The sequence below is a fragment of the Chiroxiphia lanceolata genome, chromosome 3 (genome assembly GCF_009829145.1).
Source record: "Chiroxiphia lanceolata isolate bChiLan1 chromosome 3, bChiLan1.pri, whole genome shotgun sequence".
NCBI lineage: Eukaryota > Metazoa > Chordata > Aves > Passeriformes > Pipridae > Chiroxiphia > Chiroxiphia lanceolata.
Window position 1 is genome coordinate 27693877 of NC_045639.1, and position 276908 is coordinate 27970784.

The following is a 276908-nucleotide window of genomic DNA, read 5'->3' on the forward strand; positions in this document are numbered from 1 at the left end:
TAACAGTAACCATACAACATCCAGCAGTGAAGAGGGACTGGTGGTATGACTGCAGCCTTCCCAATTTGAAGTATCCCTTGGATCTTGGGGCACTTGGATTATGATCTGATACACTGAGGTAGTCTTTGTCCAACTAAGGATTAAAAAAAAAAACAAAAAACAAAAAAACAACACCACAACATCCAATCTCTTAAATAGAGATGAATCTATCAGATCAATTTCTTTGCAGTCACTAGCTGATAATATAAAATAGTGTTGTCAGGCATTATTATTTGGGTGTCCAAACATAGCTGATTTTTAGCGCTCTCAATCTGGAGAAGTTCCGGAATTTACCATTTCCGTGTTCAAAGACGCTGGAGGAACATAGTAGATAAACATTTCTCATGTTGGTGAGTTTTAGTGATTTTTTTTTCCCTTACGTGTATGAACATCCCAGACAGCTAAACACTGGCATTACAATTTACATACCCCAAAGAACCAACACCGTGGCCAGAAACACAATGCAAACTATGTATTAATATTTCAGTTTTGTTCTGCTGAACAGGGATTTATTACAGCTTTTAGATTTTTTTTTTCCTTCCCAGTAGGCCAGCAGAAGTGCTTAAAATTCAGCTGTACATCATCTTTCATATCCTAAAAGCTCCACTTCTTGGCATCAGATCTTATATGTCTAACAGCATAGCACTGCTCCCAATGATGTTGTTCAGCACTCATTACATTCTGCTGAAAAATCAGCCTGTTCCACCAAGCTCTCATGACTTGCGCTGGTCTCCATCTCTGGCTGATTATCAATTCTATCATCATCTTAAAATGATCAAGCAAACATTTTTTTTAGAACATAGATTTCACTCAGATCCATGATGTTTATTGAACAAATGCTTAGAACGAAATACAATAGGAAATTCTCAATATGTGATTACTAATAAAAATACAAAAAAGCCCAGAGAACTTGGATAACTATCTTTTCAGTCAAGACACAAAGTTCTAAACCGTATTGAGATCTATGGACATCAGGTGATACATCACACTCGCAGCAGTAGGCAAAGCCCAGGAAAATTAACTGCTCTGATACTAGATGGTGAAGGTTTCATCTGTTACTTCTCCCTAAGCTATTCACAGACATGCCATACACACACACATATTAATATTATTTCTTTTTAAGAGCTACAGTGGAGAACTGGAAATATTCATCTACATCTAAAAAAAACAGCATTATTCCCCCCCCCCCCCAACTCCTAATTATAGGCTTTCCAAGAGAGGAAGAAATAACTTCCAAGAAGAAAGCAGGTCCTTAAACAATATTTTCTTAGGACAACGAGGTCTATCACACATCCCTGTCCTGCTCCCTTAGTACAAGCCAACAGCTACCTCTGAGCCCACCCTTGCCTGCAGAGGATTCAGGAGTGGATTCCAGGCTCAGATCACTGATGCTTTCTTTAGTTAACTGATGCAACAAAAGCACCATGGGAAGGCTCCAGTAATCTGGACGTACCCCAGTTTTGGGTGTTCACATTAAAAATGCCTTCAAATAAAAATTAAAAAAAAAGTGAGGAAAAAACCTTAGCTACTCGGACATTTTTTGTTTTGGTCTGATGTGCCACAGCTTGTGATGTGCCACAGGTCTCGCATGGAACGTTTTCCTTGAAGAAGGCCTAATTTCCTGTAACCAAGGAGTACTTAATTCTCTTCAGTCACACCTCCCAGTTAGTAATGTGGTTAAGATGTCTCATTAGGGATCAGCAGCACATACGTGAGCTTGGCTTGCAAAGACTACCTACGAGACAACCAGCACCGGCCTTTGACACTGGACAGTAAAAGGCAGCTGGAGGCAGCAGCTGCTGCGTCACCCTTTGTCCACCATCTGCTGTGGAAATTGCTGCACCTTAAACGCACTTGGGTTGCATCTCAAAATACCCAAATCACTTTAGCTTCATTAAAAAAGAAAAAAAATAAACTATCTTCCAAACTCCTCACTTGAAAAGTCTGTGTTTAGCTCTTGGAACTACAGACAAGCTGGCAAGCTAGATACTCAAAGGTACCAGCATCAGAAAGACTTCCCCCCACCAGGCATACTTTTAATATTATATATTTTTTAAGCTAATGATTTAGAGTCTAGCTGTTGATCCTTGAAGGACTGCCACTGGCTCTGGTGACTGAAGCTCTGTCTCCCCACAGCACTGGCAAAGGCAAAACAACAGGGAAGTCTTTTATGGTAGAAGAGAACTACCCCAAGCACTGTTTCCTCCAGGCATATTGATGTCATCCTCCAGCGTGTAGTTCTAGAAGGACCAAAGTTCCACGATAAACAACACCAACACAGGAGCAGCATCTTGACAGCTTGTTTATCCATCAAATGTTGAATGTCCTCTAGTCTCTCAACACCTGAACATGTTTCTTGCTGCAAGCAAGCAGCCTTTATTGTTTAGTCTTGATTCCTGTCCTTTCCTCTAATCCCAGTGCCATTTGTCCCACTAGCCCTTAGTCTTTACCTAGGTCTATGGTTTCATCATTCTGATTTCTACCTCATGCTACCTTCCTCTTCTCCAGCTCACCTTCCCCTGCTGACAAGCCTGTTCCGATCTGCCCCAACTCTGCATGCACTCCATGCAGGCAGCAGTTTTAGCACGAATTTGGAGACTTCCAGTGTAAGTTTTTCTTGTCATGTGTTTGCCTTGGCTGTCTCTTTGATACAACTATCAGGCAGACCCTCAGCCCTTTTTGGCCAAATGCTCAGCTTCTCTGATTATTGAATTGAGCTCATGTTGAAAATGTCCAAACCCCATTCCCACTCTAGCTGCTGGGCATAACAAACCACAGTCTTTGCCCTGACATGAAAGCAGATTTAATGCTCCGACTCATAAGAAGCTAGTGCAACTCCCCCCAAGATCTGCAACACCACCCCCAAGTCAGGTCAGAGTTTTCCTCAGTTCTTAAATGCCTGTTTCCATTTGTTATTCAAGCAACCGATGGTGGGGTATGAATGAAAAAGATTCTGCTGGCTCACAGATAACATAGTCTCTTTCATCAGCCCCTTGACACTGTGCTTCGAGAAAAATCCCAACAAATTTCAGATGTGCATATAATTTATCCTGCAGTTCTGGAAATGACAGCAGAGTTGAGCAATTCCCCAGATGGCTGAACTCTGGTCTGTAAAGCCAGAACAATTTTTCAGCCATCAGAGGAGCAGGATGGGTTTGCTCTTTTAGCCCTGTCACAATAGAGCTAACAGTAGTGGCAAGAGAATCCATATTTTTGGTTCCTGAAACCATCTTCCCATACAAATAGTTGCTTGTTCAGGACAAGAATTAAGCCTGAGACAGAGAGAGGCATATACACTTGTTACAGTACTTCCAGATGCTGCTATGTGCTATGTGCTTGACTGACATCAACAAGCTCACTTAGGGTATAATTTCCAGCTTATCCCTCAGTGTTTTCAGCCCTGGGCAATCCTCCAGAGTTTGGTTGTCCAGAACTTGGGGAACCCTGGAGTGATCCATGGGGATCTCTCTCTGTCCAGTCGGAAAAATTAAAGGTTAACATTCCTACAGACAAACTAAAACCCACTCATATGTCCACTGGAGAGAGTGACACTAAAGCGATTACTATGGCAATTCAGCAGAATTTTCCAGAATAAAGCTCTTTCTAAATGCAGGAATGCATTTTCCCAGTTACAAGTGTTTATGCAACTGAATTTTATTTATATTCTCTGGGGGTGGGGGAGGGAGGGAGACCCCAACAAACCCAGCAGCTTGAAAGTCTTGCTTTCTCTTTCTCAAGATGTTGATAAACACCAAATTTGAGATAGAAAGGGAAAGTACAAACACAAAAAACCCACAGTTGTCAAAAACCCAGACCAAAGCACACAGTTCTCTGGCATTATTTTGTAGCAGAAGTTGTACAAACTTCTAAGTGGCAAACTGCAAAAATTGACTCATATAATGAGCCTCGTGATCAATACAAATATATATTAATTTAGTTCAGCCCCTCCTCCACACAGCAGCACCACAACAGTATTACACTGGATCAAACGAAGCATAAAATGGTGTCGTCACCACCCATTTTTAGATACGTCGCTAGACATCTACTGGCTTTTTCCTGGAGAGCAGGCAGTACTAATTGTGTCCATCTCTTTACTGCTAACATAGATAGGGCTGTCCTTAACTGCAGCCCCCAAAACACACCGGAGTTCACAGAAATCAAACCAATGGAAGTCTGCTGGGAAAACAAGTTGATCTTCATTATTTTAACTTCGGTTGCAAACATCACAATGAGTTTTCCCATGCCTTGCACAACTACAGAGATGCTATTTTAAACACATTTACACCTTCTAACACAGCTTGTTCACAAGTTTAGTTTTAATCTTTCGTCGGTTTTTGGAGTGCACACTGTGGTCTCTTTCAGGGCCATTCTGATCACCACAGAAATCTTAAAGGAGATGCCTACACTGAATAATTTTTGGTCAACTTCCTTCTCTCCTCTCAAAACCTCTCTTCTGTAGAAGAGATTCTGTTAATGATAGACAACACCTTGAACAATTATGTCCTGTGTTTGCTATTCTCTAGCACCCCTTTTTGCCTTCCCCAGATCCACAGCAAACAGCCACCCAAGGACTGAGAAGTGGACCTAAACCTGGCTTTTGTAACCATCATCTGTATCTTAATATACCAAATAAGCACTTTAACCCGTGCTTTGATTTTAGAGGGACTTCTCCAACCCCGGCCACCACCCTCCTTTGCACGTTCTCTCTTGCCTCATGCAAAACGAAGAAGAAAGCATCTTTAAAAAAAAAAAAAGAAAGTCACTAAAATACTTGTCTGGGTAACTAACAGGAACCAGGAATTAATGAAATATCTGGAACTCACTGCAAAGATAGGGAACATTCAAGTCAACAGTACTCTCATTCTTCCTTCTGCAACACAATCCCTGCTGGGCAGAGTTTCTTTGCACTGAGATTTTGTATTAGAAACACATACACTTAGCTAAATTAAACAAATTCCGCAAACCTATGTTGAAAATAATAAACAGGGTTAAAAGTGCCCAGGCCCAGTGCTCAAGAGCCACAACAGGTGCCTCTGGATGGCAGACTGCCACAATGGCCATACTCAAAACACTTCTCCTGAAACCTGCTCAAAAAAGTCATCCTCCTTCCTCCCCTTCCCTTCTCCCCACATACTGCCTCTTTTCCATGGAAATGTCTCAAAGAATATTTTGATTCTTATAGACAAAATCATGTCCTGACTCATACCTAGGAAATAAATCCCATGTGTCTATAAAACGCACACTACAAAGGATTTGCTAAGGGGTGAGCATTCAAAAGACCCTGAAAAATGAGTCTTCTGCAGAGCTCATGCTCTCCACAGGCACTTCCAACACCAGCATAGGAGCACCCGGTGTGTTATATGACAGGCTGTGGCCGTGCCCAGCAGACACTGCAGCTCCTCGAGTCATGGGCCACAGGTGCAGTGGTTGAACAAGCTGCACATTTCATGTGCTGTCCCTAACACAGGTCACCTCTACAAAATCCATGTACTTAGATTTAGCACAGGTGACACACAATTCACTTATACAGGGAGCAAGAGGGTAAATAAGCCTGGCAATGCATTTCCATGGTTCATGGAAATACTTTGTGGCTGTGCATCACAAAGCAACATCACGCATGGTAAAAGTTGCTTAACAGGAAATTGCCCCAGGAAGCTTTCCAAACCCCATACATTCCACTTTCACACTAGACCCCCAAGCTTGACTGCCCAAAGGGTGATAGCTTAGCATACCCACTACACCAGTGTCCTACTCTGCTCTTCCCAGTGGGCCAAATGGTAATGGTAGCAAGTTGCTAGGGCCAAAAACAGTTATTGCGGGCCTCTCAAGCACACCCATGCTCAGCACTATCACATACCTCTCCAATTTTCTGGAATCCTCCAGTCATACGTCCCTTTTCTTGCTACCAAGATGCCAAATTCTTCTCTTGAGTTGTATTTTTGCAATACCCAACATTATTCAGAAATCCTTTTCCAGATGCTCTTATTGGAAATGCAGACCACACAATTACAAAAGGAGTTCTGGGGATCTTATCTGTACCAACATGACTAATCTTTGAAAGTAGTATTTCAAAATACTACTTTGAAATACAATGAAACATGCCTTCAAATTAGTTGTTTGGGTTTTGGTTTTTTTTAAAGTGAGCTACAGAAGAAAAAGGACGTGCAGTCACATGCATTAGCGCACACACACTGCAGTTGGACAGGCCTGGTTTTGACAGTACGAGACATATGTATAACTACATCCTTTACAGCCAAAGACATATGTGCTTGTGTGACTAAGCTCTGTCAAAAAACTAGGCATTCAAAATCAGTTTTAAAGATAATGTGTTGTAGCTGTACAGCTTATACTAGAAACAGGAGACTGTTGCACCTACACCACACGGTGCCAGTAACCAAACTAATGCTGAGAGTAAATTCATCCTCCCTTCAGCATCTCCCATCAAGATCCAACCAAACAGGTATTTTTGCAACAGTCAAGGAAACAGGATAGAGTTCATTTGAAGGCAGAAGTCAGTAGGATACAAAGAGGCCCTTTCTGAAAATAATGCCAAGTATTCTCTCAATTTTAAAATGGAAACAAGTAGCCTGTCATCCATTTCTACCCAATCATAACATGTTCCTGCCCAACATTTTAATTTATTACTATCTCCATTTTTCTGCCCTATTTAAAAATAAATAAATAAATAAATAAATCACCTGACAGACTCATTTCAGCTTCTCGGTGTTTCCCATTAGCAGCTACTGAAATGTAATTTACAGGCTCTAAAAAAAATGAGCTACTTTGAAAACTTAACTTTTTAAACAGCTCAGAGAAGATGGCTGTCATCCTCTCATTTCCAAGCAGCAGTTTGTGTAGATTTTAGTACAATCATTCATGTCTATGTCATGTTTCATTTCATGCTTCATTTTACAAGCCCACTAATCAGACTAATGAGTGTGAATGTGAAGAAATCCCTTTGTTTCAAGCTGAACAGCCTCTGAAACCACAGTTATAATGGCCTTTCTTTGCTTATTCATTTCCTGTTTGCAAGTAAGAGCAAAAAAAAAAAAAAAAAAAAAGGCATTACAGAATTTTCTGCTAAACCCTAAAGGCAAAAAGCCATCTTAGTACAGTGTCCACTGTAATTTACAGGAGCTCAGGATGTATATTCATGTAAGGGAGTCACAGTGCTTTCCGCTTTGTGAACATGCTTAAATGAAAGTAAAATCTTATTAACTGCTTTGGTAGGGTCAAAAATATGCTCTATATGTTCCAAAGCGGTGGCTTAAGACGGTCCAGTGAGCAAATGTCTGTCTGCAGGCATCAGAGAATTTGTGCTGGGCTGACCACACTCCCACATGGAGCTGTCAGTTCCCTGTGTGACTGTGTACAATGTGTCTAGGACCTCCACAGAGACTGGAATCTTCCTGGTTCCTTAACCTGTCTAAACCATGAACCACATGTATAAAGGCAGTCCGTGGTACAAGACAGAAGATAGAGGCAAAGATGGAAATTCTCGCTTGGGAATTTGTTACAGACCCATCCCAGGCTGCAATACAAACCCACCAGTGCTCCTCAGAGTTTTTTGTCACACGTCAATAGGATACTGAGAGACTCACCAAGAGATTCACCAGGGTATACACTCAATTATGGGACAGTGCCACAAAAGGTGACACTGTCAAACCACCCCCCCCCCAACTCTGATAATTTGAAATTGTAATCTCAGAACTGTCTTGACTTGATTTGCTCATTCCGAGGTTGGGTTTTTTTTGGTTTAACATCACACATAAATCTCCATCCAGTCCTTGCTTTGGAAAGTGAAGCAGTAGTCCCAGCATGTTTTCTGATCCTCTAAATGCCTAAGGAACTGCCCAGACCACCTGCGGAACAAGTGACAAGTACATTGCAGAGTTAGGAGGTCACAGAGCATTCCATGTTTACCATCAAGGTTACTGTGACTGTCACTAGACTTGCTCAGTATGAATATATAAGGTTCAACCATGGTTCTCCAAATGATTCTGGATATATCTGTAAAAGAGCATGGAGACAGGGAGGGGGCAAGTTTATCTCTTTAGCATGTAGCGTGGTGACAGTACAAGCAGCATAGTGCCATGTTTACACCTGAGGATGGCTCCCATTCAAAGCACAGCGTATCTGCAGGCAAAATCCAGACAACCCATTTCCTCCTAAAGCTAAAAGCCAAACCACAAAAACACACCTACTGCTACAATACATCCTAGGCTATGACAGAAGTTTTAAGTCCTTCACACATCATCTAGAACATTCTGAACTGAAAGTCATTGGGGCTTTAGGGAATTAATGGTACCAATTACTGACCCTCCTGTTCCCGACCAGTCCATAGGGAAGGAATGAATATGGCAGATGACAGATTTATCATTGCACAGCAGGGGCCAACACTACCTCCATATAGGCTATGCCTGGTTTAACCTTCAGCACTTCCCTCAGGGAAAGGAGTACCACTGGTGAGAAGACAGAAAAAGGCTTTTCATATCCTGTCCTTTCCCACTCCTGGAACAAAGACAGGAGTCTTGTTGATACGTGATACCCATCATGTATCAGCACCCTCTGTATCAAGTGGAGCCTGGTTGTGGAAAGAGATGTGGAAGGACTGAGGCAGAGCCCATGGTGGGTTACGGTACCGATCTGATGGCTGCTACTACCACACATATGTGTGTGACTATTACCCAGAGCCTACATCCACCCAGAGAAATGAGACATTTGAAAGAGCTTTTGTTTTCCTCCTTCATAGGAGACCAACTTGAGCCACTCATCAGCAGTACCTTGGCAGGTAAATAACAGAGATGATGGATCTGAAGAATTCTGTGTAGAAAAAGCATTTTAGCTTTCAAGTATCTCAAATGATCCTCTGATGTTTAATTAGGAATAATTAAAGAGTAAAAAAAAACCTGAATCCTTTCATGAATACTTCACAGTATATGCTAGTTATTTTGAACAGGAGCTCAGTTCTAGGGTGGCAGACTCCCTTTGCACAGGAGTCGAAGAAAAAACAAACTAATCTGTTAAAGAAATAGAGCAAAAAGGTGTCAGATTTCTTCCAAAACAGTGATTTTTTTTTTGGTCAACAAACTGGTTAGTAAGCTGAAACAAGATGACTGACTAATGACAGACCGTGATCCCCCACAATCAGCCTCAAGACATAGGGTTATTAAAAATCAACATGTAACTTTACATTTGAAATCTTAAACACTGTAGTGCCTCCTAGACATGAGAAAAGAATAAAACTGCCTGAGCAGCTTGGGTTTGGCATAGAAAAAGAGGGTTAATTAAGGAGTTGGGTTATTCCCAAACTGCGCCGTTCCAGAAGCCCATTATACCTGCTGCACAATAGGTGGGGATCCATTTTCTTTCAGCAGTGCTTAGGTTGGATGTTAATTCAAGACAGTATCACATTTAATAAATACTCCCCTAAGACAAACTACCTTCTGCGAAAAGAGGTGAGTTATGTCACTGGGAGTACTGCAAGGGAAAGCTCGCTGAAAAAGGAGACATGGCAACCTATTCTCAAGCAGCTTTGAAGATGGAAGATAGAATACTGTTTAGAGCCATCAGGGATACAGGAAGAGCAATGGAAAAGGATGATGGGAGTGCAGCCTTTACCACCCTACTACACCTCCCAACTTCTCTCTGGTTTTTGGCACAATCCATGTTTGCCAACCTGAAGAATGTCCCCTCTGTGCTGCTGGATGAAGCTCCCACGCTCAGCAGAGGAGGGGATAGTCACCACCTCGTGAGCATTGCCCAGGCACGCTCATCCTCATCCGGGGGGTCCGGGGGTAGGACAGGACAGAGTCCCGTGGCTCCCACGCAGCTGTAAGGGCAGCAAGCCACACACCACGGGTAAACCGGCAGACACGTCGCCACTCCAGCAGATGTGGAAAGAGCCTGTGGAGACCTTCCTTGTGAGGGCTCAGCTGGCACGGGGGCTACCCTCCCATCCTGCCCCCGCCACACCAGCTGCATAGCCCAGCTGGGCACTGCTCCGGCCAGGGGGAACCGGCACGCACTGGCACGGGAAGGAGGGCGGGTACAACTGAGAGGGCCAAAAAGCAGCATGGAGATAGCGGAGAAGTGAACAACAGCACCCCCACCACAACATTGCACCTCTTCTTAGAAAGCCTTGTGCCCCAGAAAGCCACAGGGTCTCACCTTCCCCCTCCATGGCCACAAGAGCCTGCTGGGTGCACCAAAAGGCACTGGAGCAAGTGGCAGGAGCATCAGTTTTAGCAGGAGGACTGAGAAATGGAGACCAGGCCAGCCAATCCTCTACAGCAGCATTTTGCTTCATTTTAGCACCAGGTCTGCAGACCTTCTGAGGGTGCTGAGGAAGGTCCTGAAGGTTAATCTTGAGGCTACATTTGGAAATTGAGAGGGTGTGCTGCATAGGGGACAACAGGTTCCAGAACGCTGACTGGGGGAGAAAAGAAGGTTCTGCAGCCACACAGGAAGGAATCAAAGGTGTTGAAGGAAGATAGGGATAGCAACCCCTCTCTTCATTACCTCACTAGTCCATTCAGATTTGAAGTTCTCTGGTTGCAGGGATTTTTCTATCTGTGCTCATTTTCAAAGGACCTCCAAGAGTGGAACCTTGAAGGCATTTGTGGTTCTACAGAAATTTCCTTAGATATAATAATACTAAACATGACAGAGAAATTTTAGTCATGGGATGACAACATAGAGGAGGTATTTAAATCAGCCTCTGCCTCTAAGCACTTACCATTTACCAGTAATGCTTTCACCTTACTGGTGTGCACTTCTTTTTGGCTTAACAATGTTAACAGCATTACATACAAATCTCCTGGGCAATTTTTGCTTACCTCTTCATGCCCAGCCCACCTGTTTCTTGCATCAACAAAACTAGAATTTAACACAAAATAATCCACAGGCCTGCTGACTGGAGCACTTCCTAGCTAGAGAGAAAGCATCACAGGTTCACCCTTTTCCCTTGCATTCCCAAGGGCGTAGCACGCTCCCTGTTTGATGGACAACCTTTCTGTCTTCAGCACATGTCATTATAGCTAAGGCAATTATAGCTAACAGCTAAGCTCCCAATCCTAATCACAGCTAGTGGCAGGGGTGATGCTGTGAGCCTCAGTTAATACATATTAATTTAAACCACACAAATCACAGCCTGATGCACTGACCGCCCTGGACACAATGAGGCCCAGGGTAGTCAGCAGACACCCCATCCGCTGCCTCATGCACCCTAACAGACCTGCCCCTGTGAAATTAAAAATGCTGAATTTCATCTAGAGTTCCAGTCTTCCAGATGTTCCTACACGATCTCCTGGCCCAGCTGCTGTTCTTGCAGTTTTTTAATACTCTGGAGGAACCACCATATCTTTCTGAAGGAAGTTCAGCTGCACAAAGTGAGCAAAGACAAACAAAACTAAGTAACAGTGCCTCGATTCCATGTCAAAACTAACAACCATATATTGCTTCGACAAGCAAAACCATTTGCAGAACAAATGATAGTCTACAGTCCACCAGCAGAAAAGGCCACATTGTTATGGTTATTTTTTGTGCTTAACCCTTACCATCTCACTTGCTTTTTCCTTCCACATCCTCAGATAGTGCAGTCTGATCTCAGCGTGGAGACTTCTAAAATTCAGCAGAAACATATGAAAGAATGGGAGCCTATTTCACTGATTTAAACATAGGAAATCGATCTAAAAACTGTCCTGAACTGTTAACCACCTTAGGAAAGCAAGAAACAAGAGATATTGTACTACTAAAAGATTATCGGTTACAGCTCTTCAATAAATTTTAAAGTTTATTCCAAATTTTTTTTCAATATTTTCTGCAGAGAAATTGTCAAGAAATGTACAGAGTATCACGAAGGGCAGGCACTTGGAAACAAAGGAAAAACAAACACTGAAACTCCCAAATTACCATCTCTCCCCTCAGTTGGTTTAGACGTAAAAGGACAGCTTTAAAGGCAGAATACATATGCAGCAGGAAATATATAGAGTAATACACTTTAACTGTGTTGGGAGGGAAGAGACAGGTTCCTTCTTCCCCCCCATATATTCAGGCAAAGACCAGAAGAGCATTTACACAGTCCAAAATTAGTTACTTTTCAGGGAACAGAACAATACAAATATGCTATGAAACAGACCAATATAGTTTAACAACAATAACAATAAGGACATCACAACATTCTCTCATTTATTCTAGAGCTTTTTGTTACATGTTCTCACCCATCCACCCTTCATACTTATTCCAGGGAACACACAGCAATAATGTGTGTATATTTTACTCTGCAATCTTTCCTCACTATAGAAACATTTCTCTTGAAGTATTCTTATTCATTCCTCAAGGAAACGTTAGCAGCAGCAGATCTGATCACGACAAATGGTTAGACAGTGTTATACTCACAATAAAAACCCTCCTAACAGACTAAGCCCTCTGGGATGAGTAAGCAGAAATGAAAATCTAAACCTGCACAGTTATGCCATATCTTTCTTCGTTAAAACAACTGTGTAACATTGAGTTCAAAACACAACTTTATGCCTCTCCAGTAAGCAGTGGGAAAAATGACCTTATTTTTTTCTACACAGCTTGCCATTTAGCAATATTCGTTTGAAGGACAGAAAACCACAGGCAAATGAACTCAATCATCCCCCAAGGATCCCTGAAACAATTTAACCCTGACGAAAAGTTCTTAATGGGCTCTTCCCAGAAGCACGCATATTTTTTCATAAGCGTTTACCTAAGAAAAGTGAAGCAATGAAGCACACAAATGCCAGTTTATGTAAGCCCATTCATGTGCAAACATGCGCATAAATACCCAAGGCTGAGACTGGGGATCTCATTCTAAGGTACTTTGAGTGCAAATGTCTCGGCTTCGTGCAACAAGATCTTAACACCTGAGGTTCTGGGTACGGGAACTTCCACGGTGAGAAATCGGACTTGGTCAGGATGACATGCAGTCATGGTCATATGTTGGTCTGAAGGCATCAAGTGTTTTGCATATATAACGCTCACAATTTAGTTATGTAAATTTCAGACATACATACAGCTAAATTACATTGAATTTAGTTATAGATACGCCGCACGATAAGTAAAGTTTACCCACTTTCGGTTTAATATTTGCAAAAACACTTTAACACTTTTTTTTTCCCCTCTTCTTTGTGCTACTCTGTTCCCTAGACCACATAGAAAAGATGCATTTCACTGACAGAGTGAATTGTTTCACCCTTCTCAGGGGGTGGCAAAACACAAACGGACTCTGGTCTGGAGACTGAATTATCTATGCAAATGTACGATTAAGACAATAGGCCTTTTGAGCATACTTACAGATGCAAACCATCCTATTCAGAACAGTTCCAGTCGTGGTATGAAATGCAAAGAAAACAAAACCTCATTAATTTCGCTGTCCATAAAGGCAAGTTTTTAAAACTAGCTTCTGAATCCATTAGAGTGAGCAGAGGACTAAAGCTCCTTCAAAACCTTTCTTGGCATGGTCTGCTTATCTACGGGAAACTCATAAAGTCCTTATTGTGATAACAAGTGATCATCATTGCAACAGCTCCCACAATCACCCGAGATGCCTTCTGGGCTGTTCATGAAGGAGAATCAGAGGATTACACAAGTACATAAGGGTTTGAAGAAATTATGCTAGACCCAAGATTATTTATGTTTCCTCTTCACTGTGCTGTGACCTTCCTCTGTAACCTTGTGTTTCCTTTCCTCACAAAACTTGCTCGCAAAGAAATCTCGGGTCTCTGAATTTGAGTACCTGTGATGGAAGAAAAGCCTCTAGGTCATATTCCCACAATCCAGAGCTAGACTATTTGAATCTGATCCAGATACCACTCCTAATACGTGATTTTGATGAGCAAAATCACTGACTAATGATGCCCAGGAGGTATTTTTCCATCCTCTGCAGAGTTATTAGCATCATTCTCAGATTCTCCTTTACCCACTAGTGATGTACATTTCTATCACCATGGCATATTGTGCAACTTATACTCAGTCTAACTTCCTCTCAGTTTATGCCCTGGCCCCATAGAAGGATGCCAAGAATCACTCCAACATACCATGAAGCAACTACCTTTGCCAACAGGTCGACAGCAGCTGCTCCTGAACATCTGGCTTAACCCATTGCCAGGAGCATAATTATTACTTAAAATGCTCACTGCCTGAGATGTTGGCAAGAATCACGATTTCTGGTATGCTCCTTTTTTACCCATATATTGGACAGCAACTACCCTAAATAAATAGAGTCTAAAGAAATCCTTCCCTTCTAGACCTAAGTGGCAAAAATTATCATCTTGAAATATGACTTAGCACATATTTTGGGCACAGTATTAAAAAAAACCCAAAAAACAAACCACCAAACATTACTTGCTGAATACCAATCTTTCTCCTCGTTCATTCTATTGGCAATGACGAGAGGCATTGGCATGAGAGACTGCCCTGAGAAAGGGCCTGCCTTTAATCTTGATGGTATGCACAAAGGCCTGATAAAACACACAGTCATAATTAAAAAAGATGAAAGATCCTTGGACTAGCTATTTTATTGTTAATTTTGCCTATTTGTTTTCACACTCTCTCCTTGCATACCAGATAAAATCTCTCTGGGTGTCTCAAATTTTTCATGCTCCACACAGGATTGACTTTAATAGTCCCATGGGTTTTGAGGGCATACTAGGACCAATATGACTCCCGAAACCAGAATCGGGGTTTCTTCTGTCTGGAACACGAGAGTGTGAATTGCTGCCAGTGTAACATTTGATATAGTTTAGATAATTTCCTCAGTTGAAAGCAAATTTATGACGGAGAAAGAAGACGCGAAGGGAAAGGAGCAAATGAACTTCTAATATTGCTAAGAAACTGCTGGTCAGGCAATAACCTTGTGTTACACAGTTTAACATTTATTTGGCAAATAAGCAAGCCAGAAATTATTCCCCTTTCACATGGTTTCCTGTCCATTAGGCAGGTTTCTGTCCAGGATATTGACATCTTTTCTGAACATGAGCTCTTTGCTGAAAGTGATCCTATTACCCAGACTCAAACATCAATCACAGTTCCTGGCCAAAGGCATGCCTGTCTCGAATTCACTGGTACCTTGTCTCCATAAACTGTCCTTGTTTTTATTCATTAGGTCACCTACATAACCTTGTTACTGGGGACAAAAGGATGTAAAATCATTGCCAGAGCTATTCTTCTACGTCTTTCCCACCTCCCCACATCAACTCTCTTCTATGTATCCTGTGTAAAGTAATGCAGAGTTGAGTGCTACTAGCCCAATTTGAAAACTGTATTCTTTCTTATCAAGTACAACCGTTAACTTCCTTTCTTAAATTTAGGGGGTTTTGCAAAGTTGAAGTATTCACCTCCTGTGTTTTTCATTATGTTCAAGATTTTTCAAGCTTGAGTTCACAGACTATAACCATGGCTTGCTAGGAATGGGAAGTTAGCATGCCCAAAAGCAACCTCCTTCATTCCTATACCCACTGGGGATTCTCATATCTTACAAGGTGTTTCAACATTATAAACTACCTAAATTAGTCTAGCTATTCTTTTGTTTACTGATCCTACAATGTCTCCATGTGCAATGTCTTTTGAAAGTGTAACTGTTGCCAAACCATTGTGGAAACTTTGTTAGTGATCGTGTCTGCTTGGCATAAATGGAAAAATTGAACAAAGAGTTATTAAGTTCTGATCAAAATAGCACTCAAGTAATTTTTTTGTTTTATTTAACACACAGCTAAAATATAAGCTGAAATATAAAATGTAGTAATGCAGACTTCTACTTGTGAGAATAAAATTTAGCCCTTACGCCAGCATGTAGCTCAGAGAAGAAATTACACAAACTCTTTTTGCTTTAGTTTTTCAGGGAGTAAACTGAAAATAAACATTTGTTGTTACTGAATAAGATAAAGTGTTTAGAGACAAAAGTGTTCTAAATATTCTTCCACCTTCAATATAGACAACAAGCATTTAATGGCTATTAACTCGGAAGAGCACATCGTTAAACTCTTCTCCCAAATGCGGTCGTCAGCTTGGAATAAGAGAAATACTTCTCAAGCTGGTTTTATTGTGCATATCTTCAGGACATAGGTGAATAAGTATGTGACCTGCTATTTATTGAAACCCGAAATAAGTGTGGATGTGAGAACCACACCCAGATTTCAGTTTACAGTCAACTTGTGTAACCTCTTTCTAAGTCAGGTGTTCTGTCTCTGTTTTTCTCTACTGTTTTCTCTGGTTTTCTCTACTGTTTTTCTAATTATTTCCAGACATAGAGCCCATCTCATGGAAGTTCAGTATTTTAGACAAGAAATGAATTTTTTTTTCCCCAGAAGATAAATATTTGACTGGGCCAATGCCAACAAAAGAGCAGCTCAACAGGACCAAGAATATCAGATACTGATCTTGTAAACCTATGGCTTTTAATTCTGCCTTTACTTATGGAATAGCGTGGATTCAGCAGAGCACAAAGGTATTTTCTTGTGTCAACAGGATCATAGCAATGTTCCAATACTTTTATACTCTGGCTTTAGTATCTTATGATATATCTGTTGCTTTTAGTAGTCATGTCTCAGTCCTGATTCACCTTCAGTGAACCGGGTGAACTTGATTCACGTCTATTCAGACAGCCACATTCAGGCTCATTGGCAAGTCTCACACACCTAAAAGATCACCTGTCCTAGGCCTCTTGGCTCACAAAGGTTGCTTAACCAAGCTGTATTGTCCACCATGTAACAAAATATCTTCCCTTTTCCAGGAGGCCAAATACATTATCTACCCTTCATCATTTATATGACTTCTCTATATTAGCACAGTTCCTCTGTTAGCAAGGAATAACATGGACCTCAGCTCCAGGCAATTCAGACTTCCTACACTGTGTTCAGGCAGGCAAGAGCACAATAGGGTGCTGGTTTTTAACCTCTTATCTATCTCCAGGGTGCTATGGTCACTGCAGGCAGAGAGCTGTACAGATATCCAAACACTCTTTGTTTGCATTGTAGGGACAGAACCACAGCTGCATCTGTCCCTTCTCCAACTCTCCAAGGGTTTCCTTTTCTCAAGAACAAAGACTAATGCCACTGTTGGGACTATCCAAGCTGGGAATAAAAGGAGAAGTGTGGAAGTTGTATCTTCAGAAAATGCTGTTCAACGCTTAGTTTCTTGGTGGGAAGAGCAGGAGTGACAGGTTGAGTGGTACTGTAGGAGGAGAGAGTGAAAAAAGAGAACACAGTAGGTGGAAAGGGTCACTAAGGTCTGCTACATCACTGGGATGGGCTCCAATCCCACGTGAAAAGTGCAATCTCTTTTCCTTCACAGTTGAGTCCTGGATTTCTATTATGCTCGCCAGTAACCTGCACACAAACTTCAGAAGTTTATACTAAGTACTGCATTTGATGGAGGTCTCTAATGGAGGGATGGGAATACACAGGCAAAGGCATCAACAGGCTATGCAAGTACTTCCAGGAAAACACAGCCCAGATACTGACTCAGCAATAACAGCTCTGCACAGGCTTCCTGTGAATCCTCATAAGATGAACATGTATTTAGAAACTAAAGGCTCTAGCTCAGCCCTCTGTGACTGATATAAACATGCTCTTTAATTTCTGTATTTCATATCAACAGGTCTTCTGGTAAAGCTGCCTTGAGATAGGTGCAGCGTGATTGCCACAGATAAGTGTTTTTTGGTATGGTCAACCTCAAAGCCTCCCTCAAGCTATCGACAAGAAATTTGTATCTCTGGGATGTAAGGTTTCCTTGCTTATGCACAGAACAGATGAAGCTGTGTAAGATGAGCCACAGGAGGAATATGTTTTAAAGCTGACATAGAAACAGAAGACAATGTTGAAATGCAGACAAAATGAAGTCTTTTTGTTCCATTCAAGATTTGTCATTAACTGAAAAAAGGTGGTTTCCTCCTTTCTGGGGAGCAGATTTGATGTCGCTGCAGCTGTTGTGGCTTTATTCAATACTAAGCTGAGCAGCAGAGAACTGTGCACCTTTCGTAATGCAAATACCTTTTTTCCCCCCTCTCCTTTGCCTGGATCAGCCCTATTTTCAGTTCATGATATAATGTTCCAATAACTTTGTTTCTACTCTTACTTTCTGCTAACAAAAAAAAAATCTACTATTATTGATGTAAATATAACTCAAAACACTGTTTATGTTTCCCTTTTCTAAAATGCAGAGCCTTTCATGATACTTTATCCAATCATGCATGGCAATGGATTTGTGACAAGAGAAACCCCCAACGGAATAAGCTGAAATGATATTAAGTCACCACTTTGCCCCCTTCTCTACAATTTCTCCTACAGCTAAATACACAGTTAAAATCTATATATAATCGGGAGTGGGCAGATCTGGGTGGGTGCTTTGCAGCTTCAAGCAAAGACACACAAAGGATGGAGAATCCAGAGAAGTAAACATGTTACTCTAATCTCCAAAGAACATTCAGAAAATACTCTACCTTAGACATGTTTTCCATCTTAGGTATGTAACACAAGTATCAGATCGAAAAAGTGCTTAAACATACTAAAATCTTAAAAATAATCAGGTAAGCAAATCAGGTTTATACAAATCAGAATGTTTAAGCAACATAGGGAAGGAATAGTTAAGAGAATAAAAGTGATTGCTTACTGAAACAGTAATACAAAATTTTATTCTTGCGAAAGCAGTTGTATAATAAAGGGTTGGGTTATCCAACACATAGGTGAGTTCCTGAAATGTCAGTGGGTGACAAACTAGGTAGGAAGAACAACAGACTGCTTGACTACAAGGAAGGAGTTTCTCATATCATCCTTATTTTTTAAGATATCTTGCCAGATAAGGAGGATATGCTCTGAAGTCAAACAGTCTAGGTAACATGTTGAAGGCTAAGAAGAAATTTGTAACAAAACAAACTGAACTCAATCCCTTAATCATTGGATCATCACTGCTTACCAACACTTGCAATTTAAAGATCCTTTTATGACAGTTTAAAGAGGAAGACCATTTAGTGGATGAACAGAGGTTAGTTGTACCCTGCAGCATTACCATGTGGGGGATTTTACACCAAGGGAAATGATTTATAAAGATTGCAAGAACTTTGTTGTATTACAGAATGTTACAGAACTGGGGTTCACATGCTCCCACCTTGCAAATAAGAAGCATCAAGTAGAAGTATGAAAATCTACAGATTTGTCACTTAAGTCTAGCTTTCATGTTTTCTAACTAACTTCACCATTAACTTTCCACCATAAAATTGAAAGAAGTAGGATGGTTAAGATCCTGAGGGAAACACCCACCAGCAACTCCTATTTGCTGTAGAGTTTCAAAGATGTGGACAGTAGCACCAGCTGACTAACAAAGCAAGAACTTTGAACTGCAAATGCAGATTTCAGTAGGGAGATAGAGGATACACTGCAGGCCAGTGTAGTCAGCAGCAGGAAGAGGCCAGACAGGAATGAATTTGCCTCACCATGCCAGAAGGCACCTTGGAAAATAAAAATCTTGCTTTTCACGTCACCTTGCCCTGCTGGGGATGAGGGCAGATGAGCACAGTAAGAAGCCTTCTAACCAGATGAATCACTTATTTTTTTCCATTTGTGGGACAGAATCCCCTACACATTGTTTGCTGCTGAAAGACTTCCCCTGACACGCAGGCATGGTGGACCTAACCTCTGAGAAGCACTCCTTTGCAGTAGACAGGCAGATGTGCTTTCTGCCCTGGAAAGGATAGGTGCTGGAGAACACTGCTTGGAATTTTTCCCTAAGCACTCTTAGGAAGTAGATTTCAAACAGAAATGTCGCTATGCTAAGTACCACATGTAGCTACATGCTCCACAGACAGGTTTTGATGATTCAAAATTAGGTATAGCAGCAAGATGGCACCAACTAACTTGAAGGCAATTTATATCATCTAGAAGCCGTGATCAGAGGGGAAAAAGTAAGAGTCAAATTGTAACCTGCACATCAAACCAGCAAGCACAACAATATCGAGAGTGTGAAATGCTTTGGATCACAGCTAAGGATGAATCGACAGGGTTACCCTGCCTAACGAAATCTGCGATGCAGAAAGCTAACAGATTTTTACTCAGCTGCTAGAGGGCTTTGAGGTGGGCTGCATATATACTTACATGCACAGACTATAGACCTGATAGAGCAGGTAGCGTAGAAGAGAGCCCCTCCTTACTAAAGTTGAAATCTACTCCAAAGATTATTTTGTTTGTGTGCTCTCTCCTTACAGTGAAGAAGAGAAGTTCTAGCCCTAGCAACAAAATCCAAATGGTGCCTTACATAAGACCTAGAGCCAAAAGCAATCTAAGCAATAATTTAGACAATAGTTTTGTATTTTTCACAATATATTTTCAAGAGCTTTATTTTAGAAATATGTAGAAATTATTTGAAAGCTGTGACCTGAAAGAGCACAGAAGTTCATAATGAATGCTGACATTTGCTTAACCTCACACCTCTATTTCTGTTCCTACTACAGGTATGACTATCACTGATTTTAATCAGTGTCACAACCTTTCATGTTAAATCTAGAACATAAAAACATAGAACATGGGGGGAGGAAAAAAATACAGAAAAAAGTTTACTTTCTGTATTTAATCATCAGCATGACCTGTCCTTAACCCAAACAGTATGGTTAATAGGTTTCCTGTGACCATCATGTGATTAGGCAGCCCTTGCACCTGTTGGCGTATTTAGGCATATATTTTTGTGTTAACAGCCAGTGTCTCTTTCTAAATAAGCCACGACTACATCTTAAATTGCTTAAGTCAACTTCCTCAAGCAACCACAAAGTAAGAGGTTCTCATGGGAAAAAAAAGAAAAGAAAAAAGTGCTAGACATCACTTTTTAGTTCAGAAAACCTCAACTAAACCTATCAATTATTTTATCAGAAAAACAGAAAAGAAATTAGAAACTACTCGGTCAAAACACAGAATAATAGAGTGGGATAATAGAGTCACAGGTGGAAAAATATCTTTATCTATGTTTTATCTTTACTTTGAAGTGCTGTTGTTTTACCCAGATTATCATAGATAACAAGTTCTCTGAGGGTAAACATTGTAGTATTCCTCAACAACTGCTCAGAACAATATAACTAATTCCCATTTGGGGAGAGAACAGAAGTCTTCTGGCACAGGGCACCTCATAGAGTTGCCCTAACAACTCTCTTATGTGTTTGCACCTGGAAAATAACATCAGTGAAAAAATACAAGGTTTGGTTTGGTTTTTTGGGGTTTTTGTTTGTTTTTTAAGAAACAGCTGAGTGGTTTATCCTATTCCTCTTTTCCCTTGTGCCTCAAAGCATTGTTACTAATACAGTTTTCTTCTTCCAGGTTATGTTTTAGGGTCAAATTTTGTGATCATAGTTTACATTACTCCCCAAGTAACCCATTTTGGTCTCATCCTCATCTCCACTCATTCCTTTTTCAGAGCTCCTTGATGAAGCAGAGCTGGATTTCCGCTCCCTGTCCAAGCAGCACACCCAGCTCCTTTCCCACCAAAGGCGTAAGGGGATGACTGCATCTGGGGTCTTTGTATGTACTGATGCACACACACACATGCAAAGTGCCATCCTCCCTGGGTATCAGGCAGTCACTGTGACAGTGAGAAAGTGCATTTGCTTGAGACCATTGGTACAGTGACATGGAAACAGCTTTATTTAAGTATCTTCTACCGGCATCATTCATGGTTTTGTATACAGGAATGAATGGGAAAGATACTCTAATATAAAATACCATGACACTGGCCCTACCAGTTCAACTGTATTTGTGGGTTCCGTAAAACACTGTTCTCTGGAACAGTTAAGGCTGTGCCCTTTTTTTTTTTTTTTTTAAGCGCAGGCAAGACCAAAAATACTGTGATTATCAGATTCTGGCTTGCAGTCAACTAGTCCCTTTGTACATCCACACCGAGCTTTTGCACAAGCTCTGACCAGGCACAGCCCTCAGCTCAGCTCAGCCTGCTCAAATTGAAGTAAGTGCCTCTTCATAAAAGGCTGCTCTGTGCTACACACGCAACCACTGCCCAGCATCCCATGGAAGACAAAGACTTACGATTCGTTTCTTTCTTCCAGCTTGCTTTTTTTATTTGGAAAAGAAGCCATTTCTGCAAAAGCAGAGGATGAAAAGCAGACTGGTTATCAGGTCAACAAGAAGGTTGGTAGCTTGTAGAAGAATTTGGTAACTAGATGATACAGGAGTGGGAAAGGGAACCTGCTAGCTTTCACCTTGCTCCAAACAACAGCCTGACAAACAACCAGCAGATAAGCAACTTAACCCACCACGAGAACAAAACTTGCCATCATCATCAGATAAAGCCCTTCAATTTTGTGCAGAAATTGTGTTAACCTTCATAAATGCCTCCTATCTCTCCCCATGAAGCCGTACACTTCCGTATATCATTACTGCCTCCGTAACATGCTAGTGACAACCAAGATGTGGTTATGTTGCCTCGGGGTTTATTCCTTGATTTCTGTTTTTGAAGTTGCTGTATCTGCTCTGCGTGCTAATTATGGTTTTGTACTTCCAGTTTGAAGAATGATGTTCAAAAAAAATAGCAAGCAAGAGCTGAATTGCTAATATGAAAAAGTAGTTTTGCCTTAGGTTTCCCTATATGGTTTTGACAAGGGCGATACCTATGTTTCTCAGGCATATTGGTTGGCTATGAATTAGCCAGCTACAGATTTGGGGGTTCCTGCTTGCTCACATTTTTTCCCTTAGCTATTTATGAAGTTGAAAAGAAAATCTCAAGAGTGTTAGGTTATGTTATAAAAATTCATTTGCATGCCCCCAAATGAGCACAGAGAGGTAGTGGCAGGAGAGGAAACCCAAATAATACTGTGCCCTGGCTAGTCACAGGAGCTATCAGCTCACCACGGCCTGATCTTCACAATCCTAGAAGAGTACAGGGGCTCAAGGTCAGGCAGAAACCCAAATTAAGAAGAGATGCTCTATCTGGACCCCTCCTGGGACTGTGCCAGCAGGGCTTCAGCTCCAGTGCCCAAGCATGAAACCCATCAAGACAGGTCAACACTAGAATGCCTTTTGGATGGAGAGGGGTTGCTGCCCAGAGGAATGGGACAAATTATGGGATACTGGGGAAGAGTACTTTGGGATTGCACAAGACTTACTACAGGATGTTTAGGAAAGGCACTAGAGGTAGAGAAAGAGATGGATTTAGGTGATTTGGACAGGAGGTGGACGGATGTGAGGAAAACAGAGAGATAAAGGAATATAAAGATTGGTCATGTAAGCAGCTGACTCCTTGATACACTTGTCTGGCTGCACCCACCATCTCATTAATTTCTAGCTTTTGTACTGGTTTAGGGATTCTGTTTTGTGTGTGTGTGTGTGTTTGTTTGTATAGGGGTTTGAGTGCAGCTACTGGAGTGAGACCAGAGTGCGAGTATCCTTGTGTCCATGGAGTGAGTACAGGTGTGGGAGGGAGCATGTGAGCACAAGCAAAGTCTGAACAGAACTAGCCAGTGCAGAGGTGAACCAGCCCGAGAGCCAGGGATGTCTATAGAGACAAGAATACAAGGGGATTGGCTACTGGAGACCAAGGCCAAAAATATATATACTTTTCCTGCCATCCCTCACTAGAGAACCTCTGTCCTCCTCAGCTGGATAAGGGAACGGCGTGCAGTCTTTACTAATTCCTGGGAATACATTACTAGGCTTCTGCTGGCCGGACATGGGAATGAAGCTGCCTCCCCCATCTCAGGCTGCTGGTGATGTATTTTCCCCCAATAAAGTACTCTTTTCTGAATTATTATTACTCGCACAAAAACTGTTGTCCCTACTCATACCACAAGTATGTTTCATGATGTACTCTAACTGTAAAGAGGGACTCATATGGAACAAAGTATTGCTTCAGCACCTTGTCTTCTAAAGTTCATTCTGACTTTTAAAAAAAAATATGCAATGACTACTAAATTACTACTTCTCTGGAATTTAGATAAACGTAACTTAACTGGAAAAAAAGCGCAACTTAAGAGTCGTAACAGAAAAAAACACATCTATTTTCCACAGGAAAACACACAGACGAGTTTGCTGTTCATAGGCAACTGCCTGATCAGGATCACGATGGACCTCCATGTCTCTTAATTTATCCACCATCACACATTAAGGACTGCAGCCCTTCAGAGAAGATGAAAAGTAGACTTTCAATACTGAACACAGAGAAGACTCTGCCTGAAGCATGTGCAGGCTATATAAACAGGAAAGGAAACACAGGCAGGGAGAGGCTGAGTGCCTTTCCCCAGGTCATGCACCAGGACCCTGACAAAGCCAGAAATAGCACTCTGACTTCCTGAGCCCCCTCTATCCGACAGCACACCTGGTCTCCCACACAGAGTCTCCCACACAGTTACCCTGCAGACATTGGTCTTATCTAGAGACACCCTTTCAGACATCAGTGGCTCTGGAGAACAGAGCAGCAACAACCTCACAGGAGTAGCATCTTTACTCTTTTCAGGAACTGAGGTTTTAGCAGAAAGAACTGGGCCAGGACATATTAGACAACAAGGATGATATTTTAATATTCTTTGCTCCAAATCAGTTGTCTATCCTTTCCTGGATAGCATTTAAGGGTTGTGTTTTGCACCATAAACTCATAGCTTCTCCTACCACGTAAGAGGTTATTTTTAATCACTGGACAACATCACTGCTGAGTCTAGTAATATGTCTGCTAAAAAAAGCTCACATTTTAAGCACTAATAAACCAAAAATCAGAGCACAAAAGAAATCACTCTACTAGACAAACATCAAACCAAATATACAGCACTTTTGTATGCCCTTTCCTCTGAACAGTGGGGCATTTCACCCTGGAAGTCATTCTCAGTGAAGTGAATGCTGGGATCCAAAGCCTTTTTACCCACAAGCAAAATTCATCCAGTGAGAATCAGACCCGGATTTGTTCTTTTTGGTCCTTTTCTACCAGATGCAGGGCAGCGTTTGGGTTCATTAAGCAACTCAGAAAAGCAGAGTTGCAGGCAGTGGTGTCTCATTCAAGAGCAGCATCTGCGTCCCTCCCACCCAGCAGCGTCTGTACTCAGTGCTCTACTTCATACCCCCAGGACTGTTTGGCTGTGTTAACTCAATAAGGAAGTAGGTGGTTTGTTTCAGTTTTCTTATTCTTACTGTAGCAGAAGGATTTGAGGGAGGGTTTGAATTGTAATCTAAGAAAATTATATATAAAGTTTGTTCTTAAGCCTCTGGGCTTCTTTCTCTTCCAGAGTGAGCACACCTCAGCTAAATAAAATGCCTCCTCCTTCTCTCCCAGGTTTGAGCTAATTACACATGTTATTCAGTACTCACATGTTGTTACCTCTCTTTACAGTAACAATAGTCATTCAAGTACCAAAAAGCATAACATTTGTAAATGCACAGTGCCTCAGTGCACAGAGACACACGCCACCGCCACATCAGTGATACTGGGAGCATGTCCTGCCTCATGCCAGCCTGTGCTACTCTGCTTCTGCCCCTGCCTCCACCCAGCTCATTCCAACCCCGTGGCTGAAGTTAATCCACCTGAAAAGCCTCCGAACCCTAGGAGCAGACTGCTCTGGCCTGCTTCCCACGGCCTTTCAGCCCCTTCATGCTCGAGGTTTAATTGTCAAAGCTGAACCCTCTGCAAGGCATGTAGCACAAGTGGCACAGCCCAGGCTGACTCCTCCTGAGGAGAGCGAGGCAGGGGGAGAGGCCAGCGAAGCACGGCTCTGTGCCCAGCTGCAGCCTGGCACCAGGCAAGGGAGCACGGCACCAGGCGTGCCGGGCAGGCTGCAGCCAGGGGACGAGGAGGGAGAAGGGTCCTCTCACCCCTGTCCCTGTTTTGAGATGCATTACTTGTATTTGGCAAAATCTTGCCATTCTCCTCAAATATCAGGCTACTCTGGGGCTGAAGAATGAAGGGGCAAGTGTTTCGATGATACACACACAGCCTGGAGTAAACCAAAGTGAATTAAAAACGCTACACCTGGGCAACGAGTGCACAAGCTGCCTATTACTAAAAGGCTCCAGCCAAATGCCATTAACCTCCAAGGCAGATCATTATTAGACCATAACACCCAACCTGTCATGTATCATTGTTTCATTAACACAGTTCTGGAAAGTGTCTAATAAAGTCAGGGAAACTGCTGCCTCAAAATTAGCAGAGATTACAAGATTTTCCACGTGGATATTGAAGAGAAGAAAAGGAAGTTTATTACAATAATTCCAAGGGCATTAGAGATAACTGTGATAATTTTGCTTCTGATCTAAAGCCCACTGAAGGCAGTAAACAGGCTCCTACTCTTTTCTTCTGAAACAGTGATTTTATTATTATAAATATGATTCTCCCCCACTCATTTCTTAAATTAAATTAGATGTTGCCCAGCCCAGAAGAAACCTGTAATGCATGTACCAAAATATTTGCATGGCTGACAAGCTCTGTCTTTGAATCTTTATGAAAGGCATATAATTGTGTTTAATGCAATTTATTTGTCATTAAAGAAATAAGCTTTGATCCAAACATCTTTGCAACAGAGATCCAAAGAAACTAAAACTCCAGGTCTATTTTAAAGCAATGTGTGTTTAACATTCAGTCTTCTCCTTATCTGATTAGGAAATTATTCCCTGGTAGATTAGACGAATGTAAGAAAAAAAATTATACTTATGTAACTTTATTTATGCCGTATAATTTATGGCTGGGCTAGTTTGTTGTTGAACTGGTTTTTTTTTTTTTTAAGAAGGGTTATTCTTATCTAACTTAAACAAAAAATCTTCAGGACAAAGATTATTGACCATTCCACTACCCTAGGAAGTTTTAGGCAGCACCTAACCAAGCATGTTTCCAGTGTTTCAATGGGTCTCAAATGTCAGCTGACAAAAGCAAACAAAATTTAACTTGGAAAGAAGGAAAATGAGAGTTTTGAAAAACTTTAATGGAAATACTCTTATGAATAATGACAGCAGTAGCTTGTCTGCATCTAAGTACCTCTTCAGTGTGTGCAGGGCCAATGTATGGACACTGTACTTGTGTCAACAGGGAAGGAACAACATACTAGATTTTTTTTTGTTATTGTTGTTGTTTGGGTGTTTATTTTTCTTTTTTTTTGTGTAATCAACGTGAGCAAAATAAATGCTCCAGAATGTGATCAATTGGGGAAAAAAGAAAGGGGGGGAGATAAAAAAAACAAAGGAAAATTCTTCTCTAATAGAAAAAACTGGGGGTTTTTCCTCTGTCAAATGCCTCCAGGAAACTTTCTGTGGGAGTTAGGATATTCATCTCCCAGAATCTGACCCCTAGTGAGAAACTGCCAAGAAAAGGGGGAAGGGTAAAAAAAAAAAAAGGGGAGCAAATTCTGCATCGATTATGAAATAATCATCTAATTTCCTATTACAAATATGAAATACTTCTTTAAAAGGAGAGAAGTTACCTAGAAGTTGTGATTGCTTAAAGAAAAAGATAACCTTTAAAGACTGTACTAATTTGACTTTCAAACTAGTTCTATCTAGATGAAAATTAGTTAGTAAGGCATTTAAAAATCACTAACACCCATAGTAGATGGGATCATCTTTTGGACACATCAGTCTCTGCAGCCTAGGTTAGTCTGTTTCCAACACTGGCCAATACCAGATTATCAGGGGGAAAAACAAAAGCAAGACTAGTGCAAGCATGTGTTAACACCTCACCAGATTACTCCACCAAGATCAGCACAATTCACAGGTCTCCTCTGAGACTCCTTAAACACAGATTCCTGAACCCATGCGAAGCTCTAGCACCACCAGCCTCTGCTCAACAGCTTAGATGACATTACAAACCACCTCCCCTTTCTTTAAATCCCAAACCCACTAATATTTTTCACATCTCCCTTGACCTCCTATTATAAACAGCAAAAAACTAATTTCTTTTCATCCTCTCCTTCCCCATGGCATCAAAAGAGTTTTGTCTATCTTTTGTCAGTAGCTTCTTTCCCAAGAAAGTCCCAAGCCTATGTGCCACTGGAGAGAAGCTGTTTGGTGCCTTTGACAATTACCACTTCTGTGATCTGAATCTTCTCCAGCTCTGATCTACTTTCTCTGATGTGGCAATGCCCCAAGACCTTTTCTGTACTGTGGCTTTTGGCTACTTATCCCATTGTGTAAAGACTCAATGCAGGCAATGGTGGAACCTTCCAAAAATCAGTAGCGAGGCAAGCATCTGGATTTCACACTCAGCACTTCCTCAGGGTCTGGAAAACAAATGCATTCTTCAAAACAAACACTGTACCCTCAACCTCTATCCCCTACCAAAAAAAAAACCCAAAACAAAACCAAATTTTCATTCCAAGTCATATAATTTTTGAGTGAGGGTGAGTCAGATTTGTTAACCAATGACTTTTTTTCTTTTAAAGAACAGATGATGATCTTAGAAGGGACTCAATTATATAAACAGATTAGTTAAATGAAATTTCTAATAGTACCATGCTAGTTTGAATTACTGTTAATATGAAGATTCTTTTATTGATCAAGACCGACATGGAAATTGTTATGGTGTAAAAACAAAGCTACTTGAGAGTGCCTGCACAGTAGAAACAGCTCAGTCCCAGTGAACTCATCTCTAGAATACCCTTATTCGTTTAACTCTGCCTCAAAAAAGACCTGAAATATAATGTTGGGCTCCTAACTGCAAAATATCCATTCTGAAAAGTCTGGGTTTGCATTTGTTTTTAAGGAATAACCAACACATGCTTTTGAATATCCCAAGAGTTTCTGTCCCCAAATGAAAGGACAGAATTATCTGCTTCTGCAGACATTTTCCACTCCTTTTCTTAGCTTCATTGAGCTCTTCATTGAGAAGACTACAGAACTAGATGAGGAAATCATGTGTATGAGGATGTAACGGGGGTGGGGAATGGAAACATCAGGATATGATGTGCATTCCGCCTTGTCCCATAATAACCACTGGCTGGATCTTGCAGGAGGATCGACAGGCTTGTTACTGCCTTCAGACCCAGCAGTGGTTTGGGAAAACTGTGCTTGTGGATATGTGGAGTCCAGGTTGGCACATAAATACAACTCCACCACAAAAACATGAGTAAGCAGAGTCCCAGCTCCATGGGGTGTGAATTACAACACAGGGACAGTTTCAGGTCCTTCAGATTTCACCCCAAACCAAGCAAACACTGAATAAGTCAGGAAACATTCCTTATAACTGGACAATACAGGTCCAGGCCTTTGGCATGGTTTTCAGGGAATGGTTGTAGCTGTGATGACATTTTAAAAAGCTGTGGAAGCCCAGCCACAGATGCAGAGATGAAGAATTCATAGCGTGCATTCTAATAATTTCTGTTTACACAGCTTAGGAAAAAAAACCAACTAAAACTAATTCCTTTTTGTGTGGGAATCTGCTCTGGTTTAACTCAAAGGTCATTTTTAAGTCTGTGTGCATTTTCAGTGCTAGACAAATATTTGTCAAATATACAGGCTGCTGGTCTCGTTTGAAAGATAAAGGTTATGCGGGGAGGAGGGGAGGGGAAAAAACACAACCCATACAGAACATTGAACTGAATGAACCCTAAGGAACAGCATCCATCTGCCAGCGAGAGGCACATTCCTGCTAGCAGAGACTGCCACCTTTTGGGGAACAGCTTCAGAGGCTGAGTGAAGAGGTTGCTCCACCTTTCCCATAAATTTCCAAGCTTGGTTCTGTATTCATATGTATGTCAGAGTCAAATGGCTTTAATTTCTCAACTACCGGGAGAACTAAAAAAAACAATTACAGGAGGATCCCTGAGCTCTGCTAGGTTTTTCCTTTGTTTCTAAAGAAAATATATTTTGTACAGGCTGTTAATCTCTGCTGCTGCTAGCATTTTTGAATCTCAAAAATCTCACTGATGATTCTATACTGATGATTAATACTAATGATTCATACCATTTGAGTTAGCAAATCTCAGTCAAATTTCACAGAAATACCTCAGATAGCAAAATCCCAGCTCGTTTCCTGAGAATTAGCAGCTGAGTAAATGAGGTACATTCAAATTCATGCCTCACTTGGGGAGAGCAAAGGAGAAACTTAACTAGGACTCTTCCTGGCTGGCAGCATGGATGTGGCTCTCAACTAGCCACTCTTTCTTACCCCAAACATTCAAGCAGGGGGGTCATTACAGTAGGTGAGCAGGTAGCAAAATAGATGACAGGTCAATTGGATTAAAACATCATTAACTCTACTACTCTTTTGGTGGCTTTTTTTCTTATAAACAGGGATAATGCCCACATGGAGAAAACTAAATGTTTTCCACTCTTCATATGTGTTTTCTTATGGATGATTTTATATCATGTGTGAAACACTATTGTTAAGATACTGACTTAGGATTTTTGGATATATTTTACCTGCACTCTGACATCGAAATATGTTGTTTGGCTTAAAAAAAAAACCAAAATGCAGAAAAAGGAGCAGTCGTTAAGAAAAAAAAAAAATCTTACCACATCTGTTGAAGTAGAAGCAGAAATTCAGTCATTTCTGCTGTACTTGCCTCTCTTGACAGAAGGGTTTGGATTTTATTTTCCCTTTTTAAATATAGCTGCCTAATTTCAACCGCAATTTTGACAAAGGCTTCAGGGATATTAGATTCTTGTAAGAATCCTGACAATAGGTAGGAAAAGAAAGAGCCTCAATACCTCATGGAAGGACAGGCTGCAGCCAGAACTAAGCCACACCATGAGACACAAGGGGCTGTGCAGGAAACCAGGCATCACCTTTTATCTCACAGCACAATCTGTAGCTGCACCTCACTGAAATCCCTCTCCTAATCTGCCTTTTTCTGTTTGTATAAAAACCAGCCTCTGCACTGACACTGGATTTCCCTCACTTGCTCTCTCGGAGAACCATGCAGTTTCAGATCACAGCAGAAATCTGTACCGCTCCTGGGGGCAGTGATGGCAAGGGACACGTTTCACAGGAGCCTGACCATTCAACTAAACTACCTTCCAACCCTGTAAGATTCTCTCTTCTGTCACCGTAAAGGAGACTGCAAGGACTTTCAGAAGGTCAAAAGCACCTACATGCCGCCCTTACACTACGAAAGGGAATAAGGCACAAGAGTCATCCAATGTGTCTCCCAGAGCAATCTGTCCCAGCTGCTGCTCCTGTTAGGCTGCTACCTCCTTGTTCTCTCCCATCTTGCTTCTTGTCCCCAGGCTGCAGCGGGCATTGGAGGAAAAAAGTATTTAGATGCAGCTGTGCCACATCCAGCAGCTCAGTGGAACAGAAGCTAAAAGGCACCCTGGTCTTCCTGTGCTGATGATTTTCCTCTACAGCAAGAAAGGGGAGACAAAAGAATAAGTTTATCCTCCTGTCTCACTTGCAACATGCTGAGAGCTCACTGGTTAGAAGCCACAACCCTCAGACCTGGAAACATCAGAAGAACACCACATACCTCTATATAAATCACTACAAGCTGCCCTAGTCTTTAAAATGCAGCGAGATGCGTTAAACACTACAGAAAACTGACTAGCTAGTTATTTCCATTTTCTATGCTAAAATACTATGGTGGCTACAAGCAACTGAAGCCCACATAAACACAAAGCCCCAGCCAAATTTTGTAGCAGCTATTCTAGATTATATCCAATCAGAACGGCACTTGTTACAATTTTAATGGTAGCCAGGGGTCAGGAGAATAACAGAATTTAAGATATTTTTTCCACCATATCTAAAAGTCTAAAGTATCTTAGGGAAGGATGTTCTTAAAACCACTATTAGAATGGCTACATATTCAGCACCTCTGAATTAAGGTTTGAGGTCAAAATAATTTTTCACCCCTAGAGGCTCTGGAAGGAATGTGCTTCCACCACCACAGGAGAAAGTTCTCAGACATCAGCCTGTGCAAAATAGCTCCAGAAGTCAGGTATTTTCTTTTCTTAATAGAGAGTGGGATTTTCATTGCACAGGAAGAACATAGAAGTTAACTTATTTCACCTTGAAAAGCTAGTCTTGTCAGAGACAGAAATTTAGAATACTTTTTTAAGTAAGTTGGACAACTTTGAAGGCTGCTACAATTTTGGTGGGCCAACAAGAGTTAATCAATTCATTTCCTTGTTCTCCTGGGAAAAGATAAAGCATTTTCTCTATTGGAATTGCTGTAGCAAAGCAACAACAGATACCAACTCAGTGAGCTGAAGAACACTGTTGGGAATATGAGACAGCTAAAGGCTTGTTCAGCACAGACACAAGCTCTGAGGTGATCCCATGTTTCCAGTATTCTATTAAGAGGTGCCAAACAATGTGTCCACAGACAAATCAAAAAATAATTTAGCCCTTTGCACTTCCCAACCCGAAGGCAGGTAGGCTCACTTTGAGAAACGCCCCTGAAAACATGTGAAACAAAACCAGTTGAAGCTGTTGTGGTCTCACGGAGCTGCCTTCAGCTCTGCTCTGGGTTGCCTCCCTTCCACAACTCTGTCTTCTGCCTGTTGGTTTACTCTCAATGTTAAGGGCATATTTGGTTTGGCCAGGAACACGGATCAGGGCAAGAATCTCTCCTCTGGCCTCAGGATATCCCATGAAATGGGACAAAAACCAGGCTCCAGGGGAGTGTTGTAATAAAGTAAAATGAATACGCTCCTAGGCCAGGAGAAACATTAAAATTTGTTTTCTCCTTAAAACAAACAATAAGCTACTCACCAAAATATATCAAGACAGGTTTTAACAGCAAGATAGGAGAGTGTTCTCTGTACCAACCACACCAGGTTTATATCACATTAAATCACCTGGGAGAATTATTTTTTTTAAACCTGGAGAGGTGAATAAAGTAAACATTTTCTAGCCACCAGAATGAGGCTGGATAAACAGGTCTACCAGCCTACCTTGCCAGTCTAGTTAAATTTAAACAAATATTTCAGCATTATTTTAGCCAAAGAAAACTTTTAGTCCATATAACTACTTGTTACCCTGATCATATTACTGAAGAGATGTTTAAGTAGAATGGAATTCAAAAGCATGTATGATCAGCTAGATTTAGGACACTCACAGTATCACAAGAAGATTTCCTATGGTGTTGGCGTATTTTGATGTTGAAATCCCTCAAAAAATTCAGCAATGCTTGTTCATCTACATCCCTTTGGCTTCTTGGAACTCTACCTCCGCTAGATTCAAAACAAATGCTTTGAAAATTTGGTCTCTCTCTAATCTTCCATCAATTTCCCTTGTTTCTAAAGGAAAAGAAAAAATAAAATAATAAAAAAAAATCACCTAGAAGACAGTTGTCTACCCTGGGGCAAACACAGCAGCAGATATCTCACATTATTTTGAAACTTTCTAGTGATTTCTCCAGAAGAACCAACATAAAAAGGAAAAGAAACGGATGGCCTCCAAGAGAGGGCAGTCTCAGACCAGGGATGATTCAAAGAGGATGTTACTGTTATACTTATTTTCTTCCACATTTTACGTATGTATTTATGTATTTTAATGTATGTATTTAAGAAGCTTCATGTTTACATAGCACAATCCATCAAAAAATTTTGAATATAAGTCAAAACTTACAAGTCGGCCTCCTGCAAATTTCAAAAGGGAGGGAAATATTATTTCCTTTTTATGGATGCTATAACATAAGGAACAATGCTCCACACACGGATTTAGACCAACAAAAAAAGTATACGGTTAAGCACATGCTCATCTTTAAACACACCATCAGTTTTACAGAGGTCAACTCACTTTGCTTCCAAGTGCACCAGCAACAAGGTCATGGTGAGATGCAATCACATAGAGTCTGCAAGATCAAATACCAGCACAGCAAAAACATTTATTTAAAAAGTTGCAATTTATGTAGCATTTCCCCTCAAAGACAAAGGTTCTTCCAGGATTTTTTTCTTTTTAAGTCACTATAAGCCAGATAGACCATGCCAGCCCTACTGTCTGCTTTTCCTTCTGAGCACAGGCTTGACTACCTAAGCAATTAGGGAGAAGAAAATTACACCAGACTGTGGCCTTCTCTACTTTTCTTCAAAGCCTTAATGAAGGAAAAAGGGGCTAGAGAAGTATCTTCTTTCTTGCCACTGAGCAGACTGGCTTCCAGAAAGATGCAAATCTTTCCAGTAATTCTCACTGCTTTCAACTCTTCCAAGCTTTGGAGCCAGGTGGTGCAGCAGTGCACTGGGGACAGACACAGGCTGTCCTGCAGGAGCACTGGAGAAACACTTACCAAACTAGGAATGGAGGAACAACTGCAATCATGGTACTACTTCAAATTATTTAGGTAACAAGATCCTGATTTGTGTACCTGAACCTCCTGCTAAGGTCCTTAATACATTTGCACACCATCACACTTAATACCTGTGAGATTCATCTGCCCTTGCCTTACAGATGGCAAAGCCCACAGAAAGGTTCACTCCAGTTAGAGAAACCAGAGTCCAGTGAATTTTGTTCCTTCAACCAGAATCACCCTCATCATCTCAGAAATGCACCTCGTACTTTTTTCCCATCCCTTTCCCGCAAGCATTCACATGAAGCCATCTTTGTTCATGCTGGTGACCAACTTCATTGAAGTTCAATTTCATTAATTTTACTAAGATGGTGAAAAAAGTCATATGTTCATTTTTTTTTTTGTCCAGTAAGTTTAACCCACTTGGATATCAGGAGTTGCAAACAGCAGTGAAACCTGCAGAGGCAGAATGCAAAAAAAAGAATGCAGGGGAGAGATTTCTTAGTGAAAATTGAACTTCTTTACTGTGATTTCAAGGCTGCATAAGAAAGCAATCAAGGACCTATTTTCTTGCTTCCCTCACTGAGGTACTCAAAAATCTCCCTAACAAACAAAAACTCCACCAGGTCCTGTTGCAACAGAACACCACTATGGGAAACACCAAACAACTCTGATGTAAGTTGCTGCTCATTGTACATACCTGCAAAGTTTTGTGGCTGTAATGAGACTTTTACACCTACAGGATGCCATTGGTCTCTACAGTGGTAATCTTCTCAAGTACTTTTGCAAGCCGGAACAGCTAACCCAGCTACCATTGAGGTTAACAGAATCATTTTCACTGGTTTCAGGGAAAGTTAGCCTCAATGCTACAGCCTGATCCGTCTACATGGGAAGGTCCTTGGACAAAAGCACTAAGGCAGGATTTTAAAATTCTCCTTGCAATAATAAAGTAACAACATATCTCAAGAGATCATGGCTTTTAAGAAGCCAAATCACTATTTCAATAAAATACCCAACTTTGGATGGGTGTTAAGTAGTTTGAAAGGAGTTGAGTATGTGAAATGCTAAGTAATTAGAGCTCCCAGGCTTCAAACAAGAAAGGAATCCCAGAAGTGCAGAGTTAATTAACCTAACCACAGCACTACAAACACCTTATTTTTTAGAGAAAAGACAAGAAAACAAGTGTTTATGTAGATAGAGTGCATCTCTGCAAAGAGGTGAAGTGTCTTGCTTTTAAATATGCAACACATGCCAAAACCAGAGGATATATTTTACACCTAGAAGCTGGCTACTCATGACTGGTAACAAGTGTAGTACTGGCCTTTAAGCCAGTCCCAAAACATCTTGGAGCAAAAGTATTCAATCTAGAGCAACAGCAACCCCTTATTTAACTAGCAGAACTGCACCTGACACTTTGCTACAGGCAAATTTTTCCATAAAACTGGTGAGACAGGAGTCCCACCATCTGCCTTTACTAACACCCTCTTTCCTCACCTGTGCCTGCCATACTCAGAGTGGCAAGCAGCACACCTGAGCACCCAAGCACTGCCAAGCAGCTGTGACTCTGCTGCAGTTCGGTAAAAAAAACAATTTTTTTTCTCCTCCTATCCCACCTCAAGCCACATAACTGCAACTTGCAAATCATTATTCACAAATTATTACTGTTGTGGGTTTGGTTTTTTTTTTCTGAGCAATACTTCTGGGATTGCACTAGTGAAAATAAGTAAAGTTAGCATTACACTCTTCAGAGCATGAAAACCCACCCATAGCATCCTCCTTCCTCTTATAGCACGGCTCGAATCACTCACCCTTGCTCCTACTGAAGGTCTCCAAAGTTTCTTCGTGTCTTCCTCCCAGGGCCAGCCAGCGCTTTCCCTCCGGCTGTCATTCCCGCTGCTATCAGCCTGCCCCTAAGAGCAGCTTGGCTTGCCCTGCCCTGCCCTGCCCTCTCTGCTCTGCTCTGCCTGCGGGGCCGGGGCGGGGCTCCCTCCGCCCCTGTCCTGGGGCAGTCCCGGGGCATCCCGGGCTCTCCGGCAAGGCAAGGCAAGGCAGGGCAAGGGAGCTGCTGGATCGGCCGAATCGGTGTGCTGTCCCGCGTTCCCGCAAAGCCAACAGGCGCCTGGCTGCCTCTGGATGAGCTTTGCTGGGCGGGCACGGCGGGAGCCAAGGCTCCGGGTGATGCTCCGGGCGCCTTCAGCCGGGGCTCGCCTGGCCGGCTGAGCTCTGCCGCGCTGGGAACCGAAAACTGTGGGCGACCTTCTGGCAGGAGCTTCCTTTCTGCTGCACTGCTCTTTTCCTCGTCCTCTCTCCTTAGCCTTCCATGCAGAATTTGGGCGGGGGGGGGGGGGGGGGGCGAAGTTTTGAAAGTTTTGATCAGTTTGGTTAAGCCTGTATAGAGGTAGGAACTCACTTTGGTCTCCAAACGTCCATCCGAGATCTGAAGCCACCAATTCACTGGGAAGAGTCTGCGCAAACTTTTTGCAACAAAGCTGACCTTACAGCTTTCTAAAGGCCACCCCCCCACCCCCAGCTTTGAGTTTAGAGAAATTTCTGGCTTCAGAATGAAGTTGCTTAGTACAAAATAAGTTTCAGTTAACTAATGAGTCAGTGCCTGTCCTTTCACTTCCAAGTGAGTTTGCCCTTTGATTTGGCACAGCCTATGGAAGAATGACAAATGAAAGCTATGAAATGTAGCTTGATTAGCAGGTGAATTAGAAAAACTTTTGTTTTGCCAAGATCATCAATTCCCAATTCATGTACTAATAACACGAACTACTGTGACAAAACCCGTGGGAATTAATATATTTTAATCATTAATTTGAGGCTCTTCAGAGTGGCTTCTGAAAGTTTAGCTGTATGTTATTACAGCTCTGAGGGTTAAAAGTTTTTTTTTTTTACCTGTTGTGGTTCTCTTGAAATCAAACCAGCTGTAAAATACTGTCTACTTTAGGCTTAAAGCAGCTGAAACCACCATTTCCTGTGGTTTCACATGAAACCATACACTTTGTGATGGAGTGTGCCTACTGTTGTAAAATAAGGGTATTGGGCATGGCCAGGAACTCAAAAGGGGTGTTGCCAGCCCAGTGAAGTGCAGGAGCTGGTGAAAGCCCAGAAGGACCTGAAGCAGTTAGAGAGGAGCTTGGATTTTTCTGTTCTATGCTATATTGCTACTTCTCATGACTTTATCAACAATTTTTGAGCTGCAGGTCCCAGAAGCTAGGCAGCTACACAGACCTTAAAAAAAATAAAAAGAATCTAGCTCTCATCAAGTATGGGAATAACATTAAGTATAACATGGGTACCCACAACAGCTCAGAGAGCATCTATCAGGGGAAGGCTAACCTATTTTGCTCCTTGGTTTTATGATTTTGGAATATGTTTAAGACTATTTAGTATTACTTCCTGTGTGTAGAAACTAAAATGCAAGAGGCTCCTTCTTTCCATCCCCAAAATTAGCATTGAATGAGTAATAAAAATAATGCTTCAGTGCAAACTCTATTCTAGAACTTCCAGTGGTTCTCACATCTGTGACAAATTCTAGCTGTCATTTGAATTATTCTCCTGCTGATGGAAACCCAAGAGTTACAAACTGTGAAGAGAAGTATTTGAAGTCACTTGTGGTATTGCAAATCATATTTCTATACAGGTTATCTACAGGAAGTGTTGTCAAATTCAGCAGAAAACAAAGCACAGACTTTGTCACCCGGTTTCCTGGGTGACATTCCTTATATTTCATGTGAGAGAAAAACACAGATTTGAAATCAGCTTATTTACAGGTCTTACTCCTAAGTAATTCTAAAAATAAAGTCAAATCACTACCTCCCACAGAAATACTGAAGTGGTGAGGGGGCCTAAAGTGATTTTCCTGTTAAGAACACAATGCAAAAAGAATGCAGACTGAGACAAGACTTATTTAAATAAAACACAGTAAGGCATGTGCATGAGGATATATGGATGAATTATGCTCTGATCCTAACCACACAGGAAGGTTGATAAGATTGTACTTACTCCAAACCTGACATACATATGGTAGATGACTCTTTACCTTTTCTCAGCTGGAAATATCCTCTACTGCATGACTAAAGTTGTATGAAAAAGGTCTAGTCATATTCCCACTAGACAAAATACCTTTTACTGAGGCTATATTTGATATCTTTCCTATTAATTGCGGAAACTTCAGGAATCACAATACCTCAATTATAAAGAATATTATATGCACTCACCAGTGCTTGCTGGTCTATTGCTGATAGCGACTGTGTGTAATTGCAGCACAGAGGAGAATGTTTCTTTCTGCTCAGCTTACGGTAGTGAGCACATAGCAGAATATTAAATTCTCCTCAGCACCTCCATCCAGGATAATAAACCAGCTCTGAAACCCCTCTGTGATAATTTTGTTAAAGGTATGCCCAAGTCACATGTTAATCTAAGGAGATAAAATAGAACACATTCCAAAATGATTTCTTATTGTGTGTAACTTTATTTGGATAGATGAATGCCCTTGTATGATGTCAAATGTTGTTGAGACAGCATGAAGTCAAATTACGTCATTCAGTTGCAGTTTTCTTGAGACAATCAGTTAATTTTCCATAATTAGGCTACTGTACATATAGTAGTTAAAATCCTACATGTATGATTGGTGTAGTGAGGAAAAATAATTAAAAAGCAGAAAAAAAAGGGGCCAAGAGAGTACAATATGCTACCTTTTTAAAGAACATTTTTTTCCTTTTTTTTTTTTTTTTTAATTCTGGAAAAGCTTTTTGAGAATGTAAAAATCACAGTAGCAAAACAGGTAATGAGTTTGTAAAATCTAGAAGGCCAGCTCCTTTACTGTGTAAATAACATGAATACAGATGAAGCAGTTGTAGGAACAAGGCATACTGTTTTGGGGGCTGGAGTAGACTCTGGACTTAGAATCCTTGACTAAAACCGTAGGAAAAGGAAAAAATACACATTACATCACACAACAATGTTCCACTCCTGTCCCATCCATGTGCTTCTCTGAGTGCACCTGGTCCTGTGGCACACTTAGTTCATCAAAAATTGCTGTGAGAGAAGTCAGCATGTGAACTGAGTGCAAATCAGCTACGCTTTGTCAAATGATAGGTATCACATTTCCACCCATACCCATAACATGAGCTAGGTTTTCTCTCAGAAATAAAGGAATTGACCTCATGTTTACTGCAAGGAAGAGCATGCAGGTACACAAAGAAGTTCATGTGAAGTCAGTGCATACCAATGGTAAAGCTTTTTTTGTGTATCCATCTCTACATCTGTTGCACAAACTGCTGAGTACATTCATACTTTATACATGTTCTTCAGCAAACTTTCAGCTCCTTAATTAATAAAAAATTTCAGTAGTTAATTTGTTAGTTCCAGATGTATGTCAGTAATTTAGCCAAATATGTATTGGACCTGACCCTCATGAGTTTTTCTGTAATATAACTTCATTGATTTCATTGGAACTGCATTTAATTCACCTAACTGTGAGATCCTATCTAGGCCTATGGATTAGTTATATGGAAAAAAACCTCACATATGAAAAACTTTAGGTATTCTATAGTATTTAGCTGAGTGCCATTCTTGTGAACGATCTGAGCTCCTGTACAACCCCAGCACAAATGCTAGAAATACCGTGTAAAACACATCCTTCTATCCTGTCCTGATTTAGAGCACAGAACATGCAGGAGAAGACCAACATGCAAGTAAGTCTAACACAATAGTCAAATAGAATAGTCTCCTCTGGGCTGGACTACTGTTAAAAACAGATTCATATGTCTGAACATACAATGACTTCACCTACTTCGTCTACATCTAGTTTTGCAGGCTTGAAAAATCTGACTAATTATCTAGAAAATCTGCATTACTTTGGTAGATTCTTTCATCCCCTCATTTATTCATGCATTTATTATCTGAGTCATCTAACTGCAAACCAAGAAATTGATCCCCCTATAGAAGCAGAAAACTGATCAAAGTTTGCATTGCATTCAGAGCAATTCCTCTGATGTTCAGGGAGAAAAATAAGGAAAAAAAAGTTCTCGAGTCCTTACATCATAAACTTAGTTTGTGAGATAACTGTTCTTTAATATATTCTATAGCATATGAAGGTTACCATAGTTATATTCTAGAGAGTGGAACAACTCCATTCTCATAAGTATATGTACAGGCTGTAGAGATCACCTAGTCGAGGCTAACTTTAAAAGAAGTCACAGTACTAATGACACAAAAGATAGAACCTTACAAATTGCTTAACATAGAACGGAATGTTTCAGTCTCTCTTGCAATCCAACCCTTCATCCTTTCTCTACTTACCAATCTTTTTACTGCCTGTTGATGAATCTGTGCCAGTCTCTCTTCATGAAGCCTTTGCTTTTTGTCATATTCAGGTTCATATTTCAGTTTAGCCAGCACAAAATCCCACGTCATCCTTTCAAGCTCACATGTCAGTATCTGCTTTTGCGACCCACTTGCCACAGAGTTGTTCCAACTCCTCTGCACTGGTGGACACTTCTGACTGCAAAGTGCTGGTGCCTCTCTTCATGTACAAATGTGCCATGTGACACTTGGCATCCACGCTCTCTGTTTTACTGTCTGAGATGACAGGTGATGTTGACATGTCTCTGACAACTCCCTGCTATAATTGGAGAGAGGGACGATAAATTTTCATATGTAAGCTGATAGACAGAAATGGAATATGTTCATCTAAGTCAACCTGAATACTTGTTTAAGTGATTATTCACACATTTGTGTAACAGCTTACTAGTTCTTTATTATACATTATTTCCCTTTAAAAAGTTTGCTCCTAGATCTCCAAAACAAATCTTTCCATTGAACTTTGTCTTACAAATTGAAACATCCACCATATAAAATTTTTCTGATTTGAAAATGTAAGAAGTATTTTAAAATATTTAATTGGGGCCTGGTTGACCTAAAATAAACACAAGGCTCTTTGACCACATGGAGGATTTCACATCTTGTGAATTTGGTGTTAACCCACTGAGGTCCTTTACCTCTAAGAGTAACTCAAATGTCTCATGAACCTTGTTTTCCTTCGCAGACAGTTTCCTGGCTGATCTACAGCTTCCATGATGCACTATAGTTGACATCTGGAGGAATGGTATTTCCCACTTACCATCTTTTCGTGCTGCTGCTTCTTGTTATCATTATTCTGGGCTTCCTATAAAGCAAGTTGAATAACTTTCTGATTCCTTCAAGTTCATCCATAGTGTTCAGAATGAGTATTCTGATCCCTCTAGATTGCTGAGTTCTTTCCAAATCTCATTATATTTTCTCATCTTTAGTGAACAGAGTTTCTCTCCCTACATGGGAGCTCTTCACTGATACTAGAGCATCTCCAGGGATGTTCTGGAATGAATGGGGATATCTATCAATTGACAAAGAAGTAGGCATAAGAAAAGGAGTGGCTGAGAGTAAGGTAGGCATATACACATAGGACAAACTGGTGCTATAGGAAAGTGGCCAGGAGCTTAACCCTCATTTTTATTCCATCACGTCCCTTGCCTAGATATGAATAAAAAAATAAATCACTGGATGTTGGCCTGCAGGTAGATGTTCCAGAATCTCACCTGTAGGCTTTTTAAGAGATAATTTGTCAACAATTCCTTTTACAGTAACCTGCAGATTTGGCTAGAGGCCCCAGGAACTAAGAACAGTATATCACACTTTGAAATGTAATATAATCAATATCGTTCTGCAGCTCAAAGAGGGATGGCTTTTCTTTCATGGAAATCTACCTTAGACTGGGGTGTTTCTTACCACCTCCAGTACAGTAAGATCACAACTACATGATAGTCTAGAGATTAGCTAGAAGCCAACACTATCCTTTTAACTGACTAGAACTATGTTGACATTTCAGCAGGTAATCTAAAGTTTAACATCTTGTTTCCAGGTTTATAGTACTTGCTGCATTTTATAAACTAGGTATAAGGCATAGATTTCACATCTGAGAAAATATTTAGACAAGAGAGACAATTAAGTTGTTTGTTGAGTTTGAGGAAGAGGAGAGAAGAGGAAGAAAATAAAGAAAACTCATTATTGAGAGTAACTGATGTCCAAAGACAGGGTAGGCAGCAGGATAAACACAAGGCAACAGTCTCCTCTTCACAGCTTTTCCATACAGAAAATGTCAAACCAGCTGTTCCAGTTCAAGGGCCAGGGACACAACCAACACAGAGATTCTGACCTTGCTGACTTCATAACTGTTATGTTGCTACAACAAACTGATGCTCATTGTTGGCAAGGTCACATTCTGTCACATTTCTTTTTGACCCCTGGGGCAGTATCCAGGTTCTTCAAGGGGGATTGAGCTTACCATCTCCTCTGTCACAGACACCCTACTCAGTTCCTGTTTTCTCCTTTGTAAATACATCTATATTTTGCAGCAAAACTTCCTGCCAAATTTGTGTACTCCCAGAATGTCCTTGTGTGCAAGCAAATTAGCTTTTTCTGGGAGCCAGGTTTATTGGATCAGATAAAGCACCATGAATATGGCTGTCCCCTTTTGGTGTTCCTGAATAGTTTCTCTTCAAGGTGTTGCACTGAATCTTGTGATGTAATTAGCCCAACAATCTCTGCACTGTTCTCTATTCCTCACTGTAGATGTGCATATTTTAATTCCCAGATATAAACTGGAATTCCTTGAAGGACCTGGTCACAAATTTACAATGACTTTGTGATACGGTAAGAGGTAACGTGAGCCCTTTGAGAATCTTACAGAGAACCGTCTCTGATATTCAGGCATAGAGGGACAAAGTTTTTCTACTGTTATTAGTCTACATAAAGCACCTTTCAGAAAAGGATTTATCAATTACAGATTATATCATATAAATAAGCACAGGACCTCAATTGCTTTTGCCCTGTTCTATGTATCATATACACCAATGCAAAGTCAGTATATTTGCTCAGTAGGTGATATGTGGAGAGGTGGATGACAGCCAGTGAAGATAAGAAAGACTAATGAAGTTACTGAGACCACTTCCTGTTGCATCATTTATCAAGTGTTTTGTCAGTTTACAGATCTTCAAATCCCAAGGTACACTGAAGACAGAATGACACACAGTGCTCTAGAATTCCATCATTAGTTTTGACTGAATATATTAGGGAGTTTTTAATTGCTTTTGGTGCCAATGATCCAATTACTGAGTTAAACATAGGTTCTTGTTACTGAATAATCAGAAAATGAGTGAGAAGGGATGTAGGGTACATGTGTATTTCCACATTTACCTTATGATTTCCAAAGGTAATGTGTATTTTCTAAGAAGACACTGAAATGAAGATGTGGCAGTTTTTTTGCTTTTATTGCAGTTAATTTTCCTGAATTCCTTATGGAGAATGCAAATATTGTAATGCCTTAAACACTTTCTAATTATGTATTTCTTCAGACAGTCTCAAGACATCCGCATTAATTTCTTTCCCCACAAATCTTAAAGAACTGCAAAAAGGATTTTCATCTCTGTCCAGGGACCAAACCTGGTAGTGAAGTCAGGAAATCAATTTGGTTTTGCTGAATGACTTAACTGGTAAGTGGGAGGCATACATTAAATACACAGTAAACCTCCTACAGTAAATAAGTACTTGCAAAATCATTCATTCTCCATGTGCACAACACAGTAAGGTATATAACAGCTGGGATAACTGCTTGTGTTTAGAGAGTGAGAGATATTCATGCTTGAGTATGAAGTCTCTCTTCTCTATAAAGCCTAGTGCATTTAATTTAAGCAGCTATGCTGAAGGCCAGATTTAGAGCAGGATGTTAGTAATAAGAGACTGTGAGCAGGTAAAAAGAATTCCAAACGAATTTCAGAGGTTGAATTTCTGGTAGTCAGGCACTGCAAGTTCCTATATAATATTAAGTAGATGGGAAAGTCAGCAAATGGAGTTGTGTGTAGACACCAGCTGTTTCAAACCACTCAGGTTAGGCAACTTTCCAATACACTGGATCAAAGTGCTGTTGTTTGGAAAAATGGAATAGGGCTGGCAAAATACTTCCTTAGACTGCAGCTTTTAGGCTGTTAAAGTAGTCAGGTAATCTTCCTTAGAGGCCTCTTAGGAAACAAATAAGTACCTGCTTTGCAGGACACACGCTATTGCTATAGATTTTTATGCGCTTGGGTTAATTTGTGGTTAACTAATTAATCAATAACCATTAATTAATGGTATGGCAAGAGGAGCTATCTCCTCTTTACGTATGGGGAATTGTGTCACGGGCTAAAACAAATGACATACCCAAGCCTGATCCTTAGTCTTATGCCCTATCTGTGCAACCATCCTTCTTTGTTCATATTTTCTCCTTTCCAATAGTGCAACAGCAGTCAAAATAAAATTCTTAGAAAGGAAACAAGTATCACAATTCTCCTACATGCATTGCCTTTCGAAAGCAGACAAAAAGTTATGATGCACAGAGGCATTAAACCCAGAGGGAACAGCATGCAAATGCAAATGCTGAGTGGATGCAATAACTAACACATGCACAATCATTCTCATGTTGGAATCATGCTGCAGGTCTTGTGCATGCACTGGACAGTCAATCTGTGTATACAGGCAACATCACTAGGACTTCCAGGAATGCAAACATTTAGAAAATCCAAACAAATGGCCAAGTTCTTCGGTTTTTTTGCTCGGACAAAACTTATATCCAAGAAAAGAGTACACATTTCAGTGAAATTAAAATACACCTAACCTAATCAAATATAAAGGCCAAAAAATTATGGTCACCAACTTTCCCAAACTCTTTAAAGGCTAAGCTGCCTCCTCTATGTAGTTTTTGATCAATTCCCATTAAACATTTCGAATCATCCAAGCCAACTGTTCTTCCCTGTTTCTTTTAGTGAATTTTGATATACATTTTAATTTCTTTAAGATAATCACAAAACACTCTGGATGTACATGTTGGATAAAAAGGACAATATTATTTAAGGTCTACTGACAGCTAGTAATCTAATTTTGCAATAAACCACATTCTTTTGATTTTTCTACAGCTTGCCTAATGAACTCAGGATCTGTTCCTTTGTCAGCACTGGGATACTTCATTTTCATGAGCTGATTTATCATAGTTTCTGTTCTTTGTGCACCAAGAAAAGAGCTCTTCCATTTTGTTAAAACAGTGCAAAACTATTCACCTGTAATATCCAATTACCACATACAAACATACATGCATATATACATACATGATTATTTTAAGATGTTCGTATATCATGGAGCATAGAAGAGGAAATAAGAATATTCATGTGACCCATTAGGGTGAAATAATTTTCTGAGTGAGGGTTTCTTTGAATGATACTGGTGTTTCAGTAATTTATAAATATATGAAAACCCTCCAGGAATCAGATTATCATTTAGACTAGTTTACCAAACTTCATTTCCTTCCATAACATTCTGCTATTTTTCATCACCTGAGAATTCCACCTAGAATATTTCACAACTATTCTGAGGCACTATAGGTAGTCTTCTTTTACCTGACAAATAATATTAGCATACACAAATCCAGGTAGCTTCTTATACCAGTCTTTTATGGAATGACAGATCTGTTTCATTAGGCCTACATTTTGGAACTTCCTTAATTTCAGACTTTACTTTGTACTCATTAAAACTCTAACTACGCTCCAGAAAACATAATTTCTTGAAGCCTGAATCCAACTCCACTCACTCTGGTGAAAAGGTGCAGCTTAGCTTCTACCAGTGCAGGTATTAGAACAATGCTGTCAAGCTGTCTCAGCTTGAAAGAGAGTGGAAAGATGAGAGCAGAAGGCTGTGTGTGTTGTGTCTGACTCCTCTGAATAAGCAGAGAAAGCCAACAAATGTCAACAGCCAGCGCAAAAGCAGCACCAGTTTGGTTTTCTGGACTAATTTCAGCAGCTATCCCAGGCAATATTAGAAATGAGCTCTGAATAAACGTAAAACTACTTACAAAACCCGAGCTACTTTTGCTGCTGGTTTCACTGCAGCCAGCTTATCAATTACAGAAGCCTGGAGCTCTGTTGGAATATCGGATCCCTTCAGAGTGTGACAACTGACAAAACGTCATTTCTTCCTATGTAGATGTTGGTTGGGTGGTGTCTCATGTTTGAGGTCGTTCTACTTTTCTCTTTAGAGGCACAGCTTACTGCATTCATTATAGGGATAGGAGCACTTTCACCAGCTGGCAAATCTCATTTTTTTGAATATTCAGGATATCTGTGTTCAAATGAGACAATTCACTAAAATTAGAGTGTACCGTATCTCTGTTTAGAAAACTTAGCATATACACTGAGAAAGGAGGGAGAAGGAAACATAGCTGCTTGAGAAGCCATCTCCAGTGTTCTGAGAACAGAGAGGTACCACACATGCTGTTAGCAACTAGACCTCTGCTCAAGCCTGAGACACCACCAAACAGCTGACACCATGATTTATTTGGATACCTGCTCTTATCCTCCTCCTACCCTGGGAGGTGGCTCATCATGATAGCTGTACTTAGAGGCACCCCCACACTAATACGACTCACATTAAATGTCATCCTAGTTACTCAGCCTGCTCCATCTCATACTAGATGGTCAGAACTGCCTCAGTATGACATTAACATTTGAAATGTGTATCTCACTTATCAGCAATCCTTCTCCAAAAAAAGATAGTTATTACTTTATAGAGAAAAAAATCAGTTCTCAAGCTATCAAGACTACAGCATCCCTTTATATTTGGATATGAAACACTGTGAATATTCTACATTTCTTCTCTTTTTTTTGATACATATTTACATACACATCTGACATTTCTATAAGTTTTTTTTGGATGATGCTTTCCTCTTTATGACTAACTTTAGTGAACACTAATAATATGTCTGTCTTGTATGCATATGTGGATGAGTCCCTTCTCCCAGGACATTATCATATAAACCAAGGTCAGATGATTCAGTTAAAAATCCAAATTGTTCCTGGCACAGCTCTGCTTCTGTAAAAGGAGCACATTACTTATTTATCCTACTTGACCTTTTTTTTCCTAAAAAAAAAAAAAAAAAACGGAATTACATTACGAGCAAAGGAAGAACAACAGTACTTCTTAGTCCAGTGGGTGGAAGTTGATAATTCAAAACACATATATAAAGAGCAATTTGGGAGATGATGCTTGACATTTTAGAGAAGTAAGCCAAAAAAGAAAGGCATGAAAATCTATGCAGGACAAAGATATAACAGAAGAAACAAGTCAATTACTTGTACTGAATAAAGAAAGGAAGCTAACAAATAGCTTTAAACAGCTATTGCTCCCAAAAAAACAAAGCAAACTAATATCATCGAGACTGGACTCCCTCATGGAGAAGCTGTAGAAACAAAGGACAATAGATGACTCAGAGAGGAGCAAAAGAGCAGTGAAATATTAACTGAACATAGACACTCTTGATGTGAAAGGCAGTCTCTGTCTTCAATCTGCATTTGTATGTATTGCATGGGGAGGAAGCCAGCATTGCACCATCCCAGGGCACACATCCCCTTGGCAGAGTGTAACCCTGCAAACATTGTGTGTCTCAGCTCCCTTCACATTCTCCCAGCAAGTTAAACAAGTCCTAGAGAACATTTGCCTTTTGGGGATTTGCATTTACTGAAAAACTTAACAAGCAACACAAGAATATCCATCCAGCCTTTCCAGCTTGCTCTAAGTCTTCATACTTAGTCTTTAATATAATTCTGAGGTTTTCTACCATCAGAACTCATCTTCATCATTCAGGCTATCAACCTCCTGTTTCCTGAAGGCAAATACTTACAGATTCTCTGTCAGCTAAAATCTCTAGAGAAACTTCCTAAGTACACAATTTTTTAAAGAAGCAAACACCAAAGTTTCTCCTTCAATTCTTCTCTGAGGCATCTACCAGATGTCCCTCTGATGTTAATTGGGAGGTCTATAGCTGGTAAGCACTTGGACCCATTCCGCATCTTCTCTGCTGCTGCTCCAAGCAGCCATCTCTTCAAACGGCAACATCATGCAACTGTGGGATAGCAAAGAGTGAAAGCTCATACCAAAGCCTGTGCAGCATATGTGAGGAACAGTGCTGACCATCACAACACAGTCAAGACTCCTTTACCCCCCAGTTTTAAAGACAACACCTAGTAGCAAGGACAGTCTTACATAATGAAGAAGTAGAATGTATGACCCTAAAGTGACCTGCTGCAGTTGCCAGTCTTGCTGCCAGATAAACTACTGTGGCAACATAATAACAGCGAAGAAAACATATCAGTCTGTAAGACTTGGCAAACCATTCTGGAGTGAGTCCAGGAATGACAGATGGGCTTGGACAGACAGATGTAGCACCATGAAGTGACTAGGCTGCATAGACAAAGACAGAACAAACTTCAAGGAAGTGTCCATCACCAGTGCAGTTACAAATATTTGTAGTACTGGGAGATGAAACACACACAATGCTGAATGCATCATGCTCTATGTCTCCAGTTAAATAGCAATTAGACCGCTCGGGAGTGGATGTGGATATTAACTGGACAGTAACAGCCTATAGGAGAGTTTTCTCCATTACTGAGCTTTCTGCAAAAGTACTCTACATTCACCAGTAGAGTCTGGTGCTATGTATGTGTGCATGTGAATCATATGCCTAAATTTAGCCTATATTGTCTAGGTAGTCACATAATAATTATCAGTATCCAAACCAAGAAACAGCATCACTATATGTGGGAAGTTCATGAACTTACTCTTAGACACAATTTACCCTCCTCTCCCCACTCCCTCCCAAGTGGGGAAGGTAAAAGAACAGTATTTCATCTAGATCATGAAAAGGAAACTCAGAAAAACCAGTCTTGTTGAGAAAGCAGAGAACATCTGCTGCAGTGCAACATTGCACAGCTGCCGGTTCATGAAGTAGACAGGATATTTGGTGTTTGCAGACAAGCTGAAAATGAGTCAGCAATATGCCTTAATGGGGGAGGAGGGTTAATGGCATACTAGGCTGTATTAGTGAAAGTGCAGACAGCAGGTCAAGGGAAGTGCTTATTCTCTCTGTTCAGCACTTCTAAGATGACACCTCAAGTACTGTACTCAGTCTGAGCTTCTCAGTACACAAAAGACATGGTTAAACTGGAGGAAGTCCAACAGAGGTATCATATCCTAGGATAACTAGAGAATGCAATATTCTGAATGAGAGACGTGGGTTTGTTCAGCCTCCAGAAGAAAAGGCCATGAGGGTATCTACCTGCTGTATTAACTACATAATGGGGAGTGGTAAAAAAGACCAAGCCAGATCCTTCTCAGAAGCACACTTGGAAAGGCTGAGAGGTAAGGAGCACAGATCACAGCCAGGGAAATTCTGGTCAATACCAGCAAAACTTCTTCGCAGTGAGAATGGTCCAGGACCGAAGCTGTGCCCAGAAAGGCCAAATGGTCCTTGTGATCATGGGCTCAGAGTCAATTTTAGGTGGGAAAAGCAATTTCCAGCTCGATTTGTGGGGAAGCATTGAGCTGATCTGAGCTTTAACCATCACTGTACGAAGGGAGTTACATCCAGGCCACCAATTAATAACAGCTTGTTTCTGTGTGTGCCAGTGGCTCCACGCTGACTGGCTGCTTCACTTGCAGTGCTTGTGGAGGAGCTCAGTCTGTGCTGGGAGCTGCAACTTCTGGTTCAGGATGTGGGAGGATGTGGGTTGCTGGTGTGTGAATGAGAGGGAAAGAGGTGTGAGATATGAGGGTGGTGCAGGTCCACATCCTGAGCTGAGATGCCAATTTGTAGGAGTAAAGAAATACAGCAGACTATAAAAGAGGGCTTTCTTTTTCTATGTATATGCATTTTCTCTCATGGAAGGAGTAAAAAATACCCAGAAGTGTTTCATAAGTCAGATTTGAAAGTCTTATGTTTTTTCAATCACCTACTCTGAAGAAAGGGGAAGAAGAAAATACATTTATGTTATTATGAAAATCAAAGAACATAAAGGCTATTTTGTAAATACTAGAAAAATGTCTTTATCAATAGTATTGTGGCCATCATCTGATATAAACCTTTTGTGTAAACCACGGTATTCCCCAGAAATCAATTAACTAGGAATGAGAATATATCTTTTGCACCCATAACCGCTCTTGATTTTAGTGCCATTTTGGTGATAAATGCCTGTTCAGATCATAGACACATGATGTGCTAGCACTGGGCTTTCAGAAAGTAGAGGTGAGGTTGCAGGTTCTATGCTGGCAGCTGTAAGAGGAGATAAAAAATTAAAATAGAAGGGAAGAGATTTTGAAGCAGAGTTACAGCTGTCTCACACTCAAAATCTGATGGAAGTTGAAAGAGAAAAGAAATTATTCTCAAAAGGAAATACCTACAAAAGAGAAAGGAACCTGTGCCAGCTCTTAAAAATGGGTGATGGACTCTATTAGCTCAGATAAGCCTGTTGCTATGAACAATGTCAGAGGCCTTTCAGTCTTTACATGTATAGTCTGATATTTTCTAAAAAGGGGAAAAGCAAGGTGAATAGGTCATTTGATTTACCTGCAGGTATCCTGTCAGGATAATATACGGAAAAATATGTCTAAATGAACGTTTGGCAAAGCTGATTAAAGTGCTTTTGCTGCCAAAAAATCTGAAAGACTTAGAACATCTTTGAAGCATGAAGAGCACAGAATATGATATAGAGCTGGCAAGGATGTGGTGGGATTCAGAAACAAACAAACAAACAAAAAAAGCCCCTAATTGTGAAAGTGTTTGAGGAGGAAATGGAGAAGACATGTCAATAGTCAGCCCACAAATCAGTAAGCAAGGATGGGAAAAGGAAGGTTGGGCAGGACACAGAAGGAACACACACCCAGCTCAGTTGTTGAATAGTTCTGCATTTTGCTAACATCTCCTTCCTTCAATAAATACTTTTCAGAATTCCTCTTAGGCTGTTTTAAATTAGATCAGGAAATAGGCCAATAGTGCAAACATATTCATAGACAAAGCCAAAACACTCCTTGACAAGTTCAAGTAGATTATTAAAGTAGGAGTTCTGCCCTGAAGAAGGAAGATTAAAAGTTCAGAAGAAAAGAAATTAAAACAGAAAAATTATATTCAGACTGCTGAGATAATTCACTTGATGGATGACTTCAGTTTTTTACTTATCTCCTAAGGAAAGTGATCACCTGACATGGACTGTTCAAGGTCTTATACCATCAGATCCTCAGGCCCTCATTCCCCCTTGCTTGACAAAGCATCAGAACTCTAACTCCTGTTGACATGAGCCTATTATGTATTTTGTCTATTTTGCACAAAACAGAACCATGAAAGCTGCCTCCTTCTTTGACAATCCTAATATCTACTAATCCAGTGATTAGACTGCTCACTTGGACAGATGTGGAGATCTAAATTCATATCTGGACTTCAAATCAGATGAAGGATTCAAATAAACCCAAATTATATATTTAGATTTTCTGAAAAATGTCACAGTTTGAAACCTGCAGCTCCAGCAAATCTGAATCTTAAGGAGAGAGTGATAATCTGTTTCTGAAGAAACAAAACAAAGTCTGTTCCTCCCCTTAGCATTTCCAGATGGTTATCTTCAAGTGTCAGGATACTGATCAGCAACTTTTAAATTCCATTGAGTTACTGTTGAATACTACAGTTCCTAAGTCCCTTTCTGGGTTTTGGCCTTCTTATATCTGTCTCAAAAACTAGGAGGCAGGTTTCTAAAAGTATCAGGACACCTAATGACATTTCCATGATCATGTGAAGGTTTAGTCAATATTATTTTTCAAGAGCAAATAACCAGCGTAGGTGTTTGATTCTCATTAGCTAAAAAACAGAGATGCCAAATCATTAACAGGGTATTTGTATGTGTACAGTTAAAGGTGACAAAAAACATGCATACTGTAGAGCTAATGGACAAGACTAAGAAGAAATACTGTAATTCAGTGTATAAAAGATGAAGAATTGACACAAAGCTCTCAGAATTCAATTTGTCAGTTCTTGGTGTTAACCTTAGGTCGTCCAAGCTGAAGAGAAAGTCTGTGGGAGTCTGGACAATGAAACAAAAACATCTGAGTCTATTGCAGTATTTAATCCATATGATCATCTAATGAGATCCACAAATGAGCTGACACTTGCTTCAGTTCTTAAAAAATTATTTTAAAAAAAGCAAAAAACAAAAACCCAGACAATGCCACTGCTGTATTTAGAAGCTCTATGTAATTTACTGTCAGTCAAAAATGTAACACATGGGCGAGAGGCAAATAAGATTTATTTTTAAATCTTTTGAGAATGATTCAGTTACAGTAGGTCATTTCCCCCACAAAAGGGTACATTAGTCTTCCTCCATAGTGAATTCTGTAGAAACTTTTTGGACATGCTTTCATGAAATTTATCAGATTCTCTTCATGTAGTTAAGGTTAGTGTGCATTTTCTTGCTCCGCCAACACAGTGTTGCATGACTTTCATATATATATAGTTTGGAAATTTTATCTAGACTTTCTTTTATTATTGCTCATCACAATTTCATACAAACAGTTCTTAGTACCTTTGTTAAAAATGGGAGAAATCTCCAATCCCTTGTTTTCCTTTGCGTTTGTCACACAAAGTCAATCGAAACTATCTCTTTCCAGTTGATATTTTCCTTGCAGGACTCAATCTACTCCTGAAGCTTTTCAACATTCTAAAAAACATTGCCCATGTTTTTGAATACTGAGGTATTTTTCCACAAAGACTGATACACACTACTTTGAAGAGAAGAAATCAGCAGGTCAAAGTCTGATCCAGTGTCCACTGAAATAAAGAGAAAGGTTTCCACCAAAAGCAGTGTATTTTGGCAGAGATTCACTTCAGTAACTGTCCTAATGTTACCCATATTATATGAGCTCTGTCCTACTAGTTCAGGAGATGTCTACAAGATGTCATCAGTTGTGCTAAGATCGCAAATTTTCATTCCGTCATAGCTCTAATGTAGGTCATAGATCAATAAGACTTTCCCTGGAAACACTGGTTTCCATCTGAGTCCTGGAAACAGACTCTTTGTGTAGCTTGGGACAGAAGTCATCCTCACTGAGCATCTAGACCTGCTCTGTACAGTGTGCAAACCAAAGTCATCCGAACTGAGTGGGTAGCAGCAACCCCACATGGTGTTTCTGTCTGCTGTTTTGGACACCACCCACATACAGGCTTTTCTAGTACCTGCTTCTTATAATAAACTGAGAGTATAAACGATACTTCCTTTTAATTTCATTTGATTCCATTAAGTCTGTCCTACAGCCTTCAACTACAGATAAAAGGGCTGGCTTATTTTGCCCTGTAATGAATCCTCCACTTTTTCTTTCATTCTCAAATACACCAGATGCTGTAAATTGTACTTCCTTAGGTTGCTTTCTCAACAGTGATTACTTCAGTGCACACATGGCAGACTCTGCATTTAGAGATTTCAGTGACGCAATGTCACAGGAGATACACTTCCAGAAACGTTAAGGGAATGTTCCAAAACCGTCTTCCAATGTGCAATCCTCCAAAGGATTCTGCTGTCATTGGGACCTAACCAGCTTTATAATCTCAAGGCCTTTCAGTACCATTCTTTTTGCTAGCACATATTCATTACACAGGAACCTAAGTTTTGGTTGCACACTTCAGCTACATGGAATAGATATATTCTGCATCCTGTGAGTCTTGCTGATATTGGTAATGCCAGCGTTTTAGAATGGGCCATGCTTCTTTAGATGCTATCTCACTTTATTTCCATATAAATGGAACTTAATATCGTACTCACTTAATATGGTGCATCTTCTGCATCCCTTAAAAAAGTCCACATACTTCATCACTGCTTGATAAAAATATGACAGTATCACCATTGTTGATTGTATCTCTTGAACTGTTCTCTAGTTGGATACACTCTTTATTTTTCTGCATGATGTGTATTTGTGAAACTGAAAACCATTTTGCACTCCATACATATTTTACATATTTTCTCATGTGTATGACATTCCTGTTTGCTGTACATGAGGAAACTATTTTAAATCTTCTGTCTCTATATCCTTACATGATTTTTATTTTATAATGATGGGTATGGTTGGCACCTACCAGTAGTTTCCTTATCCCTTTCTTCATAGTAAGTCTGATTTCTGGTTATATTCACATTTCTATTACATGTACATTGTGATGGTGCTACTGAGTACTTTCATCTGCTCTTCTGAAACAGCTTTGACACTGATTTTGTTCCTCATTTAATGTTGGGGTTTTTTCTATATTTCTTTTGGACATCCATGAAATTATCCAACAAGTACATCTGTAAAAGACCAAGCTTTTACAGTTTTTCGTGTGGAAAATAACTGGCTTTGAGTAGTATGAACATCCTCATCAGTTCTATCTGCTTCTGTACATGATCTTCTGGGATTTCTTTTCATGCAATGTCTATTACAAAAGAAAATTGCCTGCCCCTCAGACATTTTCTTGTCTCAGTTCCTTTGAACAGTTCTCATAATTACTTCCACTTTGTTCAGTTCTTAAAGTCTGTTTCACTTTATATTCTGCAAAAGAGAACACTGCTTGTCTTTTCTTCTTTTGATGTTCTCTGTTCTCTTGATTAAAACTGTTCATAAGAAATGGAGAATCTAGGATGGCGCAGAATAATCAGATATTTCAAAAGGACATTTGTGCTTAGCTGTTCAGTTCACAAGAAGGAGAGAAATGACATGAAGGAATCAATACCTTAGAAACACATTGTGAAATCCACTTAAAAACATAGATAGACAATGATTGTCTATCTAATGATCAGAACACTTCAGAGTTTGCTGCTGGTCTGTTATTACAGTCTGACTAAGATTCTTCCCGTTTTCCTTTCTGTCTCCTTCTCTCATCAGGGATGATAGCATCATGTTCCTACTCATCAAGCATAAGGAGGGCACCATCTTTCATCATCCCCCCTCCCAGATTCCCTTATATCTCAGCTCTGTTTAAATGATTACTCCTTCCTCTCCAGCTTTGCAAAGACCATCATGTCTTGTCTGAGAGTCTGCCAAAGTGTTAGTCAATGGGCTTGTTGCTTGACTACGGTCACCTCCACTTTTCCACCTCTGTTGCCACTTTGTCTATGCCAAAATGTCTATACTATTTTCTACTTTGCCTTTTGCTTATGTCACCAGTTCCACCTTGCTTTCAATTTACCATCTGGCTACTTCAAGCACGAGCTTCTTTCTTAAGGCTTTAAAGACTGCTACAAGATGATAGCATAGATCTCCTTTGATACAGAAATGACAACAGATGGTTCATATTCTGCTGACAAACTCCTCTGTGAATAACTTTCCTGATCTGTCCTGATTGATATGGGACATGATATGAAAATCCCTTCCAGAACTCAGGAAAACTTCACTAGTGCATTCTTCAGTTTCCTTCTTAAGTCTGTTCTTCTCCAGGTCTTCCGGTTAATCATGAGTATTTTGGAGGGTGAATTAAGATCACTCTGTGGCACACAGAAGCACATGGACGAAACTGCACCTCCTCCACTGCAGAAGACAAGAAACAGGAGACAGGTGGGAGAGAAAATAGTAAAGATGGCTTAGTAATCACAGCATCCTGACCTGGCTGTACTTCAGGCTGCATATATCGAGGAAACTCAGTGTCATCCAGTTTTCCGAGCTGGGGATATGAAGGACAAAGGGCTCTGCAACCCCACGGGGACAACCATGGTGGAGTGGGCAAGCAGCACAATGGTCAGTGAGGTCAGCATGGCCACTTCCCACACCTGGCACTGGGCTTGGATGCAGGGTGCTGGCTGATCTTAGACAGGCTTCACAGAGTCCTCCACGGAGAGAATGAAAGGCTTGAGAGACAGAGGCTACTATTTCTTTGATCTTGTATCTAACTGCTCAGTGGTAAGAGTAATACTGTCTAGTTTCATGTTTACTCACACTTTTTTTATGTCAACTTTGAACTACAACAGAATTTAACACTTGTGACAGGCAGAGTTCACTTTTTCTGCTTGATCTTTTTTAGTGAAAGTTCTTGTCCAGGTTTCCTGCACCTGCTAAATAAACAGATCTTCAGACAACATTCATCATCTTACTTCAACTGACATGACTTTGAAAGAGCACAGAATTATGCAACCTTGCACATGATGATAATACCTAATACTTTCTTTAAAACTTTATATACTGTTCTAACTAAATACCTACATTCTGAAAACAATGAGAAAGACTTTTAAGGTTTAGTCATGATGATACAGGACCTGGAAGACAGAAGAGGAGCCAAAGCAGAAGACTCCATCTGATATAGCAGGACTCAGAAGTGAGATAAGCTTCAGAAAGCTAGGTGGGATAGAAAACAGTATAGTTTTCTCTAGTTTTTTTTTCTGCTTATAAGCACAATTGACCTTTGATTTGAGAAAAGGTAAGCGTTCCATAGTTATCCTGCCAGATGTTTCTACCATCACCTAGAGCTCAGTCCCACATTTGATGTTTGGCACAGATGACAGGGAAAGACATTCCAAGCAATGGAAGGGATAAGAGCCTCTAAAACAGGTAATTAAATTTGTGAAAATGACAGTCAATATACAAGTTAACATTGAAAAGCTCTATTCCACGCACTTTAGAGAGGATAAAATACCAAGAAAAATGCAAAAACCCACAACGTAAGAATATAAAATACAGTATAATTCCAGTTAAAAAAATACTGTAGCATTAATAAACTAAAACTTTCTTATATTGAGAAGGTAGACATGTTAATGACACTGGATTCTGTATGTCTGGTTCCTGCTGTACCAGGATTGTAAAGGGAAGGCCTTGGATTAAATCTGCACCCTGCATAACATCATTCACTAGATTTGTACTGATGAGAAATTTGACTTCTATCTCATTATCAGTTTCCTTCACTGTGACGCCTCTGCCTTTTCCACCCTGATGTTAGGTGTCTGGGTCTTCTTATTCTGAACAGTAACAAAATGGATAAAGGACAAAGTGGCAGAGAAACCAGCAGAAGTTCCTCTCTCACTCCTCAGCATGGTTTCCTCCTGACAAGCAGAGATTCCCTTTTCCCTCTAGCCCAACAGAGCTGGGGGAAGCTTCCTGTTACTTGTCACAATCTAGATCAGTTTAAAGAAAGAAAGGCCCTTTTCCCTTCCTTTCTCAAAACTATCACCCTTCCCAGATGCCTGCTGACTCATCAGCATCCTCCAACAGGCAACTTCTGTATTTTCCTTTTCAGTTAACTTGCTGTGATACCTTGAATATACTGCCACACCCTCTGCAAGGAGAAGAGGCCCACAGCCCATTCACTCATCTTTCCAGAATTCCTTGCTGTAACTGCCTGCCTGGAGTGTATAGGGCAAAATTTCTTTGGTTAGAGAGGTATATAAACAAGGCATGGCAGAGGTTGGAACCTATGTTACAGAGGCCACATTTTTTTCCGAGGCAAGGGAATACTCATTCAGTCAGCTCAAAAATACCCTGTTACTGAATAAATTCTGAAGAAACTGAAGAGGAGATTAGAGGAACAAATCCCAGGCAAGGGAAAACAAGCAGTTGTGATGGTTAATAGACACAAGGGCAGCTCATAGGAAAAGAATAATGAGACATGGAGCATGATGTAACAGAAACAGGCCAGATGGTAGTACAGCTGTGGGGAAACTCTGCTAGCTCTGAAATGAGTCTTCAGTTTGTCAGACTGCTGACTGCAGATCCAAGCCACTGACTGCAAAACAAGCTCTGGTTGTCTCAAGCAAGTGGCAGTTTGTTAACAATTACCCAATTGAAAGCAAAGTGGAGCAGGTGATACTAAGAAGTCTATTATGGCACGTCTGATGAGGAGCCACACAAGAATGTCCAAGGCCTCTCTTTCTTCCAATGACAGAGATTTAGAGATACTTTAGAAAGTAGAAATATAACTTGAACCTTAAATAACACAACACCTAATAACTTTACTCTGTACTGGATTATACAGTTGACATCGGTTCCAGGGAGTCTTTTGAGATCATGTAATATCTACATGGATGGCTCTGTGAAAATAGGAAAATTAATCCATAAAGCAGTGTTGTGAAATAGTTTCAAAATGTAGAAGTATATAATTTCTGTGATACCTGTGAATGTTTATAGTATAGCAGTGACAAAAATGACAAAGGAAAAACTTAATGCTAATCTAAGTAAATTGTCATCCGAAACAGAGCAATTCTTCCGGGACACCAGTGCTCTCATGTTAGATTACTAACTTTCATGCTAGAAATTAGCAGCTACTAGCTACCTAATATACAGCATGATACTGTTCTCACAGTAACAAGAATTATGTGGAACAGTGTTTCAGTTCTAGAACAGTGTGCTGAATGTATGTCCCAGAAGTCTCATCTGGCAGGGCGGGCTATGGAACCAAAAACCAGTCTCCAAAGGAGTGAAAAATGAGTAGCAGTAATGACCTCAAGTGACTTCACATACAAGTTCCTAGAAACTGCGTAAAACCCATAACCACCTGAAAAAAGGTTGTAGTGAGGTGGGGGTCAGTTTCCCAAATAAAAAGTGATATGACATGCTGGGATCAACAGAGCATAGCATAGTTATTTGGGAGGCTGCACTAGTTCACTGAGACAATCTTCATTACTTTTATACTGATTAGAGCCAACTGAAGGGTATAAAAGGGATTACAAGGCACAGCTGCATACAATATCTGAGAACAAAACTGAAGAAATCAGTTCTACTCCCATCTTTGTAATTCAGCCTGCGTTACACAAAATCCCTACTGTGAGTCTAGAAACCATTTAAAAAGAGAATAATCATACCTGTCCCCAGTCATAAATCATATTGCTCATTTCTAAAAGTTCTCTATGAGCCTCAGCTTGGCATCACTGTAAACCTATTTAGATTATGCAAGCTTAGACTTTTGCAAGAAAAAGAAGAAGCATATATCAAAACCTCATTCCCTACTCCTAAACTCAGTTTGGCAAATAGAACAATCCATAAATCCTGAAAATGTTCTTGACTGGTTCTTTAACTTTATCACCCACACACGTCTGGGTTATCAGCTAACACACGCACATTAGTAAAGAGGAAGGACTCTTACAGCAGCCAGAATGTGAATTAGGAATGTTATGCTTGAATTAGAGTTTGAGGCAGAACAAACAGATTTTACATCTGTATTACTGGCTGGATGCTTTTTCTTTGAAGCTAGGTTACCACTCTTCCCTTCAGGAAAGTTACTGACATATTGCAGTTTCGGTCCACTAATTTGCTCCTGCAAGAGGAAATCTAGATACCTAGTGTTCAACCATATCATCCCTTTGCATTTTTGAGTGTCTCTCCCATTCCCCTTGTGGGAGTCTTTGTGGCTTATAAGATCTCTACAATCTTCTTCTCTTTCCAACCCCTCCAGAGTCCATCCAATTGTTCACCGTCTACTAAAACCTCTCTCCTGAGGATAAATATGAATATTTCATAATCTAACAATCTCTAAAAAAAAAAATAGAAGAAAGAGGAATGCTAGGCATGGTTTCCTGGTCAGACTCTGGTCTCCATATACAGACTTCATTTTGAAAAAAATAAACCAAATCAAGCCCAAACAGATTATTAGATTTATTGAGAGAATAACCTCAATTTCAGTAGAGGGCCTTAAAGAAGATTGTGTTGAGGATCTAGGCCATTCAGGATCTGAAATCCTGAAGAACTTCTTACCATGTGTAAGAAACAACTCTAGTTGATCTAGAGGACCATGGATGGCAGTGAGAGAGCTTTACCTTTAGTTAAAGAGTGAAGAGATATGCTGCCAGTTTTAGATATGGCCTGTGGTCTTATCTCCATCTTAGTTCCTTTTATGAAGGTATTGTGATACAGACTTTTCTTAGAACAATCCCATTGATGAGGGGTTTTTTTATCATCTCACTGAAAAAAATTATGTTCTTACAGAGAAACTATGATCAGAGCTATCCCACAGAAAGCTTTATGGCTGCATATGCTTTTCAGTGTAGACAATAACCACCTTATTATCTACAATTATAAACAGCTACCAGTCCCATGACTTCTAAGTTACAGCTGAAACACAACTAAAGGATAGGCATCTTGCCCTGAGCACAATGAAACAGCAAGAATTCTCAGCTCTATTAAAGAGCACAAACTTTTGGGGACACAGTAAAGACACTGACAAAAGCCTAAACATCTTGCCATAACAGAAAGCCAAAATTGTTTCCAGGCGAACACCTGCCTGTTATCAAACACCTTGTCTATTAGAAGACCTTGTTTGGTGAGATGAATGGAGACTACTTCCTCTTTCTTTGCAGGGTAAAAGACTGAGAGGTCCCGACCAGCCTTAAACCAAGGGATTTCTGTAAGCACCTTTACAATACAGAGGGAGAACGCTAACTGTTTGAAAGCTGAAGTCAGAACATGAGGTAGGATTGCCACTGCAGAAAAACAGAAACTAACCAATATGGTCTCTCCAGGCAGGTCTTCCTGGAGTCCATTGTCAACAAGTTCTAAAGCATTGGTGAGCTGTGACAGTTTTGTAATTATTTCCCAAACACAGAACATTGTCCAGCTGTTCAGGCTGAGCTCTGAGATGACTATTTGCACAGTATCCATTCCCATTAAAGTCTAAACTTAGATGCTTCAATAAACAGCAGGAACAGAACCAGGGTCAGGCACAAGTCGTTCTATGCCTTCCTATTTTCTTTAAATCTGGGAGCAGAAAGGATCCAGTCTGGTCTCTGGCATGATTCAGAGCAACCTCCTATCGTCTTACAATTAGAACCTGCTTCACTGAGCCAGTGGCCTTTGTGGAATTGTCTCTTGTCCTACTTCCTTACTCTAAGGGATGTCATCTTTGTGGATGAATAAGGTTGATTATCTTCTTGCAATAGAGCAGTTTAGTTTTTTTCCTCTTAGGAAACCCTGTCAATTATCTGTGCAGAGTGATGGCAGCTGAAGTAGGCCCAAGAGTCAGGTCCTACATACATTATTAAGGATTCCTTTCAGGACAGGAAACCAGCTTGTTACTCCTCCATTGTTTATTCACTTTCCTGGGTGATGAGATGAGCTAAATGGCAGGTGCTGGCATGTGTAGTGGAAATGTGTATAGGAACAGGAAAAGGGGATGAAAGCTGCTATAATAAAGAAGAAATTAAAAGAAGCAGCAGATCCAGGAGGACAGGAAAGAATTAAGCAGCAGATTTAGGGTGACAGGCATGATGATGCTATAAGAAAAGAGGAAATGGCATGCTGTTCAGCATACATAAGTTATACATAACCATAAAATGAGGACTGAAACAGCCTTCATTAGAATGCCCATGAGGTGAAGCATTTCCTCTGGAATATAAGGGTAATAAAGCAGGAAAAAGAAGTTGCCAGCATTTTAAAATACTTTTCACCATTTCAAGCCAAATGATTTTGTATTTTCCAGATGCCACTTTATTTTGAGAGTTTACTTGGTATATGGAGAGACAGGTATATGTATAAAGCCCATGTAACAGCTAGCTACTAAATGTGTCGATACAAAATCCATTTTGGAACCTGTTTTATATATTATACACACTAGAAACGGCCTTATTCTGCTCAAAATGCCTCCCTGAGCTCAGTGGAATACAGGACCTCATGAGTGAAAAAACAGCTGTGCCGATGTGAAAATTCGGCGTGTTTCCTAAGAATTTTGTAATAGTAAGCATGGTCTTCCGAGCCGCTACTCCGCTTTCCCGGCGAAACGCGAAGACCCGTTTTTCCGCTCCCAGGGACAGTCTCGGTCGGGGGTGGGGGACGGTCGCTGGACGGAGCATCCAAGCCCCGGGCTGGGGCATCTCACACGTGCAGGCGCCGCACCGGGAGCAGGCAGGGAGGGCAGGAGGTGCCGGCGGCCAGAGCCAGAGAGGGGGCAGCCGGCGGCGCGCACACAGACACAGACACACACGCACACAGACACACACAGACAGACACACGCACAGGGCCCGATTTACTGCCCACCGAGGCGCCGCCGCGGGCGGGGGGCCCGGCCCGGCCCTGCCGACGTGACCGGCGCGGCGCGGTGTCTGTCCCGCTACGTGCGGCCCCGGCCGCCGCTTCCCGGGGCCGCCCCCCCGGCTACGTGAGCGCCGGCAGCGCCCGCGGCGGGGGAGCCCAGAGCCGGCCGCAGGGGCCCCTCCTCCGCGGCCCTGGCACACGCAGCCGGACCCCACCGAGGGAATCCGGGCACGGGGCAGTGCCGGGATGTGCAAATCCGTAAGCGAGGAGGTGGGCATGGCGCAGGAAGAAGTGCGGGCCTGCCGAGGCTGAGATCACAGAAGTGGGATGAGTGCCAAGTCTGTACCGTTTTAGGGATGAATAATTACAGTTTGTGCTAGAAAGCGGGGAATCATCAGTTTGGAAGCGACTGAGAAGGAAGGATCCAGGCTGTGAGCTGTCACGGTTGCGGGTGTGAAAAAAGGATACTGTGTCCATTCTGGGCTCCTCAGTATAAGAAAGACAACGAGCTACTGGAGAGAATCCAGTGGAGGGCAACAAAGACCACTGGGGTCCGGAGCATCTCTCTTATGAGGAGACACTGCGGGAGCTGGGCCTGTTTAGTCCAGAGAAGAGAAGACTGAGAGGGGGATCTCATTAACGCATATAAATATCTCAAAGGTGGGTGGCAAGAGGATGGTGCCAGACTCTTTTCAGTGGTGCCCAGTGACAGGATGAGGAGTAATGGCCATAAACTATAACACAAGAAGTTTCACTTCAGCATGCAGAAGAACTTTCCATTGAGGGTGGCAGAGCACTGAACAGGTTGCTCAGGGAGGTCATGAATTCTGTCTCTCTGGAGACCTTCAAAACCCACCTGGATGTGTTCCTGTGTAACCTGCTCTAGGTGACCCTTCCTTGGCAGAGGGGTTGGACTGGATGATCTCCAGAGGTCACTTCCAACCCAGCAATTCTGTGATTCTGTGAAATGTGATCCTAGGTATTCCCAGTATGAAATGCCATAGCAAAAGTACAGATATTCAGTAGGCCATAGCTGAGATGCTACCTGCAACTGTGGTTCAGTCATGCAATTCTGGTCACTCACATTCAAATACAGGTGAACTTCGACTTGTATGCCTGCTGAGAAGATTTAAAAGCCAGATAAAGAGAAGGGAAGCTTTTCTAAAACAAAGACTGAGAGCAGATACCATACAATCACTGTTGCACAAATATCTTGGGTGACTTGAGCCTGAAAAGGGACAAGAATTATGTAAGCTAAAGGTGAAGCGTTTGCACAAAAACAATCAATGCGTAAATGTGTTGCAAATGTTTTAGTTGGAAATCAGTAGATACTTTTTTCCTTAAAAGAGTCATATCCTCCTTTCTATGGAAGTAGGAGGAAGAATACTGAATACTTGGCTAGCTAGAGCTCTATCAGTTTATGATCAAAATTATATATATATATTTGCAGTAGCAGGGAAACTGGACTTGAGCAGGGTGTCCTTTCCAGTCTTCTCATAGATGGGCTGGTAGTGTCTAGATACTGCAGTGATAAATCATGCCAGAAAGTAAATACATAAACAGTAATGACATTTCTAATGTGGTTAGGCAGGGATCTCCAACAGCTGCACAAACATGAGTGCCAGACACATATCTATCACTCAGGAAAAAGCTAAGCAGGTATTATTGGCTTTATGTTGAGCTAGGAAGACTGACATATAGAGAGGTTGAGTATCTGGTATGAGTCTATTCCAAAGGTTTTCTTTTCAGTAACCACAGAGCTCCATTGGGCTTAACTAGTAACATGTAGAAGCTCTGAAGTGCAAACACCCATGTAAAAAGCTTTCCTAGAGCAACAAGTAAGAGGCCTATACCTGCCTGCTTTAAGAACTGTTCACTGCCTAAGACAGGATGAGGGCCCTGTCAGATTCTCGGGGGTGGCCTATGTTGTACTGTAATACAGTATTCTTTATATCCTGGAGATAATACAAAATAATCAGAAGCTGCTATGTCAATTAAAGCAGCCTTTTGTTTGAGGACATCAGAATAATGGAAGAGTTTTCCCCCGAGTGAAAGAAGAGTGTAACTGAAAAACAGGCCATATGAATAAGTGGCAGAACTGAAAGAAAACCACAGTAACCCTAAATTCTCTTCTTACCACAGTGTATGCAAGTTCTTCATTTACATTCAACCAAAAAGTCTTCATTTACATTCAAAAAAAAAATGAAAAAGTCTATTACTTTGCCCTCGCTCACTGGCCATGCTTTCCAGATATTTGTCCATACTGTCAGCATAAGCCTGTAAATACAAGCAGTCTAACGAAAAGGCAGACACTTTCCTTTGCTAAGCTTGGCCCACCCCAAAACCTGGCAAAACACAATGACAGGCTTTTAAGAATTCATCAAAGGAAATGTGTTGGTCTACCTCAGATGAAGTCTGTCCCTGCTGTCACACAATCCTTCATGTTCCACACCCCAACCCTATGGTCTCAGGCAAACCTAAGACACTTACAAATCTTCTCACCTAGAAACCATCACTCTCGCATTTTGTCTGAGTTCTGGGTTGAAAAAAAATATGTGTAGAACAAATAACACATCAGTCTTTTATGGGTTCTCTGTTCTTGTCACTTTCCCGCTGCAGGTTATGTTTCTGTTGCTTGAATGACCAGCTTCTTTCTTGAAGTGTTACAAGAGCCCAGCAGAGCCCCAGTACTTTCTAGCACTTCTGATACCGGCAGCACTCTGTTTAGTGATAAGCTGAATCTGACCTTCTTCTATGGTGCTGGGTAAACCCTGGGAGTCTATCGCAGTTCTTCCATTGATTTGCTACGGGGTTAGTACAGGTGAGTTCCTTTTTGTCAGTTTTCTCCACTGGAAAAATAGTAGTTCATTTTAGTCTCATGGTGTTTGAGTACTTCCTGAGCCGTGAAAGGCTGTCAGGCAACCGGAAAGAAGACATTTCCCATGGAATGGTATCTGTTTACATGCAGTTTTGTTACAGGTTAGTTATTGGACAGCCTTACCTCATAATTTTTTATACTATGTTTCTACAAACAAATCTCCACACCTCAATCCTTTGCCTGGGAAGTGAAATTAAAGAACTGAAAAAAAATGGCTTTAAGCAACCTGTTTCCTACAGGAGACATCATCTTTCCTTTCTGTGAGGCATTCATCATGTTGATACAGCACATACAGCAGAAAAAAACTCTGGTCTGGACTCTGTATTGTTGACGTTGCATCACTTACACCATTGCTACCACCACCAAGTGAAATGGTTGTGTAAACCTTCTGGATCTTTATAAATGATGTCAAATGCAAAGCACTGCAGCATGGTATATTGTATCCTTTCTCACACATTCTAGGCTTCACATTTTGGCACATACAGTACAATTTCCCCATATTTCTAGGCAGTAGTCATGTTTGTATTTAGGCCTGCATCAAACAATTCTATAAATTCATGTGAGGCCAAAGCTTGTCTTAAATAATTAAGAATGACAGGTCAGAAAACCCATTTATTTGGAAATGATGAATTTATGAATGCTGGATAAGGTTAAAAAATTGCTGTATCATGGAAAGGTTAAGATTATAGGGAATCATCAATTTGCTACCACAGCTGGTGTCATATAACTCCCTGAAAAGGGAAAAAAATCTAAGTGAGTCACTTCCATTAATAGTCTTCCATTTAAAAGGGACTGTCTTACAAGAAACATATGACTGCTCTTGCACCCAGTGGTCTGTAAGAGCTGGGGATGTGTAATGGAAAAATCCCAGAAAAAAAAGAAGGAACAAAGAGCAGGAAGTGGTTTTTGAAAATACGGATGTTCAAGGGACTCAAAGGAGCACACTTTGACCAAGGGAAGTCTTTTGACAATTGTACTAGGAAAAGGAAAAGATACCTTGTTCTGGGAGAAGGACATGGGATTTGGAACATACATAGAGAGTCTGTGGCAGCCTCTTTCTTTGGAGGGAAGAGGTAGGAGAGAAAAAACTGAAGCTAAGCAGATTCACAGGAAGAACACGTGAAAAAGATGAGGCACATGAATATGGCTCTTACGGAGAGATGCAAGAACTCTGGATGTCTGCAGCGAAATCTTGCTACAGAAACTAAAAGACGTGTCTTCCTTCTAGGTGGAAATGTTTTTTTTTACCCAAGAAATCTGAAAAGTTGTGTATCTTGGTTTGCTGTTGTTTCAAGAGCTTGCTTTCTTCCACCTTCTAGTTTCCTGTATCTTCTGTCTTATTGTATTAAGGCGACTGTTCTAAATTACCTGGTCTTGGCCAACAACCCCTCTTGCAAAGTACTCTCCAGGCAGAGTAGCCCTAGGGACAAGCTACAGTCATCACAATTTGTCTGTTAATAACCACCTACTCTGTCTGCATCACCCTACAGAAAGCAGAATAAGTGCTGAGCTGTGATAGGAACCCAGACAGCAAGGTAAAATGGTAATAGGGAAAGGAACATCTTCACATTAACCTTTCAGCTGGTGATTTCCTGGTGTTGTGAGAGTGCACTGAAGCAAAACAGAGCACGGTTTAGGAAGCTGTTTCTTCAGTGTCACTGCAGGGCTGGAATGACCATATCTACACCCTTTAGCAGTGGAAACCCCAGTTTTATCTTCCCCTTGCGAGGAAAACTGAGCCCCGGTGCAGCCAGGACCAGTGACTGGGGAATGCAGCTGTGTTTGCAGAGAGCAAGCAGAGGGTGCAGACAGCCCTGTTTTGGCTCCCCTGTTCAACCCTCAGCCCCAGTGAAGACTTGCCAAGCACCATCTCAGGTTTTCAGTGCTGACACACTGGGCACTGGCAGGCAGTTCAGCACCCTGTTCTTTAACTAATGGCAACAGGAAGGAAGGAGAGGCACTGCTGGAGTGGTTAGCTACTGAGTTTTTAAGGACTGGAAGAGCTTTGTTAGAGGGATAAAAGCAGCTCAAAGCTTTAGGAGAAAGATGGTATCAGAGACTTATACAAATGGTCGGTGGGGGGCAGAGAAGAAAGAAAACCCAATAAAAATTATAAAAAAGTGGTGCTGCTGCACTTGGTTTTTCATTATCTCTGGACTGGGCATTAGATGTAAAGAGAAACCATGGGAACTGAGCCACTAAATAAAAATGCTCATAAATGTAAATTAAAGTACATTTAATCACAGGTGCAAATTGTGCTTTTTAACTGTCCAGAGTATAGCTTAGGTTGCACTGATAACTAGGCATTTCTTGTATAAGAGCAATAAGGTCCCTAGATGTCTGATTAAATAAGGCATATTTGTCAATAACAACAGACAAAAAAATTGAAGCCACAAGTTTTAAATGATCACACAATGTTTTCACACATGAGGATCATGCTAAACCATGATTTAAAATAGGCAACAGGTAGTTTTTAAGGATCCTATCTCTTGGTGACCTTAGTCATTCACTCAGCCTTGCACTGTTGACTCATTCAGACTCCGTCTACAGGGAGAAGCTTATGTGCTTTCTATTTTCAGCTATGAAATGTAAACATTTTTATAAATGCAGAAATTGCGGTTTGCATGCAACATGCTTGAAAATACATTAAAAGTCTCACAGCTTAGCTGAAAGTAGCTGACAGGAAGCAGAGGAAAACAGGAGCTCCCCAAAAGACATTAAATACCTATCTCTAAACCAAAACCATGTTTCTCTATACAAGTTATTCAGGTATGCGGTCTCAGAAGTAAAAGCTATGAGAAATATATAACCTGGTTTTATTATAAGCAAATTAATTTAGTGGAAAAACAGAAGGGCGTGGGGTTTTCTTTTTCATTTAGTTCCAAGGGTTTTTTCAGGTGTATCGTGAAAGCTGTAAGGTGGAGAGTCCTGTCTGGGTCTGATGCCAGGGAACCTTTGTGGCTGGGAATAGGGAAAAGTATAAAAATAAAAATGTATCCTCTGCCACATGGCCATCCATTGAGTACAGAGAGACCCTTCTGTACTGTACAGAGGGGTATGCCACAAATCAATCAAGAGGGAAGGTAACACCCCCTCCTGAGTCCAAGAAATTACCTTTTAAGGTAAAAAACCAGTGGTCACTGAATATTTAACAGCTCTATTCACAGTCCTTTTCAGCATGATGCTCCAAAGGGCCACGGCAGACCACAATGATCAGGACGGTATCTACATTCGATACCGTACTGATGGGAGTCTTTTCAACCTAAGGCGACTGAAGGTCCACACCAAGACCTTAAACCATCTTGTCCGGGAGCTGCTTTATGCTGATGACACCACCCTTGTCACCCACTCAGAAGCAACTCTGCAGCGTTTAACATCCTGCTTTGCAGACGCTGCTGAGCTCTTTGGGCTGGAAGTCAGCTTAAAGAAGACAGAAGTTCTCCATCAACTGGCACCTCAGGATGTCTTCCTTCATCCCCATATCACCATTGGCCAATCAGAGCTCAAATCAGTCCAGCAGTTTAATTACCTAGGTAGCCTCATCTCCTCGGATGGTAAGACTGGCAGAGAGATAGACAACAGGTTAGCAAAGGCATACAGTGCTTTTGGAAAACTCCAAAAAGAGTATGGCGTAACAAACACTTGAAGAAAAGTACAAAGATCAGTGTTTACAGAGCCACTGTGCTGTCTACTCTCTTATATGGATCTGAATCATGGGTCATCTACCGCCACCACCTGCGTCTCCTAGAACGCTTCCATCAACGCTGCCTTCATAAACATCCACTGGTCAGATTATGTGACTAATACATCTGTTCTAGAACAAGCAGCAGTCACAAGTATTGAAGCCATGTTGCTGAGAACACAGCTGCATTGGGCAGGGCACATCTCAAGGATGAAGGACCACCACTTCCCTAAGATCTTGCTCTATGGTGAACTTGCCACCGGCTGCCGCAAGAGAGGAGCCCCGAAGAGAAGATACAAGGACTCCCTGAAACAACATCTCAGCCTTGGCCATATTGATCAACATAACTGGTCTACTCTGGCCTCCAATCGGGAAGTCTGGAGACACACCATCTATAATGCTGCTGATGCCTTTGAGAAAGCACGCAGGATCACCCTTGAGGAGAAAAGACAATGCAGAAAGAATCGTGCCCTGCAGAATTTACCACCTAAGGAGTCTTTCAGCTGTGCCTTTTGCAACCAGACATGCCTGTCTCGTATTGGCCTTTTTAGCCACCAGCGTGCTTGTAACAATTGTGGGTAAAGCCCTTCCCAAATCTTCATTCACGAAGCCCAGCCATGATGATGATGTAATGAGAGAATACAAAAGGCGCGATTTTCAAATGGTTGGTGTGCCTTTAGGTCCATGTGACCTGAAGTGCACCCAGCACGCTGCAGTAAAGAACTTCTCGCCACACTTTCTTTGTCCTACAGGTATATTTTTTCTGTTTTTAAATTTAAAGAAAGGATTTTTCCTACAAAGTCAAGTAATGCCTCTTTACAAATAAGCAGAAAGCCTGTAGTCTGGTAACAGGGACCTCATCTGAGAGATAAGAAAACAGCGTGATTTAGAGAAGGGACAAGTTGTGTCTTCTACCTTTTAGGTGAGTGTCCTAATCCATAGGCAATAGGTGATTCTAGGATGGGAGCTTCTCCTTCTGGGGCAACTTCTGTTGTGAAACAAAAAGAAAATAAGGCATTGAAAAAGGCAGTAAGAGTCTGGCCTTAAAGCTAGTCGACAAGAGCGGCCTTCTAGGATATCTGAGACTCATGAGACTCTGGCCTTCTGGACTCAGGATGTAATCTTGAACAAAGCTCTCTTGTAAGCCAGGTGAGTGCTTTAGCTACCAGATCCATTTGGAACATACGTGTCCAGTTCAATTAAGACTACAACAGGAAACTTGGTTCATCTGCTCCTGCATCATCTTTAATGGTCTGTTTTCCCTCTGACCCAGGTACTAGATCTAAAACTTACTTTCTGAAAAGTTCATGGCATCATCTCATATGAAATGGAGAAATACCTTCAGTCTTCTGAAATTTTAATGGCCTGGAAAAATGATTTCTTTACAGTTGTAGTGCTGTGTGGAGAACTGTAACAGAAATGCTAAGAGTGGTATGAATGTGAACTGTCTGAGTGTGGAAGTTCTGGAAGGGACAGAAGGTCAGAAAGCATAGAAGGCAGGAATGCCCTGTTTTGATGGCACCTAAATTAGCAAGTCATCAGGGCCCTGGCACACTACCTTTTCAACTTCTCAGAACATCCATGTTGAGAGACAAAGGACAGTAAATCCTGGTTACTCAGAGAGGTGGGATAGAATGGACAGGTGGATATTCGTCAGCTCCAAAATATAAAAAGGCATACGCAAAACCAGCACATGGTTGCCAACTAGTAATGCACATAGATGTGAGGAGGACTCAGTAGCTGATGCCCCTGTCCCCTGCATCACTGCAAGGAGTCCTAGCCAGACTGCCTGAGTACTCATGGCTTGGTGCTAGTGTGCTGGACAGACTGCTTGAACACTTGCATGCACACCCCCAGTGCCTTACTGCTCAGTAGGTTGCTTGGATGCACACATCCTGGTGCTTTTACATGGTTGGGAGAGCACATATGTGAATGAATGACATCTGTTTTGTTTCAGGTTTTGATTTTACAATAAAATTACCTTCCTCACCTATAGGGTTCAGCATTGAGATTTGCTACACTGTTAATACAAAATAGTCTTGCAAAATTTCCTACACTGAGTATCTCTGAAAATTTAGACTACCTGGCTTTATGGTCTTAAGTGATGCACATAATTTAATTTTTGTGGTTTTGTTTGAGTTGAATGATTTATATTTAAATAGTTTAAAAAGTAATATTACCTCATTAGTTTCATTTACAGCCACCGATTTAGACAACTCTTAAGCAATTCCCATGGGTGATGCTGAGTACTGTAGCTATCCAATCAGATAATAAGAATGAATGCAAATTGAGTCATTGAGCCAGTGTGGTTTTAATTAAGCAGAGAAAGATCTGTGCAGAATACAGTTTGCTGAGCAAATAGAGAGACTTGTTGACTGCAAAACAAAATTGAGTGGTGCTGTGTGGATCATTGTGACTTAAATTAATGACAGAGACTCTCTTATTCAAACATGGATCATCCATGCGGGTTTTTCATTGTAAACATTGGAGTGAATGCTGAAGGCAGTGCCTACCAAGTGGAAAAACAGATTTTTATTAGCGTGGCACTGAAGTTGTATATATTAAGAGGAAAACAAAAAGCCTGATCTCAGGATAAAAAGGGATTATGTATGTGTATACACTCCATATGTGTAGACATCTATGAATATGATTTTTACTCATTAGAGTTACAAAGTCATTTTTTTGATAAAAGGGGATAAATTTACATATATATGTGTGTATGTATAAATATATATACATGTGTATATGTATATCCCCCCATATGTACAGACATCAACAAATATGGTTTTTACTTATTAGAGTTACAAAGTTATGCCAGCAAGCATAATTATGACTTAGCACATACTTCTCAGTCTGTGTTTGAAAGGATATTAACAGGACAATGAATAACGGATTGATTTGAACAGTCTAGAATCTATGGCCTTTTTAATCCTTCATAAAATGGCGTTGGTTATTACATTATCGTCTTCTTCTGACCTTAAAATGAGGTTTAAAAAGAGAACTGACATACATCATTGCAACCTTTTCATTTGCCCTCTGTCATAACTGATGGATGTCAGATTTGTTAAGGTGGATAGTAGGCAGGCCTCAACAACTACAATACCTGAGCTTGGATTTTATTTATTCCACTGGCTCCTTTACTTGTCTCCAGACAAGTTATCTAAGCCAAAGTTTCGAAATCATCAGCCTAACAGTGGTATTGCACCATCATCAGTGCTCAGACACCACTTTGGGACCTTTGATCCAAAATCACAAACTCAAATCAGCTTTGCCTAACCAGACCTCTGATGCTTTCAGGGAGCTCATTTTTTGTGCTGCAGGAAGGCTTAGTGACATTATTCAGTGGCCTGCTCTCCTATCAGAGAGTGTATGTGTAAGGCTGAGAACATGTATAGGGATAAAGATCAGAAAAACTAAAATTAGCCATCACCATTAAAGTAATTATTTTTCTGAGGCTCTTTTATCAGTTGCCACTGTTAATGGCACCCCTACCTGGATGGCAAGACATAACCTTCCCAGGAGAAACACTCTCCCAGGCAACTTCAAAAGTTTAGGGACCGATCTGTGCCTTAGATGCTGCTGCCCTACATCACTGCTCTTGAACCAGACCAAAATGACTCAGGACCTCCTGTTGCTTTAGAACAGCAAACCCAAACCTTGTGTGGAGATCAGAGGTGGTATATTTTTCTACAGTTGCCTCACAGCAGCAGCCAGGGGTGAAGACTTCAGTGTAAGAAAGCTAATAGCCAGGGAGTATGTGGGCTCCTTCTATAAACCCTCATCAAATCATTTAAATGCAGTGTCCACATCTATTCACTTCTAAAACAGGACCTGATTCAAAGCTCATTTTTCTCAAAATACAGTAAGGTAACAGTATATTTTGGATTCACTATATTTTTTTAACAAAAGGTAAAGTCACTTTAACAATAGACTTCGTGCCTCCGTGTGTGTGTATGTGTATGTGTGTGTGTGAAATGTGTATATGGGCTAAAAAATCTGAGCTCTTGTATGTAAAATTTAAAACAAAGTGGTTTTTTAATAAAATGTTTTTTCACTTTTATCATTACTTTCTGACTTTCAGGAAATTTACTATTTCTACTTCCATTCAAAAAGAAACCTGTATTGGAAAATACATAAAAAAAAGAAAATGCAAAATAATTGGCATATTTCAGCCAGCTCATCTAATAACACTGCAGATTTTACTTAGGCATTTCCTTCCTTGAAATTTGTTCTGGCATTAATCTGCTGAGAGTACCCTCTGCTCCAAGGGCTCCTCTGGGCTATAAAAGCTAGTTTAGGAAGGACACATTAGCTCTTCTCCCAGCTCCAGCACACAGGGAAAATCAGGAGCCCACCTGGTGGTCGCTAAGCCCTGGATAGTCTCTGCTTCACAGGACCTAAGAGGCACAACACAAATGACACTGGCTCTGAGAAGGCTCTGGCTCACACTAAGAGTTGTTGCGGCCCCTGCAGGACTCCAGAGCATGACTCCAAAGGTAACTAGATAATTTTCCTCCCCTGACTGCAATCATTCCTCCCTTACCTGAAATGCATAAACTGAGTAACTGAGTGTAAAATCCTTTAGGTCTCTCTTCAGCACTAGGCTGTAGAAGCCCAATTTCTTCAATTTCTTTTTTTTCACTGTGAAAACTGGGTATACAAATCAAAACCAGTACTGCTGGCTCTTAAAGATTTTACTGTAAATCACAGCCACCAGTCAGGCAATCACACATTACACAATAAACACTTTTTTTTCAAGTTTCCAGCTCTCATACTTATGAAAACTCCAGAACAAGAAGCCCAGAAACCAGATGACTATTTTAAAAGCTCTAAGGCACTTACTTACTTAAAGAGAAAACTCAGGAGTTTTAAGTCAATCATGATTCTGAACTCTCAGTCATGATTTTTGAATACTCAGGCTTAGCAAAGGTAGGGAAACCACTGATTTTGTAGCATTAAAAATTTTGTGGGTGCAGTCCTGAATACAGTTTTGGGCATACACTGTTCTTTTACAAGCACTCTGCATAAGAGAGAGGAAGAAGAAACAAATATTGTGCAGTGGCTTTTATGGCAGCTGCCCATTTTTAAACTATTTTGTGGAATGTGTTAGAACAATAACACTTCTCACTGTAAAAGTTGTAACTGTCTCAGGGAGACACTAAGTTTGAAATGCTGTCTTTGAATGAGAGTTTGTCAAAGTCTATTATTTTCTTTCATTTTAATAGATTTTCTTTATGGCTCAGTTTTTGTTTATCTCTCTTCTTTTGTCTTACTACCTCTGCAGCCCTGCAGAGCCTCATGATCACAACAGAGAGGAGATCATGTCCATATCAAATAAGGTGGTTCCATAAATCTTGAGTCATAGTTGACCAAAAATATTCAGTTTCCCTTCTCTGGGTATATCCACCAACTGTACATAACTTCTAAAACTTATGCTCTTTACCTCAATCTTCTTCAAACTTTAGTGTAAGGGACATCTCTTAGTTATCACAGAAGTGCTCACTGGACTGTGGCTTTTTTCACAAAGACGGAACTGGAGAAATTCCATAAATGTTGCCAATCAGACTGTTGCTACCAAAGGCACACATCATGGTTAAAGCCACTGTTTTCTGTCTAGTTCTGTGTTACACTGAGAAACACAGGCTTGGGTTTTTTCTTAGCAATAACTGTTCAGTCAGAAGGGTCTTAGCAGTGACAATGCTGGATCGGAAGACTGGATAGTTGGGACAATTTCAGCGGGTTCTAAAGAGCTAAATGGTCAAATACTGCAGCCAAGACATATATGCTTGGAGAGAAAACAAGATAACAAAACTTGAAAGAGTGCTCCATTTCCTTTCACACTTCTCTGTGACCATCATAAAAACTCTGTGCTGCAGAGACTATTTACACATGGAATATCTGGTGTTGATTTTTTTTTTGTCAGGTAACTGGATCAAATAATCAGTTAATAACAAGCAGAAGTAAATCTCACATGAGTATTGAACCAGAAATTCCTGAGGACCAGAAGTATTGTCTTAGGGATCAGTCACTTTCCGCTTTAGATATAGGTATTCACTGGACATATAATCAGCTAGTATATCCCAAGAAATAAAGCCACTCTTGGAATTGACACAGTAACAGACTGTCTTTGATTTTCATGTATTTTGTTTTCTAGCATATAGCTTTTCAAATGTTACAAATGCTACAGTTTTAGCAAGGAAAGAATTTTGGTTACTTTGAGGCTCTCAATCACTGTCAGCCACTAACCCTCTCCTCTCTCACAAGATTGTAATTTTCTCTAAACATGCTTTGTTTTGAATCAAAAAGCAAAAATCCTTGAATTTCAAACAGAACAAATGAAAGTTGCCAAAAGAACCTTTGGAAAAATTGTGCATCTTTCTTTTCAAGAAAGTATCTACACCTCAATCTAAGAATAATTGCAACAGCTTTTGAAATTCCAGGATCATCTCCTTCCTCTTGTGACAAAGCATGGAGTAGGGAATAAGTAAGACACAATCTCCCACATAGTTAATATTTCTTTTCCAGTGACTAAACAATGCAGGGCTGAAGACTACTGTGACACCCAGAAGGAGCTAAATACTTTGAGAACTGCCTGGCTGAGGAACTCCTGATCCTTGAAAACAAGCAGTCATGTAATCTTGGTATCAGCTTATTTCTTTGTGAACCCCAGTCCTTGACCTGTGGTGTCATCCCTTCATTAGCTTCAGCTCTGTCCTCTTTCTCACTGGTTGACTCCAGTGAAGTTCACCTGGGAGGCCTATAAAGCATGGACTTCATGTCAAGAATGCCTTTGCCAGCACCACTTTTCAGTGCTGAGCCTTGACAGTCACAAACAACTTCCAAGTCCCAACGCAGTTGCTCTGGCTCTGTTCAGCATTCACCCTGTACCCAGAACAGCATAGAAAGCAAAGCTTAGTTTGGTCATTTACAGTCAAACAGAGCACCAGCATCTTAAGCAGTACCTCTGCACTTTCAGGGTCACAAGGAAATAGAAGTTGGTGGCTTATTTATGTGACATAATGTGCACAGTACATCAAGGAAGTGACATTGTTGAAGTTATCAGTACAGGAGCATTGTCCTGATAAATTACCATCACATATATATTAATAAGAAACAGAACAATGGATACTTTATCATTTACTAATATTTCTTTTTGGTCAAGCTTGATGACTGTATTAGGATCAGGGCCTAGGAATGTTTCTGTCAGGGAGAAAATCTGCTCACATACAAGTGAAGCCACCTGCCTTTTCTGAAAGTTCAGTGCAAACTCCAGTTTGTGAGTTATGTAGTTGAATTTATGCAAGATGCAACACAGCCTTGATGTGTTGCTCTGTGACATTTACCTTGCTCATCATGTTTTTCATCATCACAGTGGGGAACAATGCAAACACTGCATCAAAAGGAAATAATGTGAGGAAAACTGCCTGGGTTTTTGAAGGAACCCACTGCAGTATTAGGGAAACACTGCAAGGATAATGACTTTTCTGTCCTTTGGTGTGATTAAGCGCATAAATGCTCTGGGTTTAAGGTCACATTGGTAACTCAAATGTTCTGGTATTTGAGGCTGTAGGATATATGTCAGTTTAAATCCAGATAGCCAGGGATTAGTATCAAGGCTTATTTTAATACAGAAGCCACACAGGATTAAAGGAACTACTTGCTTTTCTTCTCATACAGAGAGGGTGAAAATAACTCCTGAAGAGCTCAAGATTTATGCATCATTTGTTCTGATGCTGCTAAGTAGAGCATTGTGATGTCTCTCTGTGTAAAGGTGACCTTAATGCAGCAAGAGTACCCCAAGATGTTTATCTGGCCCCTGTCAAGACATGTGAGAGATGTGAAACTGTATTTAAGGGCAGATTTATAGCACCAGCAAGAACCTGATTAAACTAAGAATTCTTCAAGGGTTTTCTGGCAAAACTCTCAACACAAGTATTTTATTTAAATATTTATTGAATTCTGTACTGTGCCTCATAAAAGGCATTTGTATTATTTAAATGTCTTCCACATGACTATTTATGAGTTCTGCTTCTAATCTAACCCTTTTGATCAAGTTCTCTTTATTTTAAATTAAACCTCTACATTGGGATTATACTGTTTATTGCTGATTTATATCCTAAATCATTGGCTTTCTACAGTTTTCCAAAATAAGACCCAGGCTGCCAAAGGCTGGCATGACAGGGTTTCTGCTGAAGCCTGCCCACCAGCAGATGAATAGCAGTCTTGCGTGGACACATGCAGATTAAAATCCCAGTAAGGTCAATAGCACCACTCCCCTGTTGTCATTAGGGAAACAAAATCTCAGACTCAAAGAGTTTAAATTCAGCTATATCAATTATGATACTCTAGTCTGACTTCTTCCAAAGGACTGACCAAAAAAAATAACCCAGGAATTCCCATTTAAAGCCCATGACTCTCCTCTGGAAAGTAGTCAGACTTCTAGGAAGACATCCTTTCTTGTCACAGAGACTATGAACAACTGGGAATTCAGTACACCCAGTACTCAACTATCCTTCACTGTTAAAAACATGCAGCTACAGCCTGAACTGTAGTAAGCCTTTCAGATACTCATAACAGGCATCACAATTCTTCAGTTCAACCAGTGCAGCTGTGTGTGTATGTGCATACTCTGTACTAGTTTGGCGTAAACTTCACCAGGATAAGCAAGGCTTAAAGAGACACAGAGTTAAACTGGTGCAACATCATCTTTTTAATGAAACTGATACAATTCCTCTGTGTAATGAACTGGTTTTGAGATCCCACTGCCTTGTCTGCATCATCATTTATACCTACAAGAAATGGGTACCTTACCAAATCAGCAGAGGAGATACTTATCATCAGATCAAAAGTTCTCAAGGCAACTGGAAAATCAAGGCTAATCTAATAACGACTTAATGACCTTCCTGTTAGGTTTCCCATTTTGAAAGCAATTCAGGAAATGGCAGGGACTATAGGTCAGTATGATCGATCCCCACAGGCCTCTGAGTATGGTGGGAAATTGGTTATTTGACATGTGTCTGTTTCCATCCAAGTTTCTTAGCTAAGCAAATTCCTCTGTGTAAATAATCTCATCAAGTGACAAAGGACAGACACTGTCCAGCCTGTACTCTGTATGCAAGGTGCCAGAAGTTCTAGGACATTGTATCAGTGGATCTCAGTGAAATGAAATCCTGTCCAAGAGTCCACATGACTACAACTATCTTACTAAGCACAGTGAAGGTCCTTGCTACATCCTCCAGTACAATAGCACTGGAATAACTCCATACACTGCAGTACCCTGGTGTCCTTCCTACTTGAACAGTTGATTCCTATCCAGCTCAGTAAGCTACAGTCCACAAAGGCTGTCAGCCTGCAAGAGAGAGAGAGCACTCAGAAGATGCAGTATTTCACAGATTCACCCCTGGAACATGGCAGGGATCAAGCTCCAGCTGTGACACACATACAGTGTGCCAGCTCTGCAACTGCTCTGCAGGTCACTGTTAGGGAAGGTGTTAGGCTATGGAAAAGGCAGGAGAAGGTGAAAATTGATTGAAGGTCTATTTAATGTCTTCTGCTAGATCGCCTGGCAAACATACTATGCCAGAAAGGTCTAGTTCATGTTCTTTGCTCCTTCAAGATCTCCCATCTGCAACATGGGCTGCGGGGAGGAGTGTATGCTCCACAGCTAGCTGCGAATAAGCAGAGATTGTATTTGTCTAAGAACTCCCCTTCCCGAGTAGCTTAAATGGCCTGTGAACAATGGAGTGCAAATTCTGGCCTTGCTGTCTCTCTTTATCCTCAGGAACAGGGAGTGCAACACATCTGTATGTTTTGAGGTAATCAGAGGCCACAATGCCACGCACAGACACATGAGAGGAACTAGGATCTGTCATAGTCCATTGGTTGTCAACTATATTCTGATACCTACAAGAAATATTATCCCTTGCTTTGTAAGAATAAGCTTATTTACTCAAGCTTTTTATATGAGGCATGACTCTAATGCTGTCTGTCTCAGTTACTCTGCAGGAAATCTGCAGTCTCTCACTGAAATTATAGCAAGTCCCATATTTGCTGTGTATATGTTATGTAAGAGTTACTATTCTGGGCTATGCTAAATTTAAAAGAGAAATCTATCAGGGACTCCTACCAGCAACTTGGGCATTGAAATGTTCAGAAGGATCTCCTTCTTTGATTAGGCAGATTGTGAGCAAAAAAGCAGAGTTTAGAAGCTTAATTTAAGTCCCAGTTCAAGTCGAAAGAGAAAATTGTAAAGCCCTAGACAAATTGCCAATGATACTATCATCTAATCTACTCCCAGAATAAAATTTCGGTTACAGTGACATGTAACATTTATAAGGGGGCATATCCTGAGGCCATTCACCAATAGATTAAGTTTCTTACATACACTGGCTAGGGAGGGCCTGTTGGGTAAGTGATATAAACCATGGACTGTCTACATTCAAGCCACATAAGCTTACTGTAAACTCATGAAAATAAGCTTTCTTCACTCGTGAATGTTCATGGCTTAGGTGGGGTTCACTCAGAGACCTTGTACTGCTTTACCTCCTAGAAGTGATTTTTAACTACTTTTGGTGGTAGTTAAAAATGTCAAGTGAATCCCACAGAGTATGTGATAGATTGTTTGTTGCTTTCACCCTATCAGTATTTTACTAAATAACAACAATAATTTGATAACAACTTAATTTACCAGTGCTAAGAAAATTAAGGAAAAAAAAAAGAGCTAAACAATAAAAGCTAACAATAAGAGCTAAACAATTTTCAAATGTTTACTGGCACTTAAGTGTATGGCATAAACCTGTAGAAACCTATATGTTTTGATCAATGTTTGTAACACAGTGAATACACACTGTCTCTGAAAACTTTTCATTCAATGACATAGGACGGCAGACTGCAAAAAGGCTTAAATAACTCTTTTTGGAAGGCTTTAGCAAGAAGCTGGATAAAGTGAAACTCCCCAAAGGATGATGCTGTGACAAACAGGTCAATACCTGAAACCGTGACTGATCCCACTTTGCTATCTACCCTACTCTAGGGTAGTCTCATTCAATTCAAATTCCGATCCAAAGGCTATGTAAGCCCTCAGAAGGCACAGGAGCTTTCTCTCCCATGTTTCCCAAGCCTCTCTGTGCCTGCTGTGTGTTGGTGTAGCCTGGCACAGGGGAAAGCCCATTGAAAACAGGGGTAAATCACCTTTCTCCACCAGCCTCTGGGTGACACCACTGACCGCCACCAGCATTTGAGGAATGATGGAGCTGGTCATCAGATTATTTTTCCCACATAATCACTTACAATTCACCATGTTATCAGAAAACATTCTCACACACCAGCCTAGGTCAAATAAGGTGCCTGAGGAATTTAAATCTTGGTGAAACGCTGGGAGCTCTGTTTTTCACGTGCAAGGAGTTGGGTGCAGGCCCAGCCTGAACACTAGTAGTATGTATTTATCACCCTGCTTTTTTACATGTTCGGCAACTGGTGCGTTATAGTATGAGCAGCAGTCCTTTGCTCTCGATGTGGTTTCCACGGGGAAGGTGTAAACCTTCTGATACGCTTGGGAAGGAGCTGAGGCTCATTGAGACACTCGAAAATCCCCATTTCCATACAGCACCGGGAAGTATCACAGCGGGGCTAGGGAAGCTGCTGCTGCTCGCTCACTGTGCGGAAAAGCAGGCGGCCCTACAACACTTCGAAATGTTTTTATTTCTCTCCATGACAAGAAAGACACCGCCGTCCTCAGCCGGCCCCGCTCCAGGGCTGGCGGTGCCTCGTCTGTCCCGTCCGGCTCCTGCCACCAGCCCTCAGGAGCCACAAGATGGCGCTGTGGGGGGCAAGGAACATGGCCACCGCACGGGGAGGGAGCTGCGGGAGCTGGGCTGACACCCCTGCGGCACCGCGGGGCGAGCTCCTTTTCCTGCCGGAAAGCTGCTGGTTGAATGCAACCCAGAGACTCGGGTGTGACAGCCCGTGCCTTGGGCGGGGCTGGGCCAGCACCTGGAGCTGGTCTCAAGTGCCATGGGAGGAGAGTCACTGCGCTTGCTGGGACGCAGGCTCAGCAACCCAAGCACTCTCCAAAGGACTAGAAGACCCTTGCTTATGGTCAAGCAATAATAGCTAACACGTGGAACACACACACAGCTCCTCTTGTCACTCAATTTTCATTTTTCTTTTTCTCTCATTAAAGAAAATAAAGAATCTTATGAAGGTGTTCAGCCAAGTCCTGTTGCAGGTCAGCAACAAAGCGGGGCAGAAGCAGCAGGCCACTGAGCTGCTGGCCCTCCTGGGAGTGCTCATGCTTCAGCTGGGATAATCAAAATAATCATTGCTGCATGTAGCCAGAACTATTCAAACAAAAGCTGTCATGGAGCTGAAACCCAAATGTGATTGAAACCCTATGAATCAAAAGCAGCGATATCCCAGACAGTTCTGATGTGCTATCAACATTAACAAGGCTAACTTGGATCTTACACCTCCAAAGCATTACCACTGCAACTCGTAGATGACAATAACTGTGCCACGTTTCAATCCAAAGAGAAGATAAACATCAGACTAAAGAAAAGAAGGTTTAGAGACAAGTAGTTGCACAGAAAATTCTTACTTTTTATCTTTTAAACAGCAGTGAAGCTGTATTGAAAAGTTGCAGCTCTGTAGTCCATGAGTAGCTGCAAATTGCAGATGCATTAGTGACAAAACTCTAAAATATACAAAAATCTCTGCACTTTTAGAACACTGGCGCCATTGGTGTAACTTGTGTTGGGGGTCAGTGCCATAGCTGGGATTTTAATTTAGGTCTTTTGCCTCTCAGCCATCCTCAGCTTTGGTAACACTGTTACCATAGAAAATTATCCCCATGGGGCCAGCTACATCTTTAGAAATTTCCAGGGTGGGATTCCCCTTCATGCTGAAGTGGTGTTCAGCTGTTTAGAGAGCATCATACCATATCTTCTTCCCAGGACCCTTCTGGGAATTGCATGATCCAAAATCAACACAAAAAGGAGTGGATGGGCTTAGGAGGACACTTAGTACTCCTGGAAAATCTCTATAAAATTATATATTCTTCCTGACTGTTCCATTTTCCTGCAAAATCATCCTGTCAGAGCATCCATCCAGAGTGGTTTCTGGGGCAGTGGTGGGGCGGTGGTGGAGCAGAGGCAACCTCCTTGTGGCTACATCATCTCTCAGATCCCTGGAGGACATCTGAGCTTGCAGCAGCTCCACTGTCTTCAGGGTAATCCTGTGATTGATCATGGAGGCATTTCTTCCCTCTACCGTCCCTCCTGCAGGTTTTTCCTTGTGAAGGGATGATCTAAGCTCATGTGATTTGGAATTCAATATTTTTACCCTAATAGCAACTGTAGTGCACTTCCCAAGGGGAGATAAAGAGTTCTGCTTCACTGCCACTGTTGAGCAGATGCTTAATAGTCTGTACAAAGTATATCTCTGTGCCAAAATTCAGGCTTCTCCTTTAAGTAACTTACAAACTAGCCTTCTGGAAATGCCTTCTGCTTATTTAAGTGCCAGCGCTGCCCTCATCACTGGAGGAGGAGGGGAGAGAGCCGAAATATGAGGTCATGTTCTAGTCAGGTGACTGCTGCAGCATCTGTCAACTGTGATACAATTACTAAGCCATAACTGTGCATTTATGACATTCAAACCTGCTCAGCAAAGCCTCTCCTCCTCTCTGGTGCCTTTGCCCTTTCTCTACTTAGGGATCATCTTAAAAGTTCCCTAAGCAAACCTGCACCATGAATCACAAAGCATATATTTTGGTGTTCATGTTGTACCAAATATTGCATTGTACCACGAAAATCACATTCTAATTAAATCCTTTCCCTGTAAAAACCTTCAGGGCAGTCTCTTGGGTGGGACTGTTTGGAGTGGCAAATTTAACCTCTGTGTTTCAGGAAAGCTCTGAGCCTGCTAGGCTGAGCAGAAGTGAATGCTCTCTCCTGCCTGGAGGAGCTTGGGTTTGAGACCTTTTTCCAAACTATCTGCATGATTCTCACCTCAGCTGCAGTGTGGCTGCATAGGCTATGAAATCACTGGATAAAGTAGTTTGGGGTTTTTTTTCGGTGACTCTTTCATGATAGCTACAAGGATAGCCAGATCCGTTGTGAGTTACGTCAGGAGATGCAGCAGCACACCAGTGTTTTCTCTCTCTCTGCAGCTTGCCTTCTGTATTGCAGACTCAGAAGCATTGCCAGCACAGTGTGGACACATTCCCATTGTTTACAAGTTTCCATTTTTATCTGGTGAGCTGTGGCAGAGAAGAATGCATACAGACTGTGTACTGGGTAAACCCTGAATTATTAGAACCATAGGTATATTTAAATGCATAGGATCCAGCAATATCCAGCAGTATTGGTTGCAAGTAGAAAATTCATTGGAACTGTAAAAGTCCTTGTAGATTAGTTCCTGTAGGATACAGATTAATCACTCTATTAGTGATATGCAGACTTTTTAGGAAAAATATAAGAACATTCATGTCATACAACATCTCGTCATCAACAGAGACCACGGTCGATGCTTAGGGAATGTTTCTCTCGGAAAAGTGTTTTTTCTTCCAGAACATTGTGGCATTTCTTGGCAAAGTTGAACAGTTTCCTGAGTCGGAAGTTGCATTTGGATCGTCATATTTAATAGCCAAGGGTGGAATCATCCTCCACAAATCTTTCCAATATTTTTAAAATATATTTATCCATTTTTGCTGCTACAACTGATGGCTATGAGTCACAACAGTATTAAGCACCATGTTTAAGCAATTGTTTTCTGATGGTTTAAAATGTGCTGCCTGGCAATTTCTTCACTTTTCAGTTCACATCAGCTCGCATTTATCTCATATGTTAAGCACCATGAAACTATTAGTCACCTTTGATGAGTTATAAGCTGATGCAGTACTCTCTCCCCACTGAGCAGAGAACTAGAGAGAAAAGGAAGCAAGCTATTGAACTGGTGGGAAGAAGAACTAAGACTTTTGCTGGCAGCATTTGGGCTGTCTCTGACACTGGTACTGGTGATGTGGGAGATGAACTGTACTCTGCAGCTACCCTACAATACCCATCATATACCTCTAAAAAATCTGGTAAAGGAGGAATGCAGAACTTCTAAGACTGTTGTAGTTGTTCATTGGTAAAGGTGAACAGAGGAGAAAAAAGTTCACCAACTATTCTCCTTAAAGCTTTGAATCCCTTCTGCTTCTACAGACCCATTGGAGGGAAACTAGACACTCAGGTCTAAGTTCCTTCCCATATTTGCTAGCTTGAAGAAGGACACCTACTCAGGTGGCAGTGAGCAGAATGTTAAGGCAAGCTAAAGATCACAAGATGAACATACTAAAGTATGTTAAGGATGTGTTGGCCAGTAATGCATCAGGATGGAAATGGCAATCACTGGGAAATTTGTGATCCACAAATAATTTTTACAGAGCCTACAAAAATTGGCAGAGGCTAGTTGATTAAGATAATATATATGGGAGAGATTTCTGTGAATGCTGGCAAGGGAGAAGTTACCTGGACCTTGAATTCAATTTGCTAGCAAAATCCTTAGTGACTAACCCAGCTCTGTATCAGTAACAGTGAGAATGAGACCATCCTTTACATACCCAAATTTGAATCGGCCTCATCCAGTGCTTTAGTGTTTTAATTAAAACGTGTGCTATGAATGTGATGTCTGCAACCAACTGGGGACAGAAATTATATCACATCCTTTGGGAGAAAATGGAATTGTATGTCTGTACATACTTGACATAACAAGAAAATTCAAGAAAAAAGACCAGAAGAAAAGAAGTGCAGGCTTCATATTCACTCCTAGGTATAGTTGTCTAGTAGGGAGCATGTAAAAAGTAACATGGAAGCTGAAGTCATCCCCACAGTATTTAATGAATTAAGAAGTGCTATCAGCCCAACCTCTCGCTTTGGACTGTTAAGTGCAGTTCAGGCTGAAGACTGAGTTCTGAGCGTCAGCTGTAAGTTTGCACTCTGTCCTTTGCTTGTCTCCTTGTTGCTTCCAGCTCTTCCCTTGCATTCCCCATCCCTGCAGAAGCTAGGTTTTTCTCAGACTGAAATCTCCTTGAAGAAGGCAACATCATATTGTAGGCCATAGTATAATAGCTCCTCCAACTACAGCAGGGTCTCCATGAGACGTGTTACTATGAATGCCTTCATTTGTATATGTCATATTTTGCATTTGATAAATAAGCTCTGCTATGAGAGAGATTTCCAGATGCAAGAAATTCTCTGAGAGCTTCCTTAATAGAAAAAGCATTTGATGCTTGAAAGAGCATAGTAACAAGTTGGCACTGCATCTAAGCCTTTTATAACAGTTTAATTCACACCCTCTCTCCAAATGTAAATTAATCCAGATTGGGAAATGTTGGAAATCTGAAGCAGTGTATGTAATTTGGTACTAACATAGGAGTGGGGAAGGAAGAATAAAGGAAAACATCCTGCTCAAACCCTTATATGAGCATTAAGCCAATGTTTTTAAGCCTGCTAGTCTTGAGGCTAATAGTACTGCTAAATCCAACAATCAGAAACTGAGTGTCAAGCCTCAAACTTCCACGACCAGACCTGATGAAAATTCCTCTAGTGTTTGAAAGTTTACAATTCAGCTTTCCACATTTTCTTCAAAATCTGGAGGGCAAAAGTTTCAATTAAACCAAAGTTAGGACTTCGGAAATTACTCCAGAGCACAGATTTTGAGGCAAAATAAACCTCTCTCAGATCTTAATAAAAACAATATGGTACAAAAATATCATTCTTGTGAAAAAAGAGCTTGCTGTGCATGTAGAGGAAAAACACACGTATACAGACTGAATCACATTTGGAAATGTTTTTCTCTGTTTACATGGATATTCTGTAACATGGTTGCATCTTTTTAAACAAAAATTTCCCCTCTAAGTATGGCTTTTTAAAAACCAGGCCACTTCCCATTAGAATGTTCCTAGGTATACCCTACCAGAGCAAAGGCTGGCATCCTGCAGTCAGTCACACAGGTGGCAGGGCACTTGCATAAAAGCTGCCATTAGCATAAACACTCCTCTGCTGGTTCTGATTATTGCACTTAACTCTTTTCCGTTCCCTTTTGAAAGGATGGGGGTATCAAGCCCACACCCTGGAAGCTGTCAGAGGTGAGCCTGTGTTTGGGTAGGTGATGCAAATGAGATGGAAGGTATTTTGGTTACTGCAGATTACCATCTGAAAAAGGCATGACCTAGCAAACAGGACTGATTCACCGTGGCTACAAGAGAAGTAAATTAATGGAGATAGCAGTGTTTTGTAGTCCGTATGTTAATGCAGCACCACTGGATGAAAACACATAAAATTGATTTCCACATAACTATACTGCATCCAGCTCTACTGCCAGGAAAGGACTTCAGATGTTTAACTCGATTGATGTTGTCTCTGATTTTGGAGTACTCTATAAGGTCATTCATAATTAAGGTCATTCATAAATACAGCATTTTTACTGTGTTAGAGTAAAGCAGACTATATTACTTTCATCTGATGTCTTTACTATGTGCAGTTGTTTCTGCAAATGCTCATGTCCCTGTGTCCATCTGTCTGGGTTTCTTGTGATTAGTAAGATACTGGACATCCATACACAGGAAGCAGCAAGGTCTTTATTGTTTCCAGCTAGAGGACAACACAAAGAATGCAGTTCCCTGTCTCAAAATATTAAGCAGACTTTTCTACTGTCTTTTTTTGGTAACATGAAGCAGGATGGCGAGTAAGGGAACTGAGGTTTTTCTGAAGCCAGCATATAAATCTAGAACAACTCTCCAAGCTTGAAATTAAAAATATTTAAAACAATTACTCCCAGCATTTTGATGGTCAATCCAGTGAATGGATGATCATATTATTTATTTCTGGGAGAGGAAGGGGGCACAAACTGGAATATGTGAGAAGCGAGAAGTCCAGTTTCATTTAAGAATTTGTGAATTCAAAAGCAAGCCCATTTTCATCTGGGAAGAAATATTTTGCATGGCTTCAATCACACTTAATCACTGGTTGACACAGAAATCTTCCTCAGGAAGAGCGTTGGAGTTGTCCATGCCTGAAAACCTTTTGTTTCTCTCCTGCACTGCTCAGCTGCACAAAGGCTATGTAAAATTTATTTCCAAAGCAAGATTTACTTTGTTTGAATTCATCTGCTGACCAAATTCAGATATCACAAGAGCTGATGCAAATGGCATGACTCATGCCACTGCTGAATTCTTTTCAAAATCTATGACTATAAGCCAAAGTCTACATCAGTTTGATCTTCCTGAGCTCTTGTTGTTGCCCAGCATCAACTGCCACTTTCTGATGATGGTTTAAGGGGTGGAAGGAGCAGTGAGTTTGGTAGCAGTGAACTTGTGTATTCACAAATATGTGAACTGCTCAGGTGTTTCATCATCCCTAAGTTGGTATGACAATACCAGTTTTCCAATGGAAAATATTTCTTCATGCTATTCTTTAAAAAAATTCCTTTGAAATGCTTGAATTGACTTTTAAAACATTTTTTCTTTGCCTTTGTCACCAGAGAATTTCTCATCCATCCTGAAAGGAGAGTTTTCAGGTTATGGAAATGGAAGGTCAAGAAGTTGCAGTCACCTTTAAGAGACAACTGTAGTATGTAGTTTACATCAGAAGATGGAGGGGGTGAGAGGTGTGCATCCCCTGTTTTCACTGACATCACTGATCCTTCAAGCTCTATTATCCTGCCAACATTGCTGGCATGCCACATCCTATTATAGAGCTGTAGAACTGAAAAATTAAGCGACGAGTTCATGGCTGAGTTTTGACAGAACTTGAACTAAAGGATGAGATTATCTGTAGTCCTAGGTCAAAACTTCAGCTTCAGTCTATCTTTCATCCATATGCAGCTTGAATCCGAGTTTTAAAAGGTATTCATGTACCACACAAAGAGCCCACTCAGGTACTTTTGAGAATTCAGCTATAAAATGGGACAGTGAGATCCACTGAGTATTTTGTGGTAACTTTTTCTCTTTTTTCCCCAAAGAGATAGGAGCTGAGCTCAGTTGAAAACTGGTGCAGTGTTTGCAGCTTTAAACAGTTATACATACATTTTAAAAAAGTTGGTTCCTTTGTATATATCTGCTAAAGAAGCCAGCTTATCCTTAGCTCAGCATTTTCTGACTGTCATTAAAAACAGAACCCATGAGAGCAATAAAGAAAATAGCAAAATGGTGGTGAATTGAACACTACCACTGGTATAAAAGAGCCAGTCAGCAGGAAAATGTTCAAAACCAACCAACCCCTCATACACAGGAAAAAACCCAACCCAATCTACCAGTGCATCTTGTCTTTACTAGAAACTTCAGGACTCCTGTATCTTCAGAATTTTTTTCTCATTGTGAATCACAGATGAAGACATTGCAAAGATGTTCTCTCAATTATATTTTAGAAATCAAGGAAAGAGTGAATTTCAGGTCTTTAAAGCATCTTTCCTTCTTACTAACTGACAAAACCCCTTAATTAATGCAGAGTTGGTTTTTCTGGCAGTAGTGGGAGCTCTAATAAAATATCAGCTTCAGCAAAATTCTGACTTTTTGAAGCCAGGAAATAGAGAGTTTAGGTCAACGTTCAGGCAACCTTTATTTTTTCCTCCTGGGAGCTGGCAATGGAAAGAGGGAACTGGCAGTATTTGCTGAGCTGATTATTGCTGTGTCAAATGGTGGAAGATTTAGTAAACTATGATAGGAAAGATGGGAGGCCACACCTTCAGATGGGGCCTCAGGCCCACAGTGCTCATCACTCCTGTGAGTGACATACATACATATATATATATATGTATATATACACCCTGAGATAGCTGCATGCCTCTTTTCATGACTGAGTTCAGTACTTTGAATCAGCACTGGGAAACAGAGTTGGTTTAGCCACTGGCACTTGTGCAAAGTAAAGTAGGGGAAATATTCTGTGGGCTTAATAATACATGTGTGACTAAATATTGTTATCTGGTGAGTAGGGGGGAAAGATAAAATTTAATTATTATGGTTGTTTCTAGGAAATTGGGTCAGAGCATGCATGTAAAAGGAAGTGTCACTTTGAATACAGTCCACTTTTCCAAAGAGAAGGTGTGCTTGTGCAATACTTAGTTACATGCTATGTTCTCTGAAAGTCACTCACTGAAAAGGTGAATTATTTCCATTAAATGTATATTGAGCACTGCTATAAAGGTTGAAGTGGCTATTGCTTTATTATCCTCTGTATTTCCTGCTTTCTCAGAGATTTGAATTATGCTGAGATCGACTTTATGGAAGCAAGTGAGCAGTCTTAACCATATGTTAGCAAAGCTTTCCAGCAAAGTAATGTTTTTAATAAGGACATATTTTTGTAGATCTCAGAGGTTCTTCAGGTGCTTGTAGTTACTATTGCAACAATGGCACTACTAAAATGAAATAAACAGAGCACTGTGACTCTGAAGCCCTGTTCTCTCTATTGTTATATGGAAGGAGGTTGTCACCACCCACTGAAATCTTTGTCATATGAAGTTATCTGGTTCCACGTTGATTACAATAAACAGCTAAGAAGAAAGTGATGGGTCTCCTCTCCCTCCCGTCCATTTCCCAACAGGATATACATAACCATATCTGAGAAAATTCCCAGCACACTCTTCTCTTCCAGCCCTATTAAACCATTAGCTTTTTAGAAGCTGTTAGCATTTAAGGAGTTTCTCATCCTTCACAGTGAGATACTTACAGCCCGTGCTGCCCTGCGTATGCTGGATTCTCCAAGCCTGGATTTCTGTCCTCAGGTCTGTTTTTTGAATCTCCTCCAGCATTCTCCACCTGCCAGATGACATGACAAGTTGCTGAAAAAAACAACCAAAGAAGGACCTATCCTTTCCATCTCAATGCAAGGTGGGTTCAGGTCCTAGAGCAAGACTGAGTGGGGGTATTGCAGAGTTACCCATCTCTTGTTCTTCACCCCCGTTTCCTGGCACGAGTCAGAGGTGTATATATCTTAGCACCCAGAAGAGGCTGTTCTGATGCTATGGTGACATATGGAGCCATAGAGGTGACATCAGCTGAGAATGTTAAGTGCTTAGTCTTCTCTTCTCTGCCTGGGAATGGTGGTGACTCTAGCTGTACAAAAAGCCTCACCATGATACAGATTTTATTTCCAAGAAAATGTCTGGTGAACTGCAAGGAATTGTCACTAAGCTGGCCTTAGGAAAAGAATTGCTTCTTCTTGATGCTTAGCCCAGTGCTAAATAGCTGAGTAGAAATTTAATTCTGTCAGGTTCTTTCATTGAATATGAAATAATACTAAAAGAGCTCTGACGTAATTTCTTTTATATTTTAATACTATATCTTGAAATCCAAGATTTGTCAAGAAACCTGTGGGAGGCAGGTGCCCTAATCTCACCAAGTATCCAATGGATTCCCTCTGGTGCGTTAAATCCTTGTGTAGAAAATTGAATGTTATGTTGGCCTGAATAAAACACAAGCTTAATTTTAGGCATGGGCCTGGGTCTGTGGACATCTCATATTTGAAATTAAGTACCCTCTCAGAGGTTAACTGAGCCAGACATTTCTGTTCCTTTTCTGATTGGCTGTTTCTTTTTTCTCTTTTTCTTATTTTCTCTTCTATCCCTACTTTTCTATTCATAATTTCCTCATTCTTCCATCTGCCTCCATTTCCTGCAGCATCCTCCACCCTGCTCTAGCTTTTCCTTTCTTTTTTTCTTCCTTTCTTCCTAAGGAATCTTCTTTTCCAACTGTAGTGGAGTAGTCCTAAGAGGAACTGGTAAACAGCATGCTAATGAATTTGGCAGCAAACACTAATTTGGGAGATATTACAGGTGTCAGCATGGGATAAATAACCCTAGAGAAAAAAGAAAAAGATTAAGTTACATCTTAAGAAATGAATTTGGGGGAAATCAATCAAATTCACAACTATTTCTTAGGAAAGAGAAACCTGGAAAGAAGGGTATGACTCTGTGGTTTGCATCTGCTCGATCCTGTTAATTTGAACCCTGACTTCAGTCACTTGCTCTCCTTTTTATGTGTTGTACAGTCTTTGAATTTCTTCAGAGACAGAGCCATAAAATTTGCAGAAGACAAACTGCTTCCCCCTCTATATTTGAGCAGTTTCTATTCAACTCAAATATTCATCTTAATTGAGGACACAAGACTATTGTGACACAGTAGAAAGAATATTAATAGTAGTGCAGCGACACAGCATTGCAAAATCATACATATTCTTGGAACGTGTATCTAAAAGAATCACAACTCGGAAGTGGACGGCACTTATTAAGCAGTTGTACTTGGACGATGATGTTGAATCCTGGCTTGTATCAGAAATAATGTGGCCAGCAGGACTAGGGCAGTGAATTATCCCTCTGTACTGGTGCACTGGTGAGGCCACACCTCGAGTACTGTGTCCAGTTTTGGGTCCCTCACTACAAGAAAGACATGGAGATGCTGGAGCATGTCCAGAGAAAGGCAACGGAGCTGGTGAAAGATCTGAAGCACAAGTCGTACGACAATCAGCTGAGGGATGTGGGGTTGTTTAGTCCAGAGGTACCCTAGTCAGAGGGTACCCTAATTCTCTCTACAACTACCCAAAACGAAGTTGTAGAGAGGTGAGTGTGAATCTCCTCACCCAAGTAACAAGTGATAGGACAAGAGGAAATGGCCTCAGGTCCCACTAGGGGAGGTTTAGATTGGATATTAGGAAAAACTGCTTCACCTAAAGGGTTGCCAAGCACTGGAACAAGATGCCCAGGTAAGTGGTGGAGTCACCATCCCTGGAGGTATTTAAAAGGCATGTAGATGGGGCACTCAGGGACATGATTTATGGTGGACTTGGCAGTTCTAGATTAACAATTGGTCTTGATCCTAGAGTTCTTTTCCAACCTAAATTATTCTATGATTCTATGCTATGCTATTTTACCATAATTTAGCATGCCATGAGGGAGGATATGTGCTATGCAGAAGATAAAATTTCACTTTTATGAATATTTTTGAGATTTGTCTTTGTTCTAATTAGGAATTCAATCTGGAAAATCTTGAAACACTTGAAAATTCCTTAAAAATCCCCCAAACTTCTGGAAGAAAAATTAAGCTGATTGAAATGTTTAATGATGGCACCTTTTCATTTATGATACACTGTATTCTAATGCTATGCTAGTTTAAATTGAAACCATAGTGATTTAGAAATTAAAATGTTTTGCTCTGAAAAAAATAAAAATTGTATACTTTGAAGCTGCCAGAACATTTTTATGCCATTCTTAAAACACTTTCACAGAATTGACATGATTTCAAAAGGTATTCTTCTTGAAGGAGCTGCCTTTTCAAAGAAAAGGTTTCCACTGATGTATTTTCTTTGACCATTTTAAAGCTCCTGCACTACACTTATTTAGAAAAAGCACATGGAGTAGTGATTGTGACACTTTCCAGTGGTTAGTGCAAATTTATTTTTAAAACATTGTATCTTATTCTCAGCAATGAGCTCTTGTTTTGGTCCTGATGCCACTATTTTGCTTTGGTCAACTGAAAACTCCCATCTCAGTTACATCCACGCAAAAAGGAAGGAAATGTTAATAAAGGATCACAAGCTGCATAACAGAACGAGACAGTTCAAGAGGCTTGTGCAGGAGCTTTCCACGTAGTGGACTCTTCAGGTTGGTCCCTAAAGAGAACAAGTGATATTTCCCCTGTTTGCAATATTCATCCCCATTCTGAGAAGAGAACTGCCACAGGGATAGTAAAGAGACAGTGTGCTCTAACATTCAAATGACTGCAGTAGATGACCTAAAATGTGTCATCCTGTGTTATTCTGATGTCATATATTGCATGCCTTTGCTCGGAAGTATCACTATGTTCTTGAAACACGTGAGGTAAGCAAGCACACAGCCGTGACCCTTTAACTTGAGAGGAAATTAGTACCAGTGCTCTTGTAAATGATTACAAAATTTTGGGGGATAGAGTAGAAACTGACATTCAGAAGGAATTGGATCTACAGCTATCAAATGGCCTATCCATTTCTGGCACATTAGAAATATGTGGTTTGTTTCCTCTGTATTAGCTGGGATAGAGACACATTCTCTGTGTTACCCATAATCTTGGGTAGAGAAGCAAAACTGTAATGATTGGATTCATAAGCTGTAAAAATGGTTTTCTCATCATTTATGACAACAGTAAATCATTCAGACTAAAAACCAGACTTGTGCTATGTCCACTCGGGTGTAACCTTCTACTGCTTAGGGACAGCTCTGCTCGAGGATGAGAGATTGATTGGTCTGAAAGACGATATGATGCAAACAGGGCATTCAGATGACATCGCCCTTTTCATTGACTTTCCTAAAGACTTAACATTCCTTGTAAGTCTAAAAGTTCTTTTAGAGAACCATAAACCATGGCTCCAGTCTTTCACAGAGAGGGATGCCTAAAAAATTAATCCTCTGATGGAGTTTGTGGGGCTAATTTGAGTGTTTTTCATACATCACTTTCAGCTTTGACTGTGACTTGGCATTTTTAAGGGTGTTTCCTCAATATTGGCTACTTCCATGAAGTCATTTCACCCAACATGGGAAGATGTCCACTTTTGTAGTGAGATGCATGACCACCCTCTAGTGATGCACAGCAACCCAGTGACAAAGTGAGGCACCATGGCTTATCTGACAGGGTGAACAGGAGGATGTGGACGGAGAACTGCTGGAGTGTACTCACAACACAGAGTGGCAGCAAGTTGATGAAAATAACTAGATTATGTAAATGTCAGGGTTAAATTCAAAGACGTTAATAATGGACATGATCAGATCTATCTTTTCAAAATGTGTTGATTACACAATTAATACCATTTATTCCCACTCCATGTTTTACTTGTGAAGTCTGTATACCCCAGGAATTGCTTCCAAAAAATGTTTAGCTGCACAGTCATCTATGGGGTTTCACTTGTGTCATCATAGGCTTCCCATCATTTATTAGACCTTCTCTGCTACACACTTTCCTCCATTACTGACCTGAATTATTTGGAACAGGCCTTATTTCTAAGGGTAATCTAGTTACATTTCTTCCTCCCAATTAGTTTTCAGCCTCATGCACATATAGAAATCTTACAGAAATCCTAAAAAGCAAAATTTTAATACCTAAAATGAAAAAATTGATTGTTTAGTACTCGTATGTGATGCTAAAGTAACTGTTCAGTGCATAACTTAGAACTACTCAGAAACTGTCCCTTTTGCAAAAAACTAGATGGTACTGTTTTTCATTTCCTAACAACTTTATAGCAAAGAATGAGGGAAAAAAATGTATTTTAAATATGCCAGATGATGAGTTTACCTTTTAACAGCTTGTACTCGTTTATTTTTACTAGCTTATGAAAGAAGTTAGGGAAAAAATGGCTAGATTCAGTGTCTTTAATAAAGTTAATTAAAATATTTGTTACAGGTAGGTAATTATTTTAACACTTTTTATATTTGTATTGCTGAAAAATGTACACATATTACACAGAACAGATTGTTAATCTATTAGAAAGAAGGATGTGATTCCTGGTAAGGTATCCATTGTGCTGATATAGCTGAGCCGTGTCAATTGACACCAAAGAGAGGCTCTAAGCCGCTGAAAGACAGAAAAGTTTAAGAGAATAAATCAATTTCCAGGAACTTTTGGTGTGTATATTCTCCTCATAATTGCACCCGCCTTATCGCGCTGCTGTGGGTGTTGGCTGGAAAATGACATCTGCAAAGGGTGAAAAACACAGTACGTGTTCTGTGGATGAAACCAACAGTCCTATGCCCCCATGGGTGATTCCACAGAGTCATATTGCTGTGGGACTCCTGTTAGGTTTTACAAGGTCCCGCCCCTGCTGCTATGTGACTCCCTGGCTGTGCAACCAGCCAGGCTGGTGCGGAGAGAGCCGAGGTGAGCATTTCAGTTTGCCAGTTCTGTATCTTCATTTTCTCTAAATATTTAGTGCAGACTAATTGGGCGTCCATTGTCTGAGCGAGATGGAGGACTGGATGAGAATCATTTGGCTGAGATCGTGCAAGTTCAAAATGATGATTACAGGATTTGAGAAGCAACACTAGCAATTAAGCAAGCGGCAGAGTGGAGGAAGTGTACTTCCCATCGATTGCGCAGACGGCAGCCTGGGGTGCTTTTGTCCAGGAATGCAAGTGTTGGGTGCTCCCAAATGTATACATTGGCAAGTACAGCAAAAACGGTGTGGATGTTACCTGAGCCACTGAGTATCTGCATGATTTCAAGTCTCTCGTGGGTACCTGGGAACCTCTAGGTAGATCACTGTAAAGCAGTTTTCCTGGGCCTGGTGCCAAAACCCATCCTGAAATAGCTGCTCACGCAGGACATACCTGCTTATTAGGAAACGTTGTTTGGGAGACCTGGGCACTGAGTCCTGTGCTGGCTGCTGGTTGACGTCTTGGTAAACCCAGCTTTCTTTTATAGCTGGCATTTTCCAAAGGCTGAGAAAATACCTCCTGGGGCAGCCTCAGTCTGCTTGTGAGTTTGATGCTCTCTGGATGAATTGTGAAGAGATTGCAGCAGAGTCTTGGATGTCCTGCCTGCCCCCTCTGTGGTCTGAAGGCACGAAAACTTGATTCACTAAGCCGAAAAACTTCCAAAGTAATAACTTGTCTATTTTGTCCTGATTTGAAAATATGTTTTAGTGAATATTCAGATAAGCTTTGTGCAATGTGGGATTTGCATTTATTTTCTCCATGAAGCATGTCAGATCAAATAGAAACACAAACTCTACAACACAGAGGTCTCCTCGTCGGTTGCACTGTTCTGTGTGGGTTTTGTTGTAACTGGATAGGGCTTATGGCATAAATGTGCAAAAAATACAGACTAGAAAAGACAATTACGTTCTGCCTGACTGTAAAGGTATTTTATATCATTTGAAAATGTGAAGTTTGAAACAGCTTCCTAGGGTGACAACCTAGTGCCACTGAACAGTGAGACTTTTGCCACTGACACTAGTGGGAACATGATTTCACTCATTTTTCTTGCAGTACCTATTCTTTCTAGATCTTGTCCCCTGGTCCTTTAGCAAATGTGCACTCAGGACTATTTAAACCACACACTTTGGTGTTCTTAAACCCATTCCCAGTACTGAATTTCAGACCCGAAGGCTCAGCGCAGAACAAAATCCTTTCACATCCCGTTGATTATTTCCATACCTATCGCCTCACTCAGGGGTTAATGCCACAGGATGGGGCCGGAGTTTCCTTTGTACGGGCAGGGCGATGGTTTGGGGGGGATGTCAGCGCGGAACGAACGCTCCCCCGCCGCCCGCGCGGGGCAGGGGGTGCCCGCGGCTCCCGAGTACCTCTCGGGGCGGGGAAGCGCGGGGTGTTCTGTGCATGCGTGTGCGGGCAGCGGGGCCGGGGCGAGCGGCTGCTCCCGCACGGCGGCCCCAGCCCCGCAGCCCCGCCGCCCGCCCCCTCCCGGCCCCGCGCCCGGGCGGGCGCTGCCCCTGCGCGGCCGGGGGAAGGCGGCTCCCGCCGGGCCCAGCGCGGCGGCGGATGGCGGGGGGGCCGCGCCCGGCGGGGGCCGGCGGGGGCGCCCGCTGAGCGGCGGCGGCGGCGATGCCGAGGGGCCCGGCGCGGCGGGGCGCGCCCGCGGGGCCATGAGGGCGGGCTCCGGCCATGGCCCATGGCAGCGCGGCGGTCATGCTGAAGTGCGTGGTGGTGGGGGACGGCGCCGTGGGCAAGACGTGCCTGCTGATGAGCTACGCCAACGACGCCTTCCCCGAGGAGTACGTGCCCACCGTGTTCGACCACTACGCAGGTGAGCGGGCGGGGGGCCGCGGCTGCCGCCCCCTCTCCTCCCTCCCCGCTCACTCCGTCCCCCGGCCTGGCCCTGCCGGGGGTTGGGAGGGGGTCGGCCGGGGGTGCCCTCCCTCACCCGCCGTGTTTCTCCCTTCTCGCAGTCAGCGTCACCGTCGGGGGCAAGCAGTACCTGCTGGGGCTGTACGACACCGCCGGCCAGGTGAGTGCCGAGCTCTGCCCGCGGGCCCCCCGGCCCCGTCCCCCCGCCCGGCGGCGGTCCCGGCCATCCCTGAAGTTATTCGCAGGGCTGCGGTCCGAGCTGGGCGGTTCGGAGCCGGGTTGTCGGGGGAGGGGGGGATTGATAAAAACCAGATTTAAAAGAAAACCATCGATCCAACCCCGATTCCGGAGGGCGGGCAGGCGGAGACGGGCTTTATTTTTAGCGGTGCTGGGGCCAGGGCGCCGCGGCATCGCCCGGCGGGGGCGGAGGGATGCCCTGCGCCTGCAGGGCATTGCTCTGGGCCGGGCATCGCCCCCGGCCAGCCCCTCTCCCCCTTGGGGTGCCGACCCTCCGCCGGCCTTTAGGTGGGAAAATATGCCCCGTTCAGCACACAGGGAACACTCTGCCTCAGCCGCCTCGGGTCGGATAGAGAGCCAGGCTGCCGCAGCTTGCCTTGTTTGTGCTTTACAGCGCTCAAATAGCTCCAAAGAGTTGTTTAAACTAAAGGTGGAAAATAATAACGTGGAAAAAAATATCTCAGCCACTGCCTTTGAGATAACCTGGGTTTCTTTTGCTGTCCCAGACAATTCAAGTGATTCATTTGGTTAAAATTACAGCCGCTTGTGAAAGATGCTGTGATGTCAGCACGGCTCTTAAGTAACTTTAATGATGGATAAAATGCTGGATGTTTGGAGGGATCACTGGTGTAGTAGTTTCTAAAGGGCTCCACGATTCAAGTCACCTCTTTGTTAGCTTAACTTGCACGGCACCAGCTGCGGGCCGAGCATGGTCTCCTCTGGGGTTAGAGTACTTCCAGCTTTCTGGGGATGCCTTATTAGAAGCAGTTTGTGAAGGGCCTGACCCCAGGAGGTGTGGAGCATATATGGAAATGCTGCGTGGGTTTCTGTAAAGTTGTGTATTCCTTATATTAAAACTTCTTCTTGCAGCATGAGCATGTGCTTTGGTCTCACATGACCTCAGACATGCTTCCTTGTTGTAAAGAGCAGCTAGTAAGATAATCTCACCGAACTTGCATAGACTGAAGTGGTAATTTTTAACCATGTTATTCCTATACTTAATTGAACAACTGCTGCCCGAATTAGTGTACCTTTTTAGATCTGCATGTAGCCTTAGGTAAGGGAATCAGCATTTGAATGGTCTTTTATATCTTTGTTAGGCCTGAAATCAGTAATATAATTAATTCCATGAGGATTGTAGGAAACAGCCCCATTTCCAGAAAGCTGATACCCTGAAGGGTGAGACTTCCCACAAAGACTGACTTCATGGTTGTCATTTCACTGACATAAACACAAACTAGTCAAATTTATGCCAACTAAATGCATTTCTTATTACTGTCATAGTCCTGTTTTTCAATAGTAATTGGTTCAAAACATGGCTTGTAAAATGTTGCTTAAGTAGGTTACAAAATGAGTATTTAGCGCTCAAAGAAAGCATTTGGTTAATATGCAACTAATTTTCTTTTTTTTTTTTTTAATAATGAGCATTGGAGAGTGTGAAAGTGACCCTAGCACTACTGTACATATGCACAGTGTATTTGGGGATGCCGTCTCAAACTGCTTGTGCTGGGCTTGTTGCTATTAATGGGAGTATGTGTTGTTAGCTCTGTGTAACCTTAACTAAGGTGGTTTTGTGATATCCCACTCTGTGTGAATGTGCTGAGTACAAACCCAGGTGACCCTTGGCCTCCTCAAAAGTTAGGAGGGTAAACTGGCCAGTTTACAACAAACAGCAAGTGAAGGTATTCCTGTTAGACTAAAAAAATTTTGTCAGTGTGAAGTTGTATATCCAGAAAAGTTGAGGTAAGCTTTTTTTCCAGTTTCTGAAAAGCTGGATTCTTCAGTTTGAATTACAGAGCAGTTTTTGAGGTACTTAGGAACAGATCTTGCTGGCCTGATTGAGAGGAGCCTCAGCTCATGTAGGGTCTTTTAATGAGGCTACTTAACAGATATATCTAGCCTTGGCAAAACTCCCCTTTTAGTCAGACCTGTGGTGCTTATAAAATCTTTCCCACTATGCCCATCCCACTTCAGCATGTTTGGGGAACTGCTGGACATCTGAGGCTTCCAGTCCAGCAACTTCATTCAGCTAAAGGTCGCTTTGAGAGTGGGCTGAAAGCCTGTCTTACTTTGTGCAATAGCAGAAAGCTTCCTTTAAAGCTTAAACATATATAGTAAAGAGCAGAAAAGACATGAGTTGATGATGCCTTCTCTGTGGTGGGGAAACAGCGTGCTGTATCTGATACATGCCTGCTGCCCAGAGTTGGGATTTCTGTGCCAGCATACATCAGTGCTTTTATTTCTAATTCTGTCACCCCCAAATTGTTTTACTGTAGAATACTGGCCTGATAGTATAATTTTATCAAAACTTGGTAATGTGTGATCACTGTGGTCTCTAAGCAGTTCACAATCTTCAGCATGTTTATACTCCCAGCTCTGGACAGAGTATAGATACAGTCTACAGATCTCAATTCAGGGGAAAGAGGAGTGAGGGGGTAAATGAAGGTTTAAACAGTGACCTACTCCAAATCCACGCATGAAGTCCATAGCAGAGCAAAGACCTTTTGGTTCATAGCTGGTGCACAGTAGGCTGTGAAATACTGACTTATCAGTGTGTGGGACTCTTTAACTTGCGTGGTTATGTATTTAGCAACTTGTGACAGACTTTGCTTTGGCAGAGGAGTTGCAAGCTTTTGGTTCATCCAGTACTCATTTCTAGCTTGCTTCTTCATAACACACACAGGATCACATGTAGTAACTATAATGATGACATAAGGCCTCATATCTTTGTGAGTTTAAAGTAGGTTGAGAATAACTCTATTAAAATCCCATTTTTCCTAGTTATACATAGCAGAGAAAAATGCCACTAGTGGTTCACAATGTTCAGTTTATACACAGGCCCTTGGGTGTGTGTGAGTTCAAGGCAGCTCTTCTCTGGCTGAAAATACTGAGGCCCTAGTTCAGCAGAAAATAGCCAGTACAGCTGCTGAGCAATGGAGGCTTTCAGAGCCTGTTTGGATCTGCAGCTGTGGAGGCAGCCTCCCATGTCAGGGAGGCACGTGGGAATTTGGTGCCATTCCTCCAGCAATTCCTTCCAGAGGTGGAGCTAGCAGCTCCTTTTAGCCTTCTGCTTTCACTGTGTGGGCTTAAGAGTGGGTCTTGGTTTCTGCAGGAAGATGAGATCTGTGGAACCTACCTGCATTGAAGATCTGCATCAGTGCACTGAAGTTTAAATGTGAGGTGCTTGTGATACTGTTGCTTGGATGCCTTTGTAGTTGCCTGTCTTGCTCTGGGAGACTGTGTCTCGGTACTGCTCTTCATTGAGCAGGGCTATGTGGCATAATCAGCTTGGGAAGAGAATCATGGCTTCATGAGGGGTCTGTTAAGATCACCACGTTGGAGTGCTTCTGAACTGGTGACAACTGATTATCATTTTGATCTTCCATAATACCAGTAATACTGCCAGCTCTCATGATATTAACACTTCTGGAGAAATGTCTGTAAGCACTAACAAAGAGGTGTGGTGTGTGTCCCCTTCCCATGTCCTAAATGATTGGGATAAGTGGGAGGATACACAGCAGTTGCCTTTTGAGGATTTCGCTCTATATTGAAGGCTGTTGTTTAAAATGGCAGTTGGGGTCCATCCTCCTGCCAGCCCCTTTTGCTGTCAATTTTCATTCATGGTGTCCCTTTCCTCCAGTAGATGCTGACTGCATCCAGGTGGAAGTCTTGCTCTGCTGCTGTGAAGGATGGTTGGGACCTGGAGGGAGGATAGGGAGGCTGCAGTAGCAGAGCCTGTGTTGCTCCTGTTTCTGTGGGAAGAGAGATGCTGAGGCATAGCATGGCTGTTTGGTGCCTCTTTGGCACCAAGCCAGCATCTCTGGGCAGTGCAGAGAGGGGTATGGGGAATCTTACTATGGTGCAGTGCCTCATAATAACATTTATATCCCTCAGCATCACTTACCGTTGTGATACTAGTGTGGCCTGGTTGGACAAAGCTGAGGTAAACTGTGTTCCTTGTCTTTTCACTTTTATATCTCTGCCTTAAAGGCCTTAATATGTGGTCTGATACAACAAAGCTCTCAGTGCCTTCTCAACTGTCACCAAAATAGTACCACAAAACATGCTAAGCACAGGAGCACAACAATCCACTTCTTGGTACTTCTCAGTTCAGATATCGATGGTCAGTCTGGTTGCAGCCACAGCCATCTTAATTCAGATACACTGATTTTTTTGGTTGTAACGGAAGCCCTGATGTTAAAAGCAATTTTTTTTAAAGTTGGTCAGGCTGCTGAAGTGTGTAAAGCTAACTCAGATGTTAGGAAGATGTGCATTAAGGTGATGTGTAAAAACAAATGGTTATAACTGTGAATGTGCCCGTGTGTGAGGTGCGGTTATTAAATGGATGGTCACCAAACTTGCAGCAGTTGCTATAAATAAATAGCGGTAATCTTTAGACTCCTTGCTGGCTGTTTGTCTTGGCTTTGGCAGGTAGCCCTGGGCTAGCAGGTACCACTCTGGTATCCTACTGAGAGGAGAGGCAGCTGCTGATCATTTTGGCTGGTCGGTTGTGAAATAGAAATGCTCCTTCTCAGAGCACACTGTTCCTTCGAAGTTGCCCCTACCAGGCAGTCGTAGCGCCAAATGCCAGCCTGGAGCAAAGCAGTCTCACACAATGCAAAGCCCGCCATCCTTTACTGCAGAGTTGTAAACACCGAGACCTCTAATGTGATTTTGGCAGATCCTGACATGAGATATTAGCAATTAAGATCCTGTCCCCTTTCTTTTCCCCCTTGTGCCTCCCTCCTCCCACATGCATTTTCCCTCGCTCCCTTTACATGTCCCAGCCGAGCTGGCAGCTGGTGCTGGGAAGCTGTGAGCTCATGAGCTCACTCCCGGCTGGCGTGCTGGCCTATGAATAGCTCAGCCTCCGCTGAAGCTGCTCTGTGCCTCAGGATGTTGCCAGCCACGTAGATTTAACAACTGGATGTATGCAGATAAAATAAAAACATGCCTAGATGCTCCCTTTGGAATTAAGGTTTTTCAGTGTAAGAGGAGGTAAAGTACCGGAGCTTACAATATCTGTCAGGAGTTCTCTAGACAAGGGTTTAAGCAAAGACATATTTTCCCTTTAAAAGGAAGGGGACTTGTACTTTCAGATTTGCTTTTAAAAATGGCCTTGCAACAATAATAATCCCAGTGTGAAGCTCGCATTGAAACGCCTCCTCGTGAGCTGTGACTCACGCTTTGAAAGCATCACAGCTTTCCTAGAAGGATAGGTAAGTTCTGCTATCGCCAGATGGGGAGTCGCAGGATGGGAGATGTTGCTCTGAGTTCCCAGAAGCATCCACTAGATAGATGTTGGAAACTCAAGACATTTATGTTTCATTTGCAGAGTGCAAAAAGCCCCACAGCTTTTCTGAATAGCGACACCTAATTGTGTTAAAATCAAAGGTAAGGGATGCATTTGAAAATGTAGATCCAGAATGTCTCTTCCACATTGACAGCAAATTAATGGCAGGCCAAAATAAAGAACCCAAAGCAAACCAAATTTGAGAGGTTCTCTGAAACTTCAGTTTTTGATATGTTAAAAGCACATTTCTATGAAGCGTACTGACCTAGAAAGACTCTTGCTAAACATTGCTTATGTGGCCAAGTAAAAAGCCCTTTTTCCTGGGTCAAGAGTCAGTGGATATCCTTTAGTTTGTGGCAGAGTTCTGCCTGAATTGTACTCATTTATAATATCTTTGAGGCATGGCATGTTTTGATGCTGTCCAAACATCACCAGCTAAAAAGGCAACACTGAACACAAGCAATTGTTATTGCTCTTCCAGCACAATGTTACTCTTACTTCCTGACTTCATTTTAAGTTGGTCTGTGCATCTGCAGTCAGTTCAGTATCATATAATCCACAGCTGTACTGCAGGAGGCAGAAGTGATGGAATGGGACAACTGGGTAAGGTGGCATGAGCTGATGGAGATTTTCTGATAAAGAATGTATAAGACCCTGGGAATTTTCGTCAGGTTCACAGTCAGACTTCTTGATTGAAATCTGTTTCCTTTGCAAAGAGCTCTTCATATTTTCGTAAATATAAAAATGCATAGTTTTCATTCATAGCCTAACTTCTGATTCAGCTTCCAAACTACATCTAAAAAACAAACTAAATTTATATTTTGACTAAAATACTGCCTCCACAGCACTGACCTGCAATGTAGAAGGGCTTATAGTGTGTTAGGGTGTGATCCAGAGCTCTGTGCTAGCAGGCACCCTGATTGCTGATTTCAATAAGCTTTGTTCCAGTTCCTTTATTGAGAACACATGGACAAAGCAGACATAAAACTCACTCCAGCAACACCAAGGTTTTGTCAGTCCCAGGCATTCAAAATGATGAGTCAGCTATTCCTATCTGCAGACACTGCTACCTAAAAAACCCTAGGAAATCGTAATGGTTTTTGCCCTTTGCTGCATGTGGGTTTTCTTTAAACCTTTGGGCTTCATGTATTCAAGTTTCTCTGTATCTGTTTGGTACTAGAAATTTATCTTTCATTTAAAAAAGTGAAAAGGATGTGATTTTTCTTCACAAAACTCCAGGAAACTGGGCTTTAAGAAATAATATAAAGCACACTGATTCCTAATACTGCAGTTTTATTGTGAATTATGAACTCCAACATCACTAAAATGGATGCTTTGGGACAGTATCACAGAATGTTAAGGGATTGCAATGGACCTTAAAGGTCATCTAGTCCCAAGCTCCGCAGGGACACCTCCCACTAGACCAGGCCTTACCTAATCTGGCTTTTCAGGACTTCAGGACTTTTTTTAAACCTCCAAATTAGCAGTTAAATTTGTAACAAAACTGCCTCTCCTTTAATGAGAAAAAATGCAAAAAGAGGGCAGACAGGAACTGTATCTTTCTACTGCTCTGTTCTGTAGTTTTATAAGCAGACTGTTGGTTTGGATTGGTGACTAGATAAGTTGCATTAAGAAAGTCTCATGCTACATGAGACTTACAGCAGTTCTGGAGAGGTTGTGTCATTTGACACGTTAGCAGCTACTGTCCCCAGTCAGTTTTAATCCTGCTCTGTGCTGCATCCGTGCTGTGGCACGTGTGCAATAATTCTTTGCTATGGCTGGCACTCGCTGGCATGCGTATAAAAATGCAGGTGGCAGCATTATTCTCCAGGGCAAAGGAACATCTGTCAGCATCCTAGGTGTGTATATTGCTTCAGATGAATAAAACACAGACTGAGAGTGCCTCAGGCAGGTTGCGCTCTAAATTAGATGTAGTCATGAATGCTTAAAGACAATCAGTAGGACTTAATGCTGGTTCCTTGTTGGTCTGACTTCCACTTGGATTCAATGTCGGAGTCAGTAAGGGAGCTATGCCAGGTGTGACCTGGGATGCAACTTTAGTTAGGACCAACAGATAGCCCAGCCACAGGCAGTGAGATGGCTTACAAATTCCTCACTTGAGAAAGAAAAAACGTAGGCAGTTTTTCAACATCTGCTGCAGTGAAATCATCAAGTGTTTTACCACATTCTTCAAAGGAAGCTGTTAGCCCTGACAAATCGAGACTTGACATAAAATGAGGTACAGAAGAGTCTTAGCAACTCCTGTAATTCCAGAAACTGTTTCACCATGATGTGTTTATTCGATGTGCACATGATGGCACTGGTACTCTGACGCTGGTACCCTCCTGAGAAATTGTGTGATGTGGTATTAATCTGGAGGAGTCAGTGTGAAGCTGTAGTCTTCTGTCTTACAAAGCTGTTGCTCATCTCTGGACTGAAGAATGTGCTTTTGGGGTTTATTTGTAAAAAGTGAAAAGGAATGGGATACCTCACTGATCAGTGATTCTTGTCTGATCAGGATTTATATAGGTAGTAATTAAAAGACATGTCTGATATGATATGGATAATTGTATTAAACCAACTGCAATCTATAGGCAGTTTTGCCTGGGAGAACAGGTCATATTCTTTGAAAATAAAGTGAAAGAGCCCATCTTTCCAAAGAGCAGGTTCAGCAGAGTATCTGACCACATCTCCTGTGTCAGGGTGAATTTTATTTTTTTCCTTTGACTGCCTATATCTGAAAGAATGGGAAATCCTGATTGTTCATGGCTGCAGTCACCACAACTGGGGTGAATTCCTTTCCTGGGGAAAATGGAAACCCTGTGTGGAAAGAGTGCTGTTCATAAACTCACTGCCAGTGAGAAGGGAACTGGCACAGGAACACACTGCAGCCTTGATATTTCTCATGGGCAAGGAGTGAAAGGCTCTGTCCATGGCAGTTACTCTGCCACAAGCAGCTGGTTTAACTGAAGGTGTTTAAGTGAAACTGTGCTTGCCAATATTGCTTACAGTCAGTTGAATCCATGTTCTGTTGTTACAGATGCTAAAATAATAAGCCTTATGGAGAAAATGCAGGAACTTCCACTTCTAGAAAACCATGAAGAAGCCAGCAAGTTGAAGTTCTTGTGGTGATGGAGAGGAGGGAGGGGGAGTGCTGTTTAGACCATCTAGGAAATAGTTTAGCATTACCACATGGCAAGATGTAGGATTTGGACAGTATTGAATCATACATTACTTACATACATACATACTAGGATCAAATCTGAACACTTAAAGGCAATTTTGTGTATAATTAAAGAAATATTCTGTCCTTCCTGTCTCTGATGCTCTAAAATCCATCTTACTAGGCTCCATTTTCCAGCTATTTCTCTCTATACAGAAAAGCTTTTCAGACATGTAAGCAGTTGCACAGTTCTCAAATATGCCATAAGGAAAGTTTTGTAAAAAAAAATAAAAATCCTAATTCACAAACCCTGGGCTTTTTCAATGTATAATTCATATGTCCTTTGAACAGTCCTCCTCACAGGAATTCAGAAATGGATTTAGATCAGCTTACTTCATTTTTAGAATACAATGGAAGAGCACTTACCCTGCATTCTTGAAGCCTTTTCTATAAATTAAAAATAGATGCTAGGCCCAAATCAGCAGCTTTTTGCACTCCCTGGGAAACCTGTGTGAGCAAGCCACAACAGGACAATTCTGCTTTCTTTAGCAATGCAAGCTGTATCCTCAAAAGCCTGAGAAGAGACAGAGGGTCTGTAGTGCACTTTTCCCCTGCAGCCAGGAAATAATCACTGCATCTCGTTTTGTGTATTCAAAAGCCACTGGCCACAGATACAAAATGAAATGCAGTGATCAGTGTAACAGAGCTTGGGTTGCAGGACTGGACAAGCAGACATTTTATGGCAATGCTGTGTCAGTCCAAATTGCAACTTTCTGCCAAATGGTCCTGCATTAGTGGTGCCTTCTTGTGAGCGGCAGTGCCAGGAAACCAGCATCCTGGGGGATGCTCCACCCTCCTTCCTTGCAAAGGGTTACAGAGCTATACAGCCCAGACTGAAAAAAAAATGGAGAGTGCTTTTTAGCCAAGGAAGCAATTTGTGCTTGGCATGGGGCAGTACAGGCCACTTCCCTCTCTCTCCTCCCCCACTGAGCATCTCCTAGAATCAGAAACCACAGGGTGATTCAGCGGGGTGAAGTCTGTTTCCTGGTGTGCTTTTGGAGTAGGCAGTTGCTTTCAGAGGTTTTGCCTGGTGCTTATGGCAAAGCTGCAGATCAGCCTTTATATCCAAACAATTTGGGAGAGATGGTGAGATGTGTCCAGGGGTAACTGTGAGCTGTTACTAAGTCCCTGGGGTACATGTTATGTACAACAGTCATTATGGTTCATTTTTAAAGTTTTCCAGAATATTACAGGGACCTGCTGAAACAGAAATTTATTTTCAGGGAGGGAAACTGAAAAATGAAGGAAGCTTTGAAATGCACTTCAAAAATTAAAGTATGGCAATTCATATTGAGAGAGGACTTCTGCCTGTTATTACCAAGCCCTGCTACGAAATCGGTTAAAACCTGGGCTTTTAGCTGGGATTTTGCTCTGCAAAACTCTGCCTCACTGAGCCCCTCTGAGCAGCAGTAGTGATTACCCTTTGCTGCTAGAGGTTGGATTCCTCTAGCAACTCTGCCTGATGCCTATTTTTGGCTTCCCCTCTAAAAACAGATGGTTGGGAGTGAGAACCTCCTCTTACGATTGCTGTTGTACGCTGTGAAAGCAACAGATGGTTGCTAACACAGAGATCACAAACCCAGAGTTTTTGAGCTCCAGATTTTCTTCCAGTGGTGCAAGCTTTATTTTGTTCTCCGCCATTGACTTTATGCCTCTCGGAATAGAAAAGAAATAGGATTATGCTTTTGTTTATAAGCATATGTCAGTAGAACTGGAGGTGCACTGTTAAAATTTCATTCCTAAGCTGCAAAACACATAAAATGATTCACTACTTTTGTTTCATCAGAGTACAAAACACCTAGTGTGGATTAAAACATGACACACCTTGGGCCCCTGCCTCAGTGTTACTGACATACCAGAACTTGTTTTTTCCTATTTGCTTAAAGACACTAGCCCCTATATTAGCAAGGAAATGAAAATCAAACAGACAGATCTAGTTTAACATTGTCTTTACTACCTGTGACGACAGATCTGAGAGGTGTGAATTTCCTCAGATGTCTTGATCAAGATGTGGAAAGGTATTGATTGCAAAGGTCTAATAGCTGTTCATCTTTCCAAATTGGATAGAGAGACCTTGATACCATTCCAGATGAGAAGGCCCGTGGTCTCACATTACTGACAGAGGGGTAAGGACCTCCGTCTCTGTCCCCATCACTTCAACTTGGGCCAGGAAGAGCATGATAACCATGAAACAGTGGAGCTACAGAGTCTCTAGTATGACAGAATTCCTGTATGCCTGCACCTCTCATTTCAGTTTTCTAATAAATATAAGGAAATAATGCTTTTTGTGTGTCAAGAAGGTTATTCAGAAATAATAATACTCCACTTTCTCTTAGTTTATTTTTTAAAAAATATTCCACTGCACATAAGGTGTGTAGCTCAAAGGAATGTTTTGCAAAGACTAATGCATTACGAAGCTAGCAAACCTCTACAGATGGGAAGATGCAAATAGAGAGAAGACAATGATTTGCTCAGGACTACATATTGTGCCAGTGGCAGAGTTAGGAATATAGTTTGTGTGGTTTTAAATGTGTCTCTCAGCTGATATGCATGGAATTGTGCAAAAGTGTTAGTTCAGAATCAAATGTATGACTTAAAATGCATTCAGCTTTTAGTCTGAACAAACTCTTGAAATGAGGAAGAATATAATGCTGCAGAATTGCAATATCATTCTTCAGTCTGCATACAAAAAGTTTCTTAAGACCTGTTTTTGAACATGTGAGAGCAAATCCACTTTAACATTCAAAATACAATGAAAATCAGTGATTCAGTATTCAAGGACAAGGAAGAGAAAATCTCAGGCAGATTATCAGGTACTGTAACATGGAAAAAGAGACCTAAAGGACAGATTTTAAGGAGGTAAGATAAAGGCAATGCTACATATACCTGCAGAATATCAAAACTGGGGCTAGACATACCTGCAGCATATCAAAAGTAGGGCGACGTGATAATTTAAAAATATGAATTTCCATTGTATGAATTTCCATTCTCCACTCTTAAAAACAAAACTAAAAGCCCAGTTTGTAGTTGAGAAGCCAAGTCAAGTCATTACTTTCTCCATGTCATCTCCTTTTTCATATGTGCTGGGTATTGGCAGCTCTTCTGGGTTTATACAGGCATACTAGGTAAATGATGAACAGTCCTGCTGCAGTGTCATGTTTTATAGGGATCATATCATGTTAGTTAAGTCAACATACTTGTGTACAATTTTGTTTAAACTTATTACATCCCTCGTATTTTCAGCATATTTTTCTATCTGTATTCACCTGCTTCAGCAAATAGCAAGCAGTTTTTGTTTCAAGTTCAGAGTCTGTTAGAGAACATGCCTTTTCACTATTATAGCCTGGAGTTTTTGAGACATATAACTGATTATTTTGATCCTTAGTGGCTTTCTTGCCCACCTTATTCACATTCTTAAAATATTCCAGTTAAATTCTTTAAATTTATTTTTAATGCCTAAATATATATGCAGTGTCTCCTCCAATTAGATTGTCTAATTAGTCTAACTGCCATACAGCGTGGTGTGTACATGCACTCAAATTGCAATTTAACTTGACTGGCTAGTATAATTAATTTTGCCATTGCATTTAATTTTAGAATAAACCACATTTATTTCCCTTACACTAGATTCAGGAAATAAATTATAGTTGAAGCAATAAGATTTTTCCAGGCTTCTCTAACATTAAGTCTAAATTAATTTGGTATTTCAAATTCTTCTACCCAGTCCAGCAGTTATGTAGGCCCAATACATCACAGAAAGTTTACAGGTTTGATTGCTATTTCTGAGGGGTTGTTGGGGGGCAGAAGGAGTCTTTAGGCACAAATGGCCTACTAGATGTTGGTAACATTTAAGCAGGGTCTCTCTCAGTAGGACCCAGGATCAGTCTAACCATGTGGTGGAAGGCTTTGTTAGAACTACTACCTGCCACTATTAATATCAATTAGAATCTAATGATCAGAGCTACAGGCAAGGTTGGAAGGAGAGCCTGACAGCACTGACAGGTTTCAAGCAGCAGGACTGGTATGTTTAGCCAAATTCTCTGATGATTTAAGAAAGCATAAATGTAGTGAAGTCACTGTGGTGAATACCACATACATCTTTAGCCATGGTACATGATGTATCCAATCACATTGTACTTGCCTTCAGGTTAACTTCTTAATTACACTGGAGGGACCCACAGCTTGCCCAGTGCAGATGGGACAGGGTATAAATGAAAAAGGACATAAACAGATGCAGGAGCAGGAAAGGAGTTCAGATCCAAGATCAGCTTTAAGAAAATGATTAATATTTACTATGAATAAAAGGTCCATCTGTAATTTGAAATGGATTAACTAAAGAGGTATTTTAAGGTTAATGGACTAACATAATTTCTGGTGACAGTGAAATGCTTTCTGCATTCCAGCATTTAGTGCAGACAGTATTCTAATTATTGTAATCCAGATGTGAGATTTTTAGAAAATGTTGAGTGTAGTGATGGCAGCTCTTTGGTGGTAGGAACAAATTATGGCTTTAAACTAGATATTTTCTTTTAAAGAAACATATTCAGTAATACACTCCACATATGATTTAGTAAAGCTGAATTTGAGAGCAGCTGACAGATCCTCCTGTGTGTCCTTGCATGCAGATTTTGTACTCCAGGGACGAGTGTAATTTGCAGTTGGGAAGCTTCTTTTAGGATTTTGATCTCCACCCCAGAAAAACATGAACAACCATGAGCAGGATCTAACTATATTCAGTAGTAAAACATAAAATATATGCTTAAAAAAGAATTGAATGTTGAAGAGTTTCAACTTGCTGTGGTGTTCTTGAAGTTATTTCTGCTTTCTATGATGAACGTCCACAGATGTGGAAAAGACAGGGTTACTGGTTTTTCTCTTTTGAATCAGGGCAGGAGCCTGACACTAGCAGGGAAAAGCCCTGTCAAATGTTGTAACTTCACAGTGGTGCCAGTTACTGTGGTTGTGAAATAGGGAACCCATGTTAACAATTAAGCATGCTCTATTTTATTGACAAACCTGTATCCAAAACAGACACTAGAGCCTATAGTCAAAATGGCACATGAGAATACTGATTACAATTCAGAACACTGTAAAACAGGCACTGAAGAATACTGGTCAATGGTCACCTCCTTCCTATTCCTAGTGCAGAATCTCTGCCCGTGCTTGTATTTTCTCCAGTTCATGATGAGAATAACAGCCCTCTTCTCGTAGCTGTTGACTTCCAAATGGAAGGATGGGCCTAGCAGAAATGGTTCTGAGGAAGTTCTTACATGTTTTCTGAAATTCTAGTGACCATGTTTAAAACATAACAACCAATGAAGGGCTTTTTTTAGGGGTGTGACTATAGGTTAATAATCTGGTAATGTGACTGTTGCCAAGGAAACAAAAATCTAATTTTCTGGCTCATTTCAAACATGGAGTTGAATTACATTTCTGTCTCTACATTTAATGAACAAATCGTTCCAATATTTGTGAGATTTAATTAAGATGGGGAGCTTACATGGGCAAGAGGGAGGCTGCTGCAGCAGCCATAACAAACTGATGTTTACTGTGGAAGAAAAGGCATAAATCCAGCATTTGGCACTGTCTCTGCAATGCCTGGGCTCAGTCTTAGTTATCTATGTTAAAAGCAACCCCAAAACCTAAGGTAGAAATGGTAAGGCATTGGTTCATTGCCAAAAACCAAAGGAAGCCTTGCAGAGCGAAGCTGGGGCATGTTCTCTTCTGATGTTAGCTAAAATACATGGCAAAAATCCATTTTCTCTCTTGCTAGAAAGAATTCTGATTTACAATAGGGATGATGCTCCGAGATGACTGTCTTGCCACAGTATTGTATGCCCTGGCAGTATGACTGGTGGCTCTAAATGCTGTGGCCCTAAATGACCCAAATAATAATCTTTTCACACTAACCCCTCCCCAAACAAAAGGCATTAATATTCCCCTGATAACCTTGATCCTGGATTTCTGCTCCTTCTGACCCTTTGCTGGGCTTGCTTACAGAAAGCACAGTCTAGACAAAAGATCCTACTGCACTGATCTCTAGCAACAGGACCGTAAAGCTTCTAAGAAATAAAATTCAAGGAGGGCCTTAAATATCACCTCTACATCTGATCCAAAATAGAACATTCAAGTGCATTAAATAGCCTTAATCTAGCCTACATTTGTATAACCTTGCCTGGATGGCTCTACAGCGGTCACATCTGCTTATTTCTCTACAGATAATTAACCTTTGATCTGCAAGTATGTTTGAACCATAAGCCTTTTTTTTCAAGTATAAACTTTTTAAAGGTTAGTCTTCTGTATATTCTCATACAGAAGTAAATTTCCATCAGTATTAATACACTTTCCAGAATACTTAAATTCACATACAGTTACCCTTATATGCAGATATTGCTCTAACAGCCACACTAACTCATCTGGAAAAGTTGTAATCATTCAGAAAGTTTTCCTCAACAACATTTGTGAAATACGAATACAGTTTCTGAATATAACTTTTAAAATTAACAAAATACAGGCAACAATTTAATATTGCAGATAACAGAATTTTTCTTCCTTAGGAAGACTATGATCGTCTGAGACCTTTATCTTACCCTATGACCGATGTCTTCCTTATCTGCTTCTCAGTGGTAAACCCTGCTTCATTTCAAAATGTGAAGGAAGAGTGGGTACCGGAGTTGAAGGAATATGCACCTAATGTTCCCTTTTTACTAGTAGGAACACAGGTATATCTGGTTCTGTTCTACTTTATTTAAACAATTAGGATCGTTGTATGGTGCTTTTCTTCGGGCTGAAAGTTCAGGCCCAACAGGACTTGAGCAGCACCTCCTTCTGCCTTTGGAGCAACAACCTTTACAGGTGGCAGAGAAACCTAGATCTGTGTTGTTCTCTAATGAGCTACCTCTATTTTATTTAAAAAAACCCTTGTTATACCCATTGTAAACAGGGTGGCAAGATTGGCTGCATATCTCCATCTGACTTTCTAAAAAGTCATGGGACTTACGGAACAAAATTGTCTGCCCATGCCCATGTTACTGGAAATACTTGGGTCCAGAACTATTAATCATATGCAATATTTGCTGAAGTAAAGGAGCAAGGGGAGAAGTGAAACAATTTCCTCTTGCTTCTTGTGGGCAGTGGACTGAGCTTCGTCTACGAAGTGACCCACATGTTGGTATCCTGTTTGGGTTAATCTTTCTGCTGCTGCTGGATACACATTTTGGTATTCTGAGATGATCACATCTAATTGAAGAGCTGAATTACAGAATAAATGTTAGTTCCTTCTGGATTAAAGGTTCACAGCTTAAATTTAGGGCTTTTAGATCAGGAACGGTCCATGATATGACTCCCTTTTAATAGACGTAATACTCCTTTAAATAATTATCTTTTAAAAAGAGGGTATCATATTGTCTGCTGACTTTTGTTTAAAAAAAAGTATTCCAACATGACTGTGATCTTTCTTGCCAGATTGATCTTCGTGATGACCCAAAAACTCTGGCAAGACTGAATGATATGAAAGAGAAGCCCATATCTGTGGAGCAAGGACAGAAGTTAGCAAAAGAGGTAAACTGGATATTCCTAAATGAAACCAAATAACAAAGAAAAAAACCCCCTATTTCCACTTGACTCCTTTTGCCACTTTGCCCATTTCTTTTACCAGTCCATGTACGAAACCTTGTGACTGGTTACCGGTTGACAATATTTACTTACATTGCTGAATAGAGGTAACAAGCAGACCTGTGTAATTGCACTTCCCTGTTAGTAATAGTTCTAATTTTCTGCATAGACACCTGTAAAAGCTATATAAGATGATTAAAATCACAGACTGGTCTGAGGTCAGAAGGGACCTCTTCTGCTCAAGCAAAATGTTGTAAGCATCTTTTAAAAATTATTTGAGAATATTATACTACCATTTTAATTACTACGTGGATAATGCTTATCAGGACACTTACTAATAGAGTCTTATTTCTGAAACACAAATTGGTCCTGTAATTCTTTTTTGCTGTTTAATTATCAAACATTCCTTAGGACCCCATTGCCAATCTAAAGAGTTTATTTAATATGTTTCCTTTATAAACCAACCAACTTAAATACCTTCTAGATCTCTGGTCAAAAGACAGATCTTATTTTCTCCTATACGGGGATGCACATCAGTTATGCAGATAACTTTTCTAGGCTGCAGCCAAACATTGTAATGTCACCACAGAGGGGGGAAAAAAGCAGAAGTGCACAGATGGAAGTGAACAGCTGAGATATACTGCTATTGAATTAACTTATTTTCTTGACAGATAGGAGCCTACTGCTATGTGGAGTGTTCAGCTTTAACACAGAAAGGACTGAAGACCGTTTTTGATGAAGCTATTATAGCCATTCTAACTCCAAAGAAACACACAGTGAAGAAGAGAATAGGCTCAAGATGCATAAACTGCTGTTTGATCACGTGAGAAACATTTGACAATGGCCAGGCTTACTGTGAAATTCTACTGATTTTAAATACAATGCATTAAGTACATAGCAAACTTGTTACAGGTTTGAAAGCTGAACCTACGATTCTGCCTTCTACAACCAGTGAAATCCAGAGGAATAAAATCAAAGTCAACAAACTTGTAATAAGAAGCCACCACACCTGTTACAAATATTTTATTCAGACTGGAAGGTACAATCTCTCAGGGTTACATAGTCTAGAGGAAGCAAAAACTGCACCATGCTGAAACGGCATCTATGTGATTTTAATGAGTGGAGATGCTTGGCCTGAAATACTCTAACTGAATTTGGACAGTCTTCTGCTTTGACTATATATATATATATCTATCTTAAAAAAACAACTTTTGCACAGTCTGTATGGAATCTGCACAAAGAAATACCTTGTCTCTCTTTGCTCCAGTTATCTGCTTTTGTATGTAAGCTGCTTCCGGTTCCAGTGTATCCACAGAGGTGCAATAATCAGACCAGCCATATAGCCAAAGGTAGCTCCAAGGGAACAGGAAATGGGCCATACCTGAGGGGAGAACACAAGGTAAAAGCAGACAGTGGTGAAAATGTCTGTGGTTTTTTTGTACTTTGTGAGCACAAAATCTAGGTACTGAAAGACAGTAGTCTTATTCTACTTTAAAGCTTGATGTGCTTTCCTAAAAATGCCAAAAGCTTAACAATCATCTTCATGAACACTACATGCTGTTGTACAGTTTTTAATTAAGATGCATTAAAATGTAAGAAGGCTTCTGGCTCTTGCAGACTTAGTTTGATAGTCCTGAAATTCTGTGGAAAAAAAAACCTTAGAAGTATTTATATCCCCTGAAGTGTTCAACTAACCTAACTTCCTGTTCTGCTGCATACATTTGGAAAACTACACCTCTCACAGTGTTTTGAAATTTTTAGAGGTGTGTATAAATGAGCTAGTATTCAAACAAGGGCAGAGACTGAAATGGATAGAGGTTTGTTGGCTTTTTTTTTCTTGATGAATTTCCCTCTGGCTCTAAATTTGGAAACTGAGCATCCTGCACCCAGTTCAGCAAACATGTAGTAAACTGGTTATGTTAAAGAGAGCTTTAATTATAAGCTCTATTTTCTAGTATAAGAACAGGGATCTGACTCAATAAAGCTGACTCACTTTCACAAACCATCTTGTACTGAGGCAGAATAGTAATGGAATTCTCCCCCTGCCCTTTTTTTTTTTCTATTGGTATTGATTTGCAGGGAGGAGTGGCCAAACCAAGACTTAACCATTCTGTCCTCAGATCTAGCTTATATTACTAGTCCACTACATACTGCATCTGATGAAAGTCTCAACTAAGTAAGTGATTAAAAATATTTATTGTAGAATAAACAATTTCCCATCCCTCTTCAGAATTCTCCTTTGCATACTTCTTTTTATTTTGTAAGGACAGTTTTGAAGTTCCTGCTGTACAGTGCATATTCCTGAAGCAAGAACCGTCTGGACTCTCCCATTCTTTTATTTTTTTAAATTAAGGGGGATACTTCCCCCTTCTGTAGTACTTGAGACTGAGAAATGCATTAGACATTAGAGAAAATATCCCAATCTCCGAGTCCAGACTTCTTTTCTACTTCACTTTAAATTGCAATTCATGAATATCAAATGAAGTTACTCTTAATGCTGTTGGTTCCTCCTTTCATTTTTCTAGCTCTGATACTTTACTTCATTATCATGTAAAAGAATATATTTATTCACAACTTCTGATCATAGGAATTTTAACTATGAATAAGAGTAATGTATTTTGTCCTCTGCTCTTTCATCTTCAGTCTCCTCAGCTGTTTCATCTTCACATTCCTTAGCATTTACAGTTTTATATGTTATTTGGAGGTCTTAAGGAGTGTAGCAAAGATGACTATTAAACAAGGTGCCTTAGGTACTCTTTATTGACCTTGTTTCATTCTTCCATTTTCAGACATTCTGTCTCTGCTACTTGTTTTTGTTGCTGAGTATTTCGGCTATTGCCTCTCAAACCAAAGATTTGCTTGTTTTCATTCATTTAACAGTGGTATTGTGTATTGTAGATCATCTATAAAAAGCCTTGAGATGCTTTGGCATGGTAAGATACTATGTGTATTTGAAACTCACCTAAGTTTGTGGCCTTGGCTAAACTTACACTTCAGGTGGATCTTTTCAACTTCTAAATGAAATGTAATTATTTCTAGCATTTTGCATATTACACACATCTACAGGACAAAACAATAAAAAGTCCCTGCACCCCCAGCTGCTCACTCAGTAGTATTCAGTTGGAACACGACTCATACTTACTTATCCACTGATGAAGTCAAACACCACTCTAATATCCACAGAACTATGGATAGAGGCTTCTTAACTTGGTGGTCTTTTTACATCAAATTCTCTGAGTGATCAATGATCCTTCATTAAATTTTTACCTACATTAGGTGAATTTATAGTTGCCTGTTTGCTTTTCACAAGTATAAGTAGGTAATGGACTTTGAATTGACCACGTTCCCTTAACTAAAAAGTCAGTGTCCCTGATGACCCATTGACCCTGTATATTTTGGTATTTTGTGTATAGCGGGTGATTATTGGTACGATTAAAAGAATCTCTGATGATTGTTGTAACTTCTTTTACCTGACTGAACTGCAACTTGGGACATGATTTTTCAATAGTTATGTGATTTTTAATATTAATTATGCCTCTGTCTTTCTTCTAAGACATTCAATTTTTTTCTTTGCTTTTTTAAAGTCATAGTTACCTTACAGAAGTTTCAGGCTGTCTCACTTAACATGTGAGTCTCTGACCTCTGAACCCTCACCAGTGGCAGGTGGCAAAGACAGGGGACAAAGAGAAGAAACCATAAAACACTCCATCTCCCTGTCTAAGATTAAGACAGAAAAAATAACACCACCTCATTCCTTCTAGTGGCATAGAACAGAAGGGTACTGGGCCAGGTACTTGTTCTTAGTCTGCTGCTCAGATGGCCCAAAGCAGTTCTGAAGGCAGTTTGACTGTCCTTTTGAATTAAAAGCCTGGACTTAAGAGCATTGCTGTCCTCATGCTATTTTCTCTAATCCTAAAGACAGCGCAAAACCTCCTAACAAACAGGTAATAATACTAGTTTTGCACCTTTTATTCTTGACTGCTGGCCTTAAGGCTACATATAGCCAGAGGCACCCATGAGTATATCTAAAGCAGCAAGTTATCAAAGACAGATGAAGATATGGCTCTTGAGCACATCAGCTGTGCTAAAATAACAGCCCTTGCATACGCTTTTTGTCTGCCTAAGAAAGTGGGTTGCTTTTTTCTATGAAAGTGGGTTGCTTTATTTTGTATTAGCTGCTGGCCTCATTTTTTGAGACCCAATCACTTTCTGCTGGACCTTTTAAAATGACTTTGACTTACTTGATCGGTCTGCTTTTGTCCTGTCTTTCATATTATCTCAAACTTGATTTAACTTCCCTGACTTGGTATGAACTGCCTGTAAGTGATAGAAATCTAAGCAGCTAATATCTGTGTGCATGTTCCAAGAGATTCCACTCCACTTGTTTAAAGTCTGCAACTTGTAATACACTCCACCCCCCCCCATCCCCTGAGAACTTTTCAGCTCAATTTCTCCTATTTCATGCTCCCTTCTGCCTTGAGGAAGCTGGCATATCCTACCCCAGTACTGATGCCATGTCTCGACTGGGTCAGCAGCAGGGGAATAAGATGAATGTGACCTAGCTGCACTTTTTTTGAGGGGGAGGAAGGCTGATCTGGAGAGAAAAGTGTGGGGGTTGCAAGAGACAGGACAGAATATTTTTCACGAAACTGTCTTGAAAAGCCTTGTCTGTCCAAGCAGCTGGGAAGCATCATCTACCATTCTCACAGCCTAATACAAGAAAAGTCAGTTTACATATCAAAGGCATGATGAAAAGGGCAATTTTAACAACCTGTAATGATTACTAGGAATCTGAACAACAGCTTGGCAAAACCAAATCTTAACAAGAACAAAAAATGCATTTTAAGGGACAGAGCGTGAGAGTTAATGCAAAATGATTTTGACTTCTGCTATTTGTTTTTCTTTTTGCCTTTTCATCTGACAGCAGTGTTAGGACTTCACAGTGATTTCTTTAGGCTGGCTAAATAGACACTGCAGAATTGCAAGGTTTTTAGTATATATTAGAACTCATTTTAAGAATAAGGACTCAAAATAGGAATTACCTACCCTTCAGGACACAAATGAGCTAGTTTCCTCAGCGCTCTTTAGAACACCTAAGATTCTATGATGTGAGAATGCTTAGCATATTGCATGGAAAGCAGAGCATGTTGCAGATCCCAGCACGGTATCTAGCTCTGCTGCACTGTGCATGCAGTGAGTTAAACCAGAGTTCTGACTGCATGACAATTTTGTCATCTATTACAAGTCTGTAACTTGCATCCCATGCAAGGGGAATTACACAGGCATTGATAAGGACGTAAAGGCCAGATTCTTGTAGACCAGAGGAACAACACCCTATTAAAGTTTTTAAAGATACTATAAAGTAAGCAGCTGACTGCTGGAACTTTCATTATACATATGCAAATACAGTGGGGCAATCTACTGTACTTACTTTTCTTTTTAGTAAACTTAGAGTGCTTTTCTCATATTCCTAAACTCGATTTTTTTGTATGCTTACTGTTTCAAAAGACTAATTTCTGACTGTCATTGAGAAAGCTATGTAATAATTTTTGTTTCATTTTAAAACTGAATAAATGAGCACAATTACTTTCCCTCCTGTTTCTAACATGCCTTAAATTCCTGATTGTTTAGTCTGTACTGTCTTAAATCAGTACATGCCTTTAATCTATTTTGGTTGCATGCACATGTTAACTAAAAGTGTCTTATCACATTGTACAGAATGTGTGTGTTGACAAGAACACACTGAGAAGAAAGTGTGAGGTTTTTTTCAGGCTGACATTTGTAACTAGAAGTTGGTTTCATGGATTTGTGTTCTAAAGTTATAGCAAGCATAACTGCCTTTGATCTCACCATTAAGGTTTACATTGAGAAAACACATTATTAAATAAACAATGATAACCACACTAAAGTGGAACAAGCTTCTACCTCTGTTTAAAACAACTCCCAACTGCATATTATGCTTTCTTCTCACATTAAGCAACTTCTTTTACAACACAACTTTCCCAGTAGGTAGTAAATCCAAAAAGAAATACAAGAAGGAAACTCTCAGAGCGGTGTTAAGAAGAACCAAAGTAGTGTGAAAGTTTATAGTCCTATTTCAGCTTACTTGAGTAAGCACCAAGAACTGTACCCAAGATCCTCCAGATTATTTTTCAGGGTACGAATGTCTGAGAGGTATCCAAGGCTAATATTTACAGTCATATTGGCTAAATTACATGTCAGTCAGCTCTAGTGAGTTATATCAGCACTACCTATTATGTTTGCAGTATCCAGTATAAAGTGGGAATATAGCAATTTTACTTCTACCCAATGATAACACTGTAGGCAGAAGTCATTGTTTTGAAGTCATTTTTTATCATTAGTAACAGGTACTGCAGATAAAAATTATGCTACAAAAAACAGATGGGTGGGCATGCATAGAACAAACACAGAGACATGTTTTAAAGGTTTGATATCAAAACATGCAATAAACCCAGGAACTCCACAGTATGCAGAATCCAGTTGTCAATGACGAATGCCATGTCTGGAATATTGGTTCCACCACATACAGAGTGTGCTAATAAAGTTTTGGTCTTTAACTATACCATCTTGTTCTGCAACTAAATTACCTCAGGCTGAGTAGAGAAAGGATGCATCTAGTAACACCTAAACTGCCCCCTTCTGTTTCAGTGGTGGTGTCCTTTAAGGTTCCAATCCTCAGGTGACACAGGAAGCCAGGATCCTAATCACACGTGGTTATTAAAAATACACCATCAACTTGAAATAGGCAATCTGAAAAAACTGAGCAACTGTAACAAGGGAAGTTATTTTCTATTTCTTTTCTAGAACTCTCCAAACTAACTGTAACCCTTACATACCTACTGTGCATCAGGGGGCTAGAGGCAATTAGAGAGAGATGTACAACTCTTCAAAAGTTTTGAACACTGACTAGAAAAGCCTTATTTAAATTATCATACTTAGGTGCTGCAAACTATTTTAAAAATTGTTTAAAAAACACTGGCAAAATTATTCTCCCAGTCTAACTGAAACATGCCTGGCAGAGTAAGTCTCAAAAAGTTGTTGTTTTTTTATTTAATACAGAAATGTAACTACTGGAGGACTAACCTGCATTCCTGTAAAGCAGTTATCTTTACCTTTGTCTGAGATAAGCAGAATTCTGCAGACCTATAACCAGGAACAACCATAGACTAGGCCTCCCTGACCAACTGTTTTGCAGTTGCAAAATAAATTTTTCTTAAAACTAGCAGAGGAGCAATATGCATGGCCAGATTATGTTGAAAAGTTGCTTTAAGAACAACAACAGAATAATAAAAACCAATGAGTCATCAGGATATCAACTGGCTTTCAGCAATATATTTTATACTTCTAACAGAAATGCTTAATATATTTTTCATGTCCATTCTGAAACATTATTCGGATAACTGGTGTTATTTTATTTCCAAAACAATACTCTGTTCCTAATAAGCAATATTTACTTAGCATAAAAGTTGTTATACGCTAAAAAAAATGCATTTTACATTATTACTTTTAAATGTAGACAGGCCCACTAATCTGAATATCCCCTGTATGCATTATTTTTCAAACATAACATGGAAAAATAAAGTGAAGATTTTCTGAGACATCTGTATTTATCTCGGTTTTGTTGCATGTCACAAGAGGTATGTGTAAAGAACAGGTATGTTTTCTTTGGTTTATGAATAACTCAGCATGAAGTACTATTTGGGTTTTAGCCATTAGCACATGAATTGGAACTCTTAGTATGGAATTCATCATCAGGTTTACTCCACAGAACTCTGAAGTACTTGGAAGTAGAAAGAAATTCTAGTGAAAGACACAGAAGGCATTGACATTTGATTTTATGATCAGGTAAGATATAGGTAGTAGTACAACAGTCTTCTCAGCTTCCACTGATATGTCTCAACCATGATGTAAAGGAATGACTACCACAGAATTTTTCAGTTCTTCTATTAAGATTTCAGGAAAAGATGCTAGTCCCAGTACAGCCAGCCAAGGACAGGGAAACAGAGTAGTGAAAAATGTTGCTTTTTCTTTGAAGGACACAAAGTGACAGCAGAAGAACTGCAACATATATCAGTGTGGCAATTCAGACAAGACTGCCTTACAGAACAGTGCAATCAGCTTTATTCAATCCTCTATTGAAATTCCCACATTCTCAGTACTCCCTTCAGCCTCTTGTTTGCTTTGGGTGAGCGACTACAGGCCATTTTCATTTGAAGCCATTTCTATGAACAAAACAGACTTAACAGAAGTGGCTTTACATACTCCACTTTCTGAACTGGACTACATTAATTTAAAGGTTGAGTTTTAAAGTAATGGTTTAAAGTGTAGACAATTTACAATGTGAAGTGTAGACACTAGATCTGATCAAGTGCTAAATCCTGATTAAGTGAAAAAATATACCAATTCAAGACACAGTGCTTAACTTTTTGTTCTAACAGAGCTAAATCAACAGCAATAGCACTTTTCGTTCCACAATCACAGCACATTTCTGTACCTGCTGGATATTACATGTTTTTGACAACTTTTGGCATTTTAGGGCTACAAAGCACAAGGGTGGCAGCAGCAACCCTTTGGTTTGCTTTATCATGTGATATTTCTCAATTATTGCTGATCCATCAAATTCTTGTAGTACCAATTTCACCTTGTCTGCAACACTCCTCCAATAATGAATTGTCTGAAGCTAAAAGTACAAACACTGTTTCCATCATGTTACACCACAAATACTAACCATAACCAGTACAAACATCAGAACCAGATTTTGCAATAAACAGGCTTAATGGCCTTAACACTGCTCTCTAAAATTATAATACCACTTTAGTCTTGCTCATGTAATAAGATTTAAACCACATTTTCTGCTTTAGAGCCGAACCATTTCCACTACAGATTAAAAAAAAAAAAAGGAAGTTTACAACACAAAGTCTAAAACACAAAAAGGAAAATAATCACTTATGAAACTTGTTCTTATTTCAAAAGCTGGTCTTGAGTCCAAAGACTAAGCTGTTCCATTTGAGTCTCTTTTTGGATAGGAGAAGGGTAAATGCAAAATTGTAATCCTCAAGCTCTCTGCTTTTACGCTAATAAGAGAAACAGCTGATGTCAGAAGCACGACAGCTTAATGCTTTACTCATGCAGATGCCTAGAAGTAATTTGGTTTTGACTGGGTTTTGATTACTTTTCAGCCTACATTAAGATCTACATGATTTTTTTCAGACCTTGCCTGAGACCTAATCTGTAGGTGTTCCCTTAAGCATATCCAGCCAGATTAAGTTCTATCAATTCTTGTATTTTGGGGCGATTTTAAAAATTATTATTTAAATAATAACTACTTCCTGCAGGTATTTTTGTATGCATAGGTATTTGTACATGTATAATTATATGTACAGGTATTTTTATGTTCAGTAAGTCAGAAGTTAGATCAATCAGGGGATGGGCAATCTGCATTAAAAATATTCTCCCAAACTAAACAGATCTGCAAGAACAGCAGAATCCATTATGAGAACTATTTTTCTTTCCCCTGTCTTAGGCTGAAGACAACACAGAAAGCACCTCTCCTCTTTTATTGTTACAGTGAAAGAATTTACTATTAGAGTTTCTGTAATCACCTGACATCAGGTAGAAAAAGGAACAGTCTTGCAAAAAGGGGCTTTTTGCTACTGCCTGGCGAACTTCTGAAGAACAACAGAAATGTCTCTTGGCTCTGAAGATTTCAGAGACAGCAATGCAGCTACTACATGCAATACCTGGGTTGTTGAATTCCATACCACTAAGTGGGAGTAGAAAGACAAAAGACATCAGCTGTTGTGTTAAGTTCAGTGTTTTCCCAAAGAAAGTGATTCATAGTGTAGCTCAGCTTGTTTCTGTCTTGAAGATCTGTTACCATTTTGGTGCTTCACTGTGTTGCTTTCTGAGACAATTGGACTTTTAAAAACTACATTAAATTTAACAAGAACTTCTTTCATCTTCCCTAATAAAGCAGATCTTTAAAAATTAGCACTTAAAACTGCAGTTTTCAAAGACTGCTGGAGCAGCAGCCTGCAGGACTGATAAGCAAACTTCTCTATGGCTGCTCTCAAACTGCTCATGTGATGATTAACGTAGTGATCAAGCAGGTCAGACCCAAAATGGAACACAAGATTACTTCCCCCACCCCACTGATTAAAACTCTACAAGGTGAAAGATGGAGAAGTGAGGATGGGGAAGAATGAGGGGAACTTAAGGGAAAGAACACAGCAGCAAGTGCTCTAGACCTAGGTAGAAGAAAATTGTTTTGATGCAGGACTTAAGAGTCAGAAACTCTCCCCTGCTAACTTTGGTATCAGGAGTATGTCAGAAATGAGGGTGGAGATGGTGAAGGAAAAGGGAAGTGCAGACACAGAGTTTCTGCTGCTGCTTGAAGTCTCTGAGGAGCATTCATGCCCAGAAACAGCTAGTGACAAGTTTGGTTTCTGCAGGTGCTTTGCTGTTCTGAGGAGTCAGATCATATCTTTTTAGATGTCCTAAGTATAGATTAAGAGCTAAACTTTCATCAGTCATGTTTAACCTTTATTGACTTGGAAGAGTTTTTAAACAGAAAAAGTTGCCAGACCATTACCAAACTTGTCTCTCCCACTATGGGAAGATGGGGGAATGGACAAAAAGTAAAAAATTAACTGTACCTAAGATACCTGTCTTCAACTATTAGTGTCTTTGTTTTGTTAAACAGAGCCCCCTGACTTAGTAACCAAATTTTCCTTATATCATTGGTGCATAAAAGGTGAAATTTTTATATACAGTGAAGTCTGACATTTTCAGAATAAAATAAAACCTGCCAGATGTGACGTGCTATTTTAAAATCCTAGCTGAGCAAGGAAAAGTGCTTGCCGCTCATCAGAACAGGGAAGCGAATAAGACTTCAGAAGAAGAAACAAGATTGCATTTCAATGAATCCCTTGATTTTTTGGTTACATTCACGTCTGTCAACAATTAACTAGTGCCAACACACACCTATGTCAGCTTGGTAGCAAAACATCTTGCAAGAGTAAAACCAGGTGTTTTTAGGGAAGAAAACCTGATACTTTTACTTAAAGTATTAAACCAGTCCTGTATTATTTCTGAAATACAAATTTTAATGTCTCATTATGCTACTGCAATGAAAGCCTGGTGGCATAAAAGCAGGCTGTTAGCTACTTATGGAAGACAGATTTCCATTGCACCTGTAAGCCACAACATCTCTACAATATCACAGAGGAAAGTGCCTCTGCCTGTTACACTGATTCCTGAAACCATCTGCTTAAGAAGAGGCCTGGGAGGTACTCCTCAGCTAAGAGTGTAGGAGTTTGGTAACCACAGGAAAGAACGTATCCACTGAGAACATTTAGGAAGAATTGTTACTAGTGCCATTATTTTATGGCAGTTGCAGACTTCAATTATGCATCATTTAATCCTTTCTCCGTGCCAAAAAACATATTAAGAAAATAGCGCAAACATTTGAATTTATAAAGACATAATCTGCAATGCCAGCTTCATATTTTTTCTTGTCCAACTACAAAGTTTAATGTTTGTCTTCCCTTGAAATCAGAAGTGTTTAGTACAGTGCTTGGGACACACACTTTCCACAAATCAATCCAAATCCATTTAAAATGCATTCTGTTAAGTGCTTTTATGGAAGACAGAGGGGAGCTAAAACACTAGGAAAGTATCTTTCCTTCCCTACCCATGAACAATAAAAGCTACCAGACTGAAGGCAAACTTGAGCCATCTTCATCACTTCACATTTCTCCTCCTGCTTGCCTAGCTTCTTTTGATCAAAATCCTTATTGGATGAGATCTATTTCATGATAAAATTTGCATGCAACAGACACTCATAAATCTGTAACAAACCTATTAAGAGGTAAAAATATTGCATTTTAATTCCTTACACTGTAAGCACAAATGCTTCCAATGACTTTTTAAATGTCTGGCATAATTCTGTAGGAACAGTTTCTGAGTAAATCCAATATACCTGTAAAGCTTCAGAGCAATTTTGTGTAGCGTGCAAATCCAGAATATTAATATTTTTTTAATATTTATTAGAAGGGTGCACATACTAACCTGCCAAGGCCGATCCCAATCAAGAGGAATAGGAAATGCTCCAAACCAAGCTCCAAGTATACTGCATACAGTAGTAATCTGTAGACTGCTTTCCCAGATGGACATAGCTCTGTAAAAACAGCATATTGCAAGTTTTCAACAGCAGCTGAAGTTACCATGTCAGAATGTTAGATCTGATTTCTCCCGAGATTTTCGAGACTAAAAATAGATATAAAAATTCATATATTTGATAAAGTAGCACGCAGGTTTCTCCTAAGACACACAAATTATATTTAAAATTTAAGTTGCACATTTTAGCTATAATTACAATCTTTCTATACCACACATTCAGGAGATTATTTTTTTCTTCTTGAGATGTTTACTGCAAAAGCTAATTTATTTTCCCTGGAAATACTCCTATTGAGCTTGAAACACTGTTTGGCTGAGCAAATAAATATATCTCAATGACACTGTGTGCACTTCAGGGAGAGGCAGACATGAAAGGGTAGTATGGGATTGTACAGAAAAGCACAAGCACAGTCACAAAGTACTCTATGGTGTAGACATATTATTCAATGACTACAACAATTTGAAATTTAAAACAGAAGTCCACTATGAGAATATTCCAAAGCAAATATCTGTCGACTGAAAAGAAACATTGCAAATAAGTGTAACCTGCACATTGCAGCCCTTCAGCAACAGAGCATCCAAGTTCAAGTACTCTGACTGCAGGATAAATTTATTGCACACTAAAGAACCCCTGAATTCCCAGCCATGGCACATATATCATAAGAGATGTTAAATGACTTCAGTTCTCAGTTTAAAGCCTTCTACTCCTACTCACTTCAGAAGTTTTGGAGAAGTTGGATTTCTGTTTAACAGATGAGCAGTTACTGTCATCAGTCTATCAAATGATTGTTTTGCTTTGTTCAAGCCATGAACATTTGAGTGCTTGGTGCCAATTAAAAAACAGGAGCAACAGAAGTTCAGAACACAGCAGGGCACAGTTCTGAGACAGGAGAACCAGTTGAAATCCCTGCTCCAAATCAGTACAGTAAGCAATCTGAATCGTAAGTTTGCTACATCTCAGATTATAAACACACGCCTAGCTTTAGCTAACAGATGAAAAAAGATGTGCATTTTTATGGCTCAAAGACTGGATGCATAGTAAACTCTGAACTTTGCATATGCCTTTTAGGTTGTGTGACAGGAACACCTTGTTTTGAAGATTCTTAAATTTCGTTTTACTTCTGAGTACACCTAAGTCACTGCCGCATTTGCTATTGACCAAACAGCTCACAAGTGTAAAGCAAACATTCTTTATTGTTTGCAAAATAAACGTCTAATAGACTATAATACTGAGAGTGCACTGGCATTTTGAGCAAAACTGTTTCTTCTACAAACCCATCCCTTTAACTTACTACACTCCACAATACTACCAGCCTGACATTTTTTTCTTAAAGGGAAAGGTCCTGATGTAACTGTAAAGCTGTTTAGGAATCTGCATATAGAAAATTATTATGAATTATTTTCAGAAGCTGAATAATTGAGCAGAGAGCTGTGAGGCAGGATGGGAAGAGAACATTCACTACAGCCTAAAAGGAGCAAAAGAGCCAGCAGAACATACCTAGGACTGACCGAGGTACATTTATCCCCCACAAGACAACTTATGTGTGTGTCAGATTAACCAGATACTGCTGTACCATATGGAGATATCAGACTGAGTCCAAAAGCAAAACAACACAATTAGCAAGGCACAGTGCCCAAGTGGAAAACAGCCATTGGTAGTTTGGCAACTATTTCAGCTGCTAATTCAACCACTCTGCAGCAAGGAGGGGCACTGGTTACTTAAAGACAACCTGACTTGTCCTCCAGAATTATCCCGAAGGAACAGTGTTTCAATTACTGCCTTTTCTTCATGGAATGACACCTATTGGGATTTTTGCAGGTATTCTTTAGCCTACCACATAAACTTCTCATATAAACTTCTTTGCATGAGGCTAACAACTGCAGCAATGTTTAAAAACTTTGTATTTTACAGGTTTATTTTTCAACCATGAATAAACTACAACTAAGATAACCCGCAGGCAAAACTAGCAATATTTAAGATAATAAATGAACACTAGTGTCAGAAAGGTCTTTTGAAGCACAGAATAATTATTTAACCCCTTTAAATAACACAATACATTAAGTGCAGCTTTAAATAATGTTTGAATTAAGAGGTTAGCTAACATAAAATAATTTTCTAAGACACCTTCTGCATAGACAAGATTTGGAATTTTTGGCTGCAGCAGGACTAAAATTTTAATCAGCCTCTGATGTGTGATGATGCCTACCTTTACATGGGACATTTCAAGTCTGTAAGAGTATGCCATTCACAAACCAAGTGATAAAATAGGGGTAATAAAAACTGTAAGGAGCCCTAAAGTCATAGGTTTATAATATTTTTTTGGTGATCTCCAATTTAAAATCTATTTCCTACCGACGTAACATCTTATAATTGCTATTATATCACAGATTTCAACAAAATTTCTCAAACCAGAGATTTGAAATAAACAGTCCCCAAAAGAAGCCCCCCAAAAATCAGCAATTGAAAGCTGATAACCCTTCTGTAGCTTTTACTTCCCTCTAACTGCTTACAGCAGCACATGATTGGATATGATCAATGCCATGACACTGACATCAGTCACAACATTAGATGTCAGAATAAGGGGTCCAGAGTTGCTGGCATGGCCCCACCCCTTCCCAAATGCAGAATTAGTGAAAAGAGCCCTATTTACAGCCTAATAAGAATGGAAGGTTTTATGATACAGAATACACAGATTTACTTTTCTCTTACTATTTACTTTTTTCTTACTATATTTTATGTGCACATAAATGTGAGGGTAAGACAATTTGTTTGAATTTTTTAAAATAAAGTATTTAAAAAAAAAAATCTATTTTGTTCATTTTTGGACAATTCCAAAGTGTATTTAGTCTGAAAAATGTGGAGTGTGTGCAATCTTCTGGCTGAGCTACAGCTGTGTTTCATGTATACAAAACAAAACCCCACCCAAGCAACACCTCCCCTCCAACCCACCAACCACCCAAACTATTATAATACGAATAATAAATCCACAGTATTACAGATTGCATGTTATCATGAGACAGTACATGTAATCCAGCTCCTAGAGACAAGGGCACTTTTAAGACTAATCTTGCAGTAACCCTATTGGAAGTGATTTTACTACTAGTGACTCACATTCAAATCCTACAAGTAGAAACAGAAAAAGCTAAGCATGTCTACAGAAAAAAAAAACCACTTTGCAAGATTATTCATGGAATATTTAAATCAGACTGACTGGGTTACACCGTAGCCATTATGATGTAATAGGTTGCATACAAGTTACTTGAATTTAACTTTATGAATAGTCCTGTGATAAGCCATTAGGAGCATCAATATTTTCACACTAAACCTCCTTAAACGTAGCACAAAGCCATCCAGAGCAACAGCACTAGGTAATTAGTGTCTGTTACTTATTTACACTTGGTATATCAAGATAAACTTTCTTTTTCTATGTCTTTTTCTGTCTTTCTGCAAAGATAATAGCACAAGCACATTTTGATCTTAAAAATATTGCACAGGCAAATAAGAGTAACAAAAATAAATGCCAGTGGTTACTTAAGTCTAAACTGCATTCAGGTATTTTTAAAATACATTATTTTTTTATACTAAGCTATACACTTAATCAGTCTTTCAAGCTTGCTCTTCCAGAGCAATTCAATTCCCTAAGTTCTATTTTCAAAGCAAGCAGTTGTGTTGATCTTACCTAACCATCTTTTTCCTCCATTTAACCAGTCCCACCTCATTCCACGTGGTTAAGTTAGAGACAATCTTTTAATAAATCACATCTACACTCATCTCGTGCCTAGACACAAGAAGTTCCAACTCATTTATGAGGTCAAATGAAAAAACATGGGATTATTTTTAAAAGAGCAGCTTGCTACAATCCATAAAAAATTGCTACAATATTCCTTTGTAATCTATTTTCATTCAAAGTCTAGAGTAAACAAACATCAAAAATAATAGACCTTTTACTCAGCTAATGTCACATGGGTCACTAGTAAGAAGTATGTACAAGTCATCACAGCAAAAATGTCAAAACAAGACAATTGTTTCCAATGCAATACTTGTACTGAATAATACTTAATATCTAGAGCAGGAAAGAAAGAAACTGATAGGCATTCAAAATCTAACCTGGCACAAAGACAGACTGATGTTGTCAAACATCTGTTCCTTCAATTCAACTATTATTTCCAGTTGCAAAACCTCCAAAGATGACTAAGTGAATCAGCAGTGATTTGTTTTAGCTAAACAACTCCATGCTTTTCTTACAGTCTATTCAACCCGTCCACTGCAAATAAACAAGAATAAATGACTTGAATAAGGATTCAAGATATTTTTCACTAAGTTGAGAACTGAGATAAACCAGAAGTCAATACCTGAAAGTACTGTGAAAGGTCTAGTTTTGTCCTCCTCTACAGGAGTGCAAACCAAAAGTAACTCCATAGGTCAGCACCATAATACATTCACTTTCTTCTGAGATCAGACTTCACTCTTATGAACTATTAAAAGGGGATGAATACTAATATCTTATTAAATCTCAAGCATGTGTGGAGCCTCTTTATGTTTCAGTGTCCCAGTCTTTCAACAATCCTATTATTTTTTGAATGAAAAAAGGCAGAAGAGATAGAATACTTCTGAAAAATACATTATCCTCAATACATGCTAATGCCATGGCTGTCACTGAGGTGAAAATGCGGTTAAAAGGCTCATTTTACTTTAAACATCCTCTTGAAAAAATTAATGCTTGAAAACTCTGACACTAAAAAAGCTCCTTTTGAAATCTGAAGAGCATGGGTAAAGATTACATACTTCAGACCACTGTATATTCTGTATCACTTCCACCATTATATTCAAGTTTAAAACAGCGTTTGTTTTGGCTTGCTATTCCTGCTTTAAAAGTTGTTTTTACAAAGATACTATTGGATCATGTGCAATATTCTCCCTCAGCTCAGTGTCAGGTCTCCTCTTTACTGACAACCATCATACAGGACTGCACAATGTGCAGTCCAGTAAAATGTGTGTTGGACACTTCACTTCCTTCAAACACATACAAAGTGAGATTTAGTGTCTGGACACCAAAAATAAAAAGCTAGTTTTCCAAATCAGTGCCTTCAAAATAAATAATAATTGTCTTTGTCGGAAAAGCTTTCATAAGCCTGTAATTACAAACATGAAAACCGCCCATCATTCAGGAAGTTTTCTTTTCTTTGCAAAATATTCCATTATATATTGACCCTGAAATTAGCTCAGTTGGTTGGAGCATGGGGCTAATAACACCAAGAATGTGGATTCAGTCCCTGTAGGGGCCATTCACTTAAGAGGTGGACTTGATCCTTGTGAGTCCCTTCCAACTCAGAATATTCTGTGAAATTTCTGTGAAGTATTGTTTACATCAATTCAGTCTGTTTCTATTAGGGTTTAAATCAGAAACTTTAGATTACCACTTACCCATTTTTACTAAATACCCGTATCCATGCTTGTATGTTTGGTCCCAGAATACACAAGCACTGTAAAGTAGTAAAGGTAGACAGGAGAACTGCAAACAAAAATGTCTCAGTAACTGACCTACGAAGAAAGAATATTACAAAATTAAGTGAGGTAGGTTATTAATTTTCTAAGAGTTCCAAGATTTAGGGAAAAAACCCAAAACCTCTAAGTCAACTTGTGAAAGCACAAGTGCTTTCTTAACCTCATGTAGAAGAATAAAATATTTTCTTCTTGCTTTGTAGAATAGTAAAGAAAATTGGAGAGAGTTCTGCTGTTATTTCAAGACTGAAATGCAGTAATTATTTAAATGCCCAATATCTGTAACATTTTTAAAACACCACAGTTGTATCTCATATACAGCATTAGTTCTAACTTGAAATATACTTGCACATTTACTTAATTATTCCATTTATTTTTCTAGTTTGGTGTTGTGAAAGTAGCCATGAAATGAAACTACACGATGTTATTATTAGTCAGTAACTTAGTGTATCTCTCAAAAATCAGATTGCTTCATACTTCTACTTTTTTTCTTTTTATAAAACTTTCTAAAAGTTAAAACACTAATATCAAAAGGACGAAAGACATGCAAGATGTGTGGTTTAGAATCTTATGGGGAAAATGACTAAATGAAACACTGAAAAATGTGTGTGCCTGTATGTTTAAGGTAAATATTGAAGTAAAAGAAGCTGTTTGTAAACAAGACTTCTCCAAACAAAACTGTAAGAGCTAGCTTCTAAGAAAACAAACAAGCAAACAAAAAAACACAACAATGAAACTAAATTAAACCAACCAACCAAAACCCAAGCAGCCACCCTGCTTCCCCCAGCCAGGGCTTATCCTTTAACTTCCAGTGTACCAGAAAACATACAAGTACTTATACCAATATCTGCAAGGAGAACTGTCCCTTAGAATGTTTAGAGAAAGAGAGGGTCTTCTGACTTACTCTATGAGAGGTGCTCCATAAAGAACAATAATCGCATGAAACAGTATGCAAGACATGAAAAAGTATATACAGCATTTTAGAAATCTGGATATCTAAAAAAGAGCAATAAAATATCAGAATAATGTTTCAAAGAAGAACATAAGTAACATACACAGTCTACATCTTATCAAGAGCACAGTACTCTAATTTCTTCTTTAAATTCAGCTAGAACACAGTATAATAGCATGACATATTTAAAAACAGTTTTCCATATGTTTAAATAATTAAAAATGATCACACTCCATCTAAAACTTTTTTCATGCAACCCTTTAGAATAAGGCAAAAGTACAAAAAATATAACCAGAAATGACAGGATAAACAGAAGTAATTTTATTGGATATTTTTACATTTCTGCTTTGCATCTGACTGTCATGTCCACTCATTAAAAGGCAACTCTCACAGAAAGTGAAAAAAATATTTAAAAGCAAGAAAAGATGCAATATAAAAAAATATGCAACATTCAGAATCAAAATGACATTAAATAAAACACACTACACTTTGAACTTGGCATCTTAAATTCCAAATACATTTACGAAATATCCAGACTTTCTATAAATCTGCAAAACACATAACTTTCTATGAACAACAGTTTCTGGGTACTCACTATATCATATAGAAGCATACACACTTGATAAATAGTTCTGATTAGGTCTGTTCTGATCAGGTCACCAATGCAATTCCATAATTTCCCTTTAACTCTTTTTTCTATATTTACTCCTTATACTAGTCTAAGATGAAACCTCACCTAGAACACGGAGCATGCTTCATTTTTATATCACAGATTGTTAAAATACATGTTTTCCGTAATGGTTTTGTGCATTTCACATCCTCCTCAGTCAGCAAAACTACACAGAAGCTTCGCATACAAAGATACTGCTTTCTGAGATGCTTGCTTGAATGTTTAAGAAACACCACATCAGAGCACTACATCTTGTCTGACTCAGCAAGTCTGGAGTGTGAGACTATGCACTTGACTTCAAAACTCTGACTGATGCATTCCCCCACTCCTGAGCAAGCTGTGTGCTGCTCCAAATTCCTGACGTTCAAACTTACTTCACTGGGATTTGTACCTTTAACATTCCCTGTTGCAAACTGTAATTACAAATAATGTCTCCCAAATTTAGATTTTTCTGTACGAAATTTTCATCATTCAAGGAAACGTAGCCATTTTAATATTTTTCCACATAACTTTTTTAAATTGGCCAACTTTGTTTAAATTGTAATGAGCTACTGTCTCTTTTATGTCTCAGATTCTAAAAAGCATTTTTTCTTCCTTTAAAGAAGGAACTTACAACTACACACAAGAAGCGTGTGATGACATGTCTTTTTGGTATACCCACTAATCAAGAAGAGTAGCAAGGCCTGGACTATGAAAGGAGTTCTGTGCCCGTTCAATTTTGTCAGATTTTGCCACCATGCAAATTGTTGGGACTACAAACAGCAATGCACTGACAAGAAAAAGGAAAGCACAGACTCACTCACCCAAACAGGTTATGTACAGATGATAGAAAAAGTTTAACATAATGAAAATACTGAAAAACTCGTTTCAAAAAGTGCTACACCCAGCTCATTCATGGAAAATGAGAATTCACCACCAAAAAGTGTCTTTTCTTTCTCACTGGATTATTTCAGAGAATTTGATTCCCCTCTGTATTGTCTGGTAGCAACTTAAGAATAAAAACAAATCTTACCTTTTGAGCAAACGAACTTCTCTTAGGAGACTGACTTGGTTTAAGGACTAAGTGCAAGCTTACATTAAGGGTACCGACACAGACAGAACAAACACACAGCCACGTGAGGTGCGTTCCCAGCACCGTGAATCCCTCCAGGAAGAAAGACGGAACAACCGCCGTCAGGACAATCGACAGCGCACAGAGGAGGTTGGCAGCCAGGAGCCTCCTGATTTCTGCCTCTTTCATCGTGTTCCCCGGGAAGGGACCACCCGCAGGACACCGAGTTAACCCGCTACGGAAACGCGGCGGCAGCGCCACAGGGCAACATCTTCCCTAGCCGTGATACACCGGGCAGAACCCTGAGCCTGGCTTTTGGGTCAGAAGAACGTCAATCACTTTAAAAAAATGGAGGGCAGCCCCCGGGAGCAGCAGCCCCAGGCCCTGCGGGGTGAGGGGCGGTGGCGCGGCTCCCGCCTCTGACCGGGAGCGCCCGGGGCCGCCCGGCAGCGGAAGGCGGCGGGACCCGACGCCAGATCCGGGGCGGTGTCGGAAGCGGCGGCTTGTTGTGGTGGGGCAGAGATGGTGTGCGAGAAGTGTGAGTGCGGGGGACGGGGGGTGCGGGGGGGTCCTGCCCTGCCCTGCCCTGCTCTGCCTTTCTTTTCCTGCGGGGGTCCCGGCCGGCCCCCGAGCGGAGCAGCAGCTGCGGGTCCCGGGTTGTTCGAGGCGGATTCCGGGCGGCGGCGGTTCCGGGAAGGGCCCTGTGTGAGCTGTCATTCCATGGGCAGTGCCTGTGGCACGTATTAGCGCAGCATAGTTTAGATGATTCTGGTCTGTATCAGGAATAGTGTGGCCAGCAGGACCAGGGAAGTGATCGTCCGTCTGTACTCGGCACTGGTGAGGCCGCACCTCGAGTACTGTGTCCAGATCTGGGCCCCTCAGTTCAGGAAGGATGTTGAGGCGCTGGAGTGGGTCCAGAGAAGAGCCACGAAGGTGGCGAAGGATCAGGAGCACAAGTCCTACGAGGAGCGGCTGAGGGAGCTGGGGTTTTTTAGCTTGGGGAAAAGGAGGCTCAAGGGAGACCTCATCACTCTCTACAGCTACCTGAAAGGAGGGTGTAGCCAGGTGGGGGTCAGCCTTTTCTGCCAGGCGACTAGTGACAGAACAAGAGGACATAATATTAATCTGCGCCAGGGGAGGTTTAGGCTGGATGTTAGGAAGAATATCTTCACAGGAAAGGTGATTAGGCATTGGAATGGGCTGCCTAGGATGTGACGGAGTCACTGTCACTGGAGGTATTTTAGGGAAGAGAGGACATGACACATAGTGCCATGGTCTGGTTGACAGGGTGGTATTAGGTCATAGGTTGGACTCCATGATCTCAGAAGTCTTTTCCAGCCCAATTGATTGTATGATTCTGATTTTTTTTTTTTTTTGCTTTGTAATATCTCCTTACATAGGTGAGAAGAAGCTTGGTACGGTGATCACTCCTGACACATGGAAAGATGGTGCAAGAAACACTACAGGTAACCCCGGGGAGGTTTAACACTTGTTTTTGAGGTATTATAAATCCAGTCAGGCACCTGAGCTATCTTATCATATTAAGGCTAAAATGTTACATTACTAATCAGATTAAATCTTAACTCACATAGTTTACCTCCCATGCTGATTCAATGCATTGGGAATTTATTACCCGAAACTCTTCAGTATTGAATTTGTCTGTTTGGGTTTTTTTTTCTGTATGGAATGACGATACACAGAGTATTTAAACAGAGTATAAAGCGTTCCATTGTCCTGCACCCTAGTGCTATGCTGTATGTTTTATCTCTGTGACATGTTTTGCACAAGTGTAAAAGCTGTAAACTAAGCTTTTTAAAGTATGCTTGGAACTGGGAAATTAATTCGTTTATGGTTTTATTCTTTCTGTAGAAAGCGGTGGCCGCAAATTAAATGAAAACAAGGCATTGACCTCAAAGAAGGCAAGGTTAGTATTTAATACTGATTTTGGCTAAGAACATCCATTAACAAACTAACTGAGGCCTGTTTCCTGCACATCTGGGCAACTACTCAAAACTTGTCCAAAATACGCTTAAAAAACCCCAGTTGTGGGGATTGTGATATTTTATTAGTTGGTAAAAATATGTCAATACATATGTGATATTTTATTAGTTGGTAAAAATATGTCAATACATATTTCATGAGGGCTTTCTGCTCAGTCATAGAGTGTGGACAAGTATTTTACTGCAGTTCTCACTGGGATTGCTGGAGTTTGATGCTTTTGTAGGAGAGAAGCTGGGAAGGCTTATTTTCTGTGCTAGATTGCTGGTATAATCTCTTGAGCATTTCCTTAGGCTCCAAGGGACTTCCTGTTGTGCAAGGGAGCAAGATGCTGCTGGAAGGTGTTTAAGTTCAAAGTCATGTAGTATTTTAATAAAAATACACATTTTTAGTTCTGCTTTTGTTAAGTTTATGTCTGTAATGCAGTAGGGAAAGTGGGAGCTTTTCTGCATACTCTGTGCAGCCTATTAGAATTAATCCTTGTATAACCCTTTTCTAAATTAAAGGTTTTGCTGGAGTTTCTGACTGTGTCCTCTGGTTTAAACTTTTTAGGATGAGGCAGAAGAAATACTTAATTTCAAGGTGTATAAATCAAATACTTTTCTTTTTTTCCCCAGGTTTGATCCTTATGGAAAGAATAAGTTTGCAATATGTCGGATCTGTAAGAGTTCTGTCCATCAGCCAGGGTCTCACTATTGTCAAGGATGTGCCTATAAAAAGGGTGAGTTTCACTGAGTACCAAAATACCCCAGTTTGGTTAGAAACTAGGTAGGAAGGGGAACACTTGAATTTGTTTTGCCTTACAAACAGAAGGCTAAAATGAGATTATCAGATTTAATTGCTGTCTTTGACTACTAATAAGAAGGCACAGAGAACACAAAGACTCTTCTGAGGTGCACAGTAACAGAATGAAAAACAATGTACACAGGTTAGAATGTGGAAACTCCTAATTACATACAAGGAAAGCAATTTTTCAGTGTGAGAGTGATCAAATACTGTCCAACAGGCACCACCAGAGGTTGTGGAATCTCTACAAGGAGGTATTCAGAGGATGACTTGAGCCAACCTCATCCAAATTGGCTGTGTTTTGAGTGGGGCAGGACTAAAGACTGCTGGAGATTCCTTTCAACCTGTGTAATTCTGTGATTCTGATTCTTCTAAAATGTTTCTGGTATCAGAACCAGTAGATTTGAAGAATAACTCTAAACCTAATCTTGGCAGTTGCATAGGAAACTATCATCTAGCAAGTTTGATTTTTCTCAGGTTAAAAAAAATTAGATTTTATAAAACTCCATTTGATTGTTGCAGTCCCTTTTCTGTTCCCTTCTCCCCTCTCCCCTTTTCATAATAACTGAATCTAAAATTCTAAATAGTGTTCTCAAAAAAAACCCCAAAACAAAACAATAAACAAATCCCAAACCGAAAACCCAAACAAAAACTACCCCTAAACCAAAAACTAAACACTCCACACTCATCCACCCCCCCAAAAAAACTCCCACAGAACAACCAACTTTTAATCTTGGTAAAGCAGTAGGCTAGTTTAAAAAGTAGAATACCTAGGGAATAAAAGAGAAAGAGAAAAAAGTAAATTTCTGTATTTTCTTCGCCCTGCTACTTTCTGTCCATCTCAGGCCTTGGTTTGGCTACAGAACTTAAAAGGATTAACAATACACCAATTTTACCTGTTTGCTGGATGTGAGCCTTTCCTGGCTCTCTTCCAGAATTCCAGCAAATTACAGAGGCTTCGGGCAGTGTTGTCAATCATAGTGCTCTCAAAATAGAGCTTACTTTCTTGAGTGGCAGTATTGCACGTATGCTGCAACTACTAATATGTATTAGAAGTCATAATATTACTTCTAATTTTGCAGTATCTGTTGAGAAAATGCACAGAATGTCAATAAGAGCTCATTTGAACAATTTTTTAAAAAAATAATCTTTACCAAAACATAACAAATGTGTTTTTGAAGAAGATTTTAATAATTTTAAAATAATTTACACACCTTTCGTACGCTTATAGGCATCTGCTCAATGTGTGGCAAGAAGGTCTTGGATACGAAGAACTACAAGCAAACTTCAGTCTAATTGTGTTGAGCAGTCTTTTTATGAACTTTAACTTCTGTGCCCTTGTACAGTAACTTTTCCCTAAAATAATTTGTGGATAATACTTTTTGGAAGATAATGCAGTTACTTGGAATGAGATGAGAGCTAAAGACAGCCTGATTGTTTGCCTAAGAATGTACATAATATTTGATTCTTGTTTTAGCATTAATGTTAGCTGATATTGCAAGCTAATGGTTTGCAGCGACCGATACAGTTCAAAGGGAATGAGAAGATCCTAGTGGATAGGTTGAAACTATGTTACCATCATAAGAGAGATTTTTGAGATTAACACTTTTATTCTTTTGGCCTATCACTAGTCTTCTGCTTGTTTCATAGTTATATTTTATAGATGTAGAAAATATGAGCTTGTATCACCTCATTAAAATATCTTCATTCAGTTCTATACCTGTACATTTTTATAACTACTCTCAGTCCAAACTATTATGTCGGTGCTCTTCAGATCTTAATGCAATTGTCCTGTTGAATTTTGTTTCTGCCTACAGTACAGTTGGTTATACCACAAACTGTTAAACTACTGAAGTCTACTGAGTTGCCCTGCCAGTTTTTTGTCATTGTCGTGGTTTAGCTCCAGCCAGCAGCCACGCCCATGGAGCCACTCTCTCCCCCACCAGCAGGACTGGGGAGAGAGTTGGAAGGATAAAAGCCGGAAAACTCATAGGATAAGGACAGTTTAATAGGGAAAGCAAAAGGCACGCACACAAGCAAAGCAAAACAAGGAATTCATTAGCTACTTCCCGTGGGTAGGCAGGTGTTCAGCCATCTCCAGGAGACCAGGGCCCCATCATGTGTAACAGTTACTTGGGAAGACAAAACACCATCACTCCAAACATCCCACACTTTGCATACTAAGCGTGATGTCATAGGGTCTGGAATATCCCTTTGGTCAGCTGGGGTCAGCTGGCCCAGCTGTGTCTCCTCCCAACCTCCCGTGCACCCCCAGTCTCCTTGCAGGCAGGAAAGGCCTTGGCTCTGTATAAGCCCTGCTCAGCAATAACAGAAACATCTTTACGTTTTCAACCCTGTGATCAGCACAGATCCAAAACACAGCCCCATACCAGCCACTGCAAAGAAAACTAACTCTACCCCAGCCAAACCCAGTGCAGGCTGATCACCTATTCCCTCGTTAGCCTCCAGGGAGGCTTTATGTGTGGCATCTGGTGGCCCAAGGCAATAAAATAATGAGCATCAATTTCTAAGTGTCTCAGTCTCATAATTTCCTAATTTGGTCTGGCTTTTAGATACCTAGTTTGAAACTTGCTCTTGAATGTGATGATATAATTGCTTATATACACGTCAAATTTGAAAGCTGAAAGCAGGCTGCCTTGTCTTTGGCACTGGTTTGATACAAGACTTGAAGTGAGCATCTCTGAGCATCAGAGGCTGCATATGACTGCAGTTCTCTTGTCCTTCGCTTAGTTTCTACACAAGAAAGTAATTTCTGTTATGGAGCATAGTAAGTGTTCACTTTGCATGCATTTTAAGGGGAAAGAATGGTACTCCTTAATTCATGGTGCCATTTTAACTAAACCTAATTAAGTGTTTACTCCTCCCAGCAACCTTCTCTTGGCAGTCTCCTGCTTTTGCAACTTCCTTTCAACTCTTAACAGAAAAACTATCAATGGGAATTTCCCTGTGAATACGTTTTAGGTTTCCTTTTGCTCTCATATTTTTACTGAGAAAACTGCATGACTACTGGATACTGAAAAATTACTGTTCTTTCTATGGGACCAAAAGAAGAATGTTGTGCATATAGTTAAGCCACCCTGTAGTTGCACTGTAAGTAGCCCTCTAAAGGGGGGTGTTTGACATTTCCTGTCAGCCTTAATTGTGCATTATTGAGCATTTGTCACCCACGTTTCTTCCAAATGTGTTAGCTTCCTGCAGTTGCTACAGGGGTCATTCTTTTCAGCATTTTATATTTACTAAGAAGCTTTGTCAGGATAGTGGAGTGGGCTGAGTTTTCCAAAAGAAGAGAGGAATGCTGCTGCTTTTCACTTTAAAAGCTTAATTTATTGCAACAGTTGAATGGAGGTACGTGGATTAGCTAGCTGGCGATATCTTGGTGCTGGCCACTTGTTTCCAAACACATCAAGGAATTCCAATATTAGTGTATATGGACACATCCTTTGTATGGGGGAAAAGAAAATGTCTATAATTGGCTTCAAGCTTTGCAGCAAGTGCTTGTAAGGAGTGTATGACAACTGCAGGTGGCAGATTCTCTGATATTCTCTGAATTCTTCACCCTTTATGGGTGTGTGCTGTAGGATTGACTATTCTGTGAATAAAACTTCTTTTCTTGTCTTCTTGAAACTGGCCAGTATCTCTACTTCAAAAGCATGACATTGTAATTCTTGAATACATGGTATGAATTTAATGCTTATTGCACTCTGTAAATATTGGCACTGAATGAACTCTTACCTCATTTTGTAACTGAATTAAGAACAGGGATTTAAATAATATGATATTTGTTTATAATTATTTTGTGAATCGAGCTTTTAAACGCCTGTACCCTATTACTGGGCAGCTGCTTTTGCATGTTAGAATGTATTTTTGTTGTAAAAGGAGGATGGGGTTTGTTTTGGTGGGCTTTTTTTTAATGGTGGATACAAAGAGTGTTTTGTTTTTCTAAGGGTTTGTACATGCTCAGGATCTTCCATCTGTAGCCCTCAAAGCTTCTTAGCCTTGTGAGAGTTTCGGTTCCTGAGATCTATAAAATATGCTGATGTAACAGTCAACTTTCAGAGAAACTCATTTTCCAAGCATTCCTTTGGAGTCTCATTGCTTTAAATTTAAATCACAAGCCATCTCCTGAACGTCTGAGATGTACCACTGTTCAATGCAGTCTTGGCAAAGAAGCACTTAAAGGTAGCTTTTAAAATTATATACACCCTCCTTATAATTGAATTGTCATATAAAAGCATATTGTTGATACTGAAAATGTTTTGTAAGCATGGGACGCCTTTCCTGAGATATTATGCAGTGAAAAACAAAAGAAAATTTGTAATGGAAAATTGTCAGTTTTGTTTAATGTACTGAGAACACAGTAATATTCCCAGATGATCAGCCTGTCCTCTAAATCACAGGTTACATAAGAGATTTGTGCTGCCAAATTTAGTAGGATTAGAATTTTCCTCAGTACTACTGAATTCCTGTACTGTCCTTGCTGTTCCTGCATTTTCGTTGGCCAGAGCTATTACTGAGCTAAGTATAAGCAACATTTTGGTGCAGATTATTGAGAGAAAAGAACAGATTAGCTACATAAATGTTGCTGTGCCTGTAGCAGCCAATCAGATGAAAATTGAACAGGAACTATTGAAGGGTCCTTCTTGTGTCAGGGTGTTCTCGCATTCTTCCCTATGTTGTTTTGTTTTTTCAATCCTGCTCTTCCTGCTGCAGAAGCTGGAGTCAGGACCATCCAAAGACAGGCATTTGGCAATATGGTTCCAAAGCATTAGGACTATTTTAATTGTTTACTCATAGAAATGTGGTGGGGTTTTTTCTTGTTAGGTTTATTCTGTTCCTTCATTATCAGAAGAATAACAAGAAAGACTTTGTCTTATATACAGGGATGTCACTGAACCTCTTCGCATTCAGTTTTTCTTGAATATGGCCCAGTCTTGCACCACAAGCATTTAGCAAAACAAGAGATATACAAGCTTCAAATTGTAAGTCTGTTACACCTACATGCTTGTTCTGTTATCACTCCTGTCATCAGCACATCTCTCTGCACTGCCTGAGATTGCACAAATCTTCCAGTTCTGTACTAGCTGAACATTGCTCTACCCAGAGGTGCTTAAGCCAGGACCCTCTGCCAGTCTCACCATCATAATTGCGGGCAAGAGTGATTGAGGCCTTTGTATTATTAGTGGACATAAGAGGTATGTGCAAAAAATAAAAAACACTTAAGCAGCTGCTCAAAGTAGTACAATGAACCATGTTGCTTATTTTCCTAATACAAAGCTGCAAGTTTCCCAAACACAGAAAGATTCCCCAGCATGAGAGATTCATTAGTCATTGAAAGACAGTAAGCCAAGAGCCCAAGTTGTGGCTCTTTACATCTGGAATGACAAAATTTGGTTTATGATAGGGCCTCTGTGCTGAGAATAAGATTCTGGAGCTAATAAAGTCTTTTAAAACCCCCTCAGACAAGTCATTGCTTTCCTTGGATTGAAACTGGGCTTCCTGATCTCCTGTAAGTATATATGGCCTAAAGATGGGCCCCTCTCTGTCCTTTGCCTTGGATGTTGGAGAATCCAAGAGTGGTTTTTGGGATGTTGCTGCCCAGGCACTGACCTACCAGTTGCTTCCTAGAACTGTCTACTCAGTGAACACTGGCTCAGCATGGAATCATGAACGTATCTTTTGCTTGGGGTTTCTTACCAGAGCACTGGTTTAGAAAAAAAAGGTGGCCAGGTACAAAATGGAATACTGGTGGCAGGAAAATTCATCCTGAATATCATGAGAGAATGAACACATTGCTGCATCACAGCTGAGGTTGCTATTAAGCAAAAATATTTTTGCTTTCTCAGTAAGCAGGATTGGTTGGACAATCTGAGCAGGCATGATGACAGCTCTTACAAATAACAGAACCAAATGTTTCTTTTAGTGAGGATTATAGATGTGCCTCATGTGAAGATCAGTTGGTTTTGAACCTTTTGTCTTCCTTCCAAATGTGCTTTTATGGAGGAAGCAGTCATCTGAAATTCATCAGAAACTGATTTTTCATCAACCTTTATGGATAGGGGACATAGTTCACTTTGCAGAACTTGCATGAGGTATACATGAATTCATCATGCCTGACTAATGCCTGCAGAAAATGTGAGTTCACTGTTGACAAAGAGTGCTTACTTTACCCACTCGAGGGCAACAGGAACAGCTGTGTTGAAGGAACCTGGAAGAATTTGAAATCTTGCCAAGAAACTGAAGAAAGATCTGAGTGAAGTATTCTCCATGTGAGTATTGCTAGTAAAGATTACTTTGTTACATGGTTCACAAAGACACTACTGACACTTTTTTTTTTTTTTGCCTTGATGCCATTCATTTGTGAAAAATAGCAAGTAGATTTTTCAGGCACTGCTCAATTGGTGAGCAAAGAACTACCTAATTAAGCAGACATTTTCAGACTGGATTTCTAATAGAAAACTTCTAAAAACTACTCCTTCCTTTCTGTCTCTCTCTTTTGCACTAAAAGATGTGAACTGAACTTACCAATGTTAGTGACTCATTAAGTGTAAGCGCTTCCAGCAGATGCACTTGCTATATGCTCATCTGCCAAGTGCCATTGGGAAAACAAATGTTGAGGAGGTTTTTTTCCTGCCTCATCGTGGTTATGATGATTAAATACCAGTACTGTTAACTGTTTCAGGTCCCATGCAAACAGACAGAACCCACAGTTGCCATTTTCTACTAGCTAATGGGTCTCATCACATGCATCTTAATTATATCATAATCAGTGCAGTCCAGGAAATCATTACTTGCTGTTAATTTTCTGCTACTCCTTTTGCTGCTGTAGAAGGTAAAGATTTTAAGTTGATACAGCTCTCAGATTGTGTCACGGACATTCACTGTTCTGGTATATTTACTACTGTTCAGTAACGCAGCGGTGCAAATATGTGTGACAAAAGGCATGGCTCTCAGGGAGTTGGCATCTAGCCCAGTCCAATTGTCATCTTTTATTGATTAAAATATTTAAATGCCAATTGGATTGAGCAAAGACTTTACTCTGTTGTCTTAAATCTCTGTCTTTCTATGGGAGGCTTTTGAAAATGTGATGACATGACATTTCAGTGAGGAATAGCTTTCATTTTATGGCTTCCAAAAACATTGTTTTCCTAATGGATGGGAAGTAAGCGAAAGTGATATAAGGCAACAGTTGTTCTACCAATTTTCACATTTGTTTTCATTTGTTTGTAATGAGGGTTTCAAAGAAATCTTTAAAATATCGGGCATATTTTGTATATACAGTGTTGTCAGCCTGAATTTGAAGCGAGCCTGAAGGGGGGCATCATGCACTCACTCCGTGTAGCATCCTGCAGTGCTATGGTGGAGACTCTGAGCAGAGAAGCTCCATGTACCCATCCTGGTGGTAGCTAAGAAAAAAAGTATCTGCTAGTGAAGGCAGCAGAATTCAGGAGTCAAGGTATTCAAATTTAATGTCTCTGACAGATTCTAAAACATTACACATAGTGAACTGTGTAAGTGAATCTTTGAAGCTTCTAGGAAAACTGTGTAGAGAACAGCAAATGCAATTTATTTCTTAAGTTTTTGCTAGTAATATTCACGCCCTTTCTTTCTTTTTCTGTTTTATCCAGATTTCCTGTTATAATTAATTCTCTGCACATACAAGCATATGTTATTGGGGAACTTTGGGTAAGTGCAACATTGATAGTTGCACTGAGGAAAAAATAGACAATCGGGTATTATGATACATGAAGGAAAAAACTGCCAGTTTTTAAAGACTGTCACATACATTCATTATAAAAGAGAAAACTTTTAAAATTATTTATCTTAGCTAAATTAAAAACAAATGATCGTGCAAATATTAAGGATATAAACCAGTTTGCAATCTCCATGCTTTTTTATTCTATAAAATATATCTGAAGATTTTGCTGGTTTGGGTTGAGTTTTTTTCAGAAACAGCTAGGGGCCATGGACAATTTTTAAGTTTACTTAAGCAAACAATTAAAAATTTAAATCCTTTCCAGTATGTCACTATGCATGGCAAGGTCATGAAGCTTGTTTGGGGGTGAATATATAGGTTAGCCAGGTTTTGACAAGTGTGCTTGTCACATGCAAGCTGTGAAATGCAATTTTATAAGCACTGCTCTACCATAAAGTGCCCTATGTTCTGGCTTTATTCCTGCCTTTATATTGGTAATGAAAAAATCAGTGCTTGGATTGAGGGAGGAAATGGTAGGACTAGGAACAGTAAAACTGTGTGAAGCACAAGTGCACACTTCTGTCACAGAGCACAAGTGCACACTTCTGTTATTGAACACTCGATAAGCATTAACTTTCCCTTACAATCCCACAAAAGGTAGATAAATAGGAGCCGCTCAGCTGATTTGTCCAAGGCTGATGAGGAGGTTGGTGTCAGATTGGGGTTAGAACTCAGTAAGAAAAACTGTAGATTGCTAGGAGGTGGCTTGTCTCTGTGTACTTTTGATACCTGGATGATCAGCGCAGATTAAGACAGGAGTTTGACATAAGAATTTGCTTTAGTGAAGTTAGTTTGAAAAACAAATAGGGCATAGTTTTCTTGTGGGATTTTTTCCCCTTGGGGTCCTTTCAAACAGTTTTCTATAACATTTTATAAGTTTCATCACCAGCACTTAATACTTTGGGCTATACAGCTGATTTATTTGTGTAAACACTTTCTCTGTATAATGGTCAGCTTTCAGCATTGATTAAACTTAGGAAATTTGATATTTATTGAATATTTCATACATAAAACTTTCAGTTCGATTTGTTCTTATTTGGACACCTATGGCTTATGATATATTATCTCAATTATGCCAAATATTAAGGCATATCTAGGTTGTTGTAGGGCATTTTCTCAAGAAGATGGGTCAACAGAATTACAATCATTGAAGAACAACTGTATCTAAAAGTACATTTGCATGTGAAAAATGTTATAAAACTGGTCAAACTAAGAATACAGAAGAAAAAGCAGGTATTCAAATAAATCAATAATCCGATCGGAAAAAATCAAACATCTATAGAAGATAAAATTTTTATTCAAATTCAGATCAACAGTCAGATTTTGTTGCGCTTCTTGATGTAGAATAGTATCTTTTTCTCCCAGTATTGCTCCTCATTTGGTTTAGAGGTGCAAATATCTAAAGGTAGTTAGGGACCTAATTCCCAATGAATTTATTTCATTGAGAGCGGGTGCTCACTACAAACTGTGTAATAAGGTACTGCACAGCATGAATAAGGCACAAAATGTGACATATCAGAACAAGTAGCATTTTTTATATGCATCACTATCTGATTTACCATTACTGCAGGTTTATTTCCAGTAAAGCTTTAATAAAAATTCAGCTTGCTGCTAGTGGGTATATACTGATACAATAGCAGCTAATTTTTTCCCTATGCATAAGGATCTGGAAAGAGATTGGTCGCAGAGATCTTAAGAAACAGCATCATGTTACTTTGTTGGTTGTGTGTTCCCTTCAAAAAGAGGCAAACGAGACTTCTGAGCTGGAATTTCTAGCTAGTGATAAGTAAATCGCCTTCACTGGAGGAATGAGGCAGCGTGTGAACTGATGACTGAACATTTTCAATATATTGAAACAGGCTGATAGTGCAGTACTGATATACATTGCATGGTGTATCATTGCATGATACAGTATATCATTCAACATTTTTCCAGTTTGTCTTAGAAAATTGCTTTAGGTTAAGGAAAAGGATTAAAAATATTTTTGAGGCTAAATAAGTACAAGTTTGTCCTCTTCTTTGGATCATGCAGGAGGTCCCGTAACATTTCTATGTATTAGAGAGTCCTGATTTCAGGATGTAGAAGCATTTGTGTGGAGGAAAGGGGTAGTTCTGAAGGAGAATGGCTCTCCACAACCACATATCCATATTTCACTGAGGTCCATTTAACCAAATTTCTGCTACTGACTTTTAGATATGTGCACATAATTGCCTCACTATTTTCCAAGTGGGGCATAAATTCCAAAGGGCAGCTGTTTCTGAAGCACTGTGGCACATTTGTCTTGCCATGCCCACTGGGAGTTTTAGCTTGCACCCTAATTCTGCCAGCCGGAAAGGATAGAGGACAGTGGAGAAGCAGATTACATCGATCTTGTATCTTCTGGCTGTTCATAGGCTGTCTGAGGAGACCTGGATTTTTTTTGATCAAGGCATCTTTTAGAAAGTACCCGTTAGAATCCTTTGAAATGGGGAAGAATCCTCAAGAGCAAGGCTTAGGGGTATGAGTCCTCAAAGATGTGTGATCGTCCAGCTCTTACTGAAATTTAGGTAATGCCTGTGTGTCTTTGGGAATATGTAGTTAAGTTTCTCAGTTCTGCGAGTGCATTCAGAGAAGGCTCCCAGTGCCATTAGCATAATTAGTGAAATATATGCCTCACATTCTGCAGTCCAACTTGGTTGAACCCATTTGCTCCTCCCCTCCAGACCAGTCTTTATGAGGCCAGAGTTATACTGGCATCAACTGATTTTAATACATGTAGTTTATAAAAGTTGTTACAATCTCCTAAAGTAAGCATATGAAAACCTCTGCTTTTTCTGTGAGATATCTGTCAGCCAAAACAAAAAGATCTTACTTTACCAGTGTGATCTATTTCCAATGCATTATCAGCCTTGTTATCACAATCATAAAGCAACCTCCAATATCACAGTGCATTTGTTGTGGTTAGAGTAGGAATATAGTAAGGTCACTGGCAAATGTTATTTTTGACTTTGGGGTATATGGACCATTTTTTCAAGTGTAGGGAGTATGCTCATTATTTGATAGCCTCAGGCCCTTCAACAGAAAGGCGAGTTCCTCTATTGTGAGCAATCTTCTTTTTCTACCCAGAAAGAGGCACCAGTCTGAAAGTTACAGGTATCCTTGATTTGCTTTCAAAACTAATCTGGCAAATATAGCAGATGACCAGCAGGGCCATCAGCAGCTGCCAGTAAAATATGTACACATCGTAGATAGATCTTAACTAAGCACACCACAGAATCTACCCTTCATACAGGCCTTATCTTCCTGCCAAGTCCCTGCCCACTAGAAGTCTGGGCAATAGGAAAATATTTGCAGCATGCCCATGAAGCTATTTCAGTTCAGGATGAAGTGCCAACTCCTCAATTAAGTACCTCTCACAGAGAACACTCTCTTGCCAATCTCTTTCTGCTTGTAGATGATGGCAAGTGTTTTGTGTGCAAGCTTTCAAGAAGCCTAATTGGGAGTGCTGTCACAAAAGATAGCATTTCTGTAGCATAAAATGGTCCTACCATGAAAAAGCTGCAAATAACCATATAAACTATAATAAAAATCATATTATGTAAACCCTAATTTGCTCTTTAAAAAATTATTTTGATGTTGCTGTCATAATCTTTTTTTACTGGTATAAATAAATCACAGTCTATCATTGGCACTGTTCCTATTGTCTGTGAAAGACCCTTTCCTGCTGTGAGAAGGGGAAGATATTCCCAGAACTTGGGATGGAGATGGAATTTCACCTGTGTACCTTGGAACTGCTCCCTGAAGGTCTTTTTTCATTGTCAGGTTGGGAGGCACTGCAGAGCTATCTGCCAGTTTTGTCACAACTCAGAGGTGGCACAGCACTACCACAGTATCAAGACTTCAGTCCTAGCTGTGAATTTGTCCCTTTGAGTGGTTTACCATCACACAGTTTCAGTTCTGAAAAAGAGACTTGCCTCTTGCACCTTAACTGCAGTATTCCACAATTTGGTTGTCTATATACATGCAGTTACCTCACAGGCTTACGTGATGCAACCACTTTCTTCCTGTGATGCTTATCTGCAAAAAGAGAGGGTGCAAGTGGTGAATGACTAGTAGGAGTGATCCTAGAAGGAAAGCTGAAATCTAAACAAAGTAATGGCCAAATAGAATTTCTGTGCCAAGTCTATGGGGCTGCCCATGGGGCAAATCAGAAACTGTAAACACTGAGCTCCTAAACTGTGGTCTACAAACTTGCATGTCTTCCTAGAAGTACCAATAGGAAATTCAGAACTACATCTGAAACAAAGCATAGTAGTTGTACAGGTAAACAGTGTACATGTAGAGGTACTGATGCTAAGGAGCTGAGAAACTTCATTTTTTCCAATATCAGAGTAAAGTTATCTTCAACATTATGAAGGATGGCATGCCCAGGAACAATCATCCAGTTCATGAAGACAAGGTGACATTTTAATTGGAATTTTTGTTTTGGCAAGCCTTTTTATTCCTATAGCTGGGTATTTTCTCTGATTTTATTCAGCTAGTAAAACACTATCTTAGTATTCCAAATGTTTTTAATATATTTGAATTTCAATTTGCATGTAAGCATGGCTTAACACTAATCAGGAATAAAAATAAATCAACTCTTAATATCAGGTACTTTTTTCTAACATCATAAAATATAAACATTAGAAATCTGAATAAATACATGCCAAATAAATGATTGCATATGTAGAGAATGTATCTTACTGATAATCAAAAAGAAGACCTAAGTTAATGAAGAGGCTATGTGCTGCTGCAAATGAACACTACATTGCCAATCAATGAGAATCCAACTTTTTTGTGAAGTAACAAAAGCATGGAAATGGAAAATGATAAACTATTCAAATCAGACATTTCATAATTAAAACATAATTTAAAAATATTAATCAGTCTATTTTCAGATATAGTTTATGTGTGGATTTTTGGTAAGGAGGAAGGCAGGAAGGTATATTTTTGCACATTCCAAATCATTCAAGCTGTAAAGGATTCACATGGAGTTAAGTACTGGGGCCATGAACAGAGAAGGCTTTAGCTAAGCAGCCTGTCTATAGAAAAAGTGTATGGCTGAAGGAAAAAAAAAAAGGAAGTTCTACTGGATAGAAAAAAATAATTTTTAGCTTAAATGTCATTCTAGCAAATAAATGCAGCAGGAGTTTCAGTTGTGGAAGGATCTCCAGGAGTTTCAGTTGTGGAAAGATCTCAAGATTCAACCAGTAGATGTAAAACTTGGATTAAATTTTTGTGACTTCAGGAAGAGATACTTCCTTGGTGTAGCTTGCATAGTGTTTGCATGAGCAATACTTGCACTATAGTAAATATATTCAGTGGGAATTATGAATGCCTAAAGGAGAGCAGTTGCTTTACCCCTTACAAGGCCATCAGCTTTCAGCTATCTAGCTACAGAAATAAATGTAACTCTGTCACTCTTGGTGGATATCTAGAGTGACCAGCTCTGGACTGCTTTATGCCACAGATACAACTACTTTCACATTTCGTCTCCCCCAACTACCTTCTTAAGAAGCTACTGTTTCAAATATCCCTTTAAGGATGAGTATTTTCTATTCTGGTTTACCTCGCTGGACTGTAAGAACTCACAGCAATATTTTCCTCCTTTATTATCTTTACTATTATCTCCATTTTAATTTCCTTTTATTCAACACAGCATCTAAGACTCTGAAAAACAGGGTTTTTTCCATAAACAGCTGGAGGATAACTAACGAAGGGTAGTAAGTGGTATTTATAAAGGGACAACCTATCAGTAGGTTGGTCATCATCTCATCATGATCTTCATCAAGGCAGCATCACTACGTGTACATAGAAGGACAGAGATGAGCTTTTACTGGAAATATCTGACTTTAGAGCAGAAGACTCTGCTCTAAAGTGATTTACAGTTGTAATGCAACAAGTGAGTCATACAGCCCAAAGAGCCAAAGAGAAATTTGCCAAATGGGAAATACAGGTGTACATTCCAGCCCTTGAAAATGGCTTTAATGAAGAAACCTTCAGTTAACCTATGGAGTTGCTCTGAAGACACAGTTGTTCTAAGAGAAAGGGGGGGTTTGCACCCAGACCTGCTCTTTCCTTTTCCCATCCATTCAAGAAAGTGAGAATTCTCCTCTGGGTTCAAATTTGTGACTCAGGTACCTTTCCAGTCTTCATCCTTGCACCTGATCTGAATGTTGCTGAGATTTCATGAATTTGAGTTCTGGCCGCTTTCAGTCCCAGTCACAATGTGATACATATCTAGGACTAAGCTTGGTTTGTCTAATCATTTGTTCTACTGGTTGCAAATCAAGGCACAGTGACAGGCCCTTTTAAATATGAATTCTTAGAGTGCTTAGAATACACTCAAAATATAGAAAAAAAATGACATGGATTTATTATATAGAAAAAAAATCAAATAAACTCACAAATATCAAACTATCCCAACTTTACAAGTAGTGAGAGTGCTGAGGTGAGGGGATGGGAAAATAGCTCTCCCATGCACAGGGCAACAGTAGAAAAACCTCTTCCCAAACATTTGAATTACAATGAGAGCAAAATCAAGTTGACACATAGAGGCCACGATCCCCAAATGAAATGGAAGTCACAGTGAAAGCACTGGATAAATCATTATTTTCAGTTTCACAAATAAAAGGGTGCAGCCCAGAAAGCAGTGATAAAAAAGACAGACATTTTCCAGTATTAGAGAAAGTAAGCAGAAGAAGATGTAATTTATTGGAGGAGATTTTTTGAGTAAAGCAGTTTTTACATTTTCCATAATGTACATTTCTTTTGTATGTATTTTTCCCTTTCATCTTGTCTCCCATTTTTGTCATTAATGTCCTTCCCTTAAGTAATTGCTGCAGTACTCCCTAAAAAATGCTTTTACCAATTATTAGCAAAGTTACAGTATTATCATAGCCTTAAACTGGCCAAAGAACCGAACAGCTTGCCAGGGGAAAAATAGAGGTAAATGCCAGAAGACATTAACAAAAGAAAGCGGAAGCACAGTCAGACTAAGTACAAAGGATGAGCTCTGCAAATCTCTCTTCTCATCACACAGTAAATGTTCATTTTTTTTAACTGCTCCTAGATCTTTTTTTGGTCTTAAGATCCCCATCCATGCGTTCTTTCTGACTTGGTATGTAACCTGGTTCAGTGAACACTTTGGCACCACCATCACTTTAATCATGTTAGCCCAGGCAAATTCCATCTAGAGATAATACCTCCATGTAAACACTTTCAAGATCTGGCCTTTGGTTTTGGTTTTGAATTGTCATATGTAATTGAAGGAAAAGCATCTTAAAAGGTGGCTGTGGAATAGATTGTCAGAACGGAGGATAAAAAAAATTGTGTACATTGGTGTTTGTTCTTATTTTCTTTTAATTAATGACCAATATGTTTGTAACTACTAGCTGATTTTTCTCTTTGCATGGTGATAGCTTTTTTAATTGGTCTTTAAATACTGACTTAAAAAGGCCCTCTACTGAAAGGCTTATCCTTGACATACTTTAAACAAAATAAATAATAGGAGAATTTTCTAACCTACTGCTATGAGAATATTCAGAATTAGAAAAAAATAGCAGTGCAGTGGTAGAACTAATGTGTGCAATGTGTTTCCAAAGAAAAATGAAGATTTTAAAGCATACAAATATAATCTGTGGGAATAAAGGTAGATTGTTCATCATCCATGTTATTAAAAATGGAGAAAAGGAAATAAAAGCTCAGGGATTCATAAAAATATAAAACCCTTCCTACTTTTGGAAGCAGGACCTTTTAAAAGAGAAACGTTTTTCCATTAAAAAGATTCTTTATACATCTGATGTGGCAGACCCATGAGTTTTAATAGGCCATTATAGCAAGAGGATATCTATTAAATAAAAATGATTTCTCAAGAAGTGGTAATATGGTGCTGTTCAGGAAAGAGGAAGGCAGCCAGCCTCTGGCTGTATGCTTTGTCTCAGGAATGTCTGGTTTTCCTAGCTTTAGGAGACACATGACAAAATCTTACAGCTCAGGCCTGTAGGGCGTATTTCACATATTGCAGGAGACAATGGGTGGAGAAAGTCTTGAAGAGGTTCCTAGCTAGGAAGTTACAATGGCTGTCCAGGGGCCTTCCTGCCCCATTGCAGGATGAGGATAAAACTGGTCTGAATGTCCTGCTGAGCCCTGGGGAGTCTCCAAGATGGTGGCACCAGCAGCCCCAGGTGGCTCACTCCTTTTTGCATCTGACACTGAAACCAATACAAGAGGAGGCTCTAAGAGTCTTCCTCCACAGGCCTGCTAGAACATGACATCCTTAGGTTTAGGACCTTTTGACAGGGAAAATTACTCTTGTTTACAGCAACTTGACTAGCAAGGGAGCAGGTAGAAAAGAATCCTATTATCACAGCTTTCTCCTAGTTCACTGGTATTGAAATTTATCTCTTTTGGGGAAAGGCTGTCTATACAAGGCTCTCAGAACTTTCCATCAGAAGGTGTAGACCTTATCGAGTGAAACCTGGCTCCATTTATTTGCAGCTATTTGAGCAAGGAAAATCCAAACACCTTTGATCTCAACAACTAATTTGCCATTACAGCTAACATTTTCTTTCAATACAGTATAGGATGAAGAAATTAGGAAGAGGGAAATCTAGGGGAAAAATACTTAATCAGAGACTGGAGAGCAGTGGGAGACTGAAAAGCAGTGGAGGTTTCAGCCAGGTGGGCCTGTCTGCAGCTGAGAAGAGAGGGTTGTTTGGAGACTTCATAGCAACCTTCTAGTATTTGGAAGGTTGGGGGACCTACAGGGAAGCCAGAAGGGGACTATTCATCAAGAACTGTAGTGATAGAGCAAGGAACAATGGGTTCAAACTGAAAGAGGAGAAATTTAGGTTAGATATATGGAATAAATTCTTTACTGTGAGGATGGTGAGTCACTGGAACAGGTTGCCCAGAGAACAGGTTGCCATCCTTGGAGGGCAGGGTTCAAGGCCGGGTTGGATGGGGCTTTGAGCAACCTGATCTAGTGGAAGGATCCTGCTTGTGGCAGGAGGGTTGGAACTAGATGATCTTAAAGTTCCTTCCAACCCAAACCATTCTATGATTCTATGTACAGCAGTGGCTGTTCTGAATCAAACAGTAGACATCTGAAACTGCTCTCTGATTTTGCCATTCCACTGAACTATGGCATTATTGATTTTCCTTCTACTCAAGCAGTTAGCTGAAATTAATCTCTAAACCATTGGCAATCATCTCATAGATATTTACGACGACTGGAAAAGAGAAGTAGTATGCATTCAGCTCCAAAGAGAAGTCAGAGATGACAGACTCATCAGTCTAACTTCATGCCCTTGAGAATTTTGCCATAAAACACCAGAGAATGAATGTGTGAGGGCGGAGATAAAACACTGATAAGTGTCCACCCACAACCTGCCCCCTCCCTGCCCCCAGTCTGTCATTACATGAACAAGTCTAATTTTCTTCTTTAAGAGGATAACTAGCCTAGCAAAGGAGGGACAAATTGTAGATGTATAGATAGAAAATAACCACCTATGTAGCAATGCAGCAGAAAAGTGAGAACATAAATAGTTTACAAACTACAGATGAGTCAACTAAATAGTGTCATTGTGGGATGAATGAGCAGGCCTGTTATACTTTAAAAAGGGAAGTAATTATTCCGCTCTATTTGATCCCTTTAAAGACTCAGTTTGAAAATTTTGTCCTATTGGCAGATGTTAGAAAACACAAATTAAAGCAAAGCTTAAGGAATTAATTTTTTCACTTAAAAAAGAAAGGTTACAAGTAGAGATTTTAACAATTTTCCCATGTGTGAATAGATCTTATAAAAATGTAGTGCTCATCTCTTCTCCATCCTTACAACAATAATGTATTTCATATGTTAAACATATCATACTTGCTGCTTTATTTTCAGAATTTGATTATATGAATGTTTATGTTTAAAAATATTGATTTATGCATAGCAGTGGCTGTTCTGGATCAACCAGTAGATAATCTGCAATTGCACATATATATATATATATATTGCATATATAAAAGATATATACGTATAAGAGTGCTGTATAATTGCCTTCATTAAAGCTTTTCAAGAAAATGTAAAAATACTGTTGTAGTTGGTCTAAAAACACTTTAGCTGGCTTTAATACATGAAGTTGGACTATACTATCTCCTGAAGTCCTTTCTGGCTCTGCAGTCATACATTTCATTAATTCTGTTCTAGAACATCTTTTAGACAGAAAACTCTTTGAGGCAGAGTATGTCACCATTGTGTTTGTGCACTGTCTGTAACAATTATGTCTATATAGTACATCTGTCTGCAGAATTATCTAGAGAGTAGTCAAGAATTAATGCTGCAGATCACAAAAGCCAGTGTCATGGCAAGTAGTACACTGTAGAAGGTGAAGTGTATATACCTAGGGTGGTTATCTAAGTAAGAAATGTATTTATGTTTTTTTGCTTGTATTTTCTGGTATGGATGTGTACACATACAGATCTTTATATTATATTATCTTAATCTGTATAACTCTTTTTTTTCCCTTGGCTTTATCATCATTTAGCTAGCATAATACTATTAACAATGTTTTTCCAAAGGTCTAATTTAATTGGTTGGCATGCTATGGAAAACAAAATTGTTCTAATTTTCCCAAAATTTCCCTACAGCCTTTGATCCAACCTTATATGATTAGAGCTGGGTACAGAGAATTTTCCTGTCTCATAAAACATACAAACAACAAAAGTGTTATTCCACAGTACAAAACTTCCACCAGCTTTCACAGCAAACCCAACACCCTAACCAACTAACTGCAAACACCTTCAGCCCTACAGGGAGATCATGCTACAGTAGGACCCCTTCCCAACAGCCCAACAGCTTCCTCCTTACTGCACTCACATGGGGTGAAGGGTACTTGTGTAGGAATGCCTCTTTTACTTTCATCAGACCAGCACATTAAAGCTCCCTGTATTGTCTTTTAAAAGGGCTTGGTTGCCACCTCCAGCTGGGCTTCACCTTCTGAATAAAAATGTAAGAAAGTGCTTACAGCAGAGCAGTTGGAAAGACAGATGGAGAGAACCCAACAGCCCACAAGGAGAAGAACTTGTGTCTAGCTGTTAAAGTAAGCATGACCTACTAGGTTTTCTAACCTGGGGATTTTGGCCTTATGAATGTGGATTACCAGTACTGGTTTGTTTTAGAAAAGTTTTCTTGCTCCTATTACTATTTCTACTAAAATCCCAACTCTAGTAGAGGCATAGGTCACAGAATTTAGCAGAGGTGTGGGTGTTCCCAAACTCAGAAATGAGAGGAGTTGCAAAAGTCACATGAAGAGCTGGATTCATTGCACACCTGCAGAAGCTGTGTAAGGTCCTGAGCCTTGGCCAGTGGCAGCTCTCCAGCATTGGCTCTTCAGACACAAAGAAAAGCTTCTAGCAGCTTCTTGCAGAAGCCACCCCTGTAGCCCATACCCCATCTCCCTCACACTTTGCCATTCAAACGCAACACAGTGATTCATCACACATCACCTGGAAGTTTCGTGTCCACTCTGAGCTAATCACCTTGTACCCTCCTTACCATCAGTGGAGAGAAATATATATTTCCAGGTTGTGATTCATCCCATCTTAGATGTGCATCTTACACATGACTTACACATCTTACTGCATGACTCTGCAGTTTGGAAACACAGAGTGTGAGTGTGCCCTTGTAACTGGTTCAAGGAGGTGACTCAGTGCATGGCCAGCGGCTGAAACTCAGACACTGACTGCAGACTGAAACGAGGATCTTGTGGTTTCTGGGGAACATTCAAACTGAAATTTTACACCTTCATGAATTTAGCTCATGTTCCCTTCTCATACCCTGTCTGGTTTGAGAAATAAAACCAGATGCTTTTTAGACTGCAGATGGCCGGGAGAGATGTACAGAAAATGAAAGTAAGTTGTGGATGAATATTTAGATAGTACTGCCATACTTCACTCATGTGTCAGTGGCCAGACAGTGAAATCAGCTGGCAGTGGGCTGTAGGAGCACACTTGTAGTACATTGACTATTGCCTGTTTTGACTCCAGAGCTGAAAATATTAATGAAAACCTCCTAGTCACAAAACAGGCTACATGCCATAAACAGAAGTTCCTTTTTCTACTAGTGTTGCATCAAGGTTTTCCAGCAAAGATCAACCTAAAATATTGTCTTAGGACTTGCAGATTAAGGTGTTAATCATACAGATAAAGAATTATATAAATAACACAAAAGAAATTCCCTGGTTTGGTGGGAGAGTCTGCATGACCCTTATGGATTAGAATGTGCTGGAAATTCACAGGTGATACCACAAATTCATTCCTGTGAAAACAGCAAGCAGTTTTCTTACGAACAGCAGAGTAGCATAAGATAATGATGTATGCAGAGCTAACAAATTTCTTAGACATTTTATGGGCAGTATATGAGGTAGTTGCTTTTGCAATAGTTTCTGTGTTGAAGAAATCAGGGTACAGTGGATGAACAGCAGATCACATACAGAATTAGATGGGGCTGTCAGTAATCATTTTTGTACCAGTGAGTGTGTCTCGGAATTTCAAACAGCTATCCATGTATGCATATGTATTTGCATATATAAATGTTTACCAAAGATATATTACATTCTGTATATGACATGGGTTTCCCTCTAGAAAAAACATTACTTGGTGCATTCTTAGACATTTTTGCAGAAGGTCTTCTAAATGCTCTTCCACTTTGGTTTTATACAAGGAACAAGGCAGACTATAATGTTGTAATTTAAACAGCATATTTAATCCATTTGCTTATCAGTTCATGGTAAAATTAATTTTGCTGACATTTTTACATGACTTTTCCCCATTTTAAATTTCGACTTTTTGGACACCCTCTGGTCTGATGGAGTGCTGACTCTGTTGAGAGAAATGTCATGGTGCAGAGAATAATTATCCAGCATAGTGAGACAGAGGTATTAACAATACTCAGCATTGTAAAGTGAATCAGATCTCCAAATTATGAAGCTGATTTAAAAATCATAGCATTTTACCACAGCTCATTTTGGGAGGGGGGACTTGGCCTTCTTATTTTTGACCTCTTAGGATTTATGGTTTTCTACCTATTTCTGTAGTTTTAAAAGCAGTTAGCCTACTTTTTTTTTTTTTTTTTTAATTTAAGATGGAAGTGGAGTGTTTCGGAGAACTCTGGAAATTTAAATCAAGAGATTTAATGAAATTCATGCAATTGGGACCAGCATCAGGATCCTACCTTCTCTCCAACTCAATAAAGACCCAGAAAGGGCAAAACCATCTGGTTTCTATATTAGGTTTTCACCTTCTGGAATAAATCCCGGAATAAATCTAGTTCTGATTTTCAGCTCTAGCTCAGCTTCCACCACAGTAAATGAAACAGCTTCTGCTGATTTCAAATGAGAGCTAGGACAGACCCTCATAATAATGTTCTTTAGCCACATCTCTGTGTTCAGAAAAAGTTCAGTACTTCGTGACAATTCCTAATGCATTTTAAATATGGGCAACCTAGTGGAATAAAGAGCCTTAATGTCAAATCTAACCAGGCACACAAAAGTGCCTCAATCAACTTTTTTTTTTAGGTCAATAGGAACCTTCCATTCACTTCACTGGGCATTGAATCAAGCCAGATAAATCAAAGCCATAAATTTAAAATCTGAATGTAATCTAAATAAAACTGATAGCCTTGGAAAGAGGTTATAGGTAGTAAGCTTCATACATTGCCAAGCCAAAATTCAAAGGGCATGTGCACAGCAATACCAAAAAATCTAGTCAAAGTGCATCTAAGTGCCTAGGAGAGTTACTTTGATGCTGAAAGCATAAATTACTGAATATAGCAGTAAATCAAACTTAAATTATCAAATGTATCTTTAAGTTATATAATATGTAAAAAATAATAGATGCATCTTTTGTCCAGGTTGCTGCTGCAAGAAATATTTTTCTGAAAGTTCTATGGAAATAATATCAGCAGCTCTGGATGCAGTCTCTATCACCACATTCAATCAAAAATGACTCAAAGCAGGACTTGTGTAATGTCAGTAACAGATGTGTCAAATCAGGGCTTGCAAAAACTCTACAGAAATTACATTTATTAAGACTGAATTCTGTTAATGACACTGCATAGGCAAACAGTACAGATAAAATGTAGGGATTGTGCACTGGCAGTTTGTTTGCTTTGTTCTGCTGTTATTCAGGTATGCCCACAGCTTTCCTCATCTCAGTCCTGACATGGTTTTTGTTTCTGGTGTCCTTCCTTTTGAACAGAGCTAATGGTGATGATAACAACAGTACCATATGGTTCCAGTGTAGATGTGGTCTGAGTGACCCTAGTCCAGAAAAAAAAAAGGCAAATGGAAACTGCTACCACCACAAACTGAGATACTACTGTGCATGGTGATAGGTGCCAGCATTGCTAGTCATTTTGCCAAAATGTCTAAGTACCCATAAAATGTCTACATGTGACCAGAGAAGATGAGTATGCCACCAATAATTCTGGGGATTCTTTATAGAAGCAATGAATAATGTTTCAACTTTGAGTGTCTGGCTTTTCTCACTCACATTTCACTTTCTTCAAAGCTTTGTTTTGGACCAGGCTGTTTTTGCTAATCCTTCATTGTTCTGTGGGAAAGCTGGTAGTTTCAGCAAATGTTTATTCAGGTCTGCAAGTGTTAATGAAGATTTTGCAATGACTCACGAAAGCTCAGAACGTGATTCATCTAACCTCTACATAAAATTCTTTCAGAGCCAGTTCTCCCAGATTGAGAATGTTTTGTCCTAAGCTCTCACTCACTGTATTGCCAGGCTTTGAGATCTGATTCATTCTCTCAGCAGAATCCTTGGGCCTTTTAACTTGAATGGCTGTCAAAGTGATAAGATAAAATTTAGCTTTTAAAGTAGTTATTAATGCAGTAATATTATCACCTCAATGTATTCCTAGTTATTTCTTCCTGAAATTTATCCTCCATATTACTATTCCACTTTCCTTCTGGCCTAGCCATGTCTTACACTCAGAATATAATATTCTCCATGACTCATATTCCAGGCAAAATGCCATTCATCCTAATAGAGTGAAACAGAGTGTATTTTCCTCCTATTAATTGTTCAGACCACTTTCTGTACTTTCAAATAAATCTTATTTTTCCTAACATCTTCTAGCTGAGGACCTCATTATACTTTATAGTTTCATAGATTAGACCCTGTAAATTCACTATGAAGCATGTAAATACTAAGACTTCTTTTCAAATGGAAAATTCAGATATGGATAGCTTATAAAATTTGTTAATGGTTATAAACTGGTAGATGAGCTGTGATCTGGTTAAATATCTCTTTATTCCTTAGCCTGAGCTTGACTTCTAATTACTTGGTACATAAACAGAGTTTCTTAGGTGAACTTGTATGTAAAACACACTTCCAGAGGTGAAAATTCTGACATGGTCTGTATCACATAGCCAGTTTAAATTTAAGTTAGAGAGTTAAGAAACACAGTTCTGACACCCATGGCCATTTTACAGATCTATAATAGTACTGTATTGTAGGTTGAAAATACTGATGTCTGTACCATAAAATGTCTTTATTTCTGTAAGCATCTTGCCAAGTCTAGAGAATGAACATTCTTTTGACCCTGAACATCAATCTGTGAGCAGTAGCTGTTTATCTCATCCATTCCTGATAGCTTTTGGAGAAGTATGGTGGATCTATTTCTAACCTCATACTGGGAGTGATGGGATTGACCTAGCATTAGGTACTATTCAGGCATATCCATATAGTGGATCTGTTTTATTTTTCCTTTTTTCTTGCCTCCTATAAAAAGGGGTTAAATTAAAACCACTTATTTGATGTTTTGCTTGCTAGTGGGAAAGTTTTGCTTATTGGACACTGCGGAAGGATCATTTAGTTTAAAGACTTCTTGCTTTGGATTTGAGTTTAATGCTGTGTAGGTGGTTTTGCAAGGACACTTAGAAATTGAAGTTAGCCTTTTAAAGCTTTTCAGTCTGTGGCAGATGATCTACTATGACAATGTTAGGAAACAAGACTCTGACTGTGAAGAAGTGCTTAAGGGCAGGACTGCTCAGCATCTGGGCAACAAGGCTGCATTTGGCCCACAAATGCAGTAGTGCTCTCCAGCTTGTGCTCATTCCCAGATCACATGAATTGTAGTCATGTGTCAGTAGGACTCGCCTGTGTACTCAGGGCTTCTCTGAGTAACTGCACAGGAAGTTATAAGCTTATATTTGTTTCATAAGCAAAGCAAAGCTAATTCCCGAAATATTTCACTAAAAACTGCTTTCCAATTTTCAACGGCAATTGTGAGTCTTCTCTAAAACTTCTCAGAGTGTCCACACTGAAATTAGTAGAGATCAATCATACTAATGTCAAATAGGCCCCTTCACTTTTGATTTATAAGTACATTTAGGGATTGCATTAGCACTGTTGGCTACAGAATCAGAGCAGAAGCTGAATGCTCAGTAGACAATCCACATTACTCACTGCCAAATCCTTTCCAATGTCACATCTTCACAGGACAGATTGTTTAGCTTTCACCTGTTGTCTTAAATATGAGGGGTATGCTTTCATCCTAGATGTATGACCTTATATTTGATTACATTTTCTGTTTGTGTCTAGTTGACCATCCCACCCAGATTATTCTGTATTATTGATCTGTCTTCACTCTTCACAACTCCTTAAGCTTTTTTGTATCTCTAAACATCGTCATACGTTGGGCATAGATATGCTGTTGTTTACGTTGGGTATGTTTGTCTGTCCTATGCACCCTCCCACCATGGTTTCTGTACACAAGTTTGTTGAGGCAGCATAGTTCTGGTAAATGCAAGATGTACCAATAACAGAGACACGGTGCCTTCTGTTTGCTCAGTCAGCTTTGTGGTGTGCTACAGCACTTAGTTTCTAAGTCCTGTGGACTGGGCCTCACTCTGTGAACCTGGAAGCCTATTGGGATGAGGCACCTGTAGTCTTGCAGGCCAGTCATCTAGAAATAACTTAATTTGTTTATATGCGTGATGCTGACACAAAAGAAACAGAGACAGCACTGTGTAGGCATCACAGCCAAGTTTCTTTGAACCACTTTGTACCAGTCACTGTAAGAGAAAAGGTTTTGAACTAGATGAATCTGGACCTGACTATGCTGATAACATCCCTGTATTGAAACTTCATTTCTGACTTGCTGTCCTCTCTGGGGACTCCAACACTAATTTTCGTGTGACTTGGGTTACTTGGGTTAGTATCATCTTGTACAAATTTTTTTTTCCTGTCACTTCCTAGGTAATGAGACATTTTAACAATAGATTTTGAACTAATTCACAGAACTACAGAGAGACCAAACCATGCCAGTATTGCCAGTAAATGGAATATTTTTTGTCAGCTTTTCTCTATGTGTGGACCCTTGGCACCATCTAGTGTTTGAAAATATAGACCAAATCTACACCACTGGGTACAGAACATTACTGCAAATATGTTTCAGCCATAATATAAACAAATGGTGCTCTGAACCATCACCTAATTAATTTCACACAATTATGTTTTTCCAGTTACAAAATACAAATGCAGCAGACCAGGATATAGAAAAGACTTTCTGTGCTCGTGATTTCCAATCCCTTGTCTCTCCCATGATGTTACACTGGAACTAGTAGATCAGTTCAGTGTTAGAAATGGACATCTGTGTGTCCATTAGTGGCAAATGTACCGTACTTTTCATGGAAATAAGTATGATGCTAGGTAAATCTTCAAGCACAGTCTGGATGGAGAAAGTTATTTTCTGCTCCTGTTCTAGACTAGCAGCAGCTTCTGACCGAGCCATAAGAGCAGTCCTTTGCATTCCACATTTAGCTGCTGATTATCCCTCTTTCTATGGATTGATGTTGCTCTTCCAGTTACTGCACGAAGTTTGGCAGAAACAGAACCAAAACCACTTTTATATGTATGTATTATTACATGTTCTACTTGGCAAAAATCTACCGGCAAAACCTTTCTGTCAACAGTTTGCATTTCATGAGTTTGCTACCAATATATTTGTTTTAATAAGGTCAGTAAGGTGTGTATTGTTCTGGCATATAATTCTAAGGCTTCTAACAAAGCTGAGACAGCGTAGTCTCTGATTTCTGGTGCCTCGGGACCATTACTTGCAGCAGCTGAGTGAAAAGATCTGTGTGAAATGTATAGTGTGGCTAGCCAAGTATGAAAGTGAAAAAATGCTGTGATAGCAAAATACACTTCCTTCTACGTGCTATGAGAAATGTGAGCAGGCAAAAAAAAATGACATCCCTTTGTCAGTTTACACCAAGTCAAAAGAGAGCCAGGGAGAGGAGATACAATTTTTAACTGATAGCTTTGTCCTGTTCTTGTGACTCCATGAATGTGACCCAGCTGCTGGTTATTGAGGTATTGCCAGGAATGGCTGGGAAAAGACAATCTGCTATAGATAGCCAGAACTAGAGGGAGAGGATGTGTCTAAGACAGAGAACAGAGAGGATATTCAGCATTTAAACTAAACTTTATGGATTCTCATACATACAGTGAATTTGTTATGCATGGAACAGATTATGAGGGCTTTTCTGGAAAAGTAATCAGCTGGACTAGAGAGTCTGGCCCACCATTAAGGAAATAATTGTGGTTCTCAATTAATTTGACACCTGGCCTAAGGCTGACCTAGTTACTCCCTTGTTGGTCAATGGAGAGAGGCAACACATTCAGAAGATGATTCATACTTTGTCTCTAAAACATTTGTTTTGGAATGGGGTGAATCCAGGGCTCAGAAGGTAGGTTTCTTTTCCTAGACTCCAGAGGAGATTGAAAGGGGCTTAGACATGACACCAGTTTTAGATCAGTTAGATGGGACAAATCCTCGACGAAGTTGGAGGTAGAAGCAAAGTGAGAAGAAGACAGCTGAAGAAAAGCACACCATTAGTGAAGTGAACTCCCTTCTCTGGTCTTCTTTCAGCACACTGAGGGCAAAAGTAATAGGCATGACAGTCTTGAGACCCATGGCCAGTAATTATATAAACTGACCTGCATGTGCTTGACATCTCTGTTCCCCACTGCCCTCTGCCTGTGGACTCCATTTACATTTGTTTCAGTCCATTTTTTTCGTATTAAATGACCTGACAAATGCAGTGCAATGCAAGGATCTACTCAGAAAACCAGTGGCAGAAACAAGTGTTCCTCTGGGGCTGATTGCACCCAGGTCCCTGTGCAAACTATTTGACATCATTATACTTGAGCTGTGCCTAGTCTGGTTGTGGATACAGGCCCTGAGGCCCTCTTTCCTCACAGCTGTCACAACATGACATGATCTACCCTGTGATCTACTCCCATCTGTCCCCCAGAGTCAGCTCAAGACCCTTTAGCCGGGCTTGCCACACTCCTCTCTGCAGTGAAGCACCTTGGGTTACACAGGTCACAAGCTGAGCATGAGTCACACTGGATTGCAAAACAGCCAAACGATGTTCTGGGAAGTTTTAATAATAGGACCACACATAAGCCAAAGAAGATATTTTTTGGGGTCTGTTTGGCACCCTATTTTTCTTCCACAGCTGGAATAGAGAGTCCCCTTTTGGAGACTGTGTTTTTAAAAGAATGAAAAACTAGAGACAGCTGAGAGAAAAGTTGACAGGCATTTCAGAAATCCTGAGCTATGAGAAAGGATAGAAGGAATTTAGGCTGGGAAAAAAAAGGAAACTGAGGGAAGAGGAAATATAGCAGTCTGCTGAGTATGTTTTCAGTTGTTGTGAAGCTGATTCAACGGTTGGCTATGTCCAGTGCAGCTACAAGGTTGAGAATTAATTACTATAGTTTGTAACAAGAGTGATTTGGATTAGCAATTAGAAAAAAAATCTAGTTAGAAGAGCAATGAAGTAGCATGAGGGGATGCTGCTTGTGGTCATTGTGGAATCACCTTAATTGGAAACTGTCAAAAAATAAGCATCTGTCAGGAATAGCATGACAGGTGTCACTCTGTGCTGTTGCTGGGGAATGGAGTAAATGATACCAGGAAATCCCTTCCAGCTATATATTTCTAGTCTTGTTAATGATGTCAAAATTCAGGAAAACCTGTATTTACTTTGCTTAGATGGAATGACAGATATGCATGACCTTTCCTACCAATTTAATGATATGCCTACCTTCCCCTCCCCCCCGCCCTAGAGCCTGCATTCCTTGGCTGCCTCTGGATGTGCAAATTGCAGCGGAGGCAGGAACTCCCTTGTGCCTGACTACCAACCTGTGAGTACCTATCCTGGACAATGACTGTGCTGCCTCCTTCCATGCATTTCTCACTTCTGTCCTGGATCACTGCACTCATTCTCGTCAGGACAAAGGTAATCTGAGCTAATTCAGAAGTGTGCACTTGTATTCTGAATTGTGTCATACACAGATCATGGCAAGGAGTTTAATCAATGTAATGTTTTGTCTCATTAAAGAGACAGTAAAAACTAAATGCACCGAACCTATTTAAATATTTTTAGCACATATATTACTAAAGTACAGACCAACAGAATGTAAGGTCCTGTGAAAGACACATTCCTCACTCAAATGTGTGTGCCATCTAGGAATCACAGGGGTGAGAGTTTATACTTTATTGTAAAGTGCTTAAGAAGTCCTCTAGCTGCCCAGATATCTCAAAGACAATAATTAGCTGCTTCTGACTGATGCAGAAACAGAAGGGGAGGGGGGAAGTTATTAATGGTGAGTATCCTTTAGCAAGAAGATGCAACTGAGCCTTAAAACTGAAGTATTTCATATGTTCCTGTTTATTTGCTTAACTGACCTCCTGGCAGAGAGACCATACCTCCAACACAGAATATAGATATCAGAATTTAGTATTAAAAAGGATCTCATACACCACTTCCTAAGATGTTCATAATTGTCAGTCATCCTGCAGATTTTAAAGCTCATAGTAAAAAGAGAACAGTTTATTGCCATATTGTGTCTTGAAGGTTATATGTGCCTACGCTCATTAAATAATGACCTTGTTAGATAAGAGCTGAACAAAAGAGGATAACATAGTAGTTCTTCCGGTCCTGCTGTATGGTATTTTAAACAGTAAGCTGTAATATTAAATAAACCAAATAAACAGACTTCCAAGTGGCAGGAGAGATAAGTAGTGGAATAGCTAGAAGTACATCTGGTAGGATAATTTCTTCTCTTTCTGTCATCTGCAAGGAATGTTCCCAAGACAATAAACTTAGAATTCAGTTGGAAAAATGGTAATTGTTTTCCACTCCTGTCATCAGGAAACTGAAGTCAGAGCAAAGTACTTAAATCCTTCCATCGCAACAACAGATGTCTGTAGCATTCCCCCCACCCCTCATACACCCAGACTGTTTGGTAAGTGTTTGCACTCAGGGAATTCAGCGCTTTAGAATAGGTATGTAGACTGTACAGGCAACATGAATGTTCATGAGTGAAAAAAACAATAAAGAAGTATAACAAAGGGTTGATTGTGGCTGCATCTTACCTTCTGTGCCCTCTATTTCAAGTTGTCCACCCAATAAGACTGTAGCTGGCAAAAACTTAGTTAGAATTGAGAAGGATGTATTCAAAGTTCAAGAGTAACGTTCCAGATTTAATAGTTCAGATTCTGGCCAATTCAAGGAAAGAAGGACTCCTTCCTGAACACCCGCTGCTGAACCACTGAGGTTCTGCTGCCTAATTAGGAGCATCTAGTGTTTTCTTTGATCCTGAGCAGTCTCTGGCTGCTACTGCAAAAGGGCTTAGATCTCCTGTAAGTCCTTATCATACCTGCCAGACCAGTGCAGGTATCTTGGACAACCTTGGTCGTCTAAAATGGCATAGAAGCCTAGCTCAGATCTATCCTGATCACTCCCAAGATGTCTGTGTAGCTGGAAAAATGGGACACATCTGAAGTTTGAAGCTTGTATTCTCTGCACAGAATAAAAAGATTTCCTTGGCCTAGATTAAACGGATTGTTAGGAGGACTATAAGCTGTCCATGTTTCTGTGCATGAAAGGAAACCCAGAAGGTCATGAGCTGTCACATGCAATGAAGAACTGTAAGTCTGTCTTTAATCTGTATGTAAACTACAGTGAAAGTGCTGGTTTTGATATCACCTGACTGTTTTCATGCAATCAAAGGCTTTTGGATTGTTTGATTAAGAATTTATGAGATTTCAGTGGCACTAAAGACTGTAACTATTTAAGCATGAGTAGACTCTTGTGAGAACCCAAGTTTATTGTGTGATAAGAAGTATGTAGTGCTTCATCACAATTTTCTGTATTTATGGGTTTCTTTCCAGAAATTATTTAAATATACTTCATGCCATGTGACTCAAACAATTTCATAAAAGAAGTGAAATGAAATAAAATTAAAATAACCTAAAATCTTAATAATTTCTCTATAAGCACATAATTTTATTACATATTTTAGAACTGTAGCCTTGACTGGCCAAAAGCTAAAGCACATGTAGCAGTCAACTGCACGGGTGTCTGGGATTTACATCTTTTTGTGTTGTTGGTGTTTTGGGGGGTTTGTTGTTTGTTTGTTTTGTGTTGTGGTTTTGTTGTTTTTAGGGTTTTTTTAACTGGCCAGCTGGCAAGCCTATATTGGTTCTCTACCGTATGGACTTTGAAGAATGGACACAGGGAGGCACCAATTAGCCAAAGGCCTGTTCAGTTCTTTTGCAGCCTCTTCTGTGCTTTCCATCAAGGCTTATGTGTCCTGTGTTACATCTGCTGTGCTTGGTGGGTTTTGTCACTCTTGACAAATCCTGTGTTGGGCACCCCTAAATTTGGTAACCTCTTGTAACTTGCTGTAGCACCTTCCCACTGGGATCCCAATCTGTCCTGGTGTCCTTCCTCCAACCTGGGTGGACTGAGAACCTTCCACCTCAGCTGGTCTTGGGGGAGTAAAACACAAACATCATGCCTATAAGGTAACCAAGCATTCTTTAACTATGGTACACACTATGACAAGCCTAGAAGAATATGTAACTCTTGAGAAAAAGAATAAAAACCTGGCTTATTACATATAAAAGCTGAAAATTGTTACCCTTGGAACTGAGCCTTGGAACAGATGTGATGCTATGCAGTATTTAGAAACACTCTGATGGGCATTGTGATGGGCTGTGGACTCCAAGATGAAAAGAGAGAAGAACCAGGCTATTTCTCACTTACTGCCTTCCAGAAGAGGCACTGGGCTTACCCAGATATATTATCATCTAAGTCTAGTCACACTGGGTGGACATACCTGAAACAGAAGTATCAGGGAAGGCTAAGAGTGTAGCTAGGTTGGCGTGTGTGGCATGCACACGCCTGGTATGGAGTCTCACAAGTTCTGGATAAAATCTCACTTCTCAGTGCAAAGCAAATCATGTCTCTGGAAGCTTATTTTCTGAGTCACTTAGCTGACTTTCACATCTTTATTCAGTGATTCACAGAGCAGTGTACAGAGGAAGGATAATAAAACTAGCAAGTGTGGGATTTGTTTACTTGTGCCTCAAGTCATGCATGCTTTGTCAAACTACTGGGGTTCTCCTCTAACCTAGGGTTTGAATCTGCAATTAAATTCTGTACATAACAAGTTACAGAATGGCTTCCTTATGACCAGGCTTGCCTTTTATAGCAGATGTACACATTTTTTTCTCTCTCAAAAAGCTCTTTCCCTCTTGCAGGGAAGGGCACGAACAGGCCTGGAGAGACAAGGACCTGTGCAAAATCACAGGACTTACTGAAGGAATAGAGGGGGAGCAGGAGGAGTGAGGGGACAACTGGTCATAGGGTAGGACAATAGGGAAGAGATTTGGAGACAGGCAGAATTGTTTACTTCAGAAGGATGCAGACTTCTGCAAACTCAGAGCTTTGTCTTGGTCCCTTTTGAATCAGTATGAAAGACTGATTTTGCTGGAATCTATGGAATAAATTTCAAAGAGGTGAGCTCTAGGCCTCATCTCCTTTTTTTTTTGTGTGGCTTTGCTAATTTATTCATAGCTTTGCTCTTCTAGATCCTTAGCTTTCCAAGGTGGAATTTGCTCTCTATGACCATAAAGGTCAGGTGGTCAAAGAGGGCAAATGCACCTGCAAAAAACTCCTCCATAGTCACTGTTAGTGCATGACCAAGAGCCCTCCATTTATTGTGGGCATAGGCAAGGGGAGGAGGGAGGAAGCACACACTGAAACAACATGTTGCACAAATGGATTGAACTACACATGGGTGAGCTTCAGGTGTGTGAAACAACAGTGCACCTAAATGTTGCCACTATGTCACTCTCAAGGATCTGTACATCTAAAAAGAACTATTGAAGTTATATGTCAGTTGAGCAAACATCGCTAGTTCAATTAATGGGCTGGATGTTTTTTTAAGTTGAAGGCAAATGATTAAGAACAGACAAGTAGACAAATAAACAATTATCTAAACAATGAGCTTCACTGAAGAAAAACACAGTAGGCTTAGAAACAATTTCATATGACTCCATTCTAAATTCTAAAACCCATGTTAGAACACTGAAAAGCTGACTGGCATTTAACTGTAATGGAGCTGTAACACTAAGACAAATTTATTTGAAGAAATATTAGAAGTGCCAGTATAATTAATGTAGTTATAATGCTCTCTACTCTCTTGCAAAGCCCCATAGTCTTCCCTGCTGGCTTTCCCTCTAAAACAAAATAAATGTTAGCAATAATAGAGGCTCATATCACCTTACAAAGCTGTAAGATCATATATCATCAGAAATGGAGATTATTTGCCAATAAAAATAGAAAAGAATTTTCACATTCTCAAATGTCTTAGCTTTTGGCATTTGGAGTAAAACCAACTCTTTTTGAAAAATAAAACATTATTTTATGGAAAACTTATGCTCCTTAAGAGCCTAGAAGCTATAAAAAGATACTTTCTTGAAATCATTGCAATTTTAAAAAAAATAATGCAACTCATATGTTTTCTAAAACTTAATTAGTTTTAGTAAATATCTCAACAAAAAGAGAAAATCTTTCTAGCAAACCAGCATATCATACCAGAATCTGCAATTGTTTTTCAGTGTCTCTCTATTGTAGATGAGATCAGTTGAGAAGAGTTGAAAAAAATTTCAGAGGTAGAAAAAAGTGTTGCAACAGAACGAATGACACACGGGAATCCTGCAGCCACAGGGTCAGTGCTGTTACAGTGCTGTCAGTACTGCTCTGAAAGGAGCAGAAGGCAATTACTACACAAAAGTTATAAATATTTTCAGATTTCCTAAATGTGGCAAGAGGTATCAGATGTGTTTGAACTACAAAGGAATTCTATGGAAAACCTTTACCTTAGAAAAACCAGAAAACAAAGTTTGAAGATCTTCAGAAATTATAATTTGATGGTCATTTAAGCCCCTCTAATTCTGATTCTTGTGCACATAAACATATTTACTGTTCCTCATGATGGAGAGGTCTCCCCAAGAACACTTCATTTATTCATAAGCCCTGCAGCCAGAAAGAGTCATTGCAGACCATCTCGTCTTATTCTGACATAATAGAGGCAGCTGGAATTCACAAATCAAGCCCACCACTTCTGGTAGAAAGATACCCAGCCTGGCTTTTGAAATGGCAAATGCAAAGGGGTCCACAAGGCAGCCTACTCCAGTTTCTACAAAACCCTCAGGGTAAGCCCAAGAGCTCTGGCCCCATGAAAGAAGGGGAGCTTACCTGTGTGGAGTGAGTGGGAAGGATTCTCTGTGTGTCTCTCCTGCTGAAAGGAATCTCCATTTATTGGGACAGAATTTCTTTAACTTACATGCAGAAGCCTAGAATGAAACCTACAGTATTGGATAAGGGTAATCTATTGAATATTCAAGGAGAGTGAAAACTCCTTTTCAAACTTTTCAGTTTTGACAATATTTACTACAGATCACAGAAGTCACATCAGCAATCTGAGGAGTTTTTTCTTTTCTGCCAGAGAATATCAAATCGCACAGCAGTGCTAAATGAGTAGAAAAGAAAAAGAATAATTTCTGTGTCCTTTTCTTAGCTCACTTCATCATAAAATGCATTTCACTCATATTACAGAAAGCCCCTGAGCAGAGTAGGAATCTGCCAAATTTTAGGCCCAAGCAAGGGGAAAAATGTTAACAGAGATCTACAGATAATCCTTCAGATCAGAAAGAGCTCAATTGCTGCACCCATAGGCATCAACTTGCTGCAACAGCACCATAATTCTACACTTTGGGAAAGAATGACCAAGAAAGTCAGAGATTTCAAATGCATTCAAATCTGATGAGAAAATGAAAAAACCCACTTGTCTTTATTCATGGTGTAATGAATTTCTGCAGTACTTTGTAAAACACCTTAATTTTCAATGGAAGTTCGGAGAATGCTGAAAAACGATATGCCCACTTTCTAACCATTCTGAAAACAAAGTTTAAACACTCATAGGAATTAGCATCTTCCTGACAATGAGAGAACTATGCTGCTGGCTACACATTAAAGCAGAAATTTTGGTCTCATAAAATGAGGCACTATAACTCCAGAGCAGTCAGCAGAGGTCTCTGGATCTACTCCTGTAAAAAAGAGGACAGAGCCTGGTCCTGAATGAGTTCATTGATTTCTGCTCTGCATGTGCAGAAATCATAAAGAGGAGCCTTTAACTGATTTTAATCAAGCACTTGGTAAAGAGGCAAGTCTGTTCTAACACACCTCTTACATTTGCAGGGATAAAAGAGAAAAGGATAAATAGAAAGAAACCAATCTACCAGAAAGACAAGTAACATTGTATAGAAGTCCACACTATTACTATTAAACAGAAATATATTTAGACTTATTGAGACATGAAACTACATAAATATTGAAGGGGGGGGGGGAAGGCATTCGACTACCAAGAAGGAGTTACAGAGACTTGGGAACATAACTGAACTTGCTATCTTGATAGAGTTCATCACAAGTATACAGCAAGCATTAGGAGGACAAAAAAGGAATCCATTACAGGCATTATTCCTGGTTTTTCAAAAAAATTATGAAATCTCTGCTGTGACACAATCTGTTAACTTTTAGCATTTGGTACCTTTAAATAAGAATGAGAAGCTAATGCAATCCACCCAGAAACTTGGCTAACAATCTTCCAGCAACTCACTACTAAAATTGAAAAAAATCCCCCAAAAAAGGCAGAGTTAAACTGAAACATCGACAAAACTAAATGAGTAATATGAAAAAAGAGAGTCAAAGTTATATTCCAGATGGAGATTATTTGGAGTTACAGCAGTGAACTGTGTAAAACTAAAGAAATGGTAATAAAGGATGAAAATTAATCTGGCTGTTAAAGAGGGGATAGGAAACAGTGCCACTGAGAGATGGGTGTGTTAGTCAGCAATGTGAAATGGGATACTATTTTGCAAGTGATTGGCTCCAGAGCAAACCTGCAATATGTCAGTTCTTTTCAAAGCAAACCCTCTAACTCTTACTAAATATCAGATAACCCATAGAGAGTTATGAAAACTGACTGGCCTGTGCACTATTACTTGACAACAAGGAACAGAGAACGGGTAAAATGGCTCCCTCCATCCTTCCATTGCTCCACAGCCCTGCAGCAGAGCTGCTTTGCAGTACTGACTCAGAGAGTCTCCTGCTCTAGCAGTGGTGTCCGATAGAGGACCCCACGCCTTGAGGAGACGGGTGCTGCAGCACCTCTGCACCTGAGCCATAAGTCCTGAAGCTTAGTGACAGGATCTAGTGAGCATTCACCAATTTTCTCTTCTGTTAAAGGTCCTGGATTAAGGGACAAAGAAGATATTCAGGGTGAGAGAGTTTGAAAGGGGCTTCCTGCTGCCATCACAGCTGTAGTCAGGGTCTCAGAGGCTTAGTAGGGTTTCCGAACTCCTGTGTCTCAACTGTCCAGTCAGTGCGAATCAGACAGCCTCCCATCCCACTGGGAGAGCAGCAGCAGCAGCTGAGAAAAGGATCCCAGGCACTGATCTGCCATATTCAAGGGCATCAAGGTATATGAATCTTTCTGAAGGCTGGAAGAGTTCATCAGAAATGTATTTGATTTCAAGTTTGATGTTAAGATAGATGACATTCACACTTACAGACTTCTGCACAGCTCAGTTTCCAGTTTGCTCTCTCTTTATCTGGTCTCTTTATCAAAGACCACTTCCACGCCTCTCTGCTCCAGCTGGATTCTCCACTGCACTCACAGACAGCCCTTGGCCACATTAAATATTTAACCTGGTTAAGTGGGGAGTGACAAAATCTTTTCCCTGCTGTGGACTCAAACACCTTCTGAACACCTTTGACAGGTCACAACTTGACACACATTTTAATATTTTCCAATAGTAATCACAAAAATAAATAAAATACGTGTTGGCAAGCAGCCTGAAATAAAATCACAAGTCACATTGAGGCTCGACTCAGATCTCACCTTCCCTTGTTTCTTTCTCTCTCCCTCAGCATTTCAAAATCCTACTCTTCCTCAAAGCATCCATTTAAGGCTGAGATCAGGGAGTAACAGCCATAGCCTTCCAACACCTTCATTTCTCCCATTGTCTGAAGAGATGCACAGCAACAGCTGGTAAGGGCCTCGTCCTTCTGGAGACAACCATGTCCTGAACTCCAAACTTCGGGCACCAGCCTCCATTTGTCTGGCCCATTGCTGTTGTTTGCTGCTTCTCTTCCAGTCCATTCACCCTTCACTCTCCTTGTGCATCCTGATTTTCACTCTCATCTTCCTCTCTTCAGCCTCCTTCCTACACAGTTGCTCCTTCCTTTCTCTACCTTAAACCTCAGTGCCTCCCCGCATTACTATCTAATGTCCAACATCAATATCTCCTAGAACAGAACGTTTTGACCTCTCCATGCAGACGTGCACACACCCATTATGTGACTGTTACATGTTAAATACATGCTTAATATAGAAGTCAATGTTTAGTTACATTCATTCATCAGGTTGAGTGGAGAGAGGTCATTTATTCACACAGGTACCTGGTCTTTGGAAAGGACTTGTATTGGAGCAGTGGTGGGTTCCCTACTCTGTTGCTTGAAACCACGTTCAAGATCATCCATGAAGGTACAAATTAGACCAGTTCTGTCCCAAGGGTAAAAGCAGCACAAAGAGATTAAAAAAAACAAGGAAAAAAGAAAACAACCAATCAACCAACAAAACAAAACATGCAAAAGAGAGAAAAAGTCCCTCAGACAGAAATCAGGTCAGGTTTGGCAGTCAGAACAGTATCAGAGTGGAGAACTTTATATGCCAAATACCACATCATATGTGGTAAAAATGTGAAGATAGATGTCACTTCAGAAGTCATGTATTGTTATCCTCTGTGCAACTCCTAGGAGAAAGTAATATTTGTATTTAAAGCTGTCTGTTTTGATATTGTTTCTTAAGATATATTTATTGCTTGACAGTGAAAAACTGATCTATACCTATTATATCTAAATCTCTCACACAGTTTGAAGTATACCAGAGTAGAATATCTATTTGACGTTTTAAAAGAATGAGACAGTTGTGTAATGTCTTTAGCTGTGACACTGTCAATCAGCTCAATTTTGTGTAATATGCTGTGCTCACAAAATGTGTGAAATCCTTTCTAGGTAAAATGGAAATGTAATCCTAACCTTTAAAAAAGGGTAAAATTTAGATAGTTCGTTTGCACATTTGGTATATTTTACTGCTAAGACATATTTAGCACAGTCTTAAAATTGAAAGTCTTATCAGAGTTAACAGAATGGAAAGTAAAATTCCTAAATTAAACTGTATCAGTCTTTCCCACAGTTCCTGTGATATGTTCCAAATGGATGCCACTCAGATGGTAATTATAAATCACCGCTTTAAGTTTTCTAACTTGAGCATGATCCAAGATAGACAGTGAACACCTCTGAAATAGCTTATACAGTCACCTTCAAGACTTCAGGAAGTTATTAGGTTTGCTGTCATTCTGTAGAACTTACATGGCAAAATCTGAAAAGTGTCTTCTCACATCAGGCTTTTTCACCCCTTTGCGATTTGAGAAAGTGTTGGACAGCAGTGGAGACTCTGAAATTACCTTCTGTGGACTCTTTCCACAGAAGATGTTACTAAACTGTGTCATTCCCAAATCACATTTGACTTTTTTTCAGGAACAGCACTAGAAACTTTTTTAAAAAATCAAAGTTATTGGCATTCATGAGGTGGGGTGGGGGCATGCTTACTCCTGTTGGGTGTATTTGAGACATTTTGTATTGGATCAAATTCCATCTCTCACTAACTCACAGAGATCTATGAATACTGTTCAAAGGATCATGCATTGCAGTCTTGATCTGTCCAAAGTATAAACTGTATAGGTTTCCTTCTTGCAGTTTCCTCTTGCACAGTTTGCAGGATCCTGTGAAATGTTCCAGCAAATTCAGGCTGGATTAATACTAGAACAGCTACAGAAAGTGTTGGTGTTACGACCCGCCTCAGAAAAAGGGGAGAGGGGTAACCCAGGTTCTTATCAATAATTCCCTTGGGGTAGATTAAGAGTGAAATGACACTGAATAATCGGTGTCTGAAAACATATATTTGTAAGGTTTATTTTAACAATTTTGTATCAACAGGTATGCTAGCATTTTGGGTGTTGTCATATAACAGTGTGACATAGAGATAACCTTTGGGGGCAGGGGAGAAAATGCATAGGGGAGAGAAAGACAGGATAAGAGTAAGGGAGAGTAAGGAAAAAGAAAAGATGAGAGTGAAAAAACGTATATAGTCACCGCCCACGGGGGCCAGCGATGACATTTGGTAGTTGCCGCTTCTGTCCTTCAGATCAAATGGTGGCCTTGGTCTGCTGAGGCTGAAGGAGGGAAGCTCCCACACGCCAAGAAGTTATGAGTTATTATATCCATGGTTATAGTGTCACGGGCCTTGCCTCGAGCCTCCAACCTCTCCCTGGGCCTGCGCGGAGTTTCTGTGTCTGGCCTGGTTCCCACCTTTCAAGTTGGCAGAGGGGGGGGATGGGCTTTGATGGACCATCAGAGGTATAAACTCGGCTCTTTCTGCCTTTTTAGGGCTTGACACCTTCAGCACTGGAGGGAGGGATGGGCCCAACTGCCCATCGGAGGTCAAAAGCCTGCAAAAGTCTCCTAGAATGCATAAATCATTAACCGTTTCAGTCTCTGACAGTTGGATACACAAAAACAGAACAACAGGCGGTAAGGGCCCTTTCAAAAGGAAAGTTGAGAATACATAAAGGTATTTCAAACAGAAAACCTGAACCTGGTGAAATTTGTGCAGAGGCTTAACATTTTACTTTGTGAGTAGCTCCATTTAAATCAATGAGGCTCTTCTCAGCATGTAAAACTTGACACATACACAAGCCTTTGCAGGATGAGAGCTAAAAATTGTTTTTTAAGAGTGTGACTTGCCTGGAGACATTCCAGAGGAAAAATACATGTGGAGCTTTTCTATAAAATTGTTGGCACCACCCTGCTTATTAAATAGGCATAAATTCACTCAAATAAAATAAGGTCTAGACATTTATATAAAATAGCAGTAATGCTTCTAGATTTGTATGCTGGGTTAAATTCTTGATAAATATTTATTTAGAGTTTTATAATATTCCCTCTCTTACCTATTTTACTCTCTTACCTATAGTTCTGCTATCAGGCAAAATTTGCTCTGTTAGCTAATAAAATGCTATAACTTTCAAGCAGACTACTTGGAAAACAATTTCTATTATTTATTAGATTATCTTAGGTGTGGTAAAACTTAAAACTTCCTATCTTACCTTTAGCTAATGCAACACTAAGACAAGAATTTATTGTTCAATGTGTAGCTTGTGTATTGAAGAGCAATATATTAATTTCAGGAACAGAGTCTAATTTTAGATCTGTATTGAAGGTGTGATGAAAAGGCTGGGAGTGTCAGTAGGACTTTTCAAGAACAAGCCCAGTACTTTGCAAGAACAAGCCCAATATAGTTCTTGAACTATATTAAGACTGTGAGATGAAAGAAGTCTGGTTTACTGGTTTAAGTAGAACCTGTTACATACCTGAAATTATTCATTCCCCAGTTGCTATCATGGGCATGGCCTCAAACTAGTTCAGATAAATGTTTTGACATTATAGCTCTTCAAGAAAACAGAAATAGCCATTTGGCCCCGGTGGTGCTGGACTGCTTGAGGGTAGATGCTGCCAACACTCTAAATAAGCAGCCTGGGGAGACACGTGGAACATCTGGCAACAGCAGCTACTTTTTAATCACACAGGCCACAGGTCACATTGTACCACAGCTCACAAAATCGGCGTCACATTTAGCAAAGCACGTTTACTTGACCACAAGGTGTCTTGAGGTCAGATTTAAAAACTTCTGCAGATGTGAACAGGAATCCAGTAGGATCTTCACAAGCCCCCAAGTGCTTATTTCCCACTGGTTTCCCACTAGGACTGTCTTTGTAGTAATACTTTAAAAATACTTTGAAAATATGGCATTATGTGTCTCAAGGCACACTACTTCAGGCTGCAGACAGCCAGATGCTGCCTTTTGGGTAACTGGTTTTCAACTGCAGTTACTATTAGGGCAGCTGTCCCATATTAATACCAAAATCCTCTAGTGCTCCCAGTCTAGAAACGTAGGAGACCTGTTCGAGTTCACAGGGACAATTGCTACATGAACAAGGGACATTTTACTTAACAGAGTTGCATAGAAAGTCTTGGAAGTCTTTTTCATCTCCTAGGGTGTGGTAATCCCTGTGGATTTTTCAACAGAGATAGCATGCTATATATACAGGGAAAAGAATAGTTTCTTCACCAACTGGGTTGGGTTTTATGCTCCAAAATCATCTTCGGAAGCAAGGATTCCTCCCCTTCTCTAGGCATACTTTCCTGAGCAATTTCTGCATTCCTATATTTAAAAGTTGCACATTTGGAAGACACAGGAACACATGCTCTTTGCAAGATGATCTCCAATTCCTTCCCCACTCCACACTCAGAGTCAATTTTAATGCATTGCTGGAAAGCCTGTTATAGAAATGTATATAATATATATAATGACTTGCCTGAGAAAAAAAATGGGGGATGGGAAATGTTGCCAAAGAAGTTAATTGCATTTTCAAGATTTTAGAGTATTTAGAGCTATAAGTAATGAATCCAGAGCAATGTCCTTGGAAACTATACAGCAAATGAAAGGATCAGCAGAGTAGCACTAGATGGCACTACAGTAATTTTCAGTCAATAAGCATAGGCCAAATCCAGGGAATGATGGAGCCGGGTCCAGCTCTGAATGGGCAGCTGAGATTTACCATCTACATTTTACCTGGGTGGCCTGGGGAGATTCTGAGGAACATAAGATGTAGCAGTCTTTCCAGGGATTAAAATATAGAGTCTTGAGTTGGTTGATAAGTGATATAATACAGATGATGAAAGTGGAAAGCTACCTGAATGTTTTAATTTCACAAAGTGAGATTACAAGGCATCCAAAAACCTGTTATGTTCTATTGAACACCAGATAAGCATATCCAGATTCAGTACATCAAAAAGCATCTCATTCAAAAGCACACAAGAAGTGTTATGTGTCATCTAGGCAACTGGACAGTTCATTGTCTGTCTTCAGGTATAAACTGCCTGGTTATAATTACACTGTTTTGTGCCTAAAAATGAAAATTTGACTTAGTGGGCCAGAATCACCTAGATTTTAGGACTAGCCTAATGGCTTACATTTCCTGACAGACAGAGTTAAATTCTGACTGTTGCCAATTTCTTTTAATGTTTCCCACAGGTGGTAGCTAACATCAAAATTTAATACATATCTTGTTCCCAGTAAGAATCAATATGGCTTGTTGTCTCTAACAAGCTGATTTGAGAGCCTACTTTTAGAACTTTGCAGAGGTATAGTCTTTAACTGGAACATGTGAGTGATTCTGTAGCTTATATTATCAAATACACACAGGAGAGAATAGAGCCTATCAGAAAAATCATACTCATTCTTGTAAGTTGAACCTCTTCAGCTGAACCCATTCATGTGGTTGTGGCAATTTAAAAAAAAACACGATCTATCTCAGATTTGAGTTCTAAAACATTTTAGAACCAGATTTATAAACCTTGTAAATCCTTTTAAAGGAGACATCCAAGTGCAGAATATCCACTGCAATAGCACTACAAGTTATTTTTATAATATAATTATTTTTCTATTATGCCTTTCTGTGAGTTATATTTTGCCTTCTGCTATGCTCCAGGTTCAAATTCCCGAGGGTACTTAATATCTATTTCACTGGAATTGGTGGGAGTTAGATATTTCAAAGATAGGAAACTCTGATATTTAAGTTTTAAGGCAAGATCAGCATGAATGTTTGAGTTTCTTTAAATCTTATTCTAGTCATACAGCTACATACATTTTAGGGATGTTGCCAGCCGAAAGGCCAAGTATTTGCCAGTAACAAATAAAAAAACCTACTAGTACATTCCTTTACAACGAGAATGGTCTTTATCAATGGAAATAGCCTGACTGGAGACAATAGGATTGCTTAGGAAAATAAGCACTGGAACCAGTAGTATTTGACCATAAGTTGTGCTCCCACCCAGCCAATACACGCGGGTTAACCCCAATGGGCTTTCAATGCAAAAAGGGTGGAGAAGAGGGGTCATAAGAGTCAGAGCATAAAAATCTAGCACTGCACCCTTGCTTCGAACTGCCAACATTTAAATAGCATCCTTTAGGAAGAAATGAAACGCCCCTTGTGCTGGAATTGGAGTGTTTGCCCATGCAAGGCTAAACCTGTGGTAAAGATGAGACATATGATGTCCAAAAACACTTTAAGCTGTCTCTTTTAGTCATAAGCCACTGCTCTTTGAAACAATTCCTGTGTGGTTCTGAGCACATCCTGAGAAAATGCTCTAGTTGTCCTACTTTTTCTAATGTGTTCTCTAATAAGGGCTCCTTTAATCTGTGCTTTAAATCTCCTTTAATCTGGTCACTGCTTTACACTTTGAGATGTACCCCTGAGGCCTCCTCTCACCTCAGAAGAGGCTTGAAAACAACCATAACTTGCTACTTGCTTTCTCAGTCATGTCTGTGTCTGCATTCCTGGAGTCCATGTTGGTGCTGCTGGACATTTCCCGAAAGCAGACTCCATCCTGGATGCAAAAGTGGTCTGTGTAGCTGGCAATGAAGCATGGCACTCACGGAAATACTTGGTGAAATGAAGGTCTGATGAGACACGTAGTTTGTTTTTGAGCCCATTTTGCAACCTGGGTGACTTAACCAAAGTCAATCCCAACAATGCATTTGAAGTCCAGAATAGCAACTGGAAAAGATCCCCAAAAGTGTGGTATGCCTGTGGGAAACAACAACAGTGCCCCAAAGCTCACTGTTTTCACTGTCACCCCAAGAGAACAGGGTGACACAGGGGTAAATGAGGCGGTGCCTTGCCTTACCTTGAGCAAGTAAAGCCACAGCGGTGGTGTATTGCTGCCAACTGTGCAGGCTTGGCAAGAGGTATGTGCTTGACAGATGTGCTTTGTTCAGTGCTAATTACAGTAACAAACCACGGTGTGTATGTATGTGTAAGTGGGTGTGTGAGGCAGGAGATCCAGGAGTTGTCTTACCTGGCTCTGTTACCAGGTAACTTGACTAAACTTAGTCACCTGTGCTCCCTTTTTTCTCCCTGTTCTGACCTAGGAGATAAGGCTTAGAAAACTAATTTAGAAGGTTATTAACTACTATTTGGTTAGTTGAACATGTGATAAAAGTTTTTCCCTCACTGAAATATTTTCAAAATATAGCATGTTTAATACAATCTAATTCTCTTCTAGGTTTAAAATTAACATCTAAAACGTTCTCAATTTTTTTAATTTGTCTATTGTCAAGAATTTTGGCCCTCTCCATTTCCTACCTAGCCTGTTTCACTCCTCCTTAGGCAGCCTCAGCTCCCTGGGGATCACCGTATTGCTGCTGGCCTCAGTATGGACACCTGTTCCTCACAGCACACTGCAGCCTGCTAATCCTGGGCTCAGGCCATTGGGCAGATTCAGCCCCACAGGTAGCTGGGAGTGTAGATGTGCGCCCAGAAAACAGCACTCCACGGTATCCTGGGCTCCATTAGGAGGAACACTGGTCATGGGAGGTGATCCTGTCCCTCTACATAGCCCTGGTGAGGCCACACCCCGGTGGCCTACTACTGGAGTAGTGTGTCCAGTTCGGGGCTGCCCAGAACAAGAGGGACGAGGACTTACCGGGGAGAGTCCAGCCTGCACAAGGCCACTGAGATAATTACAGACTGGAGCATCTTTTGTAGGAGGAGAGGCTGGGAGAGGTGGGACTGTTCAGCCCAGAGAAAAGGAGGTGAAGTGGGATCTCATCCATGTGTACAAATATTTAATGGGAGGGAAAAAAGAAGAAGGAGGCAACCTTCTCAGTAGTGCCCAGAGACAGGACAAGAGGCAATGGGTAGAAATTTAAACACATGAAATTCAACCTGAACACAAGAAAATGCTTTTCTACTCTGAGGTTGATTGAACACTGGCAAAGGTTGGCCAGAGAGCTAGTGGAGTCTCCATCCTTAGAGAATTCAAAAGTAAACTGGACACAGTTCTAGGCAGCCTGTACTAGCTGACACTGCTCAAGCAGGGGCTTGGACAAGATGACCTCCAGAGGTCCCTTCCAACCTCAACTACTACTACGTGACTTTGTTGTTCTGTGACTTTGCTTCAAGAAAAAGAAAGCTTCAAGTCTTTATTGAGCTTGTGCTCTAAGGACAATATCTTTTAATATCCAAGCTGTAGTAAATCCAGACAACTCTGATACAGGAAATAGGCACTAATTTTAACATAAACCGAGTTTATATAAATGACACTGGATTCACATAAATTGTATGTTTATTATTATTCTATCCCTTTCACTCTCATTTTCTTATAATTCTCATTTGTGCAGCTCTCTTCAATTATGGCTTTAGCTGTGTTTCCCAGTTTATATTCTTCCCTCGACGACAACAACAACAAAAAACCCCAAACACAAAGAAATAAACACACTGTATTTTCTATGTTTCTTGACTGAGAGTGAAGAAAATCTGAGATCTGTTCTCTCTTTTTTTAGTACCTTGCTACTGATTGATAATCTATATTTATATTTATGCATAGCCACATGCACATGCTTGGACACAAGATCATTTAAGATAAACAATTCAGTTGTTTTGACATTGTATGCACTCTTCCAACACTTTCTTCCATTCTTTAAGTTTGGCTGTCAGCCTTCAGAAATCACATTAGTAGCCACTAACACCAAACATTACTGAATATAAATCAGATTTTTATGAGAGCAAGAGATCTAAGACCTAAATCCTACATTGCTGATCTTCAGTACTTTGAAAACATGGAACAAGTTCAAAACTTCTTTACTGCAAGTGTGGAAATCTCCAAGTGGAGTGAGGCCACCAACCGAATGTTTCCCAAACCGCCTCCTAGGAGGCACTGCCACAGAAGAATACAGCCTGCACAGATATTCTTGGGGATTGTTCAGCTGCTTCAGTTTATACTCTAATTATGCTGACAATCAAGTGACCTGGAGAACAAAGAGATATTTTAAAGCAACTTTTAGGTTGCTCATACCTAGATTCAAAAACCCTGGTCCATGTAACACAACCCTGTTGATGCTGGTGTCAGACGTCAGTTACACATCATTTTGCTTCACCTCTTTCTAACTAGCAGTGAATTCTGCCAATGAAAAGTGCTATTGCAGGTGCTGAAAAACAGTCTTCCATGTGGAATCACGGAAGGTGTGGTCTGCCAAGCCCGCAGTACAGTGTGCAGCCACAGGGACTGAGCACCAAAAATACAAACCTGGAATGCATTTGGGTGGCATTAACTAGGTTTCAACCCAATCTTTTCATACTTTTGCTGGAGCCTAAAAAATTATGCAAATGCATTGCTTCTGAAGAAAGGAAGGAAAATGAAACAAGTCCAGACAACAGAACCACCAGTTCACATTAGTATCTGCCCTGGTGAAATAAACCAGATCCTTCAGACTAAATAGGCACAAACAAAGGTCTCATCGGGAATATAGCTGCTTGAATAGGAACAGCTTTAATGTCAGCAGTGCCACAAATCCCTTTTGAGAAAATGAATTTTGGAACACTTTAAATTTTTAACTGTTCCTTGTTTTCCATGGAACAGTACCATGCCTCAGGCCACTCTAATAACATTCCTGGCTTGCCCTGCTGCAACAATCTGTAAAAACTCACCCATTCAGATGATTTGGGGTTTAATATCAAGTTGCTTTGGAGAACATTCATAGTGGGAAGTTCATAATAATATGTTTTATTATTGCTGTAAAAAAAAAAAGAACTAGAGAAGAAGTGGTTTGCTTTTGCCCATTGGGGAGCTCTGGTTTGTTATTACATTCTGTGCAATGATAATTAATGACTCTACAACCAGCACTAAAAAAAATGTTTCCTGGCTAAAATTTTCAAAAGTAACTAATGATTTGGGGTTTCTTTGCTTTTATATGTTCAGTTTGAAATACATTAAAGAGGGACCTAGTTTTCATAAAATGCTAAGCACTGACTTTCTGCAAAAGGTCTACCTTCCTCTTAAAACGTCCAGGCTCTTTCATTTTAAGATCATGGTAGCTACTGTTTACTGGTAACAAAAGTATGTCAGTTCATAAATTAGTAATAGAGCACCAGAGTAGATCACAAATAAATCCATTTCAAAGGAAAATATTTTTAAATGATACCTTCCTTGCACCTGCAAGAACAGACTTCTTGACTCTTGGGATGATTGGAAGCTACTTAATGAACAAACATATAAGCAAAAGAGGGTAGGCTAGGGACCGGTTCTAGCAGTTGCTTTGTATTACTCAGTAAAAGAAAGATCAAGACCACATACTACAGTCTTGGGTGGTGCTTGGACATGTCAGAGTACTTTTGAAAGTCACTGCATGCGTTGTGCCTGCCTGAAGCTGTCCTGGAGCCTGGCTGTCCTTTTTCCGGCAGGACAACTCACTGTTAACACCTGTGCAAAGTGGGGAACCTGAAACCAAATCAGAAAGGTGATGTTTCAGCCTTGGTGTCAATGGTTATTCAAGGTATGGAATGATGGAGAAAGGAGCATCATAGATGTTCTTATTTCATCTGCCCAAATGACTCAGGTTCAGAAAAAATTCAGAAAGGCTCTAGGTCTTTTCCCCAGGTCAGCTGCAGACAAGCAGGCAGAGGAAAGCAAAGGATTGAATGAGAAAGCTCTTCCTCCACCGCAGTGATTACACCAGGGTATCCTTATTTCACGCCCCTCTACTTCTAGTCATGTTCAGTTAGCCCACATTAAAATCGTTTGCACCCATGTCTTCCAGCTTGATCTAGTCATTTTAGCAGCCTTGTCTTTTCTTTGAAGGGCAGTTCCTGGACAGGGCAGGCGTGCTGGATGTTCAGGTCAACATTTCCAAAGTACATTTCTCTTCTGATACCTTAGGTTCTCATGGGTTTTTTAAGTGCTAACTTGCCTTCTATTCATTTAGGCAACATAGAACTTTTGGTCCTGCAGAATTAGCAATGAGTCTGTTTGTGAACAACCAGATCACTGTGCTGTGGCTGATTTCACATGCAAGCAAAACTGTCAGAGGTCAGCAAAGGCAAAGCAGGGCAGTACTTGGTAGGTGAAACCAGCTACATGGAGCTGGCTGGCCTGCTGATGGGGGTTCCTCTGTTCCTAATCCTAAATCTGTACCATGTTGGGATTATGTTTGTTAGATTAGACACAGACAAGACTCTGTATTTGCTCTACCTTTCCCAGGATTGTCCACTTTTGCTTTGCAGAGGTCTCTGTCCCTATTGCAAGTCCTTGTTCCCAAGTCTTTGTGGTTTATCTACTGCTCATCAGCCTTTTGCTTCAAGGTGTCGTTTGCTGACAGGATTTATCCACAGACACCAAGATTTCCTCAGCAGGACAATGAAAGTGGTTGTTGTTCTGCTCCAGCTCTCTTAACTTGTTATTATCTTAGATTTTCCATCACTAATTATTCTTCTCTGCCTGGCTGAAGGAGAGAGGAGTGTCATGTAGTTCCACTCTGAAGGGAAAAAGCCTGGAAGTAAGGAGGCAGCGTCAAATGGAGAGAGGATAAACTCTGGAGAAGGGAATGGGAGAAAGTGCTCAGGGTCAGACCTGCAGAGGTTGCCAGGGTCAGACGATTTTCAACACAGAAGCAGATCAGCCAGGGACACACTGGGAAGCAACAATCCAGCAGAGCTGGGCTAAGGAAACACAGTTAACGTGGCAGCTTGGGGCTGGCGAAGTAACCACGGTGGCCGAGAGGACAGTGGGCAGTGTCCCCCAGGAGTGGCAGGCTGAGGGCACTGTGCACGGCATGCCCAGCAGTGCTGAGCTGCTTGTTGGCAGCACACACCCCAGGCTGGCAGCATGCCTGGGAAATAAACATTGAAAGATGAAAGCAAGCCAGTGTGGGAGGTAGCAGCCTGCTCAGTTTCCAGCCTCTGATCACCTTCTTCCAAGTGGTGTTTCCTCACAGCGACCCCTTGTACCTACCACGATGAACGGACCGTTGCCCTCCATCGGGAAAATGAAATGGCTTATGAAAGAAGGAATTGCCCAAATATTTTCCAAGCGAATTGATTTTCATTCAAGAGGGGGTGCACATCCTGAGAAAGGACGTGATCCAATTTCTTCCAACAGGCTCATTGCATCCTCATAGTCTGGAGCACCAACAAAGGCCCACAGCTTTCTCATATCCTTCTCAGTCTTACTCATAGAGCTCTTCAGATGTCCACACCGGCACACTAGTACAGAAGAATCACAGCAAGTAGTGTCATGCACATGAGGTCTCAGTGCTGGTCTCTTGCACCAATGCTCCCTCACAAAATCAAAGTAAATCCCACAATTGTGTGGGTTAGGCTGGTGAAGCCTGGGCATGATAACCACCAGTTGCACAGCCTCCATCCTGCTAAGCTCTAGCTCCAGCCTAGTTCTGCTGATACTAGGAATTTTTCTTCTTGTTTATAGCAAGTAGCAAGACTATTTTCTTTCTTTTCTCCGTCCTATAATCAAATCCCCAAAATGAAACACAGTAGAAAGAACAAAGCAGTTGATTATTTCCCTCTATCCAGTTACTAGTTCTTTGCCCAAGTAGCAGGCCACAATGCCAGGTGTTTTCATTACATGAAGACTCTTGTTGAACCTTAATCCTGACAAAAATGGTAACATCAAGAGGACTTGCTCTATGAATATGCAGAGATGATAAGGGTTTATGTTACTAAAACCTTATACTTCTGAGGAGATTTTAGGTATTTTGCATAAAAATATTTACTACATACTGGAAATGAAAATCCTACATTTTCCTACAGAGCTAATTAAAAAGTGAAATGGCCTGTAGTTAAAACTGACTCATGTAACTTTTATACAAGTGGAGTCACTGTTGGATAACTGCAGAAAAGATTGTTGTGGTTTAACCCTAGCCAGCAGCTAAGCCCCACTCCCCCTGGTCAGATGGGGAGAGAATCAAAAGGTTAAAAGTGAGAAAGCTTGTGGGTTGAGAAAAATGTAGTTTAATAGGTAAAGCAAAAGCCCTGAGTGCAAGCAAAGCAAAACAAGGCATTAATTCACTACTTCCCCTGGGCAGACAGGCATTCAGCCATCTCCAGGGGAGCAGGGCTCTATCTCACATAACAGTGACTTGGGAAGACCAACATAATCACTCCAAATGTCCCCCCTCTTTCTTCTGGTCCCCTGCTTTATATGCTGAGTATGATGTCATACGGTATGGAATATCCCTTTGGTCAGTTGGGGTCAGCTGTCCTGGCTGTGTGCCCTCCCAGCTCCTTGTGCACCCCCAGCCTCCTTGCTGGTGGGGTGGCATGAGAAGCAGAAAAGACCTTGACCCTGTGTAAGCCTGGCTCAGCAGTAATGAAAAGTCCATGTATTATGAACACTGTCTTCAGCATAAATCCAAAACACAGACCTATACTTGCTACTATGAAGAAAATTAACTCCATCCCAGCCAAAACCAGCACAAGGATAAGATGCTTTAGATGCAAAAGCTCTCAGGTGATACAGTGATAGTAAATGTTACAGAATCACATAATGGTAGAGGTTGGAAGGGAACTCTGGAGGTCACCTCATCCATCCTACCCAGATGAGGATCAGCTAGAGCTGGCTGCCCAGGACCATGTCCAGATGGCATTTGAATATCTCCAAAGACGGAAACTCCACAATCTCCCTGGGTAACCTGTTCCACTGTGTGGTCACCTTGCTATAAAGAAGTGTTTCCTAATGTTCATGCAGAACATCCCGTGTTTCAGTCTGTGCCTATTTCCTCTGGTCCTGCCAGTGGACAGCACTGTAAAAAGCCTGGTTCCATTCTCTTCGTATCCTCCCTTAAGGGTATTTATATACATTGATAAGATCCTCTTCTGAGCCTTCTCTTCTACAGTTGGAACATCCCATCCCTTCCAGCCTCTCTTCACAGGAGAGGTGCTCCAATCCCCTAATCATTTTAGCAATCCTCTGTTGAACTCTCTCCAATAGCTCTGTATCTTCCTTGTACTGGGGGGCCCAGAGCCGGACACCACACTCCAGCTGTGGCCTCACCATTGCTGGGTAGAGGGGAAGAGTCCCTTGATCTGCTGGCAACACTCCTCCTGATGCAGCCCGGGATACTGTTATCCTTTTCTGCAGCAAGGTCACATTGCTGGCTCATGTTCAATTTGGTGCCCACCAGAACCCTCAGGTCCTTCTCTGCAAAGCTGCTGGTCAGTTCCCAGCATGTGCAGGTGCCTGGGACTGCTGCTGCCCAGGTGCAGAACTTTGCATTTCCCCATGTTGAACTGTTAAGGCTGACTAGATGCTGGCTGTGCTGGCTCTGTATTTATTTTGCTTATTGTTGCTACTTGTTAGCTCATTCTTTCTTGTGCTGTTTACGTAGGACTGCCAAGTGGCAATTTAGCTGCATTTGTGCGGGGTGCACATGAATCCTTCATGAGTGCTACCCTGCTCTACAAATGTAAATTCACACATTGGCCTCATCAGTATCACTTTGAATGGAACTAACATCAATTATGTATGTTTCATTATATTTTTCATCCTCTTCCAAGGTGCAGAATTGCTTATACAGTGTATTATTTCATCTTTGGGATTTTTGCTGGTAATGTATATGCTAGGGGATGTTCTGTGTGCTGAAGTTGTCTCTTCTCCGAGGTAAACCATGCTGGTTACCTCAGACTCTTCTCACAGGATAAGCATTGCACCTTCCCCTGGTAGTCTCCACTGTTAGTTTCTTGAGGTTTTTGTTGCATTTGGGGACCCAAAACTGGACACGCTATTCCACGTGTGGCTGAGCAGAAACAGATAATCACTTTCCTTGGCCTATGGGCTGTGCTTCTGTTCATATGATTTGGGATGCTATTGGCCTCCTTTGCTGCCAGGATACACTGCTGGCTCATGGCCAACCTGTTGTCCACTGAGACCCCACATCTTTTCCTGCAAAGTTGCTCCCCAGCCCAGCAGTCCTCACCCTGTACTGTTGCAGAGGGCTCTTCCTTCCCAAGTGCTGGACTTGTTGAATCCCCTTGCATTTGTCCTTGCTGAGTTTCATGGACTTCCTGTAAGGTCATTCCTCCCAACCAGTCTAGATCCCTTTAAATGGCAGCACTGTCCTCCAGTGCTCCTGCTTTACCATCACCTGCAAACTTACTGAGCCCACACTCCACCTCCTCCTCAAAGGTCACTGAGAAGGATGTGAAAGAGAACCGTCCTCCGCCATTCCCTGCTTGCTGCAGCCTTCCAGTGCGGTACCACTCAGGGTCCCTTCCCTCTCAACTTGACATCTGGACATTTTTTCCCATCTAACTGTCCACCCTCCGCTCTGTGGTGTCCCAGTGTGTGTTTGCCAGATATAGAAAGCTGCAGTGTGCTCTGTTACTTGGAATACCGGGTGTCTTTTTGCCCTGGTGCAGCAACGAGTGATTCCTTTGCCCGGTGGGATCAGATGTTACTTCACCTGTACTTTAGCCAAGCAATGGATTTGCTACGGAGTAAGGCAGAGGAAACTGTTTGGAACGGGGAATTACTCCCTTCCGACAACATCCGTGTCTCCAAGGGTGTCCACGCGTGAGCACTCGCTGCTCCCTTCATCCTACAAGGAGCCTCCTGACTGCTCCAAACGCAGTGCCGGGGCGGTCCCTGCCTGCGCAGCTCTCGGAGCCATCGCTAAGCGCAGCATCCGGCCGCCTCGGGAGTTACGCTTGGAAAAATCATCTTTCTACCGCCATTCCAGCTCTGATGCCGAGTGTCCCGTGGGAATTCCGGCTCCCGCCGGGGCGGGGCCTCCGCCCGGCCGCCCTTTCCCCGCCCGCCCCCAACGTGATTCCGCCCGGACCCAAAATGGCCGCCTCCCGGCGAGCCCCTTCCCAGGCCGGGCATCGCGCCCGACTCCAAGATGGTGGTCAATGGAGGCAACCAGAGATATCCTAGCGGGTCAGTGCGAGCGCCGCGCCCCGGTTGGCTGGGTGACGCCCCGCCCCCTCCGACCCGCCGCTCCCATTGGCGCCGGGGGGGGCCAGGCCGGCTCTCATTGGCCAGCGAGGTGTCGCTCCCGGTGTCTCCGCTCCGGGGCCCGGGGAACTATTTTCCATTGGGCGGAGGGAGAGAGGGGGCTCGGTCCGGTCGCTCCGGGAGCGACACCGGCGGCGGGCCCGGGCCGGGGATGCTGCGGGCGCTGCCCCCGCCGGGACGGCGCTGAGGCGCCGCTGCCCCCCGGGACGGCGCAGCGGTAGGTGCTGCCTCCGGTCGGGGCGCGGGCGCGGCGGGCAGGACCCGCCTGCTCCGCTCGCCCCCCGGCGGCCGCGGCCCCTCTGCCGCCGCCCGCTGAGGCCGCGGCTCCGGGCGGGAGCTGCCGCCGTGTCCCGGCCCGAGGGAGCCGCGGGAAGGGGCGGGCAGGGCTCGGCGGTGCCCGCGGCCCGGAGAAGGGCGCCCGGGCGGGGAGGCGGGGGCGGTGTGTGGGGGCGGCCCCGCTCGGTCCCGGCGCCCTCCGGAGCGTTCGCCGCGGGCCCTGGGGTGGGGGTGTCCAACCTGCCCCCAGCCGGTGTCGGCTCCCGAGGCGACTGTGGGGCTGTGCAGGAGTGGGGGGTGGCCGGCTGTCTCCCGCCGTGCTGGGCTTGCACGCGCGTTTGTCCGTATGGAAATCGCGCTGGAAAAATTGCCACTGAAGAGCCCTTGGGGCGCAAAAGCTCCTGTTAACCCCTTCTGCGGAGGGGGGTGCGCTGAGCATCAGGCCGCGTCCCCCGTGAGCGTTCGTAAAAGTTTGGAAGTGGTCGTTATGAGTGTCTGGCTCGGAGTTATGAATGGATTCTTGGAATTGTAGAAGCAGTAAATCGAGTTATTTCTGGTGCTGTTGTTAACTTTGTACTTCAGTACTTGCACTGAACCACAGTAGCTTAATCCCATGGAATACATTTCTGCCTCTGATATGTTTATTTCATCAGGGTTGTGTATCATTTGATCTCTATTCTTACGAACGCAGCATGTACAGGAGTTATGTTTCCATTCCCTGAATATTTACAGAATGCTTCTCTCTTTCATTTTTTCCCCCTCCTATCTCCTCTTGAGAGCTTCTTGAAGTTTTCTGCAGTATTTCTGATTGTAAGCTGTAAATTTTATGCTATATGGGGTACCATATCCCATCATGTGAGGTGTGATCCCTGGCAGTGCCGTGCAAACCAAAGACACTTTTTCACTGGAGCTAATGCCAGTGTGGTTTGGGAATGTTGCATCCATGGAAATCTTAAAATATGGTCCATGCACCTCAAGACCTCCTGTCATGCAGGTTTGTGCCATTAAAGGCTTCCTGCTGAAGATGCCATGAACCTCTCAGCCCAAGCATAACCTCCATTACCTTGAATATCCCCAGCTGATGAGTTTGCTGCAGTGAGAGATTTGAAAGGAGGCAAGTTACCAAGTTAGCAACCTCCTACTTCATTCAGTTGTCAATCTGTAAACCAAGATAGTCAAGTGGACCTGGTATCAAAGCAATAGCCTTAGTAATAGAGTCTCTGTCAGAAGAGGTTTATTTCTTTACGTTTTTGTACATGAGTAAGTATGGTGGAGTGACTTAACTATACTTCTAGGGTGAATTCTTTGTCAGTCCAAAGCAAACTGCAAAAAAGAGAAACCAAAACAATTTTGAGACCTGATGGACTGAGCTGATGAAATCTGTTCTGATTTTCTAGTTGGTCTAAATATCCTCCATCTATTCTCGTTTCAGAATTGCGTTAGCAATATAAACCAGCCAGTAAGTTCAGACATCTGAGTAGCAATAGCTTGACATGACTTCATATGTATGAGAGTATTGGAAAAGTGCCTGGGTTAGTCCTTGGAGGAATATCTAGAATTTCTCTTCTATTGCTCTTTTAATGATGGCAGGTACATCTAAGAAAGAGAGAGCAGATGGAAGGGATTAGAAATCAACTGTGTTCTAGCAGAAAGGGCTTTTTTTTAATCTTCTTTGAAACATGCGAAACCTGTCACTGTGCAGCAAGGTTCTGGAGAGATGAGTGACTGTTCATCGAATTAGATGTGGCAATTCCCACGGTTCCATGATGGACTAATGACCCGAGATGGCGTAGCAGGCAATTTTTGGTCTCATTCGTTATGTTTTAGGTTAAGAGATGTGTTTTAGTCTAATCAAACAACAGTGATGATTGCTGTTAATAGCTGTAAACCATCCTGTCCTGTTGCAAAATAGCTCAATTTTTGGTTGGTACTTCATGGATTCAGATCACTCCATGTGACTTTCGTACAGTAAGTTTAGCTTATTCTTAAGATTTAGTTAAAGTGGTGATGTTTTATTTACTGCTACAAATAGTGCAAAGAAATGTCAAATCTAAACAGGACACCTTTTTGTTTACTGAACTGTACATTCCTGACTTTGTAGAATGAAAGATGTAAAGGCTCCATCATAAACTCCTAAAATATTGATTCTTACTCCAAAATATTGGAATAGGTTGGCTAGCTGAGTAATCCTTAAGTAGCCGTCTCTTTTAGGCTGATTTCCTTGCCTTTTTTTTCCCTGAGAGCTATGCTTCCTAGCTTCTTCAACCCTGGGGGAAATTAGCACTTAGTTTTATGTTGTGGTATTTATGCCTAGAGGCTTCAGTAAGGCACAAGGTTTGGTTGTGTTGAGCAACATGCATTGCCTCCCGTCCATCTGATCGTGGCCTGCATTGTACTGACAAGCCGCCTGTCCTCCAAAGCTACCTGTCTAGTTTAAAAAAAATGCATTTTGATTTATGGGGTTTGGGGTCTGAAGGATTACCAACTTTTGTGATATGTTGAACCTATGCATGAGTTTGAAACAAACATGCAGTTGCTCCATTAAATAAGAAGTGCCCTGAAGTGATACATATTTGTGTGATTTGGTTGTTGGACAGCTTATTTTAATCTTTGAGCTATATCTAGTTAAAATGTATTTAAAATTTAGTAAATGTATGCTATACCTTCTGGAGCCCTTATACTTTGTCAGCTTGATAAATTAACTTTGACACACTGAATATTTTTCACCAGCTAACATAGCTGTTAGTTAAGTTAAATAAAGGAGAAGAGCCCACATGCTCTCTCCATGCATACAGCTGGACATTTCTGTTAAATTTTTCAACAAAAATGAGATTTTGATTGGTTTTTAAAGCTCCATGAATACACTAATTGGTGAATCATCTAATGTGTAGTTTAGTTTCAGGAAATATGAAATGGCTCACTAACTTTGTAGTTATAAGATTATGCAGACCTTCTGAAAATCTCAGTAAGAAAATGTGTGCAGTGGTGGTGGTTGATATTTTTGGCTGTGAGAGAGGCTGGCTAAAACTCAATGCAGTTATGCATAGTCTGCACTACTTTATATGATAGGAATTCACTTGAAGAATTATCTGGAAGGAAGAAGGAATAATTTTACAGGTTTATCTGCTCTCAGGACCTTATCCAGGTTTTGCTGAAGAAGTTTGCAGTCAGGAACCTCTTCTAGCTGTGTAATGGATCCTGAATTCTTGGATAACGTGGTAGTTGCTTTTCACCCTGTGCTTTTACACGGCAGTGGTTGTTGAATTCTTCAGCCTTAATGTTGGACAGCTGCAAAATGTTTAAAGCCTATCTTTGAAAGATTGGGATAAGGAGGGGGAGGTGGAGGCTGGCCCAGATAAGTAATACTTCTTGAGGACTCTGAAGTATTTTCTTTATGTAGCCGTATACGGTGTGTTCATGGCTAGCTGGATACTCCTTGATTATGTTCTGCGTTATCAGCTGAAGTATTTAAACCAGTTCTCCTTTCTTGTGAAAGTTTGGGTCTTTACACTAGTTGAAGAATCAAAGTTGTCAGGAATTTGGTTTTTGTTTGGCTGCAGCAGAATAAGAACAATTTCAGTGCAGTACATAAGTACTCTGTGTAAAGTCAAGGTTTTTGTAACAAATGTTTTCGTTGTTGTTGAAGAAGCCCAGAGCATTCTTAAGATACTGTTGTATTGCAATACATATCGCAATACTTATGGTGAGCACCAGTTTCTCACAGGCAGAAACTTTAACAGTGTTTGTAAGTGCTTCAATGACTTCTGATTGGAGTACATTTACAGAGGTGAAATTTGAAAGATTGTGTGAAAACTTAGGTAGGATAGAAGCAATAGAAAATAGTTTTTCTGCAGTGATAAATCTGATAATATTCTTCTTCAGCAGAATGAATTTTGATAGTAATTTAACAATCTGCCTGGCTCCGAGATGAAATAACTTGGGCCTTGTTGCTCAAGACCCAAATGTCAATCATAGGATTAAGAATTGTAATTCTGGGATAAAAAATGTCTGGCACTTACCACCTAATATTCCCATTAGGCTGGTAGAGACTCAAGGACTGCAGTTGAATGAATTAGGCTCGATCAAGACTGTGATAAAAACTGATTCTAGATAATGTCTTAGACCTTTTGACCTTTAATAACAAAAATTTATCTTGTAGTGGTTACTTTTCTTCATGGAACTTGGCTGGCTAAGGATGAACATGTTTAATAGGGCTGACCTGCAAGTACCTTGTTTCTTGAAAAGAACTTGAATACCAGGCTTCCATCTCTGAGATGTCTCTAACTTCTGATATCTTGAATTTTGTCTGCTTAAGTACATCTGCTTTTATATCTAACTATATATATACACTGCCTCTATACCTTGAGTTTTTGGGTTTGCAGTAAGACCTGTGCAGCAGAGATCTGACTGATTTGCTTATGAAAGAAGTACCTATTACTAAACTTTGTTTTAGAGGAGCTTTTGCATTTGTCATCTGTGAAGAAAGAGGCATTTTAATCATTCCACTAATGCATTAAGAGATCTCTTATTCTTTTGAAGTAGCATATGGATAAAGTGAATTAATTTTAGTCTGCAAATTATCTTTAATCTTTAGTTGACTTGTATCTTTGTGTGATAGATTTGGTTAAACACACTGCTTAGTTGATGCTTTGTTTTCTTAAGTCCTTAATTTTTACATTTCTGTTAGGGAGTGGTGAATTAAGTACTATTTTTTAAGCATATGTTAAATCTCACTTAGATAGAATGTGGAAGTCAAATATACAAGAAAAATTTTAAAACTGGTTTGTAGCTTACTTCAGATGTACTGGATGAGTAGTTGACCCAGCATTTTTATCAAAATACATTTTTTTAATTTAAAAGTTGTTCAGTGAGTTAAATTTTCTATTCAGTTGTGTCTTACAGTATTTAGACTTGGTAGATATAATTTTTCATTTGTTGGTCTTACTCATGGCTTGGAAGCGGAAAATAACTACGTATTTTTAAGCTGTCGAACAGTTGTGGTGGTAAAATTTTTAACAGTTAAGATTGAGAGGACTGGCTAAGAGGTTCTTCACTAAAAGAACATTCCTTTTAACACAAAGCTAGCAGTCTGTGGTTGTTTCCAACTTTCTACTTAGGAGCTAGGATAATACCTGGTGGTGGGTGTGCCACTCCTGTGGGTTCCACCAAGAACCATCTCTCCATATTGTCATGTTATTTACTGCTTGAGTCTTCCTAGAATTGTGGTTGTTTAGCAGAGGACTTAAGGAGTCCATCCTTCCCAGGGGTGGGTACCTGGCTTTGTTAACATTGAAATGAATGCTTTTCCTTGCCTTTTCTTCTGAAACAGTATATAGGGTGGGTCTCTGCAATCACTTGGCAGAGAACCAGAAAAGATGGTGTGAATTGATCATAGTTAATAAAGCTTCTGTTTGACCTGTCTTAAATTGCACCTGTGTTATTATGCACTTGGAATCCCCAGGTTCTTTGACACAGTTTCTCAGTTTTTATTCAACTGGTTCAGTTAATCCACAGTGTTCTTATTTCTTTTCTCCTCTGGGTTAATTGTTAATGGGTTGTTAAAGGAGGCCAACTCTGAGTGCTAAGAGTGTACTGGGATATGTAATAGAGTATGGGGGTGCAGACAGGTAATGGTGTTGTGTTGTCCCTTCAGACTGCAGTGACTTATTTGTTCTTAAGTCTGTCTCATCTAGCCACCCTCTTAATGTAAGAAAAGTCTCTTGAACCCAGAGAACAAAGTTTCTGCTGCCAAGATCTCCCTGGGTATGTCTGCAAGTTCTCACCAGTGGCTTAATCCATTTGGACATTTGACATTATTTAAAACTTGGGCAACAAACATGATCTGCTTTGATTTTGCTTTAATTTTATTTGTTAATAGTATATTGAGGTCTTAATGCAGATTGTCACAATGATGGTAGATTGGAGTTTCATTGTCAGACCTGCTTTATCTTCAAAAATATATGTGGTTTATCCACTGAAGAAATTTCTTATGTTTATTGTCCTTAATATCTGGACACTTTATTTATGGAAGCAAGAAATTTGGCAGCAGGCACTCTGGTCCTTTACCAATGTAGGACAAATCATGTGTAATAATTTCTGTTAAAATTGCGAGATTAAAATTACTGATGGAATAATCTTGGAGAATTCAAAGGTACTATTTCTGGGTTTAAAACCCTGAATTGCAAACCTTCCTTCTCCTGGGAGAGGATATCAGGAATGTGTTAATAAATAGTTCACGTGTTATTGTATTCTTTGCTGAGCAGCAAAGACAGGCTTTTTATTAGGTGTACCCTGTGATGGTCAGGACTATTCTTATGTTACATCCCATTACTGTATTTCAGGAGCGTGTCGTCTGCCTGTTAGTATTTGCTGACATGATTTGCATATAGCCTGGTTTGGCAATTAGCAAGATCCTGTCCCATCTTTGGTTATGACATTGTTTCTTTCATCAAGTTAATTCTCTTTAGAAGAGAATGTTTGAAATGGTCTTGTGCAGAAAATCTACCTTTATACTGGATGCTTAACATAATGTGCTCTGGTAAAGTTGTAGAAATATTGATTTTTTTTTAAAATTTTTTTTTAAAAAATCACTATTCACTTAATCTCTTTGAGAAGGAAAATTTCATTTTTTGTTCTTTCTCATAAAGATAACTTAGCAATTAGTCTTCCAGTATAACAATTCCAAAATAAATTCTCTTCTATAGATCTTCTATGGCTTTCATGTCTCAAGTAAAATGTTTCCAAGTTCAATTAATCCATACCATAGTGTATATTACAGAGGTATTTTTACTGCCCATTGAACTTTATTCTAGCAAAAATTATTTTAATACATACAAGGACTCTCTCAGATTGACCTGCTAATCTCCTGTTTCCCTTTACTGGAACTAAAAAGATAAAATCTGGTTTTAATTTTTATAGTGCTGAAACAGTTATGCTACAAGAAGTGAGAAAGCCGCTTTGCCTCAGGAATCTGTTTGACCTGTGTCAATTCTCATGTGCAGAGGATATGGTTTTGTTCTCTCAAATTCCTTGGGGTTTGAAGCATCTTTTAGAGGATTTAGCGTTTTGTCATTAGAACTGTTAGTCCCTATGTGCATATGACATGGTTTTGTTCTCTCAAACTCCTTTGGGAGTAAAGCGCCTATTAAAGGATTTTCAAGTGTTTTTGTTGGAATGAATGTGACTAACATTCAAAACTATCAAGTAGTTACACTCATCTGTAGCTCAGAGTTGCTTATGTGGGGGACTGATGACCACTGCATTGAACAAATCTTCTATTTTGGTATTTGTCTAACAGTTGTGAACAGAATATATGGGGTTAGGGGTCTTAAGGTCCAGACCAGTAGAGGAATTAGTGTCTGAAAAAGTAGTAGTCATCTTGTATTTTAGAATAAGATTTGGACTTAGATTCAATATGGCACTGGTTTTGGAAAAACATTTTGTTCTAGAATTGTATATAATTCAGGCAAAACTGACTTTTTGTTGATTGAACTTAAACTTGTTTTCAGGACTAGTTCAAAAGCTGGCTTCTAGGGGCTAACTCCTCAGTGGCCTGAAAGTTTGAAATCTTCTTCCTTTGTGTTGTTTGGTTTGTCGCTTCCCCACATCTGATAATCACTGTTGTGGGTTTTTTTTGTGACTGCTGTTTAGCTTTTTTTTCACATCTAGTTTTGATCAGAATCTTAAGAATGAAAAAAATAGCATAGTAATGTACCATGAGTTGTTTCTTCTGAGGCTGTCTATATTTGTGATATTTGGAAATCCTTATTGGTAGTGAGCTCTGTAGGAATGTTACAGCTCTGTTTTCAGCAATACAGTTTATTTGGGTAGAAGATATTCTCCTGGAGTATCGTAGATAGGACTAACTGCAAATCTTCAGCTTATTTTGTAAATGCTTTTTAAGATAGAAATTACTTTGCTTAAAGGCTCAAGAAATATCACCTTACAAAATCACATTTTGTTTCAGTTATGCAAATAATTCCCTTATTTTGACTGTGTATCAGTAAAAACAAATGCTGCAGAATATCTACATAGCCCATGAATTCTACATTTTTAAAACTTCAGTCAAATATGAGATATTAGTCAGTTTTGCACCAGGATAAGCCAATTGTCTCAATGCTAACAAAGTTAATATGGCATAGTCACAGTGTATCTATGTGTGGTGGAGGAATATGTCATCCCTGCACTTGCTTTAAAGCCTGTAATAAATGAAAAGAATATTGATTTTCCAGTTTCACTGACAGGCATATATAATTTCACTTAGGTTTCTTAATGGGACACCTGCCATGGTGTTTTCCATTTTCATGAGAAATAGAGAGTCACTAATAATTTTGGTTTTCCTTTCCTCCTAGTCCCAGAGAGCAGTGAGTAAATCAAACCTGAAAGTTGTAGAGAAAAATGAATAGTGTTATGAAAGGAGAAAAAGTGCCACGCAGTTACAGTTTATAACTTCTTTCTTACTATGAAATTTGATAAAATTATATTCCTCCTTTTTAATATTAACGAGTTTGACAGAAGTTTGATATCATCAAGATGAACAAAGCAGTAGTTTTGTCCTTTTTGTTATGCAGTACAAATCTAGGAAAAAAACGTTCAGAGTCCATTCTCAATTTTTTGACATACACTCACTGCTTGTATCTCATTTTTTGAGTTTCTCACAAATGCTGGGCTTGGTTTCTTCTGTTACTCATAGACTTGCTTTTCTTTGTACCATTAAGTTATAGCTCTAATGCCAAAAAATATACTTTGCAATTTAATTTTGGCTGACTTGAAGAGGGTCAGTAATTATAGTTACAGTTTCCAGCAAGTTGAGTTTTTCCAGAAGCCTTTCTATGAAGAATGTGACTGTGGATTAATTGAACGTAAAAATGAGTCAAAAACTTTTTTCTGCCAAAGGCAAACATAGGAGTAGGTGCTAGTTAGGTTTTCAAAACCCTGTTACCTAGGTAATTTGTAGATGTAGTGTGAGCTGTGGCCCAAAGAAGTGTAAAACTGATTCATTTTAGTGAGAAAGTTACTGGGGTACAGCTTACCAGTAAAATAGATAGCAATTCTCTGTAAGTTTTTTAGCTTTCACTCTTAGAAACGAGTCAATGTTGAGGCATTTTTAAAGTCTGCTGCCTCCAAGATTCCTGCCAACTGTAAGGCTGTCATCTCTAAAGCATGGTACCCTGTCTTTTTTCAAGTTATTCTGAATTCAGAGAGGACAGTAAGTTACCAGTTGTTGATTTAAGAATACACTGGCATCATAGATGACATACCTAACAGAATTTCTTCTCTTCTGCATTGCTAGTTTATGCATATTCCTTTAGTGTCCTGGAGGGGCTGAAGAGGCACCAGGGGTGCTCTGAGGCATCGGGATGACGTACTTCAGTCATTCCATAGCGTGTGATAGTACTCAGCTGATACCTCTCTTCTGAAGGATGTTTAGCTCTGCGGTTTCATTAATCACTGTAAGTTTTCCTGATGCTCAGGGTGCACTTTTCTTTTATAAATACATCATAGTACTGGTACAAGGAATGATGCAGAGGGAAACATTTTGCAAATGTAGCTGAGTTTGTTACTAGCATGGAAAAATAGTCTAGGTCTTTGCTGTTGGAAACCCGTGTGATTTACATATAGCAGGAGTTATGGTGTTAAAGATACCATTATGTAGAAAAAAATTCTGGTCTTTAATTTGGGACAGTGATGAAAGCCAAATCAGGAAGAGAATGTCAATGTAGAAAGGTACCTCTCTGTTACAAAATCTCACTAGGTAGGCCTATCAGCACCATTTGCAAATCCCATAAGTATAGCTGAATCCAGTGCTCCTGATCTTTGTTTCCTACTCATTTGGCTTTGCATGTGTATTTTATCTTTTTACTGATTTTGGAGTTGAACCACGTATTTAGCTCTCATAGGAAGTGATTGTACTTCAACATTTGAGGTAGTTAAATGCCTCTATGCAGGAGCTAAGCCTGGGGCTCAAATAAACATATATAAAATTGCTACTCAGGCTTTGCACGAGCATACCTGTCCTGTATGTGCAGGAATCAAGGAGATGGACTAAACTGTGTACTCGTGCACTCTGCTTGTTTTGTGGGAGTGAACAGAAAGAAAATAGACTTTAGCCATCTGGGTGAGGAGCAGCAGCAGCAAAGGAGTGTATAATAAAGTGAGGGTGGTGGGTTCTGTGTGTGCACTCTGCCGAGTGAAGCTGCAGCGTGTCAGCAGTAGCACAGCCACAGGTGGTCGTGATGCCAAACCTGTGTGTGATCCCTGGGCTGTAACACAGTGCCAGCCTGGTAAAATAATGATTTTTGCTTTTACATCTTTCTCCCCTCTAGTCATGTAGAAAGGACATATGACCATGGAAATCTGTTGTGGGGCAGGTCTGTTGAGGGAGCTTGTTAAAGTCCTTGGACATGTCCAGAGGAGGCCAACAAAGCTGCTGCAAGGGGTGGAAGGAATGTCCTGTGAGGAACACCTGAGGAACTTTAGGCTTATATAGATTGGAGAAAATGAGGCTGAGGGATGACCTCATTGCTCTCTACAGCTCCCTATGGAGGGGAAGTGGAGAGGGAGGTGCTGAGATTTTTTTCTGGGATCCAGAGATAGGATGTGTAGGAATAGTTCAAGGCTGCTCCAGCGCGGGTTTGGAATGGACATTAGGAAGTATTTCTTCAAACACCAGAACAGGCACCCCAGAGTGCCCCAAGCCTGTCAGTATTTGAGAGGCATTTGGACAATGGCCTTAACAATGTGTTTTAACTTGGTCAGCCCTGAATTGGTCAGGTATTTGGACTAGATGATCACTGTTTTCCCTCCCAACTGAAATAGTCTATTCTTTAAAACAAACAAGCTGAAAAAAAAAATCCCAACAACAACCAACCAGTATTTAGACAAAGGTGTAACTTTGTACCAAGTGTAGCTGTCTTCAAAGGTATTTCAATTTTTAAGCCGGGTACATGTAGTGCTCTTCTCATGATACTTCGGATAGCTTGAAATTGCCTTTAGTTGGAGTTGAAAAATGGTATCTGGATGTAAAGAGCTAGTGGTCATGGCTGTTTCGACTTTTATTTATATATCATCTGAATTTAAATAGAATGTCCAGGACTGCTTGGAAGAGAGTAAGAAGAGTGAAGAAAAACCTTTCCTGTTCATTGTATTTTCTTATGGTTGAGGTGGGGGTTTTTCCCCCTCTTCAGACTCTTTGAGGGATCTTATCTGGTCCTTATGGACTTTAGCTCCTGCTTACTGTGGGCCTCAAAGTCCTCTATTTTCAGTATTAACTTTAGAGAATATTGTCTTCTGTATATGTCCATGTTGTTTCACTTTCTTGTTCACTGCCTCCACTTGGTACTCTTAGAATGGAGTATACCATTGTACAAGGTCAAGGCTGTGAAGTTTTCCAGTTGACTGTAATATCTCTGAGGCTCTTAAAGGTCACTTGGATTTACCTTCAAATGTTTTCTGGAGAAGACAAACTGGCATAGAGTGTTAATGTTACCTGATCTTAATGAATAAACAAATAGTGGGAATTTTTAGAAAGAAAAATATTTTTATTTGTGTTGCTGGATCATCCTGCTCTGTCATTTCACTGAACCTGACATTGGCCATTACACAAATAACTCCAAAAGTGTCTAGTTGTTCACCTGTCAGTTTGCAGACTCATAATGGACAATTTGAATGGTTTGGTTCTGTATCATTGACAAAGTATCCTATTTTGTTGCACAGCTGTAAACTTTTGTAGAGAAATGTATTGCTGCTTAAGTGAGAATGGGAGTTCAAACATGAGTCCTTGTTCCCACTGGTGTTCTTCTGTCATCTGTTTCTTCTGTAGATAATAGGAAGTGTTAGAAACATTTTAAGAGATGTATGTTCAGTTGCTTATAACTTTCTAGATCTCTGATCTTCTGGACTGAAATACTTGATGCCTTTTCTTTGCCTTGAGTTTAATTTTGTGTAAATTTTTCAGCCCGAGTTCTTCCTCTGTTTTCATAAACAAAACTAGAATAATTGTGCCATTTTTTTATGTCAGTCTCTTCTTTGAAACATTGTAGTGCACCTCTAAACTGGAACATCTATTTGAAATTTGTTACTGGGCATCCTCTGACTGAGTTGTATTGTTTTAATTTTACATGAAAATAGGTCAGAATTGAACCAGTTCTTTTTCTGAAAATTTGTGATCTTGACATGGCAGTGGTTTTTGGTTGGGCTTTTTTTTTGGTAGTGTTCCCTGGAGACTTGTCTGCACTGTGCGTATACTCAGCAGGGTTTTTCTTTGAAATACCTCTGGACTGCAATAAGCTGTTCAGAGCCTGGGAACACAATTGTCCCAAGTTAATTAGGGGGCTGAGGGGGATCTTATGGCTTAAAGCCAGGTGGGAAATCTCTGAGATAGCCCTGGCACGTGTCAGCTCCAGAATGGTGCATTCGTTCCTCTTTCTTTCCTGTCCCATCAGCTCTGCAATACCTTCAGAGTCCTACCAACACCAATACCCTTGACTGTGACTTTGACAGTGTTAAGACTGTTTTTCAGAGAAGTTGAAGTGTCCATGCTGGGGTAAAGTTTGGCTTCTCTTGTATCTGAACAGATTTATTACTTCTGAGTATCACAGGGATGTCACTCATCACACTAATGTGTAACTGTGGTTGTAGTGCTCAGTCACGTCATACAAGTAGGGTATATGCATTTGTTCAGTACTGATTGCTGTGAAAACCAGAGAAAGCTCCATGGGATCCCTCAGACACCTTAACAGATAAAATCTCAAAAGACTACTGAGACAATGAACCTAAACAGTTTTTTTTCTTCAGGAGTTCCAAGCTAGACCAAATGTAGCTGAACTTCTGTAAGGATAACAGAAGGTGTTCCAAACAAAGTCCACATTTCCTGAATTTATAAGATGAGCAGATGGTTTTTTTAAAGATAGCCAAAATGTAATTTTTTTGACATTTTTTTCTACAACTACTTCGACTTTGAAGAACTATTTTAGGTAAATACCTAGCCTATGAAATTCAGACGAAATCAGAAAGCTCCTGAAAGTCATTGAATGTGATCTGATAATGGGAAGCATTAGGTGATGGTAATAAATAAATTATTTTAAAGAAGAAAAAAAGGAAAAAAAATTTTTTCAGAAACATGTCCCTTTTGTTGGGAAGAAGAATAAGGCCACCAGGTAGGCTGAATTTCTTTGCAGTTTTTGAGGTGGCTAGTTCAGACTTTAAGAAAGATGGCCTTGCGTGTTGACACTGCACAGCTGAAAGTATACTTTTTAAAATGCATTTCCCCTGTAGCAAAATCCATGTCAATTATGTAGACACTTGAAGCTCTGTGAGATAACCCTCACTGAGTTTCATTGCTGTGCTTTCTCTGAACTAGCAGCAGAGCCCCTGTGCGGTGTGAACTCCTTGTGAAGTTAGTACCTGGTGGATCAGGATTTTCTTTTCCATGTTTGTTCAGTATAGGAGTGAACAGACAGATTTTGCTGCAAGATGTTCCAGTCTGGCTGATGATCAGAACTCTTGTGCAGCTAAATCTTCAGATAATGACAGATTTTGTGTTACCTACAGGTTAGTTTTGTACGTCTGTGTGCCACTGATGCCAGTGCTATCAGAAATTTGTAGCCTTATGTACACTTGGACAGTGTTCCCCGGTTTTCCCCTCCCTCCCCCTGCCTAAGAGGCAGACTCCTGCCAATCTATAGCAGAAGAGTTTGAGATCTGTGTGAAGTTGCACTACTGGTTTTAGTTATTCGGACCCTTCAGCTTTATATGATGGTTTAAAATGTGCTCAAGCTGTGAGTAATCATGGGTATCTCTAGAAAGTTTCTTAGTTTTCATCTGTGAATGAGAATCTGGAATTCTTATTCTTGTGATTACCATGGATGTTTTCCATCAGGAAGCCCTGATCACTGTGTGACAGTAGCTAGATGTTGAAACTGCCATGTCTCCAATGACAATTTTATTTTTTTACATCAAGAATCAAATTCTTTTTCATCCAGGAGGATACTTAAGGATCACAGCTTCCTGAAATCATTTAGTGAACAGGTTGTCCCTGTCTTCTTGAAAATATTTATGAAAATACCAGAAAATATCTGGTATTTTAAGTAACCAGTTGAACCATCTTTTTGAAAAAAATGAAGATTAATAGTTCTTATATTTTTACATTAATAATTTTTCCTGTTAACAGTGTTATAGTTCCAGGGCCTTCTGAAGTGTAGAGTGTTTTTCTAGATGAGTCTTAGTCTAAAAGCTTCATTTTATCTTTTTTGCTGCACAATTATGTCTTTGATTTAATCTTTCATTTAATAAAACATGTTTCTGAATATAAGGAGATCCTAGGTTAACATTAAGGAGAGAATTTCACAGAAGGGGCTAAACCAGTATTAACAGCTTGCTGCTACTGGTGGTTCTTCTCCCTTTCCCTCTTTGCATAAGACCCAGGAGATTCTCCTGCCCTCAGGCTGTCACTTGTCTCTTCTGGCTTCTTTTTCCTAGCTGAAGTTTGTCTTTCTGGTGCTTCCATTAATTAGCTTATGGTGAAAATGGAGGTCAGATGAATGTTGCAACTGATGCAAAGGGATGGGAGGGAAGCAAGAATAACCCTTTTGATAGCAGCAAAATAATGGTAGATTAGTTATCCTGGACTATCACACTTAGGGTGTCCTGTCTGTGGCTAAATTCTGTTAATGAGAAACAACCTAGAAAGAACTGTATTCTTCTGTACCTTTAGTGCAAAGGATGGTAAATTGTCATCTCAAACTGATATGGTGAAATAGCATCAGTTGCTCCTTTTGTCTCTGTTGTGTCTTGGGATGTGTTTGGTTTTGTGTGTGGCTTTATTGCTTGTGGGTTTTTTTTTAAATACCTGCTCTCTGACAAGTTCACCATTTGGTAATCATTGTCTGATTTAGGTTTGCTCAGTTTTATGTGGTGCTGCAGGCTCTTTCTGCATGAAATGCAATGTCTTAGACCATTACAGAATCCCAGAATGGTAAGGTTGGAAGAGACCACAGTGGGTAATCTGGTCCAACCTCCCTGCTGAAGCAGGGTAAACCATTCATACAACTGAATCTGCTTTCATAGATCTGATGAAGGGCAAAAGAGCATTATTAGTTTTATTAGTGGCATGCAGCTGGTAATGCTGTTGTAAAGGTTCATTTTTCTAGCCTGTTCTTTTACTGTGTCTTCTTGGAGTTCCTGCAACCTATAACTTATATTTATCCATATGAGATAGGAGCCCTTGGATACTTAGCAGCTTTCCAATACTGAATGAGCTGGGGTGTGTGGGTATTAGAGTGGTATCACAGATTAGTGAGTTGTCTTTTTAGATAGGCCATTTTCCTATTGATTAATAGGAATGCACATTAGCTAACCAGTGGGTTATTTGTCTGTGACTAGGTCTTGGCACAACAGTCATTAGTGAAAACCAGAGTCAGCTTTTTGATTGGATAGATGACTTCATAAGAAAAAGCATTTATATATTTTATTTTCAGAATAATTTCGGAGCTAACCTAAAACATATTTTTCTCAAAAAATTCTCATCCTATGGGGTATCACTTACTTAACATGCATGGGTGACTCTTTGCTAGAATGAGCAAATAGTTTTGATGTAACTGATAGCATTATGTAAGATCAAGAAGAAAGATGTAGCCACATCTTGACAATCTTACTCTCCTATTTCATCTTACTATGCAATAGCTCCATAAAGATAAGATAGTAATGAAATAATCCAGTTAACACCTCAGTTGTAATGGACTCAGGCAGTAGATGCTCTTAAGAGCGAAGACAGACCTGATTTTCTTATCAATTTTTATTCAGTGTCTCTAATGCATATTCTAGTCAGTCTTACATTTTTGAGCATGTGAAGAGTCAGATTTTTTGCTTGAAACTTTTATGGTACATCCTGATCTTCCATTTTGAATCATGCATTCCTGTTTTGCATGGCACAAGGAGAGTGTGGTGTTGGGTGGGTTTGGGCTTTTTTGTTTGGTTGTTTTTTTAATTTAAAAACACTAAAGGTTCCCTGATTGTGAGTAGAGACCAAGAGAGCCTCTAGATTTACTCATTAGTTGCCTCTGAATACAAATGGAGAGCAGGTGTTGTAAAGGGCTGGATCCTTTACTGTGCTTCCACAGAGAGAAACATTTTTGTTGTTGTTGCTAGAGCAGTAACTCTAAACATGGGAATTTATGATCTCATTACCCTGAGCTTTTTCTTTTTAAAGATTGCTAATGGATCTTTGTATTGGTACTGTTTAGCATCACTACTAGTTAAAGGAATGTTGCAGTGGTTTATGTGATGTGTCCGACTAAAAGCAGAGTGGCATGCTCTGCAGCGCTTGGGGTGAGTTTGATCTGGCGATACTGCTGGTTTGACTATCTGGCGGTTCCACTGCAATCTCTTGTTCTCCCAAACACCATAATTCTGCTTGTTGATTGAAATGTCTTTCATACTGAGCCTGTGTACAAGTACACTTCTAAATTTCCAAGTTTTTAAGATATGGAAATGTTGGTGCTACTGTATGTTATTGGAATTCTTGACTAGCAAGCTAACGCTAAAGCGCCTAAAACATGAAACTTGGCAGAGGTATAGTTAATGTATTTGCTGAATACTTTGCTTTGAAGAAATTTAGTTCTGACTTTTTAATATTTATACTTATACTATCTTGTACAAAAAAATCTGACGTATATTGATGTTATATATATTTTATATATATTAATTTTTGTGCATATATAATTAGACAGTTGTTAGTTCAGTAATATAAACTCTGCTAAACCAACAAAGGGATTTGTTTTGTTTTTTGTCCCTTACTCCTAAGAAAGATCTCCCTACCTCAGGGGCTGAGCTTGCAAGGCTAAGACTTTAAGTTTTTCTACTTGAGTTTTAATAATGTGGAAAAAAAACAAGGGCAGAATTTCAGAAAGCTTCACATTCACTGAAATTCATAATTCTTAGCAGAGGTCAAAACATGTTTAAAGTGTCTTTTCACTTTTCTGGAACTCCCTCTCAAAGTTCCTCGTACATCCTACTTCTAGCTAGTTTTCAGAATGTTGGGGATTTTTTAACTATTTTTTTTTTTACTGTCTTTAAGTTGCACTGTAATTTGCTATCCGTAAGCTGTCATTGCACGTGCTTTGTGTTCAATATACAGAATAACCGGGACAGTCTTAGTTTTGATTTTCTGGCATATTAGTCTGTAATTTTAAAGTTACAGTAACACCTTTAAGTGGATTTTTGGTGGCATTTGAAAACCAAAATTTCAATTCCACTGCAATTTAATAATAGTGTTGATGTTGCATTTGGCTGTGCTGCAGTATGACCCGGCACAGCAAGGCTTGGTGGGTGCTCAGTGGCAGAATTTGCAAGCAAAGAACCACAAAACACAGGTTTTCTTCGGCTAGAAAGTTGCAGAAAAATGTTTGATAGCTCTAACTGGGTATAGTCTAGGATAAAGTTGCCTGTGGATCAAAGTGAAAACAGCATGAAACAGGCTAGACTTACTGGCAGCCTTCCAGCTGCTTCTCCTTCTTTGCAGGGTTTATGTTCTTTTACCTACCCGGACCCAGCCTAGGGAACCAGGTGCTTGCTGCCAATTAGTCTTGTCAAGACAGCCCAGAGCTTCTCTTGACAAGCCTGACTGCTGACAGCAGCTGTGGGATAGTCTTGGGCAGGATTTTAACTCCTTGCTTGCCAAATGCTTTGCAGGTTAAATCCCCTGGTCTCATTCTGCAGTTATTCAAATATGCTTCTATTTTATGAAAGCATATTTTATACAGAAAGTGATCTAGACTCCCAGTGGTGCCATAGTGATAGAGTTTATGTGCCAAACTTCTGTCATGAAAGAATGTAAGTTGGGAGTTAAGTCATTATGAAGGTCACTTTATAAATTTGTGGATGCTATTGGAGCCGTCTATGCCAGCCCACCTTCTCCTTGCTGTAGAGAGTGGCTGTAGCTGGCTAACGCACCAGGCTGCTCCGACAATTTTCTCTCTGGTAGCTTCAAGTTTAGTCTCTCTCCAGTATTGCAGTGGTGCAAGGGAGTTTGATCAGGTTCCAGGTGATCTGTTAATGTAGTTGAGCTACAGTTTACAATTAAATGTTTCATATTTTTGAACAGTTCAGGTAATTAATGGTGCTACAAAGACAATCTCATTTTTAATTGTGGAATTTTCCTGGATTTTCTTGTCCTTTACATGTGTGTATGCTGTTGCTAATATCAAGTCCTTTGCTCCAGTAGTATTAGCAGTGAACAAAATACACAGGTGCTCTCCATTAAACCTCACTGAGTTTATTTTCATCAGAAATGGCGAATTAATGCACCGAGCAATCCATAGTGTGAGAGATTTAAAGTTTTTAAGCGCGTGTGGCAACATCTAGTCTTCAGTTCACTTTTTTAGTAGCAATTCCTAAGAAATCATAGCTTGGGCTGTCACTCTTCTCAATTGTTGCGATTCTAGAAACTGTTGAACTCTTGGGTCCATTTCACTGAAATTTGAAGGCAGGGGGGCTGCTTTTTATGTCTTGTTAATTGCGTGAATTAGCAATAATGCTTTTTCCTATGCAGTCGCCATTGTAGATACATCACTAGAGAAAGACAAGTACAACTTTGTTTTCGTCAGTTTTACAAGGTGGCAGCTGGCTAGTTTGTATTGGAGAATATGATCTTTTGCTTGGTCAGGTAGAAAGGACACATGGGAAATGTCTGGGTGCATGAGAAGAGCTCTGTGCAAAGGAGATGCCTGTAAGGTGGGGGGGGGAAAGGCTACAGTGGTGAGAGAGAGGCATGAGGCAGGCTGTTGAGGTTTTGAAAAATGTAGTGAGAAGACATAGGACTGTTAAACCAGTATAAATTGATCCCAGAACAGAACAACTGTGTTTGCAAAATAGGCCATTTGCAATTGAATGAAATGCTCTGTTTACAAAATATCTTAAATTGGATGTTTTTACTGAGCTAGTCAAGGGTGTGGGATGTGATTTGACTCATCTTTTCAACTTTGCTTCCAATTTCCTTTGCTTTTAGTGAGACACAGCTATTAAGGTATGCTTTTTCTTAACTCAGAACTCCGAAGAATTACATACGAATAACCATTAGATCATTCTCTGTATCAATTTGAGACCTATTTATATTTTAGAACTTTATAGAGCAGGATAAGCGTCATCAGGTAGAAACAAATTCTACCCTGCTAGGGGAGAGCTCCCTAACTTCTCAGAGTACTTATAGCTTTTGCAGAGGTCATCAAGAGGGCTGCTGTGTTTAACTTGAATACTGACTGGAACCATTTATTCTGCCCACATGAATTAAAAAAAAAAAAAGTATATTGGCAGCTTCTGTTTGAGCAGAGTTAAACATAGCAGCACAGAAAACATTATTACAGCGAGTCACCCAGAGTTCTCTTCCACAGCAGGTACCTTACTTTGCTAACTTAATGCTTCTTCTTTTCTTTTTTTCAAATGGTAAGGTGAAGTTATGAGTTGCCTGATTAGGGTGTAGAAAGGCAATTTAAAGGAAACTGCTTGTGTTTAATGTTGCTTGGGTGGATTTACACTTTATGATGAGTGGCCATCAGGATGCTGCCTACATTATTTGAAGGTTTCTTTACTTGGAATGAATATGTACCATTTTCTTGAATTTCCAGAGTTTCTACCATAGAGATCTACGAGCATGTGGAGTTCTTGGTAGATCTGTATAGGGTTATTTCTGTATTAATATCTGAAATTACTGTTTGCTGTGTGTAGCTCTGTGATCCTCATATGATCAGAAAGACAAGCTTTGTTCATGATGGTTGTGTCATTACCCACTAGACTTGTGCATGTACAGGGAAAGGAGTACTTCAGAAACAGATGTTTCTATTTTTGGTTCAGAGGTATTCACATTCTGTTCTTCCATTGATGGTTTATCTGCTTCAGGGGTTTTAGATGTTCTGAACAGTATTTTCTAGTCCAATGTGAACACATTTAGCCCTGACATTGTCTTTTTTGAACACCAAAGCCTAGTAAGGGGCTACAAGGACATAGTCCACTGTTCAAAATGTCTTGGAACAGCATTTTTTAACTGAGGTTACCAACGTGTAGCTGCTTGGAAAGAAACTGGCAGAACATTAGCTATCCTGCATTTTGCTCATTGTGAATCTATACCAAGGAGGGGGTGGAGATTACTTCTTACTTCAGGTTGGAACAATGGCAAAATATCATTATTTTTCTTTGATTTGACAGTCTGCCAGCTTAAGTCCTTGAAACTTGTAGCATTCCTTGTGTTTTAGCAGTTTCAAGCCATCAAGCCAACTCAGCATTTTGTTTTTGGAGTAAGAGTTTTCAGTGGCTTGAACGTTCAATGCAAATGTTCAAAGCAGCAACTTAAATAGTCTTAATCTCTCTCTTTGCAGCCAGAGCCCCACAGTTGATTAATATATAGGCTTCAAATGGAGATTTCTCTTCAAAGTAGCCACCTAAGGGTTTAATAACTTCAGCAGAACTAAGTAGTGCTGCTGTGGAAGGAAGCAGCCTTGCCCTGGCTGCTGTTTCCTCCCTCCTCATCCGTTCCTTCTGTATGTTAACTTGAATGTTTATACAGAAGTCATAAACCAGATGGAGTAAATGATTGAGACTTTTTCTGAGAATTCATTTTAGTCTGGATCAGATCCTTGAGCTGGTTGACTGAGCAGCCATATGGTGTACAGGCCACCTCCTGCACCAGCACAGGTGGCCAGGAAGAGGCTGATGCCATTTCTTCTGGTTGCAGTGCTAACTTAGGCCAATTTTGTGTTGTTGGAATTGCAGCTTGGTGTCCTTTACCTCTTCTCAGCAGGTTTGACTTTTGGTTTGGGGGTTCAGACCTTCAGATTTGTCTTGCTATACAACTGCACTTCCAGTTTATCAAAGCCTATTAGGAAGAAAACAGTAGTACTTTATCCTAATAGGGCTTTCATGAGCACTTGAGACTATTGGCCCCTTTACCTTGTCTAGTTAAAAAAATAGAAGCCACCTCTTCCTTCCAGCCCTCTAAATCAGTTCTTTGAGCTGTCTGCAGTGAGCACATTTTTATGTGTGTAGAAAAATATATATTTCCACTTGAGCCAACATATTACTTTTTTTTTTAAGAAATGTTATCTCTAGTATTACAGTAGTAATTCATTATTTCTGGAATGTGTATTGGAAGGGAGGAAATTGCTTTGTAATCCTTAGTGTTGCCCTTCCTTCCTTGAGTGGGTTACTTGAAACGGTAGGGGTTTGCCAGCTTTATTCTTTTTGACTGAATAAGGTTGAGGAGTGCTGATGTGAGCAGCTCTGTTAGTGCATCCCTAGGAACAGGAGCCCGTCGTGGACATTTGGCAGTGTGCAAATAAACAGTGACCTCTTCAGCAAGCATCCCTTAATGGAAGCAAAATCTTTAATAACACAGTCTCGTCACTATTAAGTGAACAATTTTAAAGTAAGGGACGATGCAAATAGAAGTATAGTCTCCCTCCAATCTTTTTGCTTCTGCCTTCATGGTCCATGGTGGTGTGTACCAGTGTCACAGAATGTTGGCCTGTATAGGCTCCTGCTAGCATTGAACTAAACAGTGTGCAAGGAGCAGAGAGATTTCTCTCTCTCCTCTCTTTTCTCTTTCTTTTCAGGGTATTGATTTTTGAAGAACTGACTGGTTTTCTTTTCCTTCAATGTTTTGACCTTGTTATCTTTTAATGTTTTGAAGCTATCATCTTATGAAAACACCAAAACAAGTAACCTTGTAGATTCTTGTTCGTGAAATAATCATAGTATACCTGCTTTGTAAGGTGTCATACTTTGGGCAGTGTATCATCTTTTGTGAAGATGGTACATTTTTAGGAGATAATATTTTGAATATAACATACCACATGGACTAATTTTTAAATTAGGTAAGTTGTGAGAGTGAAATGAGTGTATTATATCACAGCACCAAGCCTGACAGAGTTCCAGAAGTGTTTGGACAATGCTCTCAGGCACATGTGATTCTTGAGGCTGTCCTGTGCAGGGCCAGGAGTTGGACTTGATGATCCTTGCGGGTCCCTTCCAACTCAGGATATACTGTGACTCTGTGATTCTGTTATAGAAAGCACGACCTCGACTTTGACTGCTCTTTTTAGGCAGTAACAGGCAAAAACTCCAGATAGATCTTGTGACACTTCTGGAAAGAGTCTTGAGTTTTCACAGTAATCCAATAATATATGGTATTTTAAGACTACAGACAGGTTGTAGCTGTTTGCTTTATCATATTGCACAAATGGTTTTCCTAGCTCTCTTTGTGGTTTCATCATTTGTGCACTCAGAATACTTGAAGAATACACTCATGCAAACTTCATGGCTTTGAATGTCTCTAAATTTACTGCAAATGGGAATATAGTGCTAAGATACCATTGTTCATTGCTTCTGAAGTCCCTGTAGAGTGCTTATTGCCTCTTATTTTTTAAGACAACTAATGCCAGTTTAAAGTAGGCAGGAATAACTTTTAGTTGAAAAGAGATTGTTTCAGGAACATTACTAGAACTTTCATTTTTCTTAGAAAAATAATTAAAATAATTTTTTCTTAGGAAATCTACAAATTGTTGAATTCACTTTGTGCATTTTGGTGGAATGAAATTTATTTCCTTTTTAGGTTAGAAGAACTATTGGCAGTGCTTCTTCGTAAAACTGGGATGGCTTTAGGACCAGTTCAGAAGCAATTGTGTTTTGTCAAGCTTAGTGCTGCCACAAGAAATCTGTGAAACCACACATCTGTTGCACATTGATTTAAACTAATTTAAAATTACTAGATTGAATATGAAATACTTTACCTATGACTCAAGTTTAAATCTAACACAAGGTTGAGAGGTTTGACTGAGACAAGTCACCCATAATGAAGGTGCTGTTTTCCATTAGGAAAGGCTGGTTCCCAAAGCAACCACTCCCTCTTGGAGCCACAGGGGCAGATTTTCTGGGCTGTGTCAGCTGGATAGCAATGGTGATGTGATAGATAGGTGGTGCATTGACTGCTCATGTTTCTGACCAGAACTGAGGAAGAATGGTGGTATATAACACTAATACCATTAAGCATGACACTTCCAGGTAAGCATCCATGTGGGTTTTTTTGTATTTTCAATGAGGTAAAATGGTTAGCATGCAGCCCCTTTGCCACCTGTACCCAGTAAAACAACATCACTGGTTTTATTTGGAATGCAGGTCTCTTCAGAGGCCTGAGTGGCCTAGTGTCTTAAGTAGGGCTTTGTTGAAAATTGGATAGCCCTTATTCTAGTTACTTTCCCTTCCATTTGCTCTATTTAGGCCTTGCTCTCAACCAGTTATAGTAGGTTTTACTTGTGTCTTGTGTTTGTAGGCTTGCTAGGAACATACTGCAGAAAAAAAGAAATGAGAGTAAATGTTAAAGTTGCAAAAGAACTGTACTTTTGCTTTAATCTTCATTTTGTACAAAGATTTTGTACTTGTAACTGTTGCTCTCTGAGAAGGTTACTTTTATGGAATCTTTCAATAGCAGTAATGTGGCCTAATTTTAAAAATGTTTCAGTGATTTTAGTGCTTCCAGAGGTGAATGGAAACTAATAATATTTGTACTTTTCTGACACTGCTCTGGAGTTTCTGCCTAGGAATAATAACTTCTCAAATTCTCTTAGTGATTGCTCAACCCCATCGCTTTTTTTTCTAGTACATCTGCATTATGTGAATATTTTTCTTTCTGTTCTGCATGTAAAGCTTTAACATAAGTTCCCAGTGTTTTCTGTTAATTCTTACTGCTCTCCTGGGCTTGGTTCTAGCATGAAGAAACAAATTATTCTCCTCTGTTCTGTTACTGTTAGATGTCTGACAGTGATGTGAGCATGCTAAATCCCTCAGCTCTTCTTGGATTTCTGAAAAACAATGATGATTATTTCAGGGAAGTGCTGACCTACTCTTTTAATAAAGAACTTCTCTTGCATTCCACTTTCCCATTTTTAGAATCATGGTTCATACTGCTCTTGCTTCACAATCATATAACATCCTTGTGGCAAGTACAGCAGTTGCTTACCTGGAAAAGTAATATTAGAAAAGTGTGTATTTTTAGCTGCCTTTTGATGTGATGTAGCAGCTGGAAACAAGGAAGAGAGACAGTAGGAGGTGATCTGACAGCACTGCCAACCACAGCTTGGGAACCACTGCTTTGGACTTGAGACCCCCATGTGGGGAAACCATTTCACAGGCCTGAGTGTGCCCATTGTGCCTGGCACTTCAATGATCCAGATGCTGTGGCTTTGCTCTTGGTTATCAAATGTTTTATTTGAGGGTCCTCCCCATGACTCTATTTCACAAATGTTGTTAATGGATACAAAAAAAGTTCTGTGAAGCTTTGTGTTTGTTAATATGCATTAAAAATATATAGTGAACAGGCAGTTCCATGCACACATTTCAGGTATAAATAAAGTACCCTTTGATATTTGTGACTAATAGTAAATATCTAAATTAAAAAATATTCTAACAACGAACAAAATTTCTCTTTCTTCCTTTGTAGTAACCATGTCCACAACTCAGAGAAGGCATGTAGCAAGTTCATGGTGAGGTGTATACTTGAGACAAGACACAGTGACTCATATGCTTTTCTGGGTAAGAAGTGTATCTATATTCTCTTGAGTGTGAAAAAAGTACTTAACCTTTTAAATTTAACTTTAACTTTTGAAAATTAGGCTGTCAAGCCAGTATGGTGGTGGATTTGTCGGTAGAGGGGTTTGGGGGTTTTTTGTGGGGGTTTTTTTGGTGTGGGGTTTTTTTTTTATTTTTTATTTGTTCTTGAAGCTTTCTGGGAACATGGAGAGAACTTTCCACCCGTCAAACAGTCTTAAGACATTTTAGACTAACAGTGCAAAGGAAGAGCAATAAAGAGCAATTCTAGAAAAAAAAGACATTGCCAAATAGTATGTGTTTGGTTAGAAAAGTTACTCCAGTTCGTTGTCACAAAGATGTGTACTGTTTCTAGCCTGATTTGCCAAGGGACTGGAGTTTATATACTCTCTTATTCCTTTCCCTTCCCAAAAATTTTAAACATCTGTCTGACGAGGAAGAAAAAAAAAAAGTACAACGTGAGGAAAAAGTGTAGAAGTCCACCTTATATATACTGTGTTGACAGACTGGCAGCCAGCAAACATGTGCTCTGCTGTGGTCAGCGTGGATATTCTGAGACACCACAACAGCTATGGTTGTTGCCACGGCAGGATGTGTGTTTGAATGGTTCCTACAAATCTGTATGTGATCTGACTTAGTGGTTCTGCTGCTCTTCAACTCCCCCAGTCCCTCAGTTTGATCCAGCCAACTCCCGAAAAAAACCCCAAATTTAGGAATTATTATTTTTTTAGTCGGGAAGACATTCCTTGCTGATTTGCTTACACAGTATGAAACTCTGTAGCATCTTCTATGTGTAACATTGCTCTGCAAGTGTCTCCCTCCTTAGTAACGGCTTGGGTGCTGTGCAGGTTGTCATTAGCACGGTGTTCTAAGTAACTTGCACCAGTGATCTCCAAAGACTATTAGGGCTGGATCTCCCCACTGCCCCCCCACCTTCCTCATCTGCACTAAATTCGTAAGGTCTCATTTAATGCAGTTGGATGTGGATACTTACCTTGCTGGGTTTGCTGGATCATCAGATGGCAGGGTGAGGAAGAAAACTTTTGTTTTTCTGATCCTGTAACAGTCAGGTGTTTCACTTTCATTCTGTTTTCGTGTTTCTCATGTAAATGATGCCTCTGACTCTTCCCCAGTCTTAGTAGATTCTTCTGTAAAGTCATGGGCTTACAGCTGTGTTTCTACCTTAAGGGACTTCTAGGCTGGACTGCTAGAGTATTGCTTACTTGTTGATCATCCACTTTATTTCACGAGCCCTAGTGCATTCAAGCACTGCTTCAGATCCCTTTCTAGTTGTGAACAGAAAAGAATTGCAGCAACAGAGGAGTTTAGCTTCAAAATAGTGTTTCCAAAGAACGGAGCAGTTTCCAGAGAAAGTTAAATTAGATGAGATGACATGTTTTAGTCCTTTACGTTTAGCACTTCTCTCAGAACTTAATTAGATCTAATTTAGCTTGGCATTGCCTGACTTTATTTAGTACAGAATTAGTCTGTTTCTCTCTGTCCTAGGGCAGTCCTGTGTTTTTGGCAGTCTTGTTCCAGTTATTAAACTGTGTTTCTGAAGATATAGTTTCAGAATACATACTGCTAGTGTTTTTATCTTTTTACTGTATCTTCATGATTCACTGTCATGTTTCTGCTGTGGACCTGCTTTCTTCTTAGGTGTTTTTACTAAAGACAGAAAAGCTCCTTGGGCTCTTTCATTCATTTATATCTTAAGTAATAAAGCCAGGCTGTTGGGTGGGTGGTTGGTTGGTTTTTTTTCATTTGTCTCAAATGGCTTATATTAATGTGTTAGAGACTTCATAATTCTAAAATTGTCTTTTGGTGATTGCCTCATCTAAGAATGATAAATTCTTTTTTCCCCCTAAATTTCTTTTTTTGTGCTATTTGTTTTTAACCTTGTCAAGTTATAGTTGGGAATTTATCTGACCCGCAGCTGAACCTTTTGCTTTTAGATGGCATATCTGAACATTTGCAGTGCACTTGTTGGATTTCAATAACTGCTCTCATAGTTTGGAGTGATTTGAACAGTTCCTATTTAGGATTTGTTTTACTGCTGCTTATTGGAAGCTTATCAGGGAGTCATACCTTACATATGACTTACAAATTCTTCCTAAAAGGAAGAATTTTAGAGTATTTCCTGTCCATCAACATATGGATACAACTATGCAGACCCACCTACCTGCCTACAGAAAAATGAGAGGGCCTGCTTGTAAATAAAATGTTTGTAATTTCCCAAAAATTTTCTTCATAGTGATTTTACTAAATATCAGAGTGGTGTAATGCATGTTGCTTCCACATAACCCTACAAAGACTAAGGCACTTTTTCAAGGCAGTGTGTTCAGTTAAGTCATCTTGTTTCTGTAACTTAATTGATAACTGAAGATGTATCCTCATGTTTTTAATTTATATTTTTTTTTCAATATTTCTTCTCCTCTTGAATTTAGATAACATAATCCATGGATAAAGTGGGAAAGATGTGGAACAATTTCAAATACAGGTGCCAGAACCTCTTTAGTCATGAGGGTGGAAGCCAAAATGAAAATATAATTGTGAACTCCAGTAATTGCTCATCTGCTAAAGAGAAAGCTATCCAGATAACTGATTTGACTCAACAACAACCACCCAGCAGCCCTTTGAGAGAAAACATTGCTTTGCAATTAGGTTTAAGTCCTTCAAAGAATTCAGCAAGGCGGAACCAAAACTGTGTCACAGAAATTCCTCAGATTGTTGAAATAAGCATTGAGAAAGAGAATGACTCGTGTGTCACCACGGGAGCTAGGCTTGCTCGAAGGGACTCTTATTCTCGACATGCTCCTTGGGGTGGGAAGAAGAAGCATTCCTGCTCTACCAAAACCCAGAGCTCCTTGGATACTGAAAAAAGATTTGGTAGAACACGAAGTGGCTTGCAGAGGAGAGAGAGAAGGTACGGGGTGAGCTCAGTCCATGATATGGATGCAGTATCCAGCAGGACAGTCGGTAGCCGTTCTCTGCGACAGCGTCTACAAGATACTGTTGGGCTGTGCTTTCCCATGAGAACTTACAGCAAACAGTCCAAACCTCTGTTTTCTAACAAAAGAAAGATCCATCTCTCTGAACTAATGCTTGAGAAATGCCCTTTTCCTGCAGGCTCCGATCTGGCTCAGAAGTGGCATCTGATTAAACAACACACAGCCCCTGTGAGTCCTCATTCAACTTTCTTTGACACATTTGATCCTTCCTTGGTTTCCACAGAAGATGAAGAAGATAGGCTCAGAGAGAGACGTAGACTAAGTATTGAAGAAGGGGTTGATCCCCCTCCCAATGCCCAAATACATACTTTTGAAGCTACAGCACAGGTTAATCCATTGTATAAACTGGGACCAAAGTTAGCCCCTGGTATGACTGAGCTGACTGGGGACAAAACCATAACACCTCCAGGGAACTGTGACTCCGAAGAGGACACAACAACGCTTTGCCTGCAGTCACGGAGGCAGAAGCAGCGTCAAATGTCTGGAGAGAGCCACGGCCATATCAGCAGGCAGGGGGCTTGGAAAGTGCACACTCAGATCGATTACATCCACTGCCTCGTGCCAGACTTACTTCAGATTACAGGTAACCCGTGTTACTGGGGGGTGATGGACCGCTATGAAGCAGAAGCACTTCTGGAGGGTAAACCCGAAGGCACTTTTTTGCTCAGGGATTCTGCGCAGGAGGACTACCTCTTCTCCGTGAGCTTCCGTCGCTACAACCGCTCGCTGCACGCGCGCATTGAGCAGTGGAATCACAACTTTAGTTTCGATGCCCATGATCCCTGTGTGTTTCACTCCTCCACTGTTACAGGGCTTCTGGAGCACTACAAAGACCCCAGCTCTTGCATGTTCTTTGAACCGTTACTTACTGTATCTCTGAACAGGACCTTCCCCTTTAGTCTGCAGTATATCTGCCGGGCAGTAATCTGCAGGTGCACTACATACGATGGGATTGATGACCTTCCTCTACCCTCAATGTTGCAAGACTTTCTAAAGGAGTATCACTATAAACAAAAAGTCAGGGTGCGATGGCTGGAGCGGGAACCTATAAAAACAAAGTAAATGGAAATCAAAATAAGCTTCTGGAATATGCTTTTTTTTGTGTATTACAGTTTAACTGCAGCGAGCGCACCGACGACGTCTAGCTTTTCTGCAATATCCTATTTAAGCTAAGTGTTAGTATCCTGTCAGATGCTGCCTGCTGTTAATCAAACTAAGTTGTGATGCCTCTTGGAAACAATAAGCAGACAAATTCTGCACGTTTTTCATTAAGGCGTAATGAAAATATTTTTGCTAATTTCTAAATATTTTTTTTCCCTTTTATAGCTGTAGTAATTGGATGAAGAAACTATGAGGCATTTTCCATGGGGCATTCATGTAATGCTAATAAAGAAAGGCTTTATCAGAGGAGCATTTTTGCTAATATTTGAAGTATTTTTTTAAAATTCTCTTCCTGAAAACGTTCCACTACTCTAAGTACTAATTTAGCTCACAAACAAGTTTCCAAATACTAGTGAATATTTTCTTTTAATGAAGAGCAATTCATTAGAAGCAGTCCATTAAGAGTTAATGGTTCTTTGATGCTAACAGACGAATCATGCTTTTCACAGTGTATAAGGTTTCCTAATCATTAAAACTTGAATATGCCTGCTCAGTACTGTAATTCTGTTATAAACACTTGGAGATTTAAGTGGCATTGTTAGCAAAAGTAATACTGTCTTGGACAGTTAAAAATACCTTCCAGTGTGAATTGCTGCTTCAGTGGCAGGACACAGGATTAGATTATTGCCATAAAACATAAAGTTGTGGGTTTTTTATAAAAAAGAACTTGGTGGCCTGAGTGCTAGTAACTTACAATGGAGGGTAATAGTGACAAGAAAAAATTTTTTATTATTTAAAGTTGACTGATATTTTTATGGAGAACATGACAAGTGGTTGAACTATTATAATCAGAGTACAAAATCTGACATATCTGAAACAAATGTCAGGTTTCAAAGGTACTGTTACACTTTATTTGTAAATATATTTCCATTTGCGCTTTTAAAAATGTTTTAAAGTAATATGCACTGATTATAGTTTCAACAGATTACTTAGAAACAAGATTCTAACTTCTGTTTGCTTATTTAATTGGAGATAGAACTTAAAGTAGTTCTGTCTTTAGACATTTTGCACTAAAATTTTGTTGGAATGCCCTGACCCCTGTTTAATGTTTTGTACCAATTGAGTGCTCCCTAGTTTCTTTACCAGCTGCTACAGTATGTTATTTCTTACTTCTCTAGGGCAGTGACCTGTGTGAGGTAGGGAACATTTTGGCTGCAAGTACAATAAACGTTACTCTTGTATGCTACACTAACCCTTCTATTGATGAATTTTTCTGCTTGCTGTGCCTTGTTCTGGCTCTTTGTGCTAATAAAGTACAGTATGTTCAGTGTTATACTTGTATATCTGCTCTGTTTTTATATATTCACGTAACTTGTAGCAGTTAACTGAATTTTTAATAGGCTTTTCTTAGTACTTAGTATAGGTAATGCACAAGCACTGTGCAGTTGAATATTGGTTGGTCAGCACACCGTATTCCTGGTTTTTGTTACAGAAACTTGACAGTGTACACCACTGAGTAACGTTTCTGTAGTCACTGCAAAGTAGTGGACTTGTCTGCAGGCATAGAGCATTTTACAGGTTTTTGTAATGTAAAGGATAAATGTTAAGCAAAAAGTGTTCTAAAACATAATTGATCCCCTGTAATGGTTGCTGAAGGTGTTTCAGCTTGTTATATAGCTAACTGCTAAGGTTAATATTTTGATACTCCCCACTGAGCAAGGAATGCTTATTCCTGTAAATTGACAGTACAGCAGTGGCATTTGTTCACTTTTAGGCTATTTTATTAAATAGATGTACACACAAACTGGCCAAATGTCCTGTTTTTACCAAAGAATACTGTCAATTTATGTTGGGGTATTTTTTTTTAGTAAAAAAACCTCAAGAGTGGAGAGGTGCAATTTTTGTTCTATCAAATATTTATCCCAAGCTATGATAAACCAAAGTATTTGACAACTTCATCTGAACTTAAGTAATGTACACGTTTATGTTGGTAGAGCTTAAAACTTTTACATCAATGGTGTCGTCATTTTTCCTGAACTCACAATGCACCTGAAGAGGAATGATTTAAATAATTTTGTAATGACTGGAACAGCACTACATGAAAGCTCGTACTGCGAGGGGTTAATCTGAAGCACCCAGAAAGCACTTTAAGACATGTGTTTATATGCTTGTGGAAAATTTGTGATCCCGTTATGCATTCTTTGTAGTAGATTATCTTCTTTCGTGTGTTAAAAGACTTCCACTGTTAAAATGGAACTTTGTTTAGAATATGTAAATACTAAGTTTGTGTAACTATGTGTACAACTGTGCTAATGGTCTCTTAAGTTTTGAATTGTATGTGTGTCATTGGATATGCAACTCCTGGTTTAAAATCTGCTCTAAGCATAAAAAGAGGAAAAAGTCACCAGCATGAAATTGCACCTAAGTGTACCTTCACTGTGTCGTTCTCACTGTTCCCTCAGTCAGATCTGAATGCCAGATGAGTTTACTTAAAATCTTGCTTTCAATAGTATCATACAGTCAGCCTGCAACCAAGCTTTGTCCCGGTGTAGGGACCTGTTTTTTGTTTACACCTGTTGCAGTTGCTTGTCATAAACTAGCTGTGACGTTGTCAATGTGGTCAGGAATACACATTCGTTTAATTTTTTATCATGTGGTGGAATCCTTGGAGAAAAAAAATAAAAACCCCAAACCCTTATCTCAGAAAGTTTGCTCTTGCCTTTGTGTAAATAAGCTTTATGGAGAGATTTAGTGTTCCCTTCAAACACACAAAAAAGGAATGATCTATTTGTCTACAGCTTTTTTAAAGCTTTGCTTCACTGAAATATACAGAATAATTTGCTAATGTGGTTATGCTAAAATGAATCACTTTAAATTATGCTGGACTTGAGTGTTGACTACTCAAGTTGCAGTGTATTTCTGAATGAATGCATTTTCAGTTCTAAAGGCACTAACATGCTAGTGTGGGGAGAATGCAAATAATTGATTTCTCAGTTTCTGTTTGACCTTCTGGTTTGGTTTAGAAAATCTTCCATGTGTCTTCTTACAGATGTGCACAGAGCACAGATTTTTTTTCTTAATTTAACAGTAGGATTTAGTGTAATAAGGTATTATTCTCATCTGATTTGGTTACATGACAGATGCCTGAGTTTTTGAGCCTCAGTCTTGTAAAGTGTTCTTTTGAGGTGATTCTCATTTCTGCAGAAAGGGCTATAGAAAGGGTCTACTCTGTAGGAGGATTTTGTGAGAAATCTTACACAGATATTTTATGTCCCCGTGGAATTGGAGAAAATATACTATATTTTGAGTATACAGTGAATCAGTTTTAAAGGCATAACTCTTGAAAATACTCTCAAGGCAAGTAGATACTTGTCCACCTAATGTACTTGTCAGAAAGGAACTTCTGAAGAAAATAAGTTGCAAATCCATGTTTTGCATTTATCTACTTTTAAATTTTATGTGTATTTGGAGGCTTGTTACTTACGAAATTAGTCTTTAAATCAGAAGCATAGTCTTTGAAAGACATGTCTGTGTATCCACAGTGTTTGATAAGATGAAGAAGTCAAGCCTCTTACATATCAGTCACTCAGATCCTGAAGTCCATATTTAACTTTAAAGCTTTGCACTATTTAGAAATTCAGGATTTCTGTGATAAAATAACCGTTTACTTTAGTATCCTTGTGGAAGCCAAAATATTTGCAGAATGCTATAAAGTTTGTCTCTGCTGCAGAGTTGCATGTAAGACAGAAGCTGTCATGTCAGAAGTACCAGAGGGATGTACCTGCAGGTATTTTTTTTTTTCAAAGCTATCTTGAAATACAGTATTTAATGGAAAAATATGAACTGAATCTTAGTTGATTCTTTCTAAAATAGCAATGTCTCTCCTTTTAAAACCATTCGCATTTAAAATTATGAAAGCGCTTTTTGAGCCTTTTTTTCCTAAACTGTTGTTGTGAAATGAGCACATGTGCTGAACCTTAGTCTGCAGGAATCTAGCACATATATATTTATAAGTTAATAAGATGCCTCTTAGCAGGTTTTCATTCATGGTCTTTTTTGAAGCTACTGAAGTACACCAATATGGTGAGCACTAATATATTGGAATTCTAAAAATTCTTCCTCGGTTTTCTCTCTGTGCATGGCATGCTTTGCAAATAAAAGGACTATTTTATTTGTATCTTCATCTATATTTATGTATTATGACTAGTTGATTGGTGTGTGTTTTCCTGCTGTTGTTATGCTTGCTAAACGGTCATCTCCGAACTGTGACCAAGGGAGATTTTTCATCATTATTTTTTTAAAAATAGACAGAAATCAAATTAGTTGGCTTTTAAAGTGTTAACTCCTATGGAGCATGGTATAACACTGCTAATTGCACTCCCTTTTTGCAATACCGATGTACAGAGAATCATTTACTTGACCATGGGTTGTGTCTGCCAAATGCATTTGACTTAATGTCTGAATTCTAAGCTTTATTTTTTGTAATTGAAAATGCTACTGATGAGGGCTTTGAAAAGAAAAAGGTTTGATGTTTTTATGCCAATATGCATAAAGTAAATGTTTTGCAATGAGGTAAGGATCTCTTGAAGATGCTTTTTAGAAATTTTTCCCCTCTCACTGTGTCTTAAATCAAGATTATTTAAAAAAGAAAAGAGCCAAACAACCTCTCGATGACTTTAACCTTACAATCATTTCAAGACTGAAAAGAAATCTGGTGCTTTTACTTAATTTGCTTGCATGTTGCCAGACTGATTTAAGAGCAGTTGTTTCAAGAAGCAAATTAAATCTGTTATTTCAAGGAAGCATTGCCATTTCTTATTTTTATAAAATATTCAATTCACAAAAATTGTGTATCAACAGGATGTTAACCTGATACTGTATTTATTGTTATCAAGGTAACTATTGTGTGTATGCTTTTCAAGCTGAGTAAGTGTTCACTTTGTAAATTTGCATTAAGGCTACAGCTGTTACCAGCTGTGTTCTCTAGGGCCAACACAATGTATTTATGAGCTGAAGCTCCCGGTGCTTGACCCTTTTTTGTCTTCAGTAGGAAGAAAAGTACGTAACTCTGAGATATAGCTCGTTTTACAGATTTCCATGTTAAGCACACAGCTACACTGACAAGCAGAAACATATCTGAACTTGCTTGTCTGGAGTAAAGCAACCTCTCTGACTTCTCAGCAGGAGCTGTAACTTGGTGGCACGTTGGCAAAGAGGAAGCAGAATTAGGTTTTGTTCTTCTCTGAGCAGCTGTTAAACTGAACACAGTGCGTGCTTCCTGTGCGATAAGGTATGTCAACTTCTTAGAGCCATGGCAGTTTTAATAGCGTTTGGAAGATACAGAAGCACTTGGCTGCTTTGTCACTTCTTGCTTTCATACTTGTGGTTTTGCAAAAGCTTGAAGAGATGTATTTATTAAAGTTGAATCTATGTAGTCACCAACTGTATAAGCACTGCTTTGTAATATCTTTACAGAGATTGCAAATTCCTACGGCAAGTATATTTAAACTGTTTTGGGAAAATGAATAATGACACTGTGGGCACAAATTAATTCAGATTGCACTACACTTTCTTACCAGAAGCCTTCATTCTTACAGAGAACTATGCGATCCCTGCACAGAAACTGTAGCTTTGGTGGTGCGCTCTTTGGTAGGTGGCCAAAAAAGCAGCATCCAGATGGTCCCTGGACCTTTTCCGACATTCCAGTTGCAGGGGCCCTGGCAGGCCCGCTGGGCACTCGAGGAGTAGGCTGGCAAGCACACCGTGCCGAGCGTCACCCGATGCCAGCACCTTGTATAACTGTGCTGGTTTAGGTCTCCCTAGCCTAGATGTTCTTTAATTCGCTGCAGCTTAAATGTTTCTCCACCCTGCCTAATTTGTCTTTGTTACTTGGTTGCCAAACTGTCTTGCATCTTAATAGAGTAAGAAAATAATGTGATTTATGGCTACCCAACCAGTGTATTAAGTAATAGATGGCTCTGTCTTAATAAACGGGGTATAAACTGCCATATTGTTTTCTTTTTATATTTGTTTGGGAGCAAAAAAGTGGGTTTAATGAGTTTATTTTAAGTCTATACTGTAAATACACAGTTTTACAAATATTTTTTTGTACATGTCAAAGCGGTAAGTTGTTAAAGTAATCATTAACTCATGTTTGTTCCAGTTCATTTCTGTTGCTTCTAAAATACTTTGGACAAGAGATCCACAGACTGACAGTTAATGCCTCTAGAGGTTTTATCTCACTTTGAAACTCCATCAAGCTCTAAATTTAGCAAGTTTCCACTTAAATCTCAAGTGTTTTTCTCCCGAGTTTTGGGTTAAAGATGTGTTTTTTCTGACATAAACGTGTCTTTTAGAGCACAGTCCCCCTGAGCACAAACTAAGGAACAGATGTAGATGTCATCCCATAAACTGGGAGTGTTTCTCCTCTGTGCCTGATGGGAGCTGCTCTGAAAGCAAATTAGTGCAAACTCTATAGATAATTATGAAAACTGAGCAAAATGCTGCTGGTGAGGAGTTATAGCTGGGCACAGCAACAAACGTGTGACAAGCTGAAGAAGTATCGTGGGCTGCTATGTAGAACTATTTCAGGCTTCTTAATTTGTTAATTATATATATTTTCTAGACCACTGCTCCTAAAAATACATTTAGTCTAGGCTCCATTGAAGTATTTATCTCTCATCAGTAGTGAACTAATAGAAAATGAAAACCCTGAAAACAAACTTGAGTTTTGGCTGTTTTACATAGAGATTGCCTCTCTAGCTTTAGCTTCATTGAAACATGCAGAAGCATTGAAACATGGACATTGACTTTCCTATTATGGTGGTGAGTTTGAAATATGAAGTGCAAGTACTTTTAAATTTATAGCAGATATGCTTAACCATGTAATACTATGATGGTTTATATTGTTTAGGTAAAGAAGATACAGGCACAGTAATATTTCAAAAGGGTTTCAAAACACCAGGTGACCTGAAGCTTCTGTGTCACTTTCCTAGGAAGGGAATTTTAGGATTCTGTCTCAGAAAGCTCTTGTATTGTAACTGTGCAGGTATTTAGAATAGAACATGTTGGTATAGAGAATAAATATACAACCTACCTGTGAGACTGTTCTCACATTGCTCTCCCATCAGGTGTCTTGGGGCATCTGGGAAGTCAAGGTTGTAAACCTTCAGGAGGGGTTTCACAGTCTCTCCTTAGAACTTATAAAAATGGATAAAAATTGTTATTTATAGTATCTCTAATCTTCAGAATAGCATTAGTTGTCGCTCTCATCTGTTACATTACTAGGAATATGTAAATTCATTGCAGTTTCAAGCGTGGGACACAGACTTCATAAGAAGGTCACAAAGAGCTGCATGGAATCAGACTTGCTAGTTGTGGGGTAAGTTGGATGCGTTGCTGCTCGCTACCTTGCGTTTCCCTTTAGTGAAAAAAAGAATAATGCTACTTGGTTCATCTGTGAAATACTTTGTGCTCTAGTGATGAGCAGCACATGTCTAACATCCTTCAATGAGCAGTAAGACCTGAGGTAGGTATGTGTCCACCCACAGTATTTCTGTTTCGGGGTTTTTGCTCAAGGAATGACTGACACGATATATATGATGCACAGGTATATAGTAGCATGGCACTGACTGCCACATGCCCCTTATTTCCTAACGCAGCCCTCTGTCAAGCCATAGTTTGGGGTTTCCCCACATAAAGCATTGTTTGCTCCTTACAAGCTCTATTGTGGAGACACTGGTTTTTTGGCTCCTTGCTTTTGTCATTTTATTTTTCGTAGCCAATCTGATAAGGCTGATAAACCTGCAAGCAGTGTGTGAGGAGAATTTCCTGGCATGAACTGACAAATTGTTGAGATTGTTATCATTCTGTACTACAGAAGCACACTGTTTTATTTATACACTGTTTATCTTCAGTTTCATTATGTGCCAAGAAGAAAATAGACAGACTTTTCCTTCAAGTGGTTGCTTGTATGACCATTCATACTACGGGCATGGGGACACCTTGATACTTAAGCCAAATACTTTTCTGCCCTAGCAGTATTGGTAAGGGTACTCTCCTTCCCTCCCCTCCTGCCTGGTGCATGTGTTGTATACTCATGGTTGGAGGACGCTTTCACACTTGTTCTTCTAACTGTCCACTTGAGCCAGGGATATCCAGTTTTTCTTTTTAGCTGCAGATTTGCTTTCCTGACTTTCTGTGAATGGCTTTGCATAAGGACTGTGGCTTTCTGTGGCTTTAAGCTGTTCCAGATGTGTTGGAGCCAGCACTGACCATCAGATGAGTACTGCCAGTGTTTATGCTGTTCAGGAAAAAGCCAGTGGGAAGCATTTTGTGAGAAAGGTTTTAAGCCAAGAGTTTGCAAGAAGCATCAGCAGCTTCAGCTATTTTTTTCTGGATGATTTTAGTTTCATCTTGACTCCATACTTCAAGGAGTCTTAATCCTTATGCCAAGTCACCTCACCTAGATATTTTTTTTTACATTGGAGGGAAAAGGAAAAGAAAGGAAAAATTTCCTGTAAATAGTTCCAGCACAAACTTCGAAAGAGCCATTTCCAAGGCCGGTATCTGTGTCACTTTAAGACCTCCTTAAATTCTCAGGTGTCTGGTATCTCTCACCAGAATTTAGGACTGGCACCAGCTCCAGAGATACAGTTGCCCAGAAAAGTTGAGTAGTGCCCTAAAACATTACTTGGCTGCAGCCCTTGGTGGATGCCTTGGAAGTCACTTTCCAGCAGGTCATCGCTTGGTCCAGTGTGTGCTTCATAGGCAGTGGTGCCCTCCAGAGCTCACCCTAGGTCCTGGTTTCTGGCAGTTTAGACATTTTCACAAAGGTTCCATTTCTAATCCTTATGCTTCTCCCAGGAGGAGTGCCACCTCATGAAACAGCCTAAGATGGTCTGAGGCTCTGAATGTGGCTCAATCTTCCTTTGCTTCTTGGGGATTCCTATTGTAGGTGAAAAGAGACAACTAGCCACAAGAGTTGATCCCCATGTCCTGTGATTAGAGAGCTCTTACTACCCTCCTGTAGCCAGAAGTCCTAGGTTGACAGGAGAAAATCTGGCTTGGCTTCTGCTTGAGTACGTCTGCAGATCAAATCCCTCTGTCCTAGCAGGGCCAGTTCTGGCATCCCTCTTGTCACGTACAAGGTAAGAGATTCTGCCCATTTGCCTTGGTTAATTGAACAGGGCTCTCCTCAGGCTGCCTTTTCCTAGAGTACAGAGAGAGAATGTCTCTGCACCTATATAGTGAAAAATTTGCACTCTGAGCAATGAGCTGCCTTCAGTTTTGCATAAGGAGAATTTCTGCAGTATTATTGTTCTCTTCAGGTTCTTTTAAAGGGCTCCTCTTGGTTTTCTCAAGACACTGTAGTCTCTTCATGTCCATTGTAACTTGAGTCAGTAATAGCTTATAATTTGTTTTGCTACAGCAAGTTTTGCCAAAAATAACTAAGCAATTTACCAGTCGATCAAGCAGGTGCTGATCAACACTGTTTCAGACCTGCTCACAGACTTCTAAATTGGCATCTCCACTCAAAGCTCCATTCATTGCCCTCAGTCATATGGTCCTCAGTGTTAAATCATGACTTTGCTTTTCTGTTGGGAGATACCCTAATTAACAGTAGGAATGAATACCTGAGCCAAGTAATTAGATTCTCTACTTGGAGTTTAGTCATCACTTTTCTGCAGGGACATATTCCTCCCTTTCATTCTGGCACACAGTTTGGCGTCTGAACTTCTTAGTTAAAATTTTGTCTGTGATCATCTCTGCTGCTGAAACACTGTTTTTTCTCCTCCATCCTGCAATGGTTAGAAACTTAAAGGATTTGGAAACACTTCCTTTCATTCTCTTTTAATTTTCCTCTCCCTATGTTATTTTAAAACGTCTTTCCTTGGGGGATATTTAAACTGGATTAGACATCCAGGAAGATCACATCATTGAGCCCATAGCAACCATTCTGATGGCTGTCAAATCAATGACAAGGGTGAACAATACATGCCCTTATAGCTGGCCCTCCCTGCACTGTCTCTCTTGACAAAATTCGATTTTGCTCTTGCTTTACTGTTTTATCTGAGGTGAGTTTCATTTATGCTAATTACTCTTTTTCCCAAAACTGCAGATGTACATATGTGAATCATCCCATTTTTTTCTTGGAGATTGAGGAACCTTTTGATTTTAAACTGTTTGGGACCACCTTCCACAACAGAAGTCCAGGTCTCGGCTATTTTATCTAAAGGTTGTGAAATGAAAGAGCTGGTTGTGACACCACCTATAATGAAAGTGAGAGGATGAAAATATTAAATGTGCTTAAAATACCACTCAGCAAATCTTGGAAAACTCTGGTGAACTTGGTGACAAAAGCAGCTACCTGGAGCTGTGGTTGCACCTTTACTCAGGAATATTCTGATGTTGGGGTTTCCAGGAACAGTCAGGTTTCAGCAGAGCATTGCCCTGCTCATCCCTCTCCAGGGACTGCAAAATACTGCTCCACGTTACTTTCTCAGGTTCAGAGGGTAGCAGGGTTGTCTATCAGGTGAATAGTCTGTGGAAATGAATGTTGCTCCTGTAAAAGTCATGCTGTGACCTGTCCTGAAAATGCATTTAATCCAAGTGACTTTAATGGGGGGTGAAGTATATACATCTGCTCCAGACACAAGGTAAACAAAGTGCATGCCCCTGGGCATGGTGTAAATGGTTGCAGTAGTACTCTGATACATTTCAACTGGTATGTAGTGAATATGTACCTTAACAGATATATACTTTTTTTAGTTAATTAATTATCTGAAAAATTTCAAGTTCACTGAAGTTGTACTTTGAGAGGATGCTTCTCTGTGCCAAAGCAATCTCTTTGAATGGATGAGGAAAAGATTGAAAAAATTCAAGCAAATGCCTTCACATAAAGGTTCTTCAGCTAGTCAGTAAATATGCAAAAGAAGTTTAAAACTTTCTTACAATGTTTTAATGTACAGAATGACCTCTCAGAGCTGTATCTTCATTCTACAGCTTACTTAACCTACTGTACTTGTGCGCATATATATATATATCTCATCATCATGGTTGGGCTTTGCGAACGAAGATTTGGGAAGGGCTCTACCCACATTTGTTACAAGCACATTGGTGGCTAAAAAGGCCAATCCGAGACAGACATGTCCGGTTGCAAAAGGCACAGCAGAAAGACTCCTTAGATGGTATATTCTGCAAGACATGATTCTTTCTGCGTTGTCTTTTCTCCTCAAGGGTGATCCTGCGTGCATTCTCAAAGGCATCAGCAGCGTTATAGATGGTGTGTCTCCAGGCCTCCCGATTGGAGGCCAGAGTAGACCAGTTATGTTGATCAATATGGCCAAGGCTGAGATGTTGTTTCAGGGAGTCCTTGTATCTCCTCTTTGGGGCTCCTCTCTTGCAGCAGCTGGTGGCAAGTTCACCATAAAGCAAGATCTTAGGGAGGCGGTGGTCCTTCATCCTTGAGATGTGTCCTGCCCAGCGCAGCTGTGTTCTCAGCAACATATATATATATATATAATAATTCCCACTTCCAGAACTTACTGTGCAGTTGTTGTTGGTCAGCATAGGCATTAGGCAAAAGTCAGAAGATGTGCTTGGCATGTGAGTGATGGATCAATGGGTGTTGGAACCTGGGGAAAAATGACATGGCTGGGATTCCTTCTGAGTTGTATGAGATCCAGACCTGGATCAGCACGTCACCTGTAATTTTCTGTAGGTTAGCTTTTAGAATTAGAAATACAGAATTTGAAGCTGCAGACTTTGATTATTTATTTGTATTGACTTAATTGCTTTATTCTACAGTGATTAAATGCTGTTTTTTGAGATGAGAAATTAGTAAGAGTTTACAATGGTAACTTAAGGGAAAGCTGTGGGGGCTGTTTTGATTTTTTTTTTTTTTTTTTTTGGTGGGAACTTGAGTAAGTAGACTCAAACAGTGGACTGGGTTAGGCAGCACTGCTGATCCATGTGGGCCTGGGAAGCATTCATGGATTACCTTGTGGAGTGCACCCCACAGCCCTCATTCCCCAGTCAGCCAGCCTGTCAAATTATTGCAGCTTTTGAGCTGTGTGTTTGTGTGTTGTTTGCACAGAAGCTGCAACATGGAGAAGGTGGCCACAGATGGTGCAGACCCACCTCTTTCCTCAAAAAGTCCCACAGCACGGATGTGAGGGTCACAGCTGCTTCACTGGACCCTCTCTGTTAAGGCCACAGTCTTTCAGGAACACAGCTGTGCTTTGTTCCCTGCTGACTTAGGTCACTCATCCAAATAAGAGATTTCTTGTTATGTATTTGCTGAAGGAAAGTTTGAGTCCCCTTTATTCCTTGCTTACCACATCTGGCTTGGGACCCAGTGCTATTTGGTGGCCTGTTACACTGCTGTGTACTCATCTTCTGTCTTATTATCACGTTGTGGGCTGACTCAGCTCGCTCTTTGTTCTCATCAAACCAGCTGGGATAGCTGGCAGTCCCTGTTGCTCCCAGGTCTTCTGTATTTACAGTCAGACTGTTTTAGGATAAGACATATGGTCATCCTGGAGCATGTTTGTCAAAAGCAGTCATTAGTGGCCATGGCAAAGGCCTCATGCTCAGCTCATGCTGTGACAGTAGTGAGATGGCAAAAGGTTCCAGGAAGGGAAACCAGATGCAGGGAATGTGGCAGGTAACTGTATAAATATCTCCCTCAGGACACACCTTAAAGAGTTTTTTGATCATGATCCCAGCAATCACTTGTGCAATGGAAAGGCTCTTCATCTTCTCAAAGATGATTAAAATGGGTTGCACAAACACGGAGCGTGGGAATTCGCTCACAGACGTTGTCACTTGAACAAGGTCCTATGAGTCTGTGTGCGTGGTGTGTGCAATTACAACTAAAAATGTAGACATATTTAAAAACTAACTTGGATTTCTTTTTTTGTTGAAGCTGGCATGGAGGCAAACAGTGTAAGTAATTCACTGCCTTTTCTTTCGTAACATGATTGTTGAAATTTAGACAGACCAGATCTGCTGTTCTTTTACTGGTTGGGATTTTTTGTTGTTTTGGGTTGTTTTTTTTTTAATCTATTTAGTTAAGATTTATTTAGAAGTTATTTTGCCTGGATACAGAGGGGAAAACCTTCAGAAACTCTTTTTTTAAATATTATAAATTAGTATACATTGTCACATTAGAGCTTTACACTGCACACTGGAACATACCCACATTCCCATTTATAATGCGACTAATCATTTTGGGATGGAATCTCCCATTCATAAATTCAGTTTATTATGTGAAACGGTAATGTCCCTCAATGGCAACACCTGAAAGGTTTATAATCTGTAAAGAGACACATAAAAACTAGTGAGAGTACTGTAGTGCCTTGTGTTGTAGAAGGTAAAAAAGAAAAATCTATTAACCAAACAGTCTTTCTGTTATCAGAGCTAGGTATAATAGTCAGATATGTATCATATTTATATTGATTTTTGTTTGTGATAATGAAGGAAGTCAGACTGATCTAACCTTGGTTACTTCTGAGGAGACCAAACCTCAATAGTATATTTTTCAGATTTGAGGGCTTTAAAGAAATTTTTAAAGCAATCTGCATTGTTTGCAGATTTTTTAATGTCTCTCCTGAAGCAAGAGAGTCCTAAAAATACTGAATTAATCATGTAAAAATTATATTTAACTCCAGGCTTGATACCTTAAAGAGCAGAATCTGGACAGTTAAATTAAAAGATACCCTTAGAGATATGTTGAATGCTTTGAAGTAGAGGAGAAAATATTCTGCTAAATGTGTAGATAAGCAGAGATATAGTGCTGGTGTATGGTGTATCATGTGGCTACATGATCTAAATGCTGTCAACAGCTTGCTTTTTTTTCTCCTTTGGATTCAGAGATAATTCAAATTCACACACACCCAAGCTTCTTTGAGAAACCTTAACAGAAGCTGGGGACTGCTGAATGGGTGCAGATTTTATTGCTCCAGCAAAGTCAGTCTGTTACCACAATGTCCAGAGGCTCTGAGGAACTCATCTCCTATTGGTGCCTTGGAATAACCTCTCTCAAAGCTCCAAGTTTTCTTTGCTTGTCAGCTGTGTGATTCCAGCAAGGCGCAAAATCAAATTCTGGACAAATTTGATGGGGGGAAATGACCCAGCTTGGTAGCTGTTGTACTTAGCCAGCTTTTTGAGCTAGTAGAAGAAGTAGTAAGCCTTCCAAAGAGGTCATTTTGCTATCAGAGTGAACGGGAAAGCATCGTATACACTTAAGTGTATTCTTCCCTGCCCCACCTCAGTTCAACTGACTGTTTAAAACTGCTAATACCCAAAATGTTGGGGCAGTTACCCACTAAACAAGGAGCATTGCAGCTTAGCTGGCCCAAGGACATCAGATGTAATTGCTCCTTGCTCTTAATCCTCTCCCTTGAGAGGACTCTGGATCCCTCCTCTGGACTGACAGGTCCATCTGATCCATGCAGTACGTACAGGACAGCTTTCTTCTCTGCAGTGTGCTTCCTGGAAGGCCTCCGAGCCATGAAGGTTTCATGCCAGCCCCATCCAAGGAGTTCCCAGATGCATGTCAGGAAATAAGCCAAGCACAAGACTGTTTGCTTCACTGCTTCTCCCAGTGTCTTGGGAGCCTTGAGCCACAGTCAAAGGTTCTCTCTGCTTGATTTGAGAGTTTACCTCAACAGTTGTTTTCCTCAAATTTTTTGCTGTTCCCAACTTCTGAGCATTTATTTTATCCTTTAGAAAGTTGTAATTGTATCAGTGAGTTTTATTCCCCCTGTAAATTAGAAAGGAAGGGACAGATGACACAGGTTTGCTAAATGGTACTTCAGCATAGTTATGGATACATCACTGGTCCAAAGCCTGCCCTGACAGTGAAGGACTTACAGTTGCATTTATAACACTTATGTTTCATGGCTGATGGATCTTCTAGTACTGACTAGACTTTTAATGTCAGAAAACATAATTTCTCTTTCAGTTGAACATGTACAGTTGTTGCAAACAGTACTGCATGCTGGTACCAAAAAATACCACATTTTTCTCCTACAGTTTGGAATGGAAATAATTGTGGTTTCTCATATCCCACTTTGAAGCAGTGGGTTTTTATAGCTGGCTGACTTTAATAACTGTAATTGTATGTGCAGTCCTGTTCCAGCTGTGCACTGGGCATCATGAGTCATTGTCCAAAACCATCTCTTAGGTTTGAACCGCTCTTATAGAGATGATTCTAAAATACTCCTGAATATCTTCAGCTCCATTATTGGGAATTCCCCTTCTGGTCAGACTGCTATGTTGTGACCGCCTTAGACGGTTTTCCTGGAGCTTGCATAGGCATATCCTACATTGCAGGCTCCCAAGTCAGAGCTGGGGACAGAGGAGCAGGCTGTCCCCTGGGGCCAGTGGCCCAACCAGTGCTGGGCACATGTGGTGATCTCACCCCAGAGCACAGTGGACAAAAGTGTATGTCATGTGCAGGCCACTGTGTGAGTCGTCACTGTGTGAGTCACCAGTGTCCTCCTGCACCCTTTTCTGAGGGCACATGCCAGCCCAGGGAGCTTTCCCACCTCTGTTGCTCACCCCTTTTGTGAAGAGCTATGAGCAAATTCTGCCTTTTTGCTCTGCTCCTCATTGCTGTCACTCCAGCGTTTTCCCTAGTAGGTTAATGTGCTATAAACATCAACCAAGAAATCCAGGAATTTGTCCACTTTGTCAGAAGAAGCCACAGTTTAAATACCTTTGTATTACACTGTTATAAATCACACCAGGCTCTATAAATTCCTTTCCATCAGCAAAACTCAGATCAGTTTATTGAATAGCTCAGTATTGCCTGGTGCGGCTGTAAAAAATAAGGAAACTGAGACAGAAAAGTGACATTCACTTCGTCTTGACAAGTGGCCAGTAAGAAAGCTGGAGAAAAGTTTATCCACTTCCAGCTCTCTTCCCAGAAGCCTTTACCGTGCTGTAAATAAAGTTTAAATACTTGAATATTTTTAAAACTACTTTAAAATAATTATAATAAATGCCTTCTTATTTCATACATTTCCTGCCCACATAGCATATTAACATATTACACGTAGTTGGAAGGTATTATTAGAGATCCCTGTTCAGGCACCTGACTCATAGCACCTTTAGCCTGCCACCATAAATAGGCATGTTTGACTGAGACTGTTCATGACGTGATGCCTTAGCCTGTGCATCAAAGGTACACTCTGCAACTGAATGCTAGGGCAGACTTCAGAATCAGGCTTCTTTTCCATAGTAAAAGCCTGCTTGACAGATTCCCAGCAGATGTTTGTTCAGGCTTTGTTGCTGGTCTCATCAGGTCGGGTGAAGATCACCTTCAAGTCAAAGCAGCCATGAGCCATCCTCTAAGTGAAGCGTGGTGAGACCCAGTGGATCTGTCACTGCGGTACCAACACAACTGCCCACCTTGCCTGCCTGTCCATGTCAGCAATGGTGGAGAACACCTGCTCGTGCTCTGGGAGGTGCTTGATGGCAGAGCACTGGGTCTGCGCAAACCAAGGCAGAAGTCAGACACTTCAGTCTGATTTTCTTACGTGCTGAGGCATGTAGGAGGTGGAGAAAGAACAGTTTGAAGGTATCTCAAGGAGCTGGGTCTGGAAATGCACTCTGTGGTCCTACTACTGCCTGTGCTAATATGTATTTGAATTTGCAGATACAGGACTTTATCCAAGAAATATCAAATCTCCCTTGCCTAAGCTGGGATCATGGCTTAGGTGCTACATGGGTTATCTGATGCTTTGAGAGGTCTTTGACTGTATGTAGGTGAATTGTACCTACTCAGTAGGACAGGATCTGGCAGGATTGGACTCAGGCAAATCCACTGGGCAGCCCTGAACAAGATCTCGAGTAAGACTTCCCAAAGTTGTTGTAATACCCTTAGCAGAGGCAGGGTACATGCACTATAGTATATGTGCCTTGGATTCCCAGTTGCCTGGTAAGCTTGAGTGGATTTACTGCATGGTAGTTTCAGCCACTTCTGGACACACAGAAGTCCTAGGAAAACATGGACAATAGTTGTCCAGAAGCTCTGACTAGGAAAGAGAGATATTTTTCCTAGAGGATGCTGAGTATATTCGGCCCATAAATGCACCCCTGGGTCCAGTACACTTTCCTGCGTGATGTGAGATTTTATAACTCATCAGATCTGATCCAGATTGTTGGACTGTAAAGAAATGTTTGCTGTGGACTCTCAAGATCAGCAGCAGTCTTGGAAGGTTGCTGAACTTGATCTCTCTCTCTACTGACAGAGTGACATCCACATAGGATGTAGAGTAGGATGTGGTTTCTGAAGCAGACTAGCCACATTCTTGAAGGAGGCTACAGGCAGAGGGAATCTTAATATTAGTTATGGAACATGGAATCACTTAACTTCTTATGCAACTCTTAAAAGGGAAGGAGAGCACAATTATTTTGTGTAGTCCTTTGTGGAAGCATTGTAATAGACTGAGTTGTTCTTCAAGCAGCCAAATGGCATGAATGAGTGTCACCTGGAAGAATTAAATACTGGAGAGGACTTACAGTCAAAAATGGCCTGACCTCGTGCCACTGTCTCTGAAACTGCACATGTAAATCTGTGCAAGGCGACTTCTGTATCCTTAACCTGGTCTTTGCTGGGTTTTTGCAGAACAGCAATCTATCTGATGAATGATATCATAAAATTCTGTCTAGCAAAAACTGCTGCCAACATTTTAAAATATCTACCAAATCCTCTTCCCATTAAAACAGTCTTGTTAGAGTTGTCTGTTCCAAACAGAACGATACTTTTTAATTTTGGTTATGTGGTTTTTCTCCTCAGATTTCTGTGAAAGCATGTGTTTCACAAGGCATATCAAAGTTGTCTCATGGGCATAAACATGTAAACAACAAGCATGTTGTTTTCTTGAAATCCCTTGTAAAATGGCTAACCGTGTTGCCTTAACCATGCAGACAGTTTTCAGATGTGTAAGAGGAAAGAAGGATTTTGCAGACACTCTAAGCATGTGGCTGGGGGAGATCTGAGCTGTGTCTGTGGCTCTGCCCATCAGGAAGTCACCCAAATGTGCTTTCTATGCCTATTTTCCCACGTGGGAGAAGACTTTACTGTGTAAGTGATCTGGGTTCGGCTAATGAAAAAGTAACACAAGGTCCGTGTGTTGCTAGATTGTCTCCAAACATCCAGCCACACCTGCTGGTGTGATATGTAATCCTAGTTTATTCTCCAGGGAAGAGTTTACTGCAGCACTGCAGGATGTGAAATTTCTCCCTTGCACTGGCTTCACATTGAGCTGTTTCTCCTAAATGCAGCCAATACTCGTACGGAGAACAAGCTCACTTATTCCTTGCTTGGTTGTTTAGGATGAATCATTAACCAAGCACTTGAGTCTGACAAAGCAAAAATGTTTGTTGAGTGCTTTTTGCAGTCTGTATGGATACTTTGTCTTCTGCAGAAGGTATGGCTTCCCTCTCCCCTGGAATGAAAGCACCAGAGTCCCTCTGCTCACCACTGTGCTTTAACCAGACCTGAAGTGTGTGTATATATATATCTATACTGAAATATATATGCATATATATATGTAAGTTCTGTGTTGCTTCTGCTTTGTGGGTGAGGAATGAGGATGACAGAGATATTCTGAAGAGAGGAATTAAGAGGTATGTTAACTTTTCCTTAGATTCCTCCTTTCTGGCCACTTGAGTTTTTTGGTAAAAGGAATAATAATCCTTTTCCTAGCAGCACTTAATGAACTGAAATAATTCTCTAGGATGATGATGACATGCCAGTTCTCAATATATGGTAAATTACTCCTGACATCCCATGCCAAAGGACTGCTTAGTCTGCTGAAGACAAGGGAGAAGATACCCTTGTGTGAAAGGTGAGGTGGTTTTTTCTGATGGCTACTTTGGGTGTTTCCTCCACCGATCTTTCTGCTTGCCTTGAAACCATTTCCTTGGTGTGCTGGGCTGTAAATCCCTGGGAGCAATGATGAGGGAACAGCATGGTCTAGATAAACTCTTCTTAACAAGCTAATTCAGATGGAGGAATATTAGCTTTGTCCTTTCTCCATGAGCCAAGACTGAAGAATTACTGAAATGCTTCAACATTATCAATTGCGTGAGTGCTTTCATTGTAAATCTGTAAATCCTCTTAAACCCTTACTTGTAAGAGATGAATAGGTGGGCTGCTGGGCTTCCAATCATAGACCATCACTCCTGTTCATGCCAGAGATACAATGAAAATACTGGTTTCTTCTTTTTCAATGCAAAAGCATTTATCTGCCAGTGTTCAAACATGACATAAGAAGACTCTTCTGGATAATTAACTAATATAGTTAAAACACATCAGTTTGAACAGATGTTCTTGTCTTCACCTTTAAGGTGAATGGCCTTGATTTTGCAGCAAAGTCAGTGAGATGGTACCTAAATGCAAGGGTTTGGGTTTGTGAAACTTTGCAGAATGAGAGCCTATATTTATATTTCTTCCAGAAACTCTCCTTATACTGCACACGCACCTCATTTAGAGAGTTTTACTGAGACAGCACGTTTAAGGCTTCATTATTAGGGATGTCTGCAATGAGATTTGTCTGTTTGACATTTAATTCTTCCAGCTGTACATCTACGTATTGTAATTGCCCTGATTTATTTGGTTGCAGTTTGTTTTCTGCAGCATCCCCTTGCCTGCTAAGCACTTGTGATGCTGACGTTGATCCCAGGCTGTGTGGCAGATGGGGCTGTGTAGTCTCAGAAAAATATGGAAATATATGGAGTTGTCAGATGGAATGCTGGTCTCTCCAGACCACCCTTGGCTCCATACCTTCATCATCCAGCTGTGGAGGAACTGTGCAGGCGTAACTGGCCAAGGTACTGCGTGAGCACAAGCTGCGTTCCTGCAGCTCTGCAGGAAGTAGGGACATCTTGCCCACAGCAGAAATAGCAGGTAACTGCAATTCTCAGAAGTCTTTAGTGAGCCCTTAACTGCAGTTTTTCCTTACTCTGTAATCTGGCCAAAGTTGGGTAGATTTTAATAGGGATAGACACATTTCTACCACAAAAGCCACCTCTCTGCCAAATTTCAAAATTCCCCTTCTGAAGCTATAGATCCCCGCATAAAAAGTTGCCTGGATTTATTTAACATGTACCAAGCAGTATATTTTTCCTTTAATAATATTCCTGGAAATGGCTGAATTGTTTTGGCTGATGCAGATGCCAAATGGTTTGGAATCAAATTCTTAGTGCTACAATTTGTCAGAGTTGAATAACCATTTTCTGTTGTTGACACTGGGGAAGGCTGAGCACCATGGCAGCAGGAAGGGGAGATGGCACAGCAAACCAACACCAACCAACAAGTGCTTCTTTTAGGAAACTGTCATCTTGAAGCCAGCAAGGAACATCCCTGGGCTTGTGTGCTCTGTGGTTTGTACCTTAATCTTAACTAATGAACATGGCAACCCAGAGGCATCAGTGCTATTTACAGCTACCTTGAACTGCTTAAATCTGCCCTTTAAATCACCCATTCGCCCTCCTCCCCACCTGTATTGCTCCTGTATTGGGCTTAAGGCTGGATCTATATGTGGAATCTATAGGTGTATATTGGAGTTTGGCCTGAAGCCATTTGTATTGCCAACTTGATGCTCATTTCCCACTTTGGAAGTCCATCTGCAGAATCATTCTGTGACAAACAAGTATCCCCATGGATGTTTCACCATATAGTTGTATGTTTTGGGTTAAAGCCTCACAGGGCTGTGAAGTGAATGAGGACAAGGCTGCCCCTCTTCTTTGCTCTGTGCCCTGGCTCCTTTCTGTTTTTAGGACCCAAGGAACAGGAACATGAAGCTCCTGTTCTCCTTCCTTCATGTGTATAATGCTTTGGCAAATAAATGGGGTGGGAAAAGCTGTGGCTCCCTTTAATTTTGGGGGAAGTTGGCTTTGTCTCAGACTGTTATTTTGGGGGTAGAGATGAAATGATGAAGTTCCTGTCTCTAAAATTTCATGGTATTTTAAAATGAAAATGAATGTAAGAATGACTGAACAAACAAAGCTGTTGCACTCTTAAAAAAATGATGTGCCCGTTGAACTCAGCACCCCAAGCTGGATTATCACGCCCTTTCCAAATTTGTGCTGTGCAAGTCTTTTCCATGCCCTCACTTGCTACTCAGCCATTTTTCTCAAATGATACCAGTACCAGAGCATGGGCCCAGCACTTCTATGAGCTGCAGAGCTGTGAATATCTCTTTTTACAGATACAATGTTCATGTGCTGTGGCACAGGATACATCAGTGTTAGTGTGGGGCTAATAATAGCCTCTAAAAATAATTTCAGAAGTTGCTTTACCTTTCCCCAGGGAACAGGACATGTCTTTGCATTTCCACCTTCAGATACACAACCCACTTGTGGGCTTGACTGCATAGCAAATGCAGGGTGGAAGTCATCCTTGCTTATGTAGATTTTTTTTTTCTCTCCTTTGTTTTGCTTTGCACTCTGAGTTGATTTCTGCCTGTGTTCTCCAAGGCTAGTGATTTCATGGCAAGTTATTGCTCATAACCAAAGTAAGGTAATGGGCAAGCACCAACTGCTGTGTTAGGTAGCCCAAGCTGACCCTGCCACTGTTTTGGTAGGAGAAAGAAGCTGTTTCAGAAGAGCACAGCCGTCCTGGGCTTTGTGCACACAAGGGCTGCTCAGAGCAGCCCCTTGACCCCACGCTATCTGTGTGACCTCTGCCACTCTGACTGATAACAATGAGCACAGTTTGTGTTGGGGCTTTGTTATCCTCTCCCCAGAGAGAAACACTAAACTGCAGAATGACTAAGTGCCTTTTCAAGGGCCACATAATGAATCAGTGAATGAACAACAACCCCCAGCAGCTCCAGGCTCCCTCCTCTCTGCAGAACAATGCCTCTTTCCCCGTATGAAGACGTGCACGTAGTATAGGTTGCATACAGAATTACGTATTTCAAAAGAAATTTGGATATTAATATTTATATTGTAGCAATGCCACTGTCCTCTGGGCTCTGTAAATAGCAGCACCACAATAATGTGAATTATTCCCTTTATGCAAAACCCTGGCCAGTGAAATAGCTTGTCAATACAAAGTAAAATTACTGCACAAAAGTTTGACAGCTACATTCATTACATATGTCAATCAAAGGATCTTAAGGCTTTATTGTCACTGTACAGTGCCTGAGCAATCTGCTAGCCCAATATGCCGCAAAGTTATTTTCTCCCTACTCCTTTCATTTAAAAAATAGCCACCAATAACTTTTGACAAACAGTCTGAGAAAACTGCACGAACGGCAAAGAAATTTTAGATTTTCTTGGGTGTCTGTGGGCTGGAGCCATTGCTCTCACTGGGTTATGCTAACATATTGCAATGCTTACAGTAGAGGAGATCTGGTCAGAAACACGGGGCACACAAGTTGCTGCACGAAACCCAGGGCAGGCTGGGGCTGTGGGGATGGCGTGAGGAGTTAGGGAGGAAAGGTTATCCTAAAGAAAAACGACTTGAATCTGTTTTGGTTATAGTTTTTTGTTGCTTTTGCCAGGTATCGGATATCCAAGCTCTTCTGTCCCAGGTCTCCCCCAGGTTAGGCTGAGCCCGTTTTGATGAGCTCTTGCTCTCAACAGACCACCCCACAGCTTTGGAGTATGTGTGTGTGTAGGGGGGTGTTTCGATTTGATTCCCTTTTTCCAGCTCGCTGCCCTCCCCGATCGTGTCGGAGCCCAGCTGTCAGCTATGGCTTGCTGTGCTGTAGCCGGGGCGGGGGGGCGGGCGGCAGCGGGGCTGTGCCCCGGGAGCCGAGCCCAGCCGCCGGCCCTCCCACACAGGCGGTGGTGCCCCGGGCGGCCCGGCCCGAGGGTCGCTTAGGGCCGGGCTTTGCCCGGGTTTGCCGGGCCGGCAGCCGCGAGAGGGAGCAGCCAGAGCCGAGCCAGCGCCCGCCGTCCCCGCTCCCGCCGGGCCCCCCCCGGCCGTGACCGGGGGGCTGCGCCCAAAGGCCTCCTCCTCCTTCCCGACGAGGAAGGGGGCCATGCTGGCGGGTGGAGGGAGGTGATCCTGCCCCTTCGCGCGGCCCTGGTGAGGCCGCGTCTGGAGTGCTGTGTCCACTTCTGGGCTCCTCAGTAAGAGAGAGACATGGACCTCCGGGTCCGGCGGAGGACTATGAGGATTATTAGGGGACTGGAGCACCACATGGATGAGGAAAGGCTGAGGGAGCTGGGCCTGTTCAGCCTCGAGAAGAGGCGACTGAGGGGGAACCTCATCAATGTCCATAGGTATCTGAAGGGGGGCAGTGCCAGGAGAATGGAGCCAGGCTCTTCTTGGGGGTACTGAGCAGTAGGACAAGAAGCAATGGGCAGAAGATGATGTCCAGGAAGTTCTACCTGAAGATGAGGAAGAACTTCTCTAGTGTGCAGGTGACTGTGCATTAGAACAGGCTGTCCAGAGAGATTGTGGAGTCTCCCTCTTTGGAGATATTCAAAAGCCCTCTGGATGCAAGCCTCAGTAACATGCTCTTGGGGATCCTTGCTTGACAGGGACTAGATTACTCCAGTGGTCCCTTTCAAATCTTAACCATTCTCTGAAAGCGTGACATTGTGATTTTGTGCCATGACAGACCATACCAAGTCTGATTTGTGAGGGTATCATAATTTGACCATCTTTGTTCTGAGGTGGAACCTAGATTAAATTTCCCAGTTCAAAATATTTTGGAGGTTGGTTGTTTCCTCTAAGTGGTCAGCTTAGTTTTTAGTGTGTGCTGGCATGTGGCTTTGCTATCAGACCCTGATCATGAGCACCTCAGCAGCAGCAAAACCTCAGGAGCTTGCTTTCTGCATGCATCTCTGCCTGCACCTTTCTGACAGCCGCTTTTGGGATGAGATGGGCTAAAGGGCACTTTTCACCTGCTGGCTTAAAAGTGTGAAGAATAGCCCTGCTCTTGTGTTTGGGAGAGAACTGTGGGAATGCTTTGTGAGGATGCACACAGAGGAGATATTGCAACAGGAGTGCTGATCGTGACTAGTGTTTCTACTGAAAAAGCCTGGTGAAGGAATGGAAAAATGGAAACCTTTAAAGAATTGAGGTGTTAATTCATGTGCTGAGAAAGCTGTACTGCCCACTCACCATCCCAAAAATTGCGTGACATTTCCCTGAGGTGTGCTGCTTGCTGCTGCATCATGGGCATGTGTTTGATCACAGGCAAAATTAAACTTATTTTGTAATCAATAGACTCCACAAGTAACTTCAAGGTACGCGGGAGTAAAAAGGCATAGACTGACACTTCTCACAGTGTTGAATTTTATATTTTACGATCTCTTCTCTCCCCACTGCCCTCTTTTTGAGGTCTTGCGCAGAGCTCTTTTATTAGTGTTTTAAATAATTATCACTGGTGTGACAATGGCATAGAAGTCTTTCAGTGCAGTTTGTGGTGAGCACCAAATGTTGTGCAACAGAGTGTCTGTTATCTGTGGCAGAGCTGATTGCCAAAATGACAACTAACTTTCATTTTGGCTTTTAAAGTCTGGACTGATCTGAACATAATTAGGTGATGCTGACAGGATGCAAAAGACTCTCTGTAAGCTGAGTGGGCTATGTTTTTCGTGCTAGTTCACTTCTGGCCAAGGACAGGCTTTGTAGTGTGTGGGTGCAATGATAAAAGACAATGCAAACACTTTTTCCTACTGTGGTAGGGCTAGGAGCTCCAGTTGTTGCGCTTGTGGCTGTATGCAGGAAAAAAAAAAATCCTGCCCAAATCTGAAGCCTCAGCCATGAGAGCCACTGTTTCATCTTGTTCATTCTGATCCTAAAGGAAACCTTCCTGAAGGGCTGTGGTCCCCGGCCCCTCCACTTCTGTGAACGTGGAGGTAGTGGCAACTTCCCAGGGGAATAAACCTGTCTGTGGTACTTGCCTGTCTCGCTTCTCCGCCTAGTGGGAAAATGTTATGACTCCCTCTGTTCGGATGATTGCTCACGCTTCTGCACCCGCAGACTTCATCTGTAAACTCTTAGCAGAAAATATACACTGATGCTGGGATGGCTTTTGCCAGCTAGGAGCTGTTTTCCAGTGTGTCACTCACTTGTCGTTGGTATGTGGAACCGCTGTGGTATTTTATCAATGTTTAATGTGACCTAATTGTGTACTTCCACTGTCTAGGAGGATCAGCTCTTCTGATGTGACAGTTGCCATAAAATCGGTGGTGTTCAGGAGCCTCTCCGGCATTTGCAGCTGGGTGCAAGGCACAAGCTCCTTGATTTTGCTGTATCAGCCCAGCAAAACATTGCAGGGCTGTGTGTGCAGCCAAATGCTTTATGTTGCGCCTGGTAATGGCTTGTCAATATTTAAAAAAGAAAAAGTAACTTCCAGCTGTTTAATTTGCTCTTGAGGGGAAAAAAACCTAAACTTCCTAATAATCTTCATATTTGCTTGGCACATTTGGTTTGAAGCAGATGGAGGTGATGGATTGATCTACAAAAAAAATGACAAAGCAAGAGAAGAAAAAGTATGTGAGTGGCTGTACCATTAGAGAGAAAGGTATTTTTGCCATGAGGGTCTCACTACTGGCCTTTTTAGGGTTTTTTTTTTGTTAAGTCAGCTTATTGGAACTGCTGCCCACCAGTTTACTCCTTTGAGCACAGCCAACTGTTTACCTCTTGCTATCACCTACAGGGAGGGGAAGGTGCAGAGCTGAAAGAAGGAGAGGGACTGAGGTGGCCCCTCCCTCTCAGCCGTGCTGTGCCTTCCTTGCCCACTCCAACTTTGTGATGTGGGAGCCTCCCTGTTGCACCAGCCTTCTCCTCCCAGTGGCCAGACTGGTGAGTCCCTGTGTCCTTTTGACTGGGCTGGGATATGGTCCTTCCTGAGCCACTGCTGCTTCAGGCACTGGCACTGAGCAGAGCTGGGTTCTCCAGGCAGGCTGGCACTGAGGCTGTGCCCTCCCTGCCAGGACCATGCATGCCTCTGCCCTGGCAGGCAGCTGGCAAGTTGTGAAATTTAGATCAATGTTGGTTTTTTTTTTATATTAACTTGTGTAGCTATCCTAGAAAGGGTTAGAAATCAGTTTTGGAAAAGGCTATAGTAGTTTTTGGGGAAGAGTTCTGCTGTGTCCTTGTTTAAAGGAATCAGAATAGAAGGATATCATGTTAACCCTTCAGCAGGGAGAAAGATTGCAAATAATCTAATAAATGACATATACAAACTTATAGATTGAATAGGTTTAGTTGCAAGTTCTGAGACTTAAATTGAGGAAATGTCAGACATAAGGCTTCTGCATAATATTTTGTATGTCACATGGTTGGTTTGGTCAGGCAATTGGACTAGATAAACATTGTAGGTCCTCTTCAACTGAAATGCACTATTCCATGTTCCTGATGGCACAGCTTTCTTCTATAGGGTCACAGATTTGCTTACTGCCCCTGCCCCAGTTGCTCCCACCACCTTTCACTGTATGGGGATTGCTCAGGGGATAAATGAGAGACAGGTTGATGCCCAGTAGGCTCTACTCCATGGCCTTGGGGCCAGGCATGGTTACAGGAGCATTGTGGAGGGGATACTGGTTTTGGCAGCTGAATGGTGTCAGGAAAAGTCAGCTTCTCTCCTTTGCCACATGTTTCCAGGGGGCTGCTGAATAAGTCAGGGAAGCCAAAGCAAGACTCCTTTTTGGGCTCAGAAAGGTCTGTTTTACCAGATGGTGCTAAAGAAGCTGTCCCTGCCCAGAGGAGAATCCAAAGAGACTTGCAAGAAATGTCATTTGCCAGGTCCTCAGGGAAATGAGCATTGCAGCAGTGCTGCAGGGGTGGAGATGATGTCAGACCACTGGCATGCATCATCCCTCAGGACCTGTTTGCTCAGAGCATGGTGCACTGATTCACTGACCATTCTTGGGACTGTCACGCTCCTCCACAACTTCATCTACTGTTTCAGAAAAACTTACAAGCTACAATCTCAAAAGAGATTTTTGAAGTGCCATTGTGTCCTGCATCATATAAAAAAAAGGTCTAATCTCCATTGCAAACTAACTCAGTCTAAAAAAACTGCTCTTCTACTGTATCAAAGGATACTTAGAAACATTCTGTCAGTCTCAAGCTGGAATATGGAGTGCCAGCAAACAGAACTCATCATTGTCATTTTAACAGGTGTCCAAATGTTGATGATGTCAATGGTGGGGCCTTGCTCAAACCACTGCTTCCACCTTAGCAAACAGAGGTTTAGAGCATTTCTGATATCTTCTGATGCAGTGAGAAGAGGATCCTGGAAGTCACAACTGGAGAGAGAGAGATCCCAGAGGGACATAATCCATGAAGGATGATGATCTCTGCTTTTCACCAGCTGCCAGCACTTCTAATCCATGCTGGCTGGGCAGGGCAATGCCTCCTTCATACAAGTCAGAATAGCAGGGAAAGCTTAATTGCCAGGTAAGGTTGTTAAGTGTGTCATTCACAACTGAACCAAGAGGTATCAGCTCCAAACTTAGAGTGATAAAGTCAGAAACTTCAAAGCCAGGAGCTTGTGTTGTTTCTCCCCAGCAGAAGAGAAGCGGGGATTAAAATAGAGATTAGTCCACACCGTATCTTTGAAGCTTGGATGCATGCCCATAGCTGTGGTTCTGAACTGCTTCTCAAGCTGGAAAGCATGTGGATGGGAAATCTTGCAAAATACCAGATCTCATAGGATTTCTGAAACTTAAAATTAATCATGTTGCAAGATTTGGGCACTGTCAAAACTTAGTACTATACTTTTAAAATGAGCCTAACCATGAATTTGAATTGGATCTTTGCACAGTATTCTTCCAGATGCTACAATAACACCTGTTAGTGTAGCTATAAATAAAAAGTACTCAAGTATTTTTTAAAATGTGCAAAAGTACTGTATCCCCAGTACTGAGCCACAGCATAGTCTCTCCTGGCACTGCTTGTGCTTACAGGACTTGTGGAAGCACATCTAATGCAGAGCAAGTGCCTGTTATGCAAGCGTGAGCCATGGCCAGCGTGGGCTGTCCCAGGGTGTGGCCCCTTTGGTTGTTAAGGGAAACTCGTTTTTTCTCTTTGCGGGCTATTTCTTATATTTATTTCTTATTGCTTTTAGTTAAAATGCAAATATTTAGAGGAACATTTTGATGGCGCTGTGTTTTTTTAAGTTATTTATTATTAAGTGATTTCGTGTAAAGGTTTTTTGGGTGGTTGGATGTCCTTCAGACCATGTCCTGACATAATTTAAAGAACTTGAAGCACACGAGCACTTGGGAATATCAGAGTGGGAATAATCAGGTTCAGTTATAGCCTGTGTAAATTCAATCCCTTGTACAGTGCATTGCAACAAAGCCTATGGCTGTGCTGTACATGGAGAAGAGCTGTGCAATGTGCCAGTAGCCCTGCACCTTAAGACCTCTTGGCCCGGCCTGAACTGTGATCACTTTTCACCGTGGCCTGATCAGGTTTGGGGTAATGTTTGTGGGGATGGCAAAAAGGGCATTCCTTGCTGTGGTAGTCTGTGCCAAATCCCACTCCCAGCTTTAATATTTTGGAAGCAATAGGACTTTTCAATAACATGGGTAAAATTGTGGGCAAATTTAACCTGGGCAAAACAGACCATTTCAGAATCTGATCTTGGTAATGACAGAGAGGTCTTCTTTGATTGCAAAGAAATATCTAAGTGCATCAGACATACTATCAAAAAAGTCGATATCTTGACAAAGTTATAAACAACTGAAAACAGGAGAATGTGAAAGGACATACCAGGCATCTACCATAATTCTTTGATACAATCAGTTGGTTGAATGCTTAGCATATCATCTCCCAAACTTTATTAATATTTTTGTTGTTTACTCTTCAGAGGGTCAAATACTAAATGCGTTTAGGGGTGCAGATTTGGTGTATACAGCCCATTTCCACCAGTATTATAAATGTTGTGGTGCTTCAGCTTTGCATGCCTTCAACTTAAATTAATTGTCCCTATTCAAAAAATCTCTTAAACACAGACTTAAAATCTCCTGGATGTCCTTGCGACCTACCCAGGTAAGCCTTTAAGTTAAATCTATGTTTCTTTGCAGTCGTCAGTGTATTTTAGCATGTACTTATTACTATTCATGTGCTATAGCATTAGAATGAAATTTGGAGTTTTGCTGAACATGGACACAAATTCGGTCATTTTCTTATTTTAGGTATTACAGCTTTTTGGGCCATTTTGAAGTAGGTGTTGTGCACAAAATTATGGTGTTCTGTATAATCTATTTCTGTACGAAAAGGAGCATATTTTCCTACCTATTATGGAATGCTATGATGCAGAGGACAGTTTATTTCTAGCTGTATTTTTTTCCTAGCTCTTTTTTTAGTGCTGTCAGTCTTGTCCTGTGTTATTAGGACAGTTTTCAACACCGCCCACTCTTACTTGTAGAGCAATGAGATAATTTGATTTTTCATTTTTTGGAGATCTCATTTGCATTTTGAATTTTTTCTTGATACAAGATGGAAAAGAAACCCAGAAAAATTAATAAATCTTGCTAATCAAATGATGCATAGTGCTTTTCACTGCGTTCCATAGAATTAAAAAAAATGTTTTCAAAATAGAAAATCATTCCATTGCAGACAGGTTGAAATAGTGCATTTGAATCTTACTAAAGCGTTCTATAATCAACTTATAAACTGATTTTTTCCCCAAAGCTGCCACATTTCACTTGCAGCTCCTCAGAATTTTTCAGCAATTTGCAAGCCTATTTGGGTGTCATTCAAGATTTCCTTGCAGATAAGGAAACCTGCAGGACTTCACAGACAACAAAATGCAACTGTTCTGTCTTCACCAGTCATTTTCATGTTGGTATGAGTATTTTAGCTGGTCTACCTGTGTCCAAAACACGGTCTCTCATTTTGTCCTGGAGCAGGTGCTCTCTTGGCATCCTTCTTTCCAGGGGTCTCGCATGAAAAGTTGCTCGTGCTTATGTTGTGTCAGATGTGTAGAACACACCTGCCTTTCAACAAGCAATTATGTTTATGGAGATAATGCCTTCTGGAACTGGAAATTTAGGTTAACAGATTCAGAAGCCTTCTTTAGGTAATACCTAGTGTGACAAAGCACAGCCCTTGTAAGCACAGCACCCAAACAGATGTAACTTCAAAGCTGCTCAGGAGTAATTTAGAGCATTCTCTCAAAGTCTGGATAAGGTACCTCCTGATTCCCATAAGGGATAACATGGTATTTCTTCTGTGCCCTGACCTTATCTTTGATTGATACTATATAAATTCTATACCTTACTCTTATATGTGTGCACATCTTTTAAGAGTGAAAGCCCAGAAACTGGCCGACTAGAAATGCAATTAAAAGCAGTCAAGACTGAGAATGTCCCTAGTGGCAGAGTTTTATTTTTAACTCATGCCTCTTTTTCAAGTGCTTCCATCTTTTCCAGCCTTTGCACTCTGAAGTGAAAGAGGACTTGGCATCTCATCAGAAGTGTGTTTGCATCTAGTCTGAGGATGCTCCTATAAAACTGGAGATCTAGGTCTTTTAGGGATGGCTGCTGCAACACCTGAATACTGTGCTCACTGCAGAGCAACCAGAAAATTGTATGATGGATCCATACTCAACATTTTGGCTTTACAGAGTTTGTCATACAACTAAGTATGTTTTTCAGAGACCTCGGGTCTAACTCTTACCTTCATTTGCAGGATCCACATGGGAGACATAGTGTTCCCAAATTATCTGAAGAAAGCCACTCAGATAGTGAATAACAGTCTTTCTAGCTCTGTAACCCTAACAGAGATTGTAGTATTCCTTCAGAGCAAAATATGCATGACATCTGGAAGCAATTATTTCTTTAAAAATCACTCAGCACTGAAAATGAAAAGCAATAAACTCTGAAGTTTCCAGTTATCCCACAGTCTCAGTGACCCACACTGGAACAAAGTCACTTCTAGAAAGCCTGAGCAGGGTGGGCACTCAGCTGATCTTGGATCCCAAAGGTGGCCAAGCTGTCCTAAGATGAAGAAATAACATTTATATGAAATCAGGTGGAAAGGGAGGTTTTCTTTCTGTTTTATTATGGGAAGAGAAGGAAATACAAAGAACTGGGTCACACTAGCAGACCTTGCCTATGAAGGCACCGAGCAGAGAATTTTTGGATTTAGAGCCAAATCGTACTGTTTGGTGACATGACTGTATTTAGCTACCCCTTTTAAAACAGTCTTATGTAGGATTGTCACAGAGCTGGAAAAGCCTACAGGGAAAAACTAGTGTGACCAGGGTCTACTAGGCTAGTGAGAGAGCATGAATGCTTTGCTGGTCCTTGCAGGCAGAGTGGGTATCAGATATTTTGGAAAGGGCAGATGCTAAAGCAGATCCTGATCGATTTAGTTCTCACTAAATGTTGCCTTCAACCTTTCCACAGTAATGTAGAAGGTGGCTGGGAGCTGGTTTCTCCTCCCTCAGCAACATTAAGGTGCTGTACTCTAATACAGCAATTCCTAGATTAATTATTTTATTCAAAAGACATGGAAGACTATGGGTTCTTACCAGGCTGTCAGTAGCCTGGTTTCCCATGGAAACATACGTTTGCCTGGTTATGCTGTGTTATGCAGTCTGTCTTCTGACCACTCTTAAGACAAGAGAAAAATACTCAGTTCCTTGAATTTTGTGAAAACAGGTGGCTGTGTAGAAGGGAGAGACCCAGGAGCAGTAGGAGCTCAGCAGTATTCATGGGCAGCAGTGGACTCACCCTAGAAAGGGGGCTCTGGGGAGATACGGATTGTGCCAGGGAGCCCTGGTGGCGCAGCTGTCCTTGTGAAACCTTCCTGTCTCAGGGCCTTTCTGTCCTCTCTATTCCCTCCAGTCTTTTGCTCCTGCATAGTGCCACTGGGCACAGGCTGGCATTGCCATTGCTCTGGGGAGGTCCCTTTTGCAGTGCAACTTGTGCTGCAGTGTGTGGGGCTTGCTTAGGCAGAGGAGGGATGTCAGAGATGGAACATACCTTTATAGTGATGCCAAATTGCTCTGTTGTCTGACAATGTTGATTTTGCTGAGCATTTTTCTACTCAGCACCAGGGGCTGGTTGAACTCCCAAAGTGTAGCACTGTTTGATTAAGTATCAGTTGAAGTCCAAGGCCTCAAGTGCCTCACTTGCCCTGACACACTCTGAGATGAAAAAAACCTGTGTCACTGTGTTAGACAGATGGTTAAACACCCTCTCCTGTTTTACTTAAGACAGGAATAAAATGTATTACCAGAACTGCAGGAAACCCAACTGCTTAATGGTCATGAAGATCTCTGAGTACCTACTGTTCTCCAGAAGGACTAGGTGGTAGTGCTGATGAACATATTTTTGCTGATAAACATTGTGCCCAATTTGCATGCCAGCTGGATCAGCTACTTACTTGCTATTCTTTTTGCAACCATAATTTTTATCATAAATATTTTCCAGACATACATCAGTAGCTCATATCGCTTGGCTGGCAAGTCTAAGACAAGACTGTCTTAGTAAGTCAGACAATTTGTACAAAACAAGCTGACTCTGTACCCCAGAAAGTGGTCATTTCCTGATTCTTTTGAGTCTCTGAGCTTTTTCTCAATACCTACAGTACATCTGCAGGCAGATTATGGCAAGAATGTTGTAACTCCACAGGCATTAATGGAGGAAATGGTATTTTGCTAGCTTGCATTATACCTCTTCACAGTGAAATACTATTTTTAAAGCAACTTCAGGTTGGATGGGTGTTTGAGGGAGTGGTTAGGACCCCAGCTCTTAATCTTGAAACTGTAGTTTGCAGCTGCAGTAAAACATGTCTCTGAAGTGTAGGTGTCATTCCGTGTCACTCTTCCATATGGAGAGGATCCTGCAGTGAAGGGTTACTCCTGTGACTACTTTATGTGATCTTTGTAGGCAAAGAGGGCAAAAAGCAAGATGGGTCTGGGAAGGAGATAAAGGAAAGACAGAGCTGGAAAGTGAGAAATGCATGGGAGGAATGGAGCTGATGTGCAGGAGAAGGAGAGGGAGCAGAGAAGTGGAATACTAAATCAGCAGCAGGAATGCAGGTTTGTACTGCAGCCCTCCAAGGGGCCAGAGCAGACCCCAGGAGCAGTCCCGGGGCAAAGGGATGGCAGTGGGCAATGCAGCTCTCCCCTTCAGAGGAAGGCGGGGGACAAGACTGCATGGTGAAGGGCAAGTGAGGTTTTTGCCAGCCTGTCAGATTGTTGTCCTCCCAGTGGCATTGGTAGGTGGATCAGGAGGGAATTTCCTCCTCACCTCGGGGTGGCAGATGCGTTTTTTGTTCTCCTCAGCACCCTGGAAGAATACAAATTTCTGAGGGTCATAAAAGCGTTTTCCCCAGGGATTTGTTAAGCATGTGTGATGACTTGTGATGAGAGCAGGTGGCATAAGGTTGGGTTTTTGGGGGCTGTTCGTTTTAATGCTCCTGCATTTTCTGCCAGGTGGTTACCTGCAAAGGTCCCTGTACAGCAGGTAGTGTGAGGCACCCTGAAGAGTTGTGGTGGGTGAGTGTGGAGCAGTCCCTGGGCTGTGGTGGCTGTGTGGTGAATGAACAGGTCGTTTAATTTCAGGCTTACTAAGCAGTTAGTTTACTGGCATATCTGAGACACAAACTCATAAATTAATTTTTGTTTCTTCTTCCCTTAAAACTTAAAAAAGTAGAAGAATTGAGAAGTAGGAAGTATACTGAGGTCCTTGTAGACTCCTTTTTGGTGGTGACTGGTCCAGATTTCATTGTGCTTTTGTATTTTCTTACTACTCTTGTGCTTACAAGCGCATGCTGAGAAGTCCTTCAAGGGACTGTCCGCTGACAGGAGTATAAAGTGTGGTGCTTCCTCTCACTGCCATGCTATAAATAAGATGCAACTCCAAAGTGCTCTTAGACTCTAGATTTTTGACTACAGGAGGTCTCAAATCCAAGTTCCTCAGGTACTAGTGAAGGCAGTGAAGAAGATGATACAGTGCCAAGTATCTGTGTTTTACCTTGGCATTAAAGCCAGCTCTGTGCCCAAGCTGCAGCAGAGAAGCTGTAATCCCTGCAGGCAGTGCACAAGTGCAGAGATCTTTATTGTTCGTAGCACAGGCATCTTCTCTTCCTGCTGTGGCCCACAGCTCCAGCTGGTGAGACAAGGTGTATGGCCAGCTGGGCAAGACTGATATCTTAGATGGTTGGAACATGATGGACAGTAATGCCTTCATCTTTGAATCCCTTTGTTATATAAAAGGCTGACTAAAAAGAAAGAAAACTGCTTGCAATCAAATGCTGCAGCAGCAGTTTGTTTCAGGTGGCTATATCCACAGGGATTTTTTAGTGTTTCTAGCCAAGCAGTGAGGCAAGACTTCTTACTGCCCGAGCCAGAACTGGACAAACCCCAATCATTTCTGCAGACACTGAATACCCTTTATGCTGCCAACACTCACTAAGGATCCTGTTTTTGCATCTGCTCCATTCCTCTTTTATCAACTAAACAAAAGCCTGAATTTTAAGCAGAGGCTGATCCCCACTCAGTTGTTCTCACCTTTGCATCTGGTAGGGACAGCTAGTTTGGAGGCAAGCTCTTTCCAAAATCCTTCTACTTGTTTTGATGCCCAACAAGGGGGCTATGCTCTTCTGAAAAGACTGGCAGCCTGCTACACTACTGCTCAGTGGTGTGGCTGGGAAGGGGTACCAGAAAGAAGCTCTTCCTTCTTTCTGGCTCAGGAGAGCTTTCCTGCTCTGTTTACTGTCAGTTGCTCAGAGATCATCACTTACATCACTTCCACATCATTTACATCACTTTCACATATGCTTTACTCTGGGCAGGTAAGCAGTGACAGAAGAAGCTTGTTTTATTTTGGTGCCTTCACCTAAGTGATTCACTCAAATAATCTGATGGTGCCTAGAAGGTATGATTAAATAGCTATGGTTGATTAAACAGCAATGATGGCTCCAGATCTACACTGCATGGACACTTCTTTGCAGTTTTTAAATCCTGGCCCTGTTGATAGCTGGTGTGTTAGCTAAACTCTCTGGGGTCTGCCAAAGTGCGTAAGAGTCCATCTGAGAAATGCTGTGCTTGGGTCATTTTTTTTAGATCAGGGGTGCAGTGAAGAAACAGCTTGTCTCATTCTAAATATATTGCCTTTGACAGACTTGAAATAAGCCCACTGATTAAAATAGCTGCCTAGTTCCCAGTTCAAGATCTTACTGTATAACATCAGCGTTTGGCTGCCCTTCTGATAAACTTGGAGAAGGACTGATTTCCATTTTGCTCCTTTCGAAAGGGAAGAAGTTGGAGGGTTGTCATGCAGCAGGAATGCACTGATTCTAAGAATTTCTAAACAAGACCCACTGCATTGCAAATGGCAGCAGGAGTTGGGATTTATGGGAAGATTGCTTGGTTAAACGTAGCCTGAAGGAATGAAAAAGGAACAGCCCAAAAAAGAAATTTGTTAAATATTTTGGCAGTGAAATGGAGTACCTGATTTATGAGCAATACAGAGTTATCTTTCCACAAACAGATTTCTGAGAGTGATTTTTTTCAACCTGGGCCCTTTGGAGGTGCAGCTCTTGGTGAGATGTATGGTTATACTGTCCCATCACGCTTATCCTTTTCTCTATATGACCAGGTCAAGTGCTTTGTGGGTTCTGAGGATATTGAGAGGCATTTTGATCCCTTTGCTATGTCCTGCAATGCCAGGGAGACAGTCCACCTGCTTGTATAGGTGCCACCCCCAGTCACTCACACATGTGGCTGGTGTAGCCTGGGACTAGTGACTATGAGACTTCAGGGGTTAGAGGGGATGAGTCCCAGACAGTGTGTGTAAAGGCTGTAGATGAAATGATGGCTTCATTTGAGTCTCTAAGAGTTCTCCTCTTGCCTTCAGTAGAATCTCTAATTTTCCTGTGATGATTTTTGTGTGTGTGTATGCGCAAGATCCACACAAAACTGCTTTCCATTGGCAAAGCATCCCTTAGGTGCCAGTTCCCCTGAAATTTTCCATTCAGCTATCTGCACAAATTTAATACTGCATGTGTCTTCAGGAGTCTTGTTTTTGCCCATGTGAAGCTGACTGTCTATAATGAAGTCATGAGTTTTTTGCCTAAAATAAGAACCTAGACTTCAAAATAAGAAACCCAAAACCAAACCCACAGCTATTTTTTTCAAGTTCTAAAAAAAAGTTGTATTTCCTTTTTAAATTAATCTCTCACCACTTAGTATGAACTTGCAGTTCTGCAAGACACAGAGAGCTTTTTTCAGCAGATACTAAACCTGAAGTCAGTGGGAGATCTCAGGAAGTGGTTAAAGGTGAGCATGTGCTCAGGCACTTGCTGATTTGGGACAGAGCATTCAGTGTTTTCCGAGTTGTGTCTTATGTTTCAAAGGAAGGACCTTTGTTTTGCCAAAGGATTCATTTCTATTTTGCTATGTGCTGAGAGCTCAGGATAATCTCGTTTGGAGAGAAGAAGAGAGGAGGGAAGACTACACTTGGGAAAAGCTATTTTCAGTAGCTCTGTTTTCTCTAACCCCATTTTCCTAATTATGATCAGCTAATGCTGGCAGACTGCTTCACAGAAATTAAACCCCATTATGCAGTGCAAACAAGTCAATGAGGCCTGGAGTTGGACCCTACTTAAACATAAGTAAAATAAAGATCCCCTGTGGCTTTTAATTCCTTTTTATTTAGTTACTTAATTGAACCTGCGCTGTTCTTCCTCTGTAATTGATTACCACACAGAAAAGGTAATGAAACAGAAAACTTTATTTTCTTTCCAGTAATCTTTATGGTTATCATGGAAATGTTTTTACTGCTTCCTTTTGGGACATAAAAATTCTCAATATAACCAAAGGGAAATCAATGTTAGTTAATTGAAGGCATTTACATGGTTGGAGATTAAAAGTTGTGTGGGTTTTGTTGTTTTGGTTTGAAGTTTTTTTCCCCCTTTTTTTCCCTCTGTGGTAAATCAACTCAGATTTTTCAGAATGAGGATTAATCTGGCATTTTATTGTCCCTTTCTTTTTTTCAAAGCTGAATCACAGAGTCTGGGGGCCTGGTCCAAAACCCACCAAAGCCAAATGGGAATCATTCCATCTAATTCAGTGGCTTTGGATCAGGCTTTAGAAGCACATATTCAAGACATATTTATATATGTATACACGTACATAGATGCTTACCTGTTCTGCATGCCATTTGTTGTAACTGGGATTAATTTCTGACAGGGAAGGAAAATATGAGGTTTTTTTCCTGCGTTTAAAGAAAAGCTGATGTTAATTCCCAATTAGATTATGTCCTTTAAATCTCATTCTTCTCATACTTTTCTCTTTGCTTTAATTTGTGACGCTTGGTTTTCTTCCTTTTGTACATGTTACCTCTTCTCCTCTTCTCCCTTTTTATTTGTGTGTCCTGCTGCCTTTGGCAAGGGTCTCATGGACACAGTTCACCCAGCACCCAGCACTGCATCCAGCCTCCCTACCCTTTGTGAAGCTGTGGGGATTTCTCCATGATGCACAGGACTGGCTGAGAGTTAAAGGACTCAAGTCTGAATGTCCAAAGCAGTTGCCAACTTTCCCCAGCCCTTGCCTTTGTGGATACAGTTTTTTTGCCTTGGAGCAATTTTAATAAAGACTATGTAACAACATGGTGTTGGCATAGCATGAGCAACATTATTCCATCTGTTTCTAGGGAAAATGTAAAAACGTGTTAGTATAACATTAAGATTCCAATTTTCAACCGTTAAAAATCAGGCAACACTGAAGTTAGAGACTGCTTTCCATAGCTATTTAGTGATTTTCATTGCCTTTTATTTTTTGGAACTCCAGTTCAGACGCCTTTAAAAAATGTCTCATGTCCAATGAGCTTTGAGCACCCATCCTTGGAAACAAAGGCTCTCTTAGCTATTTCAGTCTGGGCAGCTAAAACTGTTGCTTTCTGTTGATAGTGCTGCAGAGCTGAAGTTTTAAAGAGTATTTAGTCTCTCACTGTAGAGATGATTGAGGATTGTAAAACATTCATCTTAACTTCTATGACAATTAACCTTACAGTATACAGTGGGCTTGAGCATGCTAACTTTAATATTTTGCCAAACTCAGGTTGGTATAAAAAAGAGCTTTAAGGGGAATATTCTGTGCTTTTCTGAATCGGGGCCTTAACACTTATTTTTTATTTGATTTTTTTTGTGTGAATAATTATAAAGATACATCAGGCAGAGTTTTCACTAAACATCACATTTTAAACAGTGATGATAGAATATCCTGTCAGTGCAATTTTGGTTATTTGTGCCAAAAGTCTCATTTTGAAGAGCTGTGCTGGTACAGTCAGGAAACAAAGTGATGCAGCATGTGGCTTCCTGGCATTCGTGCCTACTGAGAACAGCTTTCACTGTCAGTGCTGCAAACTCAAAACAATGTTCACAGGGAGATATGCATCAATGCAGAACAGCATTGAGCAAAGTGTACAAACAAGTGATCAAGGAGTGAACAAGGAAAGGTTCATAGCGGACCTGAGACTATGAACAAGGAAGAACTGGTTGGAGACATGAAGGTCAGAGGCAGCCTTGGCTGCAGTGACTGTGGGGCCGTAGAGTTGAAGACCCTAAGAGCAGGCCAAAAAGCAGGATCACAGCCCTGGATTTCAGAAGACCAAAATACACCTGCTTGGAAGAATCCTATGGAATATGGCCCCAGAGAGGAGTTCAGGAGTGATGGGTGCTCAGAAAAGGACCATTCCCAAGGGTAGGAAATCAAGCAAACATGGCAGGAAGCCTGTATGGATGAGCAAGGAGTGCCAGACTGAATTTAGACATACAGAGGAAGTGTTTGACATTGTAGAAGGCTATTAGCTTAATTAAGCAAGACTTCCTGTTTGTAAATCCATACTGACTGTTCCCAATCATATTATCCTTCAGGTGTTTGGAAACACTTTCAGGACAGTTGTCTCCATCAGCTTCCTTGGGACTAAGGTGAAGCTGACCAGTCTGTAGTTCCTCCCATTTTCCCTATTCCTATTCTTGAAGTTGGAGGACTATTTTTTCTGCTCCAGTCATCAACAGAAATGGTTTGAATTTAAGCAGCTGACATCCATAAAAGTATTTAAAATTTTCCATAACAGTTAAATAGTTCAAGGCCTCATTCACATTCATCCTTGGAGTGTTATTGTATTAAGTTCCTCCTAAAAAGTAATTCCCTCTTTTTAATAGATATTACAGGTATGTATGGATAACATAGTCAACTTAGAGCAACAGCAAGTGACTGTTATAACATCAGTTGATGCACGTAATACATTCAGTATATTGTACTGCTTATTAGGTACCACAATGATTCTGAGATGATTTTAGTGATGGTGGTAGTGGCAGAAGCAGGGAGATTGTTGATTTTCACCCTTTTTATTTTCTTCTGGGTGTTTTACCTTCTGGGTGTGAGGCACTAGAGTGTGTCCAGAGAAGGGCAACAAAGCTGGTGAAGGGTCAGGCATTGGAACACGGGAAGCGCTTGACTAACCATCTCTGGAGGTATTTAAAAGACATGTAGATGTGCTGCTTAGGGACATGGTTTAGGCACGGACTTGGCAGTGTTGGATTAGTTGTTGGGCTCGATGATCTTAGACAGACGTCTTTTCTACTCTAAATGATTCTATAATTTACTGTGTATGCCATAGTAATCCATAGTAAGAGAGAGAAAAACATAATTTTACGATGGTTGCTGTGCTGTCTGATACAGTTGCTTGCAAAAAATGCAAGCCTGTGCTGAGAAGCTGCCTCTGTGTTCCTGCTCAACCTTTCTGTGAATGGGGCTCCACCTGTGCTCCCTGACACCAAGTACTTGTGAGCTGGCAGCATCCCCAGCAGCTCCGGGCTGGCCCTCTGAGACTAGGATGGGCCTGTTCCCCAGCCCTTGACAGTGCTCCATCATGAGAGAGGCCCTGGGAATGGTTCATATCCCCACAACCGCTGGAACTGGCTGCTATCAAATCTGCCTTTTTTTTTTTTTCTTTATGAGGTGTGACTAATCAGAGTCATCAAACAACAACCTTGTAAAAATGGCTTTTTTAGAGCCATGGAAACCACAAGATCCCATTACAAGCCATTTCATTTTCAGTGACTAATGGAAGGCCAGCAGTAATCAGACAAGAGGAAATTCTTAACTCTTTCTCAGGTTCTCTTTTTCCTCTTTAGTAAAAACAAAGTTCACTAATAAATGAAATTCAGCTCAGATGGGTATTCTTTATACATACTTCACCAGTGCCTGGCTAGTTGACAGAAGACTGCCAAATGTCTGTACGAGTTTCTAGGTTTTCCTGCAAAAAGCATTTGCTGCTTGTAAGGTATATTTCAGCCACTTCAAAGGTCTCAAAACAGCTGCTTTTTTTAATTCTTTTTTCTTTTCATTCCCATTTGCGATTTTATAGATCATATGAGTGAAAGTAGTAAGGAGCAACATAGCAAGGCTGCAGGCTTGATCCATGAGCAGATAAGCAGACCTTCGTGGCCAGACAGTAGAGCAAGCTGGTTAACTCAGCGTAGCCGAGTCCTGAACTTAAAATTCCAGAGCTGGAAATCTGGAAGTCTCACTCATTAATTTAATTGCAGCAAATTAAGAAATGAAGAGGGTAAGAGGGCAAACACACAGAAACACACTTTTAAGCTTACAAAAAAATTGAGCTGCATGTGCTGTTGGCCTTATGAATGTGATTCAACATAGGCCAGCTTTCAGACTTATGCAGAGATCTTGTAAGATTAATGTGAGCAGTATGCTGAAAGATGTAGAGGCACAAGATTCATAAGCAAGGGCTGGGAACTAAGCTTATGGCTGGCAGGATGGGCAGTGCATGACTGAAGTGGTGGGCTGTGGAGCATCATACACATTTTAATTATCAAGTGCTTTTTAGTGTCTGTTGGGGGTTTATTCAACTTAGGACAATTATGTACATATGCAACAGTCTGTGCTGTGATGGGCTCTGCATTGTGCTTAATACTGAAGAAGAGCTATTGCTGGGGTCAGAGACCTACCCAGCCAAAGCTTCACTAAGTGACCCTGAAGTCAGCACAAGCATGTGGAATATAATGCAAAGGATTGTGTGTCCTATTTTTCTCTCCCATTTCCCATCTTACATTCTCCTCTTTTCGGCTCAGCGCAGGTGAGTCCTGGACTGGAGACTGGTCTTGCTTAGATCTACTTGAGAAATGGCACTTCTTCTCCACTTCCCCACCTCATGCAATCTCCAAGGGTGTGCTGAACTTACCCATTGCTTGCCTCCCACCCAGAGGTGAACAGACTTAGGCAAGCTCTAAACAGCACAGGTAAGTGGGATGAATTTATTTTTTTGAAGTCTTCATTTCCCTTTGTATATAAAACTTCTAAAAATGGCTTATAATTGCAGGTGAGGAGATAGCTGTTAGGGACAAATAAGTGCCTGTGCAGCTCCTCCCAGCCACAGTCTGGGGGAATTTAGGAAGCTGTGTAACCACAGCAATGTTTCTTCCCTACCTCAAGTAACTGGTGCTATTATAGGATTAGTTTTTTTTAATCTGGCCAAAAATTCTTCTATAAACTTTTTATATGACAAGTATGAAGAGTGGCAAGGAATTTAATTGCAAGCCCTCAACCTTACAGGGTCTGAGGTGGGAGAACCCCATAATTCAGAATGAGACATGGACTCCTCATCAGCCACTCGGTATTGCACCTGGCCTCTGGGCCATTTGGAGAGGTCCTCACTCAGGTGGTGTTGTCCCAGGTCTGAGAACCAGCTCCCACTTCCAAGCCCAGGGCCATGCCCAGCTGGGGGTCACCAAACTGTGAGGTCTTGTGGATGCTGTGGAAAAGCTGTGAGTCACAAACATCATTTCCTGTAGCATCACTTTGTGTGGGTTTCTGCTCAGGGCTATATAAAAGCAAAGGCTGTGCTACCTCCAAGGACAAACACACATGGTGAAATTCAAGGGCTTCTCAGGTGGCTGCAGCTTCAAAGAAGCTAACTAAATGAAAAGAGCACTGTCAGAATGTCTGGGCCCTTTGGAGGTCCAGCTCATTTGAGCTGTTTAGTATCTGTGTACCTGTCACTTTGCTTTAGTTTCATCAAGTAAGGAAAGGTGATGAAAACCAAGGAAATGAGCTCAAGTGACCCCATGTGGGATAAACTGAACATAGTGACAGACTAGAGGCAAGAGCAGGCTTCCCTGACTACAGGAATATGCAACCGATAGATGTGATGAAATATATAAATGCTTCTGTCCTATGGATTTTCTGGTGAAAGAAAGGTGATGAGAAAAGAGGTATTTAGGGTTTCTTGTTGTAAAATCTTTAATAATGCAGAGGTAGTCTGCATGGTCTTCAATGCCAGCAAAATAGGTGTTTCTTAGAAGCTTTAGAGAGAAGCATAAGAACATTTCAACATCAAAATGATGACTAATACCATTCTCTTCTCTATATGCTGTTATTGATCCTCTTAATGGCCCTCATTTATTGACTTCCTCTTCTGCAGTACTATGGGATCATTGACTAATGTTTTGAATCTAGAGGTTATTTGGTTAAAGATGAGCCTTATACTTTCATTGGCTTGTTTCTGTCACTTTACATCTTACTAACTGTGAGTTTCCTACAAAAAAATCATCAAAGTAAATAATTCTGTCCCACACTGTGGTGGTGAGTCCTGAAGAGAAAAGTAGGCTGTGTCATTTTTAGTACAGAACTGAAAGACTTGATCTGGGGTTGCCCAAAGACAGGCCAGGCTGCTCCAATTGTAGAATTCATTCAAACCCAAGGATAAAAAGGGACAAGAAGTTTCTATGAAATGCAGCTTAAATACTGCAGTCAGCAGTTTGTCTAGCTTCAGAAGTAATGGCTGACAAAATCAATGTGATGTACTGTGCAGGGAACTGTACATCACAGAATCCAGTCAAATGCATTCAGCGCAAATACTGAGTATTTGAAGACTTAATGTAAAACACATTTGGTCAGGAGCAGAAATGGGGACAGCATTAACATAGAGAATGTAAATTGGATCTCTTCCTGGGACACTGATTTGGATTGGAGCATCAGTAAAAGAGGCTTAGAAATGGTTTCACAATAATGTAAGAATTTGTATTGGAACAATGTGTGCAAATGTGTACATAAAAAGTAGGAACTGATTGGAAGATAGATAAAAATATTGATGTGAAGGCCAGGTAAAAACCTATTTTCAGGCCTAGTCATCTTACACAAATGAAGCACAATAACTGAGAGAGTATTTTAAACACTTCCTAAAATCCTACCTTGCCTTGACTTTTTCAAACTTGCCATTAAGGTAAAAATGTGGAAAGTTAACTAATAGGGATCCTGAATATCAAGTTTTACCTTGGCCTTTCAGGTAGGTCATGCAGGAAAACTGTGCATGACTCTAAGGACTACTGCAATATAATACAACACAAGTCTGGAGTGAATATGTAAATCTTTGAGATATAATATCTCACAAGCTAATGTACATTGGCACTCATCAGCTGCTATCTGAAGAGATGGTTTGATAGGAATTTGCTTAAGATCCTGAGGTAGTCCTGAATATAAGCACCAGACACAAGTGAACCAAAGCTGTCCTAAGATATTCAAGAAGCAAACCCATTAAAGACTGCAGGTGTGCTGTGTCCATCTGTGCCTTGGCAGAATATATAATTCAACATCACCTGAAGCTGACATGGTGTAAGTGCTCATTGGAAGGACTGGCACGTATGAGGTCATTTTGGCTTTCCCTGCACACACCTGTCATACAACATGCACAGTGAACTTGGACAGAGCTTTTTTTATCTTGTGGAGTGCAAAAGGAGAACAGACATAGAGATGTGCATGAGAAAGGTATTTTTCACTCTACATGAGAGTGTTAGGAAAGAATTGTTAAAGTTATTCTTTACTGGGAAGGTTTTGTGCTCTGTACGTAAGTGGATCCTGGAAATTAAAAAGTCGTCCTTTCCTCCCCATTTTAAAAATAATAAAAAAAATTAGTTCAGCTGCAGAAACTTTAGCATTGATTGGGTACTGAGTATTAGCAGCATATCTCTGCATTACCTTTATGAATCCCACTACCTTTGTTGCACTGGACAAATGGGAGTGTACTTTCTCTTTTTGCAGAGAAGGAGCATGGTTTGCTCTCCTGCTTTTGCTTGACTGACCAACAGCTGAATTTGGAGTAAACAGATCAGCTCAGACATAAGAAGGATCTAAAAATATCGAAATAAAGTATCAATGTTCACAAAAGTTTTTTGTAAAAAGCAGTCTGTGAGACTTTTGCTCTGAGAGCTGAGCCTGAGCTCACAGCTCCTCTGCAGTGTTGCCCCACAGGCTTGACAGAATGAGGAGCGCTAAACCCAAGTTTTGTTACCAAAGCAAAAATGCCTGTTGGTGCATGTGTACAACTACAACTTTTCCTATGTATTCCCTTGTCAGACCAAAGCTGTCACTGCAGACTGCCTGGTAATACAGTACCACTGGACTGCTGTCTGTGTGCAGGTGTGAAGCTGTCACCCTGTTGGTGTGGTGCTGGTTTGCACACTGTCATCAGGTTGCTCCTGTCTCACCACATTCATTTCATGAAAGTATGAGTGTGCTTCAAGACACCCATGGGTACAAAGAAGTGTGTGTGCATGCATGCCATCCACTGTTCTTGAGGGGCAGAGCATCCTTTAAAAGGTAGGTCAGACTTCAGAATTAATATAAAAAAATCTGTATTAGTAGGAAGTGATTAGAAGCATTATTTTGTATAAATGCAGCTTTATCGAGTTCTTAATTCCTTAAACTCTGCTTGCTCTATTTTTGATTTTATAAATGCAAACTGTTGTTTTGTTGCATGGCCATTTGCAGTCTAATTTTTCTAGACCAGTCTGGTCAATTGTTTGCAGTACAAGGCAGGTGAACATAAGTGGATGAAGAAATAGGGATGGGAGGGAATATGCAGGATGTCAGCATTCCTTTGTCCCAGGCTCAGCCCTTGACAGGACTTGGGAGGGGCAAGCAAAACTCCAGTAAGAGCAGATCATTCTATGTTAATGGCAGATGCTTTTGTTTTCCACCTCCAAACTGCACAGTGTTGTTGTTTCTAAGACCATGGAGAGATAAATTGGGCCAAAATAATCTAAAATCATATAATGTGATCTTTTCTTGGAACCCATGTACCACATAAGTTAAAACTAATTTTAGAGCTAGTCTGTCTTCTTTGAGCTTCCTGACTTGAGAAGTGAGAAGAAGGTTTTTATGATGTCTTTCATGTTGGAGTGCTCTGGAACTTCATTGAACTAATGCTTTTAATAAGGTTTTGATCTTGAAGGACAAGGGACTGCAATTAGTAAGAAAAAATCATCTCTCATTTTAATATTCAGTTACTTTATATATAAATGATCATAACAGCCAAGTCATTCTCCCTTGTATCTACTGATATTTGGTTTCAGAGGAGAAAGCTGCAGCCTGACAAGCAATGAAATGCCTGCTTACCATTTGGTTTCTTCACAGAGATTGGATGTGGCAGCATCTGTTGTCATAATTGTTGCCTGAACCAGCTAGGAAGTTAAATATTTCATTATGATCATTTTGATACTTGCACTGATCTCCTGTGAATTTATAATGAAAGACATCATAAAACAAAACAAACCTCCCCCAAACAACTGTGTGTGTCTAATTCACCTACATATGTTTCTTGTTCCCAGTTATGTATGGGTTTCTTTTTAATATAACTCTTGGCATGAAGAAACCATGCTGGTGACATTGTTGGTATTGTTAGCCTAGAATGTTTTCAATGACACCAAGTTTGTTGGGACAGAGTGTGAATTAGTTGTCAGTTCTTGAGAAGTCAAAATTTAATTGCTGATCAAATGTTTAAAATATGACTTGTATTAGCATGGGTTTTCATATAAATTCTTTCTTGTGACCATTAGGCAAGAAGCCAAAAAACTGGCAACACGGCAGCCTCTGCTAAGCAGCTGCAATTTGGAAGTCAGCTCCAAGCTCCTATTCTGGATTGAAATTCTCAATTTATTTTTTTTCAGAATTTTTTTCCCATTTTGGCAGGAATAACTGAAAATAAGTTTCATCATCATGGCTAGGCTTCACAAACGAAGATTTGGGAAGGGCTCTACCCACATTTGCTGCAAGTGTGTCGGTGGCTAAAAAGGCCAATATGAGACAGACAAGTCCGGTTGCAAAAGGCACAGCAGAAAGACTCCTTAGGTGGTATTGGAAAGACACGGTTCTTTCTGCGTTGTCTTTTCTGCTCGAGAGTGATCCTGCGTGCGTTCTCACAGTGTTATGGGTAGTGTCTTTCCAGACCTCCTGATTGGAGGCTAGAGTAGACCAGTGATGATGATCAATGTGGCCAAGGCTGAGATGTTGTTTCAGGGAGTCCTTGTATCTTCTCTTTGGGGCTCCTCTCTTGCGGCAGCCGGTGGCAAGTTCACCATAGAGCACGATCTTAGGGAGGTGGTGGTCCTTCATCCTTGAGACATGCCCTGCCCAGCGCAGCTGTGTTCTCAGCAACATGGCCTCAATACTTGTGACTGCTGCCTGTCCTGGAACAGACGTGTTAGTCACATAATCTGACCAGTGGATGTTTAGGATTGTACGGAGACAGCGTTGATGGAAACGTTCTAAGAGTCACAGGTGGTGGCGGTAGATGACCCGTCATTCGGATCCGTGATAAGTTTAGGCCAACCTGAAATTGATTCCCGCTCGCCTCTCCCCATACTATTTTTCCAGGCCAGTAGTTAAGCTGACAAATCAGTTATTATACATCTCTATCTATTATGCTCCATATAAATCGATAATTCCTACCAGATCGTTCTTCATCACACTACCTTCTTTCAATAGCCATACTAAAGTGGGCATTGAATCCATGTATTTTTTTCAGACTTCTCTGCAAAAATTAGACTTTTACCTATGAAACCATAGAAAACATGAGAGTAAACCAAACTAGAAATTTTTTGAGTTCAGCTCTAAAAATATTGTATATTTACAGATGAATCTAGCTTTCCTTCCTGTTTGTAAAAAGATTATCAGTCCATCAATACTGTTCTTCCCTTCTTCTGACTTGCACATGCTTCTCTTGACAAGGTAGTGTGCAAACTGATTAGCACAGTCCACTGAAGTACTGTTAATCTAATAGATAGGTCACCCTTAGGTCAGGGAAAGGGGAAGGGAAAGAGATTTACTGTGGGAATAAACACCAGTGTTCTCCAGGAGCCCACTGGTGATGGAGAGTCAACAGTGGTGATGCTTTCACTCCACTGGCACAGCAAGGTCATATCTTTCCTTCTGCAGCTGTGGGAAAGAAAAAAAAGAAGTTAATCCAGGATTAATGATGTCAAATTCCCTTAACACAGAGTTATGAGTTCAGGATAGATGTTCCCAGGATAGCAGACCAAATGGGTCATTTATCTATACTAGTAAGGCAGCTCAAAGGCTCTTCAGCCTCCTTGTCCAGGACCCTTTGCTTACTCTAAAAGCAAAATGTGAAACTTCTTTTTCCAGTGGCTGGCAAAGGAGCTTGACCTATGGCCTCTGTAACCTCCCACTGCTATGCTCAGCTTCTCAGCAGATTCCCAGAAGTAGCCCTCTGAAGGCGAGCACCAGAGCAGGTTTACCCTTTGTGGCCAAGAGGGTCTTTCTCCAGAGAAAAATTCCTTTCTCTTTTTCCTGGCTAAATGTTCCTCTGTGCTCATTTCTTTACCTACATTGTCATTGTCTGCAATTTGCCTCCAAGTTAATCTCATCAGTTAATGTTCGTACCAAGTTTGAAAAGCAAAGTACTACAATTCATTATTATTTCTTTTGTTTTCTTCCTGATCCAGATCACAGGATCTCCCTGTGTAGCCACATCTCCTTCTATAGCCTATTGTCTTGCATCCAAACAACTGGTCTTTGTTTTCAGCTCAGTTGCTGCCTGTTTAACTCCTGTGTTGCTGGAAATGTATCATGGAACCAGGGAGAATTTAACAGCTTTAATTGCTTCATATTGTAGTCATAGTACTGTCTTTATGTGTGTTTGTAAAAGCCAGTGGATGCACATCTGGTCCATTTCTGCAGTGTGTGTGAGTGTATAGTGCAGTGCTGTATTCTGGTAAGCAAAATCTCTCCTTCTTTTCTGCCTGACTGTTAATTGGATTCAGACCCCCCAGGGTGCTCTGTTCCACCAGAACATCAGAAAAAGCAGAAACATGCCAAACATGGATGAACTTTTGGGATGTGAATTTGTTCTAAAAGCTTCTATAGAGCTTGTGTGAACTAGGAAAAGAGAATTTTGCTTTTGCAGTTTCTTTTTCTCACCCCTGAAAGACTCATAGTTAGGGTAAATTTTTACATGAGTTTTTACTTTTTAGATGCAAAGGTCAGGTCCTTGCTCCAGATCATGTGGTTTGGAGTTGCTTGTGTGAGGATCTTGTAAGCATAAAAAAACAAACAACAGCTTCTGCGTTGGAAACAGTCCAACCATTTTGCTGAAAAAGAAAAATATAAAAAAATCAGGCAAAGGCCATCAGGGCCAGTTCAAACTGAGTGGTTACAGTCTGGCGAAAGAAATCACATGGGAGTAGGAAGCTCTGAGTACCAGGCTTCACCATATGAAAGTAATTGGTTACTAGAGTACTTATTCTGGAGTGCCTGAAAACATACAACAGTAAAAATCCACCTATGACAGAGAGGCAACAAAACTCCTGCTCTTTAGTGGTCGTTTTGCTTCCTGAGGGGCAGATCTAATTTCAGCTGTGATGAGTTCAAGTTAACTGCTCTTGTGGTATCCAGGGTAATAGTTTTAGTGGGCACAAATGAGTCTTGGTTGCAGCTGCCCAAATTTTCTTTCCTGTGTTCATTGCAGCTGGCACTGGTGACACTCCATGCTACAGGGGAAGACCCAGTGGAGCATAGCATGGCATTGTTTGTTTTTGTCATCTCATAATTTTCCAGGCTGATAAATGTCGTAGACAAGATGCACTATTAAGGTTTGTGGCTGGAGAAGCTTGGCAACAGATTTTCCCTGCAACCATGAGGACAAAATTCAGTCAGAAAATCCCAAGGCAGCCTCTGCACTGGTCTTCGGGGGAGCGTTCCTCTCCGGTACTGCTGTGTCCTGGGTTGATCCCCCTCTAAACGCATGTTTACCAGCACAGCTCTCGGCTGTCAGGCCCCCAGCCAACACCTGTGAATCTTGCAGGGACATACCTCAGGGTACTCTTGATGTGTCCAACAGCCTGCACTTAACTTCTGTCTTCTTTTTTTTTCACATCAAACATTTCTTTTTTCTGACCATCACACTTCTTGCTTCTCCCCAAGCTATTGAAAATCTCCATCTCACTTTCCACGCTTTGTTTTTCTCCATACCCGGATCCTACTTACACTTGCTTTGTTCCTGCATAGAGAAAGTCAATACAGGCAAAAGGCCCATGAAACTGTTAGATTCACTGTCCAAGTTGTTATCCAGGCTGTGAACTCACCAGGTTTCAGAAGATAATGAAACACTTTGAATATGACGCTTGGGTAGACTGGGGGTGAGCAGTCACATAATGGAGGCTTTTGATTTTATTTCGGGTAGTTTACTTGGCTCTCAGCTGTCACTTTTCCGTTCTCCAGCAACTCTTACCTCTGACTTCATTCTCAAACTTTCCTGTTTCGCCCATGCTGTTTGCTTGCTGGGTTGCTTTGGCTGGGGAGAGGACCTGTTTATACTAACAACGGTTAGACAAGTCTGTTTTTTCCAGGACACTTGCCAGTCCTGGCTGAAATCTCTCAACCTCTGAGTTGAAAACCCATCAAAAGCCCTTCAAAGTTGGTAAACACAATGGCCTTAACCCACCCCCAGACTCCTCTGCACACATTGCACTTAAGTGAAACAGTCTCTTGTCAGACCAGCGAGCCAGCCCACCCACGTTTCTGTTCTGTGAACTCCACTTGTGGCCTTTTTTCATGCTCAGGGTCACAGCACACCAAACCCTCAAGGTTCTCTCCAGCAGACACTCCTGCTCTGCTGAATCTGCTCATGCCCATGGGGTGGCAGCTGCTCAGAAATTCAAACTTCTGCTTTACTTAAAATTTTGAGCTGGTTTCTAGCGGGGAACATAAGCTCACTAAAGCTGTTCCTTTCAGTTCAGTGACCTTTTTGTTACCTAAGTGCAGTCTTGAGCCTGAAGCACCTCCAGCATTTAGGAGAGTTCTAGAAGCAGCAAGAAAATACAGTGTGTGCCCTGAAAGCAACAGAAACACAGATCAAACTATTCTTAAAATTAAAAGACTGACCAAAACATCCCTATGAGGCATGAAGGCGCTAAGGAATCACACCCCAGAATGGGCTAAATAGTAATAGGAAAAAGCTGCTTCTTTCAGTTCCCTGCTGGGACCAGAAAGCTGACTCTTCACTACTGACTTGTTTCTTTTCCCTCTTCAGTGAGTTACTAGCTGCAATTTATGATTAAAAAATTTCTTTGGGAAATATTCCTTATGGGTAAAGAATTATGAAAAGGAAAAGAGATCCCCCCTGCCTTCCCTGTTCATCAAACCAATGAGAATAGCATTCAGAAAATTCCGATATCATGACACAGTCTAGTCTTTGCTTCCAGTTTTGTTTGGCTGATTATTCTGAAAATGGACTAAGCAGCACCCATGAGTCTTTCCCACCAAACATTAGCAAAAATGAAGTCGTTTTACTACGAAAAACAGCTTAGACTTCACAGGCGACCTTTTGTCTTTGGCAAAAAGGGTCTTGCCACATCTTTTTGAGAAGGCAGCCTTGTATTGTTTAGGATAAGCAGTTTACCAGGACAACTCTTGTTTAAGTCAAGTTTTAACAAAAACGTCCAGTTTCTGCAACCTGAATTCAGTGCCGTCATGGATGGATAGGCCTTAGCCAGGGCAAAGGATCATGATTTTGGAGAAAAATGTGACAGAAGATGAGGTCAGGACAGAGTTCTGGCATCCACAGTTATGGTCTTCTACATTTCAAAAAGCGCTGGGAGGAATTTGTTTGTTCCTAACACCGTGTGTGTGATGGTGTATGTATGTGGAGGGCAGAGTTAAAGTTCTAAGGGAGAGCATTTTTTCCAAACAGCCTTTAGGAAAAACATACAACAGCGACCGTAACCCTGTTGGAACCGAAGCTCCTTGGTAGGTAGGAATGTATTTGTGACTTTCATTAATACATTCAGCAACATGTACCTGCAACATAAATTGGATGTCTTCCTCCATCATCCAGTGTTATGAGAAGCTGTTTTGCTGATACAATGCAGAGAATGGAAACTTGGCTAACTTTGGGTCTGAGGGACCAAAGAGTCCAATTAGCGATCCTGCAACTGGCGTGTTATTGTATGGTATTGGGGAAGATGAATGACGGCTGTGTTTGGGCAAATTGTTTCCATAATTTAAGAGAGAGAAAATCAACTCATTGTTGATCCAGATTTTGTCATAAATAATTTGAAAGTTTTCTGTGGGTTCAGCTGAAAAACATTTGGAATCAAGGAGAAAATACATGTTGATGTACATTGGATTTTAGTGAGCATCTGCTTGAAAAAGCAGTGTTTTATGGTCATCCTGGCTCCACAGGCTCGTCATATAAAACAGTTAAAAATTAATTTGCAAGTTTGGGGTGAGTTCAATCATTCTTTCCTAACTCATTTTTTAAAAAACCCTAATTACTATATAATTACACACACAGCGATGGTTCTGTCCAAGAGACTTCTTGAGTGCCATACATATCGTATCCAAATGCTCCCAATATTAACTAAAACTTCAGAAGCTTGAGCCAAATGGAGAAACACAATTTTTCCTTCCTTCCTTCCTCCTTCTATTTTTCACCCTTTTCCTCATCACTGCAACTAAAAATAATGTGCCCTGCTTGCCTCATTTGCTAACTAAAACATGTATACCTGCTTGTTAAGCTGTAATTTTAGCTTCACTTTGATTGATAGTTCGAGTAGGAAAGCTTTGAATTTTTGTCTTGTACAGACACATTAAAATTGCTTGGCGAGGCTGTTAGATGCTTTGCTTTTGTAGTCATCATGCAAACTGGAGCTTCCCCAGTGACTGGAAAAAGTTTAAATGAATTTAATGAATTTGGGGTTCATTCTCTTTTTTCCACCGTTTTTTAGTTAGCACTTTAATAAAGCCCTGGCTGTTTTGGAATGGGGAATGCATACCTTCTGAGTGAAGTGCAGCCAGAGCTACAGCTGCAGCTTTCTTCCTATATGTATTGCTCAACAGGCTTGTGGGAACTGATGGAGCAGACTGCTGGGACTGCCAGGCAGGACGGCTCTGCTGTTGTTTCTGGCTCGGCCCCAGTTTAATACCTTGCGTGCAGCTGAATGTAGGAGAGATGTTGAAGAGGTGTTACTAGAAAAACGTTGCTTTAAAATGAGACCCCTAAAAAAGCATGATTATGTTAATGTTTGTTCTAATCGAACACTCTGGAGCATCACGTTAATACCTGATGAAGCAGAGACTTTTTATTTTTAATGGCTTCCTGCCCACTTGTAGCCAGTGGGTCGAGTGCTTTGCCTGTCTGCTAGTCCATAAAGGGTCTGGACACTTTGCCAACCACATGCACTCCTGTCTGCTGTGGGCTAGGCATGGAAAGTACTTTTGTGGCTTCTAATGAAGTACTAATAGAACTGTGACTGATGGCTTTTCTTCTTTGGTAGAAGATGCAGGGAAAGGTTTTTGGAGCAGAGTTGCCTTGAGTCCAGTTCGTCCTGGATAGGGAACTGTTGGAGTTCCTTTCTAAGAAGACTAGAAAAAAAGCAGAGAGAGAGAGAGAGAGAGAGAGAGAAACTTGGCAAAAGCCAAGTGCCCCATGCTGAGTCCAAAGCCAGTATTCACTTACTGGTGTTTCTGAATAACTAATGTAAAGCAACGCTGTGAGGACAGAAATGGTCAGGTAATGCCCAGTAGGTGATGTTGGCCAGTGGTGAACGCTTAAAGAAGGCACATCGATGTACATCCTTTCAGCAGTCAGGGGCTCAGACCTCAGCATCATGGCCCAGCAAACAATGGATCTGCCAGCCATCCACGTATTTCATCTCTGGAATTCAATGTAAACTTCTCACCACCACAACATCTAGTCAACAATGAGCACAAGGACTAATCCCATTCCCTTAGTCAGATACAGGAATGAGTTGTATATTTTAGTAGTTGATGGTATGAAAATTTTTCTTTGGCTGTTTTTAGACTTGCAGACAGAAAGTGTTGCCAGACACTCAGTGTTTGTTTTAGCAGGGAGGTGATTTTTTTAAAAATCACCTTCTTCACTGGAGGCAGACTTCCACCCAGCCCTACTGCTGAGAAATATTAATCTATTTGAGATAAAATTAGCTGGGAGATGGTAACCTCTTGTTAGCAATGTGGGTAGCAATATCTTCAGATCTTAAAACCCGATTTGAGAGAGAACATCTATCTAAGCCTCATACTGTGAAAAACAGGTTTTAAAATGAAAAAAGCTTTGAATTACTTTCACTGAACTAATCCAGTTGAACCAGAGGGAGCATGTTAGAAAGACCAATTTGTTGCCTCTTTTTTTTTTGGTTGTTTTTTTTTCCTTTTTGGATATGCTTCTTTTTTCTTTGAGTACACTTTGGTCCTCTCTGACAGCTGATGTCTTCTTGAGTGTGTCTTTAAGTGCAACAGTCATGCAAATGAAGAAATCCTGGTACTAAGTGGATGAAATCACAAGTCAGTTCATTTCCCTGCCCCCATTTCTTTGTAATCAGAACATAAAGTCACTCCAGAAAATGCAGAGGAGGCTCTGCTATCCCTGGCATGCCGTGCCTGCAGTTAGCACACATTTTAAATCACAGTTCTAGAGTTTATTTATACAGCTAAATGTCATATGTTTAAAAATAATGCGTTTATTCAGAAAGAAAATTTCTCCTCAAAGTGATTAATTAATGAAAGGAGACTCATTCCCAGTGTAACAGCCAGATAGAATTATTCCAGGCCTTCTCTTGAAGTCAATTACCTGTTGGAAAATCTGTTCAATGCACCCAGTCAGTCCAAGTTCAACAGCTAGAAATAATGAAGCAATGGTATATAGAAAGAAACAGTAAATTTTTCCTAATTGCTTGTGCATCTCATTGTAGCATGTCAGTCACATGCAAGGACAAAAAGCTGTTTTGGGAGTTTAAAGTTAAAAATAATAGGGTTTAAGCAAACAGTGGCTTAGATGTTTTTCATAGTGAAACAGTTTGCTTTTTCCTAATGTGTGTATGAGCCTTCCCGAAAAAGCAAGTGACACTGACATTCGTAAAACATGTGGGACGTAACACTCAGTATCATAGTTATTGACTCTTCAGCTTCTTGCCTCAGATTGAATTCAGCGTGAAAGAAAATGGTTGTGCCATAGAGCACTATCACAAAACTGCAATTGCTGCTCTTCAGAATCCTTTGCAGGCAGCTGCAAAGCACAGTCAGGCTCACCTGGATGCTCTCATCTCCCAAGAAAGCTCCTGTATTGCTTCTTTCCTTGTCTTTCAGCTGATACATTTGTCTAGGCATCAAAGGAACAGGATCAGATGAACTATAGCTACAGTGAATTGCTTTGCTGGACTGTGACTGCAGTTCAGTATCCCTCCCAATTTAGTTTTGCTCTTTGCTCCCAACTTCCAAGATTTCATAATGGAGATATAAAAACACATTTCACAGTGAAACTTGGCAAAGTGACAGCCAAGAAACGATTTTCCCTAGTAATTTTAAATTCATCAATGCAGTCAGCGTTAAGATATTCTAAGAAACAGAGGACGGGGGAATAACAGTGTTTAAGAAGTTTGATGTCTCATGTTGATGTTGATGGGGAGATGACATTTGTCTTTTGTTCATAAAAAGATCTGAGATCCAATAATTTCAAAATATTAATGGCATACTATATAAGCATCAAATGAATATATTGACTAGGGCTGGGACTGCTCTTTTCCAGTGGATTCATAACATGTCTAGTAAAAAGAAAAAATCTAATTGCAGAAATTTATGCAGTTGGCAGACCAGAAGGGCTCTGGGGGAGATGCTCTTGTTTCTGAAGTAGGTGAAATGCACCTTGTAAAACTTTCTAATTACAAACTTACCCAATGAACTGTTTGGTCCTCAGGCTAAGTATTACAAGATTTATAGGAAATATGCTGATAGAGGGATTTAGGCCTTGCATTTTTGGAGGTGAAGGGGGGTGGGGAGCTATTTGTTTTGGGGGGTTTTTTGTTTATTTGTTTACATAAGAACTGAATTTCTGACATAAGCTAGCAACAGTTCAGCCAGGAAATTCAGAGCTACGCTTAACCAGGAGTTATCATCTCATTGTCACGGTTTGTCTTTCTACTTAGAAAAGTAAAATCTGTGTCAGACACAGAGTAACTTAAAATTACTTGGGAGGGATTTCTTTAGGTTGTACAGTAAGGCTGTTTTAAAGATGTTTTCAATACTAATTTGGGGGCAGGGGCAAATAGACCAGTTATGTTGCCTAGGTTTCCTTTGGAGCAGAGAAATCCTGTAGTTGTATAACATCAAGTTGAGATCTCTTTGCCTGAGATCATGTGTGTGGCCAGGGAAAGTGAGGTGAAAAGATGCCAGAGAAGAGGTGGTAGCTGAGAAGCAGCTGTTGGTTTGGAAAAGCATCAAGTGGCAGCCACTGGGGCCTGGGCTGGCAGTGGAGCAATGCAGGGAAGAGGCAAATGCTGAGGGAGGTTCGTATAGATTTTGTATCTTCAGAGTACTGAAGTCCTCACTTCTGTTAGGAGCTGTACAGAATAATTGCTTTTTCTTCTGTGAAACTACTCCTACTTCATGCTTTTCCTAGATCAGAATCTGTCCCTGTGTGACAAAGGGGTTTGTTTTGAGATATTTTTAACTTGCAGTAAAAAAAATTAAATTGATGCCATTTTTTGTTTTCTAGCTGTGCCTGTAAAATTAGAAGAACCCTACTGATTGACACTGCAATGATGCACAGCAGCATTTGTATTCTGAGGAGGGGGAAGTGAAACAGTCACATATTCAAAGGAAAACATATTTAATGAATCCACTTACATTAATTTGCCACCAATAGATATCCTTAGTAACAAAATGGATTGTTACTCATGTGAAGATGAATGACTAAACCCAGCAAAATGCATGTTTTGTGCAGTAAGCATCAAGGGAGACAATGCCATGCAGATCTCTATGATTTATGGTGCTCCATTTTATCCTCTTCTAAGCTTGTACCTGATAAGGAAGGAAAGATCCAAAAGATGACGAAGACCTCCTTCTGTTTCATCTGCCCAATTTTTTGGTATTGTTTGAAAGAAGATTTCTCAGGCAGATGTTATTTATTTTTCAATCATGTCATGCTTAAAATACACAAGAAATATTCAATGAAGACCAGCAATGAAAAGAAAAAAGACTACAGAACATACTTGAATATGCAACTAATTATTTTTAACTGCTTTTCCGAAAGGACTGTGCTTTTAATAATAGTCTGCTTTTGTAAAGCATCTTTCAGATGCAGACTTCAAAATGTGGTAGGCAAATTGTCTCAACATGTCTATGGGCTAGGTAAGTACTATTAATCCCTTTTTACGGAGGGAGAAAGCTGAACATCAGAGAGCCAAGAATACTGTTTTCCAGCTTTGGTGTTACAAAAGGACTGTCAGAGCTCAGAGTATTGTATTAAATTCCATGCTCTAAGTCCGATATAGCCTTTTGTCTTTCCAGCAGAAGGGTCTGTTATAACTCCATCTTTTCCAGTCACAGGTTATTAAACAGACTAAGGCAGGGGTGAGTGTGAGAAATGGTTGGTCATTCCTGAAATGTACAATATGTATCTGAAGTTAACTGAAAATTCCCAAGTTAAACATTTCATAAATATGCCAGAGTGGATATAGTCCTTCCTAAGTTCCTCAGTCTGAAACTGTTTAACCCACCACCATGTTTCTTGTGTTCACAGAGTTAGTACTGTTTTTTTATATATTACAGGCATGCTAGGTATGGACTACTGGGTGCATCTTGTCAGCAACCTTATTTCATCCCATTCCTCCAACAGATACATAAAAAATGCAAGAGACTAACACAAAAATTAGGTTCACGATGAAAAGAGAAAAGAGAAACTTCAAAACACAGAAATCTATGAAGTCTAAAGGCAATTTTCAGTCCTCAGAACAAGTGTTCTTCCTGCTGGAAGGGGATGTATTTTGAGGTAAACTTGCTTAATAGGATGGAGATATACCTTGATGAATGTTTCTTAGATCCTCTCTTGCTCAAAAATGACAAAACCTGTTATTCTGGACACCTTGGGCTCCAGTGAGGATGCGCACAGACCGATTTACCATGGACTGTGGCATCTTCCGTGGCAGCAGTAGCTATCTACAGCTTTGAGTTGCATTGTGTGTAAATCTGGCCAAACTGAGAGATCTCTCCTTCTCTTCTGTCCCAAAGGTACATGTTGCTGTTGAGTGCTCTGTTCATGCCTATCAGGATAAAGCCAGCCCATATTTCACAGTATTTATGAGAATTGCCTAATGGCAATGGCATTCAGCAAGAATGGCTGACCTCAGAGCTGCAGACTCACTCACCAGTGGCATCAGCCATACATAATGGGGGCCTGGAGGCTGCCCTGGCACAGAGACAGTCGTGCTTTTTCCTTTTTGCCAAGAGCACCTCTAAAACAACAGCTGATGGAGGTGCAACACATGCATTGGAAACTGCATCAGCAGGAGCAGGCAGCCACCCTTGCAAGGCACTGGGTCATGCTTGGTGCTGCCTCCAGGGTACTGCCAGGTGCCCTGGAGCAGGCAGAGTGGATGGGAAACATCCCTGGCCTTTGCAACAGGAGTATTGTACCTAGTGGCAATATTAAATCTCACCTGAGCAGGAGGCAGTTTGTTCTCAGGCTTGTCTGGAGCCATGGAAAAACATTCCTGTAGGACCTCAGCCCTTTCTTGGTCTGCTCCACTACTTGTATACAAAGGTGTGCCTTAGCCCTGCCCACGCTAACACAAACCACACCACACAGCAAGGTTGTTCATATAGTCATTGTTCCACATACAGCCAGTCCAGGGATAAGGTGCTTACCCGTGTGGGATGGTACCAAACACTGCGTGTGGTTTGCGTAAGCTGTAAGGATGTGAGTGGAACTAACAAATGACACATCATTTAAAGCACAGGGTAAGTTGTGTGACAAGGAAAGGGGATGGAAATGTCTCTACTTCTTTCAGCAGCCTGTGAGACCCAGTCTCAGAGCCGACAGAAAAGGGAGAAATCACAGCATGTTTTACACTGAGCTTGTCCTCCAGGGTTCAAAGCTTTTAAAAAAGCCAGGTATTGCAGGTGATAGCAGTGGAATTTTCTGAAGTAATCTGATTTTGGAAATAGGCCTTGAGAATATTCGAAAAGCCCATGAGTTGTCTTTTCGGTGTACTTTTGGACACCCACAATCTCCCACTGAGGATCTTAGTGAAGTTTGCAGAACCCAGAGGAGCTGGATGCAGGAGAGAATGCAGAGCTGGCTGCAGAAGAACTCACACTGGGATATGTTCTTCCTCTGGCTGATGAGGTGGGTGGTGGGACCTTCTAATCCTGACCCATGAGGATGTGTGAGCTTTAGCATACCCCAGCTGAAAGAAAAAGAGAGCAGGATGAAAAGCATCCATTAAAAACTTAAGCATTGGTAAAGATAGAGAAGGTAGTAAAAATATTGCCTGGTACAGGAGTAGATGAAGAATAGGTATGTACTTTATGTATCCAAGATTTTTAAGGTTAAAGTAAAAAATAAACAGAAAAAGTGGAAGTAGTCCCCAGAACTGCCAATGAAAGAAACCCAAGATATCTGTTCATGTGTTATGTGGACTGGTCTTTCCACTTTCCCACCAATACCACAAGCCCATGTGCAGCTATGGGAAAGAAATAGTTGCAAATGACAGTGTCTTTAACACCTTCAACAATTATGCTGCAGTGAGGGGAAAAGAAAAGACCCCCTTCTCTCCCCCATCTGTTTTTCTCATTCCTCATTTAATGTACGCAAATGACAAGCTGGGAACAGTCACTCTCTGGAGTCAGGTTTTACTTTCAAGATAGTTAGCAAATCTTAGGCCTTGTACAGAATTGGCTATATTGATAATTATTGTGATAATCATCTCAACAGAAGAGTGGAGTGTAGGCAACAGGACATGGTAGTTTTGAGTGTTTGTCCCCAATACCGTGCGCCTGAAAAGGAAACTCAACAAGTTGCAAGTTAATGGGAGGAGTTGCCTTGTCTTCAGGGGTCACCAACGGATCTCTTAAGAAGGCAAAGAAAAATTGAGTGTGTCATCTCTTTCATGACTAGTTTAGGTCTCTCTAACACTTTTTAGGAGCTGTGTAGTTCCTTCCAAAGTATGCTAATGCAAAAGCACTAGAAATATGAAGGTGAGCCATGAGCTCATTAATCCTGCCAAAAGAAAATATAAGAATTAGCAAACTCTATGATGGGCAGACACAGCCAAACCAAATGCCGCCTCTGTGGAATTAGGTGTGCTGCAAACACCAAGAGCCTGTGATATCGTGACCTTTAAAAAACGTATGTTTCAAAAATGGAAAAATGAACTGAAGAAGCTGCTGGGGAAGCTTTCAAGAAGCTGGACTGCTCATTTATACATTAACATTGCCAGCTGAGCCAGGAGGCAGAGCTGATGGGGTTCCATGATTTCCTTTCTATATAAACCTACACCAAAGCTGGTAGCCTTAGGGAATGCCTGCTGTAGGACATGATCTTTCTGGTGCTTGTCAAATTTTTTTTTACAGTATTACAATTACCTTTGGTGCCAGCCCTGACCATCAGCAGTGGGTCCAGTCACAGCATTGATATTTGCCACTGCAGGGTGTGGGACCACATGGAAAAGCCCAGCCAGGGAAATAGAGCTGTGCTGGTGAAAATGGACAGGAGGAAGGGAGACCAGAC

General features: G+C 40.6%; 4 protein-coding genes and 3 long non-coding RNA genes across 12 annotated transcripts; 4 read left to right on the top strand and 3 right to left on the bottom strand.

Moving 5' to 3' along the window:
• Window positions 1-40509: 40509 nt before the first annotated feature.
• LOC116784625 lies at window positions 40510-80426 on the bottom strand. 2 transcript variants are annotated; one of them, XR_004356174.1, is made up of 3 exons: window positions 80278-80426; window positions 41313-41545; window positions 40510-40814 (listed from the first exon to the last, which is right to left on the bottom strand). It is a non-coding gene; the product is annotated as an uncharacterized LOC116784625 (long non-coding RNA). The 2 variants fall into 2 exon arrangements; XR_004356173.1 differs by having other exon boundaries at window positions 41313-41564.
• LOC116784624 lies at window positions 69120-93306 on the top strand. Its single transcript, XR_004356172.1, has 4 exons — window positions 69120-69741; window positions 87112-87200; window positions 89350-89455; window positions 91590-93306. It is a non-coding gene; the product is annotated as an uncharacterized LOC116784624 (long non-coding RNA).
• Window positions 93307-96041: 2735 nt separating this feature from the next.
• On the top strand, window positions 96042-118352 carry RHOQ (ras homolog family member Q). 3 transcript variants are annotated; one of them, XM_032683416.1, is made up of 5 exons: window positions 96042-96352; window positions 96495-96553; window positions 111704-111868; window positions 112611-112706; window positions 113432-118352. In XM_032683416.1, exons 1-5 carry the CDS (start codon window positions 96211-96213, stop codon window positions 113585-113587), a joined length of 618 nt encoding a protein of 205 aa, XP_032539307.1. In that variant the 5' UTR covers window positions 96042-96210; the 3' UTR covers window positions 113588-118352. The 3 variants fall into 3 exon arrangements, with proteins under 3 accessions (XP_032539307.1, XP_032539306.1, XP_032539308.1); XM_032683415.1 differs by having other exon boundaries at window positions 96161-96352; window positions 111708-111868; XM_032683417.1 differs by lacking the exons at window positions 96042-96352; window positions 96495-96553 and adding an exon at window positions 100672-100789.
• PIGF (phosphatidylinositol glycan anchor biosynthesis class F) lies at window positions 113768-133595 on the bottom strand. Its single transcript, XM_032683414.1, has 5 exons — window positions 133096-133595; window positions 131366-131457; window positions 130384-130500; window positions 124851-124959; window positions 113768-114141 (listed from the first exon to the last, which is right to left on the bottom strand). The coding sequence occupies exons 1-5, from the start codon at window positions 133321-133323 to the stop codon at window positions 114028-114030; spliced, it is 660 nt and encodes a 219-aa protein (XP_032539305.1). The 5' UTR covers window positions 133324-133595; the 3' UTR covers window positions 113768-114027.
• CRIPT (CXXC repeat containing interactor of PDZ3 domain) lies at window positions 133556-139563 on the top strand. The gene is made up of 5 exons (XM_032683418.1): window positions 133556-133672; window positions 134535-134600; window positions 135004-135058; window positions 135750-135853; window positions 137150-139563. Exons 1-5 carry the CDS (start codon window positions 133657-133659, stop codon window positions 137212-137214), a joined length of 306 nt encoding a protein of 101 aa, XP_032539309.1. The 5' UTR covers window positions 133556-133656; the 3' UTR covers window positions 137215-139563.
• A 7734-nt stretch (window positions 139564-147297) lies between these two features.
• LOC116784626 lies at window positions 147298-174403 on the bottom strand. 2 transcript variants are annotated; one of them, XR_004356175.1, is made up of 3 exons: window positions 174358-174403; window positions 172603-172705; window positions 147298-147748 (listed from the first exon to the last, which is right to left on the bottom strand). It is a non-coding gene; the product is annotated as an uncharacterized LOC116784626 (long non-coding RNA). The 2 variants fall into 2 exon arrangements; XR_004356176.1 differs by lacking the exon at window positions 147298-147748 and adding an exon at window positions 171783-171849.
• Window positions 174404-174792: 389 nt separating this feature from the next.
• SOCS5 (suppressor of cytokine signaling 5) lies at window positions 174793-219816 on the top strand. Of its 2 annotated transcripts, none has more exons than XM_032682523.1 (3): window positions 174793-174896; window positions 212891-212982; window positions 215445-219816. In XM_032682523.1, exon 3 carries the CDS (start codon window positions 215457-215459, stop codon window positions 217068-217070), a length of 1614 nt encoding a protein of 537 aa, XP_032538414.1. In that variant the 5' UTR covers window positions 174793-174896; window positions 212891-212982; window positions 215445-215456; the 3' UTR covers window positions 217071-219816. The 2 variants fall into 2 exon arrangements, with proteins under 2 accessions (XP_032538414.1, XP_032538413.1); XM_032682522.1 differs by lacking the exon at window positions 174793-174896 and adding an exon at window positions 188263-188350.
• Window positions 219817-276908: the final 57092 nt, after the last annotated feature.

Bases quoted from the DNA above. Each gene is read 5' to 3' on its own strand.
- RHOQ (XM_032683415.1), top strand. From the start codon at position 96,192: ATGAGGGCGGGCTCCGGCCATGGCCCATGGCAGCGCGGCGGTCATGCT. The intron at 111,869-112,610 runs GTATATCTGGTT...CTTTCTTGCCAG, and splicing joins TTTTACTAGTAGGAACACAG to ATTGATCTTCGTGATGACCC. The intron at 112,707-113,431 runs GTAAACTGGATA...TTTTCTTGACAG, and splicing joins GACAGAAGTTAGCAAAAGAG to ATAGGAGCCTACTGCTATGT.
- PIGF (XM_032683414.1), bottom strand. From the start codon at position 133,323: ATGAAAGAGGCAGAAATCAGGAGGCTCCTGGCTGCCAACCTCCTCTGT. The intron at 124,960-130,383 runs GTAAGTGGTAAT...CTGTTTTTACAG, and splicing joins CGGGTATTTAGTAAAAATGG to AGCTATGTCCATCTGGGAAA. The intron at 114,142-124,850 runs GTTAGTATGTGC...TTCTCCCCTCAG, and splicing joins ATTGGGATCGGCCTTGGCAG to GTATGGCCCATTTCCTGTTC.
- CRIPT (XM_032683418.1), top strand. The intron at 135,059-135,749 runs GTTAGTATTTAA...TTTTTTCCCCAG, and splicing joins TTGACCTCAAAGAAGGCAAG to GTTTGATCCTTATGGAAAGA. The intron at 135,854-137,149 runs GTGAGTTTCACT...GTACGCTTATAG, and splicing joins AGGATGTGCCTATAAAAAGG to GCATCTGCTCAATGTGTGGC.
- SOCS5 (XM_032682523.1), top strand. From the start codon at position 215,457: ATGGATAAAGTGGGAAAGATGTGGAACAATTTCAAATACAGGTGCCAG.